Source organism: Oryctolagus cuniculus, chromosome 5 (genome assembly GCF_964237555.1).
Source record: "Oryctolagus cuniculus chromosome 5, mOryCun1.1, whole genome shotgun sequence".
NCBI lineage: Eukaryota > Metazoa > Chordata > Mammalia > Lagomorpha > Leporidae > Oryctolagus > Oryctolagus cuniculus.
Window position 1 is genome coordinate 86,733,611 of NC_091436.1, and position 288,358 is coordinate 87,021,968.

The 288,358-nt window shown below is 41.5% G+C and overlaps 2 protein-coding genes, 1 long non-coding RNA gene and 3 pseudogenes across 17 annotated transcripts; 1 reads left to right on the top strand and 5 right to left on the bottom strand.

The window, feature by feature from the left end:
• Positions 1-7,493: 7,493 nt before the first annotated feature.
• Positions 7,494-106,504, top strand: SNX14 (sorting nexin 14). Of its 12 annotated transcripts, XM_070073813.1 has the most exons (30): positions 7,589-7,837; positions 23,037-23,157; positions 24,543-24,619; positions 24,695-24,773; positions 31,868-31,911; positions 32,146-32,209; positions 34,081-34,168; positions 37,107-37,191; positions 42,013-42,169; positions 44,079-44,154; positions 45,233-45,277; positions 45,366-45,446; positions 45,540-45,654; positions 55,219-55,374; positions 55,728-55,852; positions 56,330-56,388; positions 59,761-59,787; positions 62,460-62,592; positions 68,746-68,947; positions 74,055-74,138; positions 77,288-77,388; positions 83,638-83,749; positions 87,786-87,826; positions 87,964-88,083; positions 94,131-94,254; positions 94,526-94,690; positions 94,886-94,981; positions 103,924-104,015; positions 104,654-104,710; positions 106,307-106,504. In XM_070073813.1, the coding sequence occupies exons 8-30, from the start codon at positions 37,152-37,154 to the stop codon at positions 106,343-106,345; spliced, it is 2,247 nt and encodes a 748-aa protein (XP_069929914.1). In that variant the 5' UTR covers positions 7,589-7,837; positions 23,037-23,157; positions 24,543-24,619; positions 24,695-24,773; positions 31,868-31,911; positions 32,146-32,209; positions 34,081-34,168; positions 37,107-37,151; the 3' UTR covers positions 106,346-106,504. The 12 variants fall into 12 exon arrangements, with proteins under 12 accessions (XP_051710466.1, XP_051710467.1, XP_051710468.1 ...); XM_051854506.2 differs by lacking the exon at positions 32,146-32,209 and having other exon boundaries at positions 7,494-7,837; XM_051854507.2 differs by lacking the exon at positions 32,146-32,209 and having other exon boundaries at positions 7,547-7,837; positions 24,546-24,619.
• Positions 46,530-47,133, bottom strand: LOC100357748 (transcription initiation factor TFIID subunit 12 pseudogene; annotated as a pseudogene).
• LOC138849639 (uncharacterized) lies at positions 53,459-53,717 on the bottom strand. The gene is made up of 2 exons (XR_011388631.1): positions 53,579-53,717; positions 53,459-53,530 (listed from the first exon to the last, which is right to left on the bottom strand). It is a non-coding gene; the product is annotated as an uncharacterized lncRNA (long non-coding RNA).
• NT5E (5'-nucleotidase ecto) lies at positions 56,063-161,182 on the bottom strand. 4 transcript variants are annotated; one of them, XM_070073820.1, is made up of 10 exons: positions 160,722-161,182; positions 134,723-134,945; positions 130,669-130,857; positions 123,184-123,381; positions 121,957-122,111; positions 120,627-120,732; positions 118,250-118,399; positions 114,587-114,787; positions 92,261-92,319; positions 56,063-56,141 (listed from the first exon to the last, which is right to left on the bottom strand). In XM_070073820.1, the coding sequence occupies exons 1-9, from the start codon at positions 161,061-161,063 to the stop codon at positions 92,288-92,290; spliced, it is 1,596 nt and encodes a 531-aa protein (XP_069929921.1). In that variant the 5' UTR covers positions 161,064-161,182; the 3' UTR covers positions 56,063-56,141; positions 92,261-92,287. The 4 variants fall into 4 exon arrangements, with proteins under 4 accessions (XP_069929921.1, XP_069929920.1, XP_017200760.1 ...); XM_070073819.1 differs by lacking the exon at positions 56,063-56,141 and adding an exon at positions 88,736-88,954; XM_017345271.3 differs by lacking the exon at positions 56,063-56,141 and having other exon boundaries at positions 92,107-92,319.
• LOC108177444 (10 kDa heat shock protein, mitochondrial pseudogene) lies at positions 80,236-80,886 on the bottom strand (annotated as a pseudogene).
• Positions 116,211-117,453, bottom strand: LOC127493009 (spermatogenesis-associated protein 2 pseudogene; annotated as a pseudogene).
• Positions 161,183-288,358: the final 127,176 nt, after the last annotated feature.

The window sequence follows — 288,358 nt, forward strand, 5'->3', positions numbered from 1 at the left end:
AAAATGGTGATATGTGGCCCGCCAAAAGCAGTATGTATGTACATACCAGGAATCTAAAGAGAAAAATAATTAATTCTAGTCAAGTTAGTAGATCTGGGTACTGAATTAAAACTGATGGACATAGAGCAGTTATTAGATGACTACACTGATGTCTTTGGTATTCATGGAGTTTTCTCATTCTAATAAGCCGTGTATGTCTGTATATTCATTTTTCACATGAAGTTCCAAGGGGTAGGTTGCTGATGTGAAATATTATATGTGCAATACTGGAGTTTTATGACTTAGATAATTTCACCTTTTTCAGTAGTTCTGCATGAAAAAAGCTTTTTCAGTCATTGAAATATTTAATGAAAGCAACTACAAACATACATGTTTAATCTCTGGGCTTCAGTTTCCTTATCTGTAAAAAGACATATTCTGGATACTTTTCCAGTCCTCAACATTGTATGAGAGAGTTTGTTTTTAGGGAAATTAATCCTAGAGGATTTTTTTTTTTTTTTTGCTCCATTTATACTTTTGTTGGGAAGGGTTAGTTTCACAAATTGCAAGGTTTATTTACATTAAAAGACTTCTCTGTGATATTTTACATGTATGAACATTTTGGGTACATTATTTTTGTGATAGTTACTCTGAGGGAAAGAGGGTAAATATTTATCTTAAAGTTAAGGAAGCTAACTTTGGAGCCTGTGTACTCTAAGGAAGAAGACCATCAAATACCTCATTATAGGCCACAAGCCATTATTCCAAATTACTTTCCAAATTTCTGAAATTACTGTGTTAATGCAGTAATTGAAATAAGTATTAGTTTCAAATCTTTCTTGGTTGTGAAATTCTAAGCAAAGTTCTTAATTCAGTGAGCCAGATGAGAAAATACAAGGCAGTCTAACTGCTAAATGAACCTAAATCTTACTAATTAAAATATTCTCTCAAAATCATCAGGACATCATACTCACACAATCCAAAATAGCATTAGTATCAGGATGTCTCCCTCTCCCCCTTAGTAAACTGCCTTTTGCGTTGAAACCCTATATATTTCATTAGAGTAAAGCATTTTATTGTACTTTTTTCTAATGAGCTGGGTGGCTTTTGAATGAAGCCGCTTTAAGTGAGTTTTCCTCTTTCCCCCCAAAGTTGTAACAGAAAACAATAGTCATGATAGGAAAATAGATTCTCATTACTTGAACCTACGTGGCACTTAAGCACATTGCATCAATCTTCTTAAAAAGTCTCACTGAAACATTGCTAGTTATCTTAATCATTTATTTTTTACTGTTCTTATTTCCTCTATTTTGATCTCTGATTTCAACCACATTACAGCTTCATATCACATATTTGTGTACTGTTTTAGTATCAAGGCTTACTTGATCTGTTATGTACAGTCTGCATTTCAGCTGTCTGCTGTACACATTTGAGTGCTCTTTGCAATTATGTCTACTTAATTCCTTTCATCATATCTAGTCAAACTTAATCATTTATATTTCTGAATAGGCCCGAAATGTCTTCTATCCAAGTTTAGGAAGTTAAGATCTGACTGAACTCCTTATTTTCAAATATATTATGAGGTAAGATTACATTTTTAAGTGGCACATTCAAGTATACTGTTACACATCTAGCTCTAGTCTATATCAGCACTGATAGAAAAAAAGTGCCACACATGTAATGTATAATTTGGTCCCAGTTTATCCTTTTAGCGTCAACTTACATTAATACTATCTCAAACTACTTGTCTTGTGTTTGGTTCACCCCACATTTCTGGTGATTTGGGAGTTCTAACCCACCCAAAGCCAATCCCTCAGAAATCCTCTTCAGTCAAAATAGGCAAAATCTTGGTGTAGGAACTTTAAAACTATCAGCAAATCCTAGTTTTGCCTTTTGAAGGATAAATAAGGTTATTAGTTATTTGTTTATTGTAGGCTTGTATTACAGCTACTTACTAGTCACAATTTATCAACCTCTACTTAAAGATAACCTCAAGAGAAAAATCAGTTTTAAAACATTTAGCAACATTTGAAAATCCAGTATATGTATTAGCAAGAATCATAATCAAGCCATTTAAATTACTGCTACTCTTCCAATTCATTTTTTGTTTATGGCAATCACAACCTTCCCAACCTCCATCATGATAAAGTTTTGTATTTTGTTTTACTATAGTAGAAAGAAATAAAGCTATGAAACTTGACAGAGGCTACATGTATGAGTAGACTTAAACCAATGTAAGAATAATGCATTGTTTGTAACATTTGAAAACCAGTATTTGAAAAGGAGCTATGTAAAGAATATTGTCAATATCTCAATTTTAAAGCTAGTGAAACCCACAAAAATTATTTCAGTATTGCCATCAGTATTTGTGAGCATTTTAGTAGTGAAGCTTTCTTTAGCCTCAAGAAATACCTGGGTGGGGATGAAATAATCTTTCATATGTATATGTGTTTATGTATATATGTATTTAACTGAAAATGGGAGTGATGGAACTTCTCAACATCTGGGGACAGTAGAATTCTTAATTATCTTCAATTCTTAAGGTTACATTTTGAACTGCTTTATGAAATTGAAGAGCACAGACCATACAGCTTTCTGATAATGCCCAAATTGATACTGTCTTGTGTTCATGTGAGTTAAAGAAACCTTTTTGAAGATACAGAAGGAAGTTTCCAATAAAATTTTCAACAAAAGATTTTCAAAATTCAGTTTCTATTTAGCTATACTGTATTGTTTATGTTTTCAAACTGGCACACACATCGAGTCCTGGCCCTGCAAGCAGTGGCTTTACCCACTATGCCACAGCACTGGCCCTGTTTCATTTTCTCATAGCTGTAATCAGTTTATTTAAATAGGAAAAAATGTCTTCAGTGAAGGTAAAAATTGATTTACACTATTTGTAGATGCTTTGTCAAGTTTAATTTTTATGTTAGGAAATAGCTGGTGAGAAGTAAGAGGGGAGATAGTAAAGTCTTTCCCAAATATTTTCAAAACTTATGAGGTCAGGTGAAAGCTATATTTAAACTTAAGTGATAGTTAACATTTTTTTTTTTAATGAATAGAAGCCATTGTTTCTAACAAATAAGATGAAGTGTTTTCCTTATTTAAGTGATACTTTGGAGCAGATACAAGCATTGCCATTTTATACAAAATAATAATGGGCTTAGATTATAAGTGCCTTTTCTAGTCCCATCAAAGGTGAGTATATCCAAGCAGTTACTAAATAAAATTTACATTTTCTGAAGTTAAAACCAGTTCTACTTACTTTTGTGAGAGTGAGGTTTGGGGATGGCTATTCCATCATAATATAGGAATACAATGACAAGTATGAAGTACATAATCTTTTTCTTGGTGCTAACATAATGGAACCACCCAGAATCAATTATAAAACAGCTTTTACCCCAGGAGTGTTGTGGTTTTTTTTTTTTTTTTTTTTTTTGACAGGCAGAGTGTGGACAGTGAGAGACAGAGAGAAAGGTCTTCCTTTTGCCGTTGGTTCACCCTCCAATGGCCGGCGCGCTGCAGCCAGCGCACCGCGCTGAGCCAGAAGCCAGGTGCTTCTCCTGGTCTCCCATGGGGTGCAGGGCCCAAGCACTTGGGCCATCCTCCACTGCACTCCTGGGCCATAGCAGAGAGCTGGCCTGGAAGAGGGGCAACTGGGACAGAATCCTGCGCCCTGACTGGGACTAGAACCCGGTGTGCTGGTGCCGCAAGGCGGAGGATTAGCCTAGTGAGCCGCGGCACCGGCCTACCCCAGGAGTATTTATGGTTAAGCCACTAACTCTGTAAAGTTGAGTTCTTCCTGCCTTCCTAATGGAGGTTCAGCCTCAGGGGTCACCAAAAAAAAAAGTTAAAAGGTGACAATAACTCCATTTTGAACATTTTGCCTGGAGCCCCATTCAGAAATCCCTTAACATTCCAGTTCGTTCATTTGAACACGTTCTTCATTGTAATGAGGTCCTCTTAAAATCAAGGAAAAGAATATTCAAGTAAAGAAAGTTTGGCAACTCCTTTAATATTTAGATCCAGAGGTTGATAGGAATAAATTGTGAGAAGAGGGTATTATGGAATGTAAAATTAAGGCTATAGAGATGACATTAGAAATGTCACAAAAGGTAGAATGTGAATATCATTTGAAATGAAAAAACAGCTTTGAAAATGCTTCTGTGATGAGAGATTGTGCTCCAGATTATAGGAGTTATCTCTTGATAGGGACTGAAATGGCTCCTAGGAGTAGTGTAAAATGTATTCGCCTATCCTTTTGCTCATACATCTGTGCCATACAAAGAATGGCCCTCAACACATTAAAATGTGGTTTGCACTCAGGGTCATCCAAGTTAAGTAGGCATAGTTACTGGTTCTCAGGTATTCAAGCACTATTACCAAGTTCCTGTACCAATATAAAAAACAGTCTGCAGTTTGCTGGTGGGGTAAATAAAATCAGGTTAAGTTAAGTGAAAGTATTTTAGATAGTCTACCTAGTGCTACATGACTTGTGAAAATTAAGTGAAAGCAAAGATTAGTCCTATTTGTTGAAATTGTCTTCCACAGGCCTTTTCAGAATCCTCACCAGTTGCAAATTTCCCTTCCCTCATTATCTGTCATTTAAAAAGAAAAAACTAATATAGCCTCTATTTATAAACCTGCCCTGTATTATACATCATTTCTATGTGTGACTTGTCTCCTGCACTAGATTGTAAGCCTTTGGAGGTCAGAAAAATGCATCTAAATTGATTGTATCTGCCACCACATCTTAGCACAGTGCCTTACACTTACTTGCTATTCAATAAATATTCATTTAAAGATATGGACATATTATTGCATTGCAGTTTGATGTCTGAGCCCCTTAGATGAATATATGATTTTTAGAGTTAGCATACCTCTAGCACACAACTGAAAATTGTAGCAATTATCAGAAATCTACACACACATTCAATCCTACTGGATCTTCACAGATAATGTTTACAGCAGCACTGTCTAGTGGAAATATAATGCAAGCCATGTATGTAACTTCAAATTTTCTAGCTGCATTAAAGATATTTTATCCCATGATTTCCAAAACAATAGTCAAGTTTTAAAATTGAGTTATTTTACGTTTTTATACTCTGTCTTTGAAATTTGATGTGTATTTCACACAATGCACAAATTAAGGTGCTCAATAGCCACATGTGACCAGTGGCTACTGTATTGGACAATGCAGGTCTAGAATTTTAGGGCAGGCAATAAACCACTAGACCTCAATTTCCTATAAGTTTTTTTTTTTAATTTAATGAATGCATTTTTACATAGATACAACGTTAGGAATATAGTGGTTCTTTTCCCCACATGCCTCCCACTCCCTTCCCCTATTAGTTATCTTAATACCTTTGGTTTCATGTCATTTTCATTTTAAGCTATTGAAATAAAAGCTAATTTAGCTCATTTTTTGTCACTTTCATAAATTGATAAAATTCAAGTGACTTTTGTATTGCATTATGTTTAATAAGACTTGCCACCCAATTTAATCTTCCCTAAAGCCTTATTAAGATACCTGTTTTAGTGGTAAATGTAAAGATTAAGAAAATAGTCAACCTTGCTCAATGATGATATGTTGCTAATAAGTGGAGCTGTTTTCAGAATGAGGACTGGTTGTGGATGTCCGATATTCCCTCTAGGAAGTTCAAAACAATACGAGGTTAGGAAAAAAAAAATTCAAGCTATGTAAATATAAAAGGATACTAAACCATAAGCTTAAAGAGAACATTTAAATGAAATAAAGGTTGTTAATATGTAGCTACAGAAATTTGTATTTAAGGTATGGATTTTAAAGAATTCATGGCAAATGTTTTTTTTCCTAATAACAGTAATATGATAAATTTTTACCTAAGTTAGCTTACCCTGATGCTGTTGGTAAGATACCATAAGAAAAAGTTAAGTCTTAATTGGTGCTATAAAGATATCTAGTTTATATACAACTAAAAATACTGGTTCTTGGTGGAAAGTTAAACAGTAATTTCAGAATAAGCCTTTAGGGAAGCAAAAATTTTAAACAATATAGCACTCAGATGCATAGAACACACTTGATACATGTGGATCAACAGTTTTTGCACCTCAGTATAGCTCTGCCATGCGCATTAATAACGGGTTAAGTTCGGTGCTCAGAATCGGCAAAATGAAATTTATGCTTAAGTAGGTATCAATACGTTTTGAAGTGCTAAGCTTTCCAATGATGTAGTAGTAGATTGTGCAATGTAGGTTGTAGTCCTCAAATGTTTTACTATACATATGGGAATGGCATGAGTATATTTTCAGTGTTTAATAATAGTAGTGGGGATCAGTGAAAGTACAGTTTATATACCACTGTGTAATTGGTACCCTATAACTATCCTACAAAGAAATCGGGCAGTCAAGAATGTTAATATTACATTCTGACTCAGTAACTATTGAAGTTGTTCCTAAAGAAAAATAGTTTGAAATATGCATAAATTTATGATCGAGGATGGCAATATTATCAAGGATCTTAAAACGGTTAGCAACAATGAGGGAAACGAACAATCTGATAACAGAAAATGGCATCATTCAAGATGATCCATGTTTCTGGAATGTAATATTGGAAACTATTCCCGAGACGACATACGCCTTGTGGTTTGTCATTTAAAATCACTTCTGAGTGTGTCTTGCCGCTCCGTTTGCAGAATAAGATCCTAGGGAAAAGATGACAGGAGACAGAGGAGCGCCGGCTTGGGGACGCTAAAACAACGGCTTTGAACCCCAGCCTCCCTGGCTCGGTTATCCCAAGTTTCTCCGTCTCGGTAACTAACTGTGAAAAGTGGAAACTTAGAGGTGATGTCAATGTGTGAAAGTCAGCAGTGCTTTGGGCGCCGCCTAGTAAGTTTTAGCGATTACTACGCTGTCTTCCTGCGTTTCTCAGGAGCAGGGAAGAGAGAACTCGAAATTTACAAATGTAATGCATTACTGAAGAGACTATTCTAGGCACTCTGCCATTCCGCTTCGCACGCTTTTTTGGTTATGCCCCCGGGGCTAGCGTGAACTAAACTCCACCTTGCCCGTGAGCGCTCAGAAGAGGCTGTCCCCAAGGGGCGGCGGCCCAGGGTAACTCGGGGGCCACTCCCGCAAGTCCCTGGTCTGCCCCTTGTACAATAAGGACTCGAAGCTTCTTCTGAGCCCTTATTCTCTTCCTTGGGCGCTGCGCAAAGCTCAGACCTGTTCTCACCCGGCGCTAGACGAGTACGGTGAGGAGGGGTGGAGGGTGGCTGGGGGTGCGCCTGCGCGTCCCCGCCCGTCCAAGGTTCGGATCGCTAAGACTACAGTTCCCAGCGAGCTCCGGTGCTTCGCCGGCAGTGCCCGGCACCTGCGGGGGCTGCAGTTTGCGCTGTGCTTGGGCACTACTTTCTGCCTCGCTTCCGTAATACAGGCGTTTACCGCCTTCATTTCTGGATAAGGTCGGCGGCAGGTGGAACCGGTCCCTTCAGGGAGGGCTCACGCGCCGCTCCGGCGGGCCCCTCGTGCCGGGTGACGACCTTGGGCGTGTCTTGCGGCCGGGCCTCTGGTCGGCGGCCGCGCACGCGCGACGGGAACTGCGGGGGCGGGGCTTGGGGCTGCTGCAGCTGGCCGGGCGGTCCGCTCCCGTGCCGCCGGGGCGGGGACGCGGAAGGTGGATGGGGGTCGCCGCGACCTCGGCCTCCGCCGGTAGCGCAGCATCAGCAGTGCCGAGGGAAATGGTGCCCTGGGTGCGCAGTGTGGTAGGGAAGCTGAAGCAGCGGCTGCGGCTGGACGTGGGACGCGAGATCTGCCGCCAGTACCCGCTCTTCTGCTTCCTGCTGCTCTGTCTCAGCGCTGCTTCCCTGCTCCTCAACAGGTAACGCCGCAGCGCGGGGTCAGGCGGGCGCCGCGGGTTCTCTCCGAGGAAAACCCGCGCTGCTTCGCTCTGTGCAGGCCGTGCAGGCCGTGCGGCCGCGGGACGTGGGCAGAGCGAGCGCCGCGAAGAGCGGCCGCGGGGAGCTGGGCCGAGCGTCCGGGCCCGGAAGCGAGGGCGGAAGGGTGGGTTGAAGTGCTCCCTTTCTCGAGGCTGCCTTCGCGGGAGGACCTGGCCCCGTTCCCAACCTTTTTCGCACCTATTTCTCAAAACCCGGTCTTTTATCGTCGATGCCTTAAAAGTGAAATCTGTGATCGGCTGAACTGGAAACTGTCCAAGGGCAGCCCAGTTAGCTGACGGAGGAGGGTTCGAGGCCCTGCCGCAGCCCCTTGTTTGGGCGGAATCCCCTCGCCCCCAGCCCGTATGCTCTCAGGCACACATCCCGCGGTCAAAGCTATTCCCGCAGTGTCGTGGGTAGAAAGAGGAGGCCATAAGGTTTGTTGAGTCCAAGTCACGAGCAAGATAGTACCCGTCAACACATCCCATGGATAGTCCTAAGGGGACGGGTCACAAAACAAAGCCAGTCAGGAAGCTGAAATTTCCTGAAAAAATTAAAATTCAGTTGACATGTTGAAATCAGAAAGTTTTGTCCCTGAGACAAAGTTGTAGATTTCTGTCGTTTGGGTATTTCAAGGAATAATATCTGTGCAGTAAGTAGTAGAGGAGAACTTTTCCTTCAAGATAGACATCTGCATCTTTTCTCTGCTGTTTTGAACCTGCTGCCCTTCTTAATCTTAACGTAGTCGATCGCCCAGGATAGCAGCCAGGTAGAATGAATGCACAAGGAATTTGGTGACTTAAATTTTCTCTAGGTTGACCGGTTCCTGTGACTGTTAAACACGGGTGCTACACTAATGGCTTTGCTTTTTGTTGATTTGGAATTGAATAATAATAATCAGTCTTAAATAGTGATTGATATTTTTCTGAGAAATGTGCTTTGTGAGGATAAGGTGTTTGATTTTCAAGATGTATTTATTTGAAAGGCAGAGCCACACAGATCTTCCATCCTTTGGTTCATTCCCCAAATGGCCCAGCAGCTGGGACTGGGCCAGGCTGAAGCCAGGAGCCTGAACTCAATCCAGGTCTCCCACATGGATGGGAGAGGCACAAGGACTTGGACAATCTTTTCCCTCCCTTAGTAAGTGCACTAGCAGGGAGCTGGATCCGATCAAGAGCAGCTGGATCTCCACCTGGTGTTCCGCTTCACAAGCTGGAACTTAAACCTCCTTTCTTTAATCCCCTTTATTAAACCCAAACTTTCTGGCCACAGAGGTGTTTGATTTTATAAGTGTGGGAGAAGTGGAATCCTTAGGGTGGAAAGTAATTACTAAGCACTTGCATTCTGTCATCCAGAAGGTATTCTAAGCTAGATTAATAGGTTCTATATAAAAGAAATATCAACTTAATGTAATTATTGGGCTTTGTCTGGGGACTTCCACCCATCTCCTTGTGAAGTGGGTCAACAACCAGGTTGAACTAAGTATCTGAGGTGGTCTACTTACAAAATCATTGTATCCAGGGTTACCTGTTTTTAAGAAGCCATAGGACTCTGTCTGAACTGTGTTATTTAATCTGTACCTTGTATTTCTGTTATGAAAAGAGGAAGGGAATTTTTTTTTAAAGATTTATTTATTTTACTTGAAAATCAGAGTTAGAGAGAGAGAGAGGTCTTCCATCCGCTGGTTCATTCCCCAGTTGGCTGCAATGGCTGGAGCTGCGCCGATCCAAAGCTAGGAACCAGGAGCTTCCTCCCAGTCTCCCACGGAGGTGCAGGGGCCCAAGGGCTTGGACCATCTTCTGCTGCTTTCCCAAGCCATAGCAGAGAGCTGGATCGCAAGTGGAGCAGCCGGGACTTGAACTGGCGCCCATATGGGATGCTGCCACTGCAGGCAGTGGCTTTACCTGCTACGCCATAGCGCTGGCCCTGAGGAAGGGAATTACACATAAATATTACCTCTGAGTGGTTGGGTTTGAGTAGAATTTTGCATACATTTTTGGGTATTTTCCATTTATTACTGCTATAATCAGCAAAAGTGATGTTAAACATTATAAAACTGTCTTAAATAAATGAGTGGGTAGGTATCCTTTTCCCAGGAAAAATCTGTTCAAAAGTTACAAAACCATAACTTCTATAGTGTGCTTTTCATTGTGTATATAGGATTTTATTTAAAAGATTTGTGTGTGTTCATGTATATTCACTATCTCTGGAAGATTATTATGCAAGAAAATCCCCTTTATGTGATAAGGGAATATATCTATTCTGAAATTATACAAAATTATACCTATATAGACAAAATAATCAGGGTATAATGTTAGAATTAGAAGAAGTGAGAAGAGCTTCTGCTCTGAGATAACACCACATGGTGAATGACAGCGGTGCAGCGTGAGGGCCCTGGAAGGGGAGGCCTTGGGAGCTTCCTCAGAGGCTTGAGCAGAGGCGTCCAGGGCCTCAGTCTTTGCCATGGAGCTCGCGGAAGCAAGGCCGATGACCAAGAGTGGCTGCTGTGACCAAGGTGCGCCGCCTGGGTAAGGGCCTGAAGATCGCGTACCTGGAGGAGACCTACCTCTTCTCCTTGCTCATCCAGGAGTCTGAGATCATTGACTTTTTCCTGGGGCCAGCCTTCAAGGCCAAGGTTTTAAAGATCATGCCAGTGCAGAAGCGGACGTGGGCTGGCCAGCAGATCAGATTCAAGGCGTTTGTTGCCAGCGAGGCCTGGATGTGAATTGCTCCAGCATGGTAGCCACTGCCATGCAAGGGGCCATCATCCTTGCCAAGCCCTCCTTTGTACTGGTGCGGGGAGACTTCTAGGGGAACAAGATCGGCAACCCCCACACAGTGCCTTGCAAGGTGACCAGATGCTGTGGCTCTGTGCTGGTGTGCCTCGTTCCTGCTCCCAGGGACACTGGCGTCATCTCTGCCCCTGTCCCCAGGAAGCTGCTGCAGATGGCCGGCATTGATGACTACAACACCTCAGCCAGGGGAGTACTGCCACCCTGGGCAACTTCACCAAGGCCACTTTGGACGCTGTCTTCAAGACCTACAGCTGTCTGACCCTCAGCCTCTGGAAGTAGACTGTTCACCAAGTCTCCCTGTCAGGAATTCATGGGCCATCTTGTGAAGACTCATACCAGAGTGTGCAGAGGACCCAGGCTCCAGCTGTGGTTATAGAGAGGCAGAGAGAGAGAGAGAGAGAGGGGTCTTCCATCCACTGGTTTACTCTCCAAATGACCACAATGGCCAGAGCAGGGCTGATCTGAAGCCAGGAGCCAGGAGTTTCTTCTGGGTCTCCCACGTGGGTGCAGGGCCCCAAGGACTTGTGCCATCTTCCACTGCTTTCCCAGGCCATAGCAGAGAGCTTAGTTGGAAGTGGAGCAGCCCAGACTCAAACTGTCACCCATATGGGATGGGTGCACTCCAGGCGGCAGCTTTACCTGCTGTGCCACAGTGCCAGACCCCTTATATAGTCTTGAAACTTATAGCTGCTAAATATCTTTGAAGGCGTTTTTTGGGAAATAGATTATTCTTGCAGTGTGAATTATGGTGCTGAATCTTACCTGTTGGAAGATAAGAATATAGCCTTTGGACCTTTGTAAGTGATTTGTAGGAAGAGTAGAGTCGCCTACTGTAGTTTTTATTTAATTTTTTAAATTTTATTTTATTAATTAGTTTTTAACAGATTCAATATGATTTATAGGTAAAATTCTAAGCAACTCTAAGAACATAATGATTTTTCTTTCCTCCCTCCCACTCCCTCCTACCCTTCTTCCTTTTCTCTTCCTGTCTTGTTTTTGTATTTTTTGAGATAACCTTTTAAATTTACATTACAGTAGAAAGGCTTAATACTTCATCAAAGAAGAAATTTAACAAGTAAAGTAAAAAGACCCTAGTTTAGTGGGAATATAGACAATGGCTATAAATAATAATTAAATGGGAAAATGACCATTTCACCTATACAAAATACATTTTAAAGTAATCACAGATATTTAAAACTATATAACTAGAACATTCTTTTTTTTTTTTTTAAAAGATTTATTTACTTATTTGAAAGGCAGATTTACGCAGAGGCAGAGAGAGAGAGGTGTCTTGCATGCACTGGTTCAGAGAGAGAGAGGTCTTGCATCCACTGGTTCACTTCCCGGATGGCCACAATATCTGGAGCTGCACCGATCCGAAACCAGGATCCAGGAGCTTCTTCTGGGTCTCCCACATGGGTGCAGGGGCCTAAGAACTTGGGCCATTTTTTAATGATTTCCCAGTCCATAGCACAGAGTAAGATAGGAAGTGGAGCAGCCAGGACTTGAACTGGTGCCCATATGGGATGCCAGTGCTGTAGGTGGCGGCTTTAACCTGCTGCACCACAGCCCTGGCCCCTAGTATAACATTCTTAAGCATTGGTTTGACAAAGGTATAAAACAAAGTTTTGCAAAATTGTTATCTGTAGCAATACTTACATACACATTCTTTTTATTTTGGTTTCTTTTTGTTTAAAACGTGGTATTTGTCTTTCTGGGTCTGACTTATTTCACTCAACATAGTGTTCTCCAGTTGTATCCATTTTGCTGCAGATAGTAGAATTTCATTCTTTTTTATAACTGAATAATATTGTGTGTAAATATATCACATTTTCTTTATTCATTCATCTGATGAGGGACACCTTAGTTGATTCCAAATTTTGGCTGTTAGGAACAGTGCTGCTATAAACATGGTGGTGTAGGTATCTCTTTGATACATGGTGTTCAAGTCTTTTGGGTATATAAGCAGTAGTGGTATTGCTGAATCAAATGGTAAGTCTGTTTCCAGTTTTTTCTTTTTTTTTTTATCTTTTTTTTTTTTATTTTTTTTTTTTATTTTTGGCAGGCAGAGTGGACAGTGAGAGAGAGAGACAGAGAGAGAAAGGTCTTCCTTTTGCCGTTGGTTCACCCTCCAATGGCCGCCGCTGCAGCCGGCGCACCGCGCTGATCCGATGGCAGGAGCCAGGAGCCAGGTGCTTTTCCTGGTCTCCCATGGGGTGCAGGGCCCAAGCACCTGGGCCATCCTCCACTGCACTCCCTGGCCATAGCAGAGAGCTGGCCTGGAAGAGGGGCAACCGGGACAGAATCCGGTGCCCCGACCGGGACTAGAACCCGGTGTGCCGGCGCCGCAAGGTGGAGGATTAGCCTATTGAGCCACGGCGCCGGCCCGTTTTTGTTTTTTTTTTGTGTTTTTTTTTTTTTTTTTTTTTGTGTGTGTGTGTGTGTGTGTGTTTTTTTTTTAAGAAATCTCCACACTGTTTTCCACAGTGTCTGCGCTAATTTATTTTCCCATCAACAGTGTATAAGTATTGGTCTTTGTCCATATCCTCGCCAGCATTTGTTACTCTGTGTTTTGGATTTTAGCCATTCTGACATGGTGAAGTGATATCTCATTGTGGTTTTGATTTACATTTCCCTGATGGTTAGTGAAGTTGATCATTTTTTCATATATTTGTTGGGCATTTGTATTTCTTCTTTTTTTATATATATATTTTTTTTTGATTTTTTTTTTTTTGACAGGCAGAGTGGACAGTGAGACAGAGAGAAAGGTCTTCCTTTGCTGTTGGTTCACCCTCCAATGGCCGCCCGCAGCCGGCGCGCTGTGGCCAGCGCACCGCGCTGATCCGAAGGCAGGAGCCAGGTGCTTCTCCTGGTCTCCCATGGGGTGCAGGGCCCAAGCACTTGGGCCATCCTCCACTGCACTCCCTGGCCACAGCAGAGAGCTGGCCTGGAAGAGGGGCAACCGGGACAGAATCCTGCGCCCTGACCGGGACAAGAACCCGGTGTGCCGGCGCCGCAAGGCGGAGGATTAGCCTAGTGAGCCGCGGTGCCGGCCTGTATTTCTTCTTTTGAGAACTGTTGAAGTCCTTTGCTCATTTTCCAACTGTATTTATTATTATTTTTTTTTGCTGTTGTTAAATTCTATATAGTAGGAACATTCCTCAAAATTACAAAGGCTGTATATCACAAAGCAACAGCCAATATCATACAAATGGGGAAAAACTGAAAGCGTTTCCAGTCAGATCTGGAACAAGACAAGGATGTCCAGTTTCACCCCTCTTATTCAATATAGTACTAGATGTTTTAGCAAGAGCAATTAGGGAGGAGAAAGAAATAAAGGGTAGTAGTGGTAGCTCATTGTGTTTTTAATGTGCAGTTTCTTGATGTTTATAAGGCTCATATTGCAAACTGAAGTTTGGAGTTGTTAAATAACTTGCTCAATCTGATAGATAATGTTGCAGAATGGGACTTGAATGTAGGTCATTCTGATCCAGAAGCCCAGTGTTTCAAGAATTATACTAAAAAGTCATTCTTAACAACAATAATAATAATTATTAATAAATTTTTAAAAAGATTTTATTTATTTATTTGAGAGGTAGAGTTACAGAAAGAGGGAAAGACAGAGAGAAAGGTCTTCCAGCTGCTGGTTCACTTCCCAGATGGCTGCAATGGCTGGAGCTGAGCCAAATCGAAGCCAGAAGCTTCTTCCTGGTCTTCCACGTGGTTGCAGGGGTCCAGGCACTTGTGCCATCTTTCACTGCTTTCTCAGACCACAGCGGAGAGCTGGACTGGAAGAGGAGCAGCTGCGACGAGAATTGGCGCCCAATGGGATGCAGGCGCCACAGGCAGAGGATTAACATACAGTGCCACAGTGCTGGCCCTATTAATAACTTTGTAGATAACATGGACTCATAAATTGTAGAGAATTTAGGACATAAAAATATAAAGATGTATAAATTTACCATTTAACCATTCATCAGTGACTCTTCTTGTTAACATTTTAATCACTTTTACCTGCATCTATCACTTTATTATACTGAGACTATTCTGTATATATGTAAAATCTTATTCCATATACATGGAGCCTGTTTTTAAGTGTTTTATTGTTTTATTTGTTATTTTTGAAATGTTTAAGCATGTTACATACAAAAAACACTCTTAAAAATCTTTTTATTTATTTATTTGTATTGCTTTGAAGGGCGGAGCAGCAGAGAGAAAGAATCTTCCATCTGGTTGTTCACTCGTCATATGCCCACAACAGCCGAGGCTGGGCCTGTTCAAAGTTGGAAGGCAGGAGCTCTATTCGAGTCTCCCATGTGGGTGATAGTTACCCAAGTACTTGAGTCATCACCTGCTGCTTCCCAGGGTGTGCATTAGCAGGGAGCTGTGTTGGAAACAGAGACAGGGCTTAATGCCAGCCACTCTGATATGCGATGTAGATATCCCAAGCTGTGCTATGCCATAGCACCCATCCCTAAGCACTTTTAAGGACTTACTTAATCGTTATAATTACACTATGAGTTAGGTGTTATTATTCCCCTGACCAAACAGGGGTCAGAGATGTTAAGTATTGCATCAGAGCCAGATTTGTCAGTCTCCAAAATGTCATGTATTTTGTTCCCAGATTTCACTCTGTATTTTGTTTCTTCATTTTTCCTTTCCTAAAATAGTAGTAGGTTTTTTTTTTTCGAAACAGTAATATTGTAGTTTTGTAGTATATTTTAGTATTTGTTAGGGTGAAACTTCTCTGTTGGCACTTCTTTTTCAAAGTTGGCTCAGCTTCTTCTGAACCTTTGTTTTTTCATATACATTCTGGAATGAATAGAGGACAAGTTTCTAAACAGCTGATATTTTCATTGTGGTTTCTGTTTTGTTTGTATATGTTGTCATATAATGAACCACCCCAAGATTTAGTGGTGTAAAGCGTAGCAACCTTTAATTTGCTCACGGAACTGCAAGTTGAACAGGAGTTAGTAGGTATAGCTACCCTGTGTTCATTGTGTGTCAGCTGGATTTGTAGGCTTGTTTCCTCACTTGATAATTTGACATGTGACAGTTGGTGCTCGTTGTTGAGAACTGGACTATTGGTCAGAACACCTAAAAATGACCTTTCCACATGGTCTTTTTACCAACATGATGCTGGGTTAGAATCACAAATAACCTGAGATAGAGAGCTGGGTGGAAACCATATCTTTTTTTATGAACTTGCCTTGGAATTCAGGCATCATCACTTCTGCTGGTGCTTAGAAGTGACTTATTAAGGCTAGCTTGTAATCAAAGAAAAGGGCTTTAGATTCCTGCTTTCATAATCTGAAAAATTTTATTTAACTTGTAAATTAATCTAAGTAGAATTTATATTTTATTATATTTAATAGTTCCATTTATAATCATAAATAGCTCTTCATTAATTCAGATCTTTTTTTAAAAGATTATTTATTTAAAAGATTTACAGAGAGACAGAAGGAAAGACAGAGAGAGAGAGAGAGAGAGTGATATCCTCCATCCACTGGTTCCCTCCCTGATGGCTGCAATAACTGAACTGGACCAGGCCAAAGCCAGGAGCCGGGAGTTTCTTCTGGTCTTCCATGTGGGCACAAGGGCCTAAGCATTTGGGCAATCCTCTGCTGCTTTCCCAGCTGCATTAACAAGGAGCTGAATTGGAAGTGGAGCAGCCAGCACTTGAACAGGTGCCCATTTGGGATGCTGGCACTACAAACCATGCCTTTAACCCGCTGCACCACAGCACTGGCCCCTCAATGACCTTTTCTTAATAGTTTTTTAAAAAAGATTTACTTATTTGGGAGGCAGTGTTACAGAGAGAGAAGACACAGAGAGGCAGAGAGGTCTTCCATCTACTGGTTCTCTCCCCAGATGGCCACAACAGCTGGGGCTGGGCCAGGCCAAAGCCAGGAGCCAGGAGCTTCACCTAGGTCTCTCATGTGGGTGGCAGGGGCCCAAGCACTTGGGCCGTCTTCTGCTTTCACAGGCGCATTAGCAGGGAGCTGGATCGGAAGTAGAGGAAGTTGGAACTTGAACTGGTGCCCATATCGGATGCCAGTGTTGCAGATGGTGGCTTAACTGGCTATACCACAATGTGGGCCCCTAATAATTTTTTTTATTATGGAAAGTTTCAAACATGTACAAAATAAAAATAAAATGGTATAATGAAACCTGTATGTACCTTCTGGCTAGCTTCATAATTATCAATTCAATGTCAAATTTCACCTCCCTCTTGTATTATTTAGAAGCAAATCCCATATGACACATTTTGTTTATAAACATTTCAGTATGTATCTCTAAAAGATAAGCTAGTTTTTCCTTTAATAACTATAAATTTTACATTAAAATAATTTCTTTTAAAAACTTTATTTCCTAAAGTCATTTATTTCACAAGCAAAAATTCTACATAATTGTGCATAACATAATCTGATATCTGTAAGTATTGTAGAATGGCTAAGGCAAACTGCTTCACATATCTCATATACTTATAAATTTTTGCAGTGAGAATGCTTAAAATGCTTTAGTAGTTTTCAGGTATACAATATAATGTTATTAACTATAGTCTCAAGAAATTTCTTAGCATCATCAAATATCCATTTAGTTCAGATTTCCCTGAGTTTGTTAGAACTCCCTCCCCAACATTTTATGATGAAAATTTCAAAAATATAAGCAAAGCTAAATTGTACAACTGATTACAGAATGCATAGATTTTACCATTAACATTTAACTATATTTGCTCTATTGAGTCTATCCTTATTCTGTTCTGCTCATCAGTGACTCTTGTTTATAACAGCTTTTTACAATTCATCAAATTAAGATCTAAGTAGGGTTATTAATTCAAAAGTTCCACTCCCCTCCCATTTTTTTGAACTTGTGATTTATCTGTTGGAGAAACTATGCCATTTGATCCGTAGGCACTCTGATGTGGTATGTGTGTATCCTAACTCCTAGGCTAAAGTGTGCTCGCCATTGACTTTTTGAGGAAACCATATCATTATGGATTTTGCTGATGCTTTCCTTGTGGTGTCATGTTTTTGGTTTTGTTTTTAAACTCCAACCTTTATATTTTGGATAGCTAAAGAATTTGATCTATAAACTCAATTAGATTTAGTTTAGTTCTGGGGGGAGTTTTGCAGGAATATTTCAGTGATGCCATGTGTATATTATTGGGTCACAACAGAGGACACATCAGATGGGGTTGCCCTACTTTTTCTGTAGATTCAGAAAGCAACAGCTGATGACTTGGTCAACAGACTTTCTCTTTGGCTTTATGTTTATCAATTTTCTCTCTCTCTCTTTAAAGATTTACTTATTTTATTTGAAAGGCAGAGTTAGAGAGTGAGAGACAGAGAAAGAGAGATCCTCTATCCACTGGTTCACTCCCCAGATGGCCACAGGGGCCAGATCTGGGCCAGTATGAAGCCAGGGTTCCAGATCTTAATTTGAGTCCCCCATGTGGGTGCAGGTGCCCAAGCACTTGGGCTACCCCCCACTGTCTTCCCAGGCACATCATCAGGGAGCTACATTGGAAGTAGATTAGCTGGGACACAAACTGATACCCATATGGGATGCTGGTTGCACAGGTGAAGGGTTTACCCACTATGCCACAGCGCTAGCCCCTTAGCAGTATTCTTTTAATCAGTTACTTCATTAAAGGTTGCAATGTGGTGATTCTTTCATACCTCCTACATTTTTTATTTGAAAAAAATTTTTTTTTTTTTGTAGAATTGCTTTACTCCATCAATTAGGTGTCAGATCAAAGTTGATGCAGAGATCCCCCAGCAGGGCAATGCTTCATGGAGCTGCAGAGACTAAGCATCAGCGTATGAGAGCTGGAGCATGGACTGTAACCCAGGCCCTTGGGAGTTGATACTTAATCACAGTGTGTCCCAGATGCTGGACTTGGAGCTTTAGGATTACTGTTTGTCCTGCCTTTTTTTTTTTTTTTCCTTTGGTCCAATTAATTTTTTCTAGTTCTGTAGCTTGTAGCTCCTACTTTTGTGATTGAAATGTTTACCCTGTGCCTCTTCTGCCATTGTATCTAGGAAGTATATAACATTTTTTTTACAGGCTCATAGAAGCAGTTTGCTTTGAGATCTCAGATAAGACTCTAGACTTCAACTTTTGAGCAATGCTGGACCATTAAGGCTTTTAGACTTTTGAGGATGGAATGAATGCATTATGAGATGGACATGAAGTTTTGGGGGCCAGAGATGGAATGTTACAATTTTGTTGTTAGTTGGGGAGCTCACAAAGGCCTGTGTATTAAAATACTTGGTCCCTAAAGACCTATGTTATATAGTATTTAGAGATCAGGCCTTTGGGAGGTGATTAGATTGGATTTGGTTGTAGATTTGGAGTGAAGCCCCAGTAATGAATTCATGGAGGCTTTGTAAATAGGGACATAGACACATACTTTCCCTTTTGTTATGTAATCTCTGTGACATTGAGGCTTTGTTTCCTTGCTTACCATGTCATCATTCCTCTACACACACTCTGCCACTGCCATCCTCTGGTTCAGGTGGCTGAACCAGTGAGGCTCACCTGATCTTGGACTGTGAACCTCTAAAACTGTGAGCCAGGATAACCTCTTTACTTTATAAGTAGCTTCTGTCAGATATTTGCTATAGTGATGAAAAGCTGACTGGGGCCAGCACTGCGGTACAGCAGGTGACGCAGTCATCTACAGTGCCAGCATCCCACAGGAGTGCCAGATTGAATCTCAGCTGCTCCCACTTCCAATCCAGCCCCCTGCTGATACTCCTGGGAAATCAGTGAAGGGTGGACCAAGTGCTTGGGCCCCTGAACTCACATGGGAGACCTGGAGGAAGCTCCTGACTCCTGGCTTCAGCCTGGCCTAGCTGTGGCCTTTGTGGCCGTTAAGGGAGTGAACTGGGAGATGGAAGATATCTCTCCTCTCTGTGTCTCTCCCTCTCTTGCTGTAACTCTGACTTTCATATAAATAAATTTTAAAAAAAGTTAATTCAGGTGACATAATTAACTCTTCTCTTCCTCCCTTCATGTAGTACACCTTTTCTTACAGTTTTCTTTGTTAGCTCTGTGAAGCTTGGTGTGTGAATACCTGTTCAGATTGGTGTCTCTGTGAGAAGACAACTGCTGAAGTGTTTTACTCAGCTACTGTCTTTCTCCACCTCTGGCTTTTAAATCTCGTACTGAATCTATAGATTTTACTTCATTGTCATCTATATATCCTTCTGGTATTGGAGAAGACATCTTTCTCATTCATAACCGTTTCTTCCATTATATGGTTCTGTATGTCAACTATCTTATCTAAAACATTCGACTATCTATGTTCTTTTTTATAAAATATTTTATTATCATTTATATATTTATTTGAAAGTTAGAATTCTAGAGAGAAGGAGAGACAGAGGGAGAGGTCGTCCATCTGCTGGTTCACTCCCCAGATGGCCACAGTAGCCAGGGCTAGGCCAGGCTGAAGCCAGGAGCTAGGAACTTCTTTCAGGTCTCCCACATGGATTACAGGGGCCCAAGCACCTGGGTCTCCTTCACTGTTTTTCCTAGGCCATTAGAAGGGAGCTGGTTTTGAAGTGGAGCAGACAGGACTCGAACTGGCACCCATATGGGATGCCGACATTGCAGGCAGCAGCTTTACCCACTGAGCCACACGCCGGCCCTTTATCTATCTGTTTTTATTTGAAAGCCATAGTCAGAGAGACGGGAGAGGTAGAGATCTATCCACTGGTTCATCCCCCAAATGGCCACAACAATCAGAACTGGACCGGTTTGAAACCAGGAACCAGGAGCTCCCTTCAGGACTCCCATGTGGATGCAGGGCCCAAAGTACCTGGGCTATCCTCCACAGCTTTTCCAGGCACACCAGCAGGGAGCTGGATGGGAGATGGAGCTTCTAAACTGGTGCCCATATGGGATGCCAACATCATAGGTTGTGGCTTAACTTGCTTTGCCACAGCACTGCTCCCTGTCCAATATTTAAAAAACTGTTGTCAAGATATTAAAATCTTTCTTGCTGTCAGTTGTGAAATTATAGGGAAGTGAAAAAATGAGTATATAGTGATTTCAAATATCAAATACACTGAGAATTATTTCTTTGTAAAAATATATCAAGCAATTTGAATAGTGTTTGCCTTTTTCTTATCTTACAACTTAGAATATGGAATATCTTTTCTGTGACCAGGTAAATTGCCATATGCTTAGATTTGGGCCAACTTCCAGCAGGTTTTCCAGTGTCGTGAGATATCTCCAAGAGTTCTTTAATATGAAGATTTATCCCTGCATCCCTTTCTCTGGTGCATTTTCATCCTTTTATCACAACCACTTTCCTTATTGGAAATTCCCTTCACTATGCTCCTCTGCATGTCTGCATTCTCTCAGTCAGCTGTTTCTTCTGTAAGTACCTTTACATTTTTTTTTTTAAAGACATATTTATTTATTTGAAAGGCAAGGTTACAGAAAGGCAGAGTCAGAGAGAGAGAGAGAGGGAGAAAGCAAGAGAAGTCTGTCTGGCCGGCGCTGTGGCTCAATAGGCTAATCCTCTGCCTGCGGAGCCGGCACACCGGGTTCTAGTCCCGGTCGGGGTGCTGGATTCTGTCCCGGTTGCTCCTCTTCCTGTCCAGCTCTCTGCTGTGGCCCAGGAGTGCAGTGGAGGATGGTCCAAGTCCTTGGGCCCTGCACCTGCATGGAAGACCAGGAGAAGCACCTGGCTACTGGCTTCGGATCAGCGCGGTGCGCTGGCCGCAGCAGCCATTATGGGGTGAACCAACAGAAAAAGGAAGACCTTTCTCTCTGTCTGTCTCTCTCACTGTCCACTCTGCCTATCAAAAATAAAAATAAAAAATAAAAAAGAGAAGTCTTCCATCTGCTGGTTCACTCCCTCGATGGCCACCGGAGCTGCACCCATCTGGAGCTGGGAGCCAGGAGTTTCCTCCAGGTCTTCCATGTGGGTACAGGGGCCCAAGGACTTGGGCCATCTTCCACTGCTTTCCCAGGCCATAGCAGAGAGCTGGATTGGAAGTGGAGCAGCTGGGACTAGAACTGGCTCCCATGTGGGATGCCAGCACTGAAGACTGCAGCTTTACCCACTACGCCACAGCGCCGTTCCCAGTACATTTACATTTGATTTGAATTTCACTTCCAGTAGTATCACTGTTCATTTCTTTATTTCCATGTTTGTGGACCAATAATTTCCTTTTTGGTTGATTTTGGTAAAATGTTAAGTGGGTGTTTTATTGGGAGAGAGGGAAGTAACACAACTCCTGCTTTGCTGTCTGCATGAACTGACCAATAACAGATAGGTAATGAGTGACTGATCAGTGACACAAGTGAAGTGGCTGGTTACTTATTATAATCTGTTGTTTATACATTTATACAGTGATTTGTGAACTGAAGAGCCAGCAGTAAAGTTTGTACTTTATACAGTTACTCTCAGTTAAATATACTGTGGTTATTGGAATTTGAACAATGTTGTGAATGACTAATGTTATTTAACAAAATCATGGTGACTGAAATTCGCGCCTATCAGAACTGTGCTGTGTATGGACTGCCTATATTGAGGCACCTTAACATAACCTCTTATATTGTAGTGTATCATCTGGTTTTTGCTTGCTTCTCTAGATTTATTTCTATTTTCCTTCAAACTATACTTAGACCTTAGCCCACATGTTTCTTTCAAGTTTGAATTTCTCTGCCTTGTTTCCAGTCCCGCATTCCTCTACCCTGCCTCCCCGGGACCTTCTTTTGCTTTACTCCTACTTGCTGTTTGTCTGCAGTACTGCTTTTTCTGAAAAAGACTTTTCTGCTTTCAAGTTTGAGTGATCAATCTGTGGTGTCCCTGTATCATGCATACATTCTGTGTCATATATCAAATACATGATCACATTGTGTTATACTGTTTACATTCCTGCTTCCACTGTTAGATGGTGTTTTTCTTGGGAATAGAGATTATGGTAGTGCTTTTCCTTCCTAAATCCCCAGAGTCTAGCACTATCTAGAACAAAATAGGTACCTAGTAAATTTCTTTTGGCTTAATGAAAAATAAGCATAATTATGGTGGAGTATGGAAAATATCCTTAGTAGGTATTCTGAAAGTATGTAATATAGATCAGTTAAAGTGATAACAAAGATACCAGATTATGAAATATTGATAATTTATAATTTAAATAAAACATACATTAATTAGCATCCATTTTATTATTCTATGTTGATAGATACATTATAGCAATTTCATAATTATTAGAGAAAATATTTCAGTCTTATGAGGTAGGTGTTTAATGATTATTTGTTAAATAAATGGATACTTTAATGTTACACATTTTCTTTGGTTCTAATACTAGTTAAATTTGTTTTTAAGGTATCTTCATGTTTTAATGATCTTCTGGTCATTTGTTGCTGGAGTTGTCACATTCTACTGCTCATTAGGACCTGATTCTCTCTTACCAAATATATTCTTCACAATAAAATACAAACCCAAGGTAAAATTGTGTTCTTATTTTATTTCTAAATATTTATTTATTTATTTGAAAGGCAGAGTAACAGAGAGGAAGGGAGAGATACAGAGAGATCTTATATGTTCTAGTTCATTCCCCAACTGGCTGCAATGGCTGGGGTTGGGCCAGGCCAAATTCAGGAGATAGAATCTCCATCTGAGTCTCCCACATGGGTGGCTATTTATATATATATATATATATATATATATATATATATATAATTCTTAGAAAGTTGGATCCACAATTTTATTAGAGTGTCCTCTGTCTTAACTATAAGTGCAGTAAATTAAAACAGGGCTTCCTAAGCTTAGTTGATAAGGAGACTCTCATAAACATTCTTTTTATTTGTTTGTTTGGCAGTTAACTGAATTTTTAAAAAAGATTTATTTATTTATTTGAAAGGCAGAGCTACAGAGAGGCAGAGACAGAGACAGAGACAGAGACAGAGACAGAGAGAGAGAGAGAGAGAGAGAGAAAGAGAAAGAGAGAAAGTAAGTTTTCCATCCACTGATACACTCCCCAAATGGGCACAATGGCTGGAGCTGGGACTATCTGAAGCCAGGAGCCAGGAGCTTCTTCTTGGTGTTACACGTGGGTGCTGGGGCTGTGAAGGACTTGGGCCATCTTCTACTGCTTTCCCAGGCCATAGCAGAGAGCTGGATCAGAAGTGAAGCAGCCAGGACTTGAACCTGCACCCATACAGGATGCTGGCACTGCAGGTGGCAGCTTTACCAGCCACAGTGCTGGCTCCACGTATCTTTTCCCTCATTGAATTCAAAGTTTTGGAGAAGCAGAAATAATTCTCTCTTGTAGTTTTTCAGTAATCACTTTCAAATATTCCTTGAATTATATTTAAATTTTGAATTTTATTTTAATAATTCAGTATTCATTGAATTAATCCTTGAATGAACCATTATTGCAGTTTACTTTTTAATTTTGGAAATTTGGCTTAGAAGTTGTAAAACATTTTATCAGGCTTTTTTTTTTCTTGTTAGTTGGTAATTTTGTAAGTACAGATTAAGTATCCCTAATCTTAAAAATCCAATTCTAAAATGCTCCAAATTGTGGAGCTTTTTGAGCATTGATATGAAACACTAAAATTTTGGATTTTGGATTTTGGATTTTCAGGTTAGAGATGTTCAATCAGTAAAGTCCATTGAAAATATTCCTAGTTTGAAATCTGAACTACTTTTGGTATCAAGCGTTATGTATTACAAAGTAGTTTCACCGTTGGAATAGACCAAAACAAACAAACAAGCAAAAAAAAAGAAAAACAAACCTCTGAATTCACACATTGTTTGAAAAAGCTTGTGGAAAGTTGATTCTCTTTAGTAAAAAATCTCCTTCCTCGTCCCATTTCCCTTTTTTAGCAGCTAGGACTTCAAGAATTATTTCCTCAAGGCCATAGCTGTGCTGTATGTGGTAAAGTGAAATGCAAACGACATAGGTAAGTTGGCCTTTTTTTATTTATTGATCCTATAGTTTTGGATTTCAAGTGATTTAATTGTCTGATTTTCTTTAGACCTTCCTTGCTACTTGAAAATTACCAGCCATGGCTAGACCTGAAAATTTCATCCAAGGTTGATGCATCTCTCTCAGAGGTAACTGATTTAATTTGTGTTAACAAATATACTCAAACAGAACATGTTAAATGCCTTATGGAAACTTTTTCTTGTCAAAAAATTTAATCTTGCAGCATCTCAGTACATATATACGCCATCTAATCAATTCTGATTAGAGGATGGTTGATTAAGCAATTTGAGTAGTGAGGCAGGAATATTTTTAGATTCCACGCTTAAATAGATGTTTTAGTGAAAGAAAGCATAGCTTTACCTGGTTGCTTATCTTCTGTGAAGACAGTCATTTTTGTCAAGAAAAATTTCATTTATTTCATTTGAAGGACACCAATTTTATATATATGTGTGTGAATGTGTGTGTGTGTCACACACACAGAGACATACATATATGAGAGAGAAAGAGAGAGAATTCTTGTCTGCTGGTTCACTGCATAAATGCTTGGGAGTCAGGAACTCAATCCAGATCTCCAGTATGGATGGCAGGGATCCAAGTAGTGAGCCATCCCTTGCTACCTTCTAGGGTGTACATTACCAGGCAGCTGTAGTAGAAGCAAAGCTGGGACTCCTAGGCACTCCAGTTTGAAGGCAGGCATTCCACAAGGTACCTTAACTACTCAGCCAAACACCTGCCCCCCAAAACAATGATCTTTGTGATAGTGAGGCAGAAGGCAACAAAGGGTTAACTGAGAGAGCTGAGTAAAGCAAATTCTAAAACTTTTTCATAGCCAGGTTTTCTCATCTCTGCCTCTCTGATCACCTTAAATTTGAGATAGGACATAAAAAAGGGCTTATTGGAGAAATTGAGAAAAATAAATTGCAAGCTTAGGGGCTGGCACTGTGGCGTAGTGAGTAAAACTGCGCCTGCAGTGCTGGCATTCCATAAAGATGCTGGTTCGAATGAAGCTCACAGATAATAAGCTTAACAGTAAAGATTTATTAAAGGAAAAGAAAGTACACTTCTTAAAAGAATAGCAGAATGGGGCTGGCATTGTAGCAAAACGGGTTAAGGTGCTGCCTATAATGCAGGCATCCCATATGAGTTTTGGCTGCTATGCTTCCATTCCAACTCCCTGCTAATGTGCCTGGGAAAGTACTACTTCATTCATTTCATTGTCTGAGGCTCTAATGAATATGTACCTGGTTCTCACCTTTCTATTCTCAACTCCCCAAACCACAGGGCAGTAGAAATAACCGTTTTGTATTTCCAAAAGGAACCTTCAGCTACATGGAGCAAATGTATATGAGGAGACTTCAAAAAGTTTATGAAAAATGTGTGTTATGAAAAAAGTATGCATGGTTTTCAAAATTTTTTGCTCCCAAATAAACTTTTTCTAATTCCATTTTTCATGAGCTTTTTGAAGAATCCTCATGTTTTATTGAATTATGACCTCAATTTTGACACTTACTGAAGAACAATGGAGGGAATGGGATAGTTTTCAGTATTTTTGTATAATATGGGGATAGATAGAAAACTTACTCTTTTATCTTTCTTGTTACCTTGGAAGTAAAGTATTTGAAGGCAGGGTATGGGGTCTTACTAGTTCCTCTACCAAGTTTGAAGGTCACAAATGTTGTTGGTAGCTATTTTGGATGTACTGAATTAAGTTGAATGCTAATTATTTGAGAATAGTATTAGCATCTGAATCTCTCCTAATTGTCCTTTATTCCAATTTGTATCCCTATTCAAATTTTTGACATTTTTATTCATTTCTTTTTAAGGACTTTTTCATTTCCAAGATTCCTTGATTTAAGATTGTGCTGTCCAGTATGGTAGTCATTAGCCAAATTAGCTATTAACAAACACTTGAAGTGTGCTAGTTTAAATTGAGATGTGCTGTATATGTATATAAAATAGGTACTGATATTTGAAGACTTAGTAATAAGAAAGAAATGTAAAACATCTTACAATATTTATATTGATTACATATAGAAATAATATTTTGCATATATTTGGTTAAGTAAAATATAGAGTTAATTTAGCTTGTTCCTTTTCAGTTATTTTAAAAATGTAGCTACTAGAAATTTGTTTTTGTTTTCTTATTTTACTTGTAAAAATTTATTTATTTATTTGAAAGGCGGGGTGGGGAGAAAGAGATTGAGATTGAGATTTTCCATCTGCTGGTTCACTCCCCAAATGACTGCAATGGCTGGAGCTGGGCCTATCGGGAGCCAGGAGCCAGGAGCTTCTTCCAGGTCTCCCACGTGGGTACAGGGACCGAGGGACTTGGACCATCTTCTGCTGCTTTCCCAGGCACATTAGCAAGGAGCTGGATTGAAAGTGGAGTAGCCAGGACTCAAACTTTAAGTAGACAGACATATAGAGGCCCATATGGGATGCCAGCACTGCAGCAATGGCTTTCTTTACCTGCCATGCTATAGCACTGGCCCCTTTTTTCTTATTTTAAGTTTTAGTTAGTTTTTTAACAGATTGAATATGGTTTGTAGACATAGTTCTTTTTTTTTAAGATTTATTTATTTGGCTGGCGCCTTGGCTCACTAGGCTAATCTTCCGCCTGCAGCGCCAGCACATCAGGTTCTAGTCCCGGTCGGGGCGCCGGATTCTGTCCTGGCCGCTCTTCTTCCTGTCCAGCTCTCTGCTATGGCCTAGGAGTACAGTGGAAGATGGCCCAAGGACTTGGGCCCTGCACCCACATGGGAGACCAGGAGAAGCACCTGGCTACTGGCTTCGGATCAGCGCGTTGTGCCGGCCGCAGCAGCCATTATGGGGTGAACCAACGGAAAAGGAAGACCTTTCTCTCTGTCTCTTTCTCTCTCACTTCCACTCTGCCTGTCAAAAAAAAAAAAGATTTATTTGTTTATTTGAAAGTCAGAGTTACACAGAGGAGAGGCAGAGAGAGAGAGAGAGAAGTCTTCTATCCCCAAATGGCCACAACGGCCGGAGCTGCGCCGATCCAAAGCCAGGAGCCAGTAGCTTCTTCCAGGTCTCCCACATGGGTGCAGGGGCCCAAGGACTTGGGCCATCTTCTTCTAGTGCTATCCCAGGCCATAGCAGAGAGCTGAATTGCAAGAGTAGCAGCCGGGTCTCGAACTGGCGCCCAGCTCTTTGGGCCAGGGTGTTAACCCATTGTGCCACAGCGCTGGCCTCTGTAGACACAATTCTAACATAAGGATATTCCCTTTCTCCCTGAATCTAAACTTAATTTATGTTTTTTTGGAGAGTTTTGCTTTGAAGTCTATTGGAGAAAACTTCTAAGTAAGGGTATCATTGTTTGTCTTTGGTATTATATTCACTCCTTTGAAAAATATGGAAAGCTTTTGGTCCAGTGCTTGACACATATTAGTGTTCAATAAATATTAGTTCTCATATCTAAAAGCATTTTTGAGATTATGTTGTAGGCAGGAACTGGACTAGGCCCTAAGAAAAAGAAGAGAAATAAGATGTAGTCCTCTGTTGTAAAGAACTGTGGGGAGCAATTCGGACTAGACTAAGTTACTGGAATTAAGACTTATTCTATGCATCTGCTCTCCCACAATATGGCGCTGGGAGAGGAGTAAACAACTTCTACACAGCTGCCTCCAGTTCGACCAATAACCTGCAGGAGCTGATCCTGCTCCTGATTGGAGGAGAGCAGCGTACTCGGCGTGTGGGTAGCAGAGTTGGGATTGGTGGAAGAGGACTGTAAAGGAGGAGACAACATGCACCAGGAACATCTAAGGGGAACATCCGGATAACATCTAAGCAGCCCCCGAGAGAGCCGGCCGGCGGTGTGCCGCTCCCCCGCGGAAGTGGGGAAAGTGGCAGGGGGAGCCGCCCTTCCACGGAGGTGGAAGGATCGGCAGCCAACCCGGGAAGGGCCGAGCAGACAAAACAACAGCGCAGGGTCCTGTGTCGTTCCTCCATGAAGAGGGGGAGCGACAAGAACTTCAGTCAGAGAGTATGGGGATAGACACATATAAGCAGGTAGTGACAATATAGTGTAATGTAGGCAATAGTGTAAAAAATGTATGAGGCGTAGAATTAGTATAGGAACTGTGTAACTGTTGAGAGAGGCAGTCAGGAAGGGTGTCTAGAAGTTTGCCATACCTATAGTGTGATAAAGAGAATTGCAGGGTTTGGCTAGAGTTCTGGAAAGCAGAGAGGCTTGAAACAAGATGGAGTATTTGATGGACTGAAGGATATTATGTGAGAGGATGAGGATAATAAAGAAACAATATTACTCTAGTACTGAATATTTATTGGTGTATGTACTGTATATTGAGCACTGTGCTAAGCTTATGCATGATTTCATGTAGTCTGCACACAGCCTATTAAAAAGGTGCTATTACAGATTTTACCAAAGATAACTGGAGTTTAGATAGTTTTGTTTCATATCTGGTTGGTAGTTGGTGGTAGAATTCAGTCAAAAACTCCAGTCTAGTTTGCTTTTTAACCCATATTTTTATATGACTGTTTAGAAATCAGATCATGAAAAGACTTTAAAGACTGTGCTGATGGAGTTTAGATTAATTGATCCTGGAAACAGGTGATTTTCAAACTGTGTAACTAGTTTTTAGCTGTTGCTTCACAGGATGCAGTGGGAGGTGAAAAGTCAGTTGTCAGGGCTGGTGCTGTGGCATTGCTGGTAAAGCTGCCGCCTGCAGTGCCAGCATCCTATATGGGTGCCAGTTCAAGTCTAGCTGCTTCACTTCCAATCCTGCTCTCTGCTATGGCCTGGGAAGAAAGTGGAGGATGGCCCAAGTCCTTGGGCCCCTGCACCCATGTGGGAGACCCAGAAGGAACTCCTGGGTCCTGCCTTTGGATCAGAGCCGCTCTGGCCTTTGCGGCCATTAGGGGAGTCAACCAACAGATGGAAGAGCTTTCTCTCTGTGTCTCTCCCTTTCTCTGTAACTCTGCCTCTTAAATGAATAAACCTTTAAGAAAAAAATGTAAATTGTCACAGTTACTGCCCTGCCATTCTCTCCTTTAAAAATCAGTGCAGCACTGCTTTCATATGTGTGGTTTGATATTTTGAAGGCTTCAGAGTGATGTGGTCAGATTCTGAAACCTCCGTGATTTAGATCACTTTGGCCATTGTAGTGGAGGATGGAGAGGAGTTAGCTTGGAAACAGGGAAACTGTTTTAGAGGCTATTACTGTAATATAAGGGGTAAGAAGATGAAGACCTTGAGCAGTGGTATTGTAGAAGAGGACCACTAAGGTTATGAAATTAGTAGGATTTGGTGGTTGATGGGATGTAGAGAATGGAAGGGCAAATAATGATAACTTTTTCTGATTGTCTCTTTGAACCCTTTACATCTCTTTTTTTTTTTTTAAGATTTATTTATTTATTTGAAAATCAGAGTTACACAGAGAGAGGAGAGGCAGAGAGAGAGAGAGAGAGGTCTTCCATCCACTGGTTCACTCCCCAATTGGCTGCAGTGGCTGGAGCTGTGCCAATCCGATCTGAAGCCAGGAGTCAGGAGCTTCTTCCGGGTCTCCCACATGGGTATAGGGGTCCAAGGACTTGGGCCATCTTCTACTGCTATCCCAGGCCATAGCAGAGAGCTGGATCGGAAGTGGAGCAGCCGGGACTAGAACCGGCGCCCATATGGAATGCGGGCGCTTCAGGCCAGGGTGTTAACCCGCTGTGCTACATACCCGATACCTCTCTTTATATGTTACTTCAATGCCTAATCTAGAGAATTTGCAGTATTTGTTACTACTCCCACAGAAGGTATATGATCTGATTCAGGAAACATATAAATTAGATACATACATAAATTCCCTCCTGATGCTTATTTAAGTTACTGGGTAATACTGCAACTCTTCTTGAAATTTAACAATATATTGCTATACTCAGAGCCATGAAGTAGCAGGTTCAACATCCAGAATTTATTTCATCACTTTTTTTTTTTTTTTTTTTGACAGGCAGAGTGGATAGTGAGACAGAGACACAGAGGAAGGTCTTCCTTTTGCCGTTGTTTCACCCTCCAATGGCCACTTGCAGCCGGCGCACCGCGCTGATCCGATGGCAGGAGCCAGGTGCTTCTCCTGGTCTCCCATGGGGTGCAGGGCCCAAGCACTTGGGCCATCCTCCACTGCACTCCCTGGCCACAGCAGAGAGCTGGCCTGGAAGAGGGGCAACCGGGACAGAATCCAGTGCCCCGACCGGGACTAGAACCTGGTGTGCCGGCGCTGTAAGGCGGAGGATTAGCTTATTGAGCCGCAGCACTGGCCTCATTACTTTTCCACATATAATTTATATACTGATTTTATGATTCACATAAAATTTATATACTAAAATTTTCATGAAATGAAATGAACTTAATCAGCAATCCAGATCAAGAAACAAAATATTACCAGCACCCCAGAGCTTAGTTCACTTCTAATAGCTGCACCCTCTTTTCCTCACTTGTTTGGCACCTAATTTTGATCCCTTATATATAAATCTTAGCTAGTTTTTTCTTAATTTTATTCTGGTAATACTGACTTACAGAGAAAGTTGCGATGCAGAAGACCAACCTAATATTTTCCTTCTTTCTTTTTTTTCTTAAATTATTTAACAGATAGAGTTAGACAGTGAGAGAGAGAGACAGAGAAAAGGCCAGCGCGCTGCGCCGATCCAAAGCCAGGAGCCAGGTGCTTCCTCCTGGTCTCCCATGCGGGTGCAGTGGCCCAAGGACTTGGGCCATCCTCCACTGCCTTCCTGGGCCACAGCAGAGAACTGACCTGGAAGAGGAGCAACCGGGACTAGAACCCAGTGCCCAAATGGGATACAGGCGCCACAGGCGGAGGATTAACCTAGTGAGCTATGGCGCCAGCCCCAGTATTTTCCTTCTTTCCATAGAACTTTTTTGATTCCGCTAAGCTTCAGAGCCAAACACAATTTATTTAAGTTTTTTGTTTGATTATAGGGATAGTTGTAAATATATGTGCTCCTCTAGTAATAATTTTTCCTTTTTATGGACTTTTAGGATTTTCCAAATGTTTTCTCATATATTCTCTTTGATCTTCACAATTATGTATGGTTAAAATATGCATTTTTTATGAAGATATGATATTACTGTCAATATTTGGGACAGTAAAATTGGTTCTTGGTAATATTACATGTTATTAAATAGTATAATTTATTTTCCCAGAATTAATTTTATTTTTCTTAAAAATCAATTTTTATGCAGGTTTTTGAATTAGTGTTGGAAAACTTTGTTTATCCATGGTACAGGTACGTATTGTCTATAGTATCTTTTTTCTTGAATATACTAAATACATACATGTTTTAATATATTTGATATGGACATATTAATGACAGATTTTCAGTTTAAATAATATTTCTCAACTTTGACACTGTTGAGACCTTTTTAGGCTAAATCTTGGAGGATAGTACATTACAGGATATTTAGCAGCACTCATAGCCTTTTCCTGTTATTTCCTAATAGCATCCTCCCCTCTCTCCTAGCCCTCACCTCTGAAAATGGCTTCAGAGATTGTCAACTGTTACTTGGAAGACATCTTCAGCCCTGGTTAGGAACCACTGATGTAGGCAATAAGTAAACAATTCAGAGATATTAAGGAGGTTAAAAAAAAAATCTAGGTTGCTTTTTGAAAGAAGAATAACTTAAACAAATTCGGATCACACCTAAATATAGTGATTTAATAATTTTGCACAGTGTTTTCACATTTGAAATGAATGTACCAATCGCTTCTCGGCCTTTTGGCTAAGATGAAGTGTGAAATGACTGTACCTGGGGATGAGGTATCTAAATGCTTTATTAAATTGAAAGTTTAGTAGTGTTCCTGGAAATTAATATTTTTTCCAAGATACTTTATTTTTGGTGTATGTTATACTGTGTATGTACAAGGACCTTGTGCTTTACAGGATATAGAAAATAACAAATTTAGAAAAAATTACAGTTTGAGAATAAGAGAGAGATCTGACTTATGTCAGTTAATAAATACATGCTTCCTTAAATAAGTATCATGTGTTTGATTATATAATCAGACACTTAGGTATAATGTTTAATGACAGCTACCTTATTTTTTTTTAATTAAAAAAATTTTTTTTTAATTTAGTTGAAAGGCAGAGTTACAGAGAGGCAGAGGCAGAGAGAGTCTTCCATCTGCTGATTTACTCTCCAGATGGCCACAATGGCCAGAGCTGGGCTTATCCAAAGCTAGGAACCAGGAGCTTCCTCTGGGTCTCCCACATGGGTGCAGGGGCCCAAGGACTTGGGCCATCTTCTACTGCTTTCCCAGGCCACAGCAGAGAGCTGGTTTGGAAGTAGGGCAGCCAGGACTTGACCCGGTACCCATAAGGGATGCTGGCACTGCAGGAAGTGGCTTTACCTGCTATGCCACAGCACCGGCCCCCATCTACCTTAATTTTATATTGATTCATTATATTTTGAATTTCCTAGTTTACAAAATGCCACTAGTTGAGCTCACCTATAATGTAAGACAAATTTAGTATCCAGTTTTATGCCATATTTTTCTGAAAAGCTTTGTGAATTCATTTTTTATTTTGGAGTTTTGTCTTAAATATGAGGCATTTGCCATTTAAGAAAAACTGATAGTGAGGCCTTTTGTGAAATGAATCCTTTTGTAAAGACAACCTCAACTTTCCTTACCCCCACGTTAAGACTCATCAGTCATAAAATATGGTTATATTTCCAAGTATGTATTTTTTCCGCAGTCTGGCTGTTTATGCTATTTTGTCTCCTTCCCTGAGACTAATAGTGAAAAAACATTAATACAGTTGTCTTCCTTATTCTGCTACAGGACTTAACACTGCCATCTTGAAGTTCAGGATTTAACCATTATATAAAAATTTCTTTCTGCCTTTGATTGGGAAAATGTCCTAATTCTTCTAGGGACTTTAAGAACTAAGGAAATGAGAAGTAGGAAAATGAAAAGTAGCTCCTCAGATGATGATTGTCAAAATTTCAGTGGAAAAATGACTTCCCCAATTTATTTACTTTTTCAAATAGAGCATACTTTTTTTTTTACTTTTAGAATTAGTTTATGTCATTATTTTATAAATATTTTAAACTAATTTAAATTCACATATTCTTTTGCTTCTTTAAAATTATTCAGTGTTTTGTTTCCTTAAAATTTCTTTGGTGACATTTACAACTCGGATTATGTATATGTGTATGTCTGCAAGGAAATATACACCACAATTTAGTTAATGTAATTAGTACTAGAATTACGCAAAATACTTATTTTCTTTTTTATGCATTTCTTTTATTCTGCAGTGAAATGCATTACTAGTAAGTAAAAAAAGAAAACTTATATAAGTAAATGGGAAAAAAGACAAAGTTCTTTTCTTGCTTTCTAGAACATGGAATTGTATTTCTGTGAACTACTGAATGTTTACTTTTCTCCTCAATTAAAGGGATGTGACAGATGATGAGTCCTTTGTTGATGAACTGAGAGTAATTTTACGGTTTTTTGCATCTGTCTTAATACGAAGGATTCACAAGGTATATATTTATAATGAGAAATTTGGGACTTTATCATTTGTAAGATAATTTAAATCTTCGTTTTACTGTCTCCTATACCCTGTGTATTTGTTTTTTCTTCACTTTATTTTTTTTTGGTTAGAACATTAATGAATCATTTTGATTCATTGATCAGTTTTGCTTTCTTTAATGCTTGGCTATATTGATTCATGGAAATTAGATATTTGAGAAGACAGCCATTGAAAAAAAGTCATGTTTTAGTTAGATGAATTATTGAATAAATAGCAATGATTATTATGATCTCTCAAAATTTTATTAAATTAAAAATTATTTATTTTCATCTTATTTGAAAGGCAGAGAGAGAGGCTCAGGTATTTTCCATTTGCTGGTTTATTCCCCAAATGCCTGCCACATCGAGGACTGAGCCAGCCCAAAGCTGGAAGCTAGACCCTGTCAGATCTCCCATCTGGTTGGCAGGTATGCAAGTACTTGAGCAGGTAGTGACCTGCTGCCTCCAGGGTGCGCATTAGCAAGAAGCTGAATCAGAAGCAGAGGAGCCATGACTTCAGGCATTCTCACTTAGAGATGCTGGAATCCCAATCTGTGTCTTAATCTTTGTGCCAAATGCCTGCCCTCTGCTTTCTATATGAATTTACCTACTCTAGATGACTCATATAAGTGGAGTCTTATGATACATGACTTTTGTGATTGATTTCTTTCATTAAGGATAATGTCTTCAAAGTTCATCCATGTTGTCGTGTTGTAGCATGTATCAGTACTTTGCTTTTTCCAAGTCTGAAGAGTGTTCCGTTGTATGAATATACTACAGTTTATTCATTCATCAGCAAATAATAGACATTTGGATTATTTTCATCCTTTGACTGTTAATATGCCTATAAACATGTGTACAAATTTTTTTGGTAGACATATATTTTCATTTATCTTGTGTATATAAAAGCATCCAGGAATGGAATTCCTGGGTCAAATGGCAACTCTACATTTAATACTTGGAGGAATTGCCACACTATTTTCCAATTTACTATTTCCAATTACATTTCCATTTTCCATTTACATTTCTGCCGGCAGTGCATCAGGGTTTTGATTTTTCACATCGTTGTCGGTACTACAGGATGTGAAATGGTATTTCATGGTGGCTGTGATTTTCATTTCCCCATGCCAGTGATATTGAGCATCTTTTAATATGCTTATTGGTCATTTCTATATCTTTGGGGAAGTATTTATTCAAATCCTTTGCTCATATTTTAACTGGATTATCTATTATGAATTGTAAAACTTATATATTCTGAATTTCAGAATACCCCTGAAATTTTTTATCAGCTATATGATCTACAAATATTTTCTTGCATTCTCTGGGTTATGATGCTGTATATTCCTTATTCTCCTTGGGGAGAAGAAATGGGTTGTTATTATATCAATCTTATGGAAAGTTAGTAAATTTGTTAAAGTGTCAGAGATAATTAATAAGCAAAGGATTAAGCCTGGGTCATCTTATTCCTACTACAGTGTTTTGCCCTCAATACCATTGCCTGAATACCATAATTTGGAAGTTTGGGACCGTTGAAAACAAAGAATCATTTAAAGTCCACAACTTTGTTTTCAAAGTGTAGTGATAAACTCATTATTTTACTGTTTTGATTCTGATTGGAAATCTCTAAAATGGAACTTACAAATGGAAAACTTCATAAGTTTTATCAGTTTATTAGTTTGAAAACTAAAACATCTTTGTTTATTTGATAAATATGAGAGTATTTATAGTCACTGAATACCAGATACCCAAGGATAAATGAAAAGTAATGTTATTTTGCAATGAAGCATAATACTAGCAAAAATATATTCTTTTATTATCATGTTTGACATTTTACAACTAAAAGATATCTTTAAACTGCTCTGAGTTTTACCACAAATCACTAATATTTGGTCATTAATGATCCATCACATTTGCTAGATCTAGCACATTGTGATTTTGATATCTTCCTTAATAGGAGGTAGAAAAGAGTTGAAAAGTTAACATAATACACTGTTGTGATGAAATTTTCTCATGCTTTTGATAGAAGGCATATATATGGTAAGTTTCATGGTGGAAAATAAGCTGGTTGAAGTCCAGTAAAATGATTTTTAGTGATATTTTTTATTTACAGTTTATTTTCTGTTACTTTTTGTTTCTTTTCTGTGTAATATAAGCCCTCAGTTCTTTGTTACCAACTTATTGTAATCACTATAGCTTCTAGCCTTTAGTTTGAAAAATGTTAGGAAAGAATGATGAAACAATATTATTTAAAAATAGGATGCCTCCATATATCTTGAAACCAGGGTTCATCTTCTAAGCTGGATGAAAATATTTATTCTTAAGTAAACTTTTAGTAAATACAAATTTACAGTTTTAAGGGGATGATAAATTACTGGAGAGTTTTCCTTGAATGCATTTAAAAAAAGAGCTCATAAAGAAACAAGCCAGGTATAAAGATATTATTAAATGTACTATTTCTTACATACATATTAAGATAAATTTTCAATACTATGGTCAAAAAAATGCCTAATGTAACAATATAATCCAAGAATGTAATATGCTTTTAAATTATATTTTTGGAAGATTCTGAGTAATTCTCTAATTTTTAAAATTTTCATTGCAAATTTGTATATTTATGGGATACAAAGTGATGTTATGATTTATAACATAGTGTATAGTAATTAAATCAAGCTAGTTAGCATATCCATCACCTCAAACATGTAACATTTGTTGTGATGGAAACATATGCAATTTACTGTCTAACTTGAAATGTATGATACTCTATTATTAACTATGTTTGCCATGGTACATAATAGTCCTAGAAAAAAATCCTCTTAATACCACTGGTTTTTAAGATAAGTCCCATTATGTTTCTGCTGTTGTTAGTGAAAATTACTTTAAATGGTTTTCTTTTAACGTTGAATTTTCTAGGTGGATATTCCATCTATTATAACCAAGAAACTATTAAAAGCGGCAATGAAGCATATAGAAGTGATAGTTAAAGCCAGACAGAAAGGTAATATGGTTTTCTACTATAGTTTGAATAATTTTTTTTTTTAATTTATTCGACAAGTAGAGTTATAGACAGTGAGAGAGAAAGAGATGGAGAGAAAGGTCTTCCTTCTATTGGTTCACTCCCCAAATGGCCGCTATGGCCGGCACGCTGCACCAATCCGAAGCCAGGAGCCAGGTGCTTCTTCCTGGTCTCCCATGTGGGTGCAGGGGCCCAAGTACCTGGGCCATCCTCCACTGCCTTCCCGGGCCACAGCAGAGATCTGGACTGGAAGAGGAGCAACCGGGACTAGAACCTGGTGCCCATATGGGATGCTGGTGCCGCAGGTGGAGCATTAACCAAGTGAGCCATGGTGCCGGCCCCGAATAATTATGTTTTTATATACCTGCATTTACCTACAATGTCTAAGTATTACAAATGCTGTGAGGGTGTTCTTTTAAACTGAAATCCCTTTCAGTAGATTGTTAACCATATTAAGTGTGAAAAATTCAATCTATGAAAATTAAAATACAGTTAGTTAACTTTTAGATATATTATTGATGACTGTTGTCTTTTTTTGAATACCAGTTAATTCCTCTGAAGTATCTCTTGCATTCTGTTCCCCCTTTCTCCTTAATGATTTCAGCATTTTTGATGTATTCTCTCTTATCCTGTGTACTGCTGTCAAATTAATTTCACTGTAATTGCACTTTCCTTGTTACCACCTTACTAAAAAAATTTTTAGTGACTGGTATTATATCTAAATTGTGTATTTAAGCCCTTTTCTACATTGTCAAATATTTTGATCTAGTCTTGTCTTTCACTTTGTATTAATGGTTTAGCCAGGATAATCTGCTTGCTGTTTCTCATCTGCATTCTGGCTTTTTTACTATCATGAGATGCACATAGCATATGTATATATGTTCAGTAATGTTTTCTGATTAAATGAATGAAATCTTCATTTGAAACTTTGCTCTGAAGATTGAACTAAACTGTTCCTTTTTATGAAATTACTTCTGTGTTATACATTTATTTGGTTCTTTGTCAAACTTAGATTTTCCTTATGTTTGCATTTAGTATTCTTTGTCAGTGCTTCTTCTTTTTTTTTTTTTTTTTTTTTTTTGAGAGGCAGAGTTACAGACAGAGAGATCTTCCATCTACTGGTTCATTCCCCAGACAGCTGCAATGGCCAGAGCTGGGCTGATCTGAAGCCAGGAGCCTCCTCCAAGTCCCCGACATGGGTGCAGGGGCCCAAGCACTTGGATTATCCATTGCTTTCCCAGGCCATTAGCAGGGAGCTGAATCAGAAATAGAGCAGCCAGGACTAGAACCAGTACACATATGGGATGTTGGCCTCATAGGTGGAAGCCCAACCTACTGTGCCAGCGGCTGCTCTGTTGGTGCTTTCTGAACTACATTCTGGAGAGTACTACTCCATGTAGATGCTCACGTAGAAGAGGTTAAATGGTCATGTTTCTTGATCATTACTATTGTTTTTTCCTTCTGCAAATTCCCTGTAGTTATTCTCACACTGAAAGCTTTGAATAACCTTGCAGTGAAGTAATAGCTTTAACTGTGGCTGAGCATATCCCAAGTCTTTGGAGCCATTTTTCTCTTCCTCATAATATCAATTAATATAATTAGGGCACGTTTTGGGAAATTATTCTATAGGTAGAGTTAAAGCGCATGTGGGATGCTGGCACCACAGGCAGTGGCTTTACCTGCAACACCAAAACACTGGCCCTTCATTTATTTATTTGAAAGACAGAATTACAGAGAGGGAGAGGCAGAGACAGAGAGAGAGAATGAGCATGCACAAACTTTTCCATCTGCTGGTTCATTCCCCAAATGGCCACAATAGTCGGGGCTAGGCCAGGCTGAAGCCAGGAGCCAGGAACTCCATCCAAGTCTCCCACATGGGTGGAAGGAGCCCAAGTTCTTGGGTTGTCTTGTACTGTTTTCCTAGGCACATTAGCAGAGAGCTGGATCTCAAGTAGAGGAGTCGTGTGTGCAGTGCCAGCTTAATCCACTGTGCCAGCCTCTCAATTATTAAATTAAAAAATGAACTTCTGGAATTATTGTCCGTTCACTGGCAAAAACACATTAGATGGTGATATTTTTGCTGTGCCCACACACAAAAAAAGGAAAAACAAAAAACAAAACAAAAAAAAAAAAACCTCTTTTCTAGATTCCTTGGTTTAGAAGCTGGCATTATATAAACAATAGTAACAGTCTTTCAGGAAGCATTCCCACAAAATGCTTGAAAATGTCAATTGCGTTCACACCAACATCTCCAACTGAGATCTCCTTGCCTTTTTCTATAATCATGAACTTTTTGTCTGCACTGAGACAAAAATGACAGAATACTTTCTCTTTTTTTTTTGTTAAATATTTATTTATTTTCTTTGAAAATCAGAGTTACAGAGAGGCTGAGACAGAGAGAGTGTGAAAGAGAGAGAGGTCTTCCATCTGCTGGTTCACTCCCCAGTTGGTCACAGTGGCTGCAGCTGTGCCGATCTGAAGCCAGGAGCCAGGAGCATCTTCCAGGTCTTACACGTGGATGCAGGGACTCAAGTACTTGGGCCGTCTTCCACTGCTTTCCCATAGCAGAGAGCTGGATCAGAAGTGGAACAGCCAGGAATCTAATTGGCACTCATATGGGATGTTGTCACTACAGGCGGTGGCTTTAACCACTACGCCACAGCATCAGCCCCTAGCTGCTTTACTTCTGATCCAGCTTCCTGCTAATGGCCTTGGAAAAACAGCAGACTGCGGCCCAAGTACTTGGGCCCCTGCACCCACATGGGAGACCTGGAAGAAGCTCCTGGCTCCTGGCTTAGCCTGGTCCAGCCCTGGCCTTTGCAATCATTTGGGAATGAACTAGCAGATGGAAGATTCTCTGTCTCTCTCTTTGTCTCTCCCTCTCTCTTTCTCTCTGTAACTCTCTTTCAAATAAAATAAGTCTTAAAAATAAGTAAAGGGAAAAAAAAAAAAGCCAATGCCACTGAATTTAGGTTAGGATTCTCTGCACAGACTTAAGATTTTAAAATTCAGCAGAGTCGGTCGGCGCTGCAGCTCACTAGGCTAATCCTCCGCATGTGGCGCCGGCACTCCAGGTTCTAGTCCCAGTTGGGGCGCCAGTTCTGTCCTGGTTGCTCCTCTTCCAGGCCAGCTCTCTGCTGTGGCCCGGGAAGGCAGTGGAGGATGGCCCAAATGCTTGGGCCCTGCACCAGCATGGGAGACCAGAAGGAAGCACCTGGCTCCTGGCTTCGGATCAGTGCAGTACACCAGCCGTAGCGGCCATTTAGGGGGTGAACCAACAGAAGGAACACCTTTCTTTCTGTCTCTCTCTCACTGTCTAACTCTGCCTGTCAAAAAAAAAAAAAAAAATTCAGCAGAGTATAGAAAGGAGAAAGTATGATTTGTCTTTCCACTTAATTTTCTGGAGTTTATAAAAGGAAATGAATGCTATTATTTTTGAGTTTTAAAATGTTAGTTTAGGGGCCAGTGCCGTATTGCAGCAGGTTAAAGCCCTGACCCCTCCACCCCCAATTCTGTCTTATAAATAAATAAAATCTTTGAGAAATATTAGTTTAGTTCTTGGCCTTTTTTTTTTTTTTTTCCTAAATCTTTATTAGAGAAGCGCTTCTATCAGCTGGTTCACTCTCCAAATGGCTTCAATGACCAGGGCTGGGCCAGGCTGAGGACAGGAGCCAGGAGGTTCATTCGAGTCTCCCACGTGGGCGCAGAGACCCAGGTACTTGGACCATCTTCTACTGCTTTCCCAGGCACATTAGCTGAAGCAGAGCAGCTGGAACTTGAACCAGTATCCATATGGGATGCTGGTGCTACAGGCCATGACTTAACACATTGTGCAACAGTGCTGGCCCCATTTTTGGCCTTTAACAAAAAAAGTTCTGTTTGGGGCCTGGCATTGTGGCATAGTGAGCTAAGCCTCCGTCTGTGGTTCAGGCAGCCCGTATGGGCACTGTTTCATTTCCTCACTTCTTCTCTTCCAATCCAGCTCCCTGCTATGGCCTGGGAAAGCAGTAAAAGCTGGCCCAAGTGCTTGGGCTCCTGCACCTATGTGTGAGACCCACACCAAGCCCCTAGCTCCTGGCTTTGGATCATCCCATCTCCTGCTATTGTGGCCATTTGACGTGGTGAACCAGTGCATGGAAGACCTTTCTGTTTGTCTCTCCGTACTCTGTGGCTCTACCTCTCAAATAAACAAATACAATCTTTAAATAATTTTTTAAAAAAGTTCTGTTAATACAGGTCTTTATTATCAGTTAATATTTATGCAAAAGTCTCAAGAATTTCTGTGTTGTACAGTTACATCTTGTGTCCTATTTGGGCAGAAGATGGGGAATTTATCCAAGGATGCCAGTTTCTATAATTGCTGCAAAAGGTTGTCTGGATATGGATATGAAAACAGGTGTACTTAAAGAATTTTGAGTAGGACTTTTTAAAATATTTTGCAGAGCATGAGTAAGATGTAGCATTTGATAACCAAAGTGTTGTGCATGCTGAATGTTTTCTGTAGATTTTTCTACTTTTTAAAAATTATCATTTGCTGTTATTTTATGTAATTTCAGAGACGTGAGTTAAATTTCTCGTTTTCCAAGGGAAAAAAGATCTCTTTACCAGTTTACTGCAAAAATAAACTGCTGCAAAGAAGAATTTTTCTTTAATCCTACTCCTGAACAATTTCCCTAAATTGAAAGAGCAGAGGCTAGGAAAGGATTGAGTTAAGTTTTAATCTTCTGTGTGTTAGTGCAGATGACTGAAGTTATTTAATGTTTCTTAACTGTTTTAGTATTTACTTTTTATCTCTCTTTGTAGTAAAAAATACAGAGTTTTTACAGCAAGCTGCGTTAGAAGAATATGGTCCGGAACTTCATGTGGCATTGAGAAGTCGAAGAGATGAATTACAGTATTTAAGGAAGCTTACTGAACTGCTTTTTCCTTATATTTTGCCTCCTAAAGCAACAGACTGCAGGTATAAATAGACTAGCAAATATAGTAACATTTGTGTATAGTTATTCATATTCCTAATAGGAGTATGCTAAAAATTGAGCTTAGCCAGTGATGTGAACAATTTTTCATTTGAAACAATAATTTTATCTGTCTTAAAATGCCAATCAGTTGCTGTGTATTCATGGTGTGTTGTGTTACTTAGAGTTTTTGCTTGAAAACTAATTGTGGGAATCTCAGACAAATCTGAAAAAAAAATTTTCTTATTTAAGGTCATAATACTTTTTCAGATATGACTTGTCTAGGCAGAAACATTTTATACAGACAATAAAGACAAGTTTAGATGTTAAGGTAACCAGTCTGTTCTTCCTTATTCTGCCAGAGTAGGTTTAGCTTATTCCATAAGTTACTTCATTGCTCTTACCATAGTAGTCCTGAGTGGAGAAAACATGGCTTATTTTTAGTTATGTACTTCGAATAATATTTTGTTTACAAAATTTTTAATTAAGATATTTTTAGGGGTCAGTGCTGTAGTGTAGCAGGTAAAGCCACCGCCTGCAGTGCTGGCATCCCGTATGGGTGCTGGTTCGTATCCTGGTTGCTTCACTTCCAATCCAGCTCTCTGTTATGGCCTGGGAAAGCAGTACAAGATGGCCCAAGTCCTTGGCCACCTTCACCCATGTTGGAGACCCGGAAGAAGCTCCTGGCTCCTGTCTTTGGATCGGTGCAGCTCTGGCCATTGCAGCCAGTTGGGGAGTGAACCAGTGGATGAAAGACCTCTCTCTTTCTCTGTCTCTGCCTCTCCTTTTCTCTCTTGCAACTCTGACTTTCAAATAAATAAATAAATAAATCTTTTTTTAAAAAAAGATTTTTATTCTAATTTCTAACATTAATTTAAATACAACCATAAAGTAATTCCTTTATACTATTAGACACGTTAGTCTTATACATTAATTAAAAATATATTAAACATTTTAAATACTTGTAGGCAGGAAGTATTTTCTAATGCCCTCCAAGTCCCCTTTGCTAAGGGAATACTTTTTTCTCTTACATAATATTCTGTTTTAGCAAGTAAAGACTCTTAAGTCCATGATATTTACAATGTGGTCTGGGGCCCATAAAACGAATGTTACCTGGTAGCAGAATCTTGGGACTCACCCTAGGTTTCCTGAATTATACTCTGTATTTTTAAACATTATATTTATTTAAGAGGGAAAGAGGGAGAGACAGGGCACTCTAATCTGCTCCTTCATTCTGCATATGCCTGCAGTTGTTTGGTCTGGCCTGGGGCTGAATCTGGGAGCTGACAACTCAAACCAGATTTCCCATGTGATAGCAGGAACCCAATTATTCGTGTCATCACTGCTGCCTCCCAGGGTCTGCATGAGCAGGAAACTGGCGTCAGGAGTTGGAGCCAGGTATTGAATCTAGGTACTCCAGTGTGGAATATGGGTATCTTAACTGATAGGACAAACACCCACCCCTACAATCTACATTTTAAAAACAAATTTATTTATTTATTTTTTAAGATTTTGTTTATGTGAAAGGCAGAGTTACAAAGAGACAGAGGAAGAGACAGAGAGTCCTTCTATCCACCGCTTCATTCTTCTAATGGCAACAGCCTGGGCTAGGGCAGGAGCCAGAAGCTTCCTCCAGGTCTCCCATGTCAGTGTAGGGGCCCAAGGACTTGGGCTGTCTTCTCTGCTTTTCCCAGGTGCATTATCAGGGAGCTGGATCAGAAGTGGAGCAACCAGGACTTGAACCGGCACTGATATGGGATACCAGGTTCTCAGGTGGAGGCTTTACCTTCTATGCCACAGTGCCAGCCACTACAGTTTGCATTTTAACATGATCCTCAGGTAATTCATATATATTTCATTGTTAAGTACTAATGTGTGTTGCTAGGTATATATAATTATTATTTACTTTTCCAGATCTTTGACTTTACTTATAAGAGAGATCCTGTCTGGTTCTGTGTTCCTTCCTTCTTTGGATTTCCTTGCTGATCCAGTAAGAGTTTTTAAAAATCTTCTTTTTAGTTTTGATAAAGTATACTACAAATAAAATCTACCATCTTAAATGTTTATAATTGTACAGTTCAGTGGGATTAAATAAACTTATTATTGTGCAGCCATCACTACCAGCCCTCTTCCCAACTCTTAAAAAACTGAAACTACAGCCATGCAATAATAACTCTTTATTCCTCCTTTCCTCCCTTCAGCCATCCTCTATTCATGTTTGTATGAATTTGACTACTCTAGGTACCTTATAAAAGTTGAGTCTGTAGTACTTGTCTTTTTAGTAACTTGGTTTATTTTACTACATAATGTCTTCAGGTTTCATTCATGTTGTAACATATGTCAGATTTTTCTTCCTTTTCAAGGCTGAGTAATATTCCATTGGATGTTTATGCCACATTTTGCTTATCTGTTTGACCAGTGGGCACTTGGAATGCTTTCACATTTGATTAAGATTTGAAGAAACAAGGATAATTTATAACATTTTAAATACCAAAATCAAGCCGGCGCCATGGCTTAATAGGCTAATCCTCCACCTGCGGCACCGGTACACCAGGTTCTAGTCTCGGTCGGGGCGCCGGATTCCGTCCTGGTTGCCCCTCTTTCAGGCCAGCTCTCTGCTGTGGCCCAGGAAGGCAGTGGAGGATGGCCAAAGTGCTTGGGCCCTGCACCTGCATGGGAGACCAGGAGAAGCACCTGGCTGCTGGCTTCGGATCAGCGCGGTGCGCCGGCTGCAGTGCACCGGCTGCGGCGGCCATTGGAGGGTGAACCAACGGCAAAGGAAGACCTTTCTCTCTGTCTGTCTCTCTCTCACTGTCCACTCTGCCTGTAAAAAAATAAATAAATACCAAAATCAGATTAGCTTTTTTTTTCGTCCATTTTCATAAAGGCTAAGAACCCCCACTGTAGATATTTAAAAAGTTCCTCTGTCATATGTGTCATATGTAAATTTAGATGCATTGTTACTGCTCAATTTATTTTTTCATTTTTCTAGAAATTTTTATAATTCTGAGGATTCTGGGCAGAATACAATAATGTAATTCTTTTGAAATGTGTTTATTTTCCCCTAGGATACTGTGAATCATTTGCTTATCATCTTCATAGATGACAGCCCAGTAAGTATTAAACATAATTAGAAAATGTTTCAGATTGAATTTTGATCTGTATGTCAAATCCAGTGAAAATTTTAATAATTTTTTAAAGCCTGAAAAAGCTACCGAACCAGCTTCTCCTTTGGTTCCATTCTTGCAGAAATTTGCAGAACCTAGAAATAAAAAACCATCTGTAAGTATTTTTAGCAATCACATTTTTGATAGAAACAATTTTAGAATGCAGTTACATAGCATTAACTTACTCTGTCTTACATGTTGTGTCAAGGTGCTGAAGTTAGAATTGAAGCAAATCAGAGAGCAACAGGATCTCTTATTTCGTTTCATGAACTTTCTGAAACAAGAAGGAGCAGTGCATGTATTGCAGTTTTGTCTAACTGTGGGTGAGGCTTCTCTGTATATTTTACTATAGTGTTATAGTTTGTGTATTTGACTATATAGTCTTTAAAACTTTTTAACGTATTTGAGTCTTTAGATCAGATATGATAATGTGATAGCCATCTTTTACTATGTATATTAAGTTTTATTTGTTAAAAATTCTAAGAGCCCCTACAGGCTTTTCTCAAGTGTTCACTCCTTTCCAGATTGAGACATAATCTGTCACTGACTTCAGTCAGAATCCTGTAGGGGCTTGCATTGTGGTATAGCAGGTTAAGCTGCTGCCTGTAATGCCAATATCCCATATGAATGCTGGCTTGAGTCTTGGCTAGTCTACTTCCATTCTAGCTCCCTGCTAATGTGCCTGCGAGGGCAGTGGAGAGTGGCCCAAGTACTTGGGCCCCTACATCCATGTGGGAGACCTGGATGGAATTCTTGGTTCCTGGCTTAGGCTTGGTCTGGTTCAGCCCTTGCAGCCATTTGGAGAGTGAACCAGCAGATAGAAGATCTGTCTCTCTTTCTATACCCACCTTTCAAGTAAAATAAATCTTTTTTGTTGTCGTTTAATAACTTCTTTATTCTGGAAGAGCAGATGAAAGTCATATTCATATAGACACTGGCATTACAAAGTACAGAGAATGGGGGAAAAGGAGAAGAATACAAAGCCTGCTATAAATCCTGCTAATGCTGTCTCACCCAACAAGATAATTTGCTTTATCCAATGTTCAATCACTTATACACTGAACCACAAAAAAATCTTCTCTGGGAAGGTACCCCTCTGAGGTGGAGGGAGAAGGGACTGGAAGTTGGGCTAGAAGGCTTTATTCTCTTGGCAGATCTTCTCAGTCATTATAGATACTGTTGCACTGTTAATAAAAAATATATGCTTCTTTGTAAAGCATTAAAAAAAATGCCAAGGATGAGATGGCTGAGCTCTCTGCTCAAGTATCTTCAAATACATTTAAATGTTGTCTATTCCCTGACTTTTCTGTGTGTTATTTCTGTACTGTTTTCTGGATCAGTGTCATTCTCTGTGAACTTCTGTGGTGCAGACTTTCTTGTAGGGTCAGATTTCTTCAGAGCCAGACCCTGGGATCCACATGTTCCACTGGCTCTCTAGATAAAGCTGTCACCTCCAGGGTACTGGACTTGGGATGTTGAGCAAGCTGACAGACTGCTGTCACCACAGTCTCGATAAAACCATCAGCAACCTTTAGTAGCATCTCCTCCACATCTATATCTAACTGCTCATTAGGATTCACTTCTCTTACTAAATTCTGCAATTTCTTCTTGATCAGTACCTGATTGTTTACAGGGCTAAGACAACCTCCTGTCCCAGAAGTGCCTGGTATTTTTACCTCTGTAGTGCTATTGGCCTTGGAGCCTTGAGGAGGGGTGCTGGTTGGTTTCAGTTTTATGGATGAGAAATTGCAGAGGTTGATTAGGACTGAGGGGCCAAACTAGTTCATGATCTGCCAAGCTCTGGACTTTAGCTCATAGAGCTTATCAAGATCCTGTTTTTGGAGCTGTGAGGACCAAGGCCAGTCAAAGGCAGCAGCGTCTATCTACTCATGATATTCCGAGACTGCCCAGTGTAGTGTTCGTCTCAGCAACTGGTCCGACTGTGTGGCCCTCTCCGAGTCCCAGCACTGCTCCTGCCGACAGGGAGATCTCTTTCTGTGCCCACCTTTCAAGTAAAAGTCAATGTTTAAAAAAAAGTCCTAGTAGTAGAGAAAAAGTACTACAATTTTAGTATAATGAAATGAGACTCATTTAGTAGCCCATATCAGTAGTACTTTGTTGTCGCTCCCCGTCTTCATGGAGGAACGACACAGGACCCTGCGCTGTTGTTTTGTCTGCTCGGCCCTCCCCGGGTTTGCTGCTGGTTCTTCCCGGGTTGGCTTCCGCCCCTTCCACCTCCGTGGAAGGGCGGTTCCCCCTAGCCACTTTCCCCACTTCCGCGGGGGAGCGGCACACCGCCGGCCGGCTCTCTCGGGGGCTGCACAGGTGTTCCCTCAGATGTTCCTGGTGCATGTTGTCTCTCTCCTTTTATAGTCCTCTTCCACCAATCCCAACTCTGCTACCCACATGCCGAGTACGCTGCTCTCCTCCAATCAGGAGCAGGTCCTGCTGCTTATAGGTTGAACTGGAGGCAGCTGCGTAGAAGCTGTTACTCCCTTCTCAGCGCCATATTGTGGGAAAGCAGATGCATAGAATAAGTCTTAATTCCAGTAACAGTCTAGTCCGAGTTGCTCCCCACACTTTGTCAGCAGTTTTTGTTAAGAATTATTTTGATTAAATAATAAAATTTAAAAGTATTTTATTTTGGGTATAGCACTATAACAAATTTATGAGAAATATTCCTCATATAATATACTCTTTTTTGCTTTGCTTCATTCATTCAGGATAATGTTTTTAAGAGTTACGCATGTTGTTGTAGATAGTAGTAGACTCATTGCTGAGTAGTATTCCATAGTATGGATATGCTAAAGTTTGTTTATCCATTCTATGCACATATCTGGACTATTTCCATTTTTGGGCAATTTTTAATAAAGCTTCTATGCATGTTCTTATGCAAGGCTTTCTGTGGGCACATGTTTAAGAACTAGATGTAGAATTGCAGTTACAGGGTAGATACCTGTTTATACAAAACTGCCAAATTGTCTTCCAGTTTGGCTGTACTCTCCTAGTACTGTATGAGAGTTCTTGCTCCTCATCTTTATCAGCCATGGCCATGGCATTTATCTGGGGAGCAAACCAGTAGATGAAGCTCTCCCTCTCTTTGTTGCCCTTTCTTTCTGTCACTCTGCTTTTCAAATAACTAAATAAATCTCTTAAAAATATTATGGGAGGGAACGGCGCCGTGGCTCACTTGGTTAATCCTCCACCTGTGGCGCCAGCATCCCATATGGGTGCTGGGTTCTAGTCCCAGTGGCTCTTCTTCCAGTCCAGCTCTCTGCTGTGGCCCAGGAAGGCAGTGGAGGATGGCCCAAGTGCCCCTGCACCCGCATGGGAGACCAGGAGGAAGCACCTAGCTCCTGGCTTTCAATCGGCACAGTGCCGGCCGTAGCAGCCATTTGGGGAGTGAACCAATGGAAGGAAGACCTTTCTCTCTGTCTCTGTCTCTCTCTCTCTCTCTCACTGTCTATAACTCTACCTGTCAAATAAAAAAAATATTATGGGGTTCAATTTTAGACATTTTAATGGTTACATAGTGGTATCTTATGTTTTTAATTTGCATGTCTCTAATGACTAAAAATGTTGCACACTGTAATGTGCTTATTAGCCATTTGAATATCTCCCTGTGAAAGTATTTAAGTATTTTGCCCAGCTTTTATTAAATTGTTTTTCTTTTTTCCAAAAATTTATCTGTTTACTTGAGAGGCAGAGTTACAGACAGAGAAAGGGAGAGAGAAAGAAAGAGGTCTTCCATCCTCAGGTTCACTCCCCAAATGGCCGCAACGGGCAAAGCTGGGCCGATACGAAGCCAGGAGCCAGGAGCTTCCTCTGGATCTCCCATGAGGGTGTAGGGGCCCAAGCACTTGGGCCATCCCCTACTGCATTTCCAGGTCATCAGCAGGAAGCTGGATTGGAAATGGAGCAACTAGCACTCAAACCGGCATCCATATGGGATACAGGCACTACAGGTGTTTGTTTAACCTACTGTGCCACAATGTCGGCCCCTAAATTGTTTTTCTTTTTGTCATTAAGTTATGAGTTATTTATATACTCTGGATATCAGTCTTTTGACAAGTGTATGCATTATGTATATGTATTATGAATTTTCTTCCAAGCTGTGGCATAGCTTTTCATTTTCTGAATTAAGTCTTTCGATGGGTAGAGCTTTTCAATTTTAATGAAATTCAACATATTGATTTTTAATTTTGTTAGTGTGATTAGTGCTTTCTGTGACTTTCATAAGACATCTTTGCTGATCCTAACTGTAAATGGTATTTTCCAGTCATTCTCTAGATTTATTATAGTTTTAGATTTTATATCTCTCTTGGAATAATTTTTATTGATATTCGGTAGGCATGGAGGTTCACTTTCTCCCCCCATATGAATTTTCTAGTATTCAGGTGATTGTGATCAAATTTTCCATATTCTTACTGATTTTTCATGAATTTGCTATATCTCCCTTTACTTTTGTTAATTTTATTTCAAGTACTTTGAACTTTGTTACTAGATGCAGATATATTTTAAGATTGTTAAATCTTCTCGATGAATTCATCCTTTTATCATTATAAAATGCTTCTTTGCATATCTTTATCTTTCTGATTAAAATATTTGATAGAGTTCTTGAAAAAACATAAATAATCTTAAAAATGTCTAGTAATCTAGATTACTTTTTTAAAATTTATTTTTTTATTTATTTGAAAGAGTTACAGAGAGAGGTAGAGACAGAGAGAGAGGTATTCCATCTGCTAGCTCACTCCCCAGATGGCTGCAATGGCTGGAGTTGCGCCAATCCGAAGCCAGGAGCCAGGAGCTTCTTCTGGGTCTCCCACATGGGTGTAGGGTCCCAGGGACTTGGGCCATCTTCTACTTCTTTCCTAGGTCACCACTGAGAGTTGGATCAGAATAGGAGCAGCCAGGACTAGAAGCGCCCATATGGGATGCCAGCGCTTTAGGCCAGGGCTTTAACCCACTCTGCTGCAGCGCTGGCCCCATCTAGATTATTTTGTATTTGATTTGTGTTTCTCTTGTATATTCTGTTCTTTTTTCTTTTCTTTGGGTTACTTGAGTATTTTACAGTATTCTGATTTCTTTATTTTGTTAACTAATTTTTTAAAAGATTTATTTATTTTTTTTGAAAACAAAGTTACAGAGAGAGAGATTTTTCCATCACTGGATCACTCCCCATATGGCAGCAAAGGCCAAGGGTAAGCCAGGTTGATTCCAGGAGTCTGAAACTCTATCTGGATCTTTAGTAAGACGAGAAGGAGCCCAAATGCTTGGGCCATCTAATGCTGCTTTGCCAGGCATGTAAACAGGGAGCTGAATCAGAAGTAGAGCAGCTGGGATGCCATTGTCACAGGCAGTGGCTTTAACTTACTATGCCACAACACTGTCACATTCTGTTAATTTTTAAAAAATAATTTATTAATTTTTCACTTTATTTTGGGAGATACAGTAACAGAGAGATCTATCATCTGATCACTTCCCACATGCTTAAAACAGCGAAAATTGTTCCTGGCCAAAGCCAGGAGTACGGTATTATGCCCAGGTCCTTCACATGTGTGGCAGGGACTGTCTAATATCTCCCCTCCCAGGGTGCACATTAGCAGGAAGCTGGATTGGAAATGGAGGAACCTAGGACTTGAACCAGGCACTGATATAGGGTGTGGGTGTGCCAAGCAGCATCTTAACTGCTGGGCCAAATGCCTGCCTCCTCTTTTGATTTTTTATGTTTTTCTTTCTTTTTCTTTTTTATGTTTGCTCAGAGATTACAATATGCATCTTTCATTTATCACAGTCTATTTAATATTTTACTGCTATAAGAACAATGTAGGAACCTCACTGTACCTGAAATTATCCACATCCTGCTTGTTTTATATTCCTTTTGTTACACATTTTAATTTTACATAGGTTGTAATCCCCATAGTACAATGCTCCTTCTTCCTTAAATAGTCAATAGTCCTTTGCACATGCTTGATTATCTTTGTGAGCTTGTCTAAACACACACATAATCGTTTTAAAAGACCGTTGTAATTGTTGGCACATTTACCTTTCTGGTGCTCTTTATTTCGTTTTTGCAGAAATAAGATTCTAGTATCATTTCCTTTCTACTAAAAGAAATTCTTTTCACATTTCTTATAGCACAAATCTGCTGGAGGAAAATATTCTTAGCTTTTGTCTGTCTGAGAAGATATTTTCTTTGTCTCTTCATTTTGGAAGGGTGTTTTCACTGAATGCATCATTCTAGGTTGACAGGATTTTTATCCTTTCATTCTTGTCTTTGGACAGAATCATTGTTCTGATTGTCCCTCTATATAAAATGTTGCTTCTCTTTCTGACTGCTTTTACTATTTTCTCTTTCACTTTTCAGCAATTTGACTCTTAAGAGTGTAGTTTTCTTCTTATTGATTCTGCTTGGATTTTTACCAAGGTTCTTAGATATTTGGGTTGGCATTTTTCATCAACTTCAAAAATTCTTAGTTGTCATAGCAAACATTCTGCCATATCTTCTCAGTCTTTACCCTTTGAAACTGCAGTTAGATGCATGTGAAGTCATAAAGGAAAAACAGTTATAGGCTGCTGTCCCACAACCCTTGTATTACATTTTTTAAAACTTCTTTTCCTCTTTTTTGTATCTTACTTTGAATAATTAAAAATTAAGGGGTAAACTTCTTTTTTTTTTTTTGACAGGCAGAGTGGACAGTGAGAGAGAGAGACAGAGAGAAAGGTCTTCCTTTGCCGTTGGTTCACCCTCCAATGGCCGCCGCGGCCGGCGCGCTGCGGCCGGCGCACCGCGCTGATCCGATGGCAGGAGCCAGGAGCCAGGTGCTTTTCCTGGTCTCCCATGGGGTGCAGGGCCCAAGCACCTGGGCCATCCTCCACTGCACTCCCTGGCCACAGCAGAGGGCTGGCCTGGAAGAGGGGCAACCGGGACAGAATCCGGCGCCCCGACCGGGACTAGAACCCGGTGTGCCGGCGCCGCTAGGCGGAGGGGTAAACTTCTTATCAATACCTCAGGATTTAAAAAAAGGTCACTATTGTTATTCTAATACTATCATGTCTCATTTTAGAAAAACACATTCTTGAGTTTAGATTCTCAGCTCCACCACTATCTGCAGCTTCCATGATAGAAGGAAATATTGTTTAAAAACATTGATTAGAACTAAAGGGCCGGCGCCGTGGCTCAATAGGCTAATCCTCCACCTTGCGGCGCCGGCACACCGGGTTCTAGTCCCGGTTGGGGCGCCGGATTCTGTCCCGGTTGCCCCTCTTCCAGGCCAGCTCTCTGCTATGGCCAGGGAGTGCAGTGGAGGATGGCCCAGGTGCTTGGGCCCTGCACCCCATGGGAGACCAGGAAAAGCACCTGGCTCCTGGCTCCTGCCAGGATCAGCGCGGTGCGCCGGCTGCAGCGGCGGCCATTGGAGGGTGAACCAGCGGCAAAGGAAGACCTTTCTCTCTGTCTCTCTCTCACTGTCCACTCTGCCTGTCAAAAAAAAAAAAAAAAAAAAAAAAAAAAAAAAAAAAAAAGAACTAAAAAAAAGAAAACCTTTTGTTTTCATTGTTATTTAATAGTGAATCAGATTCCAAAATACTAACAGACCTTCAGTATAAGAAATTAATTTAATGTTTTTTTAAAAAATTTTATAATTCTGCTTACTAATGTAAGTTTTACTGAATTTTTATTGCTATTCATGTATTTATATAAGTATCTTATGTTAATATATAAAAATTTGCCTCATTCGTTTTTTGTTTTTTTTTTTTTTTGCAGTGCAGAACTATATTTATTTAGAACAAAACATGATCTCCTACATTTAAAAAATAATAATTTTATAAAAACCGGATTTCAGTCAGTCACATCTGCTTCTCATTGAATGGTGCAAGTTGCAACTGCACTTGGCAGAAATCTTGACAATGTCCTCTACTGCGCTCCTCACTTCAGCCTATGTTTTTCTCGGTAGACACAGGTTCTTCCAGAGTTTTCTTTTGGCTCCCCTTCCGTGAATATTTGTATTTGTCTACATAGGCTTTTACCAGATTTGCCACTTTCGTAGAGTTTACTTCTCCACTCTTACTATGACAAACTTTATCCACTGCTTTCCGCACAATCTCCTTATATTCTTCCTTGGTGATATCTTTATTTTGATAAAATGGCTTAATGGCCAATTTTACTTCCTGTGCTGCTTTCTCTTGAATTTGCAATTTCTTGTCTGTCTTCGAGCTATCTGCGCTGGCTTCCACTGTGACACTTACTTTGCTTTCTGCCAATTTCACAGCAGCATTAGAGGCCCTGCCGTGACTTGATGACGAAGTGTTACCAGCACTTGGTCCCTGAACTGTTCCCACATTTGCAGGGGCTGCTGGCGGAGCAGGCAGGACTGGTGTGCTCATGTTATTACTTACATGAGAAGCATTGGGAATACCCTGCAGTTGCTTTCCCTCTGGCTGTGAAGCCATGTAGCTCATCTGCTGGGTGGGAGGAGGCGGGGGTGGGGGTGGGTCATTCGTTTTGCTTTCATTTGAATACTTTACTTTTTCTTTTTAAATATTTATTTATTTATTTGAAAGGCAGAGTTACAAAGAGGCAGAGGCAGAGAGAGAGAGATCTTCCATCTGCTGTTTCACTCCCTAAATAGCCGCAATGGCCAGAGCTGGGCTGATCTGAAGCCAGGAGCTGGTAGCTTCTTCTGGGTCTCCCATGGCAGTAGCAGGGGCCCAACCACTTGAGCCATTTTTTTTTTTTTTTACATACAGAGTGGACGGTGAGAGAGAGAGAGACAGAGAGAAAGGTCTTCCTTTGCCGTTGGTTCACCCTCCAATGGCCGCCACAGCCGGTGCACTGCAGCCGGCGCACCGCGCTGATCCGAAGGCAGGAGCCAGGTGCTTCTCCTGGTCTCCCATGCAGGTGCAGGGCCCAAGCACTTTGGCCATCCTCCACTGCACTTCCGGGCCATAGCAGAGAGCTGGCCTGGAAGAGGGCCAACCGGGACAGAATCCAGCGCCCCGACCGGGACTAGAATCTGGTGTGCTGGAGCCGCTAGGCAGAGGATTAGCCTATTGAGCCGCGGCACTGGCTTTTTTTTTTTTTTTTTTTTTAAGATTTATTTTATTTATTTGAAAGAGTTACAGAGAGAGGTAGAGACAGAGAGAGAGGTTTTCCATTCGCTGGTTCACTCCTCAGACGGCCGCAACGGCCAGAGCTGCGCCAATTCGAACCCAGGAGCCAGGAGCTTCTTTCTGGTCTGCCACGTGGATGCAGGGGACCAAGTACTTGGGCCATCTTCTGCTGTTTTCCCAGGCCATAGCAGAGAGCTGGATCAGAAGTGGAACAGCTGAGTCTCAAATTGATGCCCTTATGGGATGTTGGCACTGCAGGTGGCAGCTTTACCTGCTATGCTACAGCGCCAGCCCCTTTTTCTTTTCTAAAAAGATTTTTTCATTTACTTGAAAGGCAGAATGACAGAGAGAGAACTTTGATCTGCTGTTTCACTACTCAAATGGCTGCAATGACTGCAGCTATGCCAGGCCAAAGCCAAAAGCCCAGAATTTCATCTGAGTTTCTCACATGGGTAGCAGAGGCCCAAGCACCTCGGCCATCTGCTGCTACTTTCCCAGGTGCATTAACAGGGAGCTGAATCAGAAGTCGAACAGCTGGGACTTGAACTGGCATTCTGATATGGGATGCCAGTGTTCCAGGTGATGGTTAACCTGCTGTGCCACAGCACTTGCCCTATGTTACTCTTCCTTAAATCTTTCAGAAACTTGAATTGATTAATTAGATCACTTGTAATTGCTGCTTTTAATATTGGTTGCAGTCCTGCTAGGCATATGAAATTTTCACAAATAGTGTTATATTAAAATAATGTATTCTTGTTCTTTTCTTTATTTGTTAGAGGAATTTAATGATAGAATTTTGCGACCAGAGTTATCAAATGATGAAATGCTATCTCTTCATGAAGAGTTGCAGAAGATTTATAAAACATATTGTTTGGATGAAAGTATTGACAAAATTAGATTTGATCCCTTCATTGTAGAAGAGATTCAGAGAAGTAAGTCAAAGACTATGATGAGTGTGAATTCTATAACTGTTTTACAGTTTTTAGGGTTGTCCCACGTATCTTCTGTTTATTATTTTAATAGCTGTGTGAAGGACATAGGCAGTTATTACCCTATTTTGCTGTTAAGATGAAAGCTTTGAGGAAGGAACTTAGATTCACATAGCTAATATTTATGAGAACTGAAATATGACTCTAATTTCTCAACCTAGTGTAATTTCCTAAAGTGATATTTCTATAAAATAGTTTTAGGACTGTGCTCTTTCACTATAATGAATTTTAAACTAATGTATAATGTGTTTAAATTATTCATAAATAATTTCTGCAGTAGAATTCTTTTTTATTAGTTGCTGAAGGCCCCTACATAGATGTAGTGAAACTTCAAACTATGAGATGTCTTTTTGAAGCATATGAACACGTTCTTTCTCTCCTGGAGAATGTATTTACTCCTATGTTCTGCCACAGTGATGAGGTAAGTCAAAATATTAATCATCTGAGAAATTTTTTAGAAAATTTCATAGTAGCTGTGATCATTAGATGAATGATTCAGATAGAAAAATAGAATAAGATTAAGAAAGTTAATGGAGACTAGTTGTTAATTGTAAGAAGAATTCTCAGTAGTTCAGTACCAAAACCATTTTTATATATGTGACTAAGATAGATTGGAACTAAATTAGCCTACCTGGTTTTGCCATTTGACTGAGTGGCTATTTCGTGTCAGAGTGATACAGAAGCTTCTTTCTTCTATGCGTCTTATAGACCTGTGGAAATCAAATGGTGTGAATATTTCCATCTGTGATATTTTAGCCCTTGCCTTATTTAACTATGGTTGCAATTCATTGATTTAAATGTCTTTTTCTTTAAATTAGAAAGCAGTAAGGTAAAGAAAGCATCATTTTTCAGTATCTAATATTAGTTTAATAAATCAAAATTGTTTGTTATTTTGAAGTATTTCAGACAACTTTTAAGAGGTGCAGAATCACCAACACGCAATTCAAAATTCAACAGGTAGGTATATTTAACCATATTTATCTTTTATCTTTGAACTTGTTGGTACTAATAATTTTTATAGCATTGTTACCTTTATTAGCTGTTTTGCTAAATGAAAATGTGCTTCTGTTGCCAGATGAGTGGATGAAGTATTTCACTAATGGATTGTAGAACTGAACTACATATAGTAACCTGAAAATGCCTGAAATTCTTTAGAGAAATATGAGATATCTGTTGTTACTTTGTTAATCTCGTGCTTAATTCATATTAGTGCTTGATTCCTTTATTGGAAACTGGGGAATACCTGCTTAAGTGAAATCTGCAGATAACTCACAATGTTATTCAGTAGTTCTCCCCCTCCCCAAGAAAACTTACCAGAACACTTACTGAGTAGAAAAGTGTAGGGATTTTTCTCCCTTTCTTTTCCATCTCTCTAGAAATTATGTGCGCTTTTAATAATTTAAGAAAGATGACAGAAGAAACACTTTACCCACTTATTTTCTTATAAAGATTTATTTGTTTATTTAAAAGAGTTACAGAGAGAGAGAAGAGGCAGAGAGAGAGGTCTTCCGTCTGCTGGTTCCCTCTCCAACTGGCCGCAATGGCCGGAGCTACGCCAATCCGAAGCCAGGAGCCAGGAGCTTCCTCCGGGTCTTCCTATGTGAGTGCAGGGGCCCAAGGACTTGGGCTATCTTGTACTGCTTTCCCATGCCATAGCAGAGAGCTGGATAGGAACTGGAGCAGCCGGGTCACAAACCGGCACCCATATGGGATGCTGGCACTGCAGGCGGTGGCTTTACCTGCTACGCCATGGCACCGGCCCCACATAATCCACTTATAAACTAGATATTTAATGTCCTAATTTGTCCTTACAATTTATATGTATAAAATGGACTCTGGGGCTGGCGCTGTGGCATAGCAGGTAAAGCCACTGCCTGCAGTGCCGGCATCCCATATGGGTGCTGGTTGGAGTCCCGGCTGCTCCACTTCTGATCCAGCTCTCTGCTACAGCCTGGGAAATCAGTACAAGATGGCCCAAGACCTTGGGTTCCTGCACCCACATGGGTGACCTGGAAGAAGCTCCTGGCTCCTGGCTCCTGGCTCCTGGCTTTGGATCAGCGCAGCCCTGGTCATCACGGCCAACTGGGGAGTGAACCAGCAGATGGGAGAGTGCGCTCTCTCTCTCTGTCTCTCTCTCTCTCTCTCTCTCTCTCTGACTCTCCTCTCTCTCTGTAACTCTTTCAAATAAATAACTAAATCTTTTAAAAAAAATGAACTCAGACATTACATCTGAACTCTACAAAACAAATACATTTGTTTTCAATGTTTTCCATTTTGAGAATGTATCTAATAAATATATTAATAAATTGGAGATGCATTACAAAAAGAAATGTCAGAAAGTAGAGCAGATTTTTAGATAAATAGTACAGGAAAAATGTGAAAACTGTACTGATGGGGAGATTAGATTGGGTTCTTTGACATAGAACTTTAAATCTATAGCAATAGATTTAAAGTTTTTGAGTTTGGATGTTAAATCTTACATAATGCCTCAGTAGAAATTGTACATATGTAATAGCTTTTCTGAGAAGCAGAAAATATCAGTATGATTCTTTGTAAAAATACCACTTTTCTACTTTTTTTAAGCGGTTATATGTTGTAGCCATGAAACAAAAGATTCATAGCACTGAATTCCTGCCCCATGGTGGAAGGAAGGAAATGTGGCGTTTGAAAGACCCAAACCTAGCACAGATCCTAAGTGACTTAAATTCTTCCATGGGTGGTCTAAGGCCAGGAGTTGCCACCATGGGCCTGGGGTCTTTCTGGAGTTGGGTTGCTTGGGAATGATTTAAAAAGAAAAAAAATTATATCCATGCTTTTTAAAATAGCATTCTTTGCCCATTCCACATACCTCTTTCATTCATATATTTTTTAAAGGACTTTTATCAAATTTCCCAGCATACTTGAAAATAGGTAGAATTTTTCCTTGTTTATAGAATTACATATTTGGAATCATACCAGGATATTGGGCTTAATGAATTGCCTATAGAGGACTGTGTAAGGAGAAGTGGTTCTGTGATCTGCTTAAGTGTTAAATTTAAGTCAGTGTCATAGCTGAAGAAATGGAAACTTTCTTTATCACTTGGAGAACATTTGATTGTTTTTAGCATGTTAAGGCATTAATTTTTCTGGCTTTTGAGTGTGAAAAGAGTTGAAAGAAATAGGGATTCTTTTCATTCTTGGTACTGATTATGGCTTTTTAAGGTATGTTTTTTTTTTTGTTTTTTTTTTTTTGTTTTTTTTTTTTTTTTTTTTTTTTTATTTTTTTGACAGGCAGAGTGGACAGTGAGAGAGAGAGACAGAGAGAAAGGTCTTCCTTTGCCGTTGGTTCACCCTCCAATGGCCGCCGCGGCCGGCGCGCTGCGGCCGGCGCACCGCGCTGATCCGATGGCAGGAGCCAGGAGTCAGGTGCTTTTCCTGGTCTCCCATGGGGTGCAGGGCCCAAGCACCTGGGCCATCCTCCACTGCACTCCCTGGCCACAGCAGAGAGCTGGCCTGGAAGAGGGGCAACCGGGACTAGAACCCGGTGTGCCGGCGCCGCTAGGCGGAGGATTAGCCTAGTGAGCCGCGGCGCCGGCATGTTTTTATTTTGATTGACCTGACTTTGATATTAACTATTAATCTTGTCAGGACCGTCTGCTATGATAATGATTCATTTATCTGTGAGAATAAGTAAAAGAGTTTGTTTCATTGGAAATTTAGAGTAACTCTGCTAGTTTGCTGTTCAGTGACTTAAGATATATAAAATATTTACTCATATTCTACTTAATTATATTCTAAAAGCAAAATTTTAGTGGATATTATTAATCTGATTCTGTTTTTGTACTCAAATAGAATTTTAGTATTTAAGGATGTTTTGCCAACTTCGCTTCTTTGGGTAGAGCTTACTTTTAAAATATTCAAATGAAAACATGTAAAGCGTGCATAGTTTATATATAATATGGACACAAATTCTGTATTGGAAATTCAGGTTTCTTTTTTGTAGCAAATTTTTGGTGGCTTATTTTCTGCATACTTTGCACTGTATTAAACAAATAATATGACTACAGGCAAAAATTAGAATTTTGCCTTAATATTAAATTTTTAAGATCTTTTTTTAATGTTTTAGACTTTAATACCTTCAAACCCCCAAAACAGCCATGCAGATTTGTTTATCTTACCTTCATCATGTTATTTAGAATGATTTCTTCCCTTTGCAAAGATGAATGGAATCCACTTGTGTAACTTTCAAAGCTTTTTAATTTTGTTTTATGTTCTAACGTGAAACTTGTTTAATATCTGGGCTTTCTCTCTTTCCTCTCTCTATATAATTTCACATATCTGTTATTGCAGAGGTAGCCTAAGTTTGGATGATTTTCGGTAAGTCTGGAGCATGTAATTCTTTTCAGTATAAATTGACTATTTAAGTGCAGAAAGTATATCCCATACAACTTAAGCACAACTAAAGCTATAATTGCCTTTATATGTTGTTTAGGATAAACTTTTAAAATGTGTCTCTACTTTGATTCCAGATATCTCCTTATGAGATAGCATAAGGTGTCATCATAAAATAAAAATATTCTTATGTTTCTAAGATATTTTTATTGTTTGTTTATTTTTTGAAAAAAGATTTGTTTATTTGAAAGAGTTACACAGAGAAGGAAGGAGAGGCACAGAGAGAGAGAGAGAGAGAGAGAGAGGTCTTCCATCTACTGGTTTACTCCCCAGCTGGCCGGAGCTGCGCCAATCTGAAGCCAGAAGCCAGGAGCTTCCTCTGGGTCTCCCACGCAGGTGCAGGGGCCCAAGGACTTCTACTGCTTTCCCAGGCCATAGCAGAGAGCTGGATGGGAAGTGGAGCAGCCAAGACTTGAACCGGCATCCATATTGGATGCTGGCAATGCAGGCAGCGGCTTTTACCTACTACTCCACAGCGCTGGCCCCATTAATTGTTTATTTTATTTTGCCAGTGTTTCACTTTTCAAAACTGTTGTCTTATTTTATTGTTGACTTTTTAAATTACCTTTAGAAAATATTTTAAGGGCTTTATTGTTTTAAGCAAGAAGAATAATAATGGTTCTCTACTTCTAGGCATCACAAGTGAGACATTTAAAAAGTATGTAGTTCAAAAACCTGAATTGTTTTAAAATCTCTAGTTTTTAGAGAGTAGACTATTCTATCTAGATTCTAGAGATCATAGCAGTATTTTGTCAAAATTTTCATATTTATCTTTGGAAATATTTCTTCTATCAGAACTGTGTCCACAATTCTGAAGTTAAAAATATTAAATGTATTCTTGTTCAGATAAATAACCCAGTTTATCCTATTTTTCCAGTTTTAATGTAAGTTTGATTTCTGTCCCAGTCACTTGTAAAATAAGGTTGTATTTGAAACGATCACTTTACTTTTATTCTTGTAATTGTTGCATTATTTTAGTAGGTAACTTAAATTTTGCTTGAAGGAATAATAACTGTCTGTTAAGTTAAACACCTGAAACAGATATTCTTAGATTTTAATAGTAGTTACTTTTATGTGGATTTTTGTTACAATAGCAGTATTATATTGCATGAAATTTAAAAAAGATAAACTTTTATTTGCTGAAACATGGGGTGGTAGATTCTACTGGTGGATTTTTTTTTTTTTTTTTTTTTTGGCAGCTGCTGCTTTTAGCTTTTTTATTGTTGCTTTCCAGGTTTTTTTCTGCTTTTAGAAGTTCAGTTTAAAAAAAAAACTGCAAAACCATGGCAGAACAGGCTACTGTTCTCAGCTATGTTTGCTTTATCCTTATTCTCATTGCTAACCCTTCTCTTTGACATTTTATCCTTTCTTTTTATTACTTTGAACTTAAATGCATTTTATACCTCATCTTTTGAGTACTTCTATGATTGTAAAACTGAACTTTTCTGGAACTTTTGTTAGAGAGGACGAAATATTTTTTTGCTAAGTTCCATCTTAAAGTGGAGTCCTAAGAAAGTAATGTTCCCCCCTTTATTGTTATTTTAGCATTACAGTTATTCTAAATGAATGTTCTGTTTTGTATACGCTGTTAACACAAATGTTTAAAAATATGTATAGCAATAAGAACTATATACCACTAGGGGGCTCTCAATCTGAAAGGATCTTAGTTCAGTTAATGTTTTGAAGTTAGATAAATTTCAAATGTTTATTAAAAATTTTATCTTGTTTACTCATGCCTCAGATTTTTTCTTTTATTTATCTATTTATTTATTTTGACAGGTAGAGTTATAGAGAGTGAGAGAGAGACAGAGAGAAAGGTCTTCCTTCCGTTGGTTCACTCCCCTAATGGCCACTAGGGCCGGGGCTGCACTGATCTGAAGCCAGGAGCTGGGTGCTTCCTCCCAGTCTCCCATGCTGGTGCAGGGCCAAAGCACTTGGGCCATCCTCCACTGCCTTCCCGGGCCACAGCAGAGAGCTGGACTGGAAGAGGACAGAATCCAGCGCCCATATGGGATGCTGGTGCCGCAGGCGGAGGATTAACCAAGTGAGCCACGGCACCGGCCTCAGATTTTTTTCTTTTAAAGAATCATTTATTTATTTGAAAGAGTTACAGAGGGAGAGAGCATGAGAGCTATCTAATATCTGCTGGTTCACTCCCCAAAGGGCTGCAATGGCCGGGGCTGGGTCAGACCAAAGGCAGGAGCCAGGAGCTTCGTCCCAGTCTCCCATGTGAGTGCAGGGGCCAAGCACTTGGGCCATCCTCCACTGCTTTCTGAGGCACATTAGCAAGGAACTGAATCGGAAATGGAGCAGCTAGGACTCAAACTGGTGTCCATATGAGATGCTGGTGTTAAGGCAGCAGCTTTACTCGCTAAGCCAAAATGTCTGCCCCTCATCCTTCAAACTTCAACTTTAAATGCCTTGTAATTTTTGGCTGCTGAGATATTAACTTAATCTATGACTGAAAACTCTAGAAGTTATATTTGTTTTACCTTCAGTTAATCACTTTCAAACTATTTTTCTTTATCATTGCTTATGGTAAACTAGGCTGCTGTGATAATTTGCTACCTACTGGTATATTTTTGTTCAATATTTAGGAGCACACAGAAAAGAGGAGAATCATTTGGAATCAGCAGAATAGGTAGCAAAATTAAAGGAGTATTCAAGAGTACCACAATGGAGGGAGCTATGTTGCCTAATTATGGTTTGGCTGAAGGTGAAGATGACTTCGTAAGTAGCAATTCTTCAGTTTGATGTATAATGAATTCATTATAGCATAAAAATTCGATATGTTTACTTAATTTTCTTGTCTTTTGTCTTTTGACTTAGACTTTATATTTCTCGTTTTTTCATTAGTTTTTGTAGTTTCATGATATGATCTGATTTTTAAACTTCCTAAGTTTTTGATTATTAAAGAGTTTGGTTTCTTTTAAGCTGAGCTACTTATAGTAGTGAAATAATTAATCAACTTTTGGTTTTGGCTTTCATTTCATATTTTGGTGTTACCTCTTTCTAGCCATATGCTCCAGGTATACAGAATTGATAATAAAAACCCTAATCCCTTGCTGCTCAAACTGTCATCTGTGGACAAGCAACGTCAGCATCACCACAAAGCTTGTTATAAGTACAGAATATTGGGACCAGAATTTTGGTATAGCGGGTAAAGCTGCTGCCTATGATATTGGCATCCCCTATGGGCACTAGTTTAACTCCTGGCTGCTATATTTCTTATCCAACATCCTGCTAATGCCCTAGGAAAAGCAACTGAAGATGGTCCAAGGGTATGGGCACCTGCCATCCACATGGGAGATCTGGAAGAAGCTCCTGGCTCCTGACATTAGCCTGGCCCAGCCCTGGCAGCCATGTGGGTAGTGAACCAGCAGATAGAAAATCTCTCTACCTCTGTAACTCGAGTTTCAAATAAATAAATAAATTTTTTTTTGACAGATAGAGTTAGACAGTGAGAGAAAGAGAGAGACAGAGAGAAAGGTCTTCCTTCCGTTGGTTCACCCCCCAAATGGCTGCGACGGCCTGAACTACACTGATCCGAAGCCAGGAGCCAGGTGCTTCCTCCTGGTCTCCCATGCTGGTGCAGGGCCCAAGCACTTGAGCCATCCTCCACTGCCCTCCCGGGCCACAGCAGAGAGCTGGACTGGAAGAGGAGAATCCGGGACTAGAACCCGGCGCCCATATGGGATGCCAGCACCGTAGGCGGAGGATTAACCAAGTGAGCCACGGCGCCAGCCCCAAATAAATAAATCTTTAAAAATGAATAAGTAAATGCAGAATCTCAGGCAACATATTAGACCTCAGAATTTGTATTTTAACGAGATCTCCAGTAGACCTAGATGCGCATCTCACTCACCATGCTATTTTATGTCTTGATACCTTTGCATGCGCTGTCTTAACTTGAAATGCTCTTCCTTCCTTTATTTATCTAGAAAATTCTTATTTAGCTTTCAAAACTTAGCTGCTCCCAACAAACCTTTATCTGTGTTCCCAGGTGGAATTGAACATTCTCTCCTTTTGTGGCCTTATTATGTCATGTTAAATCATGTACTATATTATATGTGAAATTGCGTATTTATTCTGTGTTTACCTGATAGTGGATTCCTTAAAGGCAGATATTATCTCATAGTTACTTTTCATCTGTTTAACAATGTATATTGAACATAGATCTTATACGTACATTTTGCCTTTTAATGACCCTGGGTTCTGGGTATTAAAAAGATGGCTAAGACATTGCCTATGAGAAAATCACTAACCTAAGCATAAATGTGCTGAATAGTACCAATTGGATTAACAGTGACAAAGAAGAAGGAGTGGGGAGAGAAGGATAAACAAACCCCCTTCTTCCCTCTAGCCCTTCCTTTGGACCTCTGTCCTATGCATTGATGAATTTTTATGAAATTTTACCAATTCTTCATAATAATTGAAAGGGCAGAAAATCTTATTAAGGCCCCTTTTTCTTGTGAGATAATTTAAATATATTTCTTCTCTTTATGCTCTTGGTATAAATTATATAAGAGAGGGAAGTCTTTTTCAAAATAATACTTTTTAGCTTTAAGTATGTTATAGTCTTTGTTTTCTAATAATGTAGAAGTATGGAGGAAATTTAATTACTCATAGCCTACCACCTGATAAACCACTTCTATAAATAGTTTGGTGATTTTTTGTTTAGAAAAATAGCTTTCTCTTCCCTCCCCTCATAGATTCCACCATACACACACACACACACAAACACACACATTTTGCTGCCTTGCTTTCTCCTTGTTTAATATTATAGTGAAATATTTACCTATGATATTGCAAAGCTTCAAAACATAACATTTGTGGGGGAAGAGTTTATTCTTTGCCTTCTCAGTTGCTTGCTATTCAAACTGTTCTTTGCTTCAGTAATAGGAGGAGATCTTTTTTTTCCTTTTTTTTTTTTTTATTTAGTAAATATAAATTTCCAAAGTACAGTTTATGGATTACATTGGCTTTCCCCCCCCATAATTTCCCTCCCACTCGCACCCCTCCCATCTCCCACTCCCTCTACCATTCCATTCACATCAAGATTCATTTTCAATTATCTTTATATACAGAAGATTGATTCAGTATATATTAAGTATAAGATTTCATCAGTTTGCACCCACACAGAAACACAAAGTGTAAAATGCTGTTTCAGTACTAGTTATGGCATTACTTCACATTGGACAACACATTAAGGACAGATCCCACATGAGAAGTAAGTACACAGTGACTCCTGTTGTTGACTTAACAATTTGACACTCTTGTTTATGGCGTCAGTAATCTCCTTAGGCTCTAGTCATGAGTTGCCAAGGCTATGGAAGCCTTTTGGGTTCGCCGACTTCGATCTTATTCCAACAGGGTCATAGTCAAGGTGGAAGTTCTCTCCTCCCTTCAGAGAAAGGTACCTCCTTGTTTGATGGCCCCGTTCTTTCCACTGGGATCTCACTTGCAGAGATCTTTCATTTAGGGTTTTTTTTTTTTTTTTTTTTTTCCTCCCACAGTGTCTTGGCTTTCTATGCCTAAAATACTCTCATGGGCTCTTCAGCCAGATCCAAATGCCTTAAGGGCTGATTCTGAGGCCAGAGTGCTGTTTAGGACATCTGCCATTCTATGGGTCTGCTGTGTATCCCACTTCCCATGTTGGATCGTTCTCTCCCTTTTTGATTCTGTCAGTTAGTATTAGCAGACACTAGTCTTGTTTGTGTGATCCCTTTGACTCTTAGACCTATCAGTGTGATCAATTGTGAACTGTAGTTGATCACTTGGACTAGTGAGATGGCAGTGGTACATGCCACCTTGATGGGATTGTATTGGAATCCCCTGGAACATTTGTAACTCCACCATTTGGGGCAAGTCCGATTGAGCATGTCCCAAATTGTACATCTCCTCCCTCTCTTATTCCCACTCTTATATTGAACAGGGATCATTTTTCAGTTAAAATTTAAACACCTAAGAATAATTGTGTGTTAATTACAGAGTTCAACCAATAGTACTAGAACAAAAAAATACTAAAAGGGATAAAGTATTACATTGTACATCAACAGTCAGGACAAGAGCTGATCAAGTCACTGTTTCTCATAGTGTCCATTTCACTTCAACAGGTTTCCATATTGATTGTTTGCCGAACATTGAACCATCCCTGCATACCAGGGATAAATCCCACTTGGTCTGGGTGGATGATCTTTCTGATGTGTTGTTGCATTCTATTGGCCAGAATGTTATTGAGGATTTTTGCATCTATGTTCATCAGGGATATTGGTCTGTCATTGTCTTTCAATGCTGCATCTTTTTCCAGCTTAGGAATTAAGGTGATGCTGGCTTCATAGAAAGAATTTGGGAGGATTCCCTCTTTTTTGATTGTTCTGAATAGTTTGAGAAGAATTGGAGTCAGTTCTTCTTTAAATGTCTGGTAGAATTCAGCAGTGAATCCATCTGGTCCTGGGCTTTTCTTTGTTGGGAGGGCCTTTATTACTGTTTCAATTTCTGTCTCAGTTATGGGTCTGTTTAGGTTTTCTATGTCTTCATGGTTCAATTTAGGTAGGTTGCATGTGTCCAGGAATCTATCCATTTCTGATAGGTTTCCCTGTTTGCTGCCATACAAGTCCTTGTAGTAATTTCTGATGATTCTTTTTATTTCTGTGGTGTCTGTTGTTACATTTTCTTTTTCATCTCTGATTTTATTGATTTGGGTCTTTTCTCTTCTTTTTTTAGTTAGTTGGGCCAATGGGGTGTCAGTTTTGTTTATTTTTTCAAAAAACCAGCTTCTCGCTTGGCTGATTTTTTGTAGTGTGTTTTTGGATTCAATCCTGTTAATTTCTTCTCTGATTTTAATTATTTCTCTTCTCCTACTAGATTTGGGTTTGGTTTGCTGCAGTTTTTCTAGGTCCTTGAGATGCGCTGAAAGCTCATTTTTTTGGTACCTTTCCAATTTCTTGATGTAGGCACCTATTGCTATAGACTTGCCTCTCAGTATTGCTTTTGCTGTATCCCATAAGTTTTGATATGTTGTGTTGTTATCCTCATTTACTTCCAGAAAGTTTTTGATTTCTCTTTTGATTTCTTGAATGACCCAGTGTTCATTCAGGAGCATATGTTGTTCAGTCTCCATGTGTTTGCATACTTTCTGTGGTTTCCTGAGTTGCTAATTTCCAGCTTCATTCCACTGTGGTTTGAGAAGCTGCATGGTATGATTCTAATTCTTTTAAATTTGCTGAGACTTGCTTTATGGCCTAGTATGTGATCAATCCTAGAGAAGGTTCCATGCACTGCTGAGAAGAATGTGAAGTCTTTAGATGTAGGATTGAAAGTTCTGTAGAAATCTGTTAGATCCATTTGGGCAATAGTGTTGATTAAATCTGCCGTTTCCTTGTTGATCTTCTGTCCTGTTGATCTGTCTGTTTCTGAGAGTGGAGTATTAAAGTCCCCCAGTATTATTGTATTGGGGTCTAAGTCTCCCTTTAACTCCCTGGCGCTTCAGGCCAATATGTTAACCCACTGCGCCACAGCACTGGCCCCCGGTTTTGTTTTTTTTTAAGACCTTGAAGTTGTTTTCAACAGAGCTTTAAGAAGTCCTACTAAGATAGGTAGTAGTCTTATTAGGGACAATGCAAATCCAATTTAGGACAAATGCAGAAAAAAACAACATGGCTTTGTAGGGGAGGAAAAGAATTTTCTCAGAGGAGAGTTGTATACTAGCTGTGGGAAGAGAGAAGAATGGAGAATGACAGTAGGGTGCCAAAATTCTGGTAGTAGATTTTTTTTCTCAGTACTGGTTTGCTCTGACTAGACTTTCCAAATTCTCTTAATTAAATGTTTCTACCTTTAACTTACTGCTTTAAAAAAAAGCTGTTCAAGATTATGGTGTATGCTTTTTTTTTTTTTAAAGATTTATTTATTATTTGAGAGACAGAGTTACAGAGAGAGGGAGGGAGGGAGAGAGAAATCTTCCATCCACTGGTTCACTCCCCAAATGGCTGCAGTGGCTGGACTGGGCCGATCCGAAGCCACAAATCTGGAGCTTCTTTCGAGTCTCCCACATGTGTGCAGGGGCCCAAGCACTTGGGCTATATTCAGATGCTTTTCCAGGCCATTAGCAAGGCGCTGTATTGGAAGTGGAGTAGCGGGAACTAGAACTGACACCCATATTGGATGTTGGCGACATAGGCAGAGACTTAACCTACTACACCACAGCACTGGCCCCGACGATTGTGTTTTATTCAAAATATCTTGCCCCCTTTAATTTAAAGTGATTGTGAGATACCTATGTGACCAGGGTTTTATATGCCTGATTCAAAGGGTCTCTTTCAAAAGTTTTTTGTGCTGAAATGCAGTTCTATTTTAATTTCATTTTCCATAAACTTTTTGAAGTTCTCAGGGATATTGCCAAAACACTTTCAGAAGGGATCAAAGTCATGCACATTTTGAGAATGATGCTAGCTCACCTTGCAAATAGCATTATATCACAAATACAGCTTATCTGTGCAGTCTCCATCAGTGACTGTTATCATTTGTAAAATTTTACATTCCTAAATTTAAAATATTAGTACATTAATTTTATTTCTTATCAAGTTGATATTTTTCTATATTTGTGAAATTTTAATTTTTTTCATCATCTCTGCAGAGTCTGTTCTGTATTTTCTATTATATTTTCATATATGGATGATGTAACAGATCCTGGAAGTTAATAATCCTAGTAACTTATTAGATTTAACTCTTTGTCTTTACCTTTTCAGTAGTAAATTCAATATCACGTAATTTACAGTCTTAAAGATTATCATTTTTATGTGGGTATACCATTTTATAGTTGTATTTCATATGCTGTAGTTCTAATGGTACTGGAAATACTAAGTTCATCCTGTTTTTTTCTAGATTGAAGAAGGCATTGTTGTAATGGAAGATGATTCGCCAGTGGAGGCTGTGAGCACACCTAATACTCCGCGAAACCTTGCTGCATGGAAAATTAGCATTCCATATGTAGACTTCTTTGAGGACCCTTCTTCTGAAAGGAAGGAGAAAAAGGAGAGAATTCCTGTGTTTTGTATTGATGTTGAAAGAAATGATAGAAGAGCAGGTAGGAAGTTTTATAAGTACCTTTCTTAGAAGATGCCTCTCGGCCAACGCCATGGCTCAATAGGCTAATCCTCTGCCTTGCGGCGTCGGCACACCAAGTTCTAGTCCTGGTCGGGGCGCCAGATTCTGTCCCGGTTGCCCCTCTTCCAGGCCAGCTCTCTGTTATGGCCGGGGAGTGCAGTGGAGGATGGCCCAAGTGCTTGGGACCTGCACCCGCATGGGAGACCAGGAGAAACACCTGGCTCCTGGCTTCGGATCAGCGCGATGCGCTGGCCGCAGCGCACCGGCAATAGCGGCCATTGGAGGGTGAACCAACAGCAAAGGAAGACCTTTCTCTCTGTCTCTCTCTCTCACTGTCCACACTGCCTGTTAAAAAAAAAAAAAAAAAAAAGAAGATGCCTCTGAGTCTGTTTTTATCATTTTACTTAGCCCATTCTAGTTATTGAATATGACTACATATCTAAAAGGTAAGTGTCCAGAACAGCAAAGTAAATGAAGGCCTAGGATTTTTTGGGTTTTCTTCTTTATTAGGTAACTGTTAGTTCATTCACCTAGCACTTATTGAATAGATGCCTGGGACACACCTGATACTTCAGTAAGGTATTTCATATAATATTCTTTTAATAGTTTTCTTGCCGTCACCATCATTAGCTATTATACTTCAGTGACTACCATTAATTCATAATAGCCCTATATCAGGTATTACCAATTTAATTGAAATAGCATTTCCACTTTTCATTGTTGTGAACTAAATGATGAAGATATGATTGAACACAACTTAGCAAATTGTCTTCATTTTCTGCTATTTTTTTATTTTTATAGTTTCTTGGACAGACTGTAATAGAGACAGGGATTAAACAGTCTATAGTGTAATAAACAGTCTCCACTTTGGGCTTTGTCTAAGAAGTGGGGCAGTCTATATAAGAAAATGCACAATCCAAGTCATTTACACTTAGGGATGCTGTATGCAGAAAAAGAAAATTGCGGCCGGCGCTGCAGCTCACTAGGCTAATCCTCCGCTTTGCGGCGCCGGCACACTGGGTTCGAGTCCTGGTCGGGGCACCGGATTCTGTCCTGGTTGCCCCTCTTCCAGGCCAGCTCTCTGCTGTGGCCAGGGAGTGCAATGGAGGATGGCCCAAGTGCTTGGGCCCTGCACCCCATGGGAGACCAGGAGAAGTACCTGGCTCCTGCCATCGGACCAGCGCGGTGCGCCGGCCACGGCGGCCATTGGAGGGTGAACCAACGCAAAAAGGAAGACCTTTCTCTCTGTCTCTCTCACTGTCCACTCTGCCTGTCAAAAAAAAAAAAAAAAAAAATTGCATTCAGGAAGAGGGAACTATTTGTGAGGAAAGAAGGAAAAAAAGTGACAATGTTAGCAAATAGTTTTTTTTTTTTTTAATAAGATTTATTAATTTTTTCAAAAGTCAGAGTTACAGCAAGAGAGGGAGAGCCAAAGATCTTCCATCTGCTGGCTCACTCCCCAAATGGCTGCAACAACCAGAGCTGGACCAGGCCAAAGCCAGGAGCCAGGAACTTCATCTGGATCTCCCATGTGGGTGCAGGGGCCCAAGCATTTGGGCCATATTCTACTGCTTTCCCAGGCACATTAGCAGGGAGCTGGATCAGAAGTAGAGCAGCCAGGACTCAACTTAGTGCCCATATGGGATGCCAGTGCTGTAGACGGCAGTCTAACTGTTGCACCACAGCACTGGCCCCACAAATAGTTTCCAGAGAAGTAACTAAGTTGTAGTGTGAAGGTCAGTACTAATCATTGTCCTTCCCTCCCTCCCTCCCTCCCTCCCTCCTTCCTTCCTTCCTTCCTTCCTTCCTTCCTTCCTTCCTTTTTAAGATTTGTTTATTTGAAAGTCAAAGTTACACAGAGAGAGCAGAGACAGAGAGAGAGAGAGAGAGAGAGAGAGAGAGAGAGGGAAAGAGAGGTCTTCCATCCATTGGTTGAGAGAGAGAGAGAGAGAGAGAGAGAGAGAGAGAGGGAAAGAGAGGTCTTCCATCCATTGGTTCCCCAGATGGCCGCAATGGCCGGAGCTGAGCCAAAGACAGGAGCCAGGACTTCTTCCGGGTCTTCCATATGGTTATAGGGTTCCAGGGACTTGGGCCATCCTCTACTGCTTTCCTAGGCCATAGCAGAGAGCTGTACTGGAAGAGGAGCAGCTGGGACTAAAACCGGCACCCATATGAGATGCTGGCGCCACAGGCGGAGGATTAACCTACTGCGCCACGGTGCCGGCCCAAAATTTGTATTCTAAATATAATTTTTGGCAATAATGTTGCAGGCTTCTACTGTTAAGGTAATATACTCCTATAGAATTACTGCTTGAGAGAGAGGATAAATTGTATCATTTATTACACTGAATTTTATATGCATAGCAAAATAGTAATTTCAGGATTTTCAAAACCAAAACTAAATGTAATGTTAATTTATAAAAAGAAATCTTTCATTTATTTATTTTAAACTTTTATTTTATTTAGTTAAGAAAGAGAGAGAGAGAGTGCTTCTTTCCACTGATTCACACCTCAAATGACTACAAGAGCTAGGACTGGGCCTGGCTGAAGTAAGCAGCCAGGAACTTAATCCAGGTCTCCCATATGAGTGGTGGCACCTAGTCTCTTAAGGCAATACCTACTGCCTGCCAGGGTGTGTATTAGTAGAAAGCTGGAGTTAAGAGTGGAGTCAGTATTCCCAAATGTCATCCTAACCACTAGGCCAAATGCTTACCCCTAATTTAGATCTTTTATGAACAGTATTGAAGAAGAAACCTAGAATTTGCTTTATAGGTTGTAACTATATCAGGTTATATTTTTTTTGACAAGAAACAACATTTAAGGTTGTGTTTTGATTGACTTCATCCATTGTATTCTAAAATCTTAGCTAGAAAAAAAAAAGAATAAAAAGATCTTAGCTAGAAAAAAAGAATAAAAAGATCTTAGCTAGAATGACATTGGATGCTAACAATAATAGTTAATATTTTTTGAGGGCTTGCCCTTGTGCACCAAACAATAATGTTTTATGTGGGGTGGGTGTTGTGACACAGTAGGTTAAGTTGCTGCTTGAATTACAAATGCATAATGCTGGTTCAAGTCCTGGCTAATCTGCATTTTTGATCTAGCTTCCTACCAATGCAGGGAAGCATTGTATGGTGGCTGAAGTATTTGGGTTCCTGCCACCCATGTGGGAAACCTACATGTAGTTAATGGCTCCTGGCTTTGGCCTGGTCCAGCCCTGTCCATTGCAGGCATTTGCAGAGTGAACCAGCAGATGGAAAATCTCTCTCTTTTCTCTCTGCCTCCCCTCTCTATTTCTGTGTGTGTCACTCTGCATTTCAGATAAAATAAATCTTTTAAAATGAAGTTTTATGTGGATTATTTTATGTGATAAACAGTTATTCTCCATCTAAGCAAACTAAGATTCAGTGAAGTTATTTAAGGCCGAATAGTAAGTGAGGGACTGGGATTACAATAGGCAATTTGACCACAGACTGATTGTTTAAACCCTTAATTTTTGCTATACAATCTGGTACCCCCTAGCCATATGAGGCAATTTAATTCAGTTGTAGTAAGATTTTGATTCCTTCTTTGCACTAGCCACATTTTCCTCCCTCCCTCCCTCCCTCCCTCCCTTTCTTCCTTCCTTCCTATTTGACAGGTAGAGTTATAGACAGTGAGAAAGAGAGACAGAGAGAAAGGTCTTCCTTCCGTTGGTTCACTCCTCAAATGGCTGCCATGGCCAGCACTGTGCCGATCCGAAGCCAGGAGCCAGGCACTTCCTCCTGGTCTCCCATGTGGGTGCAGGGGCCCAAGCACCTGGGCCATCCTCCACTGCCTTCCTGGGCCACAGCAGAGAGCTGGACTGGAAGAGGAGCAACCAGGACTAGAACCCGGCGCCCATATGGGATGCAGGCACTGCAGGCGGAGGATTAGCCAAGTGAGCCACGGTGCCGGCCCCTACTAGCCACATTTCAACTGCTTAGTGGCAACATGTAGCTAGTAGCTACTAAATTTTTGCATTTTGATAATCACAGCTCTGTTGAATAGTACTACTGTACTGTATTAGATCAGGGCAGTTTGGTCAATATTTGAGAGACCCCCAAAATAGATCACAAATTTTTATGAAATACATCATTTTGGTGATGTTTTAAGTTTCTGCCTTTTCTGTTCTGTTGTAGAAAAACTGTATTGTCTTGATATAACTTCATAAATAGATGAAATATATCAATATCTTATACATAATTTTAAAATTAAAATGTGAAATAAAGTATATTAATAATGTGATGTTGAGAGTCATAAGCTATTAGTACTGTGGAATAATTTCTGTGTTTTTTTTTGTTTATTTTATTTGTATTCTTTGTTCAATTTTTATTTATCTGAAAGGCAAAGCTTGAGACAGAGAGACAAACATCTTCCATTTGCTGATTCACTCCCCAGATACCTGTAATAGCCAGGGCTGGGCCAGGCTGAAGCCAGGAGTCAGGACCTCAATCCAGGTCTCACAGTGGGTTGCAGCAGGGATCCCTCCCCTTCCCCCCACCATCTTTTGCCTTCCCAGGTTGCATATTAGTAGGAAGCTAGATCAGAAGTGGAGCCAGAGCTTGAGCCTGGCAGTCCAGTGTGGGGTGTAGGCATCCCAAGCAGTGTCTTAACCACCACACTAAATACTCAGCCCAGATTTGTGTTCTGTTTTTTAAAAGACTGATTTTTTAAAAGGCAGAATGACAGAAATAAAGAAATAGAGACTGAGACTGAGACCAAAAAAGAGATCTTTCATCCACTGATTCACTCCCCAAATGGCTGCAATGGCCAGGGTTATGCCGGCATGAAACCAGGAACCATCTATCTGGTCTCCCATGTTGATGGCAGGGACTCAAGTACTTGAACCGTAACCCCACATGTTAGGAAGGAGCGGGTTCAGAAGCTGAGGAACTGGGGCTTGAACTGGCACTCCAGTGTTAGATGCAGATGTTCAGGTGGCTGGCTTAACCTGCTGTGCTACACCACCTGCCCAGCTTTGTATTTTAATCTGTTAAATATTGCATCCTTTTAATAGTTGGTTGTAAAATTGTTTGTTACTCTGTATGTTTTCCTTTAATTTATAGTTGGACATGAGCCTGAACATTGGTCTGTCTACAGAAGATACCTTGAATTCTATGTACTTGAATCAAAACTAACAGAATTTCATGGTATGTTGTTCTTTTTGTTCAAAATTCTGTTTCAGCATAAGCATTCTTGAAAGCAGCTGTATCAAGTTACTATTTAAATTTTAAGTAATTGTATCAAAGAAGTGTAGCAGTTGTCTGTACTTTTATTGGTAATAGGAATATATTTTTTCTTTATATTTTTAAGTCCTTATGCAACAGCTGTTTTGATAAGAAAATTTATTCTTAAAACTGTGTGTATGAAATACATGAAATTTGTCCACTTTATATAAATTTAAAAAAGAAAACAAATTTAAAAGCTGACATTTAAGTATATTTCAGAAAAGGTTCTCTATCCCATTTACTTTTTGTTTAAACTGATATGATGGTGCTTTGTACATTAATCATCATCTTCCTTAGTAAACAAATATGTTTAGTATGTATCATGGCAAAGTTCTGTTTTAGCTATCAGGTTTATGTGTGGAAACAAAACTAGAAGTTGAATGTTTCCTTTGAGGGCAGATCAGTTGGAAAAAGAGAGCATTTTTCATTATTAGTTCTTTTTCTAAATCTTTTTAGTACATTATTTTAGTAAACATTGAGAGATACAGGTATTAAATATTTCTAACCATTTTGTACATGAGTTGATAAGTTTTATTTGTGTGTTCTGAGTTTTTATTTTGGAAGAGCTCTGTGGATTGTTTCCTGATCTAGATTCAGGTTGGTTTTGAATTAAAAAGGACAGCAAATCTTGTTTATCTTGCTTTAATAGGAATGCCTGTAATAAGATGATTCTTTTAGGAAAATAAAGAATACAAAGTCACACTCCATAGTTGCCTAGATTTTGAATTTGTACTTATCTTCAAATGGTTGTCACTTCCTCCAGGCCAGTCTGAAATATTGCCATCCCTATCTTATTTCTCTAAGAACTATGCTTTTTTTATGTGTAAGGCTGAGATAACATAATTTAGCCTCATACTCAAAAACCCTGGACTAACCAAAGTTGGTTGGATTCCCAACATTGTCATATTGAATATCATGTTTATACAGTAACTATAGATTTTATTTTTTAAATTTATTTATTTATTTGAAAGAGTTAGAGAGAGAAAGGTCTTTCATCCACTGGTTTACTCCCTAATTTGCTGCAACAGCCAGATCAGTTCCAGTCCGAAGCCATGTGGATACAGGGGCCTAAGGACTTGGACCACATTATACTGCTTTCCCAGGCTATAGCAGAGAGATGGATTGGAAATGGAGCAGCTGGGATTTGAACTGGCACCCTTATGGGCTGCCGGCACTGCAGGCGCAGCAGCTTTACCCACTACACACACCACAGCGCTGGCCCCTGGCGTAAAAATTTTTGGTCAGCCCTATCTTAGAAAACTTGTCTTTTTTTTTTTCTAAAACATATATGAATGGTCTTCTAAAAATTCATGGCAAATACATATTATGAAAAAGCTACATATGGATTTAAAAATATTTTTGCACCAAAATAAATTATTTTTTAATTCCATTTTGGATAAACTTTTTGAAAATTCCCCCAAGTAATCCCCATGTAATATTAACAATACGCCACCATTTTTCTCATGAGTACTTTTTTTTTTTTTTAATAAATTTACTTGAGAGACAGACAAAAAGTTCCCATCTACTGGTTATCAAATACCCACCCACAACTTCTGAGACTGGGCCAGGCAGAAGCCAGGAGCCAGAAACAAAATCTGGGTCTTGCCGGCGCCGCGGCAAGACCACTAGGCTAATCCTGCGCCTGCGGCGCAGGCACACTGGGTTCTAGTCCTGTTCGGAGTGCCAGATTCTGTCCTGGTTGCTTCTCTTCCTGTCCAGCTCTCTGTTGTGGTCCAGGAGTGCAGTGGAGGATGGCCCAAGTCCTTGGGCCCTGCACCCACATAGGAGACTAGGAGAAGCACCTGGCTCCTGCTTCAGATCAGCACGGTGTGCCGGCTGCAGTGTGCTGGCCAGAGCGGCCATTGGAGGGTGAACCAACGGAAGGAAGACCTTTCTCTCTGTCTCTTTCTCTCACTGTCACTCTGCCTGTAAAGAAAAAAAAAAAAGATAAAAAAAAAAAAATCTGGGTCTTCCATATGGGTGGCAGGAACTCCATTTCTTGAGCAATCATTGCTGCTTCCAGGGTCTGTTAGTAGGAAGATAAAGCCAGGAGCGAACCTAGGCACTCAGATGTGGGGTGTACAGCTCTCTGCTGTGGCCTGGGAAAGCAGTGGAAGACGGCCCAATTCCTTGGGCCCCTGCATCCATGTGGGAGACATGGAAGAAGCTCCTGGCTCCTGGCTTCAGATTGGCGCAGCTCCGGCCTTTGCGGCCAATTGACGAATGGAATTCGGATGGAAGACCTCTCTCTCTCTCTCTCCTTCTCTTTCTGTGTAACTGACTTTGAAGTAAAAAAAAAAAAAAAAATCTTAAAAAAAAAAAAAACCCTCTGTGTTACAAAAAAAAAAATATGTGGGATGTAAATTTTTTTAAAGATTTATTTATTGGAAAGAATTATACAGAGAGAAGAATACACACAGAGAGAAAAAGAAAGAGAGAGAGAAAGAAGCAAAGAGACAGAGAGACAGAAAGGGATCTTCCATCCACTGGTTCACCCCCAAAATGGCTTCAGTGGCTGGGGCTGAGCCAGACTGGAGCCAGGAATCAGGAGCTGCTTCTCCCACGTGGGTGCAGAGGCCTAAGCACTTGGTCCATCTTCTACTGATTTCCCAGGCACATTAGCAGGGAGTTGGATCAGAAGTGGAGCAGCTGGGTCTCAAACCAGCGCCCATATGGGATGCCAGTGTTGCAGGCAGTGACTGTACCCCATGCCGTGATGCCAGCCCAACGTGCAAGCAGTCCTAACTACTAGGCTAAATGCCTGCCCCAGCCTCAGTAATTTCTTTAGTAAGATTTTAGTTAGCAGAACCCAAGCAGTTTCAAGATAATCTCGTAATAATTTTTTGAAGTTCTTTTACTAGGATAGAAAGCTAAAAAAAAAAAATGTGTTATTGAAGAGTGGTTGTTGAGAGAAGATGGTCAGTAGACTCAAGATTTTGTGAAGATTATTTCAAGGGTAATGTCTGATCTCTACAAACAAGTGTTGTGAATCTGATTTGCCAGTGTAAATTTTAAATTAGATTTTTAACATAGCAGTACATAGTAATAACTTTAGTATATCATAATTTCAGGCACATTTCCTGATGCCCAGCTTCCTTCCAAGAGGATCATTGGCCCCAAAAATTATGAATTCTTAAAATCAAAGAGAGAAGAGTTTCAAGAATATCTGCAGGTATAGAACTGTTGTATAACTTGATTTAAAACTAATAATCATACCATTTTCTGATTTGTCTTTTTCTCTTGTACATATATTCTTTGCTTTCTAAATACTGTTCCATATGAATTTCAAAAGTTCTTTTATTTTTTTTTTTAATTTTTATTTTTAAAATTTATTTCCATTTGGATTTTAAGATGAATTTTTATCAAAATGTGGTCTTTTAAAATTGATAATCAAAGAAATACCAGATATCTTGTTGAGGGAGAGGGATGCCTTTAATTTGTTTAAAACTAATTAAAACTTGGTATAGGAAAGTTAAAAAGAAAGGTGAGAAACTTTTGGAGTAAAAGATTAAAATTGTGTTCTAAGAATACAAGTTATTGTTTTGGCTACTGTTTGTTTTGTTTTCTGTTAGATTCTGTGTTTGGTACTTTCTGAATGGGTTTGTTTAGCTTTTCTATATCTTCTTTTATATATATATACATATATATGTATGTGTATATATATATACACATATATTCATTTATTTATTTGAAAGGCAGAGTTACCGTGAAAGAGAGGGAGATCCTCCATCCACGAGTTCACTCCCCAAATGGCCACAGCTGCCATGGCTGAGCTAGGTTGATTCTTTCTTCTGGGTCTGTCTCAGGATGGCAGGGGCCCAAGCACTTAGGTTATCTTCTGCTGCTTTTCCAAGGCCATTAGCAGGGAGCTGCTTCAGAAGTGGTACAGCCAGGACATGAACTGGCACCCATATGAGATCTGGTGTTGTAGGCAAGTGGCTTTACCTGCTGTGTCACTGTGCCGGCCCCTGAATATCTTCTTGATTTAATCTTGGTAGGTTATAAGTCTCCAGGAGTGTATTCATTTTGTTAGCATATACAATTCATATTACTTTTCTTTGATCTTTTGTATTTCCATGGTATTGGTTGTATTGTCTTCTATTTCATCTATAATTTTATTTATTTGAATTTTTTCTCTTCTGTTAGCTTGGATAAAGGTTTACTTATTTTGTTTTTCTCAAAAAACCAGTTTTTATTTTGTTGATCTTTTGTATTATATTTTCTTTTTAGTTCCATTTTCACTTATTTTGGTTCTGATTCTTAATATTCCTTACCTCTTGCTAATTTTGGGCTTGTTTTATTCTTGTTTTTGTGAGTTCTTGAGATGCATCATTAGAGTATTTGAGATCTTTTTTTTTAAATGTAAGCAGTTATTGTGATACATTTCACTCTTAATACTGCATTTGCTGTATTCCACAGGTTTTGATATGTTGTGCTTTCATTTTCATTTGTTTCAAGAAAGCTTTTTGGCTTTATTTCCTCAGTGATCCATTTTTATTCAGTAGCATATTTAATTTCCATGTTTAAGCCTTTGTAGTCTGAGAAGAATACAAAGTATGATTTCAATCTTTTTAAATTTACTGAGACTTCATTTGTGGCCTGATATATGGTCTGTCTTATGAAATGTTCCATATGCTAATGAGAATATATATGTATGTTCTGTAGCCGTTGTATAAAATGTTCTGTAAATGTCTTATTAGATCCATTTGCTCAATAATAGTGGTCAGCTCTGATGTTTCTTTGTTGATTTTCTTTCTGGGTGATCTGTGCATTAACATTCCCCACTATTATTATATTGGAGTCTATTTCTCCCTTTAGGTCTAATATTTGTTTTTTGTGTCTGGGTGGTCTTGTGTTGGATGCATATATATTTATGACTGTTATATCTTCTTGCTGAATTGTTTCTTTTATCAATGCAGAATGTTTTTGTCTCTTTTTATAGTTTTTGATTTAAAATATTTTATTTGCTATAAATATAGCTATATGAATATAGCTATTCCTGTTGATTTTTGGTCTCTATTCACATGATATGTCTTTTTCGAGCCCTTCACTTTCAGTCTATATGTATCTTTCTTTACCTGTGAAGTGAGTTTCTGGAAGGCATCTTATAGTTGGGTCTTGTGTTTTGTTGTTGTTGTTGTTGTTATCCATTCAGCCTACTTGTATTTTTTGACTGGGCCTTTTACTCCCAAATCTTGAAATATGGACACCTCAAAGAACCTTAACCAGACTCAACCAAAAAAGATCTTCTCCAAGGCAAATTATAGTGAAATTGTAAAAGTTGAGGAAAAGGAGAGAATCTTAAAGACAATAAATGAAAAACATGCAATTACTTACATGTAAAGGAATAGAAAAAATTAGTTCTTATCTATCAGTAGTAACCTTGAATGTAAGTGGTCAATGTTGATAGATAAAAACTAACTCCTGTCATTTTGTTGATTAGTTACTGATTGTATCTGCTGGTAGTGAATTTTATACTTTCATATGTTTTCATTATGTTTACTTTTTAAAAAAAAGATTTATTTTATTTATTGAAAGAGTTAGAGAGAGAGGTAGAGACAGAGAGAGAGGTCTTCCATCTGCTGGTTCACTCCCCATGTGGCCACAATGGCCGGAGCTGCGCTGATCTGAAGGCAGGAGCCAGGAGCTTCTTCCAGGTCTCCCATGTGGGTGTTCAGGGGCCCAAGGGCTTGGGCCATAGCAGAGGGCTGGATTGGAAGAGGAGCACCTGGGACTAGAACTGACACCCATATGGGATGCCGGTGCTTCAGGCCAGAGCTTTTACCCATTGCACGACAGTGCTGGCTCTCATTATATTTACTTTTAATCTGGGACACTTGTCAGGATTTCTTATAAGGCTGATCTTGTGATAAATTCTCTCAGTTTTTGCTTATTTGGGAAATACTCTATTAATCCTTTACTTTTAAAGGCTAGCTTGGTGGATATAATATTCTTGGTTTGAAGTGGTTTTTTTTGTTGTTGTTTGGAAATATTTATATCAGAACGATGAAACTAAAGGTTAGAGACAATGGATGTCATTAGTTTAGACAGCAAAACAGCATTAGTTTATTATAAATGAGACATGGAAACTATTTGTGTGATGCCATTTCTATAGAAATTTCAGTCTACATATTTTTCAAGAATGCTACAGTCTTTAAATAAAAATCTTTGTGCTGTAGAACTACTTTGGTGCCTCTGTATTCTGGAAGAAGAACTTTATCTCCAATTTTCACATTATCTGGTTAAATCTCTCTACCTGCTTTCCTTTAAAGTCTGATCCAACAGTTGTAACTGTTGCTGCAGTACTTTTCCTTGATATTTTTCTGGAAGCAGAGTACATTCTTTGGTTACAGTTTCCATGGCACTTCTTTTAACCAATACTCTATCAAAGAGTGAAAGAAGCTTCCTAAATCCTTGTCCTGCCGTGGTCCTCGCATTGCAACTCCTACTCTGCTCTTGCACCACTGGAAGGAGAGACTCTACCGCCTCTTTTTTTTTTAATATTACAATTTTTTACAAAGACTTATTCATGTATTTTGAAAGCGTTACAGAGAGAGAGAGAGCAAGAAACAGATCTTCCATCTGCTGATTCACTCCCTAGATAGTCATGGTGTGCAGCGTTGGTCCAGGTTGAAGCCAGGATCCAGGATCCAGGATCCAGGATCTTCATCTAGGTCTCCCAAGTGGGTGCAGGGATTCAAGCACTTGGGCCATCTGCCACTGTTTTCCCAGGCCATTAAGCAGGGAGCTAGATTGGAAGTGGAACAGTGGAACATGAACTAGCACCAGTAAGGGATTCTGGCATCGCAGGTGGTGGCTTTACCTGCTATGCCATCGTGCAGGCATTCCTTCCTCTATCCTCTTTACTGAAGCTTTCCCTCAGACAGTCTTGTAGAAATACAGTTCTTCCCTGATTGTTCTATTGTTCTGATTTTTTTCCTGCCTGTGGTGGATGCAGATCCTCTCTATTCAGCTATCTTAATCCCTCTCTGTAACTGTTATTATTTCAGTAGATGATACATCAGCTTTAGTTATTTATTTGAGACATGACTCTCTAAGATTAATGATTATTTTTCTTCATTAAGAAAAGAACACTAGAGAGAAGATACTTTGTTTTTTTTTTTTTTTTAAGGTTTATATTATTGGGGCCTGGAATTTATTGTTTTTATTAATTGTTAATTTAGGTAAATTTAGATTTCTCCTAACCAAAAATCAGTGCTTTTTAAAATAGTCAACATTTAATTTTCTGTGTCTGAACTGATGAATGCCTTCAACCCAAAAATATTTTCTATGCAATATTTTGGTGATCTGAAATTTGAAAAATAATGATTACTGTAAGATTTGGAAATATAACAGAGCTATGCTTTTGTTGATAAGCAATAACACATTTTTTTTTTAAATTAATTATTTGAAAGGTAAGATGACAGAGAGGGAGAAACAAAGAGTAAAAGGGGGTGGGGAGAGAGAGAGATATCTTCCATCTGCTGGTTCACTCCCCAAATGGAGGCAACAATGAGGGCTGGGCTAGGCCAATGCCAGGAACCAGAAACTCCACTGGTAGGGGCCCAAATTCTTGGGCCATAATATGCCTTTTCCAGGCATATTAGCAGGAAGCTGGATCAGAAGTGGAGTAGCTGGGACTCACACAGCATCACAGTTGGTGGCTTAACCTGCTGTGCCATAATGCCAACCCCAAGCTATTGCTTGAACCAACTTATTCTTTCTGAGAACTAGAGCATTTCATTCTAGAATAAATATTTTCTGGTAATGTATATTTAAACTAGAGGTAGTTGATCTGGTATTTTGTTTATGTAGCTTTTTTGTCTGAAAGAGTTTTATGGGTCTGGCGTTGGCAGTACAGTGGGTTAAGCCAACACCTGCAACTCAGGCATTCCATATTAGCAATTGTTTAAGTCCCAGCTGTTCCACTTCTGCTCCAGCTCCCTGCTAATGTGCCTAGGAAAGCAGTAGAAGACAGCCCAAGTGCTTGGGGCCCTGCATCCACGTGAGAGACCTAGATGAAACTCCTGGCTGCCGACTTTAGCTTGGCCCACTTCTAGCTGTTTGTGGCCATTTGGGGAGTGTAGCGGATGGAAAAATCTGTCTTTCTCTCCCCTTCTCTCTAACTCTACCTTTCAAATAAGTAAAATAAATCTTAAAAAAATTTTATAACTTTTATGGTTATAGAACTGAGTATTACAGAAGACTGATTAATTTTGATGTATGAAAGTCAGCTTATCTTGATAGAAAATAGTGTTTTAAGAACAGACAACAGAATTTCCAAGTTATTTCACATTTCTACATTCAGTTTTCTGCAAAATCATTTCTGTTGACTTAATTATCAAGGAAGTTTTAGGATATTAGAATAGTCATTTTGTAGTTAAGAAACCAAGAGGTAAGATTAGCTAATGTTTAGTCTTCCTGTTTATCAGATGCTCTATGAAATGCTTCATATAATAACAATATAAAATAGATAATTTTTAAAAATTTATTTATTTTTATTTGAAAGAGAGAGAGAGAGAGAGAAACAGGGAGGAAACTCCCATCCACTAGTTCACTCCACAGATGACCACAATAGCCAGGGCTGGGCTAGGCCAAAGCCAGGAGACAGGAGCTTCTTTTTTCTTTTTTTTAAAAAAATGTTATTTAAATTATACAGGTTTCATGTATTTCATATATACAGATTTGGGAACATAGTGATACTTCCCACCATAAACTCCCTCCCACCCATACTCCAACCCTTCTTCTTCCTTCCTCTCCTGTTTTCATTCTTAATTTTTATAAAGATCTATTCTCAATTTACTTAATGATTTTAAAGTTAACTCTACACTAAGTAAAAGAGTTTAATAAATAGTATGAAGAAAACAACAGTGTTCTTCAGCAGAAAAGACATGGGCTGTAAACAATCATTGAATTTCAAAATGTCCATTTCACTCCTCTTTGGAGTCTCCCACATGAGCTGCAGGGGCCCACCCACTTGAGCCATCTTCCACTGCTTTTCCCAGGCCATTAGCAGGGAGCTGGGTCAGAAGTGGAGCAGCTGGGTTTTGAGCTGGCACCCATATGGGATGCTGGCACTGCAGGCAGCGGCTTAACCTGCTACTCCACAGTCTATCCCTGTAGGTACTGTTGTTATCCCCACTTTAAAGACAAGAAAGCTGACTTTTGGGCAATTTAGGGAGTTTTCTGAGGTTACCTATCTAGCAAATGGAAGGGCCAAATTTTAAATCCTATACATGTCTGATTGTAGAGGCCAAGATTTTACCTGCTGTGCTTTGCTGTTCTCTTTATAATTGTGGTTGTTTGTTCTAAGTATAAAAAAGCTTTTGGGAATTTGAAATTGTTTTTTAAAATCACTTTAGTATAGTTTTGATTATCCTTTTAGATTTTTAAGCTGTGCTTTTCCCTTTTTCCATTTAAGAAACTTCTGCAGCATCCAGAACTGAGTAATAGTCAACTTCTAGCAGACTTTCTGTCCCCTAATGGTGGGGAAACACAGTTTCTTGATAAGATACTACCAGATGTAAATCTTGGTAAGTCAATTTAGAGAATTTTACATGAGTATAAGAAAATAAATTGAAAAGTATTAGGGTTTTCAGATTAACTTAGAAAAATAGTTTATATAGTAGAGCCATGTGGTAGACTCCAAAGGCCTTATTTCTGCATTTTGATCATGAAATAATGATGTTACTCTGCCTATTTTATGAGTTTAATTATTTAAAAAGTCACTTTTAGCCATATATCCTATCACATAAAATTATGTTGGCCAATGTGGTTTTGCCTTTGCTTTCTAAATGTAAAATGAGATAATACTTCTGCATATATACATGCTTGCAGAATATATTGAGCTATTTCTCAATAGAAATCTCCAAAAAGGTCAGATATATTAACATTTGACTTAGTTTAAGACTCAGGTGCTTTTTACTACATCGTTAAGTTATGTCATATCCTTTTATTTTGTATTCTAAAGCATTGTAAATATGCCATTTTAAAGCTTACTTTTAATGGGGGTACAACTTATAGTAATAATTCCAATAAGTATATAAACTTAATTTAATTCCCTTGAGTTAATTTTAATGGCATTATGAGCAAATTTCACTCTGTGGTACTTCTTTCTGTGCATGACTTTTATTTACAGTTTAATTATTGACTATATAACTTAGACATGAAAAGTACACATGAGATATACAGAAACATTTCGGGTTTGAATCTCAGTGCTTTAATTTGTTTTGATTTTTTTAATAACAATTTAGAAAAATTTGTAAATAAAGTCTTGATTCTCAGTTTCAGTGAGAAAAATGAGTAAAATCATTTTGCAGTCTGTAGCTTGTCTTAGAGCAGTACGATTTTATCTTTAAAAATTTTATTTACTTTAATTTTATCTGGAATGTATGGAGACACAGAGAGAAACAGAGAAAGAAAGAGATCTTCATTTGCTAGTTCACTCCTTGAATGTTCTTAGGAGCCAGAAGACCCCAAGTTTTAGGCAATCACTGTTGCCTCCTAGAGTGTGCATTAGCAGGAAACTGGAATGGAAAAAAAAGCCGAAACTTAAGTCTAGGCATTCTGATAAAAACAATATGGGGTGCCCCAAATGGTATGTTAACCATTATGTCAAATGCCTAATCCCACTAGTACTATTTTAAAGGAAATTGAGGATGTGTCAGAGCTTACATTTGATCTATTTTTAAAATGTTAATTAAAATTTATTATGGTAGATATAAAATTCCTCCTCAGATTATACTTTGCTGGAAAATGAAGACATTTATTATACTTCTTTTCAGAAAATATTTTTTGTGTTATAATATTTGAACATTTAATTCTACCTGTCACTTTTGTATGAATTATTATTATAGTTTTCTTAAATAGCCACAGGGTCAACAGAAATCAGATATTTGTTTTCTCTTTACCATTAATATATTACATACATAAATATAAACAGACATTGTGGTGCAGTGGGTTTGGCTGCCACTTGTGACACTGGCATCCCATATTGGAGCATGATTTGAGTCCCAGCTGCTCCATTTCTGATAGAATTCCCTGCTAATGTGCCTGGGAAATCAGTGAAAGATGGCCCAAGTGCCTGGACCCTGGCCACCTATGTGGAAGACCCAGATGAAGTTCTGGGCTTCCGCCTGGAGCAGCTCCAGCTGTTGTAGCCATCTGGGAAGTGAACCATTGGATGGAAGATCTCTCTGTCACTCTACCTGTCATACATATATTCAAATAAATAGTAATTTTGACATTTTTGGTGAATTATCTAACAAACCCTTTGGATTGCACATATTCTGCTTTGGAAACTCTTGGTTTACAAATCTGCTCCATGGGTGGCCACATTGTGTACCACATTGTGCTTGTGTACCACATTGGAGTACCTAGGTTTTTTTCCCAGCTCCAGTTCTAGCTCCTGAATCCAGCTTCTGTTAATGCACACCTAGCTCAAATAATTGGATTTTGCCTCCCAAGTGGGAGACTTGCTTTGCTTTCCTGGCTCCTAGATACAGCCCCTTATATAGTTATCTAGTCCCTAATAATGCAAGCATTTGGAGAATGAACCAGCGGATGGAAGCTCATTTTATACGTCTCTGTTTTTCTCTGCCTCTCTTAGATGAATTAAAAAAAAAAAAACAACCTGCTCCATAATCCCTATCCCACCTGCTAATCATCAGTGACCTCATTTTCTCACTCTTCATCTTCTTGACCTCCCCATACCCTTCTACCCTTTAGAAATTCTCTAGCATTCATTGATGCATTCTGCTATGTTAACTGTTCATGCCTCTTTCTGTTCCTCCATTTTTATTCCATACAGTCTTCCCTTCTCTTGTGTGCCTAAGTAATGGTGTTTCCCAAGACAGTCCTCAGTTTTCTTCTGGCCAGTCTCAGAAAAACTTATTTTAGTTCTTTCCTGTAAATACATGTTTACAAATACAGTTTGACCTTTAGTTAGGCTTTTCGAATAACCAATTGAATATTACCATCTGATCTCCTTTTTTCTTTTCAGAACCAACATTTACTTCTTTAATTGGTACTACAGTTATCTCAGTCACTCTTGTAACTTTTAGTATTACCTTGGATTCTTTTAGTGCTTTCACTAAACATCTGTTTTGTTTTCCTGGATTGTGTCAGTATTATCTTTATGATATCTGAGTCATACCTTATTATTCCTTCTTTATTTAAAAAATTTTAAAAGACATACAAAAATTATATGTATTTACAGGATACTATATGATGATGTTTTGTTACATGTATTCATCATGTAGTGTCCAATCAAGGTAAATATGTTTATCCTGTCAAGCATTTAACATTTCCTTATAAAGAAGGAATTCAAAAATCATGTTTTCTAGTTTTTCCAAGATATACATATGTGTGTGTGTGTGTGTGTGTGGTAAACTCACATTATCTCTGCCTTTATTGTCACTAGAACCCAAAAACTTCTTACTCCTATCTAGCTATAACCTAGCACCCATCAATCAACCTTTCCCAGTTCCTTTCTCCACACTATCCTTCCTTAACTTATCATTACCTTCACTCAGACAAGAGTCTGGACCTGTATTTAGTTTCCTGAATTCCCATCCTTCTCCTACCCTCAACCAGTTTTCTTACGTATCACGACCAGATTAGTCTCCCAAAAATACAGCTTTGATCATACCTGAAAACCTATGTATAAAGACATACATTTTTACTGAGAGTAGGAAAAATGAAATTTAAAGATCTACTACTGTTTGTTAATTAGTTGTGCAAAGAGCAGAGTTTGCTAACACATTGTACTGGCAAGTTTATGGAATGGTATAGCAGTTCTTGAAAACTTTCTTCTAGCTTTTGCATATCTTGAAATATATATTCATCATTGTTTAAAATCTTTTGAAAACATTTCTCATGGAAACTTTTGAAATGTATACAAAGTAGAAAAAGTATTATAATGAACTTCTCACTATTTCTTTTTTTTTTTTTTTATAAAGATTTATTTATTTGAAAGTTACACAGAGAGAGGAGAGGCAGAGAGAGAGAGAGAGAGAGAGAGGTCTTCCATCCAATGATTTACTCCCCGATTGGCTGCAATAGCCAGAGCTACGCCAATCTGAAGCCAAGAGCCAGGAGCTTCTTCTGGGTCTCCCATGCGGGTGCAGGGGCCCAGGGACTTGGGCCATCTTCTGCTGCTTTCTCAGGCCACAGCAGAGAGCTGGATCAGAAGTGGTCCAGGTCTCTAACTGGCGCCCAAATGGGATACAGGCACTTCAGGCCAGGGTGTTAACCCACTACACCACAGCACCAGCCTCTTCTCACTCTATTTCAACAGCTGTCAACATTTGCTTTGTTTTCATTCATTACCCCACCTCTCACCTCACTGAATTAGTTTGAAAACATAAATCCCCAGTTTCATTGTTATAAATAGTTTAGAATACCATATTATTGTAAATTTCTGTTGAAATGGTCAGTTATAAATACTTTTTACAGTTTTATTTTTTGCCTTTCTATTGAGTATTTATAATTACTTAATGAAGTATTCATATAAGCAATTATGAAGTGTATTGTGCCTTTATAAAGTTAACCTTTTATTTCCAATTACAGGGAAAATTATAAAGTCAGTTCCTGGAAAACTAATGAAAGAGGTAACTGATTTATTTTGATTCTATAGCATTATAGTCATAAACTTTTTAAAAATTGATGAATTTTAATGGCTTATATGATACTAAAAATCATAATTTTGATTTTTGATTTTTCTGCCATGACCTCTGTACCGTGACAGAAAGGTCAGCATTTAGAACCTTTCATCATGAATTTCATTAATTCCTGTGAATCTCCAAAGCCTAAACCAAGCAGACCAGAACTGACCATTCTCAGCCCTACTTCAGAAAACAACAAGAAGGTACTGCTCATTACTTTAAAGAGTCATTAAGTTTCAAGTTCTCCTACTTGAGATTATTTTTCTACCATAGGGGAAATGAATGCTTTGTTAATGAAAAACCTTATAATTTACACCACCTTTATATGGAAATCACTTGCACAGTGTAAAGAGGGTATTATGTGTAGCTTCTTGGTTCTTTGCTTTAATATGGTAAATGTGGTTTTTTAAAGATACTGTGTTTACAGACTTCTGTCATTTCTATATTTAGGGATTCCTTTTTTAAAGATTTATTTGTTTGTTTGAAATACAGAATGAGAGAGGGGAAGAGAGAGAAAGAGAAGAGAGAAATGTCCTATCTGTTGGTTCACTGCCCAAAGGCTTCAATAGTCAGGGATGGGCCAGACCAAAGCCCAGAGCCTGGAGCCCAAAAATCCATTTGGATCTCCCATGTGAGTGGCAGTGGTATAAGTGCTTGGGCCATCCTCTGCAGTCTTCCCAGGCACATTACTGGGGAGCTGGATCAACAGTGAGCAGCTGGAACTCAAACTAGGCATTCTGATATGGGATGTGGTCGTTCCAAGTGGCAATTTAACTGCTGGCCAAACACCTACCTTTGTATCACCCTACTTTGTATCTGTTGCTGTGTTACAAACCACCCGAAAATTACCGGCTTAAAACAACAACTGTTGATTTTATTTGTTTATGATTCTGTGGGTCAACATTTTGGACTGGACTTAGCTGATTATACTGCAACTGGTCTGTAATCTTGGCTTTTCTTGGTCTGGATGACCAAAGATGACTTTGTTTCCATGTCTGGTGAAAGTTGGTTCTGCCTGTTGGCTGGACCTTGTGTCTTCAACAAACAGTACTCAAGTCACATAGTAGCAGCATTCTAAGATAGGTAGATACATAAATTGGTTTATGTGTGTATGTATGTGAAAGGCAGAGTTACAGAAAGATCTTTTCTATCCACTTGAGCATTCATTAGATAGCCACAATGGCCAGGGCTGGCACAGGCTGAAGCCAGGATCCCAGAACTCCATCCTGGTCTCTCAGGTGGGTGCAGGGGCCCAAGTACTTGGGTCATTTTCTGCTGCTTTCCCAGGCACAGTAGCAAGAAGCTGGATTGGGAGTGGAACAGACAGGACTCCAACTGGTACCCAAATGAGATGTCCCCATGAGATGGCAGCTTACCTGCTGTACTACAATAGCAGTCCCAATAACAGTAGTATTCTAAGAGGGGAAGCCTCAAGACACAACTTTCCAGGCTTACGTTTGCTCAACGATTTACTCAACATCTGTCTCATTAGCTAATGTAAGTCATGTAGTCAAGTCTAGTTGGTGTGAGACGGAACACACAAAAGAGATTGGCTACAGAAAGGCATGATCCTTGGGGCTGTTACTTTTATTCTCCTATCAGTTTTGTAAAATTCTCAGTTATATACTTTTTAGATATTACCTTATCCTATCCCCCCCCTTTTTTTCCTTTGACAGGCAGAGTTAGGCAGAGAGAGAGACAGAGAGAAAGGTCTTCCTTCCGTTGGTTCACCCCCAAAATGGCCGCTACAGCTGGCACGCTGTGCCGATCCGAAGACAGGAGCCAGGTGCTTCCTCCTGGTCTCCCATGCGGGTGCAGGGCCCAAGCACTTGGGCCATCCTCCACTGCCTTCCCAGGCCACAGAAGAGAGCTGCACTGGAAGAGGAGCAACGGGGACAGAATCGGGTGCCCCCACTGGGACTAGAACCCGGGGTGCCAGCGCCACAGGCAGAGGACTAGCCTAGTGAGCCGCGGTGCTGGCCTATCCTATTCTCTTTCAAAAATATTTTTTCATCTTGCTATTTAAAATTTTAAATTAACATGTAATACTTATACATTTTTATGGGGTACAGTACAGTATTTCAACACTATACACAACATAAGCTGATTGAGTTTGGCAACAAAAATTTCATTTCTTTTGTGTTTTGAGACTACCAGCTCTTTTCTAGTTCTTTATATAGTATGTTCTATATTATTATAAACTATAGTCACCTCACTCTACTGTGAAACACTAGAAGTCATTATTTCTATATGACTATTTTGATAGCTGTTATCTTTGTCTCCTGGAAGACTGATTTAATTCTCATTCTGTTTTCCATTTATTAACAAAATATATCATATCTTAACTCAAATATCATCTTAAACGGCTTTCTGAGTAAATCTTAGCCCTCCACAGTTAATGAATGTTTCCCAAAACAGTTTATTGCACTTAGTAGTATTTGTATTTTCTTTTGGGATTGTTGTAAATAAATCTTGTGATTAAATCTCAAAACTGCTTGAAATGATTTAAGAGATTCTTAAGAAATAGCTTTTTTTTTTAGGTTGCCTACTATATGTGCATACTTTTATAAGTGATGAAATGTTAAAATTAGTCTAATGAGTAGGATTATGGAGAATTTTCCAGAGAAGACCTTTAAAGATTGAGAAATTGTGTAAATTTTTGTACTGAAAGGATATGTCTTCAAAAACTTTATGAAAGTTTGGTCAAACTGGAAATTAACTTTGCTGATGGCTTGTTAATTGGTCCAACTTTATAGGAAAGGAATTTGTTATTACACAACAAAATCCGTCAATTGTTTACATTCTTTGACCTTGTGACCCAAATGCTAGGAATTTTTTGGAAGAAAATCTAATAGAAGAGCTTGTAATGCATGATGATGTTTATTAAAGTATTATTTACAAAAATTAAAAGTTGGAAACCATATGAAACTCAACATTATAGGAAGGATTAGTCATGTTAAAGAATATCTACTCCAGGATTTGTACCAGGTAAAATTATAGTTACAGAAACTATAAGACAACATAAAGATATTTGATGTGGTACTAAGTGAAAAAAAAAAAGCAGGATGTAATATTTTTTGTACCCCATTGTGCATGACTATACATGGTGATTAGATTAGTTGCAGTATATGGCGATTGGGTTGTTTTTCTCCCAGTCTTTTTCAGATTTACTATATCATTACTGTTTCCTAATGAAAAATTAAATTAAAAACATGTGGCAGTAGGGGAATTGTTCCAGAAGATGGAATACTTTTCATATTTCTTAGTTTGGGGAAGATGTTTTAATCTTATATCTCTGAGTTAAGAATATCTGACAAAAGAACCAATAGAATGTAGGGTGTTGGTTCTTGGGACACTTTTTTAAGAAAGCCTTTAAATAATTCATCTTCAAGCAGCCAGTGTTGTAGTACAGTGGATTAAATGCCCGTATCTGTGACATTGGCATCCCACATTACCCAGTATAAGTTGCAGCTATTTCACTTCCTATCCAGCTTCCTCCTGCTAATGTGCCTGGGAACACCACTGATGATGGCTAAAGAGCTTGAGCCACTGCCACCCATATGGGAGACTCAGGTGCAGTTCCTACTCCTGGCTTTAGTGTGGACTAGTCTTAGCTATTGTGGCCATTTGGGGAATGAACCAGTGAATGAAAGATTTTTTTATCTCTGTCCCTTTTCTCTAACGTTCTACCTTTCAAATAAATGAGCAAACAAATAAATAAATCTTTTTAAATTCATCTTTAAATAAGATTCAGTATACTTTCCTTCATAGTTTTCTGAACTTCTTCTCTCGCAGTACTTATGTTACATCATTTCATTAATTTCTTGACCTATTTCTATTGGATGTTAAAGTTGTTGGGGAATAGTGAGCTGTCTTCCTATTCCCTGTCCTTGGTGTGCTATCTGGCACATGGAAAATACTTAATGTTTATTGAATGGATGTATAAAAGGAGTAAAATAATTCTTTTGTTAAAATTCATTAAGATGTATTGTTACTTATAATAGATTTTGTTTGCGATTTAGTTGCATGTATTGTTTTACCCATGAGTGGTTCTTCATGTCATATCATGTTTGTTTTTTTCCCCTCCACATTGATTAGGCCTTTTCTGGACTTTGAATATTATTGTCTAAATAATCTGTTCTTAAAGCTGAATTTTCACCTCAACTTACTGATTAAATAAGATTTATAATATTTAAATCATGTTTTAAAATTAGCTCTCAATAATCTTTATATTTTACTTTGTTCCTTTTAATGTATGAAAACAAAGAAGGGGTTCTTTATAGATAATAAGCTTTTTTTGCAGTGGGTTTGCTGTCAGAACACAGGTGTTGTGAAAATCACCACTAAATTGAAGCCAGAATGGGACAGGAAAAGACTCACATCAACATCGTCGTCATTGGTGTAGATTCAGGCAAATCCACCACCACTGGCCATCTGAGCTACAAAAGAAACCATTGAAAAATTTGTGAAGGAGGCTGCTGAGGTGGGAAGGGGCTCCTTCAAGTGTGGCTGGGTCTTAGATAAACCGAACATCGAGCGTGAGCGTGGTATCACCATTGACATCTCCCTGTGGAAATTTGAGACCAGCAAGTATTATGTGACTGTCGTTGATGTCCCAGGACACAGAGACTTCATCAAAAACATGATTACAGGCACATCTCAGTCTGACTGTGCCATCAGATTGTTGCTGCTGGTGTCAGGGAATTTGAAGGTGTTATTTCCAAGAATGGGCAGACCTGTGAGCATACCCTTCTGGTTTACACACTGGATGTGAAACAACTAATTGTTGGTGTTAACAAGACGGATTCCACTGAGCTACCCTACATCCAGAAGAGATACAAGGACATTGTTAAAGAAGTCAGCACCTATGTTAAGAAAATTGGCTACAACCCTGATGTCGTAGCATTTATGCCAATTTCTGGTTGGAATGGTGATAACGTGCTGGTGCCAAGTGCTAATATGTTACAGTTTAGGGATGGAAAGTCACCCGCAAAGATGGCAATGCCAGTGGAACCATACTGCCTGAAGCCCTGGATTGCATCTTTCCACCAGCTAGACCAACTGACAAGCCTTGTAGACAAGGATATCTACAAAATTGGTGGTATTGGTTCTGTTTGCGTGGGCTGAGTGGAGACTGGTGTTCTCAAACCTGGCATGGTGGTAACTTTTTGCTCCAGTCAACATCACAGTTGAGGTCAAGTCCATTGAAATGGACTGTGAAGCTTTGAGTGAAGCTTTCCCTGGGGACATTGTGGGCTTCAGTGTCAAGAACGTGTCTGTCAAATATGTTTGTCGTGGCAACATTGCTGGTGACAGCAAAAATGAACCACCAATGGAAGCAGCTGGCTTCACTGCTCAGGTATCATCCTGAACTATCCAAATCAAATCAGTGCTGGCTACGCCCCTGTCCTGGTTTGTCACACAGCTCACATTGCTTGCAAGTTTGCTAAGCTGAAGGAAAAGATTGATTGTCATTCTGAAAAGAAACTGGAAGATGCCCATAAATTCTTAAAATCTGGTGATGCTGCCATTGTTGATATGGTTTCTGGCAAGCCCATGTGTGTTGAGAGCTTCTCTGACTATCCTCCTCTGGATTGTTTCGCTGTCTGTGATATGAGACAGATGGTTGTTGTGGGTGTGATCAAAGCAGTGGACAAGAAGGCTGCTGGAGCTGGCAAGGTCACCAGGTGTGCCCTGAAAGCTCAGAAGGCTAAATGAATATTATCCCTAATACCTGCCAACACAGTCTTAATCAGTGGTAGAACAGTCTCAAAACTGTTTGTCTCAACTGGCCATTTAACTTTAATAGTAAAAGACTGGTTAATAATAACAATGCATCGTAAAACCTTCAGAAGGAAAGAAGAATGTTTTGCAGATCATTTGTGTGTGTGTGTGTGTGTGTGTGTGTGGCAGTTTTAAGTTATTAGTTTTTAAAATCAGTACTTTTTAATGGAAAAAATTTGACCAAAAGTCTGTCACAGAATTTTGAGATCCATTAAAACAAAATTTAACGAGAAATAAAAATACAAATGATGAGTTTGTCTGTTGTGTCTAAAGTGATCATAGGCTTTACTGTGATATTTTGGGGAGAACCATTTTTAATGCCATTTTGGGCATAATCATGGATTTTTAGAAACATTTTAACCTGTTATTCTGTTTTGATCAGAAAAGGTCTAAATGTCTGCTCTGTGTCACTTTAGTTATGACTATCATCAGAAAGTACAATAAATTATTTCAACTTTTATTTTAGCTTTTCAATGATCTGTTTAAGAATAATGCAAACCGTGCTGAGAATACAGAGAGAAAGCAAAATCAGAATTATTTTATGGAGGTGATGACTGTAGAAGGAGTGTATGATTACCTGATGTATGTAGGTAAGATATAAGTGGTTTATATTAAAAGCTGTTTTTATTCATTTTATTTCTTCTGTGATGCAAATTAATGCTCTTGAGTACAGTCACAGTTAACTGTTTTTAAATTTTAATATCCTTTCATAAGAATCCAATGTAGTCAGTCTTGAATATATAAAATACTAATGTTTACGCACTAAATATTGACCATTGCCATTTGGGTTGTCTATATTGGAAAATGTTCAAAGTATCTATTTATTATGAACAAAACGGGATTTTATTTGATTGTTCTCAGGACGAGTAGTTTTCCAAGTTCCTGACTGGCTTCATCATCTGTTAATGGGAGCTCGAATCCTCTTTAAAAACACCCTGGAAATGTATACTGACTACTATCTTCAGTGTAAACTGGAGCAGCTATTTCAGGAGCACCGTTTGGTCTCACTTATAACACTTCTCAGAGGTTTGTGTTTTCTCAGTTGTTTGTTTCATGTTGTGTGTACCCAGTGATTTTTAAGTAGATCTAGAAGATTGAGAAATCTTAATTTTTCTTTGATTTGTTAGTAGAGGAAATACCTTGTGTTTGAACAGGTGAGAATTCCAGGTGTTTGAACAGATGAGAATTCCAGAAAAGTACTTTTTTTTAATTCTTTTTCAGATGCTATATTTTGTGAAAACACTGAACCCCGTTCTCTCCAAGATAAACAGAAAGGAGCAAAGAAAACTTTTGAAGAAATGATGAATTACATTCCAGGTATAATATTTGATAAGTAATTCAATTTTGTATAGATTAGCACTTCCTTGATGTTACAGTGTATAGTAATTATTGAAGCTAATTTTTACTGTGAATTTTAATTTTAGAAATAGTTATAAGGACCAATTAAAATGAACTCAGTTGTTAAAGAAAAATTTTATTTTTATTTGAGAGGCTCAGAAAGAAGAGAAAGGGGTAGAAGAGGGCAGAGAGAGCACTCCTGTCTGCTGTTTCACTGCAATGGCTGGGGGTCAGCCAAAGCCGGTGGCAGGAGTTCAGATCAGTCTGGTCTCCCAGATGGGTGGCAGGAGTCCAATTACTTAAGCTATTATTGCTATTTCTTAGGGTCTGTATTGGCAGGAGCTGTAGCTATGAATCAAACTCAGGCATTAAGTGTCTTAACTAGTAGACTGAAATGCCTGCTCCCATTTAAAAAAAAATTTTTTTATGTTAGCACTAAGAACTTTAAGACAAGGCTTTTTCTGCTTACATAATAGTCCATAACTTAAAATCAGACATCAAAGTGACAAGTGGTGGCACAGTTGGAGTCCTGCTGCCCACTGTAGATGACAGTAGCTGTTGTAGTGTGTATGATTAAAAGATTAGAATTTGTTCATTCATTCCAAATTTATTGAGTATTGTCTATGTTCTAGGCGCTGTGCAGAGTGCAAGTGATGTAAAAACTACTTGATTACCTCAGTCTCACAGGAACATAGACATTGAGAAAGCATACATGTGATAATAGTATATTCAAGTTATAGAGGTATTATAAGGGGGAGTGAATGGCCACCTTTCCTGTAAAGCTCTTTGGGTCACTTAGTAAATAAATGGTAGTAACTTCCTCTTGTGATGGGAAATAACAAAGGAAAAATGTCAAGGAATCAAAGTGGAGGGTACTTAGTTTAGAAGAGTTTGAATGTGAAGTACTATAAATTGGGAGGAAATGTCTCATAGTAATTGGATATCTAGATTTGGAAGTTGGAGCAAGAGTGATTTAAGGTAGATTGGTAGAGTTATGGGAGCCATGTGTGGATGGATACCAATGTGCAGGGAGAAGATACAGAGTAAGAAGAAAAGAATGTGACTTCTGGCTTCCTCTTCAGGATGTGAGCAGCTAGAAGCCTCTATGTTGATGTAGTAATGAGTGAAAAAACTAAATATACTGAAAAATTGACACCTGCTAGACCCATTAGAGTGGTGAGGTTAGGGCAAACCACTGTGTCCCAAATTGGAGAGACCAGGAAGCTAAAACAGCATCCTAGCTATTCAGCAAAAACTCATGAATACAGACCTCTTAGAGTATCATTGTAGAGGTAGGTAAACCTGAACCATAATCAGTAAATTGCTGGGAGTTCAATATGAACAAATATGAAAGATTAAAAACTCCAGGGGGAATAAGTTGTGGATACTTCCCACACTTTTTAACTTTTACTGCCACATACTGGACCAAGTTCCAACAGTGAATACCAGAAAAAAAATCTTATGATTCTGGCAGGGGGAGAAGGGGGAATTATATTAGAACATTTTATTCTTGAGAAGGCCCTACCCTCAAGAGAAACTATTTAACCAGAGCCTAATTGCCCTGGGGAGAAGGGAAAATTGCAGCCTGCTCTGGCTTTCTATGTGGAGAAAGGGAAATGCCCTATTTCCACCCACTATAGCCATTCTGTCCTACCTAGAGGAGGAGAAAATCCCAAGAAACACTCATGAAGTTCATGGTTATATGGTTCGGGCTCACTAAGAGATTGAGAGCTACCTTACCATCACAGTACTAAAGGCCTATTTATAGCAGTTCTGTTTGCCCAGTGTGTCATGTCCAGCTATTTAAAAAAATTGCAAAATTTCTAAAAAGAAAAGTTTGAAGAGACAGTCAAGGATCAGAACCAGATTCAGATATGGCAGGGATGTTAGAATTATCAAACTGTGAATTTGAAGCAGCTATGAATATGATCATGAGGGCCTTGATGGATAGATAGCATGTGAAAATATACAAATAATGTAAGCAGAGATTTGGAAATTCTAAAAAAGAAGTTAAAAGAAATGCTGATAGGGTGGGTGTTTGGCCTAGTGGTGAAGATACTAATATCCTATATCAGAGTGCTCGAGTTTGAATCCTGCCTCCATTCCCAATTCCAGCTTCCTTCCAGCACAAACCCTGGGAGGCACGAGAAGATGATTCAAATAACTGGCATCCTGCCCTTCACATGGAAGCCCTGGATTAAGTTCCTGGCTCCCAGTTTTGATCTGGCTCAGACCCAGATGTTGTAGACGTTTGAGCAATGAATCAGCAAATGGAGCTGTCTGTGTCTGTCTCCATAAAAATTTAGGGAAAAAAAGAAATATGGTAGAGATAAAAAATACTGAAGTATAGATGAAGAATGCTTTTGATGAGCCTTATTAGTAGACAGAATGTAGCTAAGTAAAGACTCCCTGAGCTTGAAGATACCTTAGCACAGGGACAGTTTTTGTTTCTTTCTTTTTGTTTTTGTTTTTGTTTTTGTTTTTTATTTTTTTTAAAGATTTATTTGAAAGAGTTAAAGAGAGGGAGAGACAGATCTTCCATCCACTGGTTCATTCCCCAAATGGCTGCAACAACCAGGGCTAAGCCAGGCTGAGGCCAGGAGCCAGGAGCTTCATCTAGTCTCCCATGCGGGTGCAGGGGTCCAAGCACTTGGGCCATCCTCTGCTGCTTTCCCAGGCAGACACAGGGAGCTGAATCAGAAGAAGAGTTGCTGGGACTTGAACTGGTACCCATATGGGATGCCGATACTGCAGACAAGTGGCTTAATGTCCTGCACCACAGTGCTAGCCCCCAGGGGCAGGGTTTGACGTAACCATTGAAGTGTTGATTAAGATGACTTAAGATGACAGCACCTCACATAAGAATACCCGAGTTTGATTACCTGTCTGGCAGACCCTGGCAGGCAACAGTGCTGGCTCAAGAAATTGAGTTCCTCCTACCACGTGGAAGACCTGAATTAAATTTTTTTATTATTATTATAAAAATTTATTTCTTACATAGCTGTGGCATTGCAGGTAAAGCCACCGCCTGCAGTGCTGGCATTCCATATGGGTGCTAATTTGAGTCCTGGCCAACTCTCTGCTATGGCCTGAGAAAGCGATAGAAGATGGCCCAAGTCTTTGGGCCACTGCACCCACTTGGGAGACCTAGAGGAAGCTCCTGACTCCTTGCTTTGGATCGGCCCAGCTCTGGCCATTGCAGTCATTTGGGGAATGTACCTGGGGATGGAAAACCTCTCTCTCTCTCTCTCTCTCTCTCTCTCTCTCTCTCTCTTCCTCCCTGTAACTTTGCTTTTCAAATAATAAAAATAAATCTTTACAAAAATTATTTCTTTGAAAATCAGAGAGAGAGAGAGAGACCTTCCATCTGCCATTAGCAGGGAGTTGGATGGGGATTGGAGCAGCTGGGACCTGAACCAGGGGCCATATAGGATACCAGTGTTATAGGAGGTAGCTTTAGCTACTATGTTACAATGCCAGCCCCTGAATTGAATTCTTAGTTTTCTGCTTTGTCCCTACCCCCTCCATTGTTGGCATTTGGGGAGTGAACCAAGTGGATGAGTGCTCACTGTCTCTAGAATAAGTAAAAGAAAAAGTAGAAAAAAGATATCATAGCACAAACCATCCTAACTACAAAGTAAAGAGAAAAAAAGAAAAAAAAAAAAGCCAGAATATCCAGGAACTATGGGAAAACTACAAAACGTGACAATTCTAAACGGAGAAGAAAGGAGAAGAAAGAAACACTATGGGGATGTGTAAAGCCACCGTCTGTGGTACTGGCATCTCATATGGGCACCCGTTGAGTCCCAGCTGCTCCACTTCCAATCCAGCTTTCTGGTACGGCCTGGGAAAGCCGTAGAGGGTGGCCCAAGTCCTTGGTCTCTGGCACCCGTGTGGGAGACCTGGAAGAAGCTCCTGGCTCCTGGCTTTGGATAGGTGCAGCTCTGGCCATTGGCACCATCTGGGTAGTGAACCAGTGGATAGAAGAGTTCTCTCTCTCTGCCTCTGCCTCTCTGTAACTCTGACATTCAAATAAATAAATAAATAATTCTTAAAAAAAAAAAACCACTCTAGGGGCTGGCACTGTGGCATAGTAGCTTAAGCCTCTGCCTATGGCACTGGCATCCCACATCAGTGCTGGTTTGAGCCCCAGCTGCTCTACTTCTGATCCAGCTCACTGCTAATGATCTGGGAAGGCAGCAGAAGATGGCCCAAGTTCTTGGACCCCTCTACCCATGTGAGAGACCCAGAAGAAACTCCTGGCTCCTGACTTCAGATCTGCCCAGCTCTGGCTGTTGCGGCCATTTGGGAGTGAACCAGTGGTTAGAAGACCTTTCTCTCTGTCTCTCCCTCTCTGTCTGTAACTCTGCCTCTGAAATAAATAGATAAATTAAAAAAATAAAAAATAAAAATGCACTCTAACACATAAACCAAAGACAAAATATTGAGAGAAATTAAAAAATACTTTCAACTAAATAAAAATGAGAACACAGTGTTTCAAAATATGTGGGATACAGTGAAAGCAATGATTGGAGCCAAGTTTATAGCACTGAAGGCCTATATTAGAAAACAAAAAAAAATATCTAAAGCCAATTGCCTAAACTTCCACTATAGGAGACTAGAAGAATATGTTGAATATGTTAAATCCAAAATAAACAGAAGAAAAGAAATAATAAAAATTGGAACATAAATCAGTGACATTGGAAACAGGAAAGCAGCAGAGAAAATCAGTGAAATTAAAAGCTAGTTCTTTGGGAAGATCAATAAAATTGATAAGCCTCCTGTCAGGTTGAGAATAGGAGAGAAGACAAATTAGAAGTGAAAGAGGAGGACATTATCACAGGTCCCATGGACATTAAAGGATATTAAGGATGCCGTGACTCTGTGTGTGCCTACAACTTTGATAACCTAGGGCAGTATGGAATAAATAATCGAAAGATAGCATATGCTAAAACTCATACAAGAAATATATAGTGTGAATAGGATTGTCTGTAGGCGTTGAATCAATAATTAATAGCCTTAGAAAACACAATGGGCCAGTGCCGCAGCTCACTAGGCTAATTCTCGCCTGCGGTGCTGGCACCCCGGGTATTAGTCCCGGTCAGGGCTTTGGGTTCTGTCCAGGTTGCTCCTCTTCCAGTCCAGCTCTCTGCTGTTGCCCGGGAGTGCAGTGGAGGATGGCCCAGGTGCTTGGGCACTGCACCCGCATGGGAGACCAGGAGGAAGCACCTGGCTCCTGGCTTCGGATCGGTGCAGCGCCAGCCATGGCAGCCATTTAGGGAGTGAACCAACGGAAGGAAGATCTTTCTCTGTCTCTCTCACTGTCTAACTCTGCCTGTCAAAAAGAAAAAGAAAAAAGAAAAAACACAAACGGCCAGGCCCTGATTCTCTGGTGAATTCTGCCAAACATTTAAGAAAACTGCTGATTTTCTATAATCTCTCAGAAAATAGAAGCAGAATGAGTATATCCTAACTCATTCTAGGAAGTCAGCATTACCCTAAAATCGAGACCAGAGACCCTACATGAAAAGTAAAGTACAGAAGTATATCTCATGTACATAAAGGCAGAAATCCTCGATAAAAAATTAGCTAATCAATCCTCTGCCTGAGGCACCAGCACCCTGGGTTCTAGTACCAGTTGGGGCGCCAGTCCTGTCCCGGTTGCTCCTCTTCCAGTCCAGCTCTCTGCTGTGGCCTGGGAGTGCAGTGGAGGATGGCCCAGGTGCTTGGGCCCTGCACCCACGTGGGAGACCAGGAGAAGCACCTGGCTCCTGGCTTCGGATCAGCACTGTGCGCCAGCCACAACACACCAGCCGTAGCGGCCACTTTGGGGGTGAACCACTGGAAAAAGGAAGACCTTTCTCTCTCTCTCTCTCTCTCTCACTGTCTAACTCTGCCTGTCAAAAAAAAAAAAAAAAAAAAAAAAAAAACTAATCAATCCAACAATGTACGAAAACCATTGTACCGCCAACAAGTGACGTTTATCCCATGTATTCAAGACTGGTTCAACATTCAAAAATCAGTGAATGTAATTCATCTTATTGAAAGATTAAAAAGAAAAGTCACATGATCAAATCAATGGATGCAGAAAAGGCATTTGATAAAATCCAACACCAATTCTATTCCTAGTAAAGAAACTAACTCTATTTGTTTTTGGTAATTAAGAAACTAGGAATTGAAGGGGAACTTCCTTAATAAAGACTATCTACAAAATACCTGCAGGTAATGACATACCTAATAATGGAAAGCTGAAAGCTTTCCCACTAAAATCAGGATAAGGCCAAGATGTCCCTCTCACCAAGTGCTTTTCAACATTGTGCTGGAAATTCTTGCTAATTTAATTAGTCAAGAAAGGGAAATAAAAGAAATATAGATGGGGAAGGAAAAATAAACTGCTTTTGTTTCTATATGATATGATCATTTATGTAGAATATTGGAAAGTGACAAAAGAGGATCTTGTGATTATAACAGGGTCTCAGGATACAAGCATAATACACAAAAGGCAGTTACGTTCATATGTGCTTACAAAGAATAATTGAAATTTGAAATTAAATGCAGAATACTGCCTCAGAATCAGCCCTGAGCCAAGTCAAATCCAGGAGCCTGGAACTCAGTCTGGGTCTCTCATGTGGGTAGTAGAGACCCAAGTTGTCACTTGCTACCTCTCAGGGTATACATTACTGGAAACTGGAATTGGAAATGGAGCCAGAACCTCAATCCAGACACTCCTGTACGGGATATGAGTGTGCCAACTGGTGTCTTAACTGCTGCATCGAAGGCCACCCTAGGTCTGATTTCTTTTTGGTGGTAGAAATGACACAAGTGTTGCAAGATAACTGTGTAATCAGAAGTGAATCTAAACTTGTTGTACCCTAAATTACTGTTTTGTTTTGTTTTGTTTTGTTTTTTTTTAATTTATTTGACAGGTAGAGTTATAGAAGTGAGAGAGACAGACAGAGAGAAAGGTCTTCCCTCCGTTGGTTCACTCCCTAAATGGCCACCATGGCTGGCGCTGCACCGATCTGAAGTCAGGAGCCAGGTGCCTCCTCCTGGTCTCCCATGGGGGTGCAGGGGCCCAAGCACTTGGGGAAGAGGAGCAACCGGGACTAGAACCCGGTGCCCATATGGGATGCCAGCACCACAGGCAGAGGATCAGCCAAGTGAGCCACGGTGCGGCCCCCCTAAATTACTGTTTAAACATTTATAGTATTTCCCAAAATGATTGTTCTGTAAGGTGGTTATTAGTAATTTATGGGGGCTGGTATTGTAACATGGCAGGTTAAGCCGCCTCCTGTGATGCCAGCATGGGTGCTGGTTCATGTCCCTGCTGCTCCACTTCTGATCCAGCTCCCTGCTATTGCACCTGGGAAAGCAGAAGAACATGGCCTAAGAACTTGGGCCCCTGACACCCACATGGGAGACCTGGATGAAGATCCTGGATGAAGATCCTGGCTCCTGGCTTTGGCCTGGTCCATCCCTGGCCATTGCAGCCATTTGGGGAGTGAACCAACAGATGGAAGATCTCACTTTCTGTCTCTCCCTCTCTCTGTAAATCTGCCTTTCAAATAAATAAATCCCTTAAAAATAGTAATTTATGCAAAAAGTATAAAAATAAACTTGTCACATTCATCAATAAAATTCTACCTTAAAAATCAAAATCCCCCCAAATTAAGAACATTATGAAGAACTACTGAATAAAAATAGGATACTGTCGAGCCGGCGCCGTGGCTCAATAGGCTAATCCTCCACCTTGCGGCGCCGGCACACCGGGTTCGAGTCCCGGTTGGGGCGCCGGATTCTGTCCCGGTTGCCCCTCTTCCAGGCCAGCTCTCTGCTATGGCCAGGGAGTGCAGTGGAGGATGGCCCAGGTGCTTGGGCCCTGCACCCCATGGGAGACCAGGAAAAGCACCTGGCTCCTGGCTCCTGCCAGGATCAGCGCGGTGCGCCGGCTGCAGCGGCGGCCATTGGAGGGTGAACCAACGGCAAAAAGGAAGACCTTTCTCTCTCTGTCTCTCTCTCTCACTGTCCACTCTGCCTGTAAAAAAAAAAAAAAAAAAAAAAAAAAATAGGATACTGTCATAACAACCTGACTGATCTTTGCTCTCGGAAGCTATGCAGGGTTAGTTAGCTCTGATTAGTATTTGAATGGGAGACTGCTTGGGAATACCAGGTGCTGAAGGTTTGGGGCTAGCATTGGGCTTAGCAGTGAAGATGCTGCATGAAACAACCACATGCCATATTGGAGTGCGTGGGTTCAAATTCTGGCTGAGATTTTACCTTCCTGTTGACACATGCCCTGGGAGGCAACAAGTAATGGCTCAAGTAGTTTTGGTCACTTTGACCTTCATGGGAGACCTACTTTGAGTTCCTGGCTCCTGGCTTTGGCCTGTCCCAGCCCTGGTTGTTGCAGGCATTTAGGGAGTGATCCAACAGATGGAGGATTATTCTGTTTGTATCCCTCCCTGTCTCTTTTTAAATAAATAAAAGTGTTTTCTTTGTGTAGAGGTAGACTCATGTTCTATTTTAGTATTAATGTATTTTTTCTGTGCTTTTCTGTATGTATATGCACAAATGTACAAACAGTATTTTAGGTTTTTTGTTTTTTTTTTTACCCAAATGGGATGATACAACAAGTACTATTTTCCAACTCTCTTTAGCCATTTCTTTTCTGCATCATTCTTCAGGGCTTGTATTTCTTTATGCATTGTGAATTTCCAAAAGAAGGGTACATAATACTGCATTTCTCAACTTGACTATAGAATTCTTTATTTTCCAGGAGCCTCTTAAAGAACACTGTTTTAGGAAAATACTTATTTATAGTTTTTGCATAATATCTGGGAAATAGAGTGAGAATTTTGCTTTATGATCCAATGAGTCAGTTTATAATTCTAGATTGTTTCATGTGTGGCTTTCTTGTTCAGATTTGATAGTAAAGTGTATTGGTGAAGAAACCAAGTACGAAAGCATCAGACTTTTATTTGATGCCTTACAGCAGCCAGTACTCAACAAGCAGGTAAAAACTGTTAACACCAGTATTCAGGTGTTGGGTTGGTTTGGTGAATGACACAGTAGGATGTCTGGAATATATTTGGCTGTATAAATGACACTTAAATGGGGGCAATGCAATTCAGACATTCAAGAGATATATTTGTATTATTCCTTTTTTGCTGATTCCTTTTTCTTTATAACATGATTTTTAAAGTTTAAAATTGATATATATCATAGAAAATTTAGAATATATAGAAAATTCATTAAATAAAATAGAAATTTAAAAATCAGTAATTCCATCATTCAAGAATAACCAGACCTATCACTTTTACATGTATAGTCTATACATTCTGTTGAAATTTTAATACAGTTACACTTTTGTATTCTGTTGTTTTAAAATTTTTGTTATTTGTAAAGTATTTAATGTAAAAATGAGCTAGAGGAATAATAATAAACTGTCCATATGCAAATACATGTGTACCTGCCATGTATTTTTAGAATAGAACATTATGATATTGTTACAGCTACTGTTGTTCTTGTTTTACATTGTCATTCCCATCCCCTGCCTGCCCATTTAGAGGTAACCACATTTTATATTTTATGTTCATTGAAATTTTTTTGTCTGGTGTCTTAATTTTTTTTTTTTTTTTTTTGGTACTTTAGCTGACTTATGTTTTATTGGACATTGTGATACAGGAACTGTTTCCAGAGCTCAATAAGGTTAGTGAAAAAGAGTTTTACATATATATCCACACACACACACACACACATATATATAAATAATTTTAAAAATTCATTAATTTGAAAGGCAGAGTTACACTCAGAGAGAAAGAGAGAGATCTTCCACCTGATAGTTCACTCCCCAAATGACTGCAATGGCTAGGAGTGGTCCAGGCCAAAGCAAGGAGCTTCATCCCTGTCTTCCATGTGGGTGCAGGGGCCCAGGTTCCTGGGCCATCTTCCGCTATTTTTCGAGGCACTTTAGCAGGGAACTGGATTGGAAGTGGAGCAGCCAGGGCACACACTGGCACCCCTGTGGGATGCCAGCATCTTGGGTGCTGGCACCCAAAAAGTAGTATTTTATTTGTTACTCTCTTAATGGTATGCTGACATTTATTTTAATGAAGAATATAAAAGTTAAAACCCTTGTGACTATGATTCTTTAAAAAACGAACAACCTGGGGGTTGGCATCATGGTACAGCAGGTAAAGCCACCACTTGTGACACCAGCATCCCAAATGGGTGCCAGTTCATGTCCTGCTGCTCCACTTTGAATACAGCTCCCTGCTAATGGCCTGGGAAAACTAGTGGAAGATGGTCCATGTATTTGGGCCCCTGCCACCCATAAGAAGGAGTTGAATGAAGTTCTTGGCTCTTGGCTTCTGCCTGGCCCAGCGCTGGCTGTTGGGGCTATCTGGGGAGTGAACAGAGGATGGAAAATCTCTCCCTCTGTTTCTCCCTCTCTCTTTGCAACTCTGACTTTCAAAATAAATAAAAAAATCTTTTTAAAAATGAGCAGTCTTAAAAGATGGCTTTTTATATTTTCTTTATTTGCCATAACAAGCATAGTGTGGGAGGATAGGCACTGAATAAGTTGTGCCTTTACTAATTACAAGCAGATAGGAACCCTTTAGACTTCCCATAGAAAGATGTGAATATAAATCCTAGCCCAAGAGTGCACCAAGCTCTTCAGATTATCATCTGCGGTACTGTATGATGTTTAAGTCAAAGACTTGAGTATATTTTGAAATCATTGAGTTTGTCTAAACTCGGGAACATAATGTGAATTGGAATTACCTTGTGGTAATAATATATTGAATCTTAAAGATTTTTAGTTTTGAATGAAGACTCAAGTTGTTATTTTCTGGGTTTTTTTTTTTTTTTTTATTAGTCTCTGGTTGGGTGAAAAAGTTATTGTTCAAGACTGGCACTGTAATGAAATACTATATATATATAGCATAGTGGGAATCAAGTTTGGACTATTTACCTTAATTATAAGTTCTCAAATTATATTAATACTAAGTGTATATTAAAATAAGGTGGAAAATTACAGATATTTTATGTATAGTTTCCATTGGAATTAATACCAGGAAACCTTCAACTCTGATTTAGGCTTTTTAAGGTCATCACTATGATGTTGCCATTATCTAATTTCTAAAACATAGGTATTATCTGCTGTATCTACCAGCTAATTTCTTTTGTGTTACGGTATATTGTGTCTTAGGTTAGAATTTTATGTACATTAGTGCTGATAGGTAACTCACAAATGAACCCAATCATATTTTCTTCTATTAAATGAATTTATTTTTACTTTAGGTGCAAAAGGAAGTTACCTCTGTGACGTCCTGGATGTAAACATTTGGATTTAGTAGTAGTAAATAACCAGTTAAGATTTCTGCTGTGCTTGTGTAGTAGAAATGTACTTTTTTTCTTTTATTTTTATGTATATCATGTACTTCAGTGTCTGAAATTTTTAATTTTTTTGTTTTAATAAAGACTAAATAACAATGAAAAGTGGTTGGTTTCAAATGTTTAATTTTAAACTTGTTACCCAACTTTTATTGAATGTAATCATTTGTTATTGCCATTTTTTAAAAAGGAGAAAATTCACATTCCTCTTAGGGCAAACAGATAATACTGATAACCTTTGTGTTGTATTACTTTGAAAATAATTATGCTTAGTATGGAGAAACTTGAATAAGATGTGATTTTTCTTATTTGAAGTTAATATAATTTTTTAAAGATTTGTTTATTTATTTGAAAGAGTTACAGAGAGAGAGAGAGAAGGAGAGGCAGAGAGAGAGAGAGAGAGAAAGGTCTTCCATCTGCTGGTTCACTCCCAAGATGGCCGAAATGGCGAGAGCTGCACCAATCTAAAACCAGGAGCCAGGCGCTTCTTTCCAGTCTCCCACATAGGTGCAGGGGCCCAAGGACTTGGGCCATCTTCTACTGCTTTTCTATAGCAGAGAGCTGGATCAGAAGTGGAGCAACTGGTATATGAACCAGCGCCCCATGGGATGCCGGCACTGCAGGTGGCAGCTTTACCTGCTGTGCCGCAAGCGCCGGCCCCTGAAATTATTACATTTTAGTAGATTTGTTTTTCTTTTGCTTTTCTTTTTCTTCATGGCTAACTATGTATCTATAAATTAAATACCCTATATGAGATTTTCACAATAAACAAGACTGACAGGTTTTAGCGCTGTTAGGCTTGAAAACTGAATACTCCCAAATATTTGTGATTATATGGTTATGACTTTGTTTCACTGAATTGTGTTTAACTATATTCCAAAGCTCATATGAACAGTTTAGGCAAGTATATTTTTTATCTATCCTCTTTATTGTCTCTTCAATAGAAAATTATAGAATTAACTGTTTTTCTTCAGGAATGTTAATTGAAAGAATATTTTAAAAGATTTCAATGCTTAACCTTCTGCTTACAATTCCTTGCCATGCTATGCTTTACTCCTTGAAACAAATTTGTCAAGCTGGGGCACTTTCCATTTGTTCATTGTTTGTAGTATTCATTCCAAATATATTTATTGAGCTTCAACCGCTAAGCTGGGTAATGAGGGAACTTTGAATATAATTTGGAACAGTAATACATCCAATTTTGCAGCCTGGAAGGATGATAATTAGATTACCCAAAGAAATTGCAGAGGAGACCTGAGCAGCTTAGAGTAATAGGCATCACCCAAGACAAAGACACAAGTTCCAGAAATTCTCACAAATGGAAAGGAGGCTGCCAAGTTACTTGATTTGGAGATTTAATTTTTTAAAAAAACTATTTATTTATTTGCTTATTTGAAAAGTGGAGTTAGGGAGGGAGGGATGGAGAGGGGGAAGAAAGAGAGAGACAGAGAGAGAGAGGTATCTTCCATCCTTGGTTTATTTCCCAAATAGCCACCTGCAGTGGCCAGGGCTGGGTCAGGCTGCCAGGAGCCTGGAGCTTCATCTGGGTTTCCCACATGGGTGGCAGGAACTCAGGTACTTGGACCATCTTCCACTTCTTTCTGAGATGAATTAGTAAGGACTTCAGTTGGAAGTGGAGCCGCTGGGACTCCACCCACCACCTACATGGAATGCCACCACCACAGGTAGTGGTTTAACCTGGTATGCCACAGCATTAGCCCCTGGAGATTTAATTTTTAAAAAGTGACTTAAAGTCTTAAAAAATTATGAAATTGAAATTTCTTTTATAAGGAAATATGATAGCCTAGACAGCTCATAGCAAGAGTCTCGGGTGATTGCTGATGTCATAAATAAGAGTGCCAATTGTTAAATCAACAACGGGAGTCACTGAGTACAGGCTCCCCACGTAGGATCTCTGTCCTTAATGTGTTTTACTATGAAACTTAAAAACAACACTACTAGTCGAACAATGCCTTATACCTTGTGCGGTTGTGTGAGTGCAGCCTGTTGAAATCCTTGCTTAGTGTATACTAAGTTGATCTTCTGTATATGAAGGTGATTGAAAAAGAAACTCAATGAAGGGCGGGATGGGAGAGGGAGTGGGAGAGGGGAGGGCTGCGGGAGGGAGGGAGGTTGGCGGGGGGAGCCACAACAATACACAAGTTGCACTTTGTAAATTCACATTTATTAAATAAAAAAAAAACTTATGGGGGGAAAAGCCATTGTAATTCATAAACTGTACTTTGGAAATTTATATTTATTAAATAAAAGTTAAAATATATATATAATACATAATGTAGTATAACATATATATTACTATATTCTGTACTTTTGTGTGTACTAATAATATGTATGTAGGTAGAGACCTGTATATTGTGCAAATAAAAATATTAAGCTACCAAAAAAATAAGGAAATGTAAGAGGCCAAGAGAGAGCGAGAGAGAGGTCTTCCATCTGCTGGGTCACTCTTTTTTTTTTTTTTTTTTTTTGACAGGCAGAGTGGACAGTGAGAGAGAGAGAGAGACAGAGAGAAAGGTCTTCCTTTGCCGTTGGTTCATCCTCCAATGGCCGGCGCACTGCGGCCGGTGCACTGCGCTGATCCGATGGCAGGAGCCAGCTACTTCTCCTGGTCTCCCATGGGGTGCAGGGCCCAAGCACTTGGGCCATCCTCCACTGCACTCCCTGGCCACAGCAGAGAGCTGGCCTGGAAGAGGGGCAACCGGGACAGAATCCAGCGCCCTGACTGGGACTAGAACCCGGTGTGCCGGTGCTGCAAGGTGGAGGATTAGCCTAGTGAGCCGCGGCGCCGGCCCTGGTTCACTCTTCATTTGGGCACAATTGCCGGAGCTGTGCCAATCCAAAGCCAGAAGCCAGGAGCTTCCTCTGCCCATGTGGGATGCCAGCACTTGAGGCCAGGGCATTAACCCGCTGCACCACAGCGCCGGCCCCAAGAAACTTTTTCTTTTTTTTTAACTGATTTATTTTAATTTTACTATAGAACATCAACATAAAGTTCTTACATTTAGAAGGCAACTCTCCTGTTAAGAGGGCAAGTGTAGTTCAAGAAGCAGAGGTAAGTGGGGGTAGCTTTCCCTGTGGCAGCACTGAATGGAAGCAAAGTGTTTTGTTTTTTGAAGATTTATTTATTTCAAAGTGTTAGAGCCAGAGAGAGAGGTCTTCCATCCACTGGTTCACTCCCAAGAGAACCGCAATGGCGAGCTGATCCAAAGCTAGGAGCCAGGAACTTCTTCCTGGTCTCCCACAAGAATGCAGGGACCCAAGGACTTGGGCCATCTTCTACTGCTTTCCCAGGCCTTAGCAGAGAGCTGGATTGGAAGTGGAACATCCAGGACTCTAACTGGTGCCCTATGGGATGCTGGCACTGCAGGCTGGAGCTTTAACCTGCTGCGCCACAGCTCCGGCCCTAGCAAAGTGTTTTTAATGGCAAGTTTATCTCTGCATCCCACTTGCCTGTCTGTGATCTAATTGCCTCCTTTTCCCAGCTGTTAGGGGAACAACTTTTTTCTACTGAACAACTATTAGCAGTCTAAACTCTTCTTCCAAGAAATCTACCCTTTCCTTTGCCAGTGTGATAGAATGTTTGTGTCCCTATAAAACACCTGTGTTGAAACCTGAACACTACTGTGATGGTGTTAGGAAGTTGTGTCTTTGGAGGCTCTTGTGACTGAGATTAGTGCCTTTATAAAAGGTTACCTTGCCTCTTCCATGATGTGTTTGAAGTTCCAAATATGAGCCAATAAATAGGTCCTTACCAGACAGCAGACCTGCCAGCACTTTCATCTTAGACTTTCCAACCTCTAGAACTGTGAGAAACAACATACCTGTTGTTTTTAAGCCACCTGTTCTGTGATATCTTTTACCACAGCCCAAATGGACCAAGAGAGCTATCAAATGGCTTTAATGTGTGTGATTGATCAAAGAGTAACAAAAGTGGAATATTTTAGATAGTATGCTTGAGGAAGATTCTTAGTCATAGAACCAGTTGAGATGTTAGTTAAAATCTGCAATGCGGCCGGCACCGTGACTCACTAGGCTAATCCTCCGCCTTGCGCTGCCGGCACACCGGGTTCTAGTCCCAGTCAGGGCGCCGGATTCTGTCCCGGTTGCCCCTCTTCCAGGCCAGCTCTCTGCTGTGGCCAGGGAATGCAGTGGAGGATGGCCCAAAGTACTTGGGCCCTGCACCCCATGGGAGACCAGGAGAAGTAGCTGGCTCCTGCCATCGGATCAGCGCGGTGCGCCGGCCACAGCGCACTGGCTGCAGCGGCCATTGGAGGGTGAACAGCGGCAAAAGGAAGACCTTTCTGTCTCTCTCTCACTGTCCACTCTGCCTGTCAAATAAATAAATAAATAAATATCTGCAATGCTAACTTGCAGCTCTTATTACTGATACAGTTCTTTTTTTTTTTTTTTAGATTGATTTATTTATTTGAAAGTCAGAGTTGCACAGAGAGAGGAGAGGCAGAAAGAGATAAAGAGAGAGGTCTTCCATCTGCTGGTTCACTCCCTGCCCGCAACGGCCAGAGCTGCGCCGATCCGAAGCCGGGAGCCAGGAGCTTCTTCCTGGTCTCCCACACATGTGCAGGGGCCCAAGGACCTGGGCCATCCTCCACTGCTTTCCCAGGCCATAGCAGAGAGCTGGATGGGAAGTGGAACAGCCGGGTCTCCAACCGGCGCCCATATGATGCCAGGGCGTTAACTCACTGCACCGCAGCTTTTATTTTTAAAAAGTAAGCACAGAGCTCAAAACTGTTTCAGACGTCAAGGAACTTATGATCCAGAGAAAGGATACCAGTGGAAAACCATCAGAAGTTATCCTTCAGTTATATTGTACAGGTGTTTGAGAGAAGAAATAACTATTAAAGACCAAGGAGCATATTGTCAATTTTATTGTTTGGAATCTACCATTTCAGAGTGTTTCAAGGTCATTTTCATACCACTATGCAATACATATACATGTATTTAGAAAACTTAGAAAAACATTCTTTAAAAATTGTACTCTAATAGGATTTATTTTACTGGCCAAGGGTGAAAAGTGTACCCCAAGTATACCTTTCTAATTTTCTTCATGAAATCTTAAAAACATTTGTTTGTTTATAGCACATCTGTATGTGCATAGAACTGAGGGCATTATTTTACTGCAAGAACTTTTTAAAGGTGAAGTTTAAAGTATATTTTGTATCAATACTGAATATTTGTAAACTTTCAGAAAACATATTTCTTCAAAGCACCAGCTGCTATTTTTAAAGAAAGACTGCCATTTCTTGTTGAATTACACAGTATTGAGCAGGTGCTCTCACATGGTCTCTCTCTAACTTCAGCATGTATTTATTCTTTGGGCACAAATCACTTAAGCAGTCTGAATATTTTCTGAGCACCCACTCAGAGAAGCCCACTCCCTGGCAAATTCCCAGAGCTGGACTAGAGAATGTTACATGATTGTTTAGCTTTGAAGCAGACTGCAAACGTCATATATATTAATATCACTTCTAAAAATCACCTCTGGATTTCCCATAATTGGGTATATGCATGGTGTGATTAGAATAAGCTCAGTGCTGGTATCCTCTGGGGAGGGACCAGTGCAGGTTTAGAATTACAGCTTATTTTGGAAGGCTCTTGTAATATCTTCATGTTAGAAAGAGGTAAGAACACTCAGAGCTGATGGAATCTCATAAAATTAATGATGGCTAATACCATGTATCAGGCACAATGCTGCAAATACCTGTTTAATACAACTCACTGTCCTTCAGCTCTTTCTCTTCTGTAATGTAAATTAGTTCTGCTATCCTCTTTCCTTCCTACCCTGCCTCTTAGACTGTCTTTTGCAGCCTCTGACTTTTCCTGTTATCTATTGCACAGCTTGTTCCCTGACTCGTCAAAGGTGCATGGGTGATGTAGGAGAGAATGCTGCCCTATGAATATGTTCATTCTAGCTGTATGGCCTTGATCAAGCCAACCCTTTCTTTGCTTCAGTTTCCTCATCTGTCAAATGGAAAAATAATACCTGTCTTACCCACCAAAATTGTGGGTATTAAATTAAGACTCCCTAATAAATGATAAAGTTCTATGTAAACACAAGTTATTTGATGAATTAGAAATGGATATAAAGGAGAAAAGTGATTTGTATGGCTTAAAGTTAATAATGACCATTAAAATTTGGATGTGTAAACTCTATGGTGGCTTTCTCCAGACCCTATTTTTTTTGTTCCTTTTACTGAGTTGCTGATCCGAGTGATGATGTCAGTCTCTTCCTTTTACAGTGCTCTAAGCTACAGCTTCTAGGAGCCTGCAAGGATAATTTGTGCCATCACAACCAGTTCATGAAAGGCAGATTTGAATCTCACTTTAAAAAATGCAAATTAATGGCAAGGAGAATATTTTGGCTACTGATATAAAACAAGGGTCACTACCAAAAATGAAAGAAGTATTAAAGAAAAGCTTCCTTGGCAATAACTTCCTGCAGAAAACTTGATCCGACCCTCAACTGCTGGGTAAATTACTTGCATTTTTGAGATGTATTGACAAACCACGCTGATATCTTGCTCACCTAGAAAATACAAACATTATTTTAATTACCAAAAAAAGTAATTATCAGCAGTAAGAGGGAAGGGAAAGCAGTATATTTTTCCAAAGTCCCTCATAATTATTAAAGGGAAGATATTCTTCATAAACAGAGGGGAAGTGTCATGGAAGACAAGAACTTGATCTTAAATGCAAAGAGATTGACTGCTCTTTCATGTTCCAGATATGACATGTGCCCATTTTTCACAAGTAGGTGATAGAAGTAGAGTCGTCTCAGCTCTGAGATGATTCAATAAAGAAGTCATTGACATCATAGCCTTTGAATCACTCCAGAACAAGAGAATTAAGCACTGGGCCAAGAGTTGAGAGATAAAAGTACATTTTCAAGAATTAGCTTTATAAAATTCATGGTGGGACAAATGGGACTTCATTTCCAAAAAAGAGGAGGCCTGATAAAGAAATACTAGTTGCTTATAGCTATGGGGACCCAACAGAGTTTTATTTTAAAAATATCACTCCAATACTTTTTTTTTTCTTTTAAAGACTTCTACATGCAGTGATTCTCACTCCAGGGCTCCAGGGTGTATATTAGAATTACAGGGAGAGACTTTGGCCCTAATGCAATTAAATTAGAATCACTTGACTGGGGCCATGACACTGATACTGAATTTAAAATGCTTCCTAAGTGGTTTTAGTGTGTAGCCAGGGTTGAGAACCCTTAGATCCAAGGCTTCCTCAGCCTTCTGCATGAACTCCTACCATACAGTTCGCATCAGTCTGGGTTTGGGTGATGTACACCCAGTAACCTCTGTGTCATGCGAGGCTTTTAAACATGCTTTTTCATCTTCTGTAATGGAATGAATAGAAGTAGCTAGCACTTTTTCTCCTTGGAAGGACTGCCTGCTTTGGCCTGGCTTTGCTCTCCTCCCTCCTTGATATAAGCAGCTAAAATGGCAGGCCTGAGAAGGAAGCTGTTGAGTTTCCCAAGGATGCAAAGAAGCTGTGTATGTTTATGCACACACATGTGTGGTAAACACGCACGGGAAGAGCAAGAGAAAAGTATGTTTTGCTATCAGTGGATGTTATATATAACAGACAGATCTTAATTGCATTTCTAAAAGGGAGGCTGGCATATATAGTGACCTTCAGTGCTGCTGGGAATACTGGTAGATGTCAAGTATGGTTATTCCTTTAATTTGCTCCACTAACCCGTTGAAACAATAAAGGGCTGCTTATCCCATCCACTCCTACCTGTACTAGTCACACTAAAACCTTCAAGAAAGAAAATTTAGACGATTAAACTGGGTTTTCCATGCCCAAATTAAAGTTTTGAGGGTTTTTTTTTTCCTGTAAATGCAAAATTCACTTATATTTCACAATTTAAATGGCTGCTTAGATGTAGTTACAAGTATTTTAAAACACTTTTTATTTAAGAATGTTTTTTCCTGGGATTGAGTGCATGTGTATGTGTGCTAGGGGAGTAACAGAGGGCATATTCCTTAGTGCCGTGCTGCTGTCTTCCAACAAACAAAGCAAAAGGGAGTGAACCACATGGGGACAGGATTTGGTTTACGGCTCTGCCCTCCTGGCAATATTCTGTTGTTGATTACTTTTGGGGTTGAGAGAGGAAGATGCACTTGTACTTACCAGAGTCATGTCTTAATAATTCATCTTTTATCATCTGGAATCCATCTCCACCAGTGGCCAGGAAGCTCGGAAGGATCACCTTATACACTTCATCCATTTTGAGGGGCTCATAACTGGGTACTCGACATTTGGTGCAAAGAACATCTAATTGGACCACTCTGTCTCCAGGTCTTCGGGAAAGGTCATATACCACGTGGATTCCTAGGAAAGAAATGAATGTTTGTTTTCATTGGATCGAAAGGGAGGCTTCTGTTTTCTAGGAGATTTTTGTCCAAAATCTGGAATTGGGATACCAGGCATAATTTTTCTTTAATTTGAGCTTGGATGAAATTTCATCAAGTTTTTAAGTGATGTTGCAGCTACCCTTTCTGGGTTAGCTTTATCCTTGATTCCCCAGGAGAAAGGAGAAAACTGGATGGAAGACTGTCTCCGGATCAGAAAGGGAATGGGGTGACAGCAAGGAGAAAATTCATCTTTTACTTCCTCTTCAAAATCTTGAATTAGTTGATCCAGTAATTTGGTTAAATATCTTTGGATAATGATAAATAAATGAGAACATTTGTTATAATTTTGAAGACCAAATGATACTAATTTGGTATTGGCAACTTTTCTTTTGCAAGTGGAACATTGATTTAAGAATAAATCTCAAAAGTCTCTATTAACAATACAATAAGGGAGACATGTGCAAATAACAGAAATGGAAGACGTCCTGTGGAAAGTCCACACTTCAGTGCACTGGAATGAAGTTCACAAATACCATGATTGACCAAGCTGTGGTGGCAACAGGATGACATGCAGCTAACACTGGACATGGTTTGTCTTTGACAACTGGAGAGGCAGGAAAGTTGAGGGGGTAGGGAGTGTGACTGGGAATCCCAAAGGGTAGCCAATGGATGAGCTATGGAGAGAGGCCCCAGTGTGGCAGGAGGGCTCATTTCACAAGCCATTTGGAGGTGACCTGAATGACCCTTTCCAATCCAAGATGACTGCAGTGGAAGGGTAGGCATGATGGGAGTCTCAGAGAAATTCTCTTTAAAGGAAGAAAACAAAACCAAACCAACTGAACAGGGAGTGGAGAGATTAGTAAAAATGAGAAGTTCTGCCTTTTCTCACCAGATGGCAAAGCAACCATCAGAAGAAACATTTGAGTCACTAAGTGAACTCTCATGTGGGTACAGTTGATCCACAATCCCCACCACTGGCATGGTCAAGTGCAAGTGTCTGCTTCTGAGATCAATGCATTAACACTTCTTTACTACAAAACCAGAAAGATCATTGGTGTAGCCCTTGTAGCCAGAATGTACAAGGTTGAGTCTTAGCTATACACAAGACAGGAGAACTGGGGGTACTTATAGTTCATCTGGTTGTTGGGTGTGAACCTGCACAGCTCACTCTTTTTGCAGCAGGAGTCCTGTAATGGTAGGGGCTAAGGCAGGCATTGCAAGAAACTTTTGAACACTGGAAGCAGGTGTTGTTGGCACCTGGCCAGTTGCAAAAGCCTGAGGTGGCTGTGATAGAGGGCTTGGGCTTTGAGTGAATGTACAGCAGCCCATGGAGACCCTGAGACTGGCCTGGGTAACTCTCCTGCAGATTCCCCATGGGCCAGGCTATCACAGCAAAGGTCTTGCTGGGGGAAGGAGTTGGGCTTGGAGGCAGAAGGACAAGTGAGCAGGCTGTCACAGTGCTGGCAAAGGGATGAGCTGCACAAAGGCTACAGTTTGGCACTGGAAGAAGGCCCACTCTTTGGTCAGTGGTGTTTGCTTGTGCTAGAGTGGGTGGGCATTGTTTCTCACCAGTCAACACACATCAAGCCACAGAGCACCCTGTCTATGATGCACTGCCCTGGGTTCTGAGTCTGTGTACAGGTCTCTGTCTTCCTGAGCCCCAGGCACGTGGGGCTTGTAGAGTAAGTAGTCCTCAGTTTCTTGCTTGATGCCTGATTTCTGGAGTGCCACTCAAGCCATTGATGCTATCAGGTGCTCCCTGCCCTTGGTCTGTTGCCACAGGGCTTCTGAGCAGCCAGGAGCGTCCTCTTGCTGCTCGTGGGCTCACTCATGATGTCCAGCTCAGAGTAGCCCTTGTCCTTTTCTTAGGAGTGGATTTCTAGCATCTGCTTGCACTCAGTGTTGGCCAGAAAGAACTCAAAGGAGACCATCCTCACCAGGAGGATGAGTTCCATGGGCTTGTACAGAGTCCCCAACTCAGACATGCAGGCCCTTCAATTCAGGATGACTAGGATGTCCTCTTCCAGGCACATTGACTTGATGGCTTGGCATAGCAGACAAAGGGCCCATGCCTTGATGCTTCTGAATTCCTTCTTCCACAGGTAGAAGAAGAGGTTGATGTCCACCATCTCAAGCATGCTGAGGGCACAGAGCAAAGCTCCCAGGCTGGAGGTGCTCAGCAAGTGCAGGCAGCTCTCTACCATCTCATAGACCTGAACTAAGCAGGTGGATACAAGGGATCACCTTATTCAGGCAGAGCAGGGCCAAGGATGCAAACATAGATATTCATGGCTGCCAGCCAGCTGCTTGTTGGGGGTGGTATCCGCTTTGTCCTCATGGAACTGAACATACTTCCAAAATATTTTGCATTTTGTATTCATTGGTACAGCCCATCCCATCAAGGAGGGCTCTCTTAGCTCCATGGCTTCTGGGTTGGAGGCAGGAATGTGGCTGAAATACTGACATGTTGTACGCTTGGTCTGGAGGAGTGCTCCCAACATGCACCCTGACCAAGGGGGATGAGTGGAAGGTGCAGTCACCACTGGAGTTGGCTGTAGGGACTGAGACTGATTGGGATTGGACAACTTTCACAAAGTGAAAGCTACCTAAAACTCTGTTAGAACATCAAAACACTGCTGTTTCCTCAACTTCAAATGCAGGATGCTCGGGTTACCCTACAGGCAACTAGCCAGGCAATAGCATTGTATTCTGCAAACAGAGGACTCAGCACAGTAGTTTGATTGATCAAATAGGACCATGATCTCAAGTTAAAAAAAAAAAAAAAAAAAAAACCACCACCACCAGAATATGGTTTGGGAATAAAATAAGATTAGTAATTTAAGGATTGGTTCACAGGACTTGGAAGTAATTACTAACAAAAGCATTTCAGAAGCCCATGGCAATTTGGGAAACATTAATTTCCAATCAGTCTTCACTACAATCTATGAGAGAAAAAGGCGGGCTTTCTCACAACACACAAGAGGTTGAAGACTCCCCAGTGCCAGTGGGAACAGAAGCAGGTGTACCAGTGGCATGCACAGTGGGATGTCCTTCCCAGAAATCATCCTTACTCACACTTGCTGGACATTGCATTCCTTAGGCCCTTGGAATAGTCCTAGGCATTTACAACTAGAACAGAGGAGAGGGGTTTGGTTTGGTTTTAACAGCATTTTGAGGGCCAGCTCCTGAGGAGGGTCCATCCAGTGTCCAACTCAGACTTGGCAAATATTGCTAGTTGCCAAGGCTTTTGGGCTCTGATCCCTAACTCAGTATCAGTGGCTCTGGGAGTTCACAACCATTGAAATATGATGTATTGGTGTTGTGTGTGGGAAAACCAAACAAATTTGACCCTGGAAGTCCTGATAATGGGGGAAGCTGAGCTAGCCAGAGGAAATCCACATCACCCTGGATGTACAACCCTGCAGGAAGGGTGTCTTACCGCCCACCTGCAGAAACTCTCCAGTGGACTGGCCGTAGCGGTGCACGCTGTGCTCAAAGGCCTTCTTCAGAGTGGAACCTTTTAATTGGACCAGGTCAAATGTGCCTCCAAAGGGCAACACAGCAGCCAGGTTCTCCCAGGTAATTGTACCTGAGGGCAGTCACATGCGAGACAAGAAGGAAAACCATTTGAGAAAAAGCTTACTCTGCCACCAGTTGCCCTCAGAGTTGGAGAAGATGAGCAGGATCCGGGGCTGTGTCTAAATGATTACTAACACCCAACAAGGCAGTGACTTCAGGACGCCTCTGGCCCTGCCCTTCACCACGGAGCAAGATGGCGGGAGCTCACCTTGGATTTCCGGGCTTGGGGCTGGATCTCCAGTAGGTTATTAAGCATTGTCCTCCACACAAGCAGTGTGTCCTGTACCCGTGCCTGCTATCTGACCATGAGATGAACTTGGGGGCCTCTCACTGACACCGACAGGTTTTAACAATGCATAAGGGGGGCCGGCGCCGCGGCTCACTAGGCTAATCCTCGGCCTAGCGGCGCCGGCACACCGGGTTCTAGTCCCGGTCGGGGCGTCGGATTCTGTCCCGGTTGCCCCTCTTCCAGGCCAGCCCTCTGCTGTGGCCAGGGAGTGCAGTGGAGGATGGCCCAGGTGCTTGGGCCCTGCACCCCATGGGAGACCAGGAAAAAGCACCTGGCTCCTGGCTCCTGCCATCGGATCAGCGCGGTGCGCCGGCCGCAGTGCGCCGGCCGCGGCGGCCATTGGAGGGTGAACCAACGGCAAAGGAAGACCTTTCTCTCTGTCTCTCTCTCTCACTGTCCACTCTGCCTGTCAAAAAAAATAAATAAATAAATAAAAAATAAATAAAAAAAAACAATGCATAAGGGGGCTATAAGAGTGTCTTGAGGAGCCAGTGCCATGGTGCAGTAGGTTAATCCTCTGCCTGTGGCACCGGTTCTAGTCTGGCTGCTCCTCTTCCAATCCAGCTCTCCACTATGGCCTGGGAAAGCAATGGAAGATGCCCAAGTCCTTGGGCCCCTACACCCACATGAGAGACCAGGAAGAAGCACTTGGCTCCTGGCTTTGGATTGGCGCAGCTCTGGCCGTTGCGGCCATTTGGGGAGTGAACCAACGGAAGGAAGACCTTTCTTTTTTTTTTTTTTTTTTTTTTTTTGACAGGCAGAGTGGACAGTGAGAGAGAGAGACAGAGAGAAAGGTCTTCCTTTGCCGTTGGTTCACCCTCCAATGGCCGCCGCGGCCGGCGCGCTGCGGCCGGCGTGCCGCGCTGATCCGATGGCAGGAGCCAGGAGCCAGGTGCTTTTCCTGGTCTCCCATGGGGTGCAGGGCCCAAGCACCTGGGTCATCCTCCACTGCACTCCCGGGCCACAGCAGAGGGCTGGCCTGGAAGAGGGGCAACCGGGACAGAATCCGGCGCCCCGACCGGGACTAGAACCCGGTGTGCCGGCGCCGCTAGGCGGAGGATTAGCCTAGTGAGCCGCGGCGCCGGCCCATGGAAGACCTTTCTCTCTGTCTCTCCCTCTCACCTCTCATTGTCTGTAACTCTACCTCTCAAATAAATAAATAAAATCTTTAAAAAGTAAAAAAGAGTGTCTTGAAATCTGTCATGTTGATTTATTTGTACTATATAGTACAATCCTAGATATCTATATTTTTTTTATTTTATTTTCTGACAGGCAGAGTGGACAGTGAGAGAGAGAGAGAGACAGAGAGAAAGGTCTTCCTTTTGCCGTTGGTTCACCCTCCAATGGTGCACTGCGCTGATCCGATGGCAGGAGCCAGGTGCTTCTCCTGGTCTCCCATGGGGTGCAGGGCCCAAGCACTTGGGCCATCCTCCACTGCACTCCCTGGCCACAGCAGAGGGCTGGCCTGGAAGAGGGGCAACCGGGACAGAATCCGGCTCCCCGACCGGGACTAGAACCCGGTGTGCCGGTGCCGCAAGGCGGAGGATTAGCCTAGTGAGCCGTGGCGCCGGCCCTAGATATCTATAAATAACCATTTAATTCAGTGATCTTTTACAGCACAAAATTTAGGTAATTTTGTCTTTCTCAGATGCCATGTGGAGGTTGTGTATATTTTGCATAAATTAGTAACAATCAATATTTAGCTAATCTAGTTGCTGCTTCTGTGAGTGACTACATACAAGAACACACAACCTTGTGTATGCCCTTCAGGCTACTCACTACTGTGGAGTAACAGCTAACTCCAACTTAAAGGTCTGACATTCTGGTACGTGGCAGGTAGTGAGGTAAGCTGAGGGAGCCATGGGCATGATCAGGGCCGGAGCCCCAGAGAGAAAGCAGGTCCGAGACAGAACTAGAGGACAGAGGGTGCTTGGCCTGGGGAGCATACCGTTGTTCTTCTCATCAATGGGTGACCGAATTCCACCTCCATTTAAGATGCACATGGACACATGGTTCCAGAACATTTCATCTGAGTGTCTCAGGTTGTTGTTAATCTGCAGCAGTAGCACAAATGTACATGACTTATTCTGGGTCTCCGCCCTCAGATCAGTTCCAGGAATTTTGTTAGCTCTGCTGAGGAAAGAAAGGTGTTCTTCCCGTGGTGCTGTGTTCCCAGAAGTTTCTCAACTGTAATTAGTCAGAGCTACTTGTGTGCTCCAAGACTCAAGGATATGCTATTGGGACCATTCCCATGTCAGAGTGGTAGATACAGGGAGCTCCTAGCCTGCCGTTTTGAAAACTCCTGTCTTCTCAAGCCGATGGGCTTTAACACAATGGTCTCTCGGGTGTGGCCCTGCTGTTAGGACTGGGCTCCTGTGTGGACTGGCCTACCATACTGCTTCTCATGGGTTTCTGCAGGCCAGGCCCCATGCTGCTACAGAGCACAGGGCTGTCCGGTCTGCTCAATACCAGACCAAGAACCTGGCCTCTGTGTCAATGTCCCCGGCTAATTTCCAAGTTGGCAGTTTTCGAGGCACAAGGGCAGCCTCCTGAAACTGGGGAAATCAGGTTCATTTTTTAAAAAATATGTCTAGTTACAAGAAATAAAATGAAGAAATTCTCATTTGCAAAGAAAATAGCAAAGAAAGCAAAAATTATATTTGCCAAGGACTGGGCACTGCATGATACGCACTGACAAAGGAGCAAGTCTCCCAGGTTCAGGCTGTGAGCCTGGGAGTGGGAGTCTGACCTAGGAGTCTGACCTGGCCTTGGGGTCAGGCTGCCTGCAGACAGATGGTCAGGGGCTGCTTCCCATACATGACCTTACTCAGCTGCAGGACTCACTATAATCACTATAACTGTGTTGGTCACTATATACTTGGGAAAGAGGTTCCAATCACACAAGGCCTAAGGTCTCTGGAGCCAAGCAGATATGTTTTTATCTGTTCTGTCGACATCTTTGGGGTGGTAAGGGTTGTCTGTGTATTTGGATCATCTACAAAAGGAAAGCAACTTCAAAAATTTTGACTCTTAAGAACACTTAAAAATGAATGCTTTAGTTCTTATAAAGCAAAAAAATTATGGTTATCCTATCTGCTTTGGGCACCTTGCTGAGGTTCTCAGTATGAAGCCACACCACCCTTTTGTCTGAGCACTAAGTGTCTTAAATATCTAATTCTGCAGTGTCAGTCCATTCTTCATTGCATCCTTCCTGGATCTTTCCTTTTTGCTTTCCTCCCTCCCTAGACACAGGCTCTTTGCCCCCAAAGACCACTTACCATAGCATCACAAATCATGTTGCCCATATTGCATTCCTTAAAGCGGCATGACTGAGTGGAGCCATCCAAATAGACGATTGTTTTCCCCAGTGCCTTGGTAGAATAATTATCTAATTTTATCCTCCATTCATTAATCTCTGCTTTTATGCTTGGGTCTAAAATAAAAAGATCAAAAGAAGGAAGGAGGGATAAAAGGTGGGAAGGAAGGAAGCTAGTTAGTTTGTGGTTAAGGCAGATCTCGCCCTGAGCTAAATTCTAGAGAAGGAATCAAACATCACTTTATTTGCCCGCTGTGGGTGCACATTTTTTTAACCATATTTGTGTGCATTTCAGTTTTTACCATGAAATTTCCTTAGGAACCTCTATTTTGTTTCGTGGTGATAAGATCCTAAGATAAGGACATGCTGAAGACTTTAACATCAAATCACCACATCTGGGTGAACACCTGTTGGCCTACCTGGGACAGCATGCATGGTAGTGGCAGAGGCTCTGAAAAGCCCAGGACAAGTGGAAGTGGGTCAGCATGTTCCCCCTCTGCCTACTGAGAGACCTATGTTGTGACCACAGGCTTTCCTGGATGTGGAGAGTCACCTGTCACTCAGAAGCTGTAAGACCCAGCATAGCCTCCGAGACACATAACTGCAGGGGAAGGGGGAGTGCGGCCATACAGGGAGCATGGAGACCAAGCTCTCGTCACTTGGTACATTTAAGGTCTTAAACTGCCCATCCTTCCTGATCTGATCATGGTAAAACAGAAGAACAGGACTACATGAAAATGATGACAGAAAATGTATCTTCAGGTTCCAGACAACAAGTAAGAAAGGTACTCCTTTCATTTGACAAATAAAGAAACTCAAGACATTGCGACTGAGCATCTTGTCCAAGGCATACTAAGTGGGCTTTGAGTTCCAACTCCGTTGCTTCCTTCAATAATCAGCTGTCTTCTGGACATGAACTGACAGTTGGCTTCTGCAAGCAATAGTGCTAGAAGTCCGATGCCAAGAGGACTTGGGGAAGTGAGTGGGGATTTGGGCATGGGGTATGTTTTACATCTCTTTATCCATGAGAGGGTAAGCACAAGGGCTAAGCTAGATTCTTTAAATGTATTAGTCTTTTCCTGAAGCCTTTTTTTTTTTTTTTTTTTTTAAAGAAGGGTGGGGAGGGAAAAAAAAAATCCAGCCACTTTGACTTTTGGATTTGTGGACCATTCCCCTGCGTTTCACATACCTTCGGGAATGCTGCTGTTTAGAAGAATAGGATTTCCGTGTGAGGTGATGACATTTCCTTTCTCATCAAAGTCAACCTTCAGGTAGCCTAGGTATTTGCCAAAAGCATAGGCCTGGACCACAGGAACCTTCCGCCCGTCATCAGAGGTGACTATGAATGGGTATTTCCCAGCAGGCACCTCACTGGAAGGTGGATTGCCTGAAATGAAAGAGCTGATGCTGATCAAATCAGGCCTTGTGTGTGGCTGGCTGCAGGCCAGCAGGCCGCCGGCGGATGACAGTGAGTTTCAAATTGATGACCCGCCAGCTGCTGCTCTACATAGCTGGTCTTTCAGAGTCCTGCCTGGGCATTTGCCCCTGCTTCCGAATGCCCTTTTGCCACATGAATCCTTCCATTCTCAATGCAGCAGGCATTTACTGAGCTCCTCCTAAGTCCAGCATTGTGCCTGGTGCTGTGGAGCACACAAAGATGGAACACTGGGAAGATTTTCCTCCTGCCATCCTGACTCAGGCTCCCTTCCCACTAGCTGCGTGGATTAGCCAAGCCACTTCACTTTCCTGTACTTGTTTCTCTGTAAAATGGGCGAAACAATAATTCCCATTTCACCAGGCTGTTGAGAGGACTCAGTGTCTAAACTCCTTAGCACGGTGCCTGGCTCACAGTGGCTGCTCTAAATGCTTGCTTCTTTCCTGTACGGCAATCTCCAGCACACACTCCAGAGCTTAGAATCCTTCCTGGAAAATGAGCAGAAGTGATGAAAAAGCTGTCCTTGGGTTTTGCTGCTCTGGGTCTCCACAGGTACTTTTCCTACCACAAGCACCCTGGAAGTCAACCAGCACATAGTACCTATCCCAGCCAGTCCTCATGCCAGTCAGGTTCTGCAGGCCCCTGTCTCAGTGCGGAAACTGGGGAGAGCTTGGGAGCCACTTGTCACTGGGAAGCTGGAAGGCCCAGCACAGCCTCCTAGGCACATGGCCTGAATGAGGGTGGGGAGTGTGGCAGGCAGGGAGAGTGAAGCCCAAGCTTCTCATCCCTTTAATGGTGCTCCTCCTTTGGGCATACTGTCATTCATACCTTAACTCCAGAGAGAGGATGACACACTGGGCTGTTTCAAATCAGAGACTGGAACGAACAGGCCAGAGAAAATTTTAGTAATTGTTTGTTACACATGTGGACCAGTCATGAGACTCAGTCTCAAGCCAGATTCTGGACAATATCTCATTTAGTTCTCCAGTTTCCCATGAGGCAGGTCCTATGAGGGTTCTTCAAAAAGTTCATGGGAAATGGATATAAAAGGTCAATTTAGGGGCTGGCGCTGTGGTGTAGCAGGTAAAGCCGCTGCCTGCAGTGCTGGCATCCCATATGGGCACCAGTTCGAGTCCCAGCTGCTTTGCTTCTGACCCAACTCTCTGCTATGTCTTGGGAAAGCAGTAGAAGATGGCCCAAGTCCTTGGACCCCTGCACCCACGTGGGAGACCCAGAAGAAGCTCCCGGCTCCTGGCTTTGGATCAGCGCAGCTCCAGCTGTTGTGGCCAACTGGGGAGTGAACCAGCGGATGAAAAACCTCTCTCTCTCTCTCTCTCTCTGTCTCCCCTTCTCTCTCTGTGTAACTCTGACTTTCAAATAAATAAATAATTTTTTTTTAAAAAAGATCAGTTTATTTGGATGCAAAAAACTGAAATAATATGTATGAGGGATCTTCAAAGCATTCATGGAAATGCATATTATGAAAAACTATGCATGTTTTTCATTTTTTTGCACCAAAATAACTTTGTATTTTAATTCCATTTCCACAAACTTTTTGAAATACTCTTGTATTACTATCATAGTATTAAAAAATTTGTGAGGCAGAGAAGTAGAAACAGAAACAGACAGTGCTCCCTTCCACCAATATGCCTGCAGTGGCTGGGGCTGGGCCCAGGCTTAAGCGAGGAGCCAGGAAATCAATCCAGGTCTCCCATGTGAGGGGCAGAAACTCAATTATTTGAGTCATCATCTGCTGCCTCCTGGGGTCTGCATCAGTAGGAAACTAGAATCAAGAGTAAATGTGGATCTTGAACCCAGGCACTCTGATAATGGGATGTAAACACTCTAACTTAACCACTAGGCCAGATGCCTGCTCCAATTATCTCTGTTTAATAGACTGCACTGATTGCTACAGGCACAGTGCCCAAGGTCACACAGCTGGTGTGTGCTGAGGCCTGACTGAAAAGCCAGGCTCTGAGGCATTGAAGTCTTGTTCTCTCTACTACCCCATGTATCCTACCATGTGTTGTTCTTAAGTATACAAGCTGGTTGCCGTAGGCCAGTTAAGGAAACAAACGCAAGGTCAAGGTTGGTACCTTGGTGTCACGAACTCTTCTGGGCTTTTCTCTTCACCTAAGACAAGCTGGAGTGTCACATGATGAGGTCACTCCTGCCATGCCCCTATGCCCAAAGCAGCACACCCCTGCCCCTTCCAGCTGAATCACCAAGGGGCAGAGGCACTGCAAACACCAGCACTTCTCAAGCAGGAAATGGATGTTGTCAATTGTAATGTCCCATTCTCTTGATCTCTCTGGGGGAAAAGAAGGAAAATATTGTGGAAATTCACTGTTACAGGAGCACTGGACTTGAGATCCAGTGAGTTTTGCTCTGCCTCCATTTGCAGTGAACAGCCTCAAGGATGACAAGCAGATATTTGGCTGTGGTAGAAGCAGATGATTGGATGATGGAAGAGGAGCAGAGATAGCTACAACTCTAATTGCTCCCTTCCTGTTCCATGCTGGCCCTCCTCCTTTCCTGGTTTGGGCAAGGGTGCAGCCTGGTCTTTAATTCAGGGTTCAGGGCAATAATAACAGCCGCTTCCTAGACCTTAGAGGGTTCCCTTCCCTCTTGTAGATGCTTGGGGAAGCGTAGTTTCCCAAACTTCCACAAGGTGGCAGAGAACGCTCCAGCCAGAAGCAAAAAGCATAAATTAGATGCAGAAATCAGAAGTTTGGCCATTTCCTGGAAACCCAAGAAAATAACAAACCTGACTTTTTTCAGCCTTGCACAGAAATATCTGAGCTCAAACCAAATGTAAAATCCAGGTGTCCAACAGACTGGTTAAATGCCTCAACAGATCGGCAAGCACGCAGCAAATGGGTTAGCAATCCCAGCTCTCTGACAGGGAGCACTCCCTTCTCTGTAAAGACTTGGCTGGCTGTTCCCTTCATTAGAACACAGATGTGTGACTGGCATCTTAAATGGACTTAATCAAGAACAGAGAGCACACTTCCCATGTGGCTGAGCCAATAACTGGTCTAGTTTGACTAATCTCTGCCTCCTCCACAGCAAGCCCTCTCTGCTTCTCCCCAAACATGGCAAGCCCAGAAAGCCAATGGCAGAGAAAACAATCCAGGGCTTCACATTTTTCACACCATTCCATGCAATTCAGATAAAAATGCCTAGGCCCAAAATATTCTCTCTACATAGAGCCGCACAACTGTTTTTGGAAACCGAATTTGTCCTCTGGGCAGTAGAAAAGCAGTTCGCTGGACTCAGTTCCAGTCCAAACTGGAGGAGCTGGAGAGTTATGGGCTCACATCTGAAGCTGGTTAATGGGGCATTTCCTAGCAGGGTGCGAGTGCCTGAAGGAACCCCCTGGGTTCCTGGTGATCCTAAGTGCAGGTCTGGACAATTGCTCTCTCTGTATCACAGGGCACAGACAAAGATGCCATGAAGCAGGCTGCAAATGGTTGGCTCACAAAAGGTTTTAAAGCAATACACACTATGATTTTAATTAATAAGGGAACTGCTTTCAGAACTTCTGAATGGGACTCCTTTTAAATAATTGGATAAAAATAATTTCTAATTGATATATTTCAAGTCATTGCATTAGCGGACTCGTCTGTTTTAAATTACTTGGAAGTGCTGAGTCTGATCAGTCACAGTGTTTGTCTCCTTCTCTACAACTCTTTAGGTAAGTCACAGCCTTGGCCACCAGTAGCTTCTTCCCAAACTTGTCTCCATGTGTCTTCTTTGCCTCTTTTTTGTCCCCTAACAATTATTGATTTATTTTTCATCTACTTCAAGGCGGGGGAGAATGAGAAAGAGAGAAATCTTCAATCCCTTGGTTCACTCCTCAAATGCCCCCAACAACTAGGGCTGGGTCAGGCCAAAACCAGGAACCTGGAATGCCATCTGGGTTCCCACATAGGTGGCAGGGGCCTAAGGACTTGAGCCATCATTTGCTACCTCCCAGGATGTGCATTAGCAGGAAGGTATATTGAAAGCAGAGTAGCTAGAACTTCCACCAAGCACTCCAACATAGGATGTGAGTGTTCCAAGCAGTGGCTTAACCCACACAATACCTACCTGCCTCTTTTTTTCTTTTTTTTTTTTTAAGCTTTATTTATTTATTTGGAGGCAGAGTGACAGAGAGAGAAAGAGACAGAAATCCTACCTACTGGTTCATTCCCTAAATGTCTGCAATGGCTGGGACTGGGCTGAGTCAGAAGCCAGGAGCCTGGAACTCCATCCACGTCTCCTGTATGGATGGCAAGGACCCAGTTACTTGAGTTATCAGCTGATTCCTCCTAGGAAGCTGGAATCAGGAGCCAGAGCTGAGGATTGAACCCAGGTACTCCAATGTGGGATGTGGGCATCCTAACCAGCATTTTAACTGGTTAAGAGGCTATTGCCAAGGTGAAAAAGAGGTTCTTGCCTTTTTGTAATCGGATGTCCACACAGCATAAATGTGAACACGTACTCTCTAGTGGTACTTCCTACTGCCCCAGGAGAAACACTAACATTTTCAACATGACTGTATAACCTATGAGACTTGTGTGACATGGTTCCTCCTCATTCATCCCAGACACTTCATCTAGAACATTTACCCTGCCCTTCAGCCATCTTGGGTTCTTTCTGGACCATATCCACCTGCCTACGAGCCTTCACACATGCAGTCAGAGCTTCTGGAGCCAGAGATCCATATGCCAATTAGTTACATCTTTTTATTTCAACTTATTCATCTATGAAATGGAAAAAACCACGTTTGCCTTACAGGGTTGTTGGGAAGATGAAAGAAATTACTGCAGCAGTGAAGCCTCATTCAAGGTGAGTGCTCAATAAAAATTAATGATGATTACTTACCAAGTTAATTCCTGAATGTCATTCTCTTCTTGGCTGTAAAGTCAGACCCTCAGGAAAGCACTCACTGATAATCCTTACACTAGGTCAGTTTCTACTATATTATATGCTCTTTCAGCATCTTATACTTCTCCCTCTGTAGCATACTTTGTCATTATAAATGATCTTTAAAAAACATTTATTTCATTTGTTTGAAAGGCACAGTTATACACAGAGAGAGAGAGGGAGAGGTGGAGAGAGAGAAAGATAGTTAGAGACAGATTTTCCATATGCTGGTTCACTCCCCAAATGGCCGCAATGGCCATGGCTGGGCCAGGCCAAAGCCAGGAGCCTCTTCCAGGTCTCCTATGTGAGTGCAGGAACCAAAGGACTTGGGCCATCCTCTGCTGCTTTCCCAGGTCCATTTGCAGGAAGTTGGATTGGAAGTGGAGCAACCAGGACTTGAACTGGTGCCCATATGGGATGGCAGCACTGCAGGCAGCAGCTCAACCCATGATGCCACAATCCTTGTCTTTGTTATATATAATTTATTTGTATAATTATGCATTTAAAATATGATAAATATTAGTATTCATTTGAAAACAATAACTTCCATGAGGGCAGGGGCAGGTATGTCACCAGGACTTGCTTAATACATAGTAGGTGCTTGATAACTGTTGAATGACTGCTATGATTTGATCTTGTCTCCTCAAGTTCATATGCTGGAAGCTTAATCCCTAGTGCGACAATGTTTGACAGGTGATAATGGACAACAGGGCAGGAGACCTACCTAGTTCCCACTGTGAGTTTGTGGGTTTTGGCACCGTCTCTGAGAAGAGCTAGAAAAAGCCTGGAAAAAGAGTCTTACACAAGTCGTTTACCAAAAGTTAGCACATAACTGAAATAAGAGGAGCTGAAGTACTAGGCCTGGTTCTGAGTCATTTACCTACATCCATTTATTACATAATTGGGATTATAGCAATCCTTTATGATTGTACATTGTTACCATGTTGAGTTTACAGATGAGGGAAAGCACCTACCATAGGCTGCAGGTGATGGTTGGTCCTGTAAAATGGTATGGATTAAGATGGTGTTAGCAGTCATAGACTGGGTCCCACCATCGGTTAAGAGTGGGGTCAGTAGCACTTCAGAGTCTTCACTTCTACCTAGTATTGCCCCATGACCTTTTCCCATGGGATCCTTTGCTGGTGTGGCTCTTGCTGTCCATTTAATCCTCCTAGAGTAAGTGGTTCCCAGACATTTGACTGCACTGTACCCACATTAAGGAAGTTCACGACTACCAAGCATCAATCACCAACCCCGTCACATTGCTTGCATGCTCCTTGTTATGTTCTCACCCTTTTATTACATCTTTTCCCATGAAACGTGTTTATCTTTATGAGTAATGTATGTGCCTAGTCTATTTTAGTTTTGTCTGTTAAAAAGAAAACCATACAAGTCATAATCCACCAAAATGGTTTCACAACTGCAGATGGGTGTGACTCAGTTTGAAATTATTCTTTAGCTGTGTCCCATCCAGAAGTAAAACACCTGAGAAGGAATCGAGTAGGCACACATAAATATTGGCATTGTTTTCTTAAGTGAAGGCCAGCTCTACTTCGTGAGTCACAGTTTTGATTGCCATATTTTTACTAGTAATTAACCTCCACAACACTGCCTATGAGGTTATAAATATTTAAGGTTTACAAAATGCTCTCACATACACCACCTCACATAATTTTCACAACAGTGCAGCACTTTGATCATTATCATCCTCATTGTGAGGATAACAGGTTCTGAGAGGTCATATGACCTGCTAAAGGTCATTCAAGTGAATTTGGAATAAGTAATAGGCTTCTTTTTTTTTTTTATAATCTGCATTTTGCTTTCTGATTGCACAAATAAACTTAAAAGTGCTGTGAAGAAAATAAACATGACTACCTCAGTAATAACCCCTTTGAACACTTTTGAGTATTTCCTACAGTTTAGTGTGTTACTGTGTTTTGCCTTTACAAACCTAGGATGACTTTAGGCCACATAAAGGTGGGAGAAGCAGTAGCCTCATCATGGTTGCCCCCAGGCCCAAGCTTGCCTTTCCTCCACGTGTATAAGAGCTGTTGGCCGCCAGGCCCTGTGCTTCCTTTTCTGCAGCACACTATATATATATATATATATATATATATATATATATATGATACAGATTTTATATTTACTTACAATAAACTTAAAGAAAAGGGAGCTGACTTGTAATCATGAAACCAGTAATTTCTTAGTAATGTCTGTGAGTCTATATGACATATTAAATAGCAATAGAGGTGTTAACAACAGTTACAAAGAAAAAGACCCCTGTAACTTGTGTGGACCTGGCCCCTGTAGCCCTCTTGAAACAATTACCGGTGTAAAGAAATGTGTTGGAGTGTCCTCCCACCACGACGTCCACGCCCTTCACTTTCTGAGCAATGAGTTTATCCGTTTCAAAACCAGAGTGTCCCAGTGCGATAATCTTGTTCACGTTTAGAGTTTTTAGCTTGTCTACTTCAGGTTGCAATGCAGTGATTTCATCTTCAAATACTAAATCCGTTCCTAAGGAACAAAATAGATAAAATGAACATATTTTCTAATAATTTTGGTACATTTCTTACTATGCATACAAACATGCCAAGTATAAAACAGCTTAATTTACTAAAGCACTTAAATTACAAGACTGAAATATATTTACACATTAAACAGAAAGTTCTAGGAAGCCAACAAAAGTTCAAAAGTTCTGTTATGTTTCTTAGTGATCCCTGTTAAATATAAGAGTGGAAATAAGAGAGGGAGGAGATGTACAATTTGGGACATGCTCAATCGGACTTGCCCCAAATGGTGGAGTTAGAAATGTACCAGGGAATTCCAATACAATCCCATCAAGGTGGCATGTACCAATGTCATCTCACTAGTCCAGGTGATCAATTTCTGTTCACAATTGATCATACTGATAGGTCTAAGAGTCAAAGGGATCACACAAACAAGACTAGTGTCTGCTAATACTAACTGACAGAATCAAAAAGGGAGAGAATGATCCAACATGGGAAGCGGGATACACAGCAGACTCCTAGAATAGCAGATGTCCTAAATAGCACTCTGGCCTCAGAATCAGCCCTTAAGGCATTTGGATCTGGCTGAAGAGCCCATTAGAGTATTTTAGGCATGGAAACCCAAGACACTCTGGCAAAAAAAAAAAAAAAAAAAAAAAAAAGCCTAAATGAAAGATCTCTGCAAGTGAGATCCCAGTAGAAAGAACTGGCCATCAAAGAAGGAGGTACCCTTCGCTGAAGGAAGGAGAGAACTTCCACTTTGACTACGACCTTGTCTAAATAAGATCGAAGTCAGCGAACTCAAAAGGCTTCCATAGCCTTGGCAACTCATGAGTAGAGCCTAGGGAGATTACTGACGCCATAAACAAGAGTGTCAATTTGTTAAGTCAACAACAGGAGTCACTGTGTATTTACTCCTCATGTGGGATCTCTGTCCTTAATGTGTTGTCCAATGTGAATTAATGCTATAACTAGTACCGAAACAGTATTTTACACTTTATGTTCTGTGTGGCTATAAACTGATGAAATCTTCACTTAATATATACTAAATCGATCTTCTGTATATAAAGATAATTGAAAATGAATCTTAATGTGAATGGAATGGGAGAGGGAGCGGGAGATGGAAGGGGTGCGGGTGGGAGGGAAGTTATAGGGGGGAAAAAGCCATTGTAATCCATAAACTGTACTTTGGAAATTTATATTTACTGAATAAATGTTTTTAAAAAAAGATTTTGGATAATATTATTTAGCTTGAACTCAATCTCAAACTATGAGGAGGCCTCAGATAAGAGTTTATACTTCTCTAATTTTGCGTTTAGACTTCTGCCATACCCATGTGGAAAGTGCCTTAGCACTTAAGCATGGTGTATAGAACAGATATTGGAAAGTCTTCCTACTTAAACTGTTAGCAAGTAGTTCCTGAATGCCAGTTTGGTTTTTTTTTTTTTTCTTTTTCTTTTTTTTTTTTTGACAGGCTGAGTGGACAGTGAGAGAGAGAGACAGAGAGAAAGGTCTTCCTTTGCCCCTTGGTTCACCCTCCAATGGCCGCCGCGGCCAGCGCACTGCAGCCGGCGCACCGTGTTGATCCAAAGGCAGGAGCCAGGTGCTTCTCCTGGTCTCCCATGGGGTGCAGGGCCCAAGCACTTGGGCCATCCTCCACTGCACTCCCTGGCCACAGCAGAGAGCTGGCCTGGAAGAGGGGCAACCGGGACAGAATCCAGCGCCCTGACTGGGACTAGAACCCGGTGTGCTGGCGCCGCAAGGCGGAGGATTAGCCTAGTGAGCCGCGGCGCCGGCCCTGAATGCCAGTTTTAAAATTGCAGTTGACAATTTTGTCTTGTGCACTTGAAGATCACATCAGTCTTAGTCTTATCGAGCTCTGCAGGCACTTCATTGAAATACTGCTCTCCCTGGAAGTGTATGCATTCCTCACTGGCTGCTTACTCCCTCACTTAGTGGCAATAAATGATCACCTGTTGGCATCCACTGGCTAGCAGCAGTCTGACTGCACAGCCTGGGTCCTCTTTGTCCTGCAAGGCACACGTTGCCCATGCAGTGAGGTGACTGGCTCCTCTCACTGTCTCTGTAGGCGAACCTCAGCAAGTCTTGAAGTCTTACTACTTCAATTCACATGCTATTGACTGCGAATACAGACACACTGCCCCTCAAGTCATAGTCAGCAGTGCTCAGCTGCAAAGGAGTCCCCAGAAGAGTTGATCTAGACTCTTTTATACTAATTTCCATGAACCAGCATGAAAGTGAAAATGCCAAAAAATGAATGACATCTTATTAAGAGATTTCAAAATGCAGGAGTCTGCAAACTGCAGCTTCAAAATTCCCAATCTCTCCAAAAGGCAACAAGACTATGAATGCATCCCTTGTTACCCTGTGATGTCTGGGGGGTCCCTATGTCCTTCAGCAGGGGGACTCCACAGGTGTAAATTACTACAGAGGAGAAGCAGTCCCAACCACAGCCAAGTTGCCCCAGATGGACAGCCAAGATTAGCAGCTCACAGATGTGTAGTGCTCACTGGTAGTGCTGTCCGTAACCAACAGGTAACGTTTGGGAATCAAGACTGATACCATGGCTGGCGCCACGGCTCACTAGGCTAATCCTCCACCTTGCGGCGCCGGCACACCGGGTTCTAGTCCCGGTCAGGGAGCCGGATTCTGTCCCGGTTGCCCCTCTTCCAGGCCAGCTCTCTGCTGTGGCCAGGGAGTGCAGTGGAGGATGGCCCAAGTGCTTGGGCCCTGCACCCCATGGGAGACCAGGAGAAGTACCTGGCTCCTGCCTTCGGATCAGCACGGTGCGCCGGCCGCAGTGCGCCAGCCGTGGCGGCCATTGGAGGGTGAACCAACGGCAAAAGGAAGACCTTTCTCTCTCTCTCTCTCTCACACTGTCCACTCTGCCTGTCAAAAAAAAAAAAAAAAAAAAAAAAAAAAAAAGACTGATACCAGCTTTACCATCTTTGTGTATCACGAGAGCATCAAAGATAATCTGCATCTTGTTGCTCTCACCAAGAATTACAGGCGGCCTGTCACCTCTTGGCAGCATGTCACCTTCTTTGTAAATCTTCTCCTGCGCACCTTCCCCCCATCACACCTGCCATTCCCTCCTTCTGCTTAATTCTTCTGCACAGCAGCCCTCACCACCTTCTGTCTCATCAAACATTTATCCTCCCACTGTGCATGTAAGCTCCAGGGGACAAGGACATTGTGTTCAGCATCCCTGGTGCCTGGCACAGTCTCTGGCACACAGATAAGTACTCAAGGGAATGAATGAATGTTGAGAGACTTACTGTGCTCTGCTTTGGTATGACAGGCAAGAAGAGACAAAAAAGTTCAGAGAAATGTCTCTGAGGACAAAGGAATACATTCTCTTCATACATCAGAAACCTCACAGGACTGGGCATCATATAACAGAGACAGCATGGGATATGTTTCAGAATGTCTTGAGAGGAGTTCTATCATAGGCATTCCAGTACCTAGCTCAATTAACTTAAATGTGCTAGACATACAAGTGATACACCTGTGGGTGTCCAGGCCATGAGGACTGGAAGAACTGGGTTTTATTAGTGGACAGAGATCTGTAGAATAACCCCCTCAGGCTTCTCTTCCAAATTTGAAAGCACTGAATTAAACAAAGACCCTGTTTACACTGTGGAACAAAATAATTGCTTAAACAGAAAGAGGTAATGTCTTTAGGAAGTAACTTAGAACAACACAGAATCCACCTGAGTTTTATCAATGCCATCCTCAGTATACAACTTGCCTAATTGTTCCTACTTCCAGTTACAGTCTATAAAAGGAACACCAAGCTCTGATTTAATGTTTCTGTTTCAAGCAACGGGTATTACAAATGTAGAAAATACCTGGATTTGAGAGGAAAGGAGTTTCTTTGGATGTGTAGCCAACAATTCCCACAACTTCATTACCAACATTAAGAATTTTATATGGCAAATAAAGTCCTGATATTTCAGATGCTAGTGATCCCTTTGCTTTAATGTTTGCACTCAGAATTGGAAATTTAGCCTCTTTGAGAAGTGGGTCAATCAGTCCTTTTACCCCATTATCAAATTCATGGTTTCCCAGTGCCTAGGTAAAAGGGAAAAGAGAGAAAGCATTAAGTACTATGGAATTTCCAATAAAAACTTTAAAAAATGACATTAGCCCAGTAGCTCCCCAAATGGGCTTGGCTCCTATCAGACAGTTTCCATGGCCTCCGTGTCCACTGCACGTTGAGGAGGATCCAGGGGCCTTCAGAGTGCTAGGATGCAGAGCACTGATACCTCAGGGCTCACTGCACCCAGCAGGGTTGCCATCAACATGCACAAGTGTCACTTGGTGAGTTGGTCAGGTGTCCACTGTCTTGCCAGTCCTCAGAACTGGGGCAGGCTGGAGAGTCTACATTTACCACCCTCTGCCCAGCCCTTTCATGCTGTTTTTTTTTCTCATAAGTCCACATTTCAGACCCAACCATTTAAACCATCATCTGTCGGGAAGAAGCATGATTGTGCACAGGACTTTAGCACAAGGCAGGCTGAAATGTACTGTTGACTGAGACCAGAAGCCCCTCCCTCCCACCATGTTCCCACACTTGTGTTTTCTCAAGGACTCCTCGATCCTCTAATTCTCCTGGGAAAAGGAAGATATCCAAGGGCAAGCCCATTTTACAGTGCGGTACTGGCTTCTTTCTTCAGCAGCTCTGGGCCACCTTTATCTACTCCTAGCAGTTCCAAGCTAAGGAGAACTCCAGGGTGAAAGTGTCGCTTGACCTTCAGTGGGTTACAGACCTGCTCTGAGTGCAGGGGCTTCCTTAGGAGCAGGGGTGATTTCATGCATCATCAGTATGGCCCTTGGGGTCATACATATTCCATAGCATGTAATGACACATTTGTGGGGTCATTTGCTTTTGTCTCCTGACCGGACTGAAGGCTCTTGAGCCACTACATGCTGGCTGCACTGTAGTCCCCTCATGTGCACACGTGCATTTGTTGAATGCCTTGGCTCAAGTGGTTGGGTATATACCCTCAGGCATGTATCTTCATGCAGGGACAGCAGCATCCTGTGTTCACATTACCATTTCCTTCTCCTGAGGAAATTCAGAATTTCTAAATTTGCCTTTCCCCCATGTCTGGTGAGCTACTCATTTTTACCTCTTCCTTTTGTATAATTAACTTCCTTCTTAAAAGTTGATTTAGTCTCGAAAGTTCTCCCACTCAGGTAATTTTTTTTTCTTCTTCTAGTCTTAGAATAGTGCTATTTCTTCCTATGCTGAAATTAGTCTCCCATGTTATGTTACAATGCCTGTCTTGCTTAACTGTGAAGTTGTTTGGTTTTTAATGACTATTTCCATGGTTCTTCATGTTGTCAGCCACCCTGTGGTTTACATGTTTAGCACTGTGGTTATGTGCTTAGCACTGAGCAACAGCTGAAGTCACAGTTTTCATTTCTTTGTTACCTGTTTAGTGTTTCCCCTCCCCACCCTGACTTTGAGTGCAATGCTCCTGAAAGTGGCAGTTTTACTGTCTTTTTCCTCCCTATTGCCATGGGGAGAGGAGCCCCCAGTCTATGATGTTCAATGTTGTGTGTAGATTGACTAAATCATCTCCCTCACACTCCCACCTCCAACTCCAAACTTGAGAATCTCCAGCCCTTACTTTTTTCCTGATCTCTAGAACTGTATGTTAACTGCCATGCGACATTTTCCCCCAATGTCTTAAAAGCACCCAAGGTTCACCATGCACAAAGCCCCTTTCATCTGGGATTTCCCATCTTGGCCCAAGGTGCTGGCACTCCCATAGTCGATAAAGCCAGAATACGTGGAGCAACTGAATCTCACGCTCTCCTCTCCCACCCCCACCCCCCAGCATGCTTCTCTTTGACATAAGAGCTCCAGTGTCTGCCTACCACATTGTCCCTACCTTAGTGTGATCCTCACCATTCTCTCCTGCACTACAGTAGCCTCCTGCCTAGGCTTTCAGTCTTCATCACTCCCTTCTCTAGACTGTTCTTTGTACTGCTGCCAGGATAATCTTTCTAAATGCAAATGTGATCTTGTCATGCTCCACCTGCAGGTCCTATAGAGGCACTGCCTTTTGGATAAAAGTCAGTATTCTGAGCAGGGCTCACAAGGCTCTTTGTGATTGGATCTCACCTTGGCTCCAGCCTCATTTCTGACAGCCACACTGTAATGTGCCAAGCAAGAAGGAAGGATTGGTTCCACCACTTACGAGCAGTGAGCTGGGGCATGTTCCTAAATCTCCGTTTTCTCTGGAAGGGCATTAAATAAACAAGACAAATGTGGTAATGAGACAGAACTAGCATTTACTAATACTTGTCATGTGAGAGCATTGTAAAAAGTGACTTTGTATAGAAAATCTGCTTTAGTGCTATGAGGTTGTGCTGTGAGTATTTCACTATGCTCATTTTACCGATGAAAAAGTCTCAGCTCTAGAGAAGTTAAATGAATTGTTGAAGGTGACAAAATTAGTAAGTGGTGGAACTGAGACTAGAATCACTTCTGTTTGACTTCAAAGTTCTTAACCTCTGAGCTTTGCCGAACCCAAAGTAGGTGCTCAAAAACAAAAAAAAAATGACACCTAACTTCTTGTATTTTCCCACGATGTCACTTATCTCTGTGCTTTTGCATGTGATGGCTAAAGATGATAGCTAAACTAGACCAGAATATTGTTTCTTCAGGTCCTTATTCAACTGATGGCTTTAGCTCCTGAAGTCTGGTAATTCTTTGTTTTTTTTGTTTTTAAATTTTAGAGATATTTGCTCAATAAATTCCTACCCCTCTCAAACTTGGCACTAAATTATTTTTTCAAGATTTATTTTATTTGAAAGGCAGAGTTACATATACAGAGAGAGAGGAAGAGACACAGAGAGAGGTCTTCCATCTGCTGGTTTACTCCCCAAATGGCTGCAACACCCAGGGCTGAGCCAGGCTGAAGCCAGGAAGCAGGAGCATCTTCTGAGTCTCCCACATGGAGTGCGAGGGGTGGCAGGGGCCCAGGAACTTGGACCATCTTCTGCCGCTTTCCCATGTGCATTAGCAGGAAGCTGGATTGGAAGTGGAGCAGTTGGGACTCTAATGGGTGCCAACATGGGATACCAACACTGCAGGCTATGGCTTAACCCGCTGCACTACAGTGCTGCTCCTCTGGTAATTCTTATTATACAGAGACTTCTCAGTCACCCAGTCTGAGCTAAATGTCTTTCCTTTCTCTGGTAGCCGTCTCTTTGTAGCTGTGGTAGAGCCCTAGTCTGCCTGCCAGTGAGTGCTTAGCACCTGCAGACACCCAGCAGGCATAGAGGCTACACTGCTGAATGAATAAATGAATGGACAGAATCGTTACCAACTTTTCAAACAAAAATCAATGCAGAAAAATTTGTTTGTAAATACTAATTTTCTTTAGGAATTCCTGTTTACATTTTCCTACCTTGACTTTCTCCTATCTGATTTTATTCTATTGTACTTATGAGAACTTAATGTTGTATAAGTTATTCAGAAGGAGGATCATGTGTGTAAAAGTGATCATTTTAATCACTTTTATTATTTTTATTAATAACATGAAAATATCTCAGGAAAAGACTGCCCAAGGGAAAAACATAGAGCAATTAAAAAAAAAAAACAGAACAACACAACAGATGAAGTCATTCTTTGGGATTGGCAGGAGATAGGTTCCAGGACCCCCTACAGATATGAAAACCTTTGGATGCTCAAGTTTCTTACATGAAATGGCTCAGTATTTGCATATAACTTATGCATGTCCTCCTGCATACTTTATTTATTTATTTGATAGAAAGACAGGGGAAGAGAAAAAGAAACAGAGAGAGAGCACACTCATTTACTGGTTCACTCCCCAAATGCCTGCAGAAGCTGGAGCCAAAGCTGGGATTAGGAACTCAATCTATGTCTCTCTTGTGGGTGGCAGGAACCCAGTTGCTTGAATCATCACCACTGCCTCCCAGGGTCTGCATTAGCAGAAAGCTGGAGCCAGGAGTCTGTAAATGTTCAAATATTTTTGATTTACTGCTGGCTGAATCCACAGATGCAGAAGCTATGGATACAGAAGGCCCACTGTATTCTTAACCCAACTTTTTTGGTCTTCTCTGAAAGTTGATCCAAATTTTCTAATATAGTACTTACAGTTCTTTTGTTAATCACTATTTTTTGTTTAATCATCACTTTAGGCAAGTGATTCTATGACCCAGCTCAAATTCTTATGTTCATGTGTTCTGTGTGTGTGTGTGATTCTTTTGCTTTCCAAGTATTTCATTTTGAATATTGGGATTATTCATTCATTAACAATATTTGTTCACAATTCTAGCCCTGTGACAACCTTGTACATTTTATACTAAATTTCACCAAATGTACTTTTCTGTAATTTAAGAGACTTGAGCCTAGCAAAATGACCTTCAATATTTCCAACACCAGAATCATAGAAATAACAATGTGGGCTTCTGGTCCAATGCCAGCTTCTTACCTTGCCATTTTGTGCAAGAGAAAGCATAAAACACTATTTTAAAAAGAGAAAAATAAATGAGGGAAGGAAGGAGGGAGGGAAGGAAAGTAGGAGCGAGGGAAGGAAGGAGAGAGGGAGGGGGTTAAGAAAAGAAAAAGAACTGATGGTCTTACAGGAATGAAAGTTTCCACATTCTCCTTATAGCCAAGCTCAGTTTGACATCCAGATTCCTAAAATGTGGCTTGCCATTTAAGGTCAAAAGAATTGAAGTGTTGAGAACAAAAGGAAATTTGATTCTTCTGTGACTCAAAATCCTGTTGTTGTGAAATGAACTCTGACAAATACAGTCTGATTTCAACACCTTCTGCAAATACTTCTTGGTATTTGCAGTTGATGTGGATAGTTTGTAAGGGCCTTTGGCTTCAGAAAAACCCTCTGTTGACTGAGAATGAGACCCAGAAGTTTACATGAATCAGCAATGGAATAATGAGATATTCTATGACTTGGGATGCCAGCTTTCTTGTTTTGATTATTATAAATATCCTTCAAGTGAAGGAAAACTTACGTCTAAAGTTTGGCTTATGATTCATATAACTTCTGTTTTAGGCCAAAGTCAACTTTACCCCTGAGGATGAGCAGTGTTCTTAGAAAAAATTCCAGGGAATTATAAGGTGGTCACATTATTTGTTTCTAATGTGCTTCATGCTAAAAATAATTAAAAATACATTAATTATCATTTCTTAGGTACTAAACTGATTAGAAGGTACCCAGTATACATCTAAGTTGAAGGGCAAACAAATATATGATGTCATAACGTGACTCTCCACCATCCCCTTCCCTACAATGGCAGATGCCAATCAACTGGCTGAGTTAGTCTTTCCCACTGAGTTTGGAATGAACATCAGCATCCTTCTTATTCTAGCAGTTCAGGGAGTCATTGACACTCAACTAGAGATGACAGTAGAGATGAGACCTTTTTCTATGCTTGCAAAGATAATAATTATAAGCATTGAACTAACTGGCTTTTGACAACAGTAAGATACAACTTTAGCAGGTAACATAAGCTAGAGGCAACATTTCTAAATAAAGAAGAAAAATCTCCTTCTGTCTCTTTTTTTGTACTAATTTGACCCACACTTGCATGGATGGAATCTGCAGCAGAAGTCAAAGGGTACACTGAACCTTTCCGGCTCCCCTGCCCCATCCTCTGAGGTGATGTGCCAGCTACTGTTTCTTTCTCAAAGCTCTTCCTAGCAGGAGCTGCCATGTAGTCATTTGCTCTTTCTTACCTGTGAACAAACACTCCCATTGGGATTGAGTAAATGCACGAGTAGAAGAAATAATGAGAACTTTCCTCAGGGTGTGAATAAGGGAAGTGAAACAGTTGGTGTGAGAGCAGGTGGCTAACACAGGAAGCAGAATCAAAAGTTAGACGTGGACACTGATCTGCCTGGTCTGCAGGGGGGACACAGTGGCCAGTGGCCTTTTCATGAAGGCCTCTCATGATTCGGTAATATTTTGTTTTTAGAGAGGAATCTCCCACTTTCTAAGTACCCCAGTCACAGCTGATTGATCAAAGCCATCTCCTTTCCTGTTATTCGGCCCCTGGGGCAGGTGCCCCAGGCGGCCTCATATGACTTAGAATTCTGTGCAAGTATAGCTATTTTCTATGTGTGTACTGGGGGAAAGGCTATAAAACACAGTTCTGCTGGCCTCAGGTACCAAACTGGTAAGGAGTTGTGCTTCAAAAGCCAATAAAGGATGAGCCCGAAGGGCACAGAGGGATAATTTTAGCAGGAAACAGCCACAAAAGGCAAGCAAGCCTGAAAGCTGAAAACACTCACAGGCCAAGATCCTGTCAGGTCCCGCCTCAGACAGAGCCTGCTTTCTCAACTGGGAAATGTGTGTCCCCAAATAAACAAAGTGTGGGGACGTCCTAGGGGCCCAGCTCTGCCGAGCTCCCCACACGGCAGCGTGGGTCGGTTTGCCTACGCCTGCAGCAGAATTTCTATTCCCAGTACTGCCAGCAAGTGTTTTCTCGAACACTGAGATGACTCCCTTTCTCTGTTTCAGGCCTGATCAGCTTGAAACAAGCAGAGAGAATTCCGGACACTGTGAAAATATGTCTGTCTGGGAGGGGGCGCCTGGGGCAGAGGCCTGGACCCCTCTCCCTCTTCTTGTTTCAAGAGGCAATTTGTGGAGCAGTCTGGGGTGATTTGGTAGTCAGCTGTTTCTCCCCGCACCTTCCCCATGGCTCCCTGCCCTGAGAGTCCCCTGCAGGTCAATGACCAGCAGACAAGGACCTCAGCCCAGCGACTGTGAATGAGACACTCATGAAGATGCACATGTCCCAGCTGTGCGAAGTGCACACAGAAGCAGTGAAACGCAGGGCAGCCTCCTCACCCTCCACTGCTGGTCCCTCGCGCCCAGCTGTCCACAGTCCTGTTGCTTTTACTTCTGCCCCAGCCCTCAGTGGTCTCCTCCTCTGCATTCCCACTGCTCTGCTTCCCGGTGTCTTTGTCACGTCTCGCCCAGACCATTCCAGAATCTTCTAGCCACCAACCAGACATAGCTCCCATGCATCCCTTGCAGGTCACCTCTGAAAACACACCCCCATAGCCTCCTGCCTCTGCTCTAAGTCTCTCCAACCACTCGCCCCTGCCCCCAGTGGTGAAGTGAAACCCCCGAGCTACTTATGATGCAGTTTGAGTGACACCTCCACATCTCTTTTGGTTTGGAGTGTTCCCCCTGGCCCGTCTCTCATAGCACTCACCCCCCCACACACCAATGGCTGTTCATATGCCAACTGCCCCACATCCTTGGTGACACCGAGTGACCGCTGGCACCAGTACCTAGCAGATGTTTACTGAATGAATAATAAACCCACTCTCTTCACCTGTTTTTAAATGGGCTCCATTTACTCTAGGATTTGGTACGTGAGCCATTAAAACTTCTCAGAAGGAGGCAGGATATGAAACACGCTTGGTAAATAGTAATGAAGCAACGACTCAGTTGTAAAACAAATGATACCAAGCTGATGGGAAGCCCGGGAAAAGTGTAGCCAACGACATCACCATTCACAGCCTGATAGTCTTGTATTCTCTCTGGGTACTTGCTTAGCTTCTCTTGTTTCATTTCCTGTTTTCTTTGCTTTTAATATTTTTAAAATTCATTGAGAGAGAGAAAGAGAGAGAGAGAGTTGCAATAACAGGGGCTGGGCCAAGCTGAAGGCAGAAACTCTGGATCTCCCATGTAGGAACCATTATCAACTGCTTCCCAGGCACATTGGCAGAGAACTGGATCAAAAGCAGAGTAGCTGAGATTGAAACCAGTACTCTGATATGGGTGCAGGCATTCTAAGTGGCGACTTAACCTGCAGTGCCACAAGGCCTGCCCCACAATTTGTTTTTAAGTTCAAACTCTTCTCTGTGTCTTATGTGTAAGTGTGCATATGAACATGATTTAAATTTCATGATGGAAATTACAGAGAAGATAAATTTTGTGAAGCAACCAAGTATTTGGCCCATCAAAGGACACTTATATCTGACTTAGAAATGGGACATCTCAGGGTGGGCATTTGGTCTGGCAGTTAAGGCCCTTTATGCCCACATCTCATATTGAATGCCTGGGTTCAAGTCCTAGCTCCTCTGCTTCCAATCCAGCTTCCTGCTGCCTCACACTGTGGAAGGCAGCAGATGATGGTTCAAGTGCTTTGGTCCTTGCCACCCCTATGGGAAACCCAAACTGAGTTTCAGGTTCCCAGCTTTAGCCTGGCCTGGCCACAGCTGTTGCAGGCATTTGGGGAGTAGATCAGTTAGTGGTCGGACCACTCTCTCTGCTTCTCAAATAAATAAAGTAAATAAAAATCTTAAAAGGAGGGACATTCCGCCACCTCAGCTTTGTTCATAGAGAACCTTTAAAAATATAGTGAATATAGGGAACTGGCCGGCGCCCTGGCTCACTAGGCTAATCCTCTGCCTTGTGGCGCCGGCATACCGGATTCTAGTCCCGGTTGGGGCGCCAGATTCTGTCCCAGTTGCCCCTCTTCCAGGCCAGCTCTCTGCTATGGCCCAGGAGTGCAGTGGAGGATGGCCCAAGTGCTTGGGCCCTGCACCCCATGGAGACCAGCATAAGTACCTGGCTCCTGGCTTCAGATCAGCGCGGTGCGCCGGGCACAGCGCGCTGGCCGCAGCGGCCATGGGAGGGTGAACCAATGGCAAAGGAAGACCTTTCTCTCTGTCTCTCTCTCTCTCTCACTGTCCACTCTGCCTGTCAAAAAAAAAAAAAAAAAAAAAAAAGAATTCCTAAAATAAGGGAACTTTAAGAAAGAAGTTTTTTTTTTTTAAGACAAAAAGCTACATGACTAGGCCCTATTCATTTGTGACTCATTAAATCCTGATGAAACCCTGAAGTAGGTACTATTATTTCCCCTTTTTATAGATGGGAAAACTGAGGCAGAGGGCTCCATGACATCCAGTTGGCAGAGCTGGGATTTCAACAGGATTCTAACTGCTGTGCCAAACTGATGCTATGTGACTGCAGGGAAGATATGAGTATCACTCAGCTACTGGCTAGTTTCTCATAGGGTTCTACAGTTCCAAGAACAGCACCATGGTCCTTGTCCTCAGGAAGCTTATAGGGTAGGCAAAGAGCTGGACTAACATTAGCATACCCATCCATCCATCCATCCATCCACCCACCCATTCAACCATCCATCCAACTATCCATACATCATATGTGCACATAAAATGTTTTGGTGCAGTAGGTTAGGTTGTTGCCATATGGGCTGCAGTTCCAGTCCAGGCTGCTCTGCTTTCAATCTAGCTCCTTGCTAATGGCCTGGGAAAGCAGCAGGAGATGATCTAAATGTCTGGGTCTCTGCATCCACGTGGGAGACCCAGATGGAGTTCCTGGCTCCTGGCCTAGGCTTGGCCCACCTCTGGCCGTAGCTGGGAGAGTGAACCAAATGTATGGAAGATTACTCTATGTTTCCCAATCTCTGTAACTCTGCCTTTCAAAATGAATAAATAAAGCTTAAAAGAAGAAAGACACCCGGGGACCATGTGGAGGAGTTGGGAGAGGCCTCAGGTAAAGACACAGGTCCACACTGGCTGCTAATAACTGAAGGAGCTCAGAGGGCAAGCTCTACCTCCATGTAACCAGTCAGGGATGCTTGCAGGCAAATGGCATCAACAAATGAGGGAATGAAAATTAGGTGTGAGGTTGTCAAAAATGCTCCAGCGAAGAGGCTTCAACAGGTCAGAAGAAAGATAAAGAAGAGTTGATGTAGTGCAGTAGGCACAATGCAGAAGGAAGAGTTCCTTTTTCAATTCACAGAAATAAATTATAAAGAAGATAAGAAAGCCACGTGTGCACCTTTATGTGACCAGTCACACACCAGCTCTTCTGTTATGGACTGGAGATTCCAGTAGAGCCTATAATCCAAGGGGCTTGGTTACCAGTTTCTCAGGGACCTGTAGCAGCATCCTTAAGGCAGGAGGATTACCACCATGCTTGGCTTGGTTGATACGTTCCTGGCATTGTGGACCATTTCTGAGGGTGGGTTGCTCTCCATCCCTCAGTCCTGTGCCAGGGCATTTTGGTCTTGGCCAGTGAGTGTACAGTCCACCAAATGGCAGAAAAGATCCTGGGGCCCAGGTCCCACCCCTAAAGCTCATCTGCAGGTCAATATTTATTGAAAGAAGGAATGAGCAAACAAGTACTGAACAAACAGCATTCACATTTTACCAATCAGGTAGAAAAACATACTAACTCTGCATACATGCAAAATACACATATCAATGTTACATGAGAATTAACTGTTCACCTGATTGGGGTCCAGTTAAGTTTAACTACATCTTTGAGGGGTCAGAGGGCTCCAGCTAATGTTTGGATTTATATAACACCACTTATTCCAGTGAGAAAATTTTATGAGGCCTGAGAAAACAAATACTGATGGAGCTTACCCAGCATTCAGATGTGCTTGTGAGTTGCTGATGTGATGGGTAATTGGCTTAATTATTTCCAATTTTCAGTTTTGAAAATCCAGATGCCAGGATAAGGACAAGATGAGCTAAGAAGCTGCCTTGGCTCCCTCCCTCTGCTCCCTGGGACCAGCCCAGGGAACTGATTTAGAACTCAGGCACAGATGAAGCAGAAGCCCATGGCCACAGCGATGGGGGCCTGTCCTCATCTTTGAGGCTGTGGGATCCACAAATCCCTAGACAGTCACAACATCTGAAGTCTATGCTCTGAGGAGAACTGTTAATTTTCTTTACCTCTTTACAAATACCATGCCATCAGGATCTCCCTTCAAGCTTTTCAAACCAGCACTGCCAATTTGTCTTCCCGCAAACAAGGCTTTGTTATCAAAGATAAAGTAACTCCGAGTTTCTTTGGTACAGGAGACCTTGTAAGCATTTGAATACAACATGGTTTCACTTCAGCATTACATTTACAGAGAGAGAAAACACACGTTCACCATGTATCTGGGTGTAGATGGTAAGTGGGAGGGCCCATTGTTGGGTCTTCCTTAGCCCAGGTCTGTAGCTCAAGTATCCCAAGCACAGGTGTTAGAATTGTAGCCCTTTTCCTTTGCTCTGTTTATCCTCTCCCTGTTATCGATTTTATACATTACCCAGCCCCTGCATGTGGTTAAGAAGAGTCAAAAGGGCATTGCTCCTTGCCTATCTCCAGAACAGTGAATGCTACTCTAGCAGGTCTTACTGGCCACAGCCTTCTGCATAAAGCCTGGCACATGGGAGTCCAAGATAGATATCTGTGGACTGAAGGAATAAATGAGCTTCACAGACAACAAGTTCAAAGCTGGGCTCATCCTCCTTCCACTCCTTAGGCTGTCATTTCGGTTATTGACAGTACAATGCTGTACAGATCATCCTTGGACTCTCTCTGCCTGCAAAAATGTGGCCAACTGGAGGTACCTGGGAGATGACAATGCTTGCTCTCCCCAAGGAAATAACTTCAAAGAAAAAAAAGGGGGGAAGCCATGAGAGAGAAATGAGAGAGTAAGAGAGCCATCAAGCAAACTTAGAAGTATACGTAAATAAGTCCAGAAAAAAACAAGTGATGTTGTCATATGAGAAGTGAGAGACAGTGAATGAGCTGCACAAGGGCAGAGATGCTGGGATGTGACGTGAGACAGATCCCTTGCCCAGTTCCCCATTTCTTAGCTGAGGAAGTCATTGCCAAATTCATGTAGCTGGTGACTCAAGGAACCAGTAAGTAAATGTGATTGTGCTGATGGCCCAGGGAAATAAATCTCTTTCCACTTCTCCTGTCTGCCACAGCCCTGCAGTGTCCAGCTATGTCCAGTAAATCAGGAAAAACATTTAGACTGCACTTCAGTGTTTGAGACTTCAGCCATCAGGGGGTACTGTGGTTTGAATGTTCCCACTGACACTCAGGTTGACCTTTAATTCCCGTTGTGCGGTGCTAAAAGCTGCAGCCCAGTGGGACTTTTCATAAGTGATTAGGTCATGAGGGCTCTGCTCTCAGGAAAGGATTAATCTGTTCATGGATTTTCTTGAGACTGGGTCTGTTATCAAAGCCAATTTGGCTCTGTCTTTTGTGTGTGTGCCTCATGTCATGTGATGCCCTGTGCCTCCTGGATCTTGCCCTTCCCAGTCTTCAGAACCATGAGCCAAATGACATCTCCTTCTTAAACATTCCCCAGCTCCAGTATTCTGTTATAACAACAGAAAATAGACTAACACGGGATAAACGTAGGTATAAGAATCTGCCCCCTGAATAGCAATGTCAAAGCATGTTGACTCTCCTGGTGTCCTGAGCTTGAACCCTTCTAGTCATCTTTGGATGACAGCTTTTCCTGAGCCACCCCTGTCCTGTCAACAGAAGGCAGGCCAGCCAGCACTTATGGATCCTTCAAAGGGCACCGTCCTTAGCACTGTACATGCATCATCGTCTCTTCTAGACCTGACAACCTCTGGGAGGAGGCTGCCAACACTTCTCTCACACATGTGGAAGTGGAGGCCCCATGAGATGAATGAACTTCTTACAATGCACAGATCCTAAGTGGCAGGGGGGGACTTGCTTCTCATTAGTCTCACTCCCACATTCACTTTTTTACCCCATGCCACGCTGTCTGCCTAGAGAAGTTGGTTCCTATGGATTTGGCCCCACGACCTTAGTTCAGTTCTCATCTCACATCTAGATTACTGTCCAGCCTCTTTCTCATATTTCTTCTCTGGTGTTTTTCTCCTTTCTTTCATTCCTGTTCATTTTCCAGATGTGTGGCTTAAAGATTTTTTTCTCACACTAACCAAATTCTTCAGTTCTCTGCAGACAATAATTGTATAATCAACAATTCAATTGTTGACCCTATCTACTTGAACTTACATCATATCGGATAAGTTAAAGGGCTCCATTGCACAACACCATCCCCATTTAAGATGCTAGTTGGCAGTCCTCAGCTGCTTAAACTTAAAAAATTAAATTATTAATTATCATTGTTAAATTATTTAATCTAATTTTTAATAATTAAAGAGAGAGAGAACGATCTTTCATGCACTAGTTCTCTCTCCAAAGAGCTGGGGCTGAGCCGGGCCAAAGCCAGGAGCTGGGAACTCAACACAAGTTTCCCATATGAATGGCAGAAATCCAATTACTTGGACTATCACCTGTTGTCTTCCATTGTCTGTATTAGTGGGATGCTGAAGTCAGGAGCTGGAGCTAGGTATCAACCCAGGCACTCCATGTGGGAAATGGGCATTTTAACTTCTATCCCTGTCCTCCTGCCTCCTGCCTCTTGCCCCAGCCACCTACACTTCTAACTGACAAGCTATACTCAGAGATTCCCATGACTCCATCCTCATGTTTGAAAATTAGTTAAAATGATTCATTGAACACATGAAGGATGCAACTCAGAAATAACCAAATGGAAGAGGAGCACAGGGAAAGATGTGAAGTTTCTGGTGGTGGCGGGGCATAGGGAGGGGTGTATACAGACCTTCCATGCCCATTCTGGTCATGCCACCCTCCAGGAACCTTCACATGTTCAGCACCCTCAAATCTCATCAAACTTGTTCAAGAGTTTTATAGAGTTGCATCTCCAGCCTCACTGCCCTTTCCTGCAAGTTTGTGCATGAGGCTAAAATTACTCACCTTCTAATCCTCTAAGCTTTTGGTCTGTTTGGTGACTGTCCCCATCGCAAGGCTATCTAGACACTCCACCCAAAGTCACTTCATTGGCATACACTCAGATCTTATCAAAGGCTCTTATTACAGATAACAAAAGGTACTTCTGTGGCAAACACTGGGGACAAAGGCCAACTTTTTATTATTATTATTATACCATAGCCACCACTCTACTATTACATAAACTTACAAATGCACAAACCACAAGAGTAACTCGAGTACACCAAGTGAAAAGGCATCATAGATCAAGTTGATAAACTTAAGAGCAGAAGATACTTACAATTTCCAAAATTGATCACAGATCAATAGCTAAAATTCCTAAAAATCAATAAAGACAGCAAATCTGAAGATCCAAGATGGCTGACTCTAGAGGCCCTGTACTCGCCTACTCCATGGAGAAGAATCAGAACAACAGAGGAAGGACCATGCTTACAGGAAATTGAGGGAAAACTACAGAAGGATTCCACATTCCTCACTGGTTTTAAATCCAGTCCACAAAACTGACTGGAGTCTGATAACTTGCTCAAAAAAAAGGACCCCGCTTGTCTTTCTCCATCCTCAAAGCCCTGGACTCAAGCTTCTGCTAAACCCTTAGGAACAGAAAGCAGTCCCTGCACTAGCAGAGCCCCTAGAGCTGGAGTCAGGACACTCATGGGGACAGAGAACAGGTCCCTCTGCCTGCTGTAGTTGTGGAGTTGTGGGCACAAGCCTCGGGGCCATGCTCACTCACTCTGCATAATACAGGGAAGTTCCTTCTTCTCTTGGGGCTTGAAGCCATCAACAGTCCATACAGAAGCCCCAAAGTACACACAGCCCAGATCTGAGAAAGTCTCCTGCTGTACCTCTTAGCACAGGTACAAGCCCCAGCATCATCCTTGTGGGGACATAGGGCCGTTCCTTCTGGGTCCTTCAGCACTGGGACTGTGGCTGTTGGTGCTACATACTCTCGAGTAACTCTTTTACCTATGGGGCCTAGAGGGCTCTATCTGTATTCCTCTGCTTCAGGCTGGTGGCCAGTCCCCAGTCCCCAGCATAACCTACACTTGTCTTGTGAGACCTGGGTAAGGGCCTCGCTGTATCATGCAACTCTGGGACTGTGACTGTTGGTATTATAAGTCTCAGGGACACTTCAACTCCCCCATGGAGCCCACAGAAGGCCTGATATGCATTTCTCTGCTCAAGGTCTGCACTGCTAGTGCACAATCTCCAGTACAAAATACATTCACAGTGTGGGACATGGGTAAGGTACCCTCTAAGTCCTGCAGCTCCGGGTCTGTGACCATCTGTTCCTTAAGTCCAAAGGAAACCTGTGCTTTCCTTTAGGACCTGAGAAAGGCCCTAACTGCATCACAGTGATCCAGGAGTTCATAAAGCAGTGCACAATTCCCAGTATAACCTGTGGGAAATGGGTTAGGTACTCTCTGAGCATGATACCTTCAAAAGAATAAAATGTTTCTCCAGAAATAGATAATCAGAGTTACAGAGAGAGAGAGGGAGACACACACACACACACACACACACACACACACACAGAGACAGAGAGACTTAAAAAAAAAAGACAGATTTTCCATTTGCTGGTTTACTCCCTAGACAACTCCAATGCCCAGGACTGGGCCAAGATGAAGTCAGGATCCAGAAGCTTCATCCAGATCTACCACATGGTTGGAAGGGGCCCAAGCACTTGGGCCATCTCCCACTGCTTTTCCCAGGGCATTAGAAGGGAGCTGGATTGGAAGTGGAGCAGCCAGGACTCAAACTGGTGCCCATATGGGATGCTGGTGTTTGTAGGTGGCAGCTTTACCTACTATGCCACAATGCTGGCCCTAGATCCTGATTTGGAGGAAATCTATGAAATTCCTGAAAAAGAATTCAAAATAATGATCCTAAGGAAATTCAGTAAGATTCAAAATAATACAGATGGACAATTCAAAGAAATGAGGAAAAGAATGCATGATATGAATGAAAATTCAACAAAAACATATAAATCATTAAAAACAAATAATCATGGGGCCAGGCGCTGTGGCACAGTAGGTTAAAGCCCTGGTCTGAAGTGCCGACATCCCAAATGGGTGCTGGTTCTACTCCCGGCTGCTCCTCTTCCGATCCAACTCTCTGCTATGGCCTGGGAAAGCAGTAGAAGATGGCCCAAGTCCTTGGGCCCCTGTACCCACTTGGGAGACCTGGAAGAACCTCCTGGCTCCTGACTTCAGATTGGCTCAGCTCTGGCTGTTGCGACCATCTGGGGAGTGAACCAGCAGAGGAAGACCTCTCTCTCTGTGTCTCTACCTCTCTCTGTAACTCTGTCTTTCAGATAAATAAATATTTTAAAAAAAACCAAATAATCAGAAATTTTGAGCTGAAAATATCAAAGAAATAAAAAAACAGAATTGATCAAGAAAGAGAAAGAATTTCTGATTTTGAGAACAAGACAAAATAATCAGTCACACAAAGATAAAGAGAAAACTAATTAAAAATAAAGAAAGCCTACAGTAAATATGGGATACCATGAAGTGAGCAAATATTTGCATTATATGGCTATTTGAAGGGTAAAAGAAGGAAAAAGGCATTGAGAACCTATGGAATGAAATAATAGTGGAAACTTTCTCAAATCTCAAAAGAGACATGGATGTACAGATACAGGAAGCTTAAAGGACTCCAACCAGACTCAACAAAAAGACTTTTTCCCAGCAGATTATAGTGAAATTGCCAAAAGTTAAGGAAAAGGAAAGAATCCTAAAGATAGAGAAAAATGTTAAGTTACATGTAAAGAAAATCCATTAGACCAACAGCAGACTTCCAAGCAGAAACCCTGCAGGTTGGGGCCCGCTCTGTGGAGTAGCAGGTAAAGCTTCTGCCTATGATGCCAGCATCCCACATGGGTGCCAGTTCATATCCTGGCTGCTCCACTTCCCATCCAGCTCCCTGCTAATGGCCTGGGAAACAGGGAAAGATGGCTCAAGTACTTTACAAATACATGAAAACAAGCAATATGCTCCCAAATAACTAGTGCATTATTGAAGAAATTAAAAAGTAAATTAAGAAATTTCTTGACACAAATTAAAATGAAAATGCAACATATTAAAATCTGTGAATAAAGGAAAAGAAGATTTAAGAGGGGATTTTAACCCTTCAAGATATTGGCACAGGCAAAGAATTTCTGGAAAAGACCCGGGAGGCACAGGCAGTCAAAGCCAAAATCAACTATTGGGATTGCATCAAATTGAGAAGTTTCTGTGCTGCAAAAGAAACAGTCAGGAGAGTGAAGAGACAACCGACAGAATGGGAAAAAATATTTGCAAACTATGCAACAGATAAAGGGTTAATAACCAGAATCTACAAAGAGATCAAGAAACTCCACAAAAACAAAACCAACAACCCACTTAAGAGATGGGCCAAGGACCTCAATAGACATTTTTCAAAAGAGGAAATCCAAATGGCCAACAGGCACATGAAAAAATGTTCAAGGTCATTAGCAATCAGGGAAATGCAAATCAAAACCACAATGAGGTTTCACCTCACCCCGGTTAGAATGGCTCACATGCAGAAATCTACCAACAACAGATGCTGGCGAGGATGTGGGGAAAAAGGGACACTAACCCACTGTTGGTGGGAATGCAAGCTGGTCAAGCCACTATGGAAGTCAGTCTGGAGATTCCTCAGAAACCTGAAGATAACCCTACCGTTCGACCCAGCCATCCCACTCCTTGGAATTTACCCAAAGGAATTTAAATTGGCAAACAAAAAAGCGGTCTGCACCCTAATGTTTATTGCAGCTCAATTCACAATAGCTAAGACCTGGAACCAACCTAAATGCCCATCAACGGTAGACTGGATAAAGAAATTATGGGATATGTACTCTTTAGAATATTATACCGCAGTAAGAAACAACGAAATCCAGTCATTTGCAACAAAATGGAGGAATCTGGAACACATCATGCTGAGTGAAATAAGCCAGTCCCAAAGGGACAAATACCATATGTTCTCCCTGATCGGTGACGACTGACTGAACACCAAGAGGGAAACCTGTTGGAGTGAGGTGGACACTATGGGAAATGGTGGCTTGATCAGCATAGCCCTGACTGTTAATGAACAACTTAATACATTATCCCTCTTAGTAGTTTTTTTTATCTGTTCTACTTAATATGACTGGTTTAGATCTGTAATTGATGCACAGTTATTCTTAAGTGTTGAAAATTAACTGAAATGTGATCCCTGTTGAACATGGTGGTGGGAATGGGAGAGGGAAGAGATGTATAATTTGGGACATGCTCAGGCTGACTTGCCCCAAGTGGTGGAGTTGGAAGCATACCAGGGGATTCCAATTCAATCCCATCGAGGTGGCATGTACCAATGCCATCTCACTGTTCCAGGTGATCAGTTTCAGTTCACAGTTGGTCATGGTGAAGGGACTGGGAGTCAAAGGGAACACATAGACAAGTCTAGTACCTGCTAACGCTAACCGATGGAGTAAATAAAGGGGAGAGTGATCCAACATGGGAAGTGAGATACTCAGCAGACTCATAGAATGGCAGATGTCCTAAATAGCACTCTGGCCTCAGAATCAGCCCTAAAGGCATTCGGAGCTGGCTGAAAAGCTCATGAGAGTTTTTCAGGCATGGAAAGCCAAGACACTCTGGCAAAAGATCTCTGCGAGTGAGATCCCAGTGGAAAGAACAGGTCATCAAAGAAGGAGGTACCTTTCTCTGAAGGGAGGAGAGAACCTCCACTTTGACTATGACCTTGTCTAAACAAGATAAGAGTCAGAGAACTCAGAGGGCTTCCATAGCCTTGGAAACTCATGACTGGAGCATAGGGAGATTACTGATGCCATAGACAGGAGTGTCAATTGGTAAAGTCAACAACAGGAGTCACTGTGCACTTACTCCTCATGTAGGATCTCTATCCTTAATGTGCTGTACATTGAGATTTAATGCTATAACGAGTACTCAAACAATATATTTCACTTTGTGTTTCTATGGGGGTGCAAACTGTTGAAATCCTTACTTAATGCATACTAAACTGATCCTCTGTAAAAAAAAAAAAAAAAAAAAAAAAGAAAAAAAAAAAAAAGAAATTATCAATTCCCAACTTGACTCTCACTGGGATTAAACATGACAATAGGTCTGCTCTGATTTCATCATCATTTAAAAAAATCATCTATTATTTTTCACTTTATGTTTCTGTGTGGGAGCAAACTGTTGAAATCCATACTTAATGTATACTAAGCTGATCTTCTGTATATTAAGATAATCGAAAATGAATCATGATGTGAAGGGAAGGGGAGAGGGAGTGGGAAAGGGGAGGGTTGTGGGTGGGAGGGACGGTATGGGGGGGAAGCCATTGTAATCCATAAGTCGTACTTTGGAAAATTATATGCATTAAATAAAAGTTTTTAAAAAAAAAAAAAAGAGGGGATTTTATAGCAGTAAGTATATACATTTTAAAAAATAAAATGATCTTAACAACAATCTAATAATGCATCTCAAGGACTTAAAAAAAAAAAAAAAAACAAGAAAAACCCAAATTAGCAGAAGGCTAGAAATAATAAGGATCAGAGCAAAAAGAAATAAAATTTTTTAAAATACAAAAGATCAACAAAATGAAAAGTTGGTCTTTTGAAAAGATAAACCAAATAGACAAATCTTTAGCCAGACTAACAGAGAAAAAGAAAAAAGCTCAAATAAATGAAATCATACATTAAAAGGTGATATTACAACTGAATACCACAGAAACACAAAGGATTGTAAGAAACTACTACAAACAACTATATGATAACAAATTGAAAAATCTCAAAAACTGAGCAAATTCCTGGGTCAAGCTAGAGGTATCAAAAGTGTCCTACAAAGCTATAATTATTAAAACAGCATGGCATTGGCATAAAATCCAGCACACAGGTCAATGGAACAGAATAGAGAACCTAGAAACAAATCCACTTAAATCCAGGCAAATGTTTTTTGACAAAGGTGCCAGAACATACATGGAGAAAGGATAATTTTTTCAACAAGTGATGCTGGCAAAACTATATAACTGTAAATATACATATGTAGGAAAACAAAATTGGACCCTACCTCTCACCGTATACAACAATAAAATCAAGATGGATCAAAGAGCTAAATGTATGACACGAAACTGAAATTTCTAGAAGGAAACAGAGTAAATACTTCAGGCTTGAAGTACTGCGGTAGGCAATACTTTGTTGGAAAAGACCCCAAAAGCACAGTCAACAAAAACAAAACTACATAATAGGTTTTATGTCAAATGCAGAAGCTCCTGTACAGCAAAGGAAGTACAGTGAAGAGACATCCAACAGACTGGAGGGAAGTGTTTACAAACCACTTATACAGTGATGGATTGGTATCCAGAATATTACAGGTGCCTAAAAAGCTCAGGAACAATACAACAACCCATACAGTTAAGAAATGGGTAGGCTGGCGCCGTGGTTCAATAGGCTAATCCACCTAGCGGCGCTGGCACACCGGGTTCTAGTCCCGGTCGGGGCGCCGGATTCTGTCCCGGTTGCCCCTCTTCCAGGCCAGCTCTCTGCTGTGGCCAGGGAGTGCAGTGGAGGATGGCCCAAGTGCTTGGGCCCTGCACCCCATGGGAGACCAGGAGAAGCACCTGGCTCCTGCCTTCGGATCAGCGCGGTGCGCCGGCTGCAGTGCGCAGGCCGCAGCGGCCATTGGAGGACCTGAACAGATAGTTCTCAAAAGAAGTACAAATGGCCAACAATTAAAAATGCTCCCTATCACTAGCCATTTGGAAAATACATGTCCAAACCACAATGAGATATCACCTCACCCCTGTTAGAATGACTGCATATATACATATACATATACAAGTAAAAATGCTGGTAAGGATGTGGAGGAAGAACACTTACATGCTGTTGGTGGGAATGCAAATAGTACATAGTATAGCTACTATGGAAAACAGCAAGGAGATTTTGTAAATATCCCAAAGACACAAAATCATTGTATTAAAGAGATACCTGCTCTACCATGTGTATGGCAGCACTGTTCAAAATATCCAGATGTAGAATCAATCAATGGGTCCATAATCTGATGAATGGATAAAGAAAATATGGCATATATATACAATAGAAGAGGCTGGCGCTGTGGCACAGTGGGTTAAAGCCCTGGCCTGAAGCGCCAACATCCCATATGGGTGCCGGTTCTAGTACCAGCTGCTCCTCTTCCGATCCAGCTCTCTGCTATGGCCTGGGAAAGCAGTAGAAGATGGCCCAAGTCCTTGGGCCCCTGTACCCATGTGGGAGACCCGGAAGAAGCTCTTGGCTCCTGGCTTCAGATTGGCACAGCTCCAGCTGTTGCGGCCATCTGGGGAGTGAACCAGCAGATGGAAGACCTCTCTCTGTAACTCTTTCAAATAAATAATATATATATATACACAATAGAATATTATTCAGCCATTAAATCCTGTCATTTGCAGCAAAATGGATGGAATTGGTGAACATCATATAAAGTAAGAAAGACAAACACCATATGTTCTCCCTAGTATGTAGAAGCTAAAATAAAATCTAAATATGAGCATGGAATGGTGATGAATAGAGGTTGGAAACTCTGGGGAGCACAGATGGAGTTTGGATTTACAATGGGGAAGCTAGATGGGTTCATTACTGGTGACAAATGTATCATACTAACAAGAAATGTTAATTGGGAAGCTGGGTGTTGGGTATATGGGAACTCCTTTACTATTTCTCAATTTTTAAAGATAAACTGTAACCATAAAACTATTCTGAAATAAAAAGTTGATTAGAAAAAAAAAAACAAAAAACAAAGGATGTGAACACACAGTTGGGGAAGAGAAAACAAGTGTATCAAAACATAGCCAGACTCACCAGCTACTGGGAAAATGCAAGGTAAAACAATGTGATGGGAAGCTGGATAAAGCTACTAAATAGGGTAAAGACAGAAGGCTTTCTACGGCTTGCTTGGGGATGGGGGTGGGTGGGGAGAGTACCAGGCACCAATCAATCACACAGTCTTCATATTCACCAGAAGTCTTGTATGTACATGCTCTGTGACCAGTAATTCTACTGGAAATAGATTCCAGGGAACTCATGCCAGAGCCCACAAGAAGGTGTGTGGATTGGCATAATTCATGGAGGCAGGGTGCAGGAGGCCATCCCCAAACTCATTAGGCAGGGAGTAGATGGATAATGTATGTGGGGAATCACCATGGAGCACAATGCACAGTAATATACAGGTACACGGGAAATATAGAGCTATGTGGATAAGTCATAAACACCATATGATTAGGGTAAAAGTGAGAAGCAACAAGGGACAGGCAGGTATTTGGCCTAGTGGTTAAGATGCCTGTGTTCCATCCTAGAGCACCTGGATTCAATTCATGGCTCTACCTCCTGATTCCAGCTTTCCTGCTAATATAGATCTTGGGAGGCAGCAAGTGATTGCCCGAGTGGTTGGATCCCTATCTCCTGCTAGGAGGCATCTGAACTGAGTTCCCACTTCCCAGTTTTGGTCTAACCCTGTCTTAACTCTTATGGGTATTTAGGAAGTGAACCAACACATGGGAGTTTGTCTGTGTCTCCAAAAACAGAATTTACTAACAGGATTCCTTACATAGTTTACAAATATAAGCATATAATGGTTCCTAAAGTACACAGAGAAATAAAACCATATACAAATATATCCAGATGGTGAGGTAAGAAGTGAAATGTGGTGAGCAGAGGACTAATCTATCTAACTAACCTTTCTCTAGGGTCATGACAGGTAGAGGTCATGATTCCCACCCTGGCTGCTGCCTCCAGCATTTGGAAACAATTTGCTAAAGGTCAGGCTGCAGTCTTTGGGACTGCAGGTGGGCTCAGCTGTCAGGGCCTCAGAAGCAGGGCCCAGGTAAAGGGCAGCCACCACTCTGGGGTCCCAAGAGACCTGCTAAGAGCTCAAATCCATCTTATTTACAGCCTGTCTCACATGTGAGAATTCCGCCCCTGAGGATAAATCCCTTTGATTTGTACTTTTTTTTAATAAAAATATTTATTTATTTGTTTGAAAGTCAGAATTACATACACACACACAGAGAGAGAGAGAGAGAGAGAGAGAGAGAGAGAGGAGAGAGAGAGAGAGAGAGAGAGAGAAAGTTTTCCCTCCACCGGTTCACCCTCCAGATGGCCGCAACAGCCTGTGCTGGACCAGGCTGAAGCCAGGAGTCAGGAGCTTCATCCAGATCTACCACATGTGTGGCAGGGGCCCAAGCACTTGGACCATCTTCCCTTGCTTTTCCCAGGCCATTAGCAAGGAGTTGGATAGGAACTGGAGGAGCTGGGACACAAACTGGCACCTATATGGGATGCCAGAGTTGCAGGAACCAGCTTTACTTGCTACACCACAATGTCGGCCACGGTTTGTACTTTTAGAAGATTTTATAAATCCACTCAATGAGTAAATATTAATAATTCTGACAAAAGGACTTACAAAACAGAGAAGAGGAATAATGGAGGAGAGATTTGGTAATAGACTGCACGAGGGTGTCAGGATCAGATAAACTGACAGATGCAAAACCCAGAACTCCTTTTTCTCATATTTTTTTTTCCCCAGGGCACATGGAACTATGTTTAGGGAGCGCTTACTAGCAGGGACTAGGAATTTTCATACGTATTATCTCTTGTATTGCTCACAAAATCCTCTATGGTGGGAGTATCACTCTTGTTTACAGTTAAGGAACACGAGATCTAGAGAAAGTAACCAGGCCAAGTGCACACTGTCAGTGCATCCATGCTGTCTTCCTCATGCCTCAGGAGCATCACTGAGATATTACGCCAGCTAGTGCTTTCTGCCTGGCAGCTGGAGTCAGGGGTCTCCTGGATCACTCAGGAACCTTCGCAGCTGTCAGAACTGCTCCAGCAGCTGTCATTGGGGTGTGGTGGATCTAGAAAGTCTATACGTCTTTGGAAACTCCTGCGCTAGGGGGACACTGGAGTTAAGCAAGACTTTAGGGGCTTCCTCTTTGTCCTCCCTGCACTTGAGTCCTTATATGTGGCTGCTCTAAACCAGGTCCAATGTCCAGGGATCTGTAGATGCCCCTCCACAACTGCTTTCCACCTTGACCCAGATCACTATCATCCTGGAAATCAAGACATAGTGGGTGACTGGCGTGGGGCAATCTTCAGAACAGAGTAGAAGTACATTCCCAGAGGGCTAGCATAACATAAGCAAAGTGGCCATGAAAAACCTCTGTGAAACAGGAATACAGCAGCGCTTCACCACAGCCTTTAGCAATAAAAGAAAGGAGATCTTTATGCAGGTCAAATCATGTTTGCCAAATCCTCAAATGACATAGAGTAAGCCCTGATGAGACAGATGCTATTAGCCTTGGCACTCAAGCTCCTCCCACTTTTTGTCCCTTGCCAAAATTACATAAATAGTCCTTTTCTTTAGGCCCCAGTCCAAATATTTTGAGTAAAATTTGTAAGAAAGTAATTCTATTCCATGAAAAGTATTCTAAACATGCACAGAAGACATGGGGTGTAACTGGTAGCAGAGTACTCCAGCCTCACCCAGATATCCTGTCATAAACATTTGGTGTGGTGATTAACATCAGGAACTCAATTGACTTAGAGAAATATTATTAGTAGGGAAAACTGGGAACGCTTACTTTTTACCCCATTAAAAGGAATTCACACAACTGTGGAGAAAAGGGTGTCACAAAAAGTAAAGCTCGCGAATTGTGGTTTACATGTGAAATCAAAACGCTTTTATGTAAGGTTTATTCTGCCCTTCTGGGAGGAAGTGGAAGCAGGCTAGTAACAATTCAATTCCATAAATATTTATGTTGTCACTGCTCCTCGTAAAGCCTCTGGCAGGTCTTGCTGTGGAGATAGCAAGGCTGACAGAACACAGAGTTCTTCAGACCTGTGGTTCTTGTGTGGAGTCCAGATGTTGGCAAGTCCCCCAGATGAACTGGGGAGGCTTAGGGATCTGTTTGCTTTGAGGCTGTGTTGAACGTCTCTGGGAATCTCTAAAGCAACAATCGGAACAGAGGGAGCTCTCCCTTCTCTCATCTCTGAAGTTGGATGCTCTTTCCCTGTTCTTCCTTCTCTAGGTTTCCAGCTTGTGTCTCTCACCCTCTGAGCTTTTCTGTTACTAAGTGTCAGGTCAGCCTTCCATATCTCAGCTGGGACCACACCTTCCTTTTCCTTCCACACATGTGGACTTCACAGATTCTGTACACCCTTGCTCTATTCTTCCTTTCCCAGTGCTGTAAGTTTTCTTGTCCCCCATTTCTCCAAGATCTTGTTGAATCTGCTTGCTCTAGGCCTTTCCACAGAGTGAAACTTGGGTAGTGATCAATTTAAAACCCACACAGACACACACACACACACACAACTACCATGAAACATTTTGGTTACATTTATTTGTTATTGTGTAATCAATCCCTCTTGATTGCCATTCTAGAATGTTGCTCAACAAGCATCACCTTTATTAGACTATTTGGGGGCTTAGACAAACTCCACACGTTTTAAGGGCACTTTATCTTTTAAACTGGACTCTCTCCCTAAGTCTTTGCTGCCAAACCGATATTATTGAAATGCTAGTATTTCTGCACTTTGGTCCTCTTTGAAATTTCTTTTTCAAACTACACTGTAGTGTCTGGTAGTAAGAAGTAAAATTTATAGCATGGCTCAATTCACAGGCAACACTGAGATAGAGGAAATTATTATACCCAATTAACATAGGATGGAACGGAGGCGCCGAGGAGTTAATAACTTGTTCAAGATCCTAGAGAAAGCAGTTGGGCCAGAAATCTCCTCCAAGGCTGCGCAATGCTCAAAGGATCTGGTGTCCCTTCTTACAGCATTTCCCTTTTTGATGGCTGATGATCTGGATCATTTACTCAGTTTTTTTGATCCTCAGTTTTCCTTTCAATAAAAGAGAGAGAAAGCATTCTTCGGAAGACCAAACAGTAGAGAGATACGTGGGGGACTTTGATCAGTTCCTAGCAGCGCCTGACAACCGTCAATGTTCCTCTGCATAGCACCATCTCGTGGTGGGGAGCTCAGGAACGTTGGTTTAACGCAAATCCTGCACGTCTATGTCTGTATGCACCTGGCACACCGGCCGGTCTTGCTTTACCCAAATCTCTGTAAGCCCTGATGCTAGGCTCGCCAAGCCGTGCCACACTCTGCTTCCCCCGCCCAGCTTTCCTGCGTGGGTCCAGGACTCTTACCCCCAGGCTGCGATCTTACCATGGCATCGTAGCTCAGCAAGTTCATGAAGTGCGCCACCTCGGCGCCCTTGTACACCATGAACCAAATGGTGCCCTGGTACTGGTCGCCGGCGTCCAGCAGCAGCACGTTCTGCTCGGCTTGGCGGATCTGTTGCACTTTAGTGAAGAGTCGCGCCACGCCGCCCACGCAGAGGCTGGCGTTGACACACTTGCTGGAGCCCTCCTGGTTGATCTGCTCCAGTCGGCTGTGCACGTCGTTGGTGTGCAGGATCGTGAGCTCCCAGGCACCGGCTGACGGCCACAGCAGCGCGCCCAGAGCCAGGAGCCTCAGCGCGGGCGCTGGCACGTCTCGGGGGCACATGGCTGCGGCGCGCCGGAGCAGGGCGAGCGCTGGCGAGTGCGGGCTATCAGCCGGCGCCGAGGCTAGGCGCCCGGCCGGAGGGCGGGGCCCGGGGCGGGCCCTCCTTCTTAGCGGAGGCCGGCTTGGTAGTCAGGCTCACACCCACGCGGTCACCCGATCCGACCCTGGCGGCCGGGCGGCCCGGGCACGGCTGGCGGCTGGCACCGGTAGCCTGCAGGAACAGTGGGGAGGTTGTTCCCGGCGGTGAGCGGGCACCAGCACAGCTCCGGGCCCGACCGGCAAGCCCCGGAGCCCGCAACCCCACTCTGGTGGGCTGCGCATTCTGGGCCCGGGGAAGAACTGGCTCCGAGCGCTGACACGCTCTGACCCTCGCCTCTTCCCCAAGGCGCGGGGTTTTCTGCCGCAAAACTGTGTGGTTTGCTCGAGGCTTGAGGTTGCGCGAGCTCACCACGCCCAAGCCCAAACTAAGAAAAAGAGAGGGGGCGGGAGAAAGATGAGCTGGAGGAGGGCAAGGAGGAAATGCGAGGCCCCGGAGAGGAGCGCTTTGCAGTTTTGGGCTGTGGAAGCCAAAAGCGCGCACGTGAGGTGTGCCGCTTCTTCAGAGTTTGAGAGCGCTTCAGGTCTGCCTGGCTTGGCTTAGACTCTCAGACACCATGAAGTTGTTGGAATCCGATCCCTCGTTTATTCACGGTGAAAAAAACCGCAGTGAGAAGACAGCAGCGCCGCGTGGACAGCTCCCGGACACTAAAACGGACCACGGTGGGGTGGAGGTAGTGGAACCACAAGCCGAAGGCCCCCTGGGGTCTTCTGCCCTCCGTCGCTTTTCTTTCTTACGGTTTTGAGAACGGTGTGTGTATTCAAAACGAAACTTTTAGCCAGGAAGACAATTAGAAGAACCTATAAATAAATTCTCTTTAACATCTAATTCAACTTGCTGCGGAATTTCTGTTTGATGGTTTGATTCTTGGGGTTGAGTAAAGTGCAATCAACAAGCTAGCAGCGTTGGGAGGGAGGGGAGAGAATTTTCAGGTGGTCCACAACATATATAATCGTCAGACGTGTCCGAAATACATCAAGGTAGTCCCATTTTTTAGAAACATTAAAAAAATTGTGGTAAAATATACATAACATAAAATTCCCTGCTTTAATTGTTTCTAAGTGTATAATTCAGCGGTGTTACATTCTCATTGTTGTGCAACCATCACCATCATCCACTTGGAAAACTCTCTCATAGTCCCAAACTCTGTCCCCAGGAAACTGCTCCTCTCTTCCCCCTCCCAACTCCCCCCTCCCCCGCCAAACTACCATTCTACTTTCCAGATCTAAGCATTTGACTAGTCTAGGAGCCTCAAGTAAGAGGGATTATACATTGTTTGTCCTTTGTCATCATTTAGCATAATGACTGCATCCAAGTTATAGCATGTGCCAGAATTTTCTTCCTCCTCAAGACTGAAGAGTATTCCACCATATGTATATGCTGCATTTTGTTTATCCATGCATCCATTGATGGACACTTGGGCTGCTTCCATCTTTTGGCTATTGTGAATAATGCTGCTATGATCATAGATACTCAAATATTAGTTCAAGTCCCTGCTTTCACTTCTTCTGTTTATACACCCAAAAGTGGAATAGCTGGATGATATGATAGTTCTGTGTTCAGTTGTTTGAAGAACCACCTTATTTTCTGCTATAATAGTGGTACCATTTTACATTCCCAGCAGCAATGGACTAGGGTTCCAGTGTCCCCACATCTTTGCCAACACATGTTTTTGTAGTGGTAACTTATGGTAATTTGGACTTGCATCTGCCTAATAATTGTTAATGCTGAGCATCCTTTCACGTGTATTGGTGTTTGTTTTCTTTGGAGAAATGTCTCATCACATCCATTGTTTATGTTTTAGAAGTTTTTTAAACGTTCTAGATACTCATCCCTTAGGAGACATGTAATTTGAAAATATTTTCTCCCATTCAGTGGGCTGCTTTTTTACTCTTTGGGTAATGTCGTTTGTTGCAAGTGTGTTTTTAATTTTGACGTTCATTTAACCTATTTTTCCTTTTGTTACCTGTGCTTTTAACATTATATCCAAAAAATCATACCAAAATACATTGTCATGAAACTTTTCTCCTATGTTCTCTTCCAACAGTTGTGTGGTTTTTAGTCCTTACCTTTTGGTCATTAATATATTTTTAGTTAAGTCTATTTATGGTGTAAGGTAGAAGTCCAAATTTATTCTTATGCATGTTGATGTCCAGTTTTCCAAGCAGCATTTGTTGAAAAGGTGTCCCTTATCAGCACTGCTTTTAAGATAGGAGATTTGAGGGGCTGGCACTGTGGTGCAGCAGTTTAAAGCCATGGCCTGCTGCACCGACATCTAATATGGGCTTTGATTCCAGGCCAGCTGGTCTACTCACTTCTGATCCAGCTCCCTGCTGATGTGCCTGGGAAAGCAGCAGAAGATGGCCCAAGTGCTTGGGCCCCTGCATCCATGTGGAGACTTGGAAACAGTTCCTGGCTTCTGACTTCAGCCTGGTCTAGCCCCCGTCATAGCGGCCGTTTGAACTAGCAGATGGAAGATCGATCTCTCTCTGAAACTCTGACTTTCAAATAAATAAATAAATCTTAAAAAAAAAAAAAAGAAAGTTTGAGGCTCAGAGAATGTGGCTCATTTGTCCAAGAGAGGCCATACAGATTGGGAGCAACAAGGCCTAGAGCCACACAAGGCTCTTGGTTCTGAAACACTCTCTAATGTCATGTCTTGCAAGGTTCTGCCAAATATCTCTTTTAGTACCTGCTAGAAGTAGCAGAAATGGTAGGGCCGGCGCCGTGGCTCAATAGGCTAATCCTCTGCCTTGCGGCGCCGGCACACCGGGTTCTAGTCCCGGTCGGGGTGCTGGACTCTATCCCGGTTGCCCCTCTTCCAGGCCAGCTCTCTGCTGTGGCCCGGGAGTGCAGTGGAGGATGGCCTAAGTGCTTGGGCCCTGCACCTTCATGGGAGACCAGGAAAAGCACCTCGCTCCTGCCTTTGGATCAGCGCGGTGCGCCAGCCACGGCGGCCACTGGAGGGTGAACCAACGGCAAAAGGAAGACCTTTCTCTCTGTCTCTCTCTCTCACTGTCCACTCTGCCTGTCCAAAAAAAAAAATAAATAAATAAATAAAAATAAATAAATAAAGAAATGGTAGGTTTTTTTAACTTAAAAATAATTTTAGTTTTATAGAAGAGCTGCAAAGCCAGTGCAGTTTCCATACATCCCTCACCTACATTCCCCTTTGTTAACAGCTTATGGAACCATTGAAACTAAGAAGTTAGCATCGACACAAAGCATCATGTGAACAGATAATATGTGCTACATCATATATATTATAATATTGGTAGGATTGCTGCACTACTGATTTTATTTGATTGTCGCTAGCTATTCCAGTAATTGCCTTTTGTTGTTGTTGTTGTCCTGGCACCCAAACCAAGATGCCACATTGCATTTACTTGTCATGTGTGTTTAGTCTCCTCAGCTCTGTGATAGTTTCTCAGTTTTTAGTTTGGACATCTACAACTTCGACACGTTTGAAGCGGTTTTCCCAGTACACCATCCCTCAACTAGGGTTTATCTGACATCTTCTCACGAAGCAGTGTGTTTGAGGAGGAAATCACAGAGGTGAGGTGCCCTTCTCATTGAATCAAAGCAGGGGTACATGATTGCAGCATGGCTTGTCACTGATCACTGGGGAATTGCCAATTTGTGGTTGCTTTTTTCAACTTGAGCCACTGCAATAGTTTCTTAGATTCCTGTCCTGGGGATGCTAACACTTCTGCTTCAACATCATTCCTGTGCCATTCGGTTGCATATAGATCTAAAATAGCCTCTGATTATTTGTGGAACTAAGTTCATGCTTTCTAGCCTGGCCTTTGAAGGGTTCACTCCATCCAGGTTTACCTTCCACCCTCCTTCACACATTCCTGTGTCCTCTTTCTTTCCCTCCAAACCACCACCCCTAGCCTGCCCTCAAGCCAAGGGCCAGGCTTCCTTTATCTTCTAGCTCAGTCATCATGCAATTTCTTTGGATCCCCAAGGCAGGCATCAGGTTTCTCTAAGTTTGTAGTTAGTTCCTACAACTCATTTTAAATGTGGTTTTACACTCTTCCCCAGATGTTTAATGTGTATGTTTTGTCTTCCTTCAAAGCGTTGGAATCAGAGTAGCTTCAGTACTACAATTTAAGTAGCATAAGCCTAAAATCTACCCTTAGAGATAGTGAGAGACCATACAAATACAAGAAGGATTTCAGCTCTGGAGGATCTGATAACGCTGCAGAAGGCAAGGCTACAGTTGCAAAATCCTTAGAGTCATAGGAGATTTCCCAAGTAAGTGAGGCAGGAAAGATACACTCACTGAATTTCTGCAAGTCAGGGGATGCTACATACACATCTGGGCTTGTTTTGTTGCTTCATCAGTTGATTAGACTTAAGAAAGAAATGGAAGAAATGTTAAAGTTGCCAAACAAACTTAACAATGCATTGTTCCAATAGCCATGTCATCAGGAATAGACAAAAAAATGAGGAAATATTCTTCCAGTATTTGAAAACCATTATCTCATTAAACAACAATCTTAGTGTTATGTTGCTAAGGCAGCCCCAGGAAACTAATACATGACGGTAAATGAGGCAAACACAAAACTGTGTGATATGATATATAGGGCATGTGTGTGTGACTGCAGGTGTGAGTGGAAGCCAGGTCATATGTGGCCATTTGGACCAACATGAGGATTTGAGATTTACTCCGGGGTCAAAGGAGTGCAGATATTGGAGAGCCAAGCAGAAGGGCCCTGCTTGCTGGATGAAGACAAAGAGGACATTTTATTTTAACTTTTGAACCACAGCAGGGCATACTCCTCTCCCTCCCTGCCAGAAGCTTAGAGATGGAGCAAAGCTGCAGGATCCTTGGCAGCAGAGGGAGGATAAGGAGGACATGAAAGTGACCCCTCAACATCTGACACTGGGCACACAGTCCTCATGCAACCTTCTCCAGTCTCTGTTGCTCCAAATGCTCCCCAGGTCTTGCCAGGATGCTGTGGAAAGAAGGCTACACACGTTCACAGACCACAGAAATATTGCAGTTGCATATACTTGCTGATTTTTATCCAGAATGTTTGTGAATATAATTATACAGTATTAACTAAATTTTTATACCAATAATTATTTTTCCCTAGTAGAATCTTAAGCTTAAAAAGAAAATTTTTATTTAAAAGTAGAATGAAGAAGTTATACAAGCCATGGAATTGATAAGTTTGGACTACAGCCAAAATCTTAGAGACCCTAAGCAGTACTTTGGAAATTTATATTCATTAAATAAAAGTTAAAAAAAAATCTTAGAGACCCTGAAAGGAAAAAATCTGGGTTGTGAAAAGAACGAGGATTATAAGTCAACACTTTCTTTAGTGTTGTATTTATTGTTGAATGCTATTGCTTTTTTGCAAAAGATATTTTGTTCCTAAATTTTGGGGTTTTGTAATAAATGCCATTTACATTTTAAATGCTGATTTTAAAATCTGGTCTACTTAGTCATTATAGGTGAAATAAAGGGTAAAGACAAGCTGTTAAGTGAAAACAGACCTGCTTGGCTATTTCTACTGCCTCAGAATAGAGAATATTCTTCTATTATTAGTAGCTAAAACAGCTACCTTCTAAAACCAAGAGGAATTACAACAAAATTTTCAGTGAGATTCAGAATTGATATTTGCACTGATATTGTATTTTTAAACATAAGATGTAGAAAAACATAAATAAATAATTACATTAATTTGATTGGGAAAATGATCAGTATAGGATATTCAGTCTAGAGGAATATAAATTTTCAGTAGGAACATGGCCTTTCTGCAGCTAGATTAAAAATATCAGCACAAAATCATTCCTTTGCAAGAAAAACCTCTGTAGCTCTTTACACTGAAATAGCTCAGGGGCAGTGTGCTCCCATGACACACATCAATGTCCCTTTCTGTGGTAATACTACTTCACACTAGAAGGAACCAAGGATAATTGGAGAAATGGCTGATTCCGTGTCTGGGGCTATAGCCCACCTGAGTCACAAATAAGAATGTAGACATCTTCCTGCATAACCCACATCTAGTATATGGTACATTAAAACAAGGGGCAAGAGGTCTTCCAATTGTTATGAGAAACTCAGATCATAAGCCATCTCAGGAGATTGCCCACGATAGTTTTAACACTTGGAAGGCATGTGAATGTTGTTGCCACCATTAAATACTTGCTTCTGTTCTAACTTCCTCTTCAGAAAGACCATGAGCTACCAGGCCACACTGTTTTCCACCAACACAAAATTTTGCAGCTTAGAGATTCTTTTTTTTTTTTAAAGATTTATTTATTTATTTGAAAGGTAGAGTTACAGAAATAGAGAGGGAGAGAGAGAGACAGAGAGACAGAGAGAGAGAGAGAGAGAGAGAGAGGAGAGAGAAAGCTGCTGGCTCACTCCCCAAATGACTGTGACAGCTGGGGCTGGGCCAGGCTGAAGCCATGGGCCAGGAGCTTCTTCCTGGTCTCCCACATGGGTGCAGGTGCTCAAGTGCGTGGGCCATCTTCCATTGGTTTCCCAGGCATATTACGGGAGCTAAATTGGAAATGGAGCAGCTGGGACTCAAACTGGTACCCATATTGGATGCCAGTGTTATTGTAGTAACATAAGACAGTTAAATCATTATTTTCATGATTTATGATTATTTTCATGATTTACCCATTTTTTGATTTAGTGTTTTTTTGTGTCCCATTCATAATCTGGGGTAAGCAAATATTTCTGCTACAGAAGATCTTCAGTACAATATTGACTAAAAAGTGATGATAGTTGACACTCTTATGTTCTCAAACTTAGATGAATTAACCATTTTTACCATAAAGTATGTTTCCAGCAAGTTTTTTTGTATATATAACTTTATCAAATTAAAGATATTTTCATCTATTCTCAACTTGCTGAGAGGTTTTGATAATATTAATTTCTTTGACATGAGAAACCTGACAACACTCATAAAATTTCAGACATCTGTCAGGAGTTATATTTGGTGAAGACTCTGTGTCATACTAGGCAAAGCTTCTGCCTATGGTGTTGGCATCCCATATGGACACCAGTTTGAGTCTCAGTTGCTCTTCTTAAGGTCCAGTTCCCTGCTGATGGCCTGGGAAAGTAGCAGAAGATGACCCAAGTGCATGGGACCTGCACCCATGTAGGGGACCTGGAAGAAACTCTTGGCTCTTGGCTTCGGATTGGCCAAGCTCTGGCTGTTGTTGCCATTTGGGGAGTGAACCAGTGGATGGAAGACCACTCTCTGTCGCTCACTTTCTCTGTCTGTAACTTTGCCTCTCAAATAAATAATAAATCTTAAAAAAATTGATATTTACCAGGGTGACAGCTGAACCAGGGATGAACACTTTTTTTCCAATATGGTATCCTCTTGCATTTGAATATTAAAAGGATTAACACAATATTTCCAAATTAGACAGAAAAATGTATAAAAAGAATTATATACATCATGACCAAGTAGGATTTACTGCAGTATGCATGGCTACTTCACCATTAGCAAATCGGTTAATGTAGTCCACAGGCTAAAGAAGAAAATCACAATAACAATTTCAATGACAAAAAGGATTTGACAAATCCAGCATTCATTCATAACAAAAATCTCAGCACCCCAGGAATAGAAGGGAGTTTCTGCAACTTGGTAAAGAACATCTACAAAAATCTTACAGCTAACTTACTTAATGGTGAGAAACTTAAAAACTTTCCCATTAAGATCAGGAGCAGGGCAAGGTTGTTTCTTCTCATCACTTCTTTTCAATTTAGTATTGGAAGTTCAAGTTAAAGCAATAATACAAGAAAAGGAAATTAAAAGTATATTGATTGGGAAGAAAGAAATAAAACTGCTTTTGCTTACAAATAGTATAATTGCCTTCCTGGAAAATCTTAAAGAATCACAAAATCTCTCCTGAAACTAATAAGCAAATATAGCAGGATTGTAAGAAACAAAATTAATACATGTGAGTCAATTGTTTATTCTATATACCAGTATTGAACAAGTAGAATCTGAAAATAAAAACACAATATCACTTATTTATAATGAAAGTAAATAAATGTAATAAGATATGTACCAGGTTTATATAAGTATGAGGGAAACTACAAAATTCTAATGGAAGAAATCAAAAGAGAGCTAAATAAATAGAGATATAGTCTATGTTCATGGATAGTAAAATAATATTTTGAACATATCAGTTCTTTTCCAGTTGATCTATAGATTCAATGCAATTCCAACCAAAATTCTTTTAAGTCATTTTTTTGATATTAGCAAGCTGATTCTAAAGTTTATGTGGACAAGCAAAAGATGCAGAAGAGACAACTCAATATTGAGTGGGAACACCAAAATCAGAGGACTGACACTAATCTGACTTCAAGATTTGCTGTAAAGCAAATGGATATGGCATGAGTATGATCCCAAAGGTTTATGTGCTGGAAGTTTAGTCCCCAGTGCTGGACTGGTGGGATCTTTAAGAGGGGGGTCTAGTATAAGTTAGCTAGAGCCTGGGGGCTCTGCCTTCCTGTATGGATTAATGCTCATGAGAATGTGGCATGTCTTGTGGAACTGGATTCCTACAAGAATGGGTTGTTCTAAGTGAGACTGAAAACTCTTCAGAATCCTCCTTTTGTATACATTCTTGTTGTGATGTCATCTTCCTTGAGGCCCTTGCCAGAGACAAGAGGATGTTTATAAATAACCATCTTTTCTTTATAAACTCAGATTTAGGTATTTTGTTATAGCAACACTAAAAGGACCAAGACAGCTAAGGTAATCAAGACAGTGTAGCTTTGGCAAAAGGACAGACAAAAAGATCAATGGGACAGAGTGGAGAGCCCAGAAATAATCCACATGAATACAGACAATCTTGACTTATGACGGCTTGACTTAGGATTTTTTGACTTTGTGATGGTGTAAAGGCAATGTACATTCAATGAAACCATACTTCAAATTTTGAATTTGCTCTTTTCCTGGGCTAATAACATGCATCATCTTTGGTGATGCTGAGTCATTGCAGTGAGCTGCAACTGCCACGTAACCATGTGTGAGGTCATAAGAGTAAACAAGCATACTTCACAGTATTCTGCTACTAAACCATGTTGTTTAGTAGGTTAAGTGTCTTGAATGAATTTTTAATTTATGACATTTTTCAACTTATGATGGGTTTTGGGGATAACTCTGTCATAAGTTGGGGAATATCTGTAAAGTCAACTAATCCTCACAGCTAATCTATGGCAAGAGTGATACAATTGAGAAAAGCTTATCTTCAACAAATGGTGCTGCAAAAACTGGACATCCTTCATAAAATATAACTTAAAGTGGATCATAGACCTAGCCATAAAAAGAAAAAGAGTAAAGTTCATAGAAAATAACATGAGAAATATAGATGACCTTGGGTATGGTGATAATACATCAACAGTATAATCCATGAAAGAAATTGATAAGCTGGACCTCATTAAAGTTAATACTTCTTCAGTTAAATATGTTGTTGTAAAGCAGTAGTAGATTGAGAGAAAATATTTATGAAGAACATATTTGATACAGGTCTGTTATTAAAATATACAGAGAGCTCTTAAAACGCAGTAATAATAAAACAAACAACTCAATTAAAAATGAATAAAATATCTGACAGACACTTCACCAAAGAAAACCTACAAATAGAAAATTACTGTATGAAGGATGTTTTACCCAATTTGTCACTAGGGAAATACAAGTTAAAACAACTTGGGATACCACCATAGACCCATTAGAATGGCTCAAATCCAGAACCTTGGGAACATCAAATGCTGGTGAGCACCTGGAGCAATAGGAATCCTTATTCATTGCTAATAGGCTCCCAAAAAAGAGGATAGTTTGGTATTTGTCACCAAACTAAACATACTCTTACCATAAAATTCAACAACTGCATATAGTGATATTTATCCAAGTGAGATTAAATATCTATCTGCACAAAAACCTCCATATGGATACTTTCATCAGTTTTTTTTTTAAAAAGATTTATTTGTTTATTTGAGGGGTAGAGTTTCAGAGAGAGAGAGAGAGAGAGAGGGGTCTTCTATTTGTTGGTTCACTCCTCAAATGGCTGTGATGGCTGAAGCCAAGAGCCAGGAGCTTCTTCTTGGTCTCCCACATCGGTGCAGGGTCTCAAGCACTTGGGCCATCTTCCACTGCTTTCCCAGGCCACAAGCAGAGAGCTGGATGGGAAGAGGAGCAGCCAGGACATGAATAGGTGCCCCTATGAGATGCCAGTGCTGCAGGCAGAGGCTTAGCCCACTACACCACAGCACCAACTCCACTTATATCAGTTTTATTAGTAATTGCCAACAAGGAAGCAACCAATATGTCCTTCATCAAGTGAGTGGATAAACTGTTGTACATCCAGGTAATTCAGTGCTGTAAAGAAATGAGTCATCAAGCCATGAAAAGACATAGAGTAAACTTTAGGGCATATTACTAAATGAGAGAAGCTCATTTGAAAGCCTACACATTGGATAATTCCAACAACAACATAACATTCTTGAAAAAGGTAGAACTATGGAGAGAGCAAAAGAATCAGGAGGTAGAAGGGAGGAGGGGATAAATATGTGTGGAACAGAGAATTTTTATGGTAGTGGAAATGCCTTGGTGGGATGGTTTGGGGGTAGGAGGGGAGGTATGGGGGGAGAACTGCTATAATCCAAAAGTTGTACTTAGGAAATTTATATTTATTAAATAAAAGCTTTCTATCAATTGCTCAAACCTGTAGAATGTACACCACCAAGAGTCCACCCATGCTGAGTGTAGAGTCTACAGTTGCTACAAATGTACCACTAGGACATGGGACATTGATGAAGGAGGCTGTGTGTGTTTGTGTGTGAGTGGAAGGGGGTATATGGGAAATCTCTGCACCTTTCACTCAGTTTTTTCTGTGACGCTGAAACTATTCTCAAAAATAATCTATTTTAAAAAGTTAAAAGCGTGCCATATTGGCATATTGGCAACTTATCCAAGAAAGCAGACTATTTTTTAATAGTATCTATAATGGTGACTCTATGATATTTTTTAAAAAATGTTTTCTTTCTTGTTTTAAAACTTTATTTAAGTTATACAAGTTTCATGTATTTCATATACACTGATTTAGGAAGATAGTGATACTTCTCACCCTGCCCTCCCTCCCACCCATATCCCAGTCCTTCTCTCTTCTCCCTCTCCCATTCCCACTCCTCCTATTTACAAAGATCTACTTTCAGTTTGCTTAATGATGGTAAAGCTAACCCTACACTAAGTAAAAGAGTTCAACAAATCGTATTAAAAAAAACACTATTCCTCAACAGAAGAGACTTTATTCAAGCAATTACAAATAAATGGCAGATTATACAACTACAGGAAAATCTTTTTTTCAATGTACAACAAAAATGAGTTTCTTTTTTCCTTAGGCAAAGCAGAACTTGTACTAGTTCCAAGTGCTTAGAAAGCTGTCACTCTTTTGAGCGGTACGGAAGTGCATCCTAGATGCTCTAATTTCTTGACAAAATCTTTTAAAAATGCAATGGTTCCGAGATTCACTTCTGATAAGGGCATTGCTTCTCTGACTGTGGAAAAACTTCTCAGGTAACATGAAAATTCTTCCTTATCAATAACCATTTGTGTAATAAGCAATGAGTGATAATGACTAACGAGCAATGAATTATAATGAGCAGATTTTTTTTTTTAATTGTGAAAGTAGTAAAGCCAGAAGGTCTGCAAAGCATCACAGGATCATTTCCTCAACTTTTTTAAAGAGAGAAATATACAGTACATTATCATCGTCTGTAGTTCCTTTGCTGTGCAAAAGGAAACTTCTATCTAAGTATAACTTTTTTTTAGTAACCATTAATTACTCTTTCCCTATTGCTCCCTTTCCACTACACCCAGAATTTTGAGTGTTTTCACTGTAAGGAAAAGTTCAATGTTTGAGGAAATTGATATGGGAATTGTAATGTCCCTTGATTGGACATTACACAGTGTAGAAACATGTATTACACATCACACAGTACCCCATAAAATGTACAATTCGCTGTCAGCAGCAAGCAGATGGTGAATAAAACAATGAGATGACTATCTTAAGGAGAGCTCCTGAAGTTTCAACCACCAGTGTATCAAAGAGAACCAGAGGTTGTCAATTCTTCCATGATTTGCTTCAAAAGATGAAAAAGAAATATCTCTTAACTCTATCCCATAATTGTCAAAGAACTCTCTCTAGTTTTTCCCCTAGAATTTCAGAAATCTCAATCTTTGAGCCTGGTTGTTGTACAAGAGGTTTAGAGGCCGGAGAATCACAACAGCCTTTGCTACCAGAAGAGTATATACACTGCCCAGCAGATATAAAACTCCTTGCAATGGACTCAAAATCCCTACAGAGAAATTTTCAGGTTAGATTGACCCAAAGCTGTTGCAAAACAACAACAACAACAACAACAACAAAAACAAAAAATAAAAAACAAAAAAAAAAAAGAGAGAGAGAGAGAGAGAGAGAGAGAGAGAATGCCACTTGTTCTGGGGATAATTCTCAAGAGTTCAGTGCTCTGAAGATGGGCCAGGCTGCCACCCGGGGTCAGCACTTGTTTCTCTACCTTTGGAATCTTTCACCAGTGTTTATGATTTTTTTTTCTTGTATTTTTACTTGTACTTTGAGGTCTCTTCTTTACTTTGTACAAGAATGAATTCCTAGGGATTTTTTCAGGATTTAGTTTGTCCTCACCGTTGTTTGGAGTTTTTCTTTCATGTTATTATGTTAATAATTATTAACATTCAAGGTCTCATTGCTAAGTAAAGTTGCCTTTTACCATGTAAGACTTTTTTTTTTTTTCACCAGAAAACTAGAAATTTGGAACAGTGCAATCATCTGTGGGAAAAGTAGCTTTTTATTGGTATTTGTGTTTTAAAGAAAAGAATATGTTGGGGCTGGCGCCATGGCTCACTTGGTTAATCCTCCACCTGCAGTGCCAGCATCCCATATGGGCACCAGGTTCTAGTCCCGGTTGCTCCTCTTTCAGTCCAGCTCTCTGCTGTGGCCTGGGAGGGCAGTGGAGGATGGCCCAAGTGCTTGGGCCCTGCACCTGCATGGGAGACCAGGAGAAGCACCTAGCTCCTGGCTTCGGATCAGCACAGCGCCAGCCGTAGTGGCCATTTGGGCGGTGAACCAACGGAAGGAAGACCTTTCTCTCTGTCTGTCTCTTTCTCTCTCTCTCTCTCTCTCTCTCTCTCTCTCTCTCTCTCACTATCTAACTCTATCTGTCAAATAAAAAAGAAAAGAAAAGAATACATCTAACATAAATTTTTTATACTATAGTCAATATAGTGGGGGGTAATAATCAACTCTAGACAGTATGATGGCTCTCTGGTCAATACTTCACTTTTATTGTTTATTTACTTCTCACAATGGTCTTTTCAAATTTGAGGATAATAAGGCATAGAGAAAAGAAACATAGCCTTGTTCAGCACATCTGGAGCTATCTGGCTCTTTAGCCCTGCTGAGTCAAGATTTTATACGTTTTTATCTCTTTTTCAATGGAAGGCAGCACATATAGAAAGAATATTCTTTCTGAAACCTTGGACAAGACTCTTGGTTCCCCTGGAGTGCAATGTCTCATTCTATGTCAGAAGAAATGATGGAAAAATTCACTTGCCAAAAGTTGTCAAACAGGTCCCTTGGAGATTGCTTGGTGGTGTTGTGGTGATGAGTGATAAAGACCTGGGAGCCAGCTTCCTTGCAGCAATGGAAGAGCTGGGTAGGCTGACAGGCTGTCACTGGAATAATTGACAGGGATGTGATGGAAGTAGTGGTAGGTAGTAATGGAGCCCAGGAAATTTTCTGTGGGGAGCTGAGCTGCCTGTTTGGTCCCACTAAAGGACTGATACATAAAGAAGACTGATACTAGCATCCTGTGTTCCCTCTTATCTTTGCAGAATAGTTTAAATTGATTTTCAAGGGCAGCTGACAACTATCAAATCCTTCCCACGTGCCTGGCACCATAGACTTATTAAATTTTACTTAATTATCTCAACAACCCAATGAGGTAGGTACTTTTATTACTTCTATTTTACAGAAGGGGAAACTAAAGATTTGAGAATTTGGGTGTCTTGCTCAGGATCACAGAGCTGGAAGGTGAAGAAATCACTGCACTGCTTTAATTACTAACTCATTTGTGCCACTCCCATAGACTTCTATGTGCTTTTTTTAAATTGTGGAAGCCCTGGATTTCCCTTATCTGAGAAGCTTTCATGTTGATGAGCTTTAAAGTAGGTCAGGGACATAATCCAATGTTTATGACAATTACTAATATAAGATTAACCTGATTTTATTATCTCAGCCCTCTAACCTCCAACCTGCCCCAGAACCAGTCTCCAGAAAGTTACATTTGTTATGTGCTTATCAACACAGGCCTTCAAAAGAGACAGAAATATTACCTAGCCCTCAACTGTAAATCTATTTTTAAATATCAGCTTTATTTAAGTACAATTCATATACCATACAACTCATCTTTTTAAAGTGTACCAATCAGTTGTTTCACTATATCGGCAAAGTTGTGCTATCATCAAATCAATTTTTTAATGTAAAAAATTTATTTTCATTTTACCTGAAAGATAGAGAGACAAAGAGAGACAGAGATCTTCCATCCACTGGTTCCCTTCCCAATGCCCACAATAGCCAGGGCTGGGTCAGACCAGAGACAACAGCTCAGAGCTCAATCTGGGTATCATATGTGGGTGGCAAGGGTCCCAAGTTCTTGAGCTATCACCTGTTGCCTCGTAGGGTGTACACTAGCAGGAAGCCAGATGGGAAGTAGAGCAGTGGAGATCTGAACAAGGCACTCCAGTATGGGATATGGGTTTTCCAGGTCGCCACTTAACTGCTGCACCTGACCAAATCAGTTTTATGACATATTCATCACCCCTCAAAACAATCACCTCATTAGCAGTCACTTTCCATTTCTTTTCATCTAAGGAATCACCAACCCACTTTCTGTCTACACAGATTTCCCTAGCCTGGAAATTTCATGTAAATAATTTTACACTATATGTGGTTCTCTGAGACTGCTTTCTTTCACTTAGCATAATGTCATAGCATGTATCAGTACTTCATCATTTTTGTCTGAATAATATCCATTGCATGGATATGTATTCATCCATTAACTGACTGACAATTGGATTATTGCTGCCTTTTTAGTTATTATATGTACTTCTACTATGAACATTCTGGAGTGATTTTTTTTTTTATTTGACAGGTAGAGTTATAGACAGTGAGAGAGAGAGAGACAGAGAGAAAGGTCTTCCTTCCGTTGGTTCACTCTCCAAATGGCTGCTATGGCCGGTGCTGCGCCGATCTGAAGCCAGGAGCCAGGTGCTTCTTCCTTGTCTCCCATGCGGGTGCAGGGGCCCAAGCACCTGGGTCATCCTCCACCGCCTTCCCGGGCCACAGCAGAGAGCTGGACTGGAAGAGGAGCAACTGGGACTAGAACCTGGTGCCCATATGGGATGCCGGCTCTGCAGGCAGCGGCCTTACCTGCCATGACACAGTGCCAATCCCAGTTTGTTTTGATAATTGCATTTCTTTTTAAATTGCGAAGTGTAAATTGTCCAGGTTTATTTTCTTGTCACAATTGCTTTAGCAATTCTGAAGACATTTTATTTTCCATTATCTTTTTGGTCATCATCGTTCAAGCTATTAAATTTTGCATCTTAATTTTTTACTAACAATATTACTGTTTTAATTATCTCAGTGTTTGTAGTATTTGTTTTATTTCCAGGTATTCTTTTGGTTTTCCCTGCATGAAATCCTATTATCTGAAATAAAAAAAATTCTTCTCTTTTCCAATGAGGATAATTGTTTAATAGTAACAGTAGGCATTTATCTACCTAAATTGGTTATTATGTTTTGAAGAATGTTGAATAACAGTGGTGATAACAAGTATCATTGTTTCAAGGTTAGTCTTAAGATTTCAGTCTCATGCACATATTAGCTTTTTATTTGAACAATGTATTTGATCACAATAAGAAAGTATGCTTTGATTCCTACGTTTCTAATCAAATGTTAAACATTTTACTAGAAAGGCGTAGAGACAGATAAAGAGAAACAGAGAGACAGAGCGACTCCCATAATTTCCCAAATGCTCATAACGGCCTGGGCTGGGCCAGGCCATAGCTAAGAGCTGGGAATTCAGTACAGGTCTCACATGTTGGTTTTAGGAACACACCTACATCAGCCATCATTGTTAACTCCAAGGGTCTGCACTAGCAAGAAGCTGGAATCAGGAGCAGCAGCTGGACATTAAGCCCAGGCACTCTGAAGTGGGATGCAAGTGTCCCAATTAGCAGTCTTAGCCACTAGGTCAAATGCTTGGCTCTCCACTTTTGTAACTAACAACAAAAAAATTATTGTTGGGTTTTACAGATGCCTTTTCGTCATTTATTGAAGTAATTAGCTGTTTTTTTTTTTCTTGATCTTTTAAGGCAATTATTTGCTGATATTGAACCAACCCCTTTAGTTATGGGATTGTGGTTTTCTTTTCTTTCTTTTTTTTTTCCAAGAATTTATTTATTCATCTGAAAGGCAGAGTTACGGAGAAGGAGAGGCAGAGGGAGAGAGAGAGAGAGAGAGAGAGAGAGATCTTCCTTCTGCTGGTTCACTCCCCAAGTGGCTGGAAAGGCTGGAGCTGAGCCCATCCAAAGCCAGGAGCCAAGCACTTGGACCATCTTCTGCTGCTTTCCCAGGCTGCAGTGGAGAGCTAGATCAGAAGTAGAGTGGCTGGGTCTCGAACTGGTGCCCTTATGGGATGCTGGCACGGCAGGCAGTGGCTTTACCCACTATGCCACAGCGCTGGTCTCTCTTTTCTTTTTAAAAACATTTTATTTTACTTATTTGAAGGGCAGAGTTACAGAGAGAGAAGGAGAGACAGAGAGAGAGATCTTCTATCTGTGGGTTCAAACCTCAAATGGCTGCAATGGCTAGGGAGGGGCCAGACCAGAGCCAGGAGCCAGGAACTTCTTCCATGTCTCTCTCTTTTTTAAAGATTTATTTACTTACTTGAAAGAGTTACACAGAGATCAAAGGAGAGAAAAAGAAAGAGAGAGAGAGGAGAGAGAGAGAGAGTCTTCCGTCACTCCTCAATTGGCCACAATGGCCGGAGCTGCGCTGATCCAAAGCCAGGAGCCAGATGCTTCTTCAGGGTCTCTCATGTGGGTGCAGGGGCCCAAGAACTTGGGCCATCTTCTACTGCTTTCCCAGGTCATAGCAGAGAGCTGGATTGGACGTGGAGCAGCCAGGACTTGAACCGGCTCCCATATGGGATGCCAGCACTGCAGGTAGAGGCTTTACCTGCTACGCCACAGTGCCGGCCCCTGTCTTCTTCTCTTGCCTGAGTGCAGGGTCCCAAGGGCCTGAGCCATCTCCTGCTGCTTTCCCAGGCCACTAGCAGAAAGCTGGATTGGAAATCGAGCAGCCGGGACAAAAACCAGCACCAATACGGAATGCCGGCATCAAAGGCAACAGCTCTATCCATTACACCACAACAACGGCCTGGGGTTGTGGTTTTCTAAAAATATTTGATTTTATTTTTTAATGTTTTATTTAGAATTTTTGTGTCAATATATATGAGTGAAATTGGGGTAGTTTTGTAAAGTTTTCTGTGAAGTTTTGAAATCAGTGTTACATGGTTTGTATAAATAATTGGAAAGCTTTCCAGTTTTTCCTTTGGAAGTTCTTTAATGAACGCTTAAATATTTATTTCTTGAATTGGAATCCCCTGGTATGTTTCCAACTCTACCAATTGGGGCAAGTCAGCCCGAGCATGCCCCAAATTATACATCTCTTCCCTCTCTTATTCCCACTTTTATGTTTAACAGGGATCACATTTCAGTTAATTTTCAACACTTAAGAATAACTGTGTGATAATTACAGAATTAAACCAGTCATATTAAGTAGAACAGACAAAAAAAAAATACTATGAGGGATAATGTATTAAGTTGTCCATTAGCAGTCAGGGCTATGCTGATTAAGTCACCATTTCTCATAGTGTCCATTTCACTTCAGGAGGTTTCCTTTTTGGTGTTCAGTCAGTTGTCACCGATCAGGGAGAACATATGGTATTTGTCCCTTTGGGACTGGCTTACTTCACTCAGCATGATGTGTTCCAGATTCCTCCATTTTGTTGCAAATGACTGGATTTCGTTGTTTCTTACTGCGGTATAGTACTCTAAAGAATACATATCCCATAATTTCTTTATCCAGTCTACCATTGATGGGCATTTAGGTTGGTTCCAGGTCTTGGCTATTGTGAATTGTGCTGCAATAAACATTAGGGTACAGACCGCTTTTTTGTTTATCAATTTAAACTCCTTTGGGTAAATTCCAAGGAGTGGGATGGCTGGGTCGAACGGTAGGGTTATATTCAGGTTTCTGAGGAATCTCCAGACTGATTTCCATAGTGGCTTGACCAGTTTGCATTCCCACCAACAGTGGGTTAGTGTCCCTTTTTCCCCACATCCTCGCCAGCATCTGTTGTTGGTAGATTTCTGTATGTGAGCCATTCTAACCGGGGTGAGGTGAAACCTCATTGTGCTTTTGATTTGCATTTCCCTGATTGCTAGTGACCTTGAACATTTTTTCATGTGCCTGTTGGCCATTTGGATTTCCTCTTTTGAAAAATGTCTATTGAAGTCCTTGGCCCATCTCTTAAGTGGGTTGTTGGTTTTGTTTTTGTGGAGTTTCTTGATCTCTTTGTAGATTCTGGTTATTAACCCTTTATCTGTTGCATAGTTTGCAAATATTTTTTCCCATTCTGTCGGTTGTCTCTTCACTCTCCTGACTGTTTCTTTTGCAGTACAGAAACTTCTCAATTTGATGCAATCCCAATAGTTGATTTTGGCTTTGACTGTCTGTGCCTCCCGGGTCTTTTCCAGAAATTCTTTGCCTGTGTCAATATCTTGAAGGGTTTCTCCAATGTTCTCTAATAACTTAATGGTGTCAGGACGTAGATTTAGGTCTTTAATCCACGTTGAGTGGATTTTTGTGTAAGGTGTAAGGTAGGGGTCTTGCTTCATGCTTCTGCACGTGGAAATCCAGTTTTCCCTGAATTTTTGAAAGATTTCCTCTGTAAAACTCTCAAGTCCTGACTCTTGGGAAAGCACTTACAGTTAGGCAATTTGAAAATATTTTCCAGGGTTATAAATTTCTTAAATTTGTCTACCTTTTCGAGTTGCTTTTAGTAATTTGTTTCCCTCTCAAAAGTGATTTTTTTTCTGTATTTTTAAACTTACTCACAATGAATTTAAATGATCTTACTATTGATAGTTATTTTTACTTTTTCATTTTTAATTTTGTGTATGTGTGCTTTTATTTTACATTTCTATCACAGGGATAATAGAGAATATTATTTGTACTATTTTTCCTCTTGGAATTTGGCCAATTCATTGTGGCCAATGAATAACTGATTTTGTAAGCATTTTGAGGGTAAGTGATTTAAAGTATTTTTCTGTTGGGTTTACTTTTTTGGTTTAATTAGCTGACTGCATTGGGGAACAGGCCCTGTTTTTAAAAGTCCATGCTATTTTTTAACCAGTGTAGTCTAGACCCTTGCTTACAAGTGTGATCCCAAGAGCAGCAGCCTGTATCTGGCCAAGGAGCTTGTCTGAAATGCAGACAATCTCCATATTTAACAAGATCCATTGGTGACCTCTCTGCACACTAAAATTCTAGAGAATTTCATACCCTCAATCATCACATTTGGTTTGGTTGAGACTCTCCTCCAAATCATATGCCCTTTTTAAAGGAGTTGAATCTTTTATTAAAATCTATCAAAAGTCAAGTTTAATAAGACACTGAAAACACTGTACAATGGCCACCACTTTTCCAGGGCAAAACCACAGCTGGAGCTGGCTACTGACGACACTTTGATGTCACCCTTCCTTCTCTAGGCCTCTTCCTGTTATCATTTGGAAAGTCACTAGATGGATTTTGGCACAGTAGACATGGCAGAGTCACACTTTCCCTGGATTGCAAAATCAAGTGTATTAACAATGTTTTTGTTTATATCTTTTTCCGTGAAGTTGAGATTCAAGCTTAAACCACCAGGCAGCGTGCCAGACCTCCAGCTGAATAGCAACCGAAAGAAACAAGCAGTGCATTCTTTCCCGCTTCAAGCACAGTGACTCCAGGAAACACTCGGAAGAGGAACACAAGGAAAGACCAGCCACCAGAGAGCCACTGAGCAGCTGAAGGGTTAGGAGTGGGCACAAGTCAGCCAGTGATATGATGTCACTCAGAAATGAAGGCTTTTCAGATGTAATTCATCAGAATGTACGACATCCTCATCCTGCCTGGCCATGGGCATTTCTCAAGGAAATTGTCTTGTGACTCAAAACATGGCAAACATTCTATCTAGGTTTCCTGGGCTGCTGCATTTCTTTTTTGTGGAATTCATAACTCTGGGGATATCACTAGCAGGAGAGAATTCCAAACCAAGCCAGAGGAAGTGGATGAACCGTAGCAGTCCGTTTCTGTACTGTAAGGTCTGTCAAGTTACGCAAATCCTGTGGCATAATCGTTGACAGGATCAGCAATGACTTCAGCAGAGGTGTGACTCTCATTTAGCTCAGAAGAAATGCTGACCCTTGATCCAACTAATATCCTGGAGAAGGCTGAGTCCTTGTATTGAGGAAGCTTTATGTGAAAAATCTACTCAGTGTACACTTGTGTGAGAAACTGGTCCTGGCTTGTTCCACAAACATGGAAACATTCTCAGAGCAGGGTTTAACTAATTAATCTCTGTAGGTTCTTTTCCAGTCAGTGTTTCTCAGGTTGCTGTGTAGTCAGATTTCTTGGAATCAGGGGATTGCTTTGGTCTGGATTATGTCTGCTGTAGCCCCCATGATACTAAATGGACCCCAAACATAGGCTTCCAGATAGGATATCAGACTTTCCCTCATTCAGCACCTCCTGCCCGGCCCCATTCTCTCTTCCCTCCTTCCTTTTTCCATCTCTTGTCTTCCACCTCTCTATCCAAATTTCATTCCTCTTGGTCTATGTCTGGGAGTGCCAGCAGCATTCATCAATCATCCAGTAGACATCTATTATGCACCAGACATAATGCTGGTGCGGGGAGACTGCAAAGAGGAATACAACATGTGTGGGGAGACTTCCAAAAGTTCACAGAAAATAGAATTACAAAATAACTTGATGCAGCCGTTGAGATGCCTTCATCCCATCTTGGAGTGCCTATTCAAGTCTCAGCTCTGCTTTTGAATACAGCTTCCTGCTGGTATATGCCTTAGGAGGCAGCAAGGGATGGCTCAAGTAGTTGGGTAGCTCCCACCTACATGGGAGATCTGGACTGAGATCCTAGATCCTGACTATGGCCTAACCTTGTTTCAGCTGTTGTGACATTTGGGGAGTGAATTAGCGGATGGAATATCAGTTGCTGTCTCTCTCTGTCTCTTTCCCTTTGGAATGAATAAAAACTAAAAACAATTTTGTTTGTTTTGATGCAAAAATTGCAATGCATGCAGTCTTTTTGTACTATGCATTTTCATGAAATTTTTGAAGACCCCTTGTATTTGTCTTCAGTGAACTGACATTTTAGCTAGAGAAACAAGCACATGCACACATACAGATGACCTCCCATATGCATACTACCTTATGAATATAAGTTCTGTAAAAATTCAGAATAAGAGGCCAGCGCCGCGGCTCACTAGGCTAATCCTCCGCCTAGCGGCGCCGGCACACCGGGTTCTAGTCCCGGTCGGGGCGCCGGATTCTGTCCCGGTTGCCCCTCTTCCCGGCCAGCCCTCTGCTGTGGCCAGGGAGTGCAGTGGAGGATGGCCCAGGTGCTTGGGCCCTGCACCCCATGGGAGACCAGGAAAAAGCACCTGGCTCCTGGCTCCTGCCATCGGATCAGTGCGGTGCGCCGGCCGCAGCGCGCCGGCCACGGTGGCCATTGGAGGGTGAACCAATGGCAAAGGAAGACCTTTCTCTCTGTCTCTCTCTCTCACTGTCCACTCTGCCTGTCAAAAAAAAATTCAGAATAAGGAGAGTATCTTTATTTTGGATGGTCAGGGAAAAAAACTTTCTAGGGCAGGTGGAATAACTAGGAATCAAGAGTTAAGATAGTCTTATTTTTAATTTTTAGTTGCATATTTGAAAGGCTGGGTGACAGAGAGAGGGAAAGAGAGAGAGAGGGAGAGAGAGATTATGCCGCTAGTTCACTCACAAAATCCAGGGCTGGCCTAAGTCTAAGCCAGAAGCCTGGAATTCCATTTGGGTCTTCCATGTGGGTAGCAGGAACCCAAGTACTTGGGCCATCATCTGCTGCCTCCCAGGCATGTCAGCAGGAGGCTGGATTGGAAGCAGAGGTGGAACCCTGTAGTCCAAACACTCCCTCATGTGATGCAGGCATCCCAACAGCATTTTCACTTGCTGCACCACAATGCTTATACCTATGATGGTTTATTGACATTTCTTGAAACAACACAAGTAAATGTGTCTAGGCTCTGAAACAGATCTTCCTGGGTCTCTACTTTTAAGTCCTTTTCATTCAAAGGGAAACATTAGATATATGGAACAGATTCTGTTTAGACTTTTTCTCAATATATTACTTTTTAAAGATTTATTTACTTATTTGAAAGTCAGAGCTACAGACAGGCAGAGGGAGAAACAGAGAGAGAGAGAGAGAGAGAGGGAGAGTGAGAGAGAGAGAGAGAGTCTTCCATCTGCTGGTTTACTCCCGAAATGGTCACAATGGCCGGAGCTGGGCCAATCTGAAGCCAGGAGCCTAGAACTTCTTCAAGGTCTCCCATGCAGGTACAGGGGCCCAAGAGCTTGAACCATCTTCCACTGCTTTCTCTGGCCATAGCAGAGAGCTGGTTGGAAGTAGAGCAGCCTGGACTCCAACCAGCACCCATAGGGGATGTTGACACTGCAGGTGACGGCTTAACGGGCTGTGCCACAGTGCTGGCCCCCTCAAGATATTATTTACAGAATAAATATTTCTGAAAATAATTTTCATAACTATTAGTAAATTTCACTACAACTTTAGTGACTTATCTGAGGTTTCCCTAGCATATGTTATTTCACTTGAACTCTCATATTGGCTGTCATGTGCCAAGTTCTAGTTAGTTGACTTTTCCTTTTATCTAAACAAATTGTATTAAAATTGTGAGTGATTTGCAATGTCAAAAAAATTGGAGGAGCTGGTTGCAAGGTGTCCGGTGCATAACAAATCTTCCCAGGCAGACAAATCAATTAACTCACAGGCTTTTATTGGGATTCTGCTCCCGGGCGAGGTTCACCGGTCCCAACAGAGCGGGGTTGGGGGGTGGGAGGAGTCACACGTCAGAGATTGGGAGGGCTCCTTTTATAGATTCAGGGCATGGGGGTTAAAGGTTGAGGCGGGTCTGATCCTCATTGGTTGATCTTTTGACACCAGCAGGGACCTTGACAAGGACTCTCCATTCCCGGAAGTATAGGCCTTCCCTCCTTGTGGATCCCAAAGCTACTACTGGTGCTGTGGCTTAGCAAGTAAGACCACCACCTACAGTGCCAGCATCCCATATGGGCACAGGTTTGAGTCCTGGCAGCTCCACTTTCTATCCAGCTCTCTACTATGGCCTGGAAAAGCAGTAGAAGATGGTCCATCAAAGAAGGATGTACTTTTCTCTGAAGAGAGGAGAGAACTTCCACTTTGCTTATGGCCCAGTCTAAATACTGATGGAGTTTGTGGACTCAAAAGGCTTCCATAGCCTTGGCAGCTCATGGCAAGAGCCTTGGGTGATCACTGATGTCATAAATAAAAGTGTTAATTGTTAAATTAATGGGAGTCACTGTGCACTTACTCCCCATGTAGGATCTCTGTTCTTAATGAGTTGTGCTATGAGAATTAACTATAAAATTTGTTTTCAATCAGTACTTTATACTTTGTGTATCTGTGTGGAAATCTTTACTTAGAATAGAGTTGGTCTTCTGTATATAAAGATAATTAAAAACAAATCTTAATGAAGAATGGGATGAGAGAGGGAATAGGATGTGGGACAGGAGTGAGGGTGGGAGGGTGAGTTGGTATGGAGGGAGAAGAATCTCTATATTCCTAAAGCTGTACCTATGAAATTTGTATTCATTAAATAAAAGGTTTCTTAAAAAAACAATTATGGCCCAAGTGCTTGGGCCCCTGCACCCATGTGGGAGACCTGGAAGAAGCTCTTAGCTTCTGGCTTTGGATCAGCGTAGCTCTGGCTGTTGTGGCCATCTGGGGAATGAACCAGCGGTTGGAAGAGCTCTCTCTCTCTCTCTCAGCCTCTGCATCTCTGTAACTCTACCTTTCAAATAAATAAATAAATCTTCTAAAAAATAAAATACATTGAGCCATAAAATAAAAAAATTGGGGGTAAATGAATATATTTTAGCTGAATATCTTACTAGGAATTGGAACTAGGATCAAATCAAAGCAGGCATGTTCTTTGAGAATGTATTAGAAAGAAGGATAATTATCAAAGGAGCTGTAGTGTGAAACTGATCTCATTGACACTGGAGGCTGTAGAGTGTTTTTCCAAAAATCAGTGATCAGTTTTTGCCTTTCTGTGTAAGGTTGGCACAACCTCTGTGTCCCAGAAGTTTGAGTCAATTTTGGAAGTCTTCCTTCTCCTTGTCTCTGCTTTTCCGACGCTGACTTTTGTTGCTTCCTATTTGCCCATTCATTTGCTTCTGCATGTGCAGACCTCACTTTACTCTCCTAAGAAAGACGGAAGTTCAAGCATCTTGCTTTTTGTCCTAGGTTCCTAGCTGTTTCTCCAAAACTGTTCTGTCCAGATTGTTCAATTACCAACACATGCAGCCTTTGGCACAGTTGAATTTGGTTGTTAATGTCTACCAATGCAATAATCACAACTATCTTGATATTTGTAGAATATGTTATATCGTTCTTGTCAATGAAGTCATCAAGAAAAACAAGAATCTTGTAGTCTTTTCATTTTTCTTATACTGGTATCATAATTAAATGAGAGACCTTTCTGGTGACAGGTTCTGGTAGAGGTGAGTTTCAGATCCATGGGATGTTAATGGGATAATGGAAGTTCACTACTATGGTCTGAATGTTTGTGTTCCTCCAATCTTAATTTATATGTTAATACATAATATCGAATGTAATAATATTGGGGGACTTGGCATTGTAACACAACTGTGTTGCTGGCTTCCCATTTGGGCACTGGATTGTGCCTGGCTGCTCCACTTCCAATCTGGTTTCCTGTTAATGTGCCTGGGAAGGCAGTGGAAGATGGCTCAAGTGTTTGGGACCCTGCTACCCATGCAGGAGACCCAAATGAAGCCCCTGGCTAGTGGCTTCCACCTGGCCCAGCCCTGGCAGTTGCAGCCATTTGGAGAGTGAACCTGCAGATGGCAGATCCTTGTCTTTCTCCTTCTCTTCCTTTTTCTTCTTCCTTTTCTTCTTCTCCTCTCTGTAACTCTGCCTTTCAAATAAATAAACGATAAAATAAGCAAATACATTAGTAAGAATAATAAAAGAAGTGGAGCCTTTGGAAAATATTTAGGTCAGGAGGGCTCCTCTACCCTTACAAAAGGATTAGTGTCCTTAAAAAGGAGGCCCAAGTGGGCTTTTCTGTCCTTTCTGCCATGTGAAGGCACAGATAGAAGATGCCCTCTATGAAGCAGGAAGCAAGCCCTTACCAGATATTGAACTTGCTGGTGCCTGGATCTTGAACTTCCCAGCCTCTGTAGCTGTGAGCAACACATCTCTATTGTTGATAAGTCACCCAGGTTAAGTAGCTTGGTTCTAGTAACTCAAGTGCACCAAGACAGTCATAAAAGCCCTGTGACATTTTAGAGCTCTCTCCATGTGTGGGTCTGTATTCCACGCTGTTAGGGAGGTTGGAAATACTCATGTGGAAACTGCAGCAGTGTCTCTACTTCAAGGCTGGACAGTTCACTCTGTTTAGTGAATATGAATCTCTCACTGTGTCTGGATTTACAAACAGGGGTGGGAAACATCTGGCCTGAGGGTCATATGAGACCTGTGAAACCATCTGGCCTGGCCCTGCCAAGGCAACTGCAGGCGGACTTGAAATTCAATAAATCTATAGCAGGCTCATTTTTAAGTTGATAATTTTGTATGGCCCTTGAATGATGTTATAAATGTCCAAATGGCCCTTAGCAGAAAAAAGCTTCCCACTCCTGTTAGTAAGGGATACAGCAGAACTTCTTCTTTATGATTAAATTTGTCTCCCAAAGTCAATGTTCTTTTTCCTTTTGGCCTCACCATAGTGCTGCTTTGTTCATGGCAGCTGCTGCTGAGGACAAAAGCGATGGTGTTGGTAAATGTAGACTCTGCTGACCAAGGGCAATTTTGCAGCCCAAGGACTTCTAGATAGCCTGAAAGGAAAAGCTCTGCTTTCCTGGCCTTTTTGTTCCTCCGAGCTTATCTCACCCAGGGTTTCTTTTCCCCTTCTGAGTTCTCCTGAACACTGTTATTGTTTATCTTCAGTGGTCTCCTGCCTGCTCTGACCAGTTTCCTCCCTACGTGGTGAATAATGTTTCCCATTTTCCTGAGGTCAGTGACTAGCTGGTCTGCAACACCAGCAGCAGAAAACTTCAAAACAGACTTCGCACTAAAAATCCTGAAAACATACCCGTAGGGGTCTGAAGTTGAACATCTGAGTTCCAGTAGAGGTTGACCACAGTTTCTTGTTGCCAAGGGAGAGGCATTTCATTTCTTTCTCTGAGAGTGTGTGCATGTGATTAACACAGAGGGAGAGAGTTTTTATGTGTCTGTGCGCGGTGTGTGTTTTTTATGCTCTATTTGCAATCATTCATTCATCCTCATTCTCTCTTTTATGTGGCTTCCACACAATTTTTTTTCTGTTATGCCTGCCATTAAAACACCAACTGGTTGATGGTCGGGTCATCCACGGTGGTTCTGCTGAGATGATTGTCAAAAGCTGAAATGCTTTTGTACCCGAAGACAAGTAACTTGCTAGAAGCCCCATCTGAGCTTCTCTGATTTGAAAGGTCCATAGACCTCCCCACAGTCCAGCTACTAAAGGGTTCATTCCTGGCAGGATTGAGGGGGCTCCTGCACACCTATTCTGCTTAATTGGTGCTCTTCATGCTGTACTAGCTAGTCCATATTTTGATTATCACCTCCTGAAAAGAACAGTGCTTAACCCAGAGTATAAACTTGTTGAGCCAGTCTTAGTTTTGGAATTCATCAGTGATTTAGAAAGGAAGGACAAGAAATCCTTGGGCATTAAGAAGAGCTGTGAAGTTCAGACACTGTGATTGCATTTGTTTCTTACAGGGAAGAACTTTGAGACAACTTAGATGATCATAGTACAGACCTAACTTTCTGGCTGCAGGATGTCACTTGAAGCAGTGTTGGAAGATCTCCAAGGCCCCTTTCCATTAAATGGCATTTAAAAAGTAGTAAACAATGCAAATTCTTCCACAAAGTGTGTACCTAGTATGTTTCATGAGATATGTAAGAGATAAATAAGGAAAGAAACAGGTGCTACTCATAAGACTTCTGTTTGCCTGTCCTAGCTTTAGACATGTGGTGGCTGCAAGAGTCAAATAGATATGGCGTAAGCCTATAATTATGAGACTTTAACCTAGAGAAAGGCTCATTCATGGCAACTGAGAACGTGGGATGAAATGACAAGTGGGATATCAGGAAGTGGTTTGATTTTGGAAATAAGCAGTTGTGCTTCAAAAGTACTATGACAGTAATGAAGCTGGCAGCTGGCTTTGTAGTGTGGTGGGTTAAGCTGCTGCTTGAGATGCCAGCATCCCATATGCTAGTTTGATCCCAGCTGCTCCATTTCCAATCCAGTTTCCTGCTAATGTGCCTGGGAAGATAGCCAGAAGGTGGCCCAAGTACTTGGGCCCCTGTTACTCATTTGGGAGACCAGAACGGAGTTCCTGGCTCCTGCCTTTGTTCTGGTCCAAATTTTATTGTTGCAGCCGTTTGGAGAGTGAACCAGTGGATGAAAGATCTCTCTCTCTCTCTCTCTCTCTCTCTCTCTCTCTCTCCACACACACACACACACACACACCCCTCTCTCTCCTCTCTCCCTGCTGCTCTTTCAACAACTAAACAAGTAAATCTAAGAAAGAAAGAAGAAAAAGAAGGGATGGTTTATTTTCTGGGACTATACTGGAATCGAAGGGATTCCTGGCCTCCTGGAGACAAGCATTGCTGCGGGCCATGGTGCTCTAGCACTTCTGGCTACCCTGGATCTGCAGTCTGAGTGAGGCAGCTCTGAAGCTAAGGGCCAGTCCCCCAAAAGAGGTGGCTGGTGAGGCCTGCTGGCAATGAAAGGCACACAAAGTGGCAGATGGGTACAGAGTCAGAGGGCCTCAAGAGGATCTGGGTAGAAAAATCAACCTGGTTCTTTCAGGGACCTTTGGCAAGTAAGCAATTTTCTTCTCTGTGAAATGGCAATCAAAGTATTTCCTTCCTGGATATTTTCTTAATTAAGTGTGAGTTATGGGGTTGGTCCTGACAAGTGTCAGCAATTATTTTTGCTAGAATAGAAACAAAGTGATTCATGGGAAAGGTAAACATCCAAGAGTTTGCAGCCATGAGACCCCCCAAGACCCCACCTGCCCTCTGCCCAAGCATAGAGTATACTTTTCTTCAGTATTAAAGAAATTTCAAACTCCAGGATAATTGAAAACAAAACATAGAACAGAATAATTAATATTAATGTGCTGTCACCTTAAATTTATCAGCTATTTGCATCTTGCTGTACCTACTCTCTCTCTCTCTCTCTCTCTCTCTCTCACACACACACACACATTGTCCATTTGTAAGCTATCTGAAAGTAGTATGCAGGTTTCTTGACATTTTATTCTTATTTAATTCTAAATAATGTATTTCCTTTTGCCAAAGATATTTTTCATTTTTCTTTTTGAAAGTCATAATATTATTTCCACATTTAAGGAACATGAATTCAATAATATCCAACACACAGTCAGCAATTAAGTTTCCTAAATTGTTGCCAGAATGGCATCAGAGGCAAAGATAATGCAGTGTTTATTTAGTAGCCTTCAGTCTGGAGGGGTTCCTCTCTCCCTCTGTTCTTTCTCATTGAATCTTTGAAGTATCCAGGCCAGACATCTTGCAAAGCATTGCATGGATTCCTGCCATTGTTTTCTTGTTAGTTTGTGTTTGTGCCAGCTCTTCTATCATTCGTCATGTGAGTCATGGCTTTGATGCTGTGGTCTGAGGACTTTGCTAGATGTTTGGAGAAAACAGTGAGCTCAAAGCAAATCCTTATACAATTTGAAAACCCAGCCTCATTACTACACCCCTAAAGGACTCCAGGTTCCTTCCTCTGATCACTACTTGCCAACACCTTAATCTATGTTTACCACAAAATCAGTCACACTTACTGTACCACAACCTCTGGGACCACTTCTAAAATGTAAAGCAGGAAAGGGACAGGGGTGTCCAATTCACCGTTCCTGTGTACTAATGATGTGGACTCACTCTGGAGCAACCAAAAGTGAAGTGGGAGTTGATAGCCGACGTGGAAGATGATTTGTCACTTCTGCGTGGGGTATTTGCAATGAAATCTCCTCAACCCCCTGCTTCCTATAACACACTGACATTCTGTGGGCTGTGTATTGCTTTAAGACTTGGTGCTGTGAAATGTTGGGTGGGTGGTATACATGGAAGAAATGGGTTATCATGGCCGCAAGCCAAGCTATGCCAGCATTAGCTCATGTGGTAGATACAGAGGGATCATCTTACAGAGGAGGGCATGGAGGTGCCCGAGATGAAGTGGATTTCCCAGTACGTCTGCTGGCTGGTAGGGAGACTCGGGATGAAAGTGTTCCTCTTAAGTCCAGCCCTGTGCCTTCTTCACTTTTCACAGTGATGAAATCATTAGGTTTTGTATTTAGATGTCCAAGAACCAATTTTTAAAAGGTTAGCACTGGGCCAGTGTCGCTGCTCACTAGGCTAATCCTCCACCTGCGGCGCTGGCACCCAGGGTTCTAGTCCCGGTCGGGGCATTGGATTCTGTCCCGGTTGCTCCTCTTACAGTCCAGCTCTCTGCTGTGGCCCGGGAGGGCAGTGGAGGATGGCCCAAGTACTTGGGCCTTGCACCTGCATGGGAGACCAGGAGAAGCACCTGGCTCCTGGCTTCGGATTGGCGCAGCGCACCGGCCGCAACGCGCCGGTTGCAGCGGCCATTGGGGGGTGAACCAACGGAAGGAAGACCTTTCTCTCTGTCTCTCTCACTGTCTATAACTCTGTCTCTCTCACTGTCTAACTCTGCCTGGCCAAAAAACAAACAAAAACAAAACATAACAAAACAAAAACAAAAAAAAGTATATATAAAAATAGGCTAGCACTGGGGAAGAGGAGAACACAGAAGTCCAGCCAATCCAAGAGACGCTTACAGTAGTTAGAAGCACAGAAGGTTCTGTGCTTGAATCTTGCGGCACGGCAACTGTGCTATTCCCTGTAAAAGGCAGAGTGCTTTGCTTCCTGAGAACTGTTTTTGGTCTGATAAAATCATAGTTTTTTACCTTCAAAGTTTAAGTCAAGACACTATGTATTAGCACAAGTAACATTTTCTTGATTGTTATCATGGATTGTTTGTCTTTTAAGTTGCAAATTGAATCATTTTTAGACTACATCCTGCTTTGCAGGCACTTTCCCTCTGAAGTAGCTTTGCAAAAGTCTCGGTCTTCCTCCTCCACAGGCACAAAAATACCCTTCAATTGCCAGGTGCCTGACTTCACCTATTTATTACACAGGGAACTCTAAGAAGCTCCAATTGTATGTCAGTTCCATGGCCTGCACTGTACTTTGATCTTATAAGTAGAATTTAACGTGATTTTTTTCTCAATTCAGTTGCATATGTTACTATGATCTTGTTTATTTTTAAACATATTATCATTGCCCTATGGAAAGAAAAAGAGAGAGAGGGCGAGAGAGGAGAGAGCGGATGGAATGGGGAAAGAAAGAAGAAAGGAAAAGAGAACTTACTGTGAACCACCTACATTTAGTTACAGTTCAGTTTTTCCCCTGCAATTATCTGGGTTGTGGATTTCTCAAGCTCTTTTCAGTGTTTCTGAAAATCTCCTTTTTACAGCGTAGGAAGGGAGAGTTGGTGTGATGCAACTCTGCCTTGGTTAGATGTTCAAGCTGTAAAAAGCAGAAACAAAGAGTGCCTCTAGCTGCTTTAAATAATAAGGGCATTTTGGCAAAAAAAAAAAAAAAAAAAAAAAGTAGAAGCCTAAAAACAGAGTAGCTGTCAGAGTGGGTTGATCTGATTCACTGTCATTGGGACCCAACATCTCTCCCTGTCACCATCCTGCCCAATACGGTACAAACTTTTTCCAAGGTTGGCTGTTCTTGGGTTCAAACTGGGTTTGTCAATAGCAATTGGAGCCACAGTGTCAATTGGAACCATTTCTTTCTATGGTTCACTCTAGTGCCAGGAACACTCCCCAGAAGATCCCAGAACAAGTCTCTTCATATCCTATTAACCTGAACTGGGTCATGTGCCCATTTCCACATCAATTCTTGTCCCTGGGGAATGGCATATTTAGACCCATGTCTGGAGTTGTGCTCAGGAAGCAAACTCTAAGATAGTTTGGGTGCAGGAGGGTCATGGGAGAGTGCGGTCCAATCAACACCAGAGGGGGAGAGAAGTCAGTTGGTTTGGGCAAACGAAGGAATCAAACTAAAGGCTCAATCCATTCTGTAGGAAACTCCGGAGCTGAGGTGGCCCTTCACAGCTCTCCTTTCTTGCATTAATCCTGCCCCAGCTGTATACTTCCACCTTGACTAGTCTCTGCAGGGATATGTCATGGCCTTGTGCAAGGTGGCTTTCTTTGGCTTGCCTTTCCATGGAAATGCCTAAGGAGAGACTCAGCTGAGAGTCCTCAATCACCAATACTCCCAGCAGTAAGGAGGGAGAGAGGAAGGAATGAAGGCTTCAGTCCTGAAGTGGGGAGATCTAGGCAAGCTTATCATTCACTTATCATTCACTTCTTGAGCCATTTGCCTCCTCTCTCTTTTTCTCTTTCTCTTTTTTTTCTTTAAAAAAAGTTTTATTTTATTTATTTGATAGGCATAGTTATGGGCGGGTAGATCTTCCATCAGCTGGTTCACTATCCAAATGGCTACAATGGCTAGAGGTGGGCTGGGCTGAAACCAGGAGCGGGGTATTTTATCCAGGTCTCCCATGTGGGTGCAGGGGCCCAAGTACTTGGGCCATCTTCTGCTACTTTCCCAGGCACTTTAACAGGGAGCTGGATTGGAAGTGGGAGCAACTGGGACTTGAACTGCCCCCTTAGGGAACACCTGTGTTGCAGGTGGGAACTTAACCCATTTCACCACAACGCCGACTCTGTGCTTCTACATTCTTTTTATTTTTTTCCTAAATATTTATTTATTTGAAAGGCAGAATTACAGAGAGGCAGAAGTAGAGGCAGAGAGAGAGAGAGAGACAGAGAAAGAGAGACATCTTGCATCTTCTGGTTCCCTCCCCAAATGGCCACAGTGGCAAGAGCTGGGCCAATCCAAAGCCAGGAGCCCGAAGTTTCCTCCAGGTTTCCCATGTGGGTGCGGGGGCCCAAACACTTGGGCCATCTTTCACTGCTTTCCTAGGCCATAGCAGAGAGCTGGATTGGAAGCGGAGTAGCTGGGTCTTGAACAGGTGTCTGTATAGAATGCTGACACTGCAGGCAGAGGCCTTCCCCTCTATGCTGCAGTGCTGGCCCCTCCACTTTCTTTGTGTATGTTCTGAGAACTGTTTCTCCAGGATTCTGGTAGATCCGTGCTCTTGAAACTTGTGAAAGGAAGATTGGCAGGCAGGATGAATTGCTTTCCATTTGGGATTGAAAGGGTTAAATACAGTCAAGCTACCACCAGGAGTCTGGTTGGTTTCTTCACAGGGTCTACTCCCCTCTATTTATAGCAGGCAGATGGGGGATGGTAACCAGAATTTGAAATACCACTGAAGCAGCAATTAGGTCTATAACTTTTTTTTCTTTCTAGTATCTCCAGCTGGATCCCAACACAGTCAAAATGTAGAAGTCAGAGCTATGGGACAGAAAGAGCCAGCAAAATCCCTCTAATTCTGGCGGAGGAACAGAAGAGAAAACTCCTTAAAGCTCAGAGGGAGTGAAGAATCACTGGGGGTTTTTAAATCTCCCTCTTCCCTTGGCTTTTGTCCTTTCTTATTCATCCTAGCCCTCTGCAAACTATGGTGGAGGCCCTGGGGAAAAGCTGTCAGCAGGGAGAACTGCAGGAACCAAGACCCAGGGAGTGGAGTCTTCATTTTCCGTTTGGTGGATCTGCATTCCAAGAGGGTCCCCGCCTCCTTTTAGGTCTCTCTCCTCTCCTCATTTATGCTTTAGATGTGGCTCTATCACATAAGTGGGTGGTTTTTGGCTGAAGGATTGAGAAAAAATAAATAAAAAGAAGACACAGGGGAACAGAAAATACTGGGAAGGCAGCAGAGAAAGAATGATCTCGGGAAATGAACCCCATCACCTGTGTATGGACATCCAGAGCTTGGTGGGTCTGCTCCTCATTAGCTTCCCCAGAACTGTGAGAGCTGAGCTAACAGACCTCTTCCCAGTTCCCAAGCTGATCACTGGGCGATACACTCACGGGACAGATCTGAACAGCACTTGGAGCTACTGAAACCTGAACTGACCTTAGAAAAAGGTTAGAATTTAGGATTTGAACCTAAAGTACTTGCTTACATAAAAAAATTAACCTTCTCTCATAGCATTTAAACAAGCCTCATACAGACTATTAAGAATACCCAGGATAAAATCTAAAATTACTTGGCATACAAAGAATCATGAAATTCTCAGCTTGCATAGGAAAAGACAACAGATGCAAATGCTGAGATGACACAGATATTGGAATTATTTGACCAAGTTAATTTAAGATCATTATTATAAAAATGCTCAAAGGAGTAATCATGAGAAATTTTGGAGCAAAATGGAAATAGAAACTATAAAGAAGAGCCAAATGAAAATTTTAGAACCGAAAAACACAATAGCTAAAGTTAACAATTTACTGAAGACTCAATAGCAGAATGTAGTCGAGAGAGGAAAGAAATAGTAAACTTGATGATAAATCAACGAAATTATTCAATCTGAATAACTGAGGGAGGAAAGCAACCAAAACTAGTACCTCAGGGTCCAATGGAACAACAACAAAAGGCCTAATATTTTTGTCATGAGATTTCCAGAAGAAGAAAAGAGGCTGAAAGTAAACTATTTGAAGAAATAACAGCTGGAAATTTCACACATCTTGAGGAAGGCATATATCTACATATTTAAGAAGTGAAGCAAATTCTAAATAGGACAAAAGCAGGGAAGGACATGCCCAAACACATCGTACTCAAATTTCTGAAACACCAGAGACAAAGACAGGGTTTTGAAAAACTTCCAAAGAGAAGCAATGCATACTTTCTAGGACAACAATGATTAGATAACAGTGATTCTCTCATCAAAAAAAAAAAAAAAAAAAAAAAAAAAGTAGCAAATCATTTTTAAGTGCTTGAAGAAAAGAACTGTCAACTCAGAATTCCACATTTGGTGGAAATAGTTCAAGAATGAAAATAAAATAAAACTATCCTAGATGAAGAAAAACTAAGAGAACTTTTACCCAATAGACCTACTTTAAAAGGATTGCATTAAAAAAAATTTCTTCAGAGGAATATAAAGACAGAAAATATTTTCAATTATATTAATGAAGGAAGAGCAGCAGGATTGTTAAGTATTTGGGTAGATATAATGAACTATTCTCTCATGTTCTTTAAAATATATTTTACAGTTGAAGGCAAAAGTACAATACTGGAGAAGTTTTCAATATATACAGATGTTTAAAACAACTCTAACAAAAGATGGGAAGATGTAGGGGAAGGGGATGTTGTGGGGTTAAGGTATCTGACTTTAAATACACTGTGAAAAGTTACATTTTTTTTTAAATTTATTTGACAGATAGAGTTAGATAGTGAGAGAGAGAGACAGAAAGATCTTCCTTCCATTGGTTCACTCTCCAAATAGCCGCTACGGCTGGCACTGCACCGATCCAAAGCCAGGAGCCAGGTGCTTCTTCCTGGTCTCCCATGCGGGTTCAGGGGCCCAAGCACCTGGGCCATCCTCCATTTCCCTCCCGGGCCACAGCAGAGAGCTGGACTGGAAGAGGAGCAACCGGGACTAGAACCCAGCGTCCATATGGAATGCCAGCGCCGCGGGCGGAGGATTAACGAAGTGAGCCACGGAGCCGGCCCAAGTTACATATTTTGTAATCCCTAGAGCAACTGCTACACAAAGAGACATTGACAAACTCATACTAGCTAAATTAGAATAGGATAATAATAAAAGGTGTTCATATAGTTCTAGCCCCTCCCCTCAACAATTTGGAGCAATGGTTAAGATGCTGCTTAAGGTGTTCACTCCCATATGCGAGTGCCTGGGTTCAAATCCCATCTGTACTCCAGAGTCTAGCAGTTAACGTGCACCCTGGGAGGCAGCAGGTGTTGGCTGGAATAGTTGTATCTCTGCCATTCATATGGGTGTTCCCCAGCTCATGGCTATTGCCTGGCCCAACCCTGGATGAGCATTCAGAGAATGAACCAGTAATGGGAAATGTCGGTCTCTTTGTCTCCTTGTCTGTCTGACTCTGTTTCTCTGATTTTCAAATAAATAAATAAAAAAAATGTAAAACAGAAGGGGAAACAAGAAGAAAACATAGAAATCAATAATAGGGGCCAGTGCTGTGGCATATAAAACTGCTGCTTGTAGTGCCGGCATTCCATATGGGTGCTGGTTCGAGACCGGGCTACTCTGCTTCCTATCCAGCTCTCTGCCATGGCCTGGGAAAGCAGTGGAAGATGGCCCAGGTCCTTGGGCCCCAGCACACATGTGGGAGACCTGGAAGAAGCTCCTGGTTCCTGGCTTCTGATTGGGACAGCTCCAGCCGGCGCGGCCATCTGGGGAGTGAACCAGCAGATGGAAGACCACTCTCTCTGCCTCTGCCTCTCTGTAACTCTGCCTTTCAAATAAATAAATAAATCTTTTAAAAAGAGAAAACAATGATAAAACAATAAACATTAACCTAAACATACCAATAATTTCACCTAATGAAAACCATTTACTATCCCAATTAAATAGATTTCTAGAATGGATAAAATACATGCCTTAACTGTGTGTTATTTTCAAGACACTGCAACTACAATTATACAGACAGGTTAAAATTTAAAGGATGGGAATAGATACACAGTGTAAAACCAATAAAGATGAAATTGTAATGGTTATAATAATAGCAAATTATTCTTTTGAGGAAATGTATTATCAGGGATGAAAAAGGACCTTACATATTGATCAGATGAAGATGAAAAGTTAATTTACCAAGAAGACAAAAATTCTAAATGTATATGTAATTAACAGCAAGTATTATAATTATGTGAAATAAAAACTGACAGAACTAAAAATAGAAATAGACAAGTCAAAAATTATAGTTGGGGAGCTGGTGTTGTAGTGCAGAAGGTTAAGGTGCTATCTGCAATGTTGGCATCCCATATAAGTGCCATTTGGAATCCTTGCTCTCCATTTCCAATCTAACTCATTGTTAATGTGCCTGAGAATGCACCAAAAAATGGCCTGCATGTTTGGCATTTCTTCCTGCCATCTAACTGGGAGACCCAGACGGAATTCCAGGCTCTTGGTTTTAGCCTGGCTCTGGTTATTGCAGCCATTTGGGGAGTGAACCAGCAGATGGAGATTCTCTCTCTCCCTCTCTCCCTCTCTGCCTCTCTCCCTCTCTCCCTCTCTCACTCTCTCTCTATGTCTTTCAAATAAGTGAATAAATCTTTAAAAAATTATACTTGGATAGTTCAACACTCCTCTCTCAAAAATGGAACCAATAGACAAAAATAAGGAAGAATTTAGAACTGAAAAACACATCAATCAACTGAATCTGACATTTATAGAACAATCCAACAGCAGAATATGCATAGCACTATTGTCCATGAGAGACTCTATTTTGTATTATAAGTCAAACTTTAAAATTTCAAAAGAGTTAAATCATGCTAAGTATATTCCCTTAAAAAATAAAGCGGAGAAACTAATAGTTCATGGATTAGAAGATTCAGCATAGGAAAGATTTCAGTTCTCTCTAAACTGATCCACAGGTGCATCACCAAAGAGAATAAAGGATAGAAATAAGCAGATGAAAAGTTGTTCAGCCTTACTAGCCACCAAGAATTGCAAGTTAAACCATGATGGATAACACTTCACACATGTCAGAATGACCAAAATTAAAAATACCGATAATAGCAAGTGCAACAAGTATGTGGAACAACTGGAACTCTTAAACTTTGTGGGCTGAAAATGGGCATGGTATTTCTCATGAAGTTAAACACACATATACAATCCAGTAATTTCTCTTCCAGGTGTTTACTCTAGAAGGGAATTATACCTAAGTATGTATAGCAGCTCTATTCATAATTGCCAAAGCCTGAAAACAAGTGTCTTTCAGTAGGTGAACAGATAAGCTGTAGTACATGCAATAGAAACTATACAGCAAAAAGGAATGGGCTATTGATATGAGCAGCAACTTGGAAGGGCCTCAAAGGCATTATGACACTGAGTCAAAGATGCTGATCTCAAATATTACATGGCAGATGATGCCATTTATATGACATTCTTGAAAAGACAAATTGACAGTGATGGAGAACAGATGCATGTTTGCTAGGGGTGGAGACTGGGGGCAGGAAGAGTTTTCAGGAGGGACAGCACTTTCCTGTATCTCAGTTGTGATGGTGACAAGTGAATCTGTTTGGGATGTGGAAGAGCAGGCCAGGGGATTGTTCTTGTTGCTGACATATGCTATAACTCCTAAAAATTTTTAAAGTCAGCATATTAAATTCAATGATGAAAGTTGTTGGGAGAATATCTGCCTGAAATTCATATTTTCCTAGGAAAAGAGGAAAAAGGAAACCAAAATTTCCTCAGCAGAACCACAGATGCAGAAACATGGAGGTTTGTCTGCACGGGGGCACGGTCTGAGGACATCAGTGTTGAGTCCTTCTCTGCATGGACAGGATTGCTCTCTGGCCCATCCTCTTCATGCTTTCAGCTGCAAGCTATCCATTTCCTGGGGCAAACATGCACCTACTTCCGTGTTGACTCCGGCATTCTCCAAGAACCGCATATTAGATGTGTCAAGAGCATTATCTGCTCAAATAGTCATCTCCTCCCCCCCCAACTAGTTAATATATTTCCTACTGGTTACTTTGTTCATTTGTTACTTTCTTCCATGAAGCCCTGTGCAAGGAGAATGTGGAATCTGGACAGTCTGTTTACATTTTGGAAGGCAAATTGTTAGAAGGCATTGACCACTGTGGAATCAAGCCGTGGAAGACTTGGGCTGTTGGGACCCCAGAATCTCCAGCTGATTGCATAGCTCTTTGCTCTAAGTTACCATCTTGGCCCACCCCACCCTGGGCCCTGGAATCACCTGGCAGGAATGCAGCTGTACTGTGCTAGCAGTTCTTTGGCCTGCTTGTGATTTTTAATTCTCTGCATGTAGTATTTTGATACTATTTTTAAAATGCCATACGATAAAAAGAACTTTTTTGCTCTCTCATAGCTCATGGAATGATTGGTATGAAAACTCAAGTTTATCCATTTCATCCTCTAGTCTTCTGGAAGTACCTAATTTCAGTTTGGAAGCAGCAACAGTCTCCATGTGTGAGCATTAACCCTTTCCAACCGTGCCATGAAAATTTTATTGCTTGCTTATTTGCAGTTGTGGATATGTTGGTTTGCAAACATGTTTTTACATTATGTCTTAAATGTGACAATTAGATTAGTTTATTTAGATATAAGCAGTACCTACCATTTTCTTGTTCTCAGTAGCATATAAAAGAAATGCTCACCAGCCAAACAGAGGCAGCGATTTGGTACAAACACTTTGCCTGGCCCCTGCCCATGTGGTTTTCCAGTCTTCTTAGGTGAAGCTGCTTCTACCCCAGTCACAGGGATGGGTGGTGGTGGGGACACAGAGGGGGATGTAGTATTTTGAAAGATTTACTGTCAGGGGCTCAGGTGAAACAGAACCCATTGTTAGTAAATTTGATGAAGTTAAAGAATCACGTAGCAATATAAGGAGGGAAGAGAAGCTGACACGACTCAAGGAACTCTCAGAGGGATGGAGTCCCTGGAGGTTGGAACTGTCCTTCAATTTAGAGATCCAAACAATAACTTTTTGTGTCCTCAAACTTCTTGATCAGATATAGGAGAGATGCTCTACAAACCAGAAGGCTTTGTTATTAAAAACAGAGTAAAATTCCTTACTCACATACTTCAGTCCTTGATGAATGCCTCTTCCCAGGCCTGGTACAATTCAAGAGTTTCTTGATGAGTTTGGAACTCAGAGCAAAGTCCCTACCAGGGTCATTCCTGGAATACCCAGGGCCCACAAAGCTGTTAGGCAGTGTAGGAAGTCTGTGGGAGAGGGTTTCACTGGTCAGCCTACAACAGAAACATAAAACCTCCATTAAACATTTCTTTTCTCTTGCATTAGCAGGGTCCAGAGACAATGACAGACTGGAATTTTATGTTAAATAGGAGCTCGGCAAAGCAGGGAGCCTTCACCATGGTGAAAGCACTCAGGAGAGTCATGCTTTGCTGAGGTTTTGGAGAGTGGCATGAGCAGAGGTGATTTGAGATGCACCCTTTGATGGCAGGGTAGAGAGTGATTTGAATGCTATCAACAATAAAGTTAGGGAAACCAGTTAGGAGACTGTGGGCAAAGTCAGGAAGGGGAGGCTGGAGAAAAAAGATGAGTGGAAAAAATGCAGGAAGAAAGTCTTAGACGTGTCTACGAGGGTGGAAGGAAGGCCCTCTGGGAATGAGGACACGCAACAGCTTGAGGTTAGTGGCTTGGCAGAGTGGGACACTGGGGTAGACACCCCAAAAGTCTTATGAAAATCTTGTAAGGGGGAAGAGTCCTGGGTGATGGAAGATGGTGCTGAAGGTGAGAAGCCCATGTCTAACAGCAGGTGAGAGGTGATGATGACATGGGTGTGAGTCCACGGGGGCAGGGCTTGCCTTCAGTTTCATGACCAAGGTAAAAGTCATGTTCAGGAGTGAGATCGTTATTCAGCAAATGGCCTGACACATAGAAGATATTGATAAATATCTAATAGGCACTGATCAAATGAATGCATTTATGAACCAAGGTCTGGGTTTCATATTTATCCTCCTGGCATGAGCTGTTTTGTTGCAAGACAGGTTGTAACTCGCAGGCAGTGTCTGTCCTAGTTTACCCCAGGCAGGAAGGTGCTCCCATCCAATTTCTTCACTCCTTTTTTTTTTTTTGAAGATTCATTTATTTATTTGAAAGGCAGAGTGACAGAGAGAGAGAGAGAGAGAGAGAGAGACCTCTCTTCCTCAAGAGATAGAGAGAGATAAGATAAAGGAGATAGAGATAGAAATAGAGACAGACACAGAGATAGAGAGATGGAAAACTTCTATGTGCTGGTTAACGTCTCAGATGTTTGCAACAGCCAGTTCTGGGTCAGGCTAAGGCCAGAAGCTAGGAACTCTGATCTCCCACGTGGGTGGAAGGACCTAAGCTCTTGGGTCATCTTTTGCTGCCTTCCCAGGTGCATTAGAAGGGAGCTGGATAGGAAGTGGAACAGCAGGCAATGGAACTGACACTCTGATATGGGATGCTGACATCACAAACAGCAGCCTAACCTTTAGCCCCATCACGTACTACTCTTTCTTGGGAAAAAGAAAAATGGCCTATGACATCTGGAGCCAGCCTTCCTTATAGGTGTACTCCACAGATCTGTTATAATGAAAGGGGTACTTGCATTTGACATTCCTGCTGTGGTTGTCAGGACCCCAGAAGGAGGGAGAACAGGATCAGTTTCCGAGCGTTCAATCGAGGGACTGTTTACAAAGATACAGACAGGGCTCAGGGAACCGCTGAGGGATACAGTGTGAGGGCTAGAAGTAGTCTGAGTCTGAGGGTCCTGGAGAAAACCATGACCAGAGCCTGGAGTCAGGTGGAGAGCAGCGTTCCCTGAGAGAAGCTGGGGTAGGAAGAGTGCTTTTTGATGGAGGCCACTCTCCTAGAAAGAAGCCAGAGAAACAGATACCGGTCCCTAGCTGTCCTCCCTCCCTCGGAGCTTCTGTGGTTTTCCATTCACCACTCTCACCAACAAGCTCACTGGAGGGCAAGGGGGCCCACTAACAGCCTCCTGGGCAGAGGAGCCGAGGAGAAGAAGGAGGGGAGCTGGATCAGTGCTCTCAGCACACTGTCTCCATACTGGCATGTCAGGGCATCAAGACCCTTCCCATGTGTGCGATTTAGTGAGCTCCAAAACAGCATGTGGCCTATGTCCAGGGGCGGGGAAGGGGCAGACCCACTGTGTTTGTCACACATACCTTGTCTTTTCTCATAATGGTGACATTGCCTCTGATGCACATCAGAGACAATAACAGGTAAATGCATAAATGAACCCATCACAATCAGGCCCAGGGCATGCTTAAGGTACAATTATGCGGTCATTATGATGCTTACCAAAAAAAAACTCTTTAGTGTTGTAGTCTAGTGTTTGTGTAGCGTAACCCACTACACAAAAAAAGCCCAAAATTTCTATCCAATTTGAAGGATAAAAATATTGATAGGATAACTTTTTTTGCACATCCAATAATAAATATGTGTTACTTTAGAATCATTAGCAGCACAAACAATATCTGATCAAGAAAAGCCCCAGCTTGGACTTTCTTCTCAGTCTTCCTTCTTCCCTCCCTCCCTCCCTCCCTCCCTCCCTCCCTCCTCTTTCTTTCTTTCTTTCTTTCTTTCTTTCTTTCTTTCTTTCTTTCTTTCTTTCTTTCTTCCTTCCTTCCTTCCTTCCTTCCTTCCTTCCTTCCTTCCTTCCTTCCTTCCTCTCTCTCTCTCTCTCTCTCTCAGATTTATTTATTTATCTGAAGGGTAGAGTTACAGAGAGAGAGAAGGAGAGGAAGAGTTGTAGAGAGACCTCCACCTGCTGGTCCAGGACTGGACCAGGCTGAAGCCAGGAATCAGCTGCTATGTCTCCCATGCGGGTTCAGGGACCCAAGCACTTGGGCCATCTTCCCCTGCTTTCCCAGGTGCATTAACAGGTAGCTGGATTGGAAGTGGAGCAGCTGGGATTTGAACCGGCTGCATTATAGGATGCTGGCAGTGACTTAACCTGCTGAGCCACAGAGCTGGCCCACTCTCAGTCCTTTTTTATTCGCCTTCCAGCAAGGATGAAACTAGGACAAGGACACACGAGGCTCCTTGGTGGTGATGGAGCTCCAGATGGTGTGGGGTGTGCTTAAGGTGCTCCCTGTGTCGGGCTGTGAGTTAGAGTTGGTGGGGAGAATGACAGGGCCATGGGTCACACATCTGTGCTGGCCTGTGACCCGCCAAGGTGAGAGGAATCCTGCACGGTGGTGCTGTGAAGTACATTTTCATTTCACACAAAGGGGCTACATGGGCTGGTGGCTTCACTGCAAAGAAATGTCTTGCCAAGAGGACAGGTGGCCAAAGGTGGCCAAAGGGCAGGTGGGCAGTTCGAGTGGAGAAAGGCCAAGAAGCAGAGGGGTACTGGGACTTGTCTTCAAAGGGCTGTGCTGCCCCTGGCCCCAGATTTCTCCAGGTCAGGGTCAAGGCTGACTGGAAAGAGGTGTTATCCTGTTGGAGTTGGGATCCATCTGCCCTAGGCTTCATACAGGCTTGTCAAGCATTAACTTATAAGACCAGCCTGTCCTTAGGAAGAGGAAGCTTTTGTGTTTTAAACCACTTGGCTTTTGGCCCTACCTTTCCTCTGATTTGAGTATAAATTTGATTTGATTGATTACATATAAACTGTGTAGTTTTTCTCTTAACCATGACAACTGGTTTTGGTCTTTCTCAGCGAAGCACTTTGGCTCCCAAAATCAGCTGTCTTTGTTTTGAATTCTTCTTAGCCAAGAATTTGTACCAAAAGGATGTGACCTGGAATGGTGTTTTTAGGGCGTATGATTTGGAGGGATGTGTTGTTGGAGCTTAGAGAAACAAATGGAACTTTCACTGGTAACTTGGAGTCAGTTTTTTCTGTGGCCGGGACCGACACTCGAGGTTCCCTTCTGTCACCTTGGAACCACAAGGAGCTCTCGCCTGTGTTCTGGTTTCCAAGAGTCCCTCCCCCAAGTCGGTCATCAGATCTCTGTTGACTGATAAGAACAGAAGACAGAGGGAGGGTCATACTTGAATACCTCTTGCTGCTCCTAATTCTCAGTCCAGTTTTGGAAGATTAAACAAAAGTCAGCCTGTGTTTGTGGAGGCCTCACACCCGGTTTCCTGAACCATTGCCAGCCGGCTTGATTCACCTCCCCCAGGGATGCCCAATTATCCCATCAAGATTAGAACACCGGGCAAACAGGCAAACGGTGTAGATGTTATCTCGGTACTCAGAGTTCTAAATCTCTCTGATTTCCTGGTATACTGATAAGATACTCTAGACACATGGTCTCTATATGTGAAATTCTTCCTTTTAAAGGGAAAGTGCTATTTCCTAAAGCAGGGTTTCTCGTCCTGCTGCGGCTTCACTGACCAGCTCCAAAAGTGCTTCCCAAAATTAAGAACCAAAAGGTACGGGTGTTAATGGCGCTGAGCAAGGGCTCCACAGTAAGCTGACCTTCCCTTTGGACAGAGCCCCGGACAGCAATGCTACCTGGCTTGAGTCTATAGCAAGGTACACCTGTTTCCAGGCTTGACATGCTTGGCGTAAAGCTGCGTCGATCCAGTGAGTCAACTGGACCAGCTTCACTTCTGATGACTTTTCCACAGCACTGATCGACAGAGTCAGTTGTATTTCCTGAGGATGTGATTCATTCAAACCCAGGAGAAAGACATATGTATGCTTCCAAATTCTGAGGATTCACAGTGAAAGCCACGTCTTTGTGTCTTGCTCCAAAGTCTGGCCGTGGAGGTCTAGTGATGCAGGAAGGAAGGCCTGCTCTGGGGAAGGAATCCAGCTGCACTGTCTCCCTTCATGTCAAATGCACAGTGTCTTCCGTATCAGGGACACTTCTGGAACTCCTGGATCCAGCTTTGCTATTCCTTCATGGGCATGGTATCTATAATCTGTTTAGAAAACGTTCCAGCCTGAAGGCAACCTCTGTGCCATACAGGCTTTTATTTTCTCTAATCCGGAAGTTTGCTGGGGAGCCAGTGCCCTGGGCTGACTTGTTCATTTTGATGCATTCTGCAAGGATACCTGATTCCACTTCAAATTTTGCTAATGCGTACGACCAGGTTGTCTTTGTTGATGTATTCATTTACTTGTTTTTTTTTTTTTTTTTTTTTTTTTTTAATTTCTAGAGAAAGGTCTTCCTTCCATTGGTTCACTCCCCAAATGGCCACTACGGCCAACACTACGGCCAGGATCCAGGTACCCCCCCTCCTGGGTCTCGCATGCGGGCGCAGGGGCCCAAGAACCTGGGCCATCCTCCACTGCCCTCCCAGGCCACAGCAGACAGCTGGACTGGAAGAGGAGCAACCGGGACTAGAACCCGGTGCCATATGGGATGCCGGCACTGCAGGCAGAGGATTAACCAAGTGAGCCACGGTGCTGTCCATTTACTCTTTTACACACCAATTGACCAATGTGTGTCAAGTGTCAGCAAACTGCCAAATGCTCATTCAATCATTCGTGTGGAGACATTTTATTCAGTAGAATTCTAGAAGGGGCTGGAGATGGAGGGCCCCAAGGAGAGAAACATGCAGAGGAAGACAGGGCTGGACTGATCTTCCCAAAGGCACTGTAGCAGTGCACCACGTGGTAGTTGGAGCTGGGGCTTCTGCCAACCAAGGGCTGGGCCTGGGACTGGCTGTGTGAGCAGGGGAGGTGGAGGGGTTGTCCTGAATTGTACCTATGAGAATATCCCCTTTCCGAGTCTCCCCACCTTCCACTCAGTAACCATTGCCATGATGTGCTCATGCAACTGGGGTTCTTAGGAAAACTGAGAGGGGCAGACTTTCCTTCTAGGTTGACCTAGGGTGGAGCCTCTGTACCAAAGCAGGAACAGAGACAGAGGTTTCCCAAGGATGCCACAGTTCTCCTGGGGAGGACACAGACTCATCCAAGATGGTACAATTGGAAGGCTTGAGCCAAATTTACCCAGCTCTCTAGGCCTTCTCAGGACAGAGGAGTTAGAGAAAGTCTACTCCTGCAAGCAGCTTGGCACCCTGAAGCTCCTTCACATAAAGGATGATAAGGCTATGGTTGTAGTCTCAAGACCCAACGTCTTGCGCTGGGGGTACTGTGGGGCCTGGAATTCAGCACCCCTTCCCCCAGTTTGTCCTTCCCACTGGGTGGCTTTGAGCTTAGCACACATTGCTTGTTTTATCAGTCTGTTTCCCACCCTCCACTGGTAGACACTAGTAATAAAAGGAATGGCTCCACATGTTTCCTGCTCACTGCCAACTATCTGTAAAATTGACCATGTTTGGAATTCTGGCTTCAGTGTCTCAGACAACCTTATCTATGGGTGTTGTAGCCTGACAGCAAATAATAAACATTTAATTCATGATGCATTCAGTCTTCTCTAAGTACTATTTTTTATTTTTTAAAAATTTTTGACAGGCAGAGTGGACAGAGAGAGACAGGGAGAAAGGTCTTCCTCTACCGTTGGTTCACCACCCTCAATGGCCGCTGCGACTGGCGCTTTGCGGCTGGCGCACCGCGCTCCGAAGCCAGGAGCCAGGTGCTTCCTCCTGGTCTCCCATGTGGGTGCAGGGCCCAAGGACTGGGGCCATCCTCCACTGCACTCCCAGGCCACAGCAGAGAGCTGGACTGGAAGAGGAGCAACAGGGACAGAATCCGGCGCCCTGACTGGGACTAGAACCCTGTGTGCCGGTGCCGCAGGCGGAGGATTAGCCTATTGAGCCGCAGCGCCGGCCCTACGTACTATTTATAACATTGGGAAAGTGCAGTTTAGTTCCAGGTGGGACACATAGGGCATTGCCATAGCCTCCAGGAATTCTTCTTGCAGGAAGACACTACTAATAATGGAAGCAAATAGCAATAGTAGGAATAATGGATTAAAATAGATATCTAGGGGTGGGCATTTATTTAGTCTGGTGGTTAAGATGCTGCTGTTCTATATCAAGGTGCCTGGGTTTAATGCTTGGCTCTGCCTCCTGACTCCAGCTTCCTGCTAATGCAGGGAAAGGCAGCAGGTATTGGGTTCCTGACAGCCACATGGGATTCCTGTATTGAATTCCCATTTCCTGGCTTTGAATTGGCTCAGCCCTCTCCATTGCAGGCATCTGAGGCGTGAACAAATGGATGGGAGCGCTCTCTCTCTATTTCTAAAAAAGGAGCTGTTTATTTAACACTCTGAGAGTGAGAGAAATGACTTCTTTGCACTTTAGGAAACAGAAATACTCCCATAGGGTAAAAGTCTCAGTAGATGAGGGTCCGAGCCTATTCAATGCAATATTTGCTATTTTTACGCCCTCAACAGCTGTGACCACATTTCTTTGTAGTAGCCGCAACTTCTAATTTGAAATGCATCCAAGGATGCTTGCCATTGCAAGGACCACTCTAGGTTTGTACTTGGAGAGCACTGAGGCCTTTGAGTCTGCTCTAACAGCATACAGGGTTGTTGTTTCTGTTTCTCCCTCTTCATGCTTTCAGATCATCCTCTCTTTTGCTTCTGCTTCTTAAAAATGGAGCCAAGGGAAAACCAGAAGCGCATGAAGATTTTTGTTTTATATACCAGTTTGGAGAGTGTACACATTTTCCTCAGGTGTTCACTGAAGGCTTCATTCTAAGCAGGGCTCTGTACTTGGCTTCAGTCAAATTTTAATGCATCCTTGTGAAGTCTGAGCCTAATTTGAGAATCTGCTTTAACTTAAGGTGGTAAATTAAATATATTACAAATTAAGAGAAATGGAATTGATAAAAAATAATAAATCTGGATTAGATTATTGCTCTCACATTTTAAAATTAATTTTAGGCCATTATTATTATTATTACTATTAATATTATTATTGGAAAGTATAGGATGTAAAGATTGACATTTCTCCAAGAAATTCCTACCTGAGTTGTGTAGCTTAATCCAAAATAAGGCCTGACATTAAAACGATAATGTTCCTTCACTTTTACCACCCATGCTGTTTGGGAAAAATAGTAGGAAAAAGTAGGAATGAAAAACTGTTTAGAGTCAAAGAGCTGTTTGAAGAGCCCTGTGGTCCTCTTGGAATAACGGCTCTGTGGAAACATAAAGTCATGGTGTTCAAGGAAGGAAGCAAGCATGATGGAATTGTGGATGGAATGGTTTGCTGGGCGGAGAGTCCAGGATGTGGGTTGTGTGAGTAGCTCGTTACTTGTCCCTCTCCTTTGAGCTTTTGGAAAACTTGAGACATTTCAAGTTGTTTTTCCCGCTTGGGAATGGACTTACTCTTTGAACCTGGACAAGTCACTACACATTTAGTGGATGATATTTGAGAAATGGTTGCAAGAGTTTATTGATAGCCTTTAGCACTTACGTTCTACTTAGTCTATTATAGCAATACCCAGGGACTTCGATAGCTTCCCAAACAGAACCCCAGGGCAAAAATAGCCACGATCTCTACTCTAGAACACTTCAGAACTGGTCAGATAGAACACTATATGTTAAATCTGCTGAATAAAATTGTGTATTAGAAAGAAATGCCTATAGGTGTAACTTTTCTGGATAGGCATTTTTGCATTAAAATATAGATAGTGTTTCTGGGATATTTATTTTTTCATTCCTTCAAAATTAACTAGATTTTTACAGAATACTTTGGCAGGTGGTGTGGATCCCCCACCCTGATTTCACCTGCTGTTACAGAGAGGGCACTAGTGCACACTGGCAGCTTCCCAATTAATGTGTCCACAGCTCTTTGTTTCTCTCCCTGCAACTACAAGAGCTTGCTTAGCTCACACGCAAGGCTGTTGGAAGTGCTGAGAATTGATGCCCCATGGGCAACCCTTAGTGAAATGAGGGATGAGAATCAGTAAATCAATACTCAAAGCTCCTCCATCTCTTGGAGGGACAGTTCTGAGGACATTTCTCAGAGGACCCCAGCAGGGCTAAGTTTAACTGCCCACAATGGCAATCAACATAGAGATACGCCCTTTATTGACATTCTCCCTTCCCTCCCTTGATTTCCCTACTTGCACCTCCTGAGAACATCTTCCCAATGAATGACCTAACCCAGGTTTGCCGCCGGCCATGCTTTCAGAGGAACCTAGAGGCAGACAAGCACATCTTCCGTCTGACTCAGTCATCAGTCATTACACTGGACCCGAGAAACTGTTGGCGTCAGAGAAAAGATTATCTCAGTTTTTTGTCCCACACAGAAGAAGAATATCCAAATATAAAAGGCAGAGAGAAAAAGCAAAATTTATTTAAGTCAGAGATTTCCTGGTGGAGTGGCTGGGATGGGGGGTCCAGGAGAGGCAAAACCCAAAGGCGCTGGTGGCGGTAGCGGGGTTTTTAAGCACAACTTTGGGGAATGAAAAACACTTGACAATCAGCTTGACAATCAAGCAAGGGCAAAACCCATCAAAAGATCTGACCTGTGATCTTATTTGCTGAGGGGTGAGATAGATAACTTGTTTTTACAGTAAACTGAGCTCAGAAGTATGGAATCACCAGTCCCTTGCTATGCTCAAGATCAAACTGGAAGCTACCAAGGAGTGGGACAGGCACGTTTGACCTTACTAAAGAAAACTTTCGGGGGAAACAAACATTTTGCACCCTCAATTTCCACCGGGACCAACCTGATTGCCTTTTAACCCATCTAACTCCTCACAAAGCTTGCAAGTATCTGGAAATGGAGAGAGAAGGAACTAAGTAAAAACAGACCATTAGCAGTATCTGCCTACATGCTGTGACTGGTCTAGAAATGTTAACTGTAGAGAGATTCAAAGAAAGAAGAGATTGTTTTGATGTGGGATGAAAAGAACAACAGAGGAAATAGGATATGAAGACTTGAGGAAATTAAATTATTTTCCTGTGGGATTAGTAAAATAGTATCAAATCTGTGATCTGTGGCTGAAAAATAGACTTCAGAGTGGGGAGGGAGAAGACGGGAACCAATGTTAGCTGAGTGTATGCTGGGAGTCACAAAGGTCTCACACATCTTAAGTAGTCAGTGACCGCAGACACAAATTGTATGGGGCCAATCATGGAAAGTGGATGCAAACACATCCAGTTGAAAAATGAAATATTAAAGTAAACAGTGTTCCACTGGACCACAGGGCTAAAAGTGATGTTCATCACCTATGCTTTGCCTCTGACCTTCTGCCAAACTTTGGCTTATTATTTGACGAAATCAAAACTGGAGACAATTTTGTTTACACAATAGATGAGCACAAAACTTGAGAGCTGATGCCACCGATTCTAGGATGCAGCACTATTTTGAGATGGGGACATAGCTCACTTCTGTCTCATGGAACCCTACAAATGACTTTGATTTGAACTTAATTTAAACAAGAACAAATGGCCTGTATTTGATCAATCATTGTTGATGGTTAAAAATATTCTCTACCTAATATACTAGTTGATCAGTTGTTAGAGTGGATTTGATTAGAGAAGTTTATTTATTTACCCTAGTAACTATGTTACCTGTTTGGAGCGAGATTCAAACAATTCTCTGGCTGGGCATGTAGTTGGCTCTATTGAAAGTGACATAAATTGCTAAAGAAGTATCAAATAAGCATAAAAGACTAAGCTTTAATTTTTAAATTGAGAAACTGCCGACAAATGAAAACAATAGAGAGGGAAGGCAATAAGCTTTAAGTAAGGATGAAAGCCACAGGCTTCTCTCCATTGCAATTTGGAATTTTATGTTTCTTTAGGTTTTCTTTTTTTTTCTTTTTTTTTTTTGACAGGCAGAATTAGACAATGAGAGAGAGACAGAGAGAAAGGTCTTCCTTTCCATTGGTTCACCCCACAAATGGCCACTACGGCCGGCCCGCCGAAACCAGGAGCCAGGTGCTTCTCCCTGGTCTCTCATGTGGGTGCAGGGCCCAAGCACTTGGCCCATCCTCCACTGCCTTCCCGGGCCACAGCAGAGAGCTGGACTGGAAGAGGAGCAGCTGGGACAGAATCCGACGCCCCAACTGGGACTAGAACCCTGGGGTGCCGGCGCCGCAGGCGGAGGATTAGCCAAGTGAGCTGCGGAGCCAGCCTCTTTAGGTTTTCAAGTTATTTTAATTTGCTCTTAACCAGGCTTAATCTGGATAATAATTTGTCTAGAGACATTGTAATTCAGAATATTCTACCTAATTAAAAATGATAGGAACAACTTGAAAGAATTAGACCAACTCTCCTCCAATGTCCATTGGCAAGAGGGAGGTGGAGGTGTTGAGAGAAGCAGAAAAAGAGAAAGGAGGGAGATGCAAGATTTGCTTTAGCATCTCGGAAACACTGATGAGAATTTAAAAAATAGCCAACATTTGTTAAATCTTTGTGTGGCCTGGAAACTCTTCTAAGAGCTTTATCTGTGAGGACACTGAGGAACAGATAAGTGATTTTGCTTAAGGTGGGTCTGGGATGAAACCAGGTGCTCAGACTCAGAGCATGTAATCCAACCTCTCCATGCTCTTGCCCCAGTAATAGAAATGACAGCAGTTAATTCCTCTTAATGTACTCTCTGTGGAAGATGTTATTATCTCTGTTTTATAGACAAGAACCTCGAGTCTTGGAAAAATTAACTGACCATCCAGCTCAATATTTGACAACATAGATAATGTAGTGTGACTTTAGCATAGGTCTGTCCAATTGAAAAATCTGTATGTTGAGTGCTAGGCTACTTAAAGTTCAAGGTAGAAGCAATTACAAACTAGAGATTTCACCTTTCTGCTTTAAGAGTTGGCTTTAGAGTAGAGTGCATGGCCAGGAGACCTAGTTAATAGAACAGAAGCTGTCCCCGAGGGGCTGCTTCTGTGTGCTCATGTGCAGGTGGACACTCCAGGCCCAAGAAGACTGGTGAGCATGAGCTTCTAGGAGGACTGAGCTGCCTTACCTCTCTAGTCAGTCTCACAACTCAGAAATTCCCTAATGGACCTGAGAGACCGTCTCTTTGAAATGTAATCATAAACAATGTAAGGCCGTACCTCCCAGTGTCTTGGGAGAAGATGGGCCTAACTTCAGCTGTGCCTTGATTACAAAAGGAAAACTCTTCCTAGCCATAAAGAGATAATGAACTAACCAATTTTTCCTTGAAAATATGAGAATTATGGTTTGTGCCAATTAGATCTAAAAAGACTTCTTTCTATAATTGCAATCTTTCTAGTGAATTCTTTGTGATGCACATCACATTCCAGCTTAATCTTTATTTAAGAATTAAATTGGGGGTGGGCATTTGATATAGTGATTAAGACTTTGCTTGGTACTCCCACATCCCATATCTGATTGCTTGGTGTGAGTCCTGGCTCTTCTAATCCAGTTTCTGATCCAGCTCCCTGCTAATGTGCATCCTGGGAGGCAGCAGATGATGGCTCAAGTACCTGGGTCCCTGTCACCTATGCGGGAGACCTAGATGGAACTCTGCATTTTCCTGACTCAACCCTAGCAGGGGAGAGAACCAGCACATGGGAGATCTTTCTCTCTGCCTTTCAAATAAAATGAAAATAAATTAAGATAATTTTTAATAATTTTCTTTCTGTTTTACCTTTGTGGAGAGGTTTTCTGGCTGGAAAGAGAGTTTGTTTTTAATTCTGCTTCCCCATTACTAGCTTATGTAGCCTCTTCTGGGAGACTCTGTGAGGCAAAGCTGCTCCTGGGAAGGATCTATTCACGGGGAGAGGAATGGTGTGCCAGACTTGTTAGGAAACTTCCTGGACTGATAAGTTTGATTGTGTGAACCATTAACTAACTCAATAAATACTTCTTGATCACCTACCATGTGCCTGACCCTGTGCTAGAGGGTCAGGGTGTCAGAGAAGTACAGTTCCTATATTACAGACCAAAGGGAGGACAATGATTGGAAACAGTCCTGCTCCCTGGGTACACAAGTATAGAAACTAGCTGTGATTTCCCTCCCTCAGAACCTGGGAGCTCTATAAAGAGATAAAGACCTGAAGAACCTAAGGTTTCTTATTTCTTTCTTTATTTTTGTTTGAAAGACAGAGAGAGAGAGAGAGCCTCCCTTTGCTGTTTCACTACCCAAATGCAACAGCAAGAAATCAAAAGTGGAGTGGGAACTCTGGAGGTTTAAGTGTGTCTTTTTAGTTGAACATTTAGGAAGGTCTAGAACTTTTCTTTTTTTCTAATCTGGTAGTCATAGACAGCATAGCTCCTATGTTGACCATCTTCGTATAACCAGACTCTAGCCAGGTATTTAATACACAGCAGGTAGCCTACGAATGGTTGTTGACTAAATGAACGAAGAAAACTTTTCCCTCTGGCAAAGGAAGGCTCAGAGAGAAAACTCACTATGACCTGTGAAGGCATTCCTGGGCATTGGTTTTCAAGGAGGCTGGGGGCTGTTTCCTAATAATGTCACTGTATTACATCAGTTTCTATTAGCCGAGTGTCCTCTCCCCCCAGTTTCTCCTGTTTTGCCAGCTCTTTTTTACTCTCTTTCTCTTTTGGTCTCTTCTGCCTCTTTTCCTTCTCCCTCAGCAACTTCTATCTCCATTGAAGTTCAACAAAACTAAAACTTAAGAATTACGTAGCCATTGTCTCTTTATTACACAAGATACACTTAACAATGTCTTCTGGCTGTTGAGAGTTGCCAGTGAGCCAATTAACTGTGGACGGTCCATTGATTAGTCTTGGGCTGCCATAACGAAGCACCACTGACTGGCTGCTGCAATAAAAAATTCATTTTCTCTCTGTCTGGAGGCTGGAAGTCCATGATCTCGGTGTGCACAGACTTGGTTTCCTCCTGTCCTGCAAACAGTCACCTTCTCTCTGTTATCACATGACCTTTTCTCTGTTCCCATCTGGGTCTCAGTTTCCTCTTCTTATCGGGACACCAGTTGTTTCAGATCAGGGCCCATGCTAATAATCTCATTTTAACTTCGTTATATCTGTAAAACTCTTATCTCAAAATACAGTTACATTCTGAGGCGTTGGAAGTTAGGACTCCAACATAAGAAATTTGAGAGGGTATAATTCAGCCCGTAGGAACATACTTTGAGTTTATCTTTTGAAAAAAAAAAAAAAAACTTTTTGAAAAAGCACTCTTCTAAAGCAATGATTATCATCAGAGTCAACTAAAGCAGCTTATCATCAGAATTAACTGGAGAAATTTAAAGTATAGACTCACGGGCCCTCCTCAGGAGATTCTTATTTAGTGGGTCTGCTATGGGAGTCGGAATCTTCACATTAAAAAGCCCTAGTCATCCCGAGAGTTTTTAAGGTTTGAGAACCACCCTTCTAATGAGTTCCTGTCATTGTTTTTTTTAATTGTGCTGGCAAAGGTTGAAAACTTCAGGAAACTTATCCTTGGTGAGTGCCCTTGGAAAATTTGCTCTTTTGTTTCATTTGGTTCCATGTGTTTTCCTGTCTTCATCATTGTTTTCATTTCTGCATGTACTCATTAATAGGAGATCTTAAAGGACCCAACAGACCAAGCTCCAAGTTTTGTGACAATCAGTTGCATCTACTGGACTTAAATTCCAAATAATTTCTAACTCATGGACTCCTATGTCAACTACAAATGTTAATCAGGTATCTGATTGATACTGTAAATATGCTGGTCTTATTGGTAATGATAACATGAAGAATGTAGTAAGATCTGCCATCAGAATGTTCAAGGACTTTGTTAGATTATCAAAGGCACTGTCCCCTCCTGCTATTATATTATGACCTCAAACAAAATGCTATCATTGGAGATTTATTTTATTTTCATTGATTTTTTCTCTAAAGATTTGTTTATTTATTTGAGAGGTAGAGTTACAGATGGAGAGAGGGAGAGACATAGAGAAAGGTCTTCAATCTGCTGGTTCACTCTCCAAATGGCCATAATGGCCAGAGCTGGGCCTATTGGAAGCCAGGAGCCAGGAGCTTCTTCCGGGTCTCCCACAAGGGTGCAGGGTCCCAAGCACTTGGAGCACCCTCCACTATTTTCCCAGGCCATAGCAGAGATTTGGATGGGAAAAGAAGTAGCTGGGATAATAACCAACACCCATATGGGGTGCCAGTCTCACAGGCGGAGGCTTAGCCCTCTATACCACAGCACTGGGCCCTTTTCTTTGCTTTTTAAGGTTTATTTATCTGACATACAAAGTGAAAGAGAGAAGGAGAGAGTAGGAGGGAGGGGACAGAGTGAGTGAGAGAGAGAAAGAGAGGTCTTCAGTCTACTGGTTTATTCTCCAGATGCCTGCGATAGCCAGAGTGGACCAAATCAAAGCCAGGAGCCAGGAACTCCATCCAGGTCTCTGGTTGTTTTTGACTGGGTCTTTAATTATCCCATCTCTGGTGATGCACATTTAGTGATAAGGTCTGTACTAAGGGTCAGTTGCTTATGTTCTATGACCTTAATACTTCCTTGTGGCAGCTACTTTGAGACTGGAGTGAGTTCACCAGCATGCTTTCCATAGCACAGCTGTGGCGAGGGGAGAAAAATTATGACTTAACACATCTAAAAGATTTAGCTAAGCATGATCCTCCCTAGACAAGATTTAGTACCTGAATAAAACAAACTTCTCCAGAATGCTTTCAGGATTCCAATGAGATTATGCTCCATTTCAGCCGAGGTAAAGCTAACAGTGATTGTCAACATAGAAATAACATTGCTTTGTGGCCCAGGAAGAGGTAAGTGAGACATAAAGACATGAAATGTAATGCCTTGGTTTTAAAAAATCAAGCAAAATTAAGAATAGGGATCTTTCTGTTCGTACACAGCCATTGATCTACAATCCTTCGAGTGTACTGATTATAGATTTTGAAACGTGTTTCAGGTCTACCAGAGAAAGGAAAGGTAAAGGAAGCCAAACCAAAGGGGGAATAGTCCTGTTGTGAATGAGAGGCAGAGATAACTCACACTGTGGGCTTCAAAATGTTAGCACAGGGGCGGGTATTTGCCACAGTGGTTAAGATGCCACTTGGGATGCCCCCATTCTCTATAAGATTGCCTGGATTCAAGTTTCAGGTCTGCTTCTGATTTCAGCTTCCTACCAATGTGCACCCTAGGAGGCTGAGGTGGACTCAAGTATTTGGGTTCCTGCCACAGAAGTGGGAAAGCTGGATTGAGTACCTGGCTTCTGACTTCAGCCTGGCCTAATTTCAACAGCTGAGGGTGTTAGGAAAATGGCAGTTTTATCTATGGTGCGATCTACACCCTGACACCATCCTAGGCTTTAGCCCTCGCTGCCATTGCTGGAAGCCAGGTGGCCACATGGCCCAACCACCGGTGTCAAGTTCCACCCTCATCCTAACGGGATTCGCTGCTCCTACTTCCCTGCCCACCCTATGGCAAAGTTTTAAAAGGACCTGTTCCTGAACACGTGGCTCTCTCTCTTGGCTTCTTCTGCCTGCTCTCTCCTTGCTTTCTTGTCTCATTCCTCTCCTCTAACTTCTCGCTAGCTCTTGCTCCCCTCTCTCCTCTTCTCTCCTCACTTCTCTCTCTCTCCTCTTTCTCCTCTCTCTTTTACTCTCTTTCCTTCTTTGCCCCTTCCCTCTGGTCTGCTGGGTTTTCCCCAATAAACCCTTTCCCTTACTCTGATGTTTGGTGTGTTTTGTGACAATCTTACAGAGGGCATTTTAGTGAACCAGCAGATAGAAGATATCTCTGTCTGCCTGTCTCTGTTTCTCATTATCTGTATCTCTGCCTTTCAAATAAAATGTTAAAAAAATTAAAAATGTTAGTGTAACGTAACTACTGCTATTTGGCTTGTTACCCTGTTCTTTCCTTTTTTTCCCAGTCACTTATCAAACATTTGTTAAGTATTTGTCTAGTTGCCTAGTGTTCTAGAGATAAGAAACTATACCTGTTCTCAGTCTCAGAAGCTCAAAGTCCTAGAAGAGAGGGACACGTAAACCAGCACTCACAGCAAGTTTGAGGGTGTTTGTGGAGATATGCCCAGAGGCCTGGAGAATGGATGACCACTATCTGGCCATGTTCAGCTATGGTTTCAGAGTGGAAACACTGGGCTGAGACTTAGTGAATAGATTGGAGAGCAAGTCAGACAGAAAAAGGCATTTCATTCCAAAGCGATGCGAGTGCAAAGGCACTGGAAGCCCAGGAGTATGTAGCAGCTTAAGTGCTGCTCATAAATTTTCATCTGCAAGGTTGGGTACCTGAAGCAACCAATCCTGGTGGAACTAATTCTTGAGGCTGTGACACTGAAAACCTTTTTCCTTCTATTCCTCAAGAACTTAAAGAAATCTTATAAGTTGTCATGGATCAGATATGGAGGAGGTGGAGGCACACATTTTTTGGTGTCATTCTTATATCTATGGACTGTGCTTTTGGCACTACATGGGCATTAAATACATACTTACTGAATTTTATTGAATTGATTTGACAGTTTTTTTTAATTTATGAAGATAACAGTAATAAAACAGATAATAATGTATATTTTAATTGCTATGGGTAAATCAAAGCCCATCTGTGGCATGTCTCTTACAGAAATGTAACTGTTATTTTAAAGGCGTGATTACAGGATTAACATTCCATGTCAGTACGTCTTATACCCATGGAGCAGAGGGAGATGACATTCTTACTGCAAACTGAAACCCAAACCAAAACATTCCCATTGCCCTCCACAGGGCACACAAAACTTCGTTAACACAGCCCCAACTGACATCCCACCAAGAAGACATCTGGTTTCTATCACTGCTACTCTTTCCTAGGATAGGAAATCACCTGTAAGTTTTTGTAACTAAGGGCATATATAATATTTTAAAGATTTATTATTTTATTTATTTGAAAGACAGAGTTACAGAGAGCGGTAGAGACACAGAGAGAGGTCTTTCATCCACTGGTTCATTCCCCAGATGGCCGCAATGGCTGGAGGTGCACTGATCCGAAGCCAGGAGCCAGGAGATTCCTCTGGGTCTCCCACATGGGTGCAGGGGCCCAAGGACTTGAGCCATCTTCTACTGCTTTCCCCGGCCATAGCAGAGAGCTGGATTGGAAGAGGAGCAGCTGGGACTAGAACCAGCACCCATATAGGATGCTGGCACTTCAGGCCAGGGTATTAACCACAGCACCAGCCCCAATATTTATTTTTTCTCTTGAGAGGTAGAGAAGCTGACAGAGAACTCAGACCTGCAGCTTCACTCCTTAAATACATGAAATGGCTAGGGTTAGGCTAGACTGAAGTCGGAAACTAGGAACACAACCTAGGCTGTCCATGTATGGCAGAAACCCAATTATTTTCTCTCTCACATGGCCTTCCAGGATATGCATGTTCAGGAAGCTTGAGCCAGGAGCTGGAGCTAGGACTTGAACTTAGGCAGTCTGCATGTGTCCTAGCCAGTGTTGCTACTGCTGAGCCAAACAATTGTTCCCGGATGTGTGTGTGTATAAATATATTTTAAAAATATATAAAACATTTAAATATGTATTTGTAAAATATATAAAACTTTTTAAAATAATTTAAAAATCTATTTGTAAAAGTTTTTAATATATTTATTTGAAAGGGGAAGAAAAAGAGAGAGAGAGAAGCCACCAATATACTGCTCCACTCCCCAAATGCCCACAATGGCTAGAAGCCAGGAACTTGGGTCTTGTTAGGCACACAAATATTTGAGCAAAGTGTTTACTGGGTGCTTTTTCAAATTGTGATTGAGAGTGGTTGGTTGTTTACAAAGATGATTGAAAAATCCTTCCCGTTTTCTCACTCTTCCTTGCTGGGTGACTGCCAACTTCTGTCAATTGATGGGGACTATTTCTCCTCCCCTTTGAATTCTGGCTGACTATGTGGCTTGCTAGACTGATAGAATGCAGGGGAATGCAGTACAACATTCAGTATTCAAGGCTACACCTCACAAGATCAAGCCCTGTCAAATGAAGGCATTTAACTAGCCTGCTAGAGGCAAGTGGACGACCAGAAGACTATTACCAACTTTCAGATATGCAAGTTATGCTGTCTTAGGCCACCTAGACTGGGTGAGCTCTTAGACGACTGCAGCTGTGTGAGTGATCCCAGGCCAAGTCCAGCGGATGACCCTTCCAGCTAAATCTAGGCCTAGTGCTGGCCACAGAATTGTGACCAAATAAAATGGTTGTTATTGTGAGACACTAAGTCTTGGGATGGTTTGTTACACCTTGACAAATAACAAATACACTAGTAATATTTCTCTGTGCAAATCTCTGTGTTTTCTTCTGGAATAAACTAGAAACCCATGTCCTTATGTTCTCAGCACTTTGCCACAGCCTAGTGGGTGAACAGACAGCAGCTGCTCTTTTATCCCCACTCTCATGCTTATTATTTGCATTTGGACTGAAAGGAGCTCTGTTCTCTGGGACAGAACTAATCTAAAGCTCTTCAGGAACAGGAATAGGCATCCATCACACACGGGCACCCAGTTTGAGTGCAGAAGAGATCTAGGGAATCATTTCATTTCACTCCCTCATTTTCCATTCAGATCAGGGATGAAATAACTTGCTCTTTAGTAGCAGTCAGGGCAAAGGTCTGAATCTCCTGACTACTAATATAAAATGCTTTCAACACACAAGTAGAACATACAAATATCACAATTTAAACGTAAATGGAGTTTAAAAATTATTTGAGAGAGATAGGGGAGGGAGTGAGAGAGAGAAGGAGGGAAACAAAGAGAGAGAAGGAGAGAGATCCCATCTCTTGGTTTACTCCCCAAATGCCTGTAAGAACTCACAGGTAGAGCTGAAGCTAGAAACTGGAACACCATTCAGGTCTCTCATATGGTGGCAGAAACCCAGTTTCTTGAGCCATTACAACTTCCTCGCATGGTCTACATTAGCAGGAAACTGGAGCCAGGAGCCAGAGCCAGGAATTGAACTCAAGAATTACACTGTGGGACATAGCATCTTAAGCTTGAGGTCAAATGTCACTTCAAGGTATGATTTTGGGGTTTACCAGATAGGCCTTCAAAGATAAAAATGTCTCTGGATCTGAGGTGCCTCAAAACTGAAATTGAGGAATATACAGGTGTTCCTATTCTTAAAAGGTCATTGATTGGTTGAGCAAGGCTTTTACATTCTTGGTGTTAAGCACAAAAAAGTAGATAAGATGGTTCAGGGCCTCAGAGATCTTAGTCTAGTAGTACAGTATCTAAGATACTAATTTAGATTTCTCTCTTTTTGCAAAGTCTTTATACCTTCCTCAGTATACTACCTTCCCCCTCACAGAAGGGTCACACAGGAGAGGGTATTATTCCCCCAACTGGTGCCATCATCCAGCTCCAATGACATCAGTATGCTGCTCTTGTTTCATTTACACTTCCCATCCTACACTCCAGTATAATCATTTTTTTACAGTTTTGAAGGTAATGTTTACTTAATTGAAATGCACAAATTTTAGCTACACTGTTTTTTTTTTTGTATGAAGAAAAAAAACCACTGTTACTCAATAATAGTGACAAAGGCTATAAACAATTATTGAATCTCAAAATGTCCATTTCACTCCAATACATTACATTTTAGGTACTCCATTAGTTACCTCGGATCATGGAAAACGTATGTTATCTGTCTTTTTGGGACTGGCTTATTTCACTATATATAATTGTTCCAGTTGTGTCCATTTATTTGCAAAAGGCAGGATTTCATTTTTGTTTTTACAGCTGAGTGGTATTCCTTAGTGTATATATACCATAATTTCTTCATTCAGTCTTCAATTGATGGACATCTGGGTTGAATCCATACCTTAGCTATTGTGAATTATGCTGCAATGAACATTGGGGTACAGATAACTCTTTCATATGCTGATTTCTTTTGGTTTTGGGCAAATTCCCAGGAGTGGGATGGCTGGGTCATATGGTAGGTCTATACTGAAATTTCTGAGGTATCTCCATACTGTCTTCCACAGTGGTTGCACCAGTTCGCATTCCCACCAGCAGTGGATTAGAATACCTTTTCCACACATCCTCATCAACATTTGTTGTTTGTTGATTTCTGTATGAGAGCCATTCTAACTGGAGTGAGGTGAAAACTTCACTGTGGTTTTGATTTGTGTTTCCCTGATGGCTAGGGATTCTGAGCATTTTTTCAAGTGTCTGTTGGACATTTGAATTTCCTCTCTTGAAAAATGTCTGTTCAAGTCCTTTGCCCATTTCTTAACTGGATTGTTTGTTTTGATGTTGCTGAATTTCTTGAGCTGTTTATAGATTCTGGATAATAACCATTTATCAGTTGCATAGTTTTCAAATATTTTCTCCCATTTTGTCAGTTGCCTCTTTATTTTGCTGAATATTTCTTTTGCAGTGAAGAAGATTAGAATCTTGATGAAGTTTGATGAAATTCCATTTGTGAATTTTGTCTTTAATTGCTTGTCCACAATGTCAACTAACTGTTGTTTCTTCATTGATTTTTTTGTCTAGTTGATCTGTCCATTGTTGAAAGTGGGGTGTTGAAGTTCCCTGGTACTTTTGTATTGGAGTCTATGCCTCTCTTTATATCCATCAGCATCTTTTAAAATAGGGGCCAACACTGTGGCACAGCGGGTTGACTCCCAGGCCTGAAGTGCTGGCATCCCATAAGGGTGCAGCTCTCTGCTATGGTCTGGGATAGCAGTAGAAGATGGCTCAAGTCTTTGGGCCCCTGCACCCACGTGGGAGACCCAGAGGAAGCTCCTGGCTCCTGGCTTCGGATCAGTGCATCTCCAGCCATTGTGGCCATCTGGGGAATGAACCAGTGGATGGAAGACCTCTCTCTGTGTCTCTACCGCTCTCTGTAACTCTGTCTTTCAAATAAATAAACACGAATCTTTAAAAAAAAGTAGCCAGGTGCCCTATAATTGAGTGCATATACATTTGTTATAGTCACATCTTCCTGTTGATTTGACACCTTAATCATTACATAGTGACCTTTTTTGTCTCTTTTATCAGTTTTTGTGTTAAAGTCAATTTTGTTTGACATTAGGATGGCTACACCTAATGGTTTCTGTTAGCATGGAATATCTTTTTCCATCCTTTCACTTTCAGTCTGCCTGCTGCATCTTTGTGAGTGAGTTGTGATTCTTGTAGGCAGCAAATAGATGGGTCTTATTTCTTAATCTATTCGGCCAGTCTGTATCTTCTAACTGGAGAGTTGAGGCCATTTACATTCAAGGTGACTATTGATGAGTAATGACTTGGCACTGTCATTTTCCATAGATATTACTATTGTTTACTTTTTATTTCTTTTGTACTTTTATGAGGGGATTTTCTGTCTTTGCATTGTTTCATAATGATGGCTATGTTTCTGTATGTAGGGCATTCTTAAGCACCTTTTGCTAGGCTGGACAGGTGGTAACAAATTCTTTCTATTTCTGTTTGTTATAGAAAGTCTTTATTTCATCTTCGTTCATTAATGAGAGTTTTGCAGGGCACAGTGTTCTGGGTTGGCAGGTTTTTTTCTCTTAAGATTTGGACAATATCTTGCCAGTCTCCCCTAGCCTGTAGGGTTTCTGATGAGAATTCAGCTGTGAGTCTAGTTGGAGATTCTCTGAAAGTATTTGGCATTTCTCTCATGCACATTTTAGAATATTTTCTTTATGTTTTATTATTGAAAGTTTGACTACAATGTCTCCTAGTGAAGATCTTTTTCTGGGGCCAGCACTGTGGCATAGCTGGTAAAGCTGCCACTTGCAGTACCAGTATCCCATATGTGAGCCTGTACGATAGACCCAGCTGCTCCATTTACAATCCAGCTCTCTGCTATGGCCTGGGAAAGTAGTAGAAGATGGCCCAAGTGCTTGGGCCCCTGCACCCATGTGGGAGACTCGGAAGAAGTTTCTGGCTTCTGGCTTTGGATCTGCTCAGCTCTGACCATTGTGGCCAATTGGGGAGTGAACCAATGCATGGAAGACCTCACCCTGTCTCTCTGTCTCTCTCTCTCTCTCTCCCTCTCCTTCTCTTTCTGTATAACTCTGCCTTTCAAATAAATAAATCTTTAAAAAAAGATCTTTTCTGGTCATGTATATTAGGAATTCTATGCACTTCCTGTATTTGGATGTCCCTTTCTCTAAATTAGGGAATTTTTATGTAATTATTTTACTAAATAGGCTGTATAGTCCCTTCTTTCTTTCCACACCTTCAGGAACTCCTAAGACCATATGTTGGGTCATTTGATAGTATCCCATAAATCTCCAACACTGTTTTTAAATTTTCTAATTTCTTCTTTTTTATATTTTATTGAAAAATATCCAAAGATTTGTCTTCTAGCTCAAATATTCTTTCTTTTGTTTCACCAAGTCTGCTTTTAAGTCTTTCCAACACATTTATGATTTGATCTATTGAATTCATCATTTCTAATATTTCATTTTGATTTCTCTTCAAATTCTCAATTTCATGGGAAAATTTTCATTCATGTTATGTAATTGTTTTCTTTAGCTTGCAGATTTGCTTCTGATTGCTTTTGAATAAGCCTATGATTAACTTTTGAATTCCATTTCTGGCATTTTATCAATCTCTTAATCTTCATATTCTATTATTCAAATGTTGTTTTGTTCCTTTGGGGGTTTCATATTGTCTTCCTTAATGTTGTTTCTTGAGTTTCTGTCTTTATTTTTGGGTATTTGTGGAGTTACCTGTTGTTTTTTCCCTCTGATTGCTTTTATTTTTGAACTATGTCTCTGTGGCTTAGTGGAAATAAATGAATTAGTGGTATTTGGTGAACCTCAAGAGGTGTGTTGTGGGTGTGGCCAAGGAGCTCTGGTTAGTGCTCCAGGGTTGGGTGAGAATCCATGGTAACACCTAAATTGGGTGTGTTATATCTCTTTTTAACAGAAGTACGGGTAATGGTCACTTCTGTTGGTGTAATCACCCCCTCGCCTCTTATCCTCCAAGCTGAGCAATACCTGAGTGTTAGCCCCCGGTGGGTTCAATACTCATTCAAATCACTGGATGAACTGCACAAATTATCTTCACTGTCCTCACTATCAGTACATTCCTTTTGCAATGACTCGCCCCAGGCAACCATGGAGTTCTACGTATGTGGACCTACACCCAGTGATTTCCCAGAGACCCAGCTATACCCTACACATTCTCATGTAGCCTCCGAGTCTCTATGATCTCAGCACAGAAAGCTCCAACAGTTTCTAGGTGCAGAGGTTCTGCTCTGCGCTGCCAGTCTTTCCAGTCAACAGAGAGGCAGATGTTCACTCAGCCAGTTCCACCTAGGCAGCTTGAGCCCCGGAGTCTGTGGTATGTTGGGTGCTTTGTGGGTACTTAGCCACCTGTCAATCCTCCCAGCCAGGCTCAAAATTAGTGGGGACTGTGGATTTTTCCTCCACTAGAATTTCTGAATCATACATGTATACAAGAGCCACTGGCTGAGGGGCCAGTGCTGTGGTGCAGCAGGTTAACGCCCTGGCCTGAAGTGCTGGAATCCCATATAGGCGCTGATTCAAGACCCAGCTGCTCCACTTCTGATCCAGCTCTCTGATATTGGCTAGGGAAGCAGTAGAGGATGGCTCAAATCCTTGACCCCTGCACCCGTATGGGAGACCTGGAAGAAACTCCTGGCTCCTGGCTTTGGATTGGCGCAGCTATGACCATTGCAGCCAACTGGGGAGTGAACCAGCGGATGGAAGACCTCTCTCTCTGCCTCTCCTTATCTTTCTGTGTAACTCCACCTTTCAAATAAATAAATAAATAAATAAATCTTAAAAAAAAAGAGGCACTGGCTGAATGTTGCCCTCTTCCCACCACAACCACCAGTACTGCCTAGAAAATGGTGTCCCCTCTCAGCCAGTTGCTGGGTATATGCACAGAGGCTTCCATAACTGCCACCCAAGCCCAGAATGGCTCTTGACTTTTCTCAATGGGCAGTGGGTGCTGTTATGAGGATGATAGGGTGAGATAAATGTGCCCCTTTTACTTCCATTGGGTCCTCTGGTAACTGCTAGTAACCACTAGCCCCTAAGGCTCCACTCTGGACTCATACGACACTTTCCCTCTGCCTATATCGCTATGGGTTGCTGTAGATTCAACTCAGCTCTGTCTCTGAGCTGCCGCCTGCTCTGGCTCCAGCTATACTGTTTTGATGAGTGGATACACATGTGTAACTGCACACCTCTCATGCTACAGAACAGTGACATCTCTCCCAAAAGCTCATGTGTCTTAAGCACTGCACCAAACACCTGCCCCCACAATGTGTCTTTTCCTAGTGGATGCTACTTTACTTCCATTGTTTCCAGAGAATATACTCTGTAATATTTTAATATTTAGTCTACAACTCATAAAGGTGTATTTTTATGACTTAGCAGATAGTCTAACTTAGTGAATGTTCTATGGCTCACCAAAAATGTGTTTTATGACCCTGTTGGGTGTACTTTTCTATAAATGTCGGTTGGGTCATGTTACTTGATAACATTATTCAAATAATCTATAACTATATAACTATATTTATTTAGTTTTTCTAGTTGATTCATCAGCTAATGAGAGAAGAAGGTTAAAATACCTAACTGTGTTTGTGGATGTGTTTATTTTCCCCTTTATTTCTGCCAATTGTTGCTTATGTGTTTAATGATTAATATTGAAAATTGTTATGCCTTCTTTTGCTATTTACCTCTTATTATTATTTCCATTTTCATGCTCTCTTGTTAAGAAATATCCCTATTCATTTTTGGTAATAGACTTTGTTTTGAAGTCTATTTTTTTTTTATCTTTTATTTAATGAATATAAATTTCCAAAGTACGACTCATGGGTTACAATGGCTTTCCCCCCCATACCGTCCCTCCCACCCACAACCCTCCCCTTTCCCACTCCCTCTCCCCTTCCATTCACATCAAGATTCATTTTCGATTATCTTAATATACAGAAGATCAGCTTAGTATACCTTAAGTAAGGATTTGTTTTGAAGTCTATTTTATTTGATGCTAATATAACCATACCAGTTTGTTTTTAATTAATATTTCCATGCTGGATCTATTGTCTTCTTACTTTTGATCTGTCTGTGTCTTTTTATGTAAAGTGCATCACCTGGACAGCATATGGCTGTGTCTTGCATTTTTTAAAAAGAACTTTATTTATTTGGAAGGCAGAGTGACAAACAGATGGATATACAGAGAGGGAAAGATCTTTCATTTGCTGGCTCATTCCTCAAATGGCTGCAACAGCCAGGGATGGTCCAGGCAAAAGCCAGCAGCCACGATTTCTTTTCAGGTTTACCATATGGGAGCAGGGACCAAGGGCTTAATCCATCTACTGCTGCTTTCCCAGGCACATTAGCAGGAAACTGGATCAGAAGTGGAGCAGCCAGGACTCAAACTGGTACTCCATTGTGGAATGTTGGTGCCTGCTGTGCCACAGCACTGGGCCCAGGGACAGTTATCTTTTTTGAGATTTATTTTACTTTATTTTTATTTATTTGAAAGCTAGGTTTACAGAGAGGGAGGGAGGGAAAGAAAGATAGAGAGATCTTCAGTCTACTGGTTCACTCTCCAAATGCTACAACGGCCAGGGCTGGGCCAGGTTGAAACCAGTAGCCAGAAGCTTCATCCAGGTGCTATTAAATACATTGCTTTCAAACCAATGTTCGCACTAGGTTTTCAGTTCCAAATTACCATTGTGTGTGGGTCATGAAAAGGTGGTTGGTACTGCAAGGATGTGTGGTGCGGGCTCAAGATTCAGAACTCCAGTGTGTGGTGGAGTGGCAGTTAAGAACTTTGTTACTGAGTACCCGAGAATGTCACCCACTTTCTCCTGTAGCCCTGGGCTCACTAGAAAGGATTACCAGGTAATATTTATAAGCTTTTCAGCACACTTTTGGGAAATCAGTGCTAAACAGGATGCCACAGTACTATTATATGATGCACATAGGACTTGTGGGTTTAATTTCTTTATCACAAAAGCAGGAACATAAAAGCTCTTAAAATAGAGCTCGTCCAGTTTCTCCCAATGTCTGTATCAAAAACTGCTATTCTTTGTGGTTATGGGTTCCTTCTTCATTTTTGGCCTATTAAGATGTCCATTTCTATTTAGTTCAATTGTGCCTTTATCACAGAACTGTATATGTGAGGGGCCTCCAAAGAGTTCATGAAAATTGCGTTATATTTTGTTTTCACTTTTCTACAAAGTTTGTGACGGTCCCTTATATATATATATATTTCCTTTTTATTTTGAATGACAGTGGAAAGTTCTGCACCCAATCAGCTGCCTTCCAAAGGAAGAGATGTAGGGTCTCTCTCTATATTGCTGATTTCCCCTGAGATACCCTGCTTGTTGCTTCTGTTCATCCATTCCCCATCCCCAGACACATCCGCATGATTTTGTGACTCAGTGCAAACATAACTGACTCTGAGTTCCCTAGGATCAGGGCCACGTCTGTTGTTACCATAGTACCTTCTCCCAGTATAATGCCTGGCACGCAACAGGTGCTCAATATTTGTTGAATGAATGAGTGAACAAATTAATATTTTGTTTTGTAATCAGGAGGAAAATGTGTTTTAGAAAAAATTCCGTTCTATGGACCCCACATAAAGTTTCTAGAAGAAATATTCCAAATATCAAGGACCAGGATAAATGAATAAAGCTCAGTAGGTGTATAAAGCTCACATTTAAAAAGTTTTGTTTTTAAATTTTTAAAAACATTTTTAAAATATTTATTTTATTTATGTGAAAGATAGAGTTACAGAGAGAGAGAAGTAGAGACAGGGAGAGAGGTCTTCCATCTGCTGGTTCACTCCCCAGATGGCTGCAATGGCTGGAGCTGCGCCGATCCGAAGCCAGGAGCCAGGAGCTTCTTCTGGGTCTCCCACATGGGTGCAGGGGCTCAGCAGAGAGCTGGATCAGAAGAGGAGCAGCCAGGACTAGAACCGGTGTCCATATGGTATGTTGGCACTTCAGGCCAGGGCTTTAACCTACTGTGCCACAGCACCGGCCCCAACATTTTTTGATATACTTCTTTTATTTGAAAGTCAGAGTTACAGAGAGAGAGGACACACACACACACACACACACACAGATTGTCTATCCACTGATTCACTCCCCAAATAGTTGCAATGGCCAGGGTTGGGCCAGGCTGATGCTAGGAGCTGGGTAGGAACTTCTGAGTCTCTGATCCCATGTAGGTGCAGGGGTCCAAGGACTTTGATCCATCTTCCACTGCTTTCCCAGGCAAATTGGTAGGGAGCTGAATCAGAAGTAGGGCAGCCAGGACTTGAACCAGTGCCCATATGGGATGCCAATACTGCAGACAGTGGCCCCTGTTTTTAAATCTTTTACAACTGTGAAAGAACAACACAATTTTATGACACTGTATTATCAACATATTTTTATAAGTGGATTTAATTGCTGTGCTTAGGAGAATTACTTGTGAATCAAATTAAACACTCCTGAAATTGAGGAGTGACCAACCAATCTAGGTTGCCTCTGGGTGCTCTCTAGGAAATGCCAAAAAGTGAAGAGCGATTAGTTCAGATCATGCCCAAAAAATAAAATTTAAGAACTAAGAATATTCTTATGTGGCTCCAAATCTTTTACAAAATAAGTCACAGAGTCAACAGACCTAGATAGACTGGTGAAGCTGATGAGCTTGAATTTAGGAAGAGCTGCCCATAAGCAAATCCTGAGTTGAGGAACATGTTTTTTTTTTTTTTTTTTTTTTTTTTTTTTTTTTTGACAGGCAGAGTGGACAGTGAGAGAGAGAGACAGAGAGAAAAGTCTTCCTTTTTCCGTTGGTACATCCCCCCAATAGCCGCTCTGGCAGCGCGCTGCGGCTAGCGCACCGCACTGATCCGAAGGCAGGAGCCAGGTGCTTCTCCTGGTCTCCCATGGGGTGCAGGGCCCAAGCACTTGGGCCATCCTCCACTGCCTTTCCAGGCCACAGCAGAGAGTTGGGCAGGAAGAGGAGCGACCCGGACAGAATCCGGCGCCCTGACCGGGACTGTGCTGGCACTGCAGGTGGAGGATTAGCCTATTGAGCCACGGTGCTGGCCGGAACATGTTTTAAACTGAGTTATAAACATTTGTTTTAGCTTTGTAGCAAGGAAAGATGCTATAACCATCCCATAGAATATATTCGTACTTGACTAGTCTAATTAAGTTAAGTACCCATTGCTCAATTAAGCAATTATTGCAGAGGTAATTGGAGTGCCTGTTCAGGACTCATTCTGTCCTTACTCACTAATGTCTCCCTTTTACTTTCTTTGACTGTAATTTCTTCAGTAAGAATTGACAGAGCAGCTATTGGCAGAAACTCATTTACTCAGGGACACAAAAGGAGCAGGGGATATCACAGCCTGGTTCCAGTCCTCCAAGAGAGAAGCCATAGGCACAAGAAAAATGGAAAGATATGTCATGTGGACAGCAAACACAATGAGATGATGCAAGAGAAGCTGCAAAGCCTCTTGTGGTTAAGAGGCAGTGTGAAGTCTCTAGGCCATTGTGGGTGTGACGTGGAGGGCAGTCCTCAAAAGAGGGTCAGGAAACCTGACTGGAGCCTAGCCTCTCTCTGCTTCCTGGCTCTATGTGGGATTTTTTCTCTGCAAGTGCTCTGCCATTGCCATCTACACTCTCCACAGATGCTGAACAAATGGGGCTGCCTAGTATTGGACTTGGGCCTTCAAAACTGTGAGATGAATAAACTTTTTTGTCTTTGTAAACTTAGGTTCTCAAGGTATTATGCTGTAGTACCTAAAAACTGACAGAAACATGGATTGTCTAAATTTGTAAGAGGTATTGTATATCCTGATTTGTTGTGAAACTTCCTAATTTTAAAGTGTTGAGTCAACATTATTCTGGGGGCTGGTGCTGTGGCACAGCAGTTTAACACCCTGGCCTGCAGTGCCAGCATCCCATATGGGTGCCAGTTCGAGACCCAGCTGCTCCATTTCCAATCTGGCTCTCTGCTGTGGCCTGGGAAAGCAGTAGAAGATGGCCTAAGTCCTTGGGCCCCTGCACCCGCATGGGAGACCCAGAAGAAGCTCCTGGCTCCTTGCTTTGGATCTGCTCAGCTCTGGCCATTGTGGCCAATTAGGGGAGTGAACCAGTGGATGGAAGACCTCTCTTTCTCTCTCTCTGCCTCTCTCTCTCTCTGCCTGTCCTCTCTCTGTGTAACTCTGACTTCCAAATAAATAAATACATCTTTAAAAAAACATTATTTCTGCCAAATAAATGTTTTTGACCTAAATTGCCTTAGGGTTATTAGTTTGTTTAAAAAATTATCTATCTACTATTACACACACACACACACACAAACACAGAATCACTTATCTGCCAGTCCACTCCTCAAATGACTACAGCAGCTAGGGCTGGGCCAGGGCAAAGATTGAAGCCAGTAACTCAATCTAGATTTCTCACCTGAGTGGCAGGGACCCAAGTACTTGAGCCATCACCTGCTGCTTCCAGGGTGTGCATTAGCAGGAAGCTGGAATTCATAGTCAGGACTCAAGCACAGGCACTATGATACAGGATATGGGAATCCCAACTGGCATCTTAGCTGTTGGTTCAGTTAGTTTTTTATATCTGTTTAGAAAGAACCTGCTAAGATATTTAGTGTTGTCTGCATATTTGTGTCCCCAAAAATCAATATGCTGGAGTCTAATCCAAAGATATTTAGATCATGTGGGTGGTGCTCTCACGAATGGGTTTCATGTCCTTATTAGATTCGGGTGAGATCTCCCTTCCCCTCTCTCTTCTTTCTGCCATGTGAGAATATTTTGAGAAGTCAGATGGTCATCTGCAAAGCAGGGCACTGATCCTCATCAGATAATTGGTCTGCCACTTCCTCTGCACTTCTCAGTTGGCAGAAGTCTGAGAAATAAACTTGCTTACTCCACCTCATCTGTTACAGTACACCAGATTGACTTCAGCCCTCGAGAGAAGACATACATCCACATCTTTTTACCAATCTCAGCACTGTGGGATTATGAGAGGACTGCTATGTAGACTGGGCAGCTATGGAGGAGACGGGGTTCTGGGAGAGGAGGCTGGGGTGATAACAAGTGCAGGCCTGGGCTTGGGGGGCTGGGAGGGAAGTAGTTGTAGACCACTGGGGACATGCCACCAGCCTAACTTCAGTGTTGTGATCCAGTCAGATAATGTTCCCACACCTAGGGGAGCCTGACATACAGGAAACATACATTCCTGTGACTATTGAATCAAGTAGATGAACAGTCTGGGTGGTGGAGGGAGTTGCCCAGATACCAGTGTGGAATTCCCCATGCTAATGAGGTTTGAAAGGACTCGGTGTGCCCATTTAGTTACAGAAAAATGAGTAGAAAAATCTGTGTATATTTGGCATCGAATATGTTTTAACATTTAAGAGAATTCAGTATATTACTGTGTCCATAGATTACCTTTCTGACCAAATTTAAAACATGTATTTGACTTTGGATTCTTGATTTTTCACTTAGTATTTTACTACTTACAAATAGCAGGGAAATGTTTAAAAGAGCTTAAGATTAATTATATTTCTACATTTGATTTTACTAGATTGTACTTAAGTTGTTTAAGTACCTGAGAAAGTTTGCTTGGGAGATGTTTGAAAATCTCAGAAATCTGAATATCTTACTTTTGTAAATTCAGTTTAAAATATTTAAAGGAGTTAATAATTTGTATTTACAAATGGGATCAAATGTGAATTGGTTTCCCTTAGTGAATATTAAAATTTACCAAGATGTAAATGAATAATATTTCAGAAACTTTTTTTAATTTGTAATTTTAACAAATTTAGCGTTAATTTTTAAAAAAGACAAGTAACCATAAAAAGATCTTTTATATCTGGTCCAGTAAGCTATGTTATTAGAAGATAGCAATTGCATTCATAATGAACAAAAAAGACAAAAATTCAACTAAAACCAAAAAAGTTGTAGCATTTGGCAGGAGTTACAATCTTCTGATTGAGGCAGAGAAGCTCCCACTGACACTCTTCACTCATCCATGTCTGCAGGGCCTACAATAGTGGCTGGCTTGCACACATAGCTTAATGAATGCTTCCCTAAAACTGTTGCTTAGTATTGTTAAAGTTTCAGTAAATTGAGTGCAAAGCTTTAATAGGCTCTTTTTTTTTGGACAGGCAGAGTGGACAGTGAGAGAGACAGAGAGAAAGGTCTTCCTTTGCCGTTGGTTCACCCTCCAATGGCCACCGCGGCCGGTGCACTGTGGCCAGCGCACTGCACTGATCCGATGGCAGGAGCCAGGTGCTTCTCCTGGTCTCCCATGGGGTGCAGGGCCCAAGCACTTGGGCATCCTCCACTGTACTCCCTGGCCACAGCAGAGAGCTGGAATAGGCTCTTATTAGTGGTTTGTGAGTCAAGAAGCCTCTCATCTAAAGGGTAAACACTATTAGGCACAGTAGAACAATCAGTTTTTATAAGATATCTTGACTAGGAACAAGGAAACAGTGTATTCAAGAAGCAGATTGGTTAATGGTAAATTACTTCAGGTTAATCTGAAAGATGGAAATATGACTTAATCCAACAGGTTGAAAAGAAAGACAAACATGTAAACTCCTGCTCATTAAGAAGGTGTCATAAAGCAGAACGTGAACAATTTCCAGTCATTAGTAAAAACCACAGTTTTAGAAGAAGGCAGAGGAAAGATTTTTGATGTGGGAGGGCCTGACCTGCCGTCACTCTGAGAAAGTTCATCTGATCTCTCCACAGCTGTTAAAACAAGGGCACTGGAGAACGAATTCTAATATTCCTTCCAATGTTAACACTCTTTAATTTTATGATTCCATGAGAAGGTTTCTAGAAGGTATTTTGTTGGGGTGGGGAGACTTGTAACAGGAGACAATGATTGACCTACCCACTATTAACCCTCTTTAAATGAAAGACCCCACTTATTTCATCACTTTTTGTCTACAAGGAGTCTATTTTGGGAATAAGAGGAGCTGTTTAATTTACATTCATGTGACTGAATTAAAAAGACAGATTCAAGACAGTGTCAGGGCTTTGTTCTGTTCTTCTTTGGGTTGCTTTCCCCATAAGGGTTAAGACAGAGGGGACTAACTTCTGATTCTGGCCACAGCTGGCTTGTTGGAGGACTTGGCTGTCATCTCTCTTGATTTATTGAAGTTCCGATAAACAACTTGGTTTCCATTTGGCAATGTGTGACTTTAACACGAGTGACTCCATTTTGATTTGATCTGTTGGCATCTAAGGCAGGAGCTCAGTCCAAATCAATGGCCTCTCATAATTTTATACAATGGTACTTACAATGGGGGAGGTGGGAAGAGGACTTAAACGGATTAAAATTGCTTTGCACTGAGGCCTGCTGTTGCTGTGTAGCTCACCCCTAACCAGGGGAATTTGATATAAAACAAAGGGCTCAGCAGCCATTTCAGTCAAAGAAAGTGATTTATAACTAAGGAGATAATTTCAAGCATCTGTTTTCTTTTTTTCTTTTTTCTTTTTTGACAGGCAGAGTGGACAGTGAGAGAGAGAGAGATAGAGAGAAAGGTCTTCCTTTTGCCGCTGGTTCACCCTCCAGTGGCCACCGCAGCCGGTGCGCTGCTGCCGGCGTACCATGCCAGGTGCTTCTCCTGGTCTCCCATGGGGTGCAGGGCCCAAGGACTTGGACCATCCTCCACTGCACTCCCTGGCCATAGCAGAGAGCTGGCCTGGAAGAGGGGCAACCGGGACAGAATCCGGCGCCCCGAACCCGGTGTGCCGGCGCCGCTAGGCGGAGGATTAGCCTAGTGAGCCGCGGTGCCGGCCTGTTTTCTTTGAGTTCTAGAACCACTCTTTTGTCCTGTGATTCTGACACGAGATTTTAACTGCTGTGAATGGTGTTTGTGCCAGTGCACCTCACAGGCTGTGTGATCCTTCTCTTGCAGTGGAGTCCCTGCTACAGGGACGCTGAGATCACCTGAGTCATGTTTGGGGGAATGTCGTCTTTCTTATTTTTCTTTAAGCTATAATCATTTCCCACATTTTTAAAAATTCCTTTGGTCTTTCACAACATTAAGCATTTTGTGAATGTTTTTATTTAACAACATTTTGAAGAGCCCAGACCCTTGCTATTTCCTCCACCCCCATTATTATTTTTTTATTTATATGGAAGTCAGAGTTACACAGAGAGAGAAGGAGAGGCGCAGAGAGAGAGAGAGAGTGAGAGAGAGAGAGAATCTTCCATCCACTGATTCGCTCTCCAATTGGTGGCAATGGCCAGAGCTGTGCCTATCTGAAGCCAGGAGTCAGGAGCTTCCTCCTGGTCTCCCATGTGGGTGCAGGGGCCCAAGGACTTGGGTCATCATCTACTGCTGTCCCAGGCCACAGCAGAGAGCTGGATTGGAAGTGGAGCAGCTGGGATTAGAACCAGCGCCCATATGGGATGCTGGCACTGCAGGCAGCGGCTTTACCCACTACACCACAGTGCTGGCCCCCATTCATTTTTTGAATCTTGTGTAATATTCACTACCAGGTCATTGATAACTTTTGTTTCAACACTGCTCAGTTCTAGACTTATCCCCCTCCTGTGACCTTGGGCAACCAAAGTACTCATTATTAACCTTAAACTTAATATTGATATATTTCTATTATCTAATGTGAATTGTGAGTCCATATTTATATATCTTCAACTGTCCAAGTTATGTCTCCTACAGCTGTTGTTTTCCAAACCAAATTCAAGAAAAGATTTTGTATTGTATTTCCTCTACTCTAGTCAGCAGTTAATCTAGTTAATGTAGTTACCTTTAATCTAGAACAGTTTCTCTGCTTATTTTCCCCCTGTCTTTTCTGAAGTTGACATTTTTGAAGAATTTTGCAGAATATTCTAGTTGGCTATGTCTGAACATGACTGATTTTTTGACAGCTCTCTGTTTTGGAAAGTTCTTTTTATGGAGCTAAAATTTTGTTAACATTTCTACCCATTGATGCTAATTTTAACTAAGCAGGGAATGAAAGTATTCTACATAGTAGTTATGTATTGAAAAGCTGACTGAATAGATGTTAATTGACTTTCAGTTGAAAAATCTTGGTATTGAGTCTGGGGACATGGCCTTCTTTTGAGACAAAGTACTTACTATTTAGGTGTCTGGTCCAGTAAGCCATGTTGTTAGAAGGTAATAATTGTATGCAAATTGGACAAAAAAAAGGCAACAAAAATCCAACTTAAACCCCCAAATTTGTAGCATTTGTCATGTGTTACCATTTACTTCCAGTTGAGACATCCTAGCTTTGGTTAGAAAAAAGGGAGAGATTTGAATGCAGAAGTGAGGTAGAAAGCAACTCTGTGTACACCTGTTGAATAAAAGTTGTAATTCTAGTAGCTATTTATAGTGCTGTGAAGGTTAAATTATTTGATCTTAATAGATGTTTGGTTTTGTTAGAATCAAACATTATTCATTCACATTTATATTTCTAGAGCACATTATTGGCAAGCAAGCAGATCAGTGATTTATACTAACAGAAATATATCTGAAAATCTGAATTCTGAATTTGTTCTTGATGAAAACAAATACTCTGGACATTTGGTAATGTCCCTTGGGAGTTGGCAATGAAATCAAGTTGATGCACAGTTACTGAGTGCTCTGAGCAAAGCTGTCAGACAACTTAATCTAAAGGCTGAAACTATGACTTAAACATACAGGATCAGATGAAAGCCAAACCCCTAAACACCTGCTTATTAGAAAAGGTATCACACAGCTAGATGGGAGGAATGAGTTCTGAAAACTATCACACAGAAGGGTGATTATAGTAAACCATATTGTATCAGCAGGTGACAATATCTAGAAGAGAGGATTTTCCATCCTCTCTTCTTGTTGGTAAGAGAAAAATTATGAGATGTTCTGTCAGGTGATCTCCATCTGTAGAGTAGGGGCCTGATCTACTTCCTGTGCTCCATTCCACAGAGGGGAGGCCACCTCAAGACCCCTTCTGTGGGGTGTGGCCATGACAGCAGTGCTGCATGAGACCTGTCCAAGGCCATTTTTTTGACAATTTCTTTTGGGATGTAGGAAGCAGGAACCTCCCACCTAAGTTTTCAACTCTTTTACACAATTGTGCAACTACCAGATTTTTTTATCTGCTGATAAACACAGATTAAGCTATTCATTCATGAATGTAAGTCAAGGTTATTTTTCCTTGGCTTCTTTTTTGCTGTCTCTTATCCTTTTCTCTCATTTAAGCTAGTAGCACCTCAGTCAGCTCTTCTTATCTGTCTTCCAACTCAGCCAAAAGAAAAGTCCTATCATGCCTACCCCTCCACCCTTCTGCAGTCCACTGGGCTGGGCTGTGAAGCTCAGCAGTTGACTCTCAGGAGCCAGGACTTCTGAGTTCCCTGCAGCTAGAGCTGTTGCATTTGAAAGGGTATTTGGGAAAGGGATTTCTTGCCTTCCTTTCTGTGTTTCCTTACACTGCCATCACTTTTCTATATGTTTATAGGCATTTTGGCAAAGTTCAAGGTCTTTCTCTTCGAAAGCACAAGAGTACTTTTTGCATAACCTGCAGTGGTTCAACAAGTGGATCTTAGTTCTATGAAGCTTCATCTGGGAACTCCTTCTTATCAGTCAATGGCAATTTTGAATTCAAAATTTGGATGGTTATTTAAAATGTGGTATGGATTTGGCCCAAAGTTCTAAGCTTCAAAGAGCAAAAATCCAAGAATTTCAGAAATGGAGGGACCTAAGACAGAACCTACTCCAATCTTTTTAGGTCACAAAGAACTTGAAACTTAGTTATTAAGATAATATCACTAAGATTTGAAAATAGGGAACTCTTTCCAAAAATGATAGTTTTGGCTTACTTTTTTTTTTTTTTGTAGCTCAGAACTCAGACACAATGAGCCTTGTAGGAACCCTTTGTCTCCAGGAAAAGTAACTTGGTTGCAGTGGGTGTTGTGGTGCAGTGGGTTTAGAGGCTGCTTGGGATGCCTGCATCCCATATTGGAAGTGCCTGGTTGGAGTCCTGGCTACTCAGCTTCCTATCATCTTCCTGCTGCTGCATCCTGGGAGGCAGCAGTTGGTGTTCCAAGTACTTGAGTCCCTGCCACCCACATGGGAGACCTGGATGCAGGCATTTGGGTGGTAAATAAGAGGATAGAGGATCTCTCTCTCTCTCTCTCTCTCTCTCTCTCTCTGCGTGTGCGTGTGTGTGTGTGTGTGTATGTGTGCATGTGTCTCTCATTTTCTGCCTTGCTTTTCTTTTCTTTTTTTTTTTGACAGGCAGAGTGGATAGTGAGAGAGAGAGACAGAGAGAAAGGTCTTCCTTTGCCTTTGGTTCACCCTCCAATGGCCGCCACGGCTGGCGCGCTGCGGCCGGCGCACCACGCTGATCCGAAGGCAGGAGCCAGGTGCTTCTCCTGGTCTCCCATGGGGTGCAGGACCCAAGCACTTGGACCATCCTCCACTGCCTTCCTGGGCCACAGCAGAGAGCTGGCCTGGAAGAGGGGCAACCGGGACAGAATCCGGTGCCCCGTCCAGGACTAGAACCCACTAGGTGGAGGATTAGCCTATTGAGTCGCGGCGCCGGCCTGTCTTGCTTTTCGAGTAACATAAGTAAACATCTAGAAAAAGAAAAATAATTGTTCAGAAATAGAAAGATTTTTTAAAAATAAGATTTATTTATTTATTTGAAAGGTAGAGTTACAGAGAGGCAGAGGCAGAGGCAGAGAGAGAGAGAGAGAGAGAGAGGGCTTCCATCCACTGGTTCACTCCCCAATTGGCCGCAATGGCCGGAGCTGTGCTGATCTGAAGCCAGGAGCCAGGAGCTTCCTCTGGGTCTCCCATGTGGGTGCAGGGGCCCAAGGACTTGGGCCATCTTCTGCTGTTTTGCCATGCCTCAGCAGAGAGCTGGATTGGAAGTGGATCAGCTGGGACTCGAACCAGCGCCCATATGGGATGCCGGTGCTGCAGATTGGGACTTCACGCTGCTGTGCCACAGTGCTGGCCCCATAGAGCTTTAAACTGTGTATTCTGTGAGATCAAGCGTCAAAAAGAAATCTCTGTAAATGTTGCTGAATTATATGTGACAGTTTACAGGGGGACTCCCACACTTCCTTGAACTTGAGTCTGGGGAGAACCAACAGGGAGGCGTCAGAAAGGCCTTCAGCCCCAGCTGAGGGAATGAGCATGGGCCAGGGAGTCTCCCGGCCTCAGGAAGTCTTCCTGGGGACCACACCCTTGGGAGGCTGCCCATGTTTTCCTGCTGGCCCCTCTGCTGACCTCATTTGACACTGAGTGCCAGATGGACTCATGCTGCTGGTGCTTGCACCGCCACACTCAGCCTTTCCTTCATAAATGAGAACTTGCCAGTTTTTAAAAAAATATATGATCACATATAAAGTGTCTCGACACTTCCTTTAGCTTTCTCCCTTGAGTCTTGAAGTCAGAGTACATTCAGATGGTATCAGTTCAGGTAAATTCAGAATGGTGTCTCCCAACCAGCCCCTAGCAGTGTTCGGGTTCCTTGATGTCAGTGACTCATGTGACGTTTTTATAGAGAAAAATGACAGACGCTCTGATATGTTTCTGACATATCTGAGCCACTGAGATTTGCACCTACTGGATTTAGAAATAATCACTCTGCAGAACGTGGATATTGTGGATATTCAGTGAGTGTCGCAGTGAGCCAGGGCACTCGGGAAGTAGTTGCAGTCTGTCCAAGCCTCTTAAGTAGGAATGTAAATCTGTGGCCTATTTGGCATAAACGTTTGTGTTATTACCTACCCTTTCATTCATACTTTTACCCAGACCTTTCATATTCTAGATTAGCAAGTCCAGCCTCACCTGCCCCTACCTGACATCTGACCCAGTGCCTGTCATCCAGTGAGTAATCAACAAGTAATCCTTGAGTTAGGAACGGGTTCAAAGAACACACATCTGCTCATGAAATCCCAGGAAACTCTACCATCGAAGGATACCTTGGTGTAAGACATACTATAACTGCAGGCATGGTTAGTTGTCTACCCAATATCTCTTCCCTGCTCCTTGGGACAAGGGTGTTAGTCCTCAGTGACAACCACTGTTGGCCCATGACCATGGCTTCTCGCTTTCTTGTCCTATCTTATGGCTCTTGTAGTCATGTGACCCAGTGCTGGTTTGTATCCACTGTTTGCTGGGAACACTGTTGCTTTCCTGATAGAAGGGTTGATTGTGTTTGGTGCAATACTTAGTCCCTCTTTTTTTCTGTGTTAAATGTGACATCAGCCATTTTACAATCAGGAGATAACGTTCCATAGAACTGTAGAGATACCAACCCTAATGCCATTGGACTGTGGACCTGAAGCCAGAAGCTGTGTACTCCCAGACTCCTTGTTAAGTGAAAAAACATGCTCTGATGGTTTAGGCCACTGTTGGGTGCTCTGTCATTTGTAGCCAAAATAATCTTAAATAATACATTAGTAAAAATTAGAAGAGATAAATGTGCAATAGAGAAATGAAGTACAGGAGCAGATGTCAGGCACAGTGGTTAATACCCCAGTTGCAAGGTCTGCATCCCATATCAAAGTGTTTGATTTGAATCCTGGCTTGTCTGCTTCTGATTTAGCTTCCTGCTAATGTGTGTCCTGGGAGACAGCAGGTGATAGTTCACATATTTGGGTCACTTCCACCCACATGGAAGACCAGGATTTAGTTGCTGGCTCTTCATTTTCAATTAACTTCATACACAGAAGACCAACTCTATACTAAGTAAAGATTTCAACAATTTGGACACACACACATACACACACACAAACTGAGAACTGTTTTTTTTTTTTAAGATTTATTTATTTATTTGAAAGGCAGAGTTTCAGAGAGAAGGAGAAGCACAGAGAGGAGAGGCAGAGAGAGAGAGAGAGGTCTTCCATCTGCTGGTTCACTCCTCAATTGGCCACAACGGCCGGAGCTGGGCTGATCTGAAGCCAGGAGCCAGAAGCTTCTTCCAGGTCTTCCATGTGGGTACAGGGGCCCAAGGACTCAGGCCATCTTCTACTGCTTTCCCAGGCGATAGCAGAGAGCTGGATTGGAAGTGGAGCAGCCGGGATGCGAACCGGCATCCATTTGGGATGCTGACACTTCAGGCCAGGACAGTAACCTGCTGCACCACAGCACCAGCCCCGAGAACTGGTTTTACAGTTAACTCTCAATACAACTCATTGAGGACAGAGGTCCTGCATGGGGAGTTAGTGCACAGTGACTCCTGTTGTTAATTTAACAATTAACACTCAGGTGTGGTGTTGGTGGCCACCTGAGGCTCTTAACATGAGCTGCCTAAGCTATGGAAGCCTTTCGAATTCACAAACTCCGTCAGTATTTAGACAAGGCCATATAAGTCCAAAGCAGTCCCTCAGGCATCTGCGGCACTCTTTTTATTGGATGATATCGCCCTCTGCTGGATCTGCTGTGTCTGTACCATGAACTTGTTCTCCCCTGCATCCTTGTTTTTGCTTCATTTGATTTAGCTCAACCATATGGGAAGTCCATTTCTAGTCTTTAAAGAAATCTTTATACTGCTTCCACGGTGGAAGCACTAGTTTACATTCCCACCAACAATGTATAAGAGTTCCCCTTTCTACGCATCCTCACCGGCATTTGTTACACTCTGTCTTTTGGATTTTTTCTTTTGCTGTGCAGAAGCTTCTCAGTTCGATGTAGTCCCATTTGTTTAGATTTGCTTTTTTGCCCATGCTTTGGTGGTCTCATTCAAGATGCCATCTCCTACACCAATGTCTAGGAGTGTTTTCTCTACATTTTCTTCCAGCAATTTCATAGTCTCAAGTCTTAAATATAGGTCTTTGATTCATATTGAGTGGATTTTTACATGAGAGGCATGAGTCTAATTTCATTTTTCTACATATATACATCCAGTTTTGCCAGCACTATTTGTTGAAGAGATTATCTTTTCTCTAATGTATGGTCTTGGCATCTTTTAAAAAATCATTCGGCTTTATGTATGTGGATTAATTTCTGGGTCCTTCTCTTCTCTCCTCTCCTCTCCTCTCCTCTCCTCTCCTCTCCTCTCCTCATTCATTTTTGTGCTGCTTTTTATGCCAGTAATCAAATGGTTGCAACTGGAAGACATCATGTTGAGTGAAATAAGCTGGACACCGAAAGATACCACATGTTATTTCTTACATGTGGGTGCAAAATAAAAAAATTGGGACATGCTCAAGCTGACTTGCCCCAAATGGTGGAGTTAGAAATGTGCCAGGGGATTCCAATTCAATCCCATCAAGATGGCATGTACCAATGCCATCTCACTAGTCAAAGTGGTCAATTTCAGTTCACAATTGATCATAATGGTAGGTCTAAGAGTCAAAGGGATCACACAAACAAGACTAGTGTCTGCTAATACTGATAGAATAAAGGAGAGAACAATCCTACATGGGAAGCGGGATACACAGCAGACTCATAGAATGACAGATGTCCTAAACAGCACTCTGGCCTCAGAATTAGCCCTTAAGGCATTCGGATCTGGCTGAAGAGCTGAGAATATTTTAGGCATGGAAAGCCAAGACACTCTGGCAAACAAACAAACAAACAAACAATCAACCAACTTAACTGAAAGATCTCTGCAAGTGAGATCCCAGTAGAAAGAACAGGCCATCAAAGAAGGAGGTACCCTACGCTGAAGGGCGGAGAGAACTTCCACTTTCACTATGACCTTGTCTAAATATGATTGAAGTCGGCGAACTCAAAAGGCTTCCATAGCCTTGGCAACTCATGAGTAGAGCCTAGGGAAATTACTGATGCCATAAACAAGAGTGTCAATTGGTTAAGTCAACAACAGGAGTCACTGTGAACTTACTCCTCATGTAGGATCTCTGTCCTTAATGTGTTGTCCAATGTGAATTAATGCTATAACTAGTACTCAAACAGTATTTTACACTTTTTGTTCTGTGTGGAATGCCAAAGTTTTCAAACAAATACTATATTCAATGGTTAATTAATGGTGGGGATTTGTTTTGATAATTGTGTCATAAAGAGAGTTTGCCATGCAAGCAGCATACGTGAGCTTACATAGGACTAGCTCCAACCCAGGCTGTATGGATAGTCTGTTGCTCATAGCCGAAAACCTGCACAGCTGTCACAGTACTGAGTACTGCAGGTAACTGCAACACAATGATAGGTAGTTATTTGTGTGTCTTAGCACAGTGAAACATAGTGGTGCACCTGTACAGTGCACTTACCATAAATGGAGCTCACGGGTCTAGAAATTGCTCTGGGTGGGTCTGTGAATGTGGGGGAGTGAGCATGAAGGCCTTGGACATGAATGTGCATGACTGAGAATTTAAAAACCCTGTACAGGGGCCGGCACTGTGGCTTAGCAGGTAAAGCCACCATCTGCAGTGCCTGCATCCCGTATGGGCACCAGTTCAAGTCTCGGCTGCTCCACTTTATTTTTTTTTAAAGATTTATTTATTTATTTGAAAGTCAGAGTTACACAGAGAGAGAAGGATAAGGAGAGGGAGAGGGAGAGGGAGAAGGAGAAGGAGAGAGGGAAAGAGGGAGAGAGGGAGAGAGAGAGGGAGAGAGGGAGAGAGGAGAGGGAAAGAGAGAGGGAGAGGGAGAGGGAGAGGGAGAAGGAGAAGGAGAGAGGGAGAGAGGGAGAGAGGGAGAGAGAGAGGGAGAGAGGGAGAGAGGAGAGGGAAAGAGAGAGGGAGAGGGAGAGGGAGGGGGAGGGGGAGGGGGAGGGGGAGAGGGAGAGGGAGAGGGAGAGGGAGAGGGAGAGGGAGAGGGAGAAAGAGGTCTTCCACCTGCTGGTTCACTCCCCAATTGGCTGCAATGGATGGAGCTGCACCAATCTGAAGCCAGGAGCCAGGAGCTTCTTCTGGGTCTTCCCACATGGGTGCAGGGGCCCAAGGACTTGGGCCATCTTCCACTGCCTTTCCAGGCCACAGCAGAGAGCTGGATTGGAAGAGGAGCAGCTGGGACTAGAACTGGCACCCATATGGGATGCCAGTGGTTCAGGCCAGGGTTTTAACCCACTGCACCACAGTGCTGGCCCCAAACAATTAAAATCTTAAATTAAAGCATATGTGAAACTAATATTAATGACAATCTTGACATCACCAATTTTAATCTTCACAATTCCAATTATAATCTTGACATTAATCCAGATATTGGCCTAAATCATATATGGGACATAGAAAATTACAATCTTATCACTAATCCAGGTGCAACCTATCAGTTTTTAAGCTTGAGCAATGATGCTAGGGAGGGCCTATGCTCTGCCAAGTGGGATGCAGTGTACTGTTATTGTCTGAGTTTTAGACCATAGTTACTTTCAGACCAGAGTCTCATGGTGGGGGGTGCTTTCTCAAGATGGAGTCTTGAGTGCTCTAAAATGGAGTCCTAACTGTCAAGGCGTCACTTCAAACAAATGGCCAAGAATGCAGAAAATCCTCAAGCAAAGAAACATCTCTCACCAAGGAAAAACATACAACAAAAAAAGGTCCTTATAAAGGAAGAAACACCCAACCAAGAAAAAGTCCCCTCAACAAGGGATGGACATTCCTTTATACCCTTCAGAGATGTAGGGGGAGCTGTCTTGGGTGGAGCCAATTGAATATTCAAAAGGGGTGGAGTTTGAGGCCAGGCTCCATCGCTGACCGTTTCCATGCCCTTTTGAGGAAATACTGGAAGTATCATGACATCAGGTACATGATGAGAGTGTGAATGCCCTTCTGTGGTAATTTCATTATCATGACTGTCATGGGCGGGGAGGGAGAGCACATCATGCAGTCATGTTTGGTATTTCCAGCAGTGCTAGTCCCAAGCTCACAACACTATGGAACTTGGGGCCCATGTTGTGGAACAGTGAAGTTAAGCCAATGTCTGTGTCTCCAGCATACTGTTATCAGGGAGCTGACTAGAGTCCTGGCAGCTCCACTTCTGATCCAGCTCCCTGCTAACACACCTGGAAAAGCAATATATTTGGGCCCCTGCTGCCCACATGGGGAATCTGAATGGAGTTCTTGGCTCCTGGCTTTGGCTTACTCAAGCCCCAGCCATTATGGCCATTTGGGGAATGAACCGGTGGACGGAAGGTCTCTCTTTCTCTGTCACTCTGCCTTTCAAATACATAAATCTTAAAAACAATTGTGGAAATTCTGATTTCTGCTACACAGAAAGATGAGGGTTGGGGAGGCTTTGTGCACAGAAGGCAGGCCTAGATTGTACATAGAATAAGAGGCTTGCATTGTGCACAGAAAGGGAAGGGGGTGCACAGAAGGGCACTTGTCACACAGGTCAGGCGAGGCCGTCATCTAGGCCAGCTGTGGCTGTCCTGCAGCAAATAGACTATGGCTGTCAAATTGCAGATTGCCCAGAGCTGTCAACCACTGGCCCACCAGGTCGTTGGTGAGCAGTCCACCAGCGGTTCAGCTGGAGCTGTCAATCGCCAGTGTGGGTAGGCCACTGTCCAGGAATAGTTTGGCTGGAGCTGTGAGACCTCAGCTCCTCTCCCAGCTGCCTACATTCCTAAAGCAAAGCCAGGAGCAACTCAGTTGGAACTCTCATATAAGTGGCAGGTTTCTAGCTTCCTGAGTCATCAGGATGTGCATTAGCAGGAAGCTGGAATTGAGAGTGGAGCCAGGACTCAAACCTAGGCACTCTGATATGGGATATGGACATCCTGGGCAGTGTCTAAGCTAAGCCACCAAATGCCTGCAAGAGTGGATCTGCTATTAAGGTGGTTTGGCACTGTCTCTTGTATGTGCTCTTCTCACCGTATAATGCCTGAGCTACTTCAGACTCTACAGATAATCTTTACCAGTGGAAGATCCTCAGCACAGGTAGCCCCTCGATCTTGGACTTCCAAGACTCCAGAACTGTAAAAAATAAATTTACTTTTCTTTTAAACTAGCCAATCTCAGGTATTCTGCTGTAGTAACAGACAATGGACTAAGACAGAGGGTGTCAATGAGTGGTGAGGATCTGTCTGGGAGACCAAGTCAGAGAGGAGCAGGATTCAGTCTCAGGAAACTGAGATGAGAAGAGGAAAGTAGAGCCTGGTCCAGGTGCATCGGCTGAGGGGTGAATTTGTGCTCAGAAAGCCGAGTCTGACCCTGAGGTGGCAGAGTGAAGGGGAGGAGAGAGATGTTGGGCTGGTCACTCAGCATCAGTTACATGAGGGAGAGGAATAGAAAGGACTTTTATTAGCCAATTAACCACTCATATCTTTTTAAAAAGTCTAAATTAAGTTTTTAGATCTCAACAACAAATAAAAATATCTAAATCTGCATAAAGAAAAAGTGAAAAATATTGCCTTATCTTATCTTCTGCTTTCTTATCCCATCGAGGTAACTAATCAGTCAAGAGCAGGTGTGCATCCTTCCACATCTCCTAAGAACATATAAGCGGCCGGCGCCGCGGCTCACTAGGCTAATCCTCCGCCTTGCGGCGCGGGCACACGGGGTTCTAGTCCCGATCGGGGTGCCGGATTCTGTCCCCGTTGCCCCTCTTCCAGGCCAGCTCTCTGCTGTGGCCAGGGAGTGCAGTGGAGGATGGCCCAAGTGCTTGGGCCCTGCACCCCATGGGAGACCAGGAGAAGCACCTGGCTCCTGCCATCTGATCAGCGCGGTACACCGGCCGCAGCGCGGCAGCTGCGGCGGCCATTGGAGGGTGAACCAACGGCAAAAGGAAGACCTTTCTCTCTCTGTCTCTCTCTCTCACTGTCCACTCTGCCTGTCAAAAAATAAAAAATAAAATAAAATAAAAAGAACATATAAGCACATTTGTTGTTTTTACTGTTGATCTCTTTTGGCTTGTTTTTGTAAAAATGAATTATGCTATGAACATTACATGAAGTCTTCTCTTGCTTACCCGCTCATGTGCCAGGGACCACTTCCAGGGTCACATGTACAGGAGTCTCATTCATCCCTTTTAGGGGTTACCTAACTCCTATGTGGAACTTTATTAAATCATTTCCCTATAAACAGACACTCAAACCCACTCTACCCCAGCCCCCAGGTTTTTGACACTAAAAATATCCTTGTATATACACCTGTATATATTGGTGCCCTTACTTTTGGTAGTAATAAGCTTTCCCAAAGCAGAATTCCTGGGCATGCGGACATGAGTGTTTTAAAAGAAACTTCCAATTTACTTTCCAAACATATCAGTGCTGTTCATATCCACAGTGGAAGATTGTTCTTGATGATTTTGCCAGCACTGGATGATATCACTCTTTTTCATTTTTGCCAACCAGATGGGTGAACAATGTTTTCTCATTGCTAACTTCACTTGTTTTTCTCATTTGTAGGTTTCAAGAAGAATATTCTTGGGTCTTAGGAAAAAGAATTTCCTGGGCTCTAGTTCACAAGCACAGCCTTGGAAACTGGTAGACCTGTTCTAAATCTTGGCTCTGCCAGTTCCTAGCTTTCTGGTCTTGGGAAAGTTGACTGACTTCTAGTTCTCAGTTTTGTCATCAGTAAAATGGTTTCAATTATTAAATAAAATAATATATGCAAAACATAACAATCTCTAACACTTTAAAGACCTCAATGCATGGTAATTATAATAATTACCATTATAATAAATAATAATAAATAAATTATAATAATAAATAAATTATAATAAATAGTGGCATGAATAACAGTATTAGAACTTCAGATTCTTTATCCTATTATTGCTTTTGACCAACAAAGAAATTGCATCCATTTACAAATGAAGTGGGAATAAATTACCAATACAGTTAAACTCCATCTATTTGATTTAATCTTGTAGGAATAATTTGTCATTGTTCATAAATTTATTTAATTAGTTAAAATTTGTATAAGTTGTTCTATATGTCAGCATTTTCTCCTACTGCATACCACTCCATTGTGTGGATATATATCATGGTACTTTAAAATGTTTGTGGAAAATGAAATTAAAGTAAGTTTATTTTGGTGCAAAAATTTTTCGAAATTCAAGGTTCTTCAAGATATTCACAAAATACCCATTAGGAAACAAATGATGACTGATTTTTTTTTAAAAAAAGGATTATTATTTATTTGAAAGGCAGTGCATCAGAGAGACAGAGAGGGAGGCAGTGGGCAGGGGTTGGGGTGGAGATCTTCCATCCTCTGGGTCACTCCCCAAACGGCCACAATAGTTGGGGCTGGTCCAGGTCAAAGCCAGGAGCCCACAGCTTCATCCAGATCTCACACATGGGTGGCAGGGGCCTAAGCACTTGGGCCTTCCTCTGCTACCTTCCCGGGCACATTAACAGGGATTTGAATCAGAAGCAGGGCAGTTGGGATTTGAATTGGTGCTCTGGTATGGAATGCAGCTGCAGCAGACAGCAGCTCAGCTCACTCTTCCATAACACCAGCCCCTCTACTCCCACTCACTTTTTTTTTTTTTTTTTGACAGGCAGAGTGGACAGTGAGAGAGAGAGACAGAGAGAAAGGTCTTCCTTTTGCTGTTGGTTCACCCTCCAATGGCCGCAGTGGCCGGCGCGCTATGGCCGGCGCATTGCGCTGATCCGAAGGCAGGAGCCAGGTGCTTTCTCCTGGTCTCCCATGGGGTACAGGGCCCAAGCACTTGGGCCATCCTCCACTGCACTCCCTGGCCACAGCAGAGAGCTGGCCTGGAAGAGGGGAAACCGGGACAGAATCTGGCGCCCCGATCGGGACTAGAACCCAGTGTGCCTACGCTGCAAGGCGGAGGATTAGCCTAGTGAGCTGTGGCGCCGGCCTCCCACTCACCTTTTAAAGTATCCCCATACCACACTTTTTTTTTTTTTTTTGACAGTTATAGACACAGAGAGAGAGAGAGACAGAGAGAAAGGTCTTCCATTGGTTCACTCCCCAAATGGCCGCTATGGCCGGCGCTGCGCCAATTTGAAGCCAGGAACCAGGTGCTTCTTCCCGGTCTCCCATGCGGGTGTAGGGGCCCAAGCACTTGGGCCATCCTCCACTGCCTTCCCGGGCCATAGCAGAAAGTTGGACTGGAAGAGCAGCAGCCGGGACTAGAACCTGGCACCCATATGGGATGCCGGTGCTGCAGGCAGAAGATTAACCAAGTGAGCCATGGCACCGGCCCACCACACTTTGTTTAACCATGCATTGATTGATGGACACTTGCTTTGTTTCCACATTTTGGTTGTTGTGAATAAAGCTGTTATGAATATGAGTGTACAAATATTGTCTTGGGTCTCTGTCTTCAATTCTTGTGGGTTATACTCAGAGATGGAGCTACTGGACCTGATGTTTGAGCTTTAAGGGATAAGAAGCTCACGAGGCAGGCTGGTCAGGAAGAGGATGCCAACCAGGGAGAAGAGCCAGTGCCAAGAGTGAGAAATGAGATAGTATTGAGTACAGGGAGAAGCAGTTTGCTGTGATTGGAAGACCAAGTGATAGAGGTTTGGGAATAAGATTGGAGCCAGAGAGTGGAGGCCCAGAACTTAGCTTTGACCCCACAGCTCTCAGGGGATCCTCTTAATGACAGCTGAACACATGGTTTGGAAGGTCCACAGAGAGCCCTTCCAAAAGTGCTTAAATAATATTTCCTTAATGAATCCATTTCAAATCATCTAAAAAGTATCTAGGTCTAGGATATCATTGACACTCGAGAAATTACTTAATAATTGTAATTTAGAAAGAAAAAATAGAGGACAAAATTCCTATGATGTCTTCGAAGTATGAGCTGTTTTCATGCATCCACAGACTGCCTGTATCTCTGTCCAGTTAAATAAAACACAATATTGGGCAACTGTTGTCACAATGGCCAAACTGCTTTCTTAAGTGGCTGCTTTTATATCTTTTTTTTTCCTGCCATTAAGGACACATAAACAGAAGGTAAATAAGAATTTCCGATAGCGGTTGACTTTGGATAACTAGCATACAACAACCTCGTGCCAGCTCTGTTCTCCCAGAAGTTCTGAGGACTCACATTGGAGAGGAAAATTATTAACATTCTAATCCTTATAAAGGCAAAAATGTGCTGTGGAATCTGAATGTGCCAGCACTTTATTAAGAATCAAATAGCTTGGGTTATAACTATACATTCAAGGTGCTTGTAAAAACCACTTGCTGGAGAGAGAGAGAGACAGAGCGAGTGAGCTCTGGATTTATGTTCCAAAAACTGTGAGGTTTGAAATGACACAGCACCTCTTTACAGCTTCTTCAAGTCAAGAATTTGCTGGATCTACCAAGCTGTCCTCCTCAGGGCCTTGCAGCATTGAAAGATGATGTTGGATTTTCTTCAAAGCAGACTTGGGAGACAGGCAAATGCAAAAACGTCGGCTTCAGATGAAACCACAGAGAGATGTTTGTAGGATTTTACCCCAAATGACTCAGCCAAACGGGTGCATCAGAACCACCTCGGATCTCTGAGTGGGGCTGAACCGTGGGGAACACCATACTTTTTCTCCCTACATTCCCTGCACTTGAGTGGAGGTGAAATGAAGTCTAACAAACAGTAAAATCATGTCGATGGAGAAAGGTGACCCTGAAAAGAGGGCTTGAACCAAAATTTATGCTTTAGGGGTGGTGGCTGGACTTTTTGGGATATGCCTTCTTTGTTTCTGCTTTTTTGTATGCTTTTCTTGTCAGTGAAAGGAAAAACAGCATTCTTTATCTTTCTTTTTTTTTTAAGAAAGATTTATTTATTTATTTGGAAGGTAAAGTTACAGAGAGAGGGAGAGACACACACACAAGCACACACATACACACACAGAGAGAGAAAGAGAGAGGGAGAGAGAAAGAGAAATCTATCTGTTGGTTCATTCCCCAAATGGCTGCAACAGCCAGGGCTGAGCCAGGCTGAAACCAGGAGCCAAAAACTCCATCCAGGTGTCCCACATGATTGGCATGGGAAAAAACATTGTGCCATCCTCTGTTGCCTTTCAAAGGCCATAAGCAGGGTTCTGAATCAGAAGTGGAACAGCTGGGACAATAATAAGACCCATTCTGGGAAGCCAGCTTAGCAGGCTTTTTTGATTGTAGCAGTAAGGCAAGGTACAGTCTGTGCATGGAGGCCCTATTTAGATGCTGGCAAGGAAATGCAACCACACATTGATTTGGGTCCTAGGTATGTGAGCTACTGCTTTGGGAATTGGGGGAAGGGGAGTCACTTTGCTTCTTTTTTGGCATTGTGCTCATGTTGGTCAGCAGAACTTCCAGGCCTGTTTTGTGGGTGAAAGGGGAAGACTCCACGTGAGTTCTGTTTCCTCAGGATGTGCAGAGCAAGGCAGCTGTGGAACAGTGTCCAGAGGATGTGTGTGGTTGTCTGAGAGGAGGGTATGCTTCGATTACTTTCTGGGGCCCCATTGTCCCCACTCTGAGCTCCAAAGGAAATTAGGATTTCTGAGGAAGAGCAGTGGATGTGAGGGAGCAGATGCAACAATCCCTCTATTCGTCTGGGAACTCAGGGATGAGTGTAAAGAATTGCACGGTGCAATATGATGAGCAGTTTTGGTTCCTTGGTAGGGGCTCTGTGAACTTGGCTGTGTGCTTGGACTTGGTGATTTAGGGAGAACAATTCCCAGGCCAGAGAAATTTGCTGTGGGGAAACATGTAGCTTCCTGTATTCTCTGGCCTCCTTCTTTAATGAATTCTTTCTTCCCTCATAACAAAACTGACTAACAAGAAGCACATTGCCAAAACATTGGGCCAAGGATCCACCATGTTATCTGGCTTCCAGAAGGCAAATCTTCCCCCAAGTTGCAGATTTAGGAAAGAGTCCACCTTGGAAGAGGGAATGGTTGGTGTTCAGTGGCCGGGGTCACTGCGGAGAAGTCATGGATGTTTCAGAGGCTGGCCCAAGGCCCAGATTTAAACTTAGATCTGGGAAGTGCTTTCTTGCCCCCTCTGTGGGCCTCCTTCTAGAGCAGTTATAGCTGCCAGGAAGTCCTCAAAACTAATGCTACCTCATGCCGCCAGGAACAAAGAAGCGGGAAATGGAGAGGGAACGCGCAGTTCTCAAGGTCTTACAGGTAATTGGTACCTTCTCAGGTACTTCAAGTAGTATCTTTTTTTTTTTTATTATTTATTTATTTGACAGGTAGCACCGCAGGCGGAGGATTAACCAAGTAGTATTAACTTTTAAGATGTTCCTCAATCTTATAAAGTGCGTTACCCCTTTCACTGATGAAGGAACTAGATCCAGACCAGGAAGACAACTTTCTTGAATCACACAGATCCCAGGGGGAGAAATGGGCACCTTCTTGATGGGGGAAACTAGGAGCCAGAAAAAAACTGCCTGAAGTGCCATGAGACAGGGCCTGTGCACCAAAGTTTGCATGTTCCTATCCTGTGGTTGGATGGAATTTGGTGGCACAAGCCCAGTGTCTTACCTTTAGTGCACAGAGAGGCTTGCAGGAGCAAATTGACATTGTGCTCTGTTTAGAGACTGTATGTGGTGCAAAGGAGCGAGCTCTTAGGCATCACAGTGTCTCTGTACTGCTACCCTCCACTTCTCTCTATTCCCATCTGCCACTTTCCTTTTTAGGATCAGAATGAGCTGTTGAAAGAGGCTAGATGTCAAGACAAGGATTTGTGGACAAGCTCAGAAGCAGATCACTGAAACTGAGTATAGGGAGAACACGGTAGCCTAGATGCCATGAGAGGAGGTGTGATGATAATGAAAGCTTGACTATTGTAGCAATTGTCAGTCCTGGCTGTATGGTGATAACACCGGGTAAAGTTTTAAACAATACCATTACCATCCCAAGAATCTATGATTTATTTAATTTTTGTGGGGGTGAGGACTGGGCATTGATAACTTAAAAGGTTTTGTATTAGGGAGAATTTCATTCTGTGTATTAGATAATTTTATAATAATCTCGTAACTGGCTAAATGGTGATCAATTCAAGCTGTTTTGTTTTATCTATACCTACTTCCTTTCACCTTTTTGCATTATTTTGAGTGGATTCTCAAATAGTATTATATGATTTCATAGTAAGTATTTTAGCACTCACTCTAAAAAATTACTTTTTATTTTTATTTTTAAGAGTTTTAATTTTTTTATTTATTTGAAAGCCAGAATCAGAGAGAGAGAGAAAGAGAGAGAGAGAGAGGGAACTTTTCTTCTGCTGATTCACTTCCTAAATGGCTGCAACAACCCTGGCTGGGTCAGGCTGAAGCCAGAAGCCAGGAATTTCTTCCAGCTTTCCACATGGGTACAGGGGCCCAAGCACTAGGGCCATCTTCCACTGCCCTCCCAGGGAGCTAGATTGGAAGTGGAACAACTGGGTCTTGAATTGGTGCCCATATGGGATGCCTCTGTCTCCCAGAGGCTATCCAAGTTTTCAGTGTCTTGTGTATCCTTCTAGGATACAGCAGCACAAACAGGCAAAAACACATCAAATGCTACTATAGGTGTGTGTAACTGTAGCATATTGTAAACAAGTCTTGCTTCTTTCTCTAAATATGTCTTAGAGTCATGTCCATATTGATACCAAGGACTTCTTCATTCATAGTTTTTAAAGATTAATTTATTTGAAAGGCAGAACACATAAGAGAAATCTTTCATCTCTTTATTCTTTCCTCAGATGGTCTTAAGAGCCTGAAGCCAGGAGCCAGGAAGTCCATCCTGGGCTCCCACATGGGTATCAGGGGCCCATGTACCTAGGTCATCTTCCACTGTCTTCGCAGGTGCATTAACAGAAAACTACACTGGAAGTGGAGAAGCTGGGACTTGAACCAACATTCCAATATGGGATGCTGGCATTGCAAACTGTGGCTTAAGCAGCTGTGCTAGAACACCAGTCCTGTTCAGCAATATTATGATTGTGTAAGTATTTTTTTCAAAAGACTATTTCAAGATTCCTACCAATAGATGTTTAGGTTGTTAATAATCTTGTTGCAAAGATTATTGTTGACATGGTATTTTTTTTTTAAAAAGATTTATTTATTTATTTAAAAGTCAGAGTTACACACAGAGAAAGGAGAGGCAGGGACACAGAGAGAGAGAGAGACAGAGAGAGAGGTCTTCCATCCGTTGGTTCACTCCCCAGTTGGCTGAGATGGCCAGAGATGTGCTGATCTGAAACCAGGAGCCAGGAGCTTCTTCCAGGTCTCCCACGCAGATACAAGGGCCCAGGGTCTTGGGCCATCTTCTACTGCTTTCCCAGTCCATAACAGAGAGCTGGATCAGAAGTGGAGCAGTCGGGTCTCCAACTGGTGCCCATATGGGATGCTGGCACTGTAGGCAGTGGCTTAACCGGCTATGCCACAGTGCCAGCCCCAATATGGTATTTTGTACATCCATAAATGTACCTGTACAGTAAATTACTGGAAGTCAAATTAATGGGTCAAAGAATCTGTGTGCTTATAATTTTGATAGAGATTGCTAAATTATTGTTAAAGGGTAGGTTTTTAAAAGAAGGATATAAAAGCAACAACATTCACAGAGATATAACATGCACAGGTTAGAAATGTTATTCAACTCATTGATTAATGAAGATCCAGTAAGATGTTACAACCAATAGAAAGAATTGCTAATATGCTAATTTAGGAAATATAGGAAATATACTATTATAGGAAAATAATGATTGCTGGCTCAAATTTACAAAGAGATGCAAAATGAATCAATAATCAATTACATTCTTCTGGACACAACTAATTTTTATTTTTTATAGACATAAGTAATTGGTCTTATTGTCAACTTTCTACAGTGTTTAGAGTTGTCAAATAGCTCAGACAGTGAAGAAAGTGAAGATAACTCAGAGGGAGCATTAGACAGATCTCTAAGTGATCTATTTCTATCCCTTCAAAAGTGTGACATTGCCCCACCATGACAATTTTATCAACCCACAGCTTCTATCCACAGTGCATAAGACAAACAGAATACTCCTTCAAGACACAAATCTGATCATGAGCTTTCTCTTCTTAAAACCTCTTCTTAAAAGCTCTCTTTTGCCTTCTTGTTGAATATCTCATGTCTTAACAGGTTAGCAATATCCTTGAGAATCTGACCCTTTTGTGCTCCTACAGGCTTCTCTCCTCTGGTTACTCTGAAACATTCTGACATGCTCTGATACTATTATGGTCTTTTCTGAGACTCTCACTATTGTCCATTGTAAAGCTTTCTCAGTTCTTGCTTGCCTTTAAGTTTCTGCCAAATGCAAGTGATAAAGAACTAATCCCTTGCTGTAAGAAGCTCTGAATAAAAAGTCTTTGTTTTCATTTGCGTGCTCTTCATTTTTTCTTACCCTTTTTTTTCAGGTAGGACTTCCTGCATAAAGTTTTTTTCAATCCCCTATCCTTCAATGATAAAATCACAACTTGATAATGATCCCTTTGGTGTACGTGTGTCTTGTCTCCACAATGAGATAGAAAGCTTTTGGGAGAAAGAAACTCAAGTATTTCCTCTAACCTCTTCTAAAAGAACATAAGGTTATTTAACACTTATTGATATGCATTTGATAATTTTACTTTATTTCCATGAAAACTGATTATTTCTGTGGCAGAATCAAGTTAGATGTATATCAATCCATTGCTTTTTCCTAGGCATGAAAGATAACAGTATTTCCAGTCTCCCATGAAGTTATGTTGTGAAACATGAGCTGTTCTGGATAATGAGCACATAAGCAAAGATGATATGACACTTCTGATTGAGGCAGAGTATGGTCTTTCTCTCCTCTCTATCTCCCCTTCTTATGGCTAGACGCAAAGAACTCCAAGATAGTGAGGCTTTAAGATGGAAGCCCCCTGGGCTGCTTGGAGAAGAGCCTCGCAGGATTGTTGTCCAACCAGCCTCTGATCGTGACATGTGCAAGAGATAAACCTTGGGTGATTCTCTGAGATCCTCCCCAAAACCTCCAAATTGTTATCAGAATCTTAACTAAATAATACTGTCCCTTCCTTTCACAGGTCACTGTGGAGGTCTGTCAGCTGTGCCCTGCACACTCCATGACCATGTTTGCTATAGGAAACAATGTCACAATGTTTTCACCATTTCAAAATGTGCATTTGTTATGCGTACTTTGAGTGAATTAAGTTCAGGCTGGCAATTGCACAGGATCATATGTTTAGAAGTCCCCAATGCTTAATTTAATGCACTGATTATTGTCTTAAAACTCTAATAATTAAAAATTTGCTTTTATTTATTTACTTGAGAGGCAGAGTAAGGTAGAGAGGAAGAGAGGGAAAGAGAAAGAGCACTTCTCTCAACCTGTCTGCTGGAGTTCAGTCCCCAAATATCCATGACAATACCTGAGGCTGGGTCAGGCTAAGCCAAGGAATGAGAAGTCAATCTGAATCTTACATAGGTGGCAGGAACCCAAGTACTTGAGCCATCACCTGTGTGTTAGCAGGAAACTAGATTTGAGAACAGAGCTGGGGCCAAAACCCAGGCACTTTGATAAGGAATGTGGGGATCCCAAGTGGTATCTTACTTAACACTAGCTAAACATCCATGCTCAAATCCTAACACTTTTTAAACAAAGAGCCTCATATTTTCATTTTGCACTGGGCTTTCTCAAATTATTTAGTTATTTCTGACTGGGTGACATGAGATTGGGATGAAAAATGGGCCTCAGCTGTCACCAAATTATGCTGGATTTCTCAACAAATCACAAGGTGCATTATTTAAATATCATAGCTTAATGAATTTCAGAATAAAATATCCATATGAAAGCATTTCTGTCTATGGCATGAAAGATCTTTGCAATTGCAGAAGACTATGATGCAAAAGAAAACAGGAAATTCTTCTGCTTCTTGGTTCTCCTTCAGATGGCTGATGGTCACACCATGGGGAACATCTTTGCTGGCTGCTCTGTGAGCATGGGAAATGTTGGAATATGTTTCATAGCCACCATGCTTCCTAAATTTACTTTTCATGATAACATGCACATACTAAGTCCTTCCTAAAGGAAGGTATAAAAGCATGAATGTGTTATATGTAATGGATTGAATTGTGTCATATATCCAAACCCTCCAAAAAAAGTTATATTGGAGTCTAAATACTCAGTACCTCTAAACAGGAATTTTTTGGATACAGGATCTTTATAGAGGTAATCAAGTTAAAATGAGATCATTAGGGTGGCCCAATTCAAAATAGCTGAAAGAGGACATTTGGACATGGACAGACATGCATATAGGGAAGATGATGTGAAGAGATGCACAGAGAGGACGGCCATCCACAAGCCAAGGAGAAAGGCCTGGATCAGAAACTTCCCTCAGGGCCCACAGACAGAGCCAACCTTACCAACATGTTGATCTTTGTCTTATCATCTCCAGAACTGTGAGAAAAGGAGTTTCTATTTTTCAAGCCACCCAACCCAAAGTACTTAGCTTTATGGCAGTCCTAGCAAGGTAATGCAGTATGTAGATGTAAAAATAATGACACAACAATAGTTGATTTCATTGCATGTTTATTTAAGTTACCCAAGATCAAGAAATCTAACCAATTCCAATATGGAGATCAAGAAATCTAATTCCATAAGGCACACATGAAAATTAGTTTCACTATTTATTTGTAATTACACTTGATAAAAAAGAAAGAATTTTAGATCAATGCCATGAAACACACTTACCATTGAACACTATTACACCATGAAAGAACTACAGTACTTTTTCCTCTATGCTTTCATAATCACTTGAGGCCATTTATTCCATTGGTAAAGTTCATGAGTTGGCTGTTTCCCCATAGTTTCTAGATGAATGTGTGTGTTACATCTTCCTTGAACTCTTCTACTTCTTTTTACAGTTCTGGTCTGCATTCATAAGTTAATTTTAGCATTCATCAAATTGGAAAAAGCAGTGTGGATTGGTTTCATCTGATTTTAAAGTATTGGGAAAGATGATAAATACAGCTGTTACAAGACAATTGTTGCTTCTCATTGTGCCTTATCACATCTCTACAATTAATTGATATTAATTATAAGAAGAGAGTAAGATTTTTATACAGAGACAGGAGAGAAGGAGAAACTTCACAAACAGTGGCATCCTTAAGGAAAGGAAGAAATTTTCAGAGTTAAGTGATTCAACAGCTAGAGCAAAATAAATCCAAGAAAAACCCTAGTTATTGGCAAAACAAACTTCATTAGGGTGGGGATGTTTGGTTCTGAGGTGGATGATAAATTCAGGAGCTAATATTTTGGATGTTGTGATGTTTGGTTTTGTTGTAAATATCTCTAAATATAGAGTCATATGAACACTTGTAGGCATTTAGGAATTTGGAAACTTCGTTTTCTACTGGCATCAAATAAGCAAAATCTCAACTGAGATGATGGGATCCAAACTAAATTCAAATGTGAGAAGTCTGTAAATCACCATTGCCAGGACCTTGAGCCCAGAGGCTGCTGCAATAGGCTGTGGTTCAAGACTTGAAGCCAACTTCAGGACTGTGGCCACAAGACAGGAAGTAAGACTAGGAAACTAAACAGAGTTCAGGCTTTCCTGCTGGAGGTGCAGCCAGTTCTGTAAGCCAGAAGTGAGACAGCCAAGAAAACATGGCTCAGAATATAGACAGGACTCTAGCTATTACAGACAGAGGAGGAATACAGGCTCTGAAAACCAGAAGTAGGTACTACTCCAACATTCTCCAGGGAATATCGCCAGGGAATAGCCTTCCTCTGGCAGAGCAGCCCCAGGGGATTGTGAGTGGATAAAGACAGATTGAAGAAGTGAGAGTGGATAAAGATAGCTTGAAGAAGTGACAATGGACTGTCCCTGGTCTAGAGGACCAAGAACAATCAGGAGACCAAGTAACCATGAAATATCTTTTTCTAAGACATGACAAAGTTAGAGCTTGCTATGTCACCATCCTCTTAATATGAACCTATATGGGTTATGGGATATTAGAACCAAATAAGATAAAGGCATAGTCTCACATAGCTATCCTGAAGTAGGTATTACTTGTGGAAAAAGGAGCTGATGGATTTCTCATTCAACACTGGGCACAGAAATATGGGTACAAGGATGAAAGAGATTAAATCTCTGCCTTCAAATGGTTCACAGACTTGACAGACAGATAGAAAGAGGGTGGATTATCACAGTGCAGTAAGATGCACATGCTAGAGACAGGTGCATAGGTATGTAAGAGGGGCTAAAAGGGCAGTAATCTCATTGGAGGAGTGGTGAGGCCAACCACTTGTTTTGAAGCTATTTTTGCTTTTTTATTTTATTTTTTAAAAAATTTTTTGAAGCTATTTTTGCATATGAGCATATTGTTTCCTACTGTGGTTGGGTGCTTATTTGGTTTGGTGAAAGGAAAGGATTTGGTACCACTAAGGCTGAGTATGGAGTGAGGCATGTGAGTCACTGCTTTTGGTGTAAAATATAAGGAAGTACCCAAAAAATAATTAAAAGAAATAATATCTTATTAAATAATGCAATATTAAAAAATAAAAATCAATGCAAAAAATCCATAATAAAATGCCAATAATTTCAATCAAGTCAGGATCAGTGTTGAGTTGTGTTGAGCCTGAGGCAAAAGGCAAAAATAAGTGATACTGATCATATCTTTGTCTAAAATTTTGGTATTTTATTCATTATTAGTTTTTGACATTGATTTTGATTATTAAAATATTGCATTATAGGGGAGGCATTGTGTCACACTGGGATGCCTTCAACTCATATTGGAATGCCTGACATGAAGTCCCACCTCGGTTTCCAATCCAACTCCCTGCTAATGCTGCCTGGGAGGCAGAAGATGGTGGCTCAAGTGCTTGTATTCTCATAACCCATATGGAAAATCTAGATGGAGTTCCTGGCTCCTGGCTTTGATCTGGCCCAGCCCCAGATGTAGAGAGCATTTGGGGAGTAAACCCACAGATGAAGGACAATGCTCTCTTTCTCCCCCTCTTTGTCCCTCTGCCTTTCAGATAAGTTAATTACTAAATCTGAAAAAATAGTGCATTAAAATGTTATCTTCATTCTGCTAAGTGAAATAAGCCAGTCATGAAAAGATAAGTACTGTGAGGTTCTACTTGTGTGAGTTTCTGAGAATAGGGAAATTCATGGAGTCTGAGTGGTTCCAAAGGCTGGATTCGGAAAAAAGGCAAGTTACTGGGCAATGAATACAGATTTTCCTTTTCTGATGATAAAAAAGTTATGGAGAGGCCAATGTTGTGTTGTAGTGGATAACACCTCCACCTATGATGCTGGCATCCCATAAAGGTATAGGTTTCAGTCCCAGCTGCTCTACTTCTGATCTAGTTCCCTGCTAACGTGCCTGGGAAAGCAGCAGAAGATGGCCCAAGTGCTTGGGCCCCTGCATCCTTATGGGAGACCTGGAAGAAGCTCCTGGCTCCTGGCTTCATTTTGGCCCAAGCCTGGATGTTGTGTTGTGGCCATTTGGAGAGTGAACCAGTGGATGGAAGACCTCTCTCTCTCTGTGTCTCTCCCTCTCTCTCTATAACTCTGATATTCAAATAAATAAAGTGTATCTTTAAGAAAAAATTATGAAAATGGATAACTAGGATGTTGCATGACATTGTGAATGTATTTCATGCTACTGAATTGTATACCTGAACTTTTTAAAAGAGCAAATTTTGTGCTATGCATATTTGCTGATAATAACACTATTATTTCTCTTGTTGGCTGAATATTTTAGCATGACTTTAAATTTATCCTGCATTCAGTTTCTCATTTCTCTCATTCTATTCCACATGCTGGTACCAGCACCTTAGGCATTAGAGGCATCACAAAGTAAAGAAAAACCTTCAAGAAAGAGAGGAGATGGAGAGTCAGAGGAGATCTGATAAGGAGGTGTTAATTAAGCTAAATCTTGAAGGAAGAGGTGGAGAGAAGACATTTCCAGTGGAAGGACCATCAGGTAGAGACAACAGGAGTGAGAGTGTGGGCTGCTGCAGGGACCAGAGTTGCTGAAGAAGTGGGTTTGAGCAGGGGGTGAGGAGTGATGTTCAGCTTTCAGAAACAAGATCACCAAAGTGGAAAGGACACCATTATGGTGGAATAGGGAGGGAGCTTAGTGCTCTAGTATAGGATAAGATAGTTAAAAAAACAAAAACCATGGGGAGAGTCCAATCTCAGGGAAGAGTTAGGGAGAAAATGGCAGAGGAAGCTCCACACAAATTAGAGGGACACTGTGGATCCACAGGGAGGATGTGGACGTGCACAACTCAGGACCCCAGCAGCCAAGAGCTTCAGCACCAGTTTTGGAGAGTAAGGTGAGACCAGACTGCAGCAGCCCAAGCCACTGGCAATAAAGCTGTAGGAAGAGCCTGGCATGAGTATGATTTAGAGCCCTGTGGGGGACAGTGTACCTGCCAACCTAGAAGGAAAAAGGGGGGCACCTTTCTCTCTCTCCAACCACCTGGCACCAGCATCCTGTAACTAGGTGAGAGGGCAGGCACCATTTTGGACATAAGTAACAGCTGTGCCAGCTCCTGTCCATGCCATCTGTGTGCCCAGCAACCAGCTGAGCAGAGATACCTGACTCTGACTTGGAGAACTGACAGGCAGCTGGGTGCTCATGACTGTGAGAGGCTTGTGTGCTGGGACTGTGAAAACACTGTGGCTGCATGTGTGGGTGCAGGGTATGGCTAGGTCTTTGGGTAGTCACTGTGTGTGGCTCCACATGATAGGGGCTTCCTGATTCTCTGGTGAGGGTCATTGCTGTAGGATTCTTGCTCACACTGAGGACTGCACGAATCCTTTGCATGGCTCCTGTGGCAGTACAAATGAATATTATACCCACTGGGGCTAGCACTCAGGCATTGGTCTCTTTGAAGGAGAGGAGGTGAGTGTGAATATGCCAATAGAGCAGATTAATCCTCCCCTCTGATTAAAAAAAAAAAGAAGAAGAGATTTGCCATGCCCAATTTGGGTGTCACCTTGCATACTCCCCTCATCCTGCAGCACAGAACAGAGCTTCCTGACCACATCCGGCACATGCCTCAGGATATTCATTGAAAGAGCAGACTCTCTACTAATCCACAGAGGCATAGTGCAAAAATAAAAGCCATCACAGGGAAGGAAAAAAACCCAATAAATATCTCCATAAATGCCCCAAAATAAATGCAGCAACTCAAGAAACAAGAATAAGGAAGACAACATAATGCCTCCAAAGGAACACACCAACACTTCAGTACTAGAATATGAAAAAGAAGAGATTGAAGAAATGCCAGAAATAGAATTAAAAAAAATAATTGTAGGATTACTTAGAGGTAATCAGAAGCAAATCCATTAATTAAGGAAATCCAGACATGACATGAATGAAAATTTTTTCTCTTGAAATTGAGATTTTAAATAGAAATCATAATCAAATGTTAGAAATAAAGAATTCAATAGATCAGATAAAAATGTAGTGGAAAGCCTTAACAACAGACTCAGACTCAGTAAGGCAAAAGAAAGAATATCTGAGCTGGAAGACAAATCTCTGGAAATTTTACAGTCAGAGAAAAAAAAAGAAGAGATTAGAAAACGAAAAAAAACAGTGTTGGAGATTTATGGGATACTATCAAGCGACCCAACATGCAGATCTTAGGAGTTTCTGAAAGTGGGAAAAGAGAGAAAGGATTAGAAGGCCTTTTTAGTGAAATAATAACAGAACATTTCCTTATTTTGGAGAAAGAAAGAGACATCCAAGTACAGGAAGCACATAGAACTCTAAATAGACATGACCAGAAAAAGTCTACATATGACAGACTGTCATCAAACTCTCCACAGTTGTCGCTCCCCCATTCGTGGAGGAATGACACCGAACCCTGTGCTGTTCCTTTTGCCCGGCCCTTCCCGGGTTAGCTGCCGTTCCCTCACTTGTGGAGGAACTATGCTGTCCTGGGTTAGCTGCCGGCCCCTCCTCCCCCCGCCTCCGCGGAGGGGCGGCACCCCTGCCACTTTCCCTGCTTCCGCGGAGGAGTGGCACACCGCCAGCCAGCTCTCAGGGGTTCCTCAGATGTTTCCCTCAGATGTTCCCCGGTGCATGTTGTTTCTCTCCTCCTTTATAGTCCTCTTCCACCAATCCATGCTCTGCTGCCCACACGCCGAGCACCTCCAATCAGGAGCAGGATCAGCTCCTGCAGTTTATCAGTCGAATTGGCGAGGCAGCTGTGTAGAAGTTGTTTGGTCTCTCTCTCAGTGCCATATTGTGGGAGATCAGATGCATAGAATTAGTCCTAGTTCCAGTAATTTAGTCTAGTCTCAGTTGCTCCCCACACACAGTAAAACATAAAGAAAAAATTCTAAAATGTGCATGAGAGAAATGCCAGATTACTTCTTCAGAGAATCTCCAATTAGACTCACAGCTAACTTCTCATCAGAAACTCTACAGGCTAGGAGAGAATGGTGAGATATAGTCCAAGTCTTAAGAGAAAAAAACTGTCAACCCAAAATACTGTACCTTGCAAAGTTCTCATTTATGAATGAAGGTGAAATAAAGACCTTCCATAACAAACAGAAATCAAAAGAGTTTGTCACCACTCATCCAGCCTTACAAAAGATGCTTAAGGATGCAACAAATAGAAACATAGTCATAACTATGAAAGAAAGTGAAGGCAGAAAATCTCCCAGTAAAAGTACAAAGGAAATCCAAAGTAAAAGATAGGAACATTTATGGAAAAATGGCAGGGAAAATAAACCTGCTCTGATTTTTCTTCTGTAGTTCCTTAGATTTCAGAATATCCTGATACTGAACTCTAGCCATATATTAAGGCAACCTGTTTTTTAATCTTTTTAAAAAGAAGACATTGATTATATTGGGTCTTCTTTTTTTTTTCCTTCTCTTATTACATACCATTTGTGTGATTAGTTGTTAAGTCTTAGTTCTTAGGTCTTTGGGCAGAAAACAGTATCAGTTATTTTAAATGAATTTTTAATTTTTTTTTCATTTTTCATGCCTTTTAAGCTCAGTCCCTAAATGCATTGTTGCCACTAAAGAAAATACTTGGGTTTGCATTAATTGAATACTTGAAAACTGAAATTGATGAGATACACAATGTAATGAATTAGGTTTTGATTTCTGGATACATTAGAAAGGAGATTTGACCTACTTAAAGGATGAAAATAATGATAATGCTTATAAGCACTGTGAACCCTTTTGTGTTTGAAGCATCCAAAACTCAAGTGTTCACTAGTTTTCTCTTAAAATCCTACTCTTCTTTTCTATGCTTCATGTATTTACTTTTATTATTGATGTTGTAAAAAAGCAAAGTTAAAGTGTCATTATATCTGTTTATTATGAATACCATAACTTTTCTTGTTAGAAAAAAAATAATCTCAAAAGTACTCTTAGTGTCATTTTTCTGGTTAATATTTTACCCACTAATGGTATTTTAGATACCTTTAATCATTTTAATAAGCTATCTATAAAAATTTAAAACATTATGTGTAGTGGAATGAGAAGGGCATGCCAATATGGCTGCTGGCAACAGAGTCTGCCTGGCAACAGGCTGTGATTGGATGGCTTCAGAAACTGCCTGGCAACAGGGTGTGATTGGTCAGGGCATAGACCACCCCTTGACCGGATTGGCTGCCTTGGCTATATAAGCTGTTGTAGAAACTGAAATAAACGAGTCTGCAGGCTGTTTGCCTCAGGCCTGATTTCACTCAACTCCGGGGGTCTGTGTGGTGACTCTGGTGCCTCTTGCCCCCACCATGCTCCTCCTCCCAGAAATGAATCCACAGCAACAATTATATTGTATTTGAACTAGTTAGTAAAGAGTAAGAAAAAAACAGCTTATTGAGACTGTAGATGTTCCATTAAATTTCAGAATTTTTAATAAAGGAACTTTCAGAGAAAGGATTAAACTAGCTCCTGTGACGTGGAAAGGAATTCCGGAGGCAGTGAGGACCTGTGAGGGCATTTACTTGCCATGGTTGTGGTTGTGGTGTGCTCCTACTTAAACACAGGTAGTGACACACTGACATTTTTGTTGCCCAAAAATCTGGAGTAGTGTTCTTCATTTATCTGTACTGAAATAACTATAAATTAATGGAATCTACAAAGAAGAAACTTTATGACTGTACTGTATTTGGGAGGCTTTGTACAGCTAGGTGAAGATGAAAGATGAAGCAAAGAGATCAATGGGACCCACAACTCCCGGCAGACAGGGGAAGCCCAGAAAGAATGCTCATGTCTCATTTCTTCCACAGCAGCTGACCACTCATTTTGTTTCAGGGATTTGGCCAATTGTTGGGAAAATTTTACTTGTTTTATCATTTTTTTCAATCAATTTTGTAGAAATAATGTCGAAGTCATGGATACCCATTGGTTCATGCTCAATGACTGGACCAGAGAGCAATTAAGCTGCCTTTCACAATCTCATCACTCTGCTGGAATACTCATGCCCCAGGCTCCAGAAACGTCTACTCAACTTTTTGATCTCATTTTTAATGTCACTTTCTTTGTCTAATGACCTGCATCAACACAAGTGATCCAGAAAACTGCTGCTCATACAACATTATGACCGACTGCCTCATCAGCAGTGATGCTAAAACTATCTCTACTCTCTCAGTCTACCCCCCCTCCCCATGTGCCTTTCCTTCAAGTCTTCTGTCAGGGCTTATAAGACATTGATTTGGGGTATTATTCATATGTTGCCACTTTTGTCCCTTAGACAACAAGCTCTACAAAAGGCAGACTTGCTTTTGTTTACCTCTGAGTCCTTGATGTCTACATGGTGCCATAACAAGGTAAGCACCTACTAAGTATTTGTTAAATACACCTAAACTTCTGTTAAGTGACATACCATAGCCAACTTAAGGGTCTCTTGGTTTTCTAAAGTCACACAGATTCTTTTGCTAGTAAATGCTCGAGGTGGTTAAACGTGATGCCTGATTTTAGGTCAGGATTTGATAATCTATACTATGTCGGGGTGGTCATGAGATCCCTGATTGTAGACTCAAGCTCTTATTAATTTCCAGATCAGCAAGTCAAATGTCATGGAATCAGAAACCTGTCATTCCAATGGCTGCTCTCATCCTACTGGGGTTCCTGAAGAACCATTTCAAAGACTGCTAGTGATGTTGGTCAATTGTCCCAGAGTGGGAACATTAAAAATGGTGGGAAGAACTGAGCCTCCCATCTCCCCTCTCCTCTAATGGTGTCTCACACCATTAGTAAGGGGGACCAGTGCCATGGAGATGTCATCGGGTCTGATGTGACTGGCTATATTAAATGCTAGAAATAATGACGGAAGGAATGTGAGACGGTCTTTGCTGCAGTGTGTGTCGCTAAGGAAATCAACAATGTCGCATTTCAAACCTCATTTCCCCTCACGTAAGGGATCCTATAAGGGATTTCATCATCAAAGGACTTTCATACTCGGACTTCCCACCTTGCAAAAATCCAAGACTGCAAAGCAAGCCAGCAGGGGGCGCTGCTACTCTTCATAAGAATAATTTGGTTCTCACCTGAAGACAGTGACATCTGGACTGTGAACCAGAGATGGTCAAGCCTGATGTTTATGACACTCGAGTTATAAACCTGAAAAGAGAAAGGTTTATGATGGTGTGATTTATATGCTTTCCTTAAAAGTCACATGAAGCTAGTTTGTTTAAGCAATCTGCTTGCCATGTAAAAATGTCCTCATTTGGTCTGGGAAAATCACCTTGTGAAAGAAAGCATGACCCTTGCTTTGGAACCCTGATTTAATATGATCCAAATTCACACGTCAGGTTAGGGTCATCTGAGCTATTAAGGGTCATAGGAGCTTGTCCGGCATTTCTCAGTAAATGTAGAAACAAGTAAGGGGGGTTGAAAGATGATTATGATAAATAATGAGGAGGGCTTTTGATAATTATTACACTAAACATCAAAATCTGATTTTAGTTCTAGCAAGGCCTTCAGAGAAAACATACAGACAGCAGAAAGTTAAAGGGTAGCTAGGGCCTTTGTCTATAGAGACACAGCTAGTTTATCCAATTCTCTGGAATACAGTCCTGGATTTGGGATGCCTGCGTTTCTGGAAACTGGTACCACTAGGGGAGTGTTTACCCTGAAGGCCTTCCTGTTTTTCAGCTGGTTCTTGGCTTGCTCTGAGGAACATGTCATTGTCACCTTGGAGTCTCATCAGCAACCACAGGCAGCGCTCCATACAGCTCAAGGCCACTCTGCTTGTCTTGCTGAAACTGAAGCAATCAACCAGGACTGCAGTGGGGCAGCAGCCTTGAGCCCATCTCTGGCAGAGCCTATCTGGTGAAGTCTGGAGGGGACTGATCTCCAATTCTTCTTCTTCTTCTTTTTTTTTTTTTTTAAGATTTATTTATTTATTTGAAAGTCAGCGTTACACAGAGAGAGGAGAGGGGGAGAGAGAGAGAGAGAGAGAGAGAGAGAGAGAGAGAGAGAGAGAGAGATATCTTCCATCTGCTGGTTCACTCCCCAGATGGCTGTGACGGCCGGAGTTGTGCCCATCTGAAGCCAGGAGCCAGGAGCTTCTTCCATTTCTCCCACGCGGGTGCAGGGGCCCAAGGACTAGGGCCATCCTCTACTGTTTTCCTAGGCCACAGCAGAGAGCTGGATCAGAAGTGGAGCAGCTGGGACTCAAACCAGAGCCCATATGGGAGGCCGGCACTGCAGATGGCAGCTTTACCCTTTATGCCACAGCGCCAGCCCTTCCCAATTCTTTTAAATATGCTCTAAGCTGTTTTGACCCATACTACTGAAAACCTTCCTCATGTCTCTCTTAGGCCATTCGGGTGAAAAGATGTTTTCAGGAGCCACTCCGAAATGGAATGATCCCAGCAGCAAGGAAAGCAGACATTCCCTTGCACCATTTATCGTGTGCTCTTCATTCCTGATTCAGGTTTCTAGTCACAAAGATGTCTTGGGAAACATTATTCTTAGTACCTTTTTCTTTAGTCTTGGGGCTATTTCTAGCACCTTAAGTTCTTTCTTATCAATGAAGGAAAAAAGTTTACTCTCTTGCTATTTCCAGCCAGCAGACCAAGAATTTCTTTAGAAGTTGCTCATATAAACCTTGAGGCTTAATGCGAAGTTTGATCTGGGGTAGATACATGGTGATCAATTCACTTTTTTTTTAAAGGGGGCAAATAATTCTAGAGCAGGTGTCACATGCAGCCTTCCTAGTAAGAGATCTATGAATCTAGTTTCCTTGCAAAGAATTAAACACTGCAATACTCCTGAGTGTTTAGGAATTTGCCTCCCCTCGCACTAGCCCCTCAAAATCAGAGGGGCTGCCAATGGTCATGTGGGGGCTGACGGGGGGACTCAGCTGCCTGAAACCCACACCTGTGCCTTGGCCTCTGCAGAGGTCTCTGCTGGTTTGGGGGCCTGAGGGAGACAACACTCCAAACATAGCTGCAGGCAGATGTTGGGATATTTAAAGAGTCAAGGAGACTCTTCTGAGGAGCAGGGGTGGGATTGATTAATGGGGGGTGGGGCCAATGCAAATTCAACAAGCCAAGCGGACTGCTGGCAGGGCAGCTGGTGTTTGAACACTTTTTGTAAGACTTCGTGGAGGTCTTTACAAGGCGGGTGAGTCCCCATGTGTCTGGAGGGTTAGTGGGAGGTCTTCCCATGGGTTTGGGTGTGGATTTGATGAACCCTCAAAGTCTTTTCAACATTCTGGTTCTGTGGTCAAGATTAGACAGACACATGTGGTCACAAGCGAAATAAAAATGGAACGTTTTCTGTTCTATATCTTTAGTCCTTGCTTCTTTCCAAGTTGTGTGCCACAGGGTTGATCCTCTCCTATCTCTATTTCAAAAGCTGAGTAGAATCAGTTTTATTCATCTTGACCTTTGCATTCAGTTTTAATGTAGAAACATTAATTCCCAGACTCTTCTTTTAAAAAACTCAAAGCAAAGGGCCTGAGAAAATGTACCATTCTAGGCTATTACAGATATACTTGTTAGAATTCATTTGTTTTAACCCCTGCCTCCAACATCACTAACATAATTTGATTTTTATATTAATATTTAAGATACACCACAAGAAATAGTCAGCCAAAACAAACCAAAAATCCAACTAGTGTCTTAGAGAAACTGTCCTTTACTTTGTGAGTGTTTCTTGCTTCAAATGAGAGGATCTCGCTGTTTGATAAAATATGTTTTGAATACCCAAGGAGGGCCCCCTTTTGAAGACTTATGCACTGCAGCCTCTCTCAAGATTTTCGTTTACTCAGAGAAGAAAGGTGAACTGCATTTGTTCCAAATAAAATATACATCTGTATTATTCACCATCGCACCCCTATTCCATTACAAACAAATACTGACCTTGCTCTTCTGATGTGAAGCCAGAGGGGGTGTGAAATATAGCAAGAGAACAGTCTCATGCAGAAATATGAACATTCCAAGCAACAGAAACACAATATTTAAAAGGAGTAGAGAAGGGTCCCCAGTTGGTCTTTCTGATTCCTACTCTGCTGCTGACCTTGGGGAGAGTAACTCAATAGTTATCAGTCACTTTGGGAAAATTGCCCACGTTATTTCAGATTGCTGCTGGAATTTCCCCCTCAGTTCGATTTCTTGGAAGTCCCCCTGTTTCTTTCTTTTGGCCTGAAGAGCACCTCTTGAGAATTATTTATTTTTTTTTGTAAACTTTTGACCTAAATACCAGAAACCTGTTTCCATTCGGATGCTGAGCAAGTTCCCTCCCTTCAGTGGGGCTGGGAGCTGCTTTCCATGGGATATCCTAGGAAAAGGATTTTAAATGGTAGGGAAACTTGGTTAACATTACTTTAGAAGAAAGAAGATCACAGGTTGGGTAAGGTACCTGAGATGTGAGTTTTTGATGTCAAATGAAAGCCACAACCACTGTGCTCTCTTGTGAAATGGAGTCAGATGAGGAGTAAATGAAATATGACAGTTTTTAAAAATAATGTCAGGGAAAAAGACCCAAATCAATAAAATCAGAGATGAAAAAGGAAATGTAACAACAGACACCACAGAAATAAAAAGAATCATCAGAAATTACTACAAAGAGTTGTATGCCAGCAAACAGGGAAATCTATCAGAAATGGATAGATTCCTGGACAATGCAATCTACCTAAATTGAACCATGAAGACATAGAAAACCTAAATAGACTCATAATTGAGACAGAAATTGAAACAGTAATAAAGGCCCTCCCAACAAAGAAAAGCCCAGGACCAGATGGATTCACTGCTGAATTCTACCAGACATTTAAAGAAGAACTAATTCCATTTCTTCTCAAACATTATTCAGAACAATCGAAAAAGAGGGAGTCCTCCCAAATTCTTTCTATGAAGCCAGCATCACCTTAATCCCTAAGCCAGAGAAAGATGCAGCATTGAAAGAGAATTACAGACCAATATCCCTGATGAACATAGATGCAAAAATCCTCAATAAAATTCTCGCCAATAGAATACAACAACACATCAGAAAAATCATCCACCCAGACCAAGTGGGATTCATCCCTGGTATGCAGGGATGGTTCAGTGTTCGGAAATCAATCAATGTGATACACCACATGCACAGACTGCAGAAGAAAAACCATATGATTATCTCAATAGATGCAGAGAAAGCATTCGATAAAATTCAACACCCTTTCTAAGCAAATTGGGTATAGAAGGAACATCCCTCAATACAATCAAAGCAATTTGTAAAAAACCCACAGCCAGCATCCTATTGAATGGGGAGAAGTTGGAAGCATTTCCACTGAGATCTGGTACCAGACAGGGATGCCCACTCTCACCACTGCTATTCAATATAGTTCTGGAAGTTTTAGCCAGAGCTATTAGGCAAGAAAAAGAAATTAAAGGGATACAAATTGGGAAGGAAGAACTCAAACTATTCCTCATTGTAGATGATATGATTCTTTATTTAGGGGATCCAAAGAACTCTACTAAGAGACTATTGGAACTCATAGAAGAGTTTGGCAAAGTAGCAGGATATAAAATCAATGCACAAAAATCAACAGCCTTTGTATACACAGGCAATGCCATGACTGAGAAAGAACTGCTAAGATTAATCCCATTCACAATAGCTACAAAAACAATCAAATACCTTGGAATAAACTTAACCAAGGATGTTAAAGATCTCTACAATGAGAATTACAAAATCTTTTTTTTTTTAACTTTTATTTAATGAATATACGTTTCCAAAGTACGAATAATGGATTACTATGGCTTCCCCCCCATACCGTCCCTCCCACCCACAACCCTCCCCTTTCCCACTCCCTCTGCCCTTCCATTCACATCAAGATTCATTTTCGATTATCTTAATATACAGAAGATCAGCTTAGTATACCTTAAGTAAGGATTTCAACAGTTTGCTCCCACACAGAAACATAAAGTGAAAAATAATAGATGATTTTTTTTTAATGATGATGAAATCAGATCAGACCTATTGTCATGTTTAATCCCAGTGAGAGTCAAGTTGGGAGTTGATAGTTTCTTTTCTTTTCTTTTTTTTTTTTTTTTTTTACAGAGGATCAGTTTAGTATGCATTAAGTAAAGATTTCAACAATTTGCACCCCCATAGAAACACAAAGTGAAATATATTATTTGAGTACTCATTATAGCATTAAATCTCAATGCACAGCACATTAAGGACAGAGATCCTACATGAGGAGTAAGTGCACAGTGACTCCTGTTGTTGACTTTACCAATTGACACTCCTGTCTATGGCATCAGTAATCTCCCTATGCTCCAGTCATGAGTTTCCAAGGCTATGGAAGCCCTCTGAGTTCTCCGACTCTTATCTTGTTTAGACAAGGTCATAGTCAAAGTGGAGGTTCTCTCCTCCCTTCAGAGAAAGGTACCTCCTTCTTTGAAGACCTGTTCTTTCCACTGAGATCTCACTCACAGAGATCTTTTGCCAGAGTGTCTTGGCTTTCCATGCCTGAAATACTCTCATGGGCTTTTCAGCTGGATCTGAATGCCTTTAGGGCTGATTCTGAGGCCAGAGTGCTATTTAGGACATCTGCCATTCTATGAGTCTGCTGAGTATCTCACTTCCCATGGTGGATCACTCTCCCCTTTATTTATTCTATCGGTTAGTGTTAGCAGGTACTAGACTTGCTTATGTGCTCCCTTTGGCTCTTAGTCCTTTCATTATGATCAATTGCGAACTGAAATTGATCACTTGGACTAGTGAGATGGCATTGGTACATGCCACCTTGATGGGATTAAATTGGAGTCCCCTGGTATGTTTCTAACTCTACCATTTGGGGCAAGTCAGCTTGAGCATGTCCCAAATTATATATCTCTTCCCTCTCTTATTCCTACTCTTATGTTTAACAGGGATCACATTTCAGTTAAATTTCAACACTTAAGAATAACTGTGTATTAATTACAGAATTAAACCAGTCATATTAAGTAGAACAGACAAAAAAACTACTAAGAGGGATAATGTATTAAGTTGTTCATTAACAGTCAGGGCTATGCTGATCAAGTCACCATTTCCCATAGTGTCCATTCCACTTCAACAGGTTTCCTTTTTGGTGTTCAGTCAGTTGTCACCAATCAGGGAGAACATATGGTATTTGTCCCTTTGGGACTGGCTTATTTCACTCAGCATGATGTGTTCCAGATTCCTCCATTTTGTTGCAAATGACTGGATTTCGTTGTTTCTTACTGCGGTATAGTATTCTAAAGAGTACATATCCCATAATTTCTTTATCCAGTCTACCGTTGATGGGCATTTAGGTTGGTTCCAGGTCTTAGCTATTGTGAATTGAGCTGCAATAAACATTAGGGTGCAGACCGCTTTTTTGTTTGCCAATTTAAATTCCTTTGGCTAAATTCCAAGGAGTGGGATGGCTGGGTCAAACGGTAGGGTTATCTTCAGGTTTCTGAGGAATCTCCAGACTGACTTCCATAGTGGCTTGACCAGTTTGCATTCCCACCAACAGTGAGAATTACAAAATCTTAAAGAAAGAAATAGAAGAGGATACCAAAACATGGAAAAAATCTTACAAAATCTTAAAGAAAGAAATAGAAGAGGATACCAAAACATGGAAAAAATCTTCCATGCTCATGGATTGGAAGAATCAACATCATCAAAATGTCCATTCTCCCAAAAGCAATTTGTAGATTCAATGTGATACCAATCAAGATAACAAAGACATTCTTCTCAGATCTGGAAAAAATGATGCTGAAATTCATATGGAGACACAGGAGACCTCGAATAGCTAAAGCAGTCTTGTACAACAAAAACAAAGCCGGAGGCATCACAATACCAGATTTCAGGACATACTACAGGGCAGTTGTAATCAAAACAGCATGGTACTGGTACAGAAACAGATGGCTAGACCAATGGAACAGAATAGAAACACCAGAAATCAACCCAAATGTCTAAAGCCAACTCATATTTGATCAAGGATCTAAAACCAATTCCTGGAGCAAAAACAGTCTATTCAATAAATGGTGCTGGGAAAACTGGATTTCCATGTGCAGAATCATGAAGCAAGACCCCTACCTTACACCTTACACAAAAATCCACTCAACATGGATTAAAGATCTAAATCTATGACGTGACACCATCAAATTATTAGAGAACGTTGGAGAAACTCTGCAAGATATTGGCACTGGCAAAGACTTCTTGGAAAAGACCATGGAGGCACAGGCATTCAAAGTCAAAATCAACTATTGGGATTGCATCAAATTGAGACGTTTCTGTACTGCAAAAGAAACAGTCAGAAGAGTAAAGAGGCAACCGGCAGAATGGGAAAAAATATTTGCAAACTATGCTACAGATAAAGGATTAATAACCAGAATCTACAAAGAGATCAAGAAACTCCACAACAACAAAACAAACAACTCACTTAAGAGATGGGCCAAGGACCTCAATAGACATTTTTCAAAAGAGGAAATCCAAATGGCCAACAGGCACATGAAAAAATTGTTCAAGATCACTAGCAATCAGGGAAATGCAAATCAAAACCACAATGAGGTTTCACCTCACCCTGGTTAGAATAGCTTACATTCAGAAATCTACCAACAACAGATGCTAGCAAGGATGTGGCGAAAAAGGGACACTAGCCCACTGTTGGCCGGAATGCAAACTGGTTAAGCCACTATGGAAGTCAGTCTGGAAATTCCTCAGAAACCTGAATATAACCCTACCATTCGACCCAGCCATCCCACTCCTTGGAATTTACCCAAAGGAAATAAAATTGGCAAACAAAAAAGCGGTCTGCACCTTCATGTTTATTGCAGCTCAATTCACAATAGCTAAGACCTGGATGCCTATCAACAGTAAATGCCCATCAACAGCAGACTGGATAAAGAAATTATCGGACATGTACTCTATAGAATACTATACAGCAGTAAAAAACAATGAAATCCGGTCATTTGCAACAAAATGGAGGAATCTGGAAAACATCATGCAGAGTGAAATAAGACAGTCCCAAAGGGACAAATATCATATGTTCTCCATGATTGGTGACAACTAACCGAGCACCAAAAAGGAAACCTGTTGAAGTGAAATGGACACTATGAGACATGGTGACTTGATCAGCCCTTGCCCTGACTGTTGATGAACAACTTAATACTTTATCCCTTTTAGTATTTTTTTGTTTGTTCTACTTAATACTATTGGTTGAATTCTGTAATTAATACACAATTATTCTTAAGTGTTGAAACTTAACTGAAAAGTGATTCCTGTTAAATATAAGAGTGGGAATAAGAGAGGGAAGAGATGTACAATTTGGGACATGCTCAATCGGACTTGCCCCAAGTGGTAGAGTAAGAAACATACCAGGGGATTCCAATTCAATCCCATCAAGGTGGCATGTACCAATGCCATCTCACTAGTCCAAGTGATCAATTTCTGTTCACAATTGATCATAATGATAGGACTAGGAATCAAAGAAATCACATAAACAAGACTAGTGTCTAAAAATTCTAACTGATAGAATTAAAAGAAGGGAGAGAATGATCCAACATGGGAAGCTGGATACACAGCAGACTCAGAATGGCGGATGTCCTAAACAGCACTCTGGCCTCAGAATCAGCCCTTAAGGCATTCAGATCCAGCTGAAAAGCCCATGAGAGTATTTCAGGCATAGAAAGCCAAGACACTATGGCCAAAAAAAATGACCTAAATGAAAGATCTCTCTGAGTGAGATCCCAGTGAAAAGAACAGGTTATCAAAGAAGGAGGTACCTTTCTCTGAAGGGAGGAGAGAACTTCCACTTTGACTATGACCTTGTCTAAATATGATCAGAGTCAGTGAACTCAAAAGGCTTTCATAGCCTTGGCAACTCATGACAAGAGCCTAGGGTGATTACTGGATGGTATAAACAAGAGTGTCAATTTGTTAAGTCAACAACAGGAGTCACTGTGCACTTACTCCTCATGTAGGATCTCTGTCCTTAATGTGCTGTACATTGTGATTTAATGCTATAACTAGTACTGAAACAGTATTTTTCACTTTGTGTTTCTATGTGGGTACAAACTGTTGAAATCTTTACTTAATATATGCTAAACTGATCTTTTTTTTTTTTTTTTAAAGATTTATTTATTTTTTTGAAAGAGTTACACAGAGAGAGGAGAGGCAGAGAGAGAGAGGTCTTCCATCCGATGGTTCACTCTCCAACTGGCCGCAACAGCTGGAGCCGTGCTGATCTGAAGCCAGGAGCCAGGAGTTTCTTCCTGGTCTCCCATGTGGGTGCAGGGGCCCAAGGACTTGGGCCATCTTCTACTGCTTTCCCAGGCTATAGCAGAGAGCTGGATTGGAAGTGGAGCAGGCGGGTCTTGAACCGGTGCCCATATGGGATGCTGGCACTTCAGGCCAGGGCGTTAACCCGCTGTGCCACAGTGCCGGCCCCTAAACTGATCTTCTGTATATAAAGAGAATTGAAAATGAATCTTGATGTGAATGGAAGGGGGGAGGGAGCGGGAAAGGGGAGGGTTGCGGGTGGGAGGAAAGTTATGGGGTCGGGGAAGCCATTGAAATCTATAAGTTGTACTTTGGAAATTTGTATTCATTAAATAAAAGTTAAAAAATAGTGTCAGGGGCTGGTGTCATGGCACAGTAGGTTAATCCTCCTCTTGCAGTGCTGGCATCCCATATGGATGCTGGTTCTAGTCCTGGCTGCTCTTCTTCCAGTCCAGCTCTCTGTTATGGCCTGGGAAAGCAGTAGAAGATGGCCCAAGTGCTTGGGCCCCTGCACCCACATTGGATCGGTGGAGCTCCTGCCATTGATGCTATTTGGGGAGTGAACCAACGGAAGGAAGACCTTTCTCTCTGCTCCTCTCACTCTCTGTAACTCTACCTCTGCAATAAACAAATAATATATTAAAAAAATAAAAATAATGTCCTATATGTCTTCCTAGAAGTCAAAGCATTATAGCGTTTCATGCAATAAAAACTGTGGCCTTATGGGACAAATAGAATTGGGTGGAAAACTCTATACCTGTATAATCTGTTAAGGAATACTCTTTTAAAACCTGATAAAAATTTAGATAGATACTCAATAAATATAAAAAGTACCTGGTACATGCAGCACCGCACCTTGCAGAAAGCACAAGGTTTGCTTGGTGGAGCCACTGTGCAATGTGACAGCTTCTGTGTTTTGGAGAAGGACATAAAATGTTGTGGTGCCAATGATGCTCTGGGGTTTTTCCCTCTCTGTTTTCCTCTTGCAGGAAACAGAAATCCAGCATTTGTTGTCATGCTGTTCCCTCTTTTCTTTAAAATATTGCTCATGTGCCTCAAGTAAGATGGGAGGCCACGAGGTATGGCTGCTCTGCCAATTCACTAGAGCCATTGCATTAAACCATGCAGGAGCCCATCAGCCCAGTCCCAGCAGGTAACAATTCTGGAATGTTCAGCTCTGGTGGGCAGGACATGAACTCACACTCATGAGTTACAATCTTCTAGGCTTGTCCAAGAGACTTCAAACCTCACAGTTGTTCCTGCTAAGTAGTATTCTTCTATTTTTGCTGCATTGTCACCAATGGTGCATGACATGGATCCCTTAGGTCTCATGTTCTTGTGATCGTCCAGGTTTTATTACTTCTGTCTAAATATTTTATTGTTGTAAGATTCTCCTCAATATTTAAGGATTTCCTTTCTTATTTGCTACTTGGCTTCATATACTCAGGATGCATAACCATTTTTGGGATGTTGTTGTCAACAGGTGTTTGGGTGTGTGTGTAACCAGTAGTTTTAGCAAGAAAATTACATAAATTTGAGAGTACAGCCCTATCTACATAAACTTAGGGCAAAGCATGTGGGTCAAATGGGGTCAGAGGGAGGATGAGGGGGATGTGTTTGCCTTTTCCCATGGTTGTTGTTGCATTCAAGGGATCAGTGTTTTTGTGCTTACTTGGTACTACTAGGTGATAGAAATCATAGTCACCTTGTGAAAAATTGTACATGAACTATCATTATTTTGAGTCTTGGGGATTATATTTCTTATTTACCACCTTAAATGAATAAATTCACATGTTACTTACAAGCATTGTGACTGAAAGGGCGTGTATGTGAAAAATGCTTATGACCTTTCTAAACATATGAGTATAATTCAGCAAATACTCAATAAACGTCAGCTAATGATGTGTAAATGAACAACTTTTTATGAATTGACAGCTCAGATACTTTCAGTAAAATGGCTTAGGTGTGAACCCCCTGTGGAATGAAGTTTGGGGACAGTGCTGGGGATGCATGCAAGCTCTGATTCTGAGCCTTGGCTTGGTCATGTACTAGCAGTGTGCCTGAAAACAAATTATTCCATGTCTTGGACTCTCTGCTCTTGCATCTAAAAAATGGGACTATTAAAACCTACCTCTCCAGATGTCCTAAACAGCACTCTGGCCTCAGAATCAGCCCTTAAGGCATTCAGATCCAGCTGAAAAGCCCATGAGAGTATTACAGGCATGGAAAGCCAAAACACTATGGCCAAAAAAAAAAAAAATGACCTAAATGAAAGATCTCCGCGAGTGACATCCCAGTGAAAAGAACAGGTCATCAAAGAAGGAGGTACCTTTCTCTGAAGGGAGGAGAGAACTTCCACTTTGACTATGACCTTGTCTAAATATGATCAGAGTCAGTGAACTCAAAAGGCTTTCATAGCCTTGGCAACTCATGACAAGAGCCTAGGGTGATTACTGGATGGTATAAACAAGAGTGTCAATTTGTTAAGTCAACAACAGGAGTCACTGTGCACTTACTCCTCATGTAGGATCTCTGTCCTTAATGTGCTGTACATTGTGATTTAATGCTATAACTAGTACTGAAACAGTATTTTTCACTTTGTGTTTCTATGTGGGTACAAACTGTTGAAATCTTTACTTAATATATGCTAAACTGATCTTCTGTATATAAAGAGAATTGAAAATGAATCTTGATGTGAATGGAAGGGGGGAGGGAGCGGGAAAGGGGAGGGTTGCGGGTGGGAGGAAAGTTATGGGGGGGAAGCCATTGAAATCCATAAGCTGTACTTTGGAAATTTATTAAATAAATTCATTAAATAAAAGTTAAAAAAAAAAAACCTGCCTCTCCTCTGTACCTGCTGCAGGAATTTCTACCCATGATGTCTAAATGAGAAAGGGAGATAGCTCTCTGACAATTAGGAAGCACTGTGGAAATATAGTTTTTTTTAAAGATTTATTTTTATTTATTTGAAAGACAGAGGTACAGAGAAGTAGAGACAAAGAGAGAGAGGTCTTTCATCTGCTGGTTTACTCCCCAAATGGCTGCAATGGCCAGAGCTGAGCTGATCCGAACTCAGGAGCCAGGAGCTTCTGTGTCTCCCATGTGGGTGCAGGCCCAAGGACTTGGGCTATCTTCTAACACCTTCCCAGGCCACAGCAGAGGGCTGGATCAGAAGAGGAGCAGCCAGGACCAGAAACGGCACCCATATGGGATGGCAGTGCTTCAGACCAGGGCTTTATCCTACCGCACCACAACGCTGGCCCTAGAAATACAGTCATTTAAGAGACCACGAGGCAGAAAGGTGAAAAATGTTTGCAAGTAAAAGAAGGGCATTTCCCTCCTACTCATAGGCAGGTCCATTTTGCTTTGTCATTCCCAGCTCAATGGGATAACTGAGCAGATGCCTTCCATAGTTGGATAGACATGGCAGAGTCTCTATGTGTATGTGTGTTCCTTTTCCCTTCCGTCTGGGATATGACAGGGACATTTCTGCTTAGGGATTGTCTTGGGCCAAAGTAGGCTGGAGATGGTGCTACTCTGTAAGCTGTGCCCCTCCTTCCCAAAGCTCTTCTGCATAAGGCTCTGGATAGGGGCTGAAATTCTTCCATGAGAGTTTTAGATTTTAATTGGAGCAATTAAACAGCAGTGATGGTAAGGTGGTATTAAAGACAGTGCAACTTTGCACCATCATCTGGAGCATTCACACTGGTATAAGAAATTAACTATCATGAGGCTGCTGTGTTGTGAAGAGGCCCAGCCTGCAGAGAGGCTGTGATGTGCACTGGTTGTCAGTCCCAGCTGTGGTTGGTATACTAATATAGGTGCCAGACATGGTAGTGAAGAGGCCTCCAAATGATTCCTGCCTACAGCTTGCATCTTCACAGCGGAGGCCATAGATATCATGGGGGAAAGCTGAGCTTTCCTTACTGCGCCCTGTGTAAATTCTTGATTCTAAACATCTGTAAACACAAATGCATAGTTGCTTTATCCCCTAATTTTGGGGTGATTTGTTACATAGCTATATTAACTAGGACAGAAGGCAACCACAACTAATGCACCTCAGAAAAAATCATCCCGTTCTGTGAGCAAATTTATCTCAACTGTAACAGTCAACTTTGTAAATAAAAATAAATGCAACACCATCTTTAGTTGTATGAGTAAAGACATTCATTGAATCACATTTTAAAGAACTACTGCATTTATTCCTAAACCTATATGGAAACCAAACTCTAGGGGTGTGTATTGAAAAATAAGGGGTCCAAATCCCAACCCCAGACCATGCTCAGTCAGTTCTGCCAGGTTAGGGTGTCTGCATGTCAATGTTCAAAACCTCTCCAAGCTATTCAGAGACACATCCCTCACTAGAAAACCTGAGTTAGAGATTCTACATGAACCATTAGTATCAGCATGCTATTGATGTTAGCCAGATAAATTACTAATGAGAATGCAAAATATGAAAACATGTAAATCTTAAGGGTTGATTAAATGTTAAAGTTGACCTTGAACTCACATCTTTCAAAGCATATTTTAGATATGTTCACAAATGACCACTTCTTTGAAAGAGCCAAAGCACAGCATAATATGTTTATTTTTCCAATGTACTCATTTTCCCTCATGAATTAACTTAGATTGTTACATGTTGAAGGGTAATGGACCTACAAATTAGGATCACTCTCTTACCCAAAAGATTTTGAAAATAATGTTTTGAAATTAATACAAAACATCAATGTACCATTGGAATCTTTCTGAGGTGCTTGGCATGCCCAGATATCCACAGTGTTACTACTCTGGGTTTCTCCATAAGAGTTTTAATAGATCCATCTCAAGTATTTCCTCTCCATTTGGAGAATATGGCTGGTCACATGGAGGCCATTCACAACCACAGGTGGTCCTTATTAGCACTTCATTGCTCTGTATCACAAAGTCTAATACTGAGTTGATTAATTGGATGCTATCAGCAGCCTTGGAGTAGACTTACTGAGAAGGTGAGACCACTAAAAGACGGCTGTAGGTGCCATAGTGCAGCATAAAATTTTTGTTTAGGATACTTCTGTTTTATGATGACTAGAGTTGAATGTATAGACTTTTCCCCAGAGTGGCAGGTGCCTGTTTAATGATTCCTTCTGCTTAATATAATTGGGAAACACCTCCTCCATTTAAAAATGCACTTTTTGAGAATTTTTAGAGTGTATGGCAGAAGTGTAGATGTTGACTTTATTTTCTTTGAGTGGTGAGAGGGGAGCTGAAAAAAAAAGACTGTGTGAATTCCCAATTTTTCCACCTTTGCCAATGATTTGACAGTTGGTATAGATTATGAAAAACAAAGTTTGGAATTTGGCAAGTGTTAAGAACTTTATATAAAGGGATATTTCAGAAAGCTTATGCTGTTTAAAAACATGTCTGGTATAGAAAGGGAAATGAGATTTTCCAATTCATGGGGGGAAAAGTGATTAAACTGAAGTGTCCTGGAGAAGCTCATAATATATCTAACTATATTAATAGGTGGTAGTGGATTACATTTGAGCCAGCACCCAAGAGTTAGCAGTAATATAAAAGCAGATATGGTTTTGGAAATCTAACCCAAAGCAACCAGTTGATTTGAGCATACATATAGATATCATCTCAGCTGTGTGCACGATGGGGCATTTTAGGCCTTTGAAGGGATACATGCTGCTGCTTCTAAAGGATGGTGAGCTGAAGCCACGCTGGGGCAAAGTCTTGCCAGGGACCAGGTCCTGAAAAGTTGTGAAAGTGAAGAGAACTTAATCTTGCATTCTCAGCCCTGTAAGGATAAGAATGTCAATATCACTTCCAAGGGAGCAAATATCGGTTCCTTGGTCTCGTCCTACCCTTCTTTTGATGTACGAAGGACAGCTATGTACACAGTACATAAACAGATAGCAAATCTGTGGCATTAAAACTTTGTTGAGGTGATAAAGAAAAAAGTTTGAAAGAGGTCATTTAGGGAGCAATGATAGCAAAAAATTTAGACTTAGTCTAAATGGAGGGGAAAAGTTATTGTAGACACCAACATCCAAGTAAGTCAAATCGTCTCCTGGGTGTGGTTCACATCTCCAAGGGCAGAGGCCCATGGGAGGGGATGTGATGAGATTTCATGAACAATTCTGCTGTTTCCCTTCTGACATCCCCAGAGACCTTCAGTGTATATTTGGACCAATGACTTACTTAGTGTCTTCATTTAAGATGTTTACTAAAAAAAATAAAAGTATGGGGGGCTGAGTTCTCCCACATTGTTAGATATAGTGGCAGTATTTCTTTTTTAAAAAAAATTAATTAATTTATCTGAAAAAGTTACAGAGAAAGAGGGAGATAGAAGAGAGAAAGAGAGATCTTCCATCCTTTGGTACAATCCCCAGATGGCCACAACAACTAGGGCTGGGCAAAGCTCAAGCCAGGAGCTAGGAGCTTCTTCCAAGTCTTCCACATGGGTAGCACTTGGATCCATCCCATACACTTGGACCATCTGCCACTGCTTTTCCCAGGACATCAGCAGGGAGCTAGATCAGAAGTGGAGCAGCTGGGACACGAATTGGCACCCATATAGGATGCTGACAGCAGCTTTACTTGCTATGCCACAATGGCAGCCCAGTGGCGGTGTTTCATAACCTGTGGTGATGAATAAAGCCCAGAACAACATTTCAGGCCTCGGTAGCTCCTGTGTACACAGAGATCACAGGAGAAGCCAGAATCTCTGTCTTCTGTGGGTGATCCTGTGCCTGCTCGGAGACTACCTGCCTAGCCCATGCTGGAGGTTAAGAGGGCATGGACACCATGCTTCCCGAGAGAGACCCTGGTCTGGGGCTCAGGCACACTGAGAGCCACATGTGACCTGACTGCTAGCAGGCTACAGGAGCCCCAGGCACATTTCCTCCATCCTCCCTTCCTATTGAAAGGCCAATCAGGTAAACGGCTCCCAGGTGTGGCCCAGACCCATAAGAATCATCTGGTAGGCTACATGACCTTCAAGCTGATTGGAGAAGCACAGCAGTGCCAATATTGGCTTTATCCTATAGAATTCATGTTGCCCTGAACTAGCTGCACGCCTTCTGCCTGCCCTTTCAAAGGTGTGCTTGGTTATTAATAAACAGACATGTTCACTGAAATTTGTCTCTGGTGCTTCTTGTTGAAGAACGCCATCACCCCACCATCCCAGCAGTATGGGCCATGCAGGATGAGTCTGCAGTCTCCCAGTTCCTGCTTGCACCTGCTCATGAGGGACCACAGATCTTCAGTTATTTCTAGGAGGCACTAGATTGGTTCCTCTCAGTCTAGGGAGCTAGGAGCCTCATATTTCCTTCTCAAGAGACTTTGTTGGTGTTCATGGCTAGCAGAGTAGTTAAGGGAAGGAACTAGCCCTTGCCTTGTTGCTGATGCTGTGCAATCCAAGGGGTCACAGAGCCTCCTACCCTTTGCTGCAATCCCTAAGGCAACCCCAGGCTGCCTTAGGAAAAGGGAGCCGGTCCTCAGGGATCTGATGGAAGCTCTATAGTGGGGTTGATGGAATGCTGTGTCTTCTCTCTGTTGTCCTAATCTTTCCCAACTCAGTTTGAAATCCATTGTGTTAGAAGACTGTCTTCTCACAGGATCTTTGCATCCCTGTATAATAGAGCACACTCAATCAGACTCTGGGTGAGTTGACTCCCCTGGCTGCACAGCCAGCTCCATGTCAGTGTTGGCTCCATGAGGACCACCCCTGTCAGCCAGCTGTCATTTGATGATCTCGTGAAACTTAGAGGTTCCTGGGCAATGGGATACCTGATGCTCGAAGTGGACTCATTCATTAACATTCAGCCTCAAATTCCCAGCGTTTTCATGGGAAATTATTTTCTGAGAAAATGTTGATAAGTATCCTGACTCATTTGGAAACTGTTAACACCCAGATAAAAGGAACATGAAAAAGAATTTCTGGACACTTCTAGCAGAACATGAGAAATATTCTCTTGGTTTGCAGAGGAGACATCCTAGCAGGGGCTAGCAAAGGAAAATGAACTGCTGGGCAACCTCATAGCATCAGAAAATTAACTACAAATGTACAACAGGGCCTCTGTCCTTGGGCAAAAGTCTAACCCTCTCCCCATTTTTTTGTATTGCCTATTTTCAACTCTGTGGCAAAGTTCATTAGAAGATTTTCTTCAATTTCATAATGAAAATCAAAATAGAAATTAGCTTATAATTAAAATGGTCTTCATTTGTTCCGGTTTTGTTGAAATACATCTCTATGGAAACAAGGATTATTTGTACTTTGACTTCTTACTTTCTTTAACTGTGAAAGTGATCTATTTCCCCAAGAGCTAGAGAAATGTGAAGAACCTGAAGGAAACCAGCAAGTGGTGCTGGAAAGAAAATAAATGTAGTTTGCCTATTTCCAGGAATGACATGACATTATATATCTTCCTTCCTTCCTTCCTTTCTTCCTTCCTTCCTTCCTTCCTTCCTCACAAACATTGCTCATTTAGAATGGATGTCTCTGTAGGTGTTAGTCATTAACCCTTTATTTCTTATGGGACTGTTGGGGAGAGAGAGGGGCATTTGGGCAGTCTAGAAATATTTGGACCTTTTGACAGCTGGTACAGCCATCTTGGAGAATATTAGCTTCATATGAGCTCTGATTTTTCCTTTAATTAGTTTTTGGTTTGTTTATTATCCTTTTGTAAGAAGCTGGGAGCAGGAGATGAAAGTATCAACAGTATTTTGTTTTTTCTTTACATTAAAGATATGGATATGGATGGAAACTCAGAGACTCTGGGTTGGATGAGAATAGCCAGAGCCAAGGAAACCTCAGCAAGCCAAATGGCATTGCTATTGGAGGGATTCTTGATTTTCAAGAGCTGTTTGCAAGAGTGATTTATTTATAGAGGTACTGCTTTTCTTTTTAAAAATTCTCTGCTGTTTAAGGCCACCCAGTTAAGTAGTGTAAAATTTCTTAGGCTCAAGTATGATTCCAGACACACTGTTTAGTTATTCAAAAACTCATTGGTCTTCTTAAGAGGGTCAATGAAATAAAAAAAAAAAATGGTAAGACCTTTTTACACTCCATCTAGTTTAAACAGACCAAATATGCCAGGAAAATGTTCTCAAGTCAGTGTCTTACATGGTAGACAGATCTGCGCTTGCTGGACCTGTAGAGTTTATCATTCTACCATTTTCACGTTTCTGCATCTCATGATGGGGTAGTATACATCATTCTTTCCCAGACAAGTAGCACAGAGTTATTTTTCATTTCTAGACTTTAATTAAGTCTGAGTGATTCAAAGGGATCATGATACATTTTTTTTTCTCAGAATTGTACTGTGAATTCTAGTCCTGAGCAATACCATAATTGAGCATATATATGTTTCTATGGTTTGTAGGAGAACAGAAGTATTTTTTGAGTTTAAAGAAAGAAAGGATTTTTTTCTATAGTAGTATATACCTATATTCAACCTGTGAAAGTGATTTTAGGAATCACATTTCCTTTCCAATAGGTATTTCCAATAGGTATTTTTGCTTTTTCCCCCAAATCATCATTTTTATCAACAGTTAACTTTCTCCATTTAAATTCACATTAAGTGCTCTACACTTGGGGTCCCTTTGTCAAATAGTTTGTATCATTAAAAATTATGATTATACATCATTTGCTCATTAGATTTTGTCTTTCATTCATATGACTTCATTCATTCACTCATTTATTAATTTAACAAATCTTTCTGGAGTTTTTGGTATGTATACTCCCTCTCCCATGTATAGAAGAGAACTGAATCATTGTGGGTGAATAAATGTCTAAATATCAGTTTTGGGATGCAGAGAATATAGCAATGACAAACTTAATGGACCTATGGGCTCAACATTTAGTGAAAAAATAAGAAAGATATTAAAAAACTATGGGCAATTATATGAGTAATATTTGAAGTACACATTTGATCATTATATAGCTAATTACTGAGCTATTACTACTGTAAGAGCTGCTAAAGATGTACTGTACTGGAGATGTTTGAAAGAGGGACTTAATCTAGTCTGCAAATGTGGACAGATCTTCTTAGGGAGTGTCATTTTGGAACATGACCTGAAGATGAATAGACCATACACTTAGAGAGTGTCAGTGGGGGAAATATTTATAGCTCCCCAAATATTATGACACCTTGGCATCTCTTGTTCCTAGTTCCACACAAGCACTGCGTAAGTGAGATTACATAAATTTAGAATTTTATTTATTTATTAATATGATTTTGTGTGTGTTAAGGATAGGGATGAGGTGGGCTCCAAGGAAATGGTGTTGGGGGAGGAAAGAATTTCCCGCAACCTCTTCCTCCCAGTAACATGGCTGCCCTCACCATCGTCCCTCACTGTTGTTAAACTCTCTCAGCAGACAGCAGACAGTCTAAGCTGCCACTTTAGAGACAAGCTGAGTTTGTTAGCTTGGGCTTCCTCTCTCTGCACTCTGCCTTCCTTAATTTTATAGCCAAGCCTGGAGGAGAAGGAACCTTTTCTCTCTTTCCTAATTTCTCACCTGTGTTTGTGAACTGATCCTCCCGGGCCTCTTCAGGACTGGCTTCAAATCACTACATCTAAAGAAATTCTCTTAGTCTGCCTTTTTGTTTGTGCACTTCATGGAACTTGACTCTGTCAACTGTGTTATTCCAGCATTGGGGCCTCTTTTTGGGATAGTTCCACCTCTTGTTTCTCTCCCAATTGTCAAATATTCTGTTCTTTTCAATTGACCCTTCCTCCTCTACTACTCACCTGTCAAATATTTGGGGGAAAAGGCTTTGTCTTCCATCTTATTCTCTCTCTACACACTCTCTCAGTGATTTTACTCATTCCTTTGGTTAAAATTGACATGTAACTGCACTTGGTGCTCAACCCATAGTTACTTTCCAGGTTTCATTCTTGGTGTCCAGAATTATTTATACAGCTATCTTGTGGATATTTCCACTTGTATTTTACAAAGTTGCTTCAAGTGCAATGTGTACAAAATTGAGCACATTCTTTTTCCCATAAGTCAATCTGTTTTTCCTATTGTATTCTGTGCGTTGTTAAACAACACTGCCCTTACCCTATTATTCCAAAAGGAAAACTGATGTTCATCTTTGACTCTGCCCTTCCCTTTTCCCCCACCTGGTTGGTGACCAATTTCAGTGCTTACACTCTGTCTGTCCTTATACGCTTCCCGTTCATCTGTTCTGTTACTGATTCACTTCAGGCTTTTCTTATTTCCTACCTGGATTATTGCAAAAGACTTCCAACTGCGATCCCTCCTTTTATTCTCAGAGGTCTCCCGTCCATCTTCTTTGAGCTGTTAGAATGAGATTTTCATGATACCAATCTGATCATATCCCCCTTACTTTAGACTTATGTATGATTCTCCATGGCTAAGGACAAGTTTCAACCTTTTTTGACGGCTTCCAAAAAGGTCTATGTCTCTGGTCTAACCTTTTTCTGTGTCCCAGCTTATGCTGTAGTTCCACATACTATATTACACCATATATCACACTTGTGTCTTCCTTCTTTTGGGAAGCTGTGTTCTCTTTGAATGTCATTTAAAGCATTGGGCCCTTCTTAAATAAGCTTAAGGAAAAAGCTTTTCTCAAGAAAAAGTATGCGTGTAAGTTTGTACATGTGAGAGCAATATCATTCATTTATATATACCCAGGACACAAACAATCCAACTAATTTTTAGGGGATGGAATATACATGAGACTTTTTGTGATCTTTGAATCTTCATGAATTACCAGGAACAGCAACTAAATGGTCCTAACACATTGGTTAGGAATTCTTCTTCCACAAAGTAAGGCTCAGTAAAAGCTGATGGAGAGCCAATTGTGTGACACAAATATAGCAGGTTAAGACTTTCATAGCCCAGTGATTCAAGGGTGGGGATAGGCTACAGTAATCTTTTAAGTGAGAACTCTCCCTTTGGTCTCTGAGGTCTCTATTTCATTTTCAGTGAGCTTTTAGTGGGGAGAATACTTTGCACACACCTGTGAAACAGGCACCTTAAAAGAATAAAGGAAAAGCAAAAGGCTTTTCATTTATTGTTGATGGCTTCATTTGGTGTCTTGCAATATTTGTAGAGTGAAGTGATGCCTAACCAACAGACAGCAGCTACCTATTACGCCAGGGCAATGCTTGAGATTATTCTGTGCCTTTTAATTTGGTAAATTGGACCCACATATCAAACAGAAAGATATTATCTTAAAAATCTATGCTTGCTATCTCTATGTCTCTTCACGTAGAAGAAAGAGAAGGTAGCAGGAGAGCAAAACAGATACCTCTATAAGTTTGAGGATGAACAGGCTCCAGAGAAAAAGCCTGTTTAGTGACTTTGAGAATGCTTGTTGAACCCCAATAAAGGCCCAAAAGTATACTTGGTATTCTTTTTAGTCAGCAGAGTAAAAGGCAGTTGGGGTAGAGATGAAAGCCAGTGTTAATAAAGGCTTGACTCTTTCTAAGAGTGCTGTGCAATTTGCTAATAAAACCACTTATTTATTTTAGCAAAGCCATAGGTTTAGCCAGACTTCGGTTTTATAGGTTTAATATAATTTCAGCATCATTTGTTGTAATCAAGCTCTTAAAGTTTTGACCTTAAGAATCTTGAGAAGAAATAAAGTAGAAAATATATTGGGCATATGAAAAGATGAAATTTTCAGTGGAAGTTGAACAGCCAAGAGTAGGTTGGAAGCAGATTTCAAGTTTGTTCTCGAATTAATTTTAGTCAGAGAGAGTTTTTAGTGTAACAAGCCTATTTGCTTGGCTATGTAAAATGTCAAGCTCTAGGCAGGCAGTCAAACTCCCTAATCCTGTTGTGTTTCCTCCCTTGAATAGAAGAAAAGCCACGGGACTTGGTAGGGCTACTCTGGAGAATAATTTTAAATTAGTGTGACTTTGAAGTGGAGCTCCTGTTGATCCTACTAAATCTCTACTAGAGGAGAATAGCTGCCACCTAATTGCCAAGGTTTAAAGTGTTACAAAGCCCAAACACCATTCACTGGAAAGACTTTGGAAAATCTGCTCTCAGCATCAAGTCTCCTTCTTGGCAGCACAATACTTGGATCACTTGCGTCATGGGCTCTAACCTGCCCTGTTGTGGAGAATCTTGCATATCCAAGGGATCTCAAGGGTCAGTGGCCCACCTAGCTTCTCTTTCAGGAATCCATTTATAGGTCTAGAAAAGCCAACTATTTCCTCATCTCTGAGCTAAAGCAATCTAGGGTTTTTCCAACATCTTTGCAGACACAAAACCACATTCATTTGATTTTATGGTTTTTAATCTCCCTCAGTCATCCAGTATGGCTCACATTCACTTTAAGAGGCCATAAGTTAGCACCTGAGGAGGTCTCCCCATGACTGTCATGGACTGGCAATGCTGGGTTTGTGCTCAGCTGTTCAGACCTGGTGCCTGTGTTCTCCATGGGCTCACTACAGACTGCTGTGTATACCACAAGGTGGATTGGTTTGCTTTTAGAGGTAGAGGTAGAGGCTGGGTACTTGAGTGTTGCCAAGTACTTGCATTCCCCAAAGGTTGTTTGGTAGGTACAGAAGGAAGCAGAGCCATAAGATTGTCAGGCCATGAGGTGTCTACCCCATAATGGAGGGTTTCTCTTTCATTTTTCAGGCTTACTCCTTTTTATAAATTTGTTTCTTCCCTTCTTGATTGGACTGAATAAACCTTGACAAATTCTTTCCCTTTAATTAAAGAGTTAGTTCATATTTACTTTCTTCAGGTATGTTGATGCCACAAATAAGCCCCAAAATTTTGTTGACATTTCATCAAGACCAAATTACTTTT

Coding starts and splice junctions, on each gene's coding strand:
- SNX14 (XM_051854506.2), top strand. CDS start 7,638: ATGGGGGTCGCCGCGACCTCGGCCTCCGCCGGTAGCGCAGCATCAGCA. Junction 42,170..44,078: donor CCTAAAGCAACAGACTGCAG/GTATAAATAGAC, acceptor TTACTTTTCCAG/ATCTTTGACTTTACTTATAA. Junction 56,389..59,760: donor CGCAATTCAAAATTCAACAG/GTAGGTATATTT, acceptor CTGTTATTGCAG/AGGTAGCCTAAGTTTGGATG.
- NT5E (XM_002714557.5), bottom strand. CDS start 161,063: ATGTGCCCCCGAGACGTGCCAGCGCCCGCGCTGAGGCTCCTGGCTCTG. Junction 122,112..123,183: donor AAACAGCAGCATTCCCGAAG/GTATGTGAAACG, acceptor TTTTTATTTTAG/ACCCAAGCATAAAAGCAGAG. Junction 114,788..118,249: donor AGAGTTTCTGCAGGTGGGCG/GTAAGACACCCT, acceptor TTTCTTTCCTAG/GAATCCACGTGGTATATGAC.